The sequence below is a fragment of the Gambusia affinis genome, linkage group LG04 (assembly GCF_019740435.1).
Source record: "Gambusia affinis linkage group LG04, SWU_Gaff_1.0, whole genome shotgun sequence".
Classification (NCBI taxonomy): Eukaryota; Metazoa; Chordata; class Actinopteri; order Cyprinodontiformes; family Poeciliidae; genus Gambusia; species Gambusia affinis.
Genome location: NC_057871.1, coordinates 32441176 through 32668675, shown reverse-complemented (window position 1 = coordinate 32668675; position 227500 = coordinate 32441176). Strand labels below are relative to the sequence as shown.

At 40.9% G+C, this 227500-nt stretch overlaps 8 protein-coding genes, 1 long non-coding RNA gene and 3 other non-coding genes across 24 annotated transcripts in view; 4 read left to right on the top strand and 8 right to left on the bottom strand.

Moving 5' to 3' along the window:
• Positions 1-22013: 22013 nt before the first annotated feature.
• On the bottom strand, positions 22014-37037 carry eif3ba (eukaryotic translation initiation factor 3, subunit Ba). Its single transcript, XM_044113799.1, has 18 exons — positions 36797-37037; positions 35925-36117; positions 35719-35838; positions 35571-35628; positions 35363-35491; positions 35119-35276; positions 27620-27751; positions 27479-27545; positions 27351-27397; positions 27061-27271; positions 26909-26981; positions 25585-25707; positions 25415-25493; positions 25080-25218; positions 24863-24988; positions 24685-24762; positions 22241-22349; positions 22014-22163 (listed from the first exon to the last, which is right to left on the bottom strand). The coding sequence occupies exons 1-18, from the start codon at positions 36894-36896 to the stop codon at positions 22063-22065; spliced, it is 2043 nt and encodes a 680-aa protein (XP_043969734.1). The 5' UTR covers positions 36897-37037; the 3' UTR covers positions 22014-22062.
• Positions 25294-25374, bottom strand: LOC122830451. The gene has a single exon (XR_006370534.1). It is a non-coding gene; the product is annotated as a small nucleolar RNA SNORD60 (small nucleolar RNA).
• A 105-nt stretch (positions 37038-37142) lies between the features above and the next one.
• Positions 37143-57943, top strand: brat1 (BRCA1-associated ATM activator 1). Of its 2 annotated transcripts, XM_044113798.1 has the most exons (12): positions 37157-37449; positions 42286-42434; positions 42513-42660; positions 42755-43175; positions 44962-45084; positions 45169-45260; positions 45346-45443; positions 45528-45714; positions 48846-48919; positions 55639-55723; positions 55801-56087; positions 56177-57943. In XM_044113798.1, the coding sequence occupies exons 1-12, from the start codon at positions 37323-37325 to the stop codon at positions 56975-56977; spliced, it is 2592 nt and encodes an 863-aa protein (XP_043969733.1). In that variant the 5' UTR covers positions 37157-37322; the 3' UTR covers positions 56978-57943. The 2 variants fall into 2 exon arrangements, with proteins under 2 accessions (XP_043969732.1, XP_043969733.1); XM_044113797.1 differs by having other exon boundaries at positions 37143-37449; positions 42286-42660.
• A 2393-nt stretch (positions 57944-60336) lies between these two features.
• LOC122829329 (GRB2-related adapter protein-like) lies at positions 60337-78955 on the top strand. Of its 5 annotated transcripts, XM_044113792.1 has the most exons (6): positions 60337-60577; positions 60688-60766; positions 60862-60959; positions 61121-61240; positions 75343-75649; positions 75734-78955. In XM_044113792.1, the coding sequence occupies exons 2-6, from the start codon at positions 60689-60691 to the stop codon at positions 75914-75916; spliced, it is 786 nt and encodes a 261-aa protein (XP_043969727.1). In that variant the 5' UTR covers positions 60337-60577; position 60688; the 3' UTR covers positions 75917-78955. The 5 variants fall into 5 exon arrangements, with proteins under 5 accessions (XP_043969727.1, XP_043969728.1, XP_043969726.1 ...); XM_044113793.1 differs by having other exon boundaries at positions 60337-60766; positions 75737-78955; XM_044113791.1 differs by having other exon boundaries at positions 60337-60766.
• Positions 78956-79007: 52 nt separating this feature from the next.
• slc5a10 (solute carrier family 5 member 10) lies at positions 79008-132380 on the bottom strand. The gene is made up of 14 exons (XM_044114892.1): positions 132324-132380; positions 120397-120501; positions 119804-119863; positions 118537-118641; positions 118322-118427; positions 118002-118082; positions 117215-117420; positions 111325-111460; positions 99178-99285; positions 98934-99084; positions 98641-98809; positions 90366-90581; positions 80266-80359; positions 79008-80182 (listed from the first exon to the last, which is right to left on the bottom strand). Exons 1-14 carry the CDS (start codon positions 132336-132338, stop codon positions 79995-79997), a joined length of 1740 nt encoding a protein of 579 aa, XP_043970827.1. The 5' UTR covers positions 132339-132380; the 3' UTR covers positions 79008-79994.
• On the top strand, positions 101088-116599 carry LOC122829951 (protein FAM83G). The gene is made up of 5 exons (XM_044114891.1): positions 101088-102345; positions 104725-104892; positions 105790-105914; positions 108001-109336; positions 114742-116599. The coding sequence occupies exons 1-5, from the start codon at positions 101854-101856 to the stop codon at positions 115102-115104; spliced, it is 2484 nt and encodes an 827-aa protein (XP_043970826.1). The 5' UTR covers positions 101088-101853; the 3' UTR covers positions 115105-116599.
• Positions 132381-145316: 12936 nt separating the features above from the next.
• Positions 145317-195734, top strand: chtf18 (CTF18, chromosome transmission fidelity factor 18 homolog (S. cerevisiae)). Of its 2 annotated transcripts, none has more exons than XM_044114762.1 (22): positions 145317-145593; positions 147138-147227; positions 147302-147452; positions 147577-147766; positions 147858-147956; positions 155463-155512; positions 155590-155731; positions 155816-156040; positions 156121-156218; positions 156304-156427; positions 156500-156633; positions 157696-157789; positions 157875-157973; positions 158067-158197; positions 169326-169440; positions 169534-169758; positions 169867-170016; positions 171921-172051; positions 179338-179482; positions 179577-179672; positions 191695-191764; positions 195563-195734. In XM_044114762.1, the coding sequence occupies exons 1-22, from the start codon at positions 145506-145508 to the stop codon at positions 195682-195684; spliced, it is 2769 nt and encodes a 922-aa protein (XP_043970697.1). In that variant the 5' UTR covers positions 145317-145505; the 3' UTR covers positions 195685-195734. The 2 variants fall into 2 exon arrangements, with proteins under 2 accessions (XP_043970697.1, XP_043970698.1); XM_044114763.1 differs by having other exon boundaries at positions 145338-145593; positions 155593-155731.
• LOC122829872 lies at positions 165830-169298 on the bottom strand. Its single transcript, XR_006370445.1, has 3 exons — positions 168532-169298; positions 168396-168462; positions 165830-168044 (listed from the first exon to the last, which is right to left on the bottom strand). It is a non-coding gene; the product is annotated as an uncharacterized LOC122829872 (long non-coding RNA).
• On the bottom strand, positions 195720-200951 carry LOC122829869 (guanine nucleotide-binding protein G(I)/G(S)/G(O) subunit gamma-13-like). Its single transcript, XM_044114767.1, has 3 exons — positions 200499-200951; positions 196424-196531; positions 195720-196084 (listed from the first exon to the last, which is right to left on the bottom strand). Exons 2-3 carry the CDS (start codon positions 196519-196521, stop codon positions 195979-195981), a joined length of 204 nt encoding a protein of 67 aa, XP_043970702.1. The 5' UTR covers positions 196522-196531; positions 200499-200951; the 3' UTR covers positions 195720-195978.
• A 510-nt stretch (positions 200952-201461) lies between these two features.
• Positions 201462-227500, bottom strand: part of si:dkeyp-9d4.3 (caskin-1) — a 105639-nt gene continuing 79600 nt past the window's right edge. For 4 of the 7 annotated variants that reach the window (XM_044114754.1, XM_044114759.1, XM_044114760.1 and 1 more), the window contains 12 exons: positions 226473-226580; positions 225603-225704; positions 214175-214313; positions 212513-213297; positions 211793-212435; positions 209567-210197; positions 204805-208133; positions 204107-204360; positions 202483-202592; positions 202239-202287; positions 201954-202045; positions 201462-201618 (listed from right to left, as the gene is read on the bottom strand). In XM_044114754.1, the coding sequence (XP_043970689.1) occupies positions 208049-208133; positions 209567-210197; positions 211793-212435; positions 212513-213297; positions 214175-214313; positions 225603-225704; positions 226473-226580 (2493 nt within the window). In that variant the 3' untranslated portion in view covers positions 201462-201618; positions 201954-202045; positions 202239-202287; ... (1 more) ...; positions 204107-204360; positions 204805-208048. Of the gene's footprint in view, positions 201619-201953; positions 202046-202238; positions 202288-202482; positions 202593-203927; positions 204030-204100; positions 208134-209566; positions 210198-211792; positions 212436-212512; positions 213298-214174; positions 214314-225602; positions 225705-226472; positions 226581-227500 lie in introns of all 7 variants that reach the window. The other 3 variants (XM_044114758.1, XM_044114757.1, XM_044114756.1) reach the window with 3 other exon arrangements.
• LOC122830452 lies at positions 202117-202205 on the bottom strand. The gene has a single exon (XR_006370535.1). It is a non-coding gene; the product is annotated as a small nucleolar RNA SNORD60 (small nucleolar RNA).
• On the bottom strand, positions 202353-202441 carry LOC122830453. The gene has a single exon (XR_006370536.1). It is a non-coding gene; the product is annotated as a small nucleolar RNA SNORD60 (small nucleolar RNA).

Genomic DNA, 227500 nt, shown 5'->3' with positions numbered 1-227500 from the left:
AGCCCCAAACGTTAGCCCCAAACGTTAGCCCCAAACGTTAGCTCCCAAACGCCTCAAACGTTAGCCCTAAACGTTAGCTCCCAAACGTTAGCCCTAAACGTTAGCTCAAACGTTAGCCCCAAACGTTAGCCCTAAACGCTTAGCTCTAAACGTTAGCTCCTAAACGTTAGCCCCAAACGTTAGCCCTAAACGCTTAGCCCCAAACGTTAGCCCCAAACGTTAGCCCCAAACGTTACCCCTAAACGTTAGCCCTAAACGTTAGCCCTAAACGTTAGCCCTAAACGTTAGCCCTAAACGTTAGCCCTAAACGTTAGCCCTAAACGTTAGCCCTAAACGTTAGCCCTAAACGTTAGCCCTAAACGTTAGACAAAATCGTAAGCCCTAAACGTTAGCCCAAAAAGTTAGCTCCCAAACGCTTAGCCCCAAACGTTAGCCCTAAACGTTATCCCTAAACGTAAGCCCTCATCGTTAGCCCTAAACGTTAGCCCTCAACGTTAGCCCTCAACGTTAGCCCTAAACGTTAGCCCTAAACGTTAGCCCTAAACGTTAGCCCTAAACGTTAGCCCTAAACGTTAGCCCTAAACGTTAGCCCTAAACGTTAGCCCCAAACGTTAGCCCCAAACGTTAGCTCAAACGTTAGCTCCTAAACGTTAGCCCCAAACGTTAGCTCCCAAACGTTAGCCCCAAACGTTAGCCTCCCAAACGTTAGCCCCAAACGTTAGCCTCCTAAACGTTAGCCCCAAACGCTAGCCCCAAACGTTAGCCCCAAACGTTAGCCCCAAACGTTAGCCCCAAACGTTAGCTCCTAAACGTTAGCCCCAAACGCGTCTCTAGCCCCAAACGTTAGCCCCCAACGTTAGCCCCAACCGTTAGCCCCAAACGTTAGCCCCAAACGTTAGCCCCAAACGTTAGCCCCAAACGTTAGCCCCAAACGTTAGCCCCAAACGTTAGCCCCAAACGTTAGCCCCAAACGTTAGCCCCAAACGTTAGCCCTAAACGTTAGCCCTAAACGTTAGCCCTAAACGTTAGCCCTAAACGTTAGCCCTAAAAGTTAGCCCTAAACGTTAGCCCTAATCGTTAGACATAAACGTTAGCCGTAAAGGGTAGCCCTAAACGTTAGCCCTAAACGTTAGCCCCAAACGCTTAGCCCTAAACGTTAGCCCCAAACGTTAGCTCCCAAACGTTAGCTCCTAAACGTTAGCCCCAAACGTTAGCTCCCAAACGTTAGCCCTAAACGTTAGCTCCCAAACGTTAGCCCTAAACGTTAGCCCCAAACGTTAGCCCCAAACGCTTAGCCCCAAACGTTAGCCCCAAACGTTAGCCCTAAACGTTAGCCCCTAAACGTTAGCCCCAAACGTTAGCCCCCCTAAACGCTAGCTCCCAAACGTTAGCCCCAAACGTTAGCCCCAAACGTTAGCCCCAAACGTTAGCCCCAAACGTTAGCCCCAAACGTTAGCCCCAAACGTTAGCCCCAAACGTTAGCCCCAAACGTTAGCCCCAAACGTTAGCCCCAAACGTTAGCCCTAAACGTTAGCCCTAAACGTTAGCCCTAAACGTTAGCCCTAAACGTTAGCCCTAAACGTTAGCCCTAAACGCTTAGCTCCTAAACGTTAGCTCCCTAAACGTTAGCCCCAAACGTTAGCCCTAAACGTTAGCCCCAAACGTTAGCTCAAACGCTAGCTCCTAAACGTTAGCTCAAACGTTAGCCCCAAACGTTAGCTCCTAAACGTTAGCCCCAAACGTTAGCCCCAAACGTTAGCTCAAACGTTAGCTCCCAAACGTTAGCCCCAAACGTTAGCCCCAAACGTTAGCTCCCAATAAACGTTAGCCCCAAACGTTAGCCCTAAACGTTAGCTCCCAAACGTTAGCCCCAAACGTTAGCCCCAAACGTTAGCTCTAAACGTTAGCCCCAAACGTTAGCCCTAAACGCTAGCCCCAAACGTTAGCCCCAAACGTTAGCTCCTAAACGTTAGCTCCTAAACGTTAGCTCCCAAACGTTAGCCCCAAACGTTAGCCCCAAACGTTAGCTCCCAAACGTTAGCTCCCAAACGTTAGCTCAAACGTTAGCTCCTAAACGTTAGCCCCAAACGTTAGCCCCAAACGTTAGCCCTAAACGTTAGCTCCTAAACGTTAGCCCCAAACGTTAGCCCCAAACGTTAGCCCTAAACGTTAGCCCCAAACGTTAGCCCCAAACGTTAGCCCTAAACGTTAGCCCCAAACGTTAGCCCCTAAACGTTAGCTCCTAAACGTTAGCTCCCAAACGTTAGCTCTAAACGTTAGCCCCAAACGTTAGCCCTAAACGTTAGCCCCAAACGTTAGCCCCAAACGTTAGCCCTAAACGTTAGCCCCTAAACGTTAGCCCCAAACGCTAGGCCCCAAACGTTACCCCCTAAACATTGATTAGCCCATTTACTATTACATTTAGTAAACGTTAGTCTAAACGTTAGCAAACGTTACCCCTCTTCAAAACGTTAGAAATAAAGCTTGTTTCTAATTATAGCCTTTAATTTATGGTATCTATCTTAGAGTATATAAAAATTTACTGATTTGATTAATTTGTAATTCATTATATATTTATAAAGTTTGATGAATCTACATCTAAAAAATGGAAACAACATTATTAATTAGCAAAATTTGACAATGAAATTAGCTATTGAGCTATGTTAATGCAAGGGCAGAGTCACAAAATGGTCATTAAATATAAAATTTACTAAGTATTGTAAATATTTACTTAGATGGTAAATTATAAATGAGTTGCTACTAAAAATGGAAATTGAACTAATTACAGATTTTATGAGCAAGACATCAGAAAAAATTATTTGCAAGGTGTACTAGTTACACTGAATTGTTGCAAATTGTTTACACATAATGAGCATGATCCATAAATGTTGAAATAGATTTGTCTCAATTACTGTTTATTAACTGTTTGAATAAGAAATGGAAACTTGATACGTTAAGGAAATTAGCTACAATGTATTGGCAGTATATACTACACTGTGCAGCACCAAGAATTGCACTCAGAAATTGCAATGTGAAGCTGCAAATTGTCTTGAGCTTGATTGCAAAATCTGAATTTTTACATGATGCAGGAATCTCAGAGGAATAAAGAACAGTGAAGCACTGAAAAATTCAGTTCCTTTTGCAGTGGAAAGGCTAATGCCATATGCAAAGGACCGAAAACTTGAGTGTAATGTGGTGCAGAGTAAAAGAACATCAGAAATGAGTCCTAGAGTCATTTAGTGCTGTTATAGAGAACCTGGGAAGGTTGCATTGGTTGCAAAGTTGTTTACACAAGTAACTGAGCATGATCCCAGGAGAAAAATAAGTAAGATTGGATTTGGTCTCAAATTAATGCTGCAGTTGTAAATACACTGACATAGCTAATTGCAGGGAATTGCAAGTAGATCTCAATTTTATAAAGTAAAATCAATGGGCCACAGTGGAAACAGTCTCAACTAGCTGTTTTTAAACTCAGAAATAATGCTAATGTGAACAGAGAGCATTAATTGCTTGGGAGCTAATGATTGCAAAAATCTGAGGATTTAATAATGCATGCCATACAAGAGCTCAGATCTCAGGAGGTTACAGCTGTTTAGCAGAACTTTAAGCTGAAGATTTCCTGAAAACATTCATTCCTTTTGCAGTTAGAAATGGTGGAGCTATAGAATGAATAGAAAACCAGTTGGTGTGCATGTTGCTGTTGTGTGTGTGTGTAAGGCTATTCCTCATAGAAGACTGGACTGCATTTAAGACTCCTGAGTCCTAGAGTCACCTTTCCCACGTGCTGTTCCTATAGGCGGAACCTGGGAAGGCTGATACGTACCGGGCCCCTGGTTTCAAAAACACGCTATCCGTTAACACCGCAAGGTGGAACTAGCATGCCCAGGAAGCAGAAGCGTTCTCCGTTGATTCTTTATTGGTCTGGTCTGCGTTGAATGCTGACACAGTCTGTAAATACACTTACTCACCTTAGCTAACCTGTGCAGAGTGAATTGCACACCAGTAGATCTCCACCAGGTTGTCTCCACAGGCCCCCGTACCCTAGTGCCCACCAGAAGAAGGAGCAAAAGCAGCCATAGCAAGATGTCACTAATTAGCAATCCTCCCAAGGAAGTAGAATCTGAACCAGCCACAACAAGCTGCTGCCTTCCAGGTCTCCAGATACCTGCTGGGATTCAAACCATCAATGAGAGCCAAGAGCCATTCTAGTGCCATCATACACCGCAAGACCTCTAGAATGCTCAGAGTATATGTGGAACAAAAAGAATGCATGACCACAATAACAAAGTGAGAAGACTTACCCAAAGCTGCCACCAGGATGTGTCCTCTGTGATTAAGCTTGCATCAGGCAGCAGTTCAACAATGAACACCACATTCTGACTCTTGGTGCTGATTTTCTACATGTTTCCAAGCTCATTCTAAGCCATTTAGATTTACAGAGGAGCTCATGCTACTCATAACAGTATATAGTTTGTTAGAGTTTGCAGCAAAAAAAGCTGAACTACAAGCTAAAATATGAAGTCCCACCTGAGAATGCATTCTGGGTAATGCTGACGGACATCTTAAAGTGCATTTCTGATGTTCAGAACTGCGTTAACACACATTTCTGGCTCCTAGCAGGAGGTCAGATATGAGATTAGAAGCTGAGCTGTGATTTGAAGACAAAACAAGTGAAATAAAACATGGTTAAAAGAGCGAAAACTTAAAACCAAATTCCAGCCTTCAGAGCAGCATTAGGATAAAACTCCTTCATTCAACAGATTCTCAGAGATGACATTTTAAAACTGAGCTGTGATGTATGTAAAAAAAATGGAGCTAAAAAAACAAATGAAAATTGACTTATTGTGGCTGACAGAGATACATGTGCACTGAGTGTCTGTCATAACCCTTTGTATTATTTCAAGTATTTGGGTAACATTTGAATATTCAGAGGAGGTGCTTCATCATTCCTTAGACACCCTAAGCAACCACAGTGCTTTCATCAAATTAAAGTTATACACCAGCGTTACTGCAGTGGATTTCTTGGAAACCACAACCTTTAAAGATCCAAATTTCAATCTGTAGAGACTCAGACAGACAAAAGGGTAACCATTAGAAATGTTTAATAACAGTATGATTTAAATCTTTGGTGCTCGGGCCCCGGCTAAGGACATTGATCATCGCAAACTTTGCAATGGGCTTGGATGAGCATTCCGTATGCTGAGAGGAACGTCATCCCCGGGACCCGGCACTAGTGGTGGAGGCGATGAAGGATGTGGCCTGATGCTGAGTGAATGGAGGTGAAGGGGTGGAGGTGGGTTGAGCTCTGCTGGAAAGCACGCGACGCCATGGATGGCGGTCCTTATCAGCTGGGGCTTGGACGGTGATTGGACGTGACAAGTCTTGGTCCGGCGTTGAGCGATCAACGGTGATGAGCCGGAAGTTCCGGCAGGATGATGCAGGTGGGGCTAAAAGACTCTTCCAGATTGAATTTGCGCCTATAGGCTTCATTTCAGCAATACACACCAAATGGAGATCAAAATCTATTTCAAACTGATATGCACAAATTATTGAAATCAAGCTTTGATCTAAAGCACACATTGATTAGTAAAATGACAATTATTGCAGTTTAAAAGAATTTGGACAGAAGAATCTGATTTTTATGAAACAGTTAGGGCGCTTTTTGCTACTTTTTCCACCACAGGGTGCCACAGGTCCACCTTAAGGAACTGCTTGAAGTGTTTTTTCTGAAACCAAACCGACTGATGAAGCCGTGGCATTTCTTTTATCACTTGATAATATTGATTTGATTAAAGTGTCTCAGAGAGAACTTCCTGGTCCTGTTAGTGGGAGGCTGAAGAACAGGAAGATCATAGCTGCTTTCAGGAGGAACAAAAACCTCAAAGACCATCTGTGTGCATGCAAAGGTCAAATAAAACCAAGAGCCTAGTACTATTGGTCATGGGCAATTTCTTAGGTACCAGAAATGGTTGCTGAGCACTTTAACACAAGTTGTGCATCATGTCCCTGTAACGGGTGGTCCAGAAACACAAAATGGTGTTTATTTAATAATATGTTAGATCTGCCAAGTAAGGTTTGAGGGTGACACAGCAAATACTTTGCTGGCCATACTCACTTTGCACACACAGAATGTCTTGCACAAAAAGGTGAGGAAACCACATATTTTACTTACTCAACATTTTATTGTACATAGTTGGGACTCCAGAAGAGTAATGGTTCTGGAGCACAATCCTTCCTGGACCATGTGTCACAGAAAGAGGGTTGCTAAAACTTTGATGACCAGACTTGGGACTAAATCACCCCTGGGATTGTTGAATGATGGGTGGATTTTGGAATTTGGGGGCTGATGGCTGTAGGCCCTGTGCATAAAATTTCTTAATTTTGGTTTAACCCTAACATAGGAATCAAATGGTTTTCAATGCTCTTCCTACAGCCTGTATACCAAAACCAAATAAAACTGCCCAGGAAAGAAACACATAACTGTGTATCAGATCCCAGCCATTTCTGTCCAAATCACAGAAATGCCTCTTTGTGTTCCATTACCAAAATATAGTTGGTGATTTGCAGGGCAAATTTTACTTTACAAATTACTGAGATGACCTATTCAAATGAGATTAATAACATAGACAGTCTCTGCAATAATAATAATCTCTGGACGATTGCAGCTTGCCATGGCAATGCATAGGGTTAGGGTAGCGACTGACTTGTGAAACTGGCATTCAGAACTACCTGCTGTTTTGAGCATTATATAACTGATTTAACCCTACTGTTTTCCTCATTTTCTGTATACACCCTGTGTCCTTCCAGGTCAAAATGACCAATCTTCACTAAACCCCCAATATAAGCAGCTTAATTGAATTTTAAATGCCAAATTTCATCTTGTATATTGTACTTCACCACAAAATGTGTGAATACTTGAGTTTTCCCTCTCCACTTGAATTTCTATAGCTTAAAAAAAAAAATGTACTAAAAGGAGTTTCGAATGCATTTTTATTCATCTCAATGACTCATTTTCCTTTACTTTTCTCCAGTGAACAATTTAAGAGAATGTACAATATATTTTCTTCTGAGAGTTTGTGACTATCAGATGTAGTTTAACGCTTCAGATCGAAATTATTATGAGACTTCCTGAACTTCCCACATGATTAGTGAAAGAACAAATCTAAACACAAATGGACAGAAACTAGTTTCAGAAAGTGTAGGAGTTAAACAAAATGTCACACATTTGATTTTTTTCTCTCTTTGGAATATCCATGCTGTTCTCTCAGACTACAGATTATTGGCAATGAAAGATGAAATACGTCCGTATGATTTTTTTTACAAGCAGATTTTTAATGCAGACCTTGGAAATTATGGAGTAGTATAAATTGCTTTGTGATGTTTCATTCATAGATATGATGATGACAGTGAAAGGTGTTCTGCAGCTCAAGCACATGTTTGGATATATTTGATACAATATTTCTGTTTATAAAGAATTGCATTGGAGCAAACAGATTAAAATCATAATAACCTAATAATGAGAAAAAAGATGTCACACTTTGTTCCTTTTATTTCTGTTTATACAGAAACCGTCACTAGATGGCAGCACACGTCTATGTAAATCCTTTAAAGTTTCTCTGCTGTTTTACTGAGGAAACCAATCAGTGAACATTTAGTTTGTTCCTCCTCTAAACTCATCTATGATGATGAGAAAGTAAAACTGATGCAGCTCTTTTCCTGCGATGCCTATTCATTACTTCTCACATCCCCATTTAAAGCTGCAGAGGTTTCAACATGGAGGTGGTCTCTAATCACTTTGATCACTGTTTCCATTAAATTAATTCAAGTTAATTGATTACATGGTAAGTGGCAGATTCTTTTCCTTTGTCTCCCTAATTTCAACAAATAAGAGTCAGAGGCCGGCGGCTCCCATCAGCTGGGTCCGTTTCTACCGAAACCAAGAAAGGACAGCGCCTGGAGCATTTAGTGTCCTTTATTTGCCATTTACATAGGAGGATAATCATTATTTTTTTGTCTCTGTTGAGAACTGGAGTTTTGGTTTTCTCTGTGAGATTTCTCTCTTTACCTGCTGCTCCCACCATCCTCCACCAGATGGTGACAAAAGGCTGTACACCTTGGAGGGCGTCGCCCCTGACTCTGTCGGCACACCTGGGATTCATCACTCATCATGCAGGAGTATATGAGATGCAGACTGCCAGCACTTCAGCACCTGAGTGTTTGCCAGTAATGGTACTCTGACACCCTTGTAGATAGCTCTCTGTGTTTTCCCTAGATGTACTTCTAGTAATCGACTCTTGTTGCCTCTCTCTCTCTCAGGTGTTTCCTCGTGACGCCTTGGAAGTTTCCTGGTGAAGCCCTAGTCCTGGCATTTTGGATTTTGTCCCTCGTGACGCCGTGGGTTATTACCACCTGAGTCCCTTCTTTGCCTCTGCAAATTAACCATAAACCGTTCCTGGATTTCCCAGCTGCCAGTCGCCTCACTCCTGTTTTCCTATATGCCTGAACTTACCTGTGCGCCCTCAACTGCAGCCTCCATGTCATCAACCAAGAACTCCAGAGATCTCTCTCTGGAATCATCTCACGTGGATCATCTCAAAGACACCCACAAAGAAACCAAAACCACGAACCCGCAGTAGTGAAGTTGCCCCCCCCCACCTTTTTTCAAATCAGAAAAAATTGGTGTCAAACGTTTGTGCTACATTTGTGCTGGTTTGTGCAGCAACATTTTTTGCTTGTGCTGAAGAAATTAATGAAAGGTTAAAGGTCAACCAACCCCCCTCCCAAACATACACATTTATAAAATGAAACAAAATAGGTGTCAATCACCTCAGCTACATTTGTGCAGCAAAAATTTTGTTTATGCTGCTATCATTCTAAAGATATTAAGAAAAATGTTCTCTAGGGGGTCATCAGAGGTCAACCAGCCCCCCCATCTTCTTCAAATCAGATGAAATGGGTGTCAATTAACTGGACTCCATTTGTGCTGGTTTATGCAAAAAAGTTTCATTTGTGTTGCTATCATTTTAAAAATGTAAAGGAAAATGGTCTCCAAGGGTCATCAGAGGTCAACCACTCCCGTGGCCCTGCTCACATTTGCAAAAATAAATAAATTCGATATGCTACATCTGTGCAGCAAAAATGTCTTTAAGCTTGCTTCCACGCTTCCACAGAGCTCAAAACAGATCCAGCGAACCACCAGGTCCTTCAGAAGGACCGAGGAGACTCACCGGATCGACCAGAGCCCATCACTTTACTGCCCCAGAGAACCATACCGAGATTCCTGGAAAAACGGCTAAAAATGCTGGAAAAAGCCGTTAAAATGCTGATAAAGAGTCATAATAGAGGTCCTGAAGTGTTGAAGGACTTAGTTATTTTTCACTCCAAGTCCTCTTTCTGAACTCTCCCCTACAATCCTGCCGGTGGGATGTTTTTTATAAGGTCTTGAAATCCTATTGGTCCGAGAGGTTTAAAGGCTGTCACAGCAGCTGATACTAGTTGTGGGACTTCGAGTGTTATCCCGGCTTCTGTGAACGGTTTAAAAATATTTCAACCGCACAGGGCTGTTCTCTGGACCGCAGGCTATCGGACCATGGTTGATTTTAGCGGAAAAAATGCATTTTTGACCGTTTCAGAAGCCCTTCTGGGGCTAAATATCCAGGATTTTTCCTGCCTCCTGTGAACGTCCCAGAAAGAAAACAACCACACCAGGCTATTCCTCAGACTCTAAGCTTTCCGGCAATATATAACTTTCCCCAGGGGAACGCATTTTTAAAGATTTTTATGGAAGTCAAAAAAGTACCAGGAGCTCTCAGAGCTCGGGTCCCGGGACAGTGAGGTGCTGCGGATTCAAACACCTCTGCATGTGGATCCCTCTGGAAGTCCGAAAATTTTATTTCGTCCCAGGCCTACAGGAGTCATATGGGCGTGATCAGTGCATTATTTTGGGCTTAATGATCATAGTTTTGGACGTCCTGGTCCCCGGAAAAGTGCATTTTTGACCATTTTTATGAATTATGTTTTTTGATTTTTAATTTGGCCTGTGAACGTCCCAGAAAGGAAACAACCACACCAGGCTACTCCTCAGACTCTAAGCTTTCAGGCAATATATAACTTACCCGGGGGAAATGCATTTTTAAACATTTTTATGGAAATCAGAAAGTACATACATACAAATAGGGCCTGCAAAGAGGCTTAAAGAATCGAATTTGACCCCTGGAGGCCTTCAGACTTTGTTATTTTGAAGAACATCACCCATAGAACCAGGCCTGGAGGTCAAAGAGAGCCACATTTAATAAATACCCTGAAAATAGTGCCTGGAAAGAGGGTTACCGAATAGAATTTGAGCCTTGGAGGCCTCCATACTTTGCTATTTTAAAGAAATTCACTACTAGAATCAGGCCTGGAGGTCAAAGGGAACAACATTTAAATAAATAAGCCCGAAATCAAGCACTGAAAGCGGGAGCAATACATTTTCTCCCCCACCAGATGGAGCAACAGAGAACCAGGCCTGGAGCTTAAAATTGAGCAAATATGGGACATTTAGGAGGATTTATGGCAGCATTTATTATGGGACATTTGGCATCATTTTATATGGGACATTTAGGAGGATTTATAATGGGACATTTGGGAGGAATTAATATGGGAAATTTGGGTGGTGGGTTACCCTAACTCAAAGAAAACACAATTGAAAAAACAAAAAAAAATCGCTTTAGGTAACATTTGCCTTTTCTGGGGATCAGTTTTTCACATCATAAAGTGGCATTTAGGGTGTTAGATGGGGAAATGTCAGATGATAAATGTATGAGATATTTTCACTGGTGACATTCTTAATATACTATTCTGTTCAAACTATAAAGTGAAGCTCAAGACCCTTAGAATAGCACTGCTTCACAGCAGAATATAAAGTAAAAATTATCTAGTTTGATTTTTTCTACCCAATGTGAGACAAAAAATATTAAACCATTAAAAAAAATTTGCAGTTTCCTTACAAACATGGAACTTCTATTGTATAAACTGTGAAGTTTTTCTTGTGAATCAATTTTTGTGACTTTATATTGACTCACCCAAATGCTGGTACCTATGACGGGTGTCCCAGCCCTTGATGATTTGACTGTTGAAATTGATTGCATTGCCTAGTTTTCCCTCAGAAACTGCAGATTGATTGACACACCACAAATTCTCTACTGAATTATGGTCCAGTTTGGACCAAAACTATGGTCATTGACTGCAGAGTTTGTCTTATTGTCTTGCTGCAACAGTAAATAGCATTTACTTGTGTGGCGCTCATTTACTTTCCAAATCCTGAAGGATGTTGTTTTATTTCCACCAATTTGAATGGAAAACTATATTTAATAAAGTTTTTTTTATCCAAAACCTTTGACAAATTTACTGTCCTTGAGAGAAAAGAAATAGTGGTAAGAGGGAGTAGCCACCGGTGCAACGACCCACAGAACTGCTATGCTTGCTTCCAAATGAAAAATTATCAGGTCAGTGATTTGTTCAAATTCTCGGACCAACCCTCTAAACCAACTTTTTGTTGATCCCACATCTGATACCATCAGGAAAAGTTACAAACTTTTCCAAGAGTCCAAGGTTCCAGGTTTTACTGCACATCCAGAGTTTCCTGCACTGCTCAACCATCAGACTGCAAGTTTATTTAACATTGCACAACTTAAACAACAACATTGGCCAAACCCATTGACCAAATACATATTGGACAACCCTGTGTTTACACAGCCATGGCTTCATTAACTATAATCTCTGCATTTCAACACATTAGCATCATAAACCATCCCATGAGTTTTTGCACCACAGGCCTCTCCCTGCTGTATTTCTACAACTTTACTCCCTGTTTCCCAAAGTTTCCTTTTGTGTGCTTTTCTCCTCATCTCATTTTGATGAAAGAAGTTGGATCAGATGAAAGCTGCAATAAAAAAAACAAGCTTCAGCTCTGAAGCTTGTTTGGATACTACTTTGTATAGATACACCCTCTTCAATCAGGAAATAAAATTGACTTCATCTGTATCTGGTTCTAAAAGGATTTAATTCCTCTGTCCCTTCCACTAAAATGAAAAACACAGTTGGATGTGTCAATGGCTCAGTTTTTTTAACGGTACCCTAAACACCTTAAAAAAACTAAAAAGAAAAAAACTGGATAATGAGGTCCAGTGGATCCCTAGTTACCACAGCGGGTTTGGTATCACAGCTGGCTGCGTAGATATACTTGAGAATTCCTCTTAAAATGCTTATAACTACCTGTTCTAATAGTTCAAACACCAAACATACATTAATATGCAGCAGAAACTGTCTTGCACTAATGCAGAAGCTAACATCCACAGTCTTCTTTTGGGAGCACTGCCGATTGGTCCAAAGCAAAATAGGTAGCACTCCTGGAGCGGCTGCTTTGTAGCTGCAGTCAAGAAGCATTATGAATTTTCCATCAAATTATTTATATATGCTCTACAAAATAAATCTGCCAAATGGTGTGTCACACGTGACTTCTCGTTCCAGTGAAAAATAGGAACGCTGAGTAGATGGGTGTTCACCATGTAAATGTCCAGTGCAAGATTTCACAAAAGTAAGGAGTTTCTTAAGGTGCATTCAAAAGGAAAAATTGTCTCATTCTGATTTAAGTGTATTTGGGCCAATAATGTCACAAGTGGCACAATACTCTGTAGTGATGGGCTATCTGAAGCCAGGCTTCAGGCTTGTACCGAGTAATAAGGGGGCGTGTCCGATGAAGCCCCGCTTCGAGGCTTGTGTTGTCTTGTTGAAAACCACGTGACCGGCAACAAACGAGGCCTGGCATTGCATGGGTCACGTGACTGCTTCATTTTGCGTGTCGGTTTTCAAAATAAAAGCGTGATGAGCCGCTGCTTGATCGTATCAGAGGAGTATTTGTCTTCACAAGTGGCCGAAATAAAAGGAGCCTTTTATAGTTCATGTGTATTAATGATTTTGATGAAGGCACTCGTCAAAATGTAATGTTTGTTATCAATTTTCTCAATGGTTGATTATGGCATATTTTGTGACTTTATAATTATGTGTTTTTATTATGTAAATCATTTTGACACTACATCGTTGCTGAAATGTGCTACACAAATAAACCTGATTGAAAAGGAGCCAGCAAGAAGAAAAAAAATCTGACATCAGGGAAAACTGGAGATGATGATTCACAAGATTCTTAAATAACAATAATTAAACCTTTCACCTCCAAAATTCTCACCTTCTTAAAATTTCCACTATTTCTTTGTTCTGCAAAAATATATCAGTCTTGCACAGCAGAAACAGACTTAAAGCTGTTGGAAAAGTAAAATCCTGGCTGATGAGGGAAAATATAAGGAATCAGATCAGAGCCAACTAGGAATCCAAGAAAAAGAATTTTTGAAGAATTTTAATTTTTCAGGAGGCAAATCAAAACTCAAAGAAAACTGTATTCCCCAACAAGCACTGCACTCCGAATACATTAAAACAAATTTCTATTGTTAAATCAGTCGGTGACAAAAGAAAACAGTCACTGACAGTAAACATATACCAGGGCTGACTACAAATTATTTTAATAACTAAAAACGATTAGTTAAATAGGATTTAATTAACTCTCCTGTTACTAAACGTGAGATTGACAAACACTTTGTGAATATTGCATTTACTAATCGTTTTTAAATATGTCTGTCTGAGTGACAGGCTGTCACAGTTTCACCAACAGATGTCACTAGTGAGAAATGAACGAAGCATCGAGTGATGAACTTTTGGGCAAAGCAATGGACCGGGAAGCTTCATTGCTTCATGAGGCTTCATTTGGCCATCACTAATACTCTGAGCTAAAATATTTTGTTGCAGGACGAATTTGATAAAAAAAAAAAAAAAAAAGAGGAAACAACAGGACCCTTTAATTATTTCTTTACTGCAGGGGCCTCAAACTCCAGTCCTCTGGTCTCTGTCCTGCAGTTTTTAGATGAGCCACAAGTACAAAACACTGAAAAGAAATGGCTTAATGACCTCCTCCTGGTGTAGATCAGTTCTTCAGAGCCTTAATGATCTAATTATTCTGTTCAGGTGGTGCAGCAGAGACACATCTAGAAGTTGCAGGACAGCAGCCCTTGAGGACTGGAGATTGAGACCCCTGCTCTACTGCGTGTGTTTTAGGGAGGCTAAATTTTATTGTTTTACAAAAACCATCAAAATAAATAGAACAACTGACCGCAATAGATAGAGTTAATTTGTTATTAAATCCTGATTATATTTTATGAGCTGTTTGTAAGGATTTGAGTTTTTCTGGGTGTTTATTTTAGGTTTCTGTTTTGTCCTGTCTTCCTCATGAATGTTCCCAACTGTGTCTCGTTCCCTGATTACCCTCTGTGTTTTTAATGCCCCCTGTGTTCTGTATCTTTGTTGGCTCCTTGTCCAGACTGTTTTATCTGGCTTGCTGTCCCTTCTAGTCTGTTGCTAGATGTCTGTTAGTTTGCCAGTTGCTGCCAGTGTTGAGCCTTGGCCTTTCCACTCAGCTCTGCTGCCTGGACTTTGGATTGTTTGATCTTATTTTCATTATTAAACCACCACCATTCATTTCAGCCTGGGTCCACCTCCTCTACCACATATCATGACGTTCATTTACATTAAGCATTGTTAGTGTTGGATAATAATCTTCCTATGTACAGTGGAGGGATGTCGGCTCTCACAGCAACATATCATAGATCTTCTGTTATAAGTATGTGGTGATGAAAGCACTTTTCTTTTCTGCTCACTCCCCACATGATAAAATAAATGTAGCATTTATATCACACATTCCAGTTAGTGACTTTACAAGTTAAGTAGGAAGAACTGTTGGAGGAAAGTGATTTCTTTCCAAGAGTAATATCCTCATACAACTATAGTCCACTAAAACTATTCTATGGGAAAAATCCATCATTTATATCCATTTATTATTGTTTTGTGTTTTTCAATATATTTTTGGTTTTGGTGGTTAGTCAGATTAAAGCAAAATTTTTGAATGGTCTTTATTATCTTTGACTGTGTTTGTTGTCCAAATCCAATATAAAAATGTTAGCAACAGATCTAATCTTGTTTCTATTGGCTGTTATGGCTCATAATCTATTTTAGAAACTCACCAAAGCTCACAGCAAAGCTCAAATTAGATCTTTTTCACAAATAAAATCCACTTTAAAATGATTCATTGTTGTGTCTGAGAAGCTGAGCACTAATTACATTCTCTTTATGTGGCATGTCCAGTAAAAATGGACCAATTCCTATTTTACTGTAAACACCTTTGAGCTTGTCACATTTCAATGCAAAAATATTTCCATATTACTGCATATATATTTTCACAAAGTGCTTCTGCATGGAATCTGAAGTATTCAGATTTGCTTTGTTTTGTTCTAAACTTTTGAAGTAAACTCTGAAAATGTGTTTCAATTAGATAAAGAAAGCAAATAAATCTCCTCATGATAAGTATGGTTACAAAAATATATTTCAGAAAAACACAATTATTTAGTTCATCCATCAAGTAAAAAATGCAAATCTGAGTTGCTTTAGACTATTACAAATTACAGTAAATGTTCATAAAGGAAATAAAAAACCTACCTTCCAGGAAATGGTCAATAGGTATGACACCTTTCAATTCATTCATTATTTTTCATCCACATGGTGATAAAACAATAAATGAGACATAGCAATAAGATTTTTATAAGGGTATCTCATTTAGCACAGCTCATAGATCTGTAAGGCTTTTAACACTTAGTGGTGGCAGTAAATTTCATCTGCCCATGACTGAAATGTGTGCAGACCAAACTGCAAGCTAAATAAAGCTCTCTAATGATTCTTTAGTGCCACCAGCATCTAGCAGAAAATATATGGAGTTAACCCCCTGTCTTTTATTGCCAAGCCAGATTTAGATTCAAAGGCTTAAGTTGAAAAGAGTCTTTCAGGTAAAGAGAAGACCTGTAAAAAGATTTAAAATCACCCTGAAATTTTTCAAAACATCACAAATAATATATGTCTTATTGTAAACATAGCAAAGATAACAAGGAACCTTTTGTAAACAGAAATTAAAAGGATCTAAAACTTTGTTCAATAAAAGAGGCACAGATCTTTCTTCATAAACATCTGGTTGAAATGGTGCCTTTAATTCAAGACTCCATTCTAGAGTAGAGAAAACTAAAGAGAATGCAATGTTGAGCTAATCCATTTATAGTCTAAACAGAGGAGCCGGCAGTTTATCTTGAGAAAATAAATAAAGATGCATAAGTTAATTAGACCGTAATATGTGCAGTCTAATTAACTGCACAACCAATGCAGACGTGACTCCACTACTAAAAAGAATTCAACTTTACTCGTCCTGTGGTTTTAACAAATAAAGCTAGAAGACGTTACCCTCTTTCAGGCAGAAGGAGAGCGACGCTCAGGAAGAGGATAAAAAGCTAGCAGAGCTCAAATGGTTTGGATCAGTTTGAATCAGACAGATCCAGCTGACTGAATTAGCGCAGATTTCTCTGCAGATGCAACCAGGAGGAATTTTGCTTTGAACATATGACTGAAAACTTAAAGCAGAGAAGCTTCACTTATTCCGTTATGACCAACTCATGATCTTTCAATTGACAAATGACTTATTTATCTTGATTATCTGGCTTTACAATTCATAGCACAGCATATTGTTAGGTAAATTGTATATATTATTATCAAATATTTGTTGTTTCATGTAGCCTTTAGTTTTTCCTATATAATGTTCTTGATTTATATACCTTTATAGTTTTATCTTAGCCTAAAGAATGTTTGTGTTGTTGTATTGCTCTGTTTCTTTCCTCCAGAAGGCCTCTCTGAAGAAAAGCAGTGACGACCAGGTCCAACCGGGTTTATCGCTCAGCAGAAACCTCGGCCTTCCGGACCTGTTAGAGCAAGTTGTACGGTGACAGTTTTATAGCGATCTGTTTTACCCTGTGCCTGGAACAGAAGAATCTAGTGTGTAGATAACATGTGTCTAGATAGTGATTGTCATTAGCGCTGCAACTATGTGATGATTTGTTTTCCCCGCCCTTTGAGAGTTGCAGCGTCCTATGTGATAGGGATCCTGAATGCAATAAAAAGAGAGGAGCAGGCAGATGTGATTTCAGAGTGGTAGATTCTTTTGTACTCGCGAGGAGAAACAGCGAGAGATGTGTTTTCTGTTACAAATTTCCTAACTCTCTTGTCTTTCCTGTGTTTGTTTAATTTGTCTTTAATAGGTGTTAAACCTGACACATATTCAACAACATTTTACAATAAAATATTAATTTGTTTAAAGAACACTACATTCAACTTTTATTTTTTGTATCACCAGGCGCTCAAAGTTGCCCTTCTGGTGCGTGAAATCTTATTTTTGGTGTTATCTATATTGAAAGACCTTTACCAACTAACATAACTCCCTGTCATCTTAGTATTATGTTCAGACCAACTTATGTCTTATTTATTTAATGTGAAAGCTTGCTAAACAAAAACTTGAATTGAACAATTTTTAAAATAAACTATGCGTTCAATTGGACAAAAATGCTAATAGGGTGGTTACCAAAATACAAAATTACCAGAACAATGAAGGGAAGTGTCTTTTGAACAAAAAAAATACATTGAACTTTCTTAGGTTGTCAAGTGTAATACATTAACTCAAATAACAGCTGACTCACAAAAGAAAAAACGACTTTCTTTCAGGAAAGCTGACTACTATTCTTTTATGTAGAGCACAGCGTGAGGGCATATGCTGGTCTTTTCAGGTGGTATCGTTACTTCTTTTTTGAGGTCATCGTACATTTCTCATGTACCCGGGGACCTCTTACTAAACGCCACATAATGCCCAATTGTTTCAGGCGTTGGACCCTCCTGAAATGCTATGATGACTTTCAGTGTGAATCTCTGTTCTTGAAGTTGAAGGGCTGATGGAAATTCACTGAGGGAAAACTGCTTTGGATTGGGGACACTTTGCTCCACAGTTGTGGCACAGAATTTTCCAAGGTCTGTATCAATCCAGACAAGTTCTCACACTCTGTGACTGTGACAAACATTTTATATACAGAGGATGTTACCTGACATGTCAGTTTTACATGCTGCTGGGCATGTTTCAGGACTTTGGTTTGGTCTTAGGCATGGAGATGCTGCAAGGTGGAGCCCTTGTTCAACAGCAGACTGTGAGCTATGCCAGAATATGACAGGACTGACAAGTCAATGGAAATGAAAGGCACTTTCCTTGTATTTGGAATGTAAAGTTTACAGTACTGGAGGAGCACTGTCTTGTGAAGTGTATACTTGGATTTTCTGTCATTGTATTTTTGAATGACTGTGGACACATGGCACTGTGCATCAACATGATGAACACCAGACGTCAACTGAATAGGGCTGAATATTGAGCTCAGAATCTCAGCTCTCAAAGAATAGGTATGTGGAGTGACACCCCTTGAATCAATATCTTTCAAAAACTGGAACATTTTATTTTTCTCTTTTTAGCACGTTCTAAGCAGAAACACTGTCACAGAAAGTGCAGCACAGACCTTGACAGACTGCATCTAAAGCACAGGTGTTGGTGACACAGTATCGTTCCTTGTTGAGTCTGATTGATTGTTGATTACTTCCATTTTTAAAAGCCCCAGCTTAACTTTTTTCTGTTTTACAGCTGGATCATAATGAAGCCCTTCAGGACAAGGGGAGAGATGATGTCAACTTCCTCTTCTTTGGTGGGACTGCAAGGCCTCTCCAGTTTTCCAATGCTGTTCTTTCTTCAGTGTTGGGTTCCTGAGAGCAGTTTTTATCCATTTCTTGTTCCACAGAACTTTTGATTGGATTCTGAAGCTTCACTGTTTCTTCTTGTCTGGCAGCCTCTGCTTCTTTTTTAAATGTTTTGGCAGAACAGATCCTCATGTTGCCCTCAGTGAAGCCAAGATGACGTGAAATTAATTTATCAACCCTAATGGGAAGATTTTTATGCTTGAACAAGCCATGTTTAATGTTGTTGAACTTGCAGTGAGCTTGTGAAATAGGGGAACCATTACTCCAGTCCAGAGAGGTAGGTATCCTCCCAATCTAAATTAGGTTTGGGACAAGCTTTGGTAGGTAGTGCATCACCAATGACTTCATTGTGGCACTTACTCTCCTCACAAATATTGTCACTCAACTCAGTATTTATTTGTGTAGATTGATCCAATCTAAACTCTTCTGGTTCCTCTTCCATGGGAATGGACATAACGCCATCTGGGATTTTGCTTTTAATGTTTGATTTGCACACTTCTGACATGATGGGGTTACCATGAATGTCACTACCTTCTGTCTCACTTAATGCCACAATGGCAATGCTGCATATTAGGACCTTTGCTTCCTCCTAAGATTGCGACTTGACCAGCTGTGGCATTGGTCTTTGACCTGATGAGTTTTTTTCCTCAAACAATCTCACTGGGAAATCATTTTGATCAGGCATGCCACATCCACTCGGCTGAAGCATGGGGGAAGTTTGCTGCATTTGTTTTGAAGCAGAACACAGAAGCACTCATTTACATAGCTCTTCAAATCAGAAAGATGTGTGAAAGCCTTAACTAAAGGACCAAGTAAAGCTTAAGGAAAAATCTGAAATTGCTTCTTTTGGGACTGGTGCTCCAGCTCGAATCCATTCTGACAACCATCTTGTGATTAGGGATGGACATCATGTCTCTCTGACAGCATTTGAACCACAAGGATGTGGGAGTTGTTGCTTCCTGTTAAAACTCCTTGATACAGGAAGATATGTCCAGACAAGCTGTTCAGACAGACAAGCTTTTTTATAACTGACAAAGTTGCATCAAAAGCAACAATAGGGTGTTTCTCTTCTGGTACATCATCATTTGGGTGGGACTCCACTTGTGACAGAAGAATTTGTCCAATCCAATGTCACCAATACTTGCACTGTGAGGACAACTACATTTTATTGCCTGTAGTGACAATATTGGGTTTTATGAGTCATTTCAGATTCATGTTGTTCTTGTTGGGCTTTACGTATGGCTGCTAAATTTGGTAGATGACTTGGCTCAGGTTCTCCAAAGTCCATCAGTTTTTCTGCCTGTGATGCTCTCCACACACGTGGCTGCAGTCTACCTTCACAAAGTTCTTTTTTAACTTCCAGACAATGGTCTCTTTGAAAACCCTGTGTGCAGGGATTCATCCATCTTTGCCATCACACACCGAAGCACCATTGGGCACTGCATGTCTGGTTCCATTTCACATATAGTTGATCCTTGCACTCTTTACAGAAACCTCTTATATTTATGAGAAACGACGCCTGGTTGGGGTATACCTTGGCTCTTTTCAATGTAAAAGTGCAAAAACTTTTAATTTCATTCCAGATTCCCTGGTTCACAATGAGTCCATGTGCCTCTCTTCAAAATGGTGTATACCCTCTTTTTAAACATATCCTTTTTGTATGTGACTCGCTGATATATGCATCCACTGTTCAAATGGGAGCTTCACATTAAAAGTCTTATTGCCTTTGTTTTGTAAAGGAGGCATGCTTTGGTCAAAAGTAGTGTCTCTCTCACTGCTATCTATCTCTGTAATGTTCTTTTCATTATTATAATCAAGAGTAGCCCAGATATTGTGTCAGTTTAATTTGACAAATGTGTACAGGGATTTTGGTGTTAGCTTTTCACCAAGTTGTTTACTGAGCTCTCCTAAAATCCCATCACTTGGAGTTGTAATGTTGCCATTTCTTATGACTGTTTTTTGAAGCACATAGGAACTCAATTAGAACTTTTTGGGGAACCAATGATTTCTTTGCCATATTTGAAATATTTCAACATAATTAGCTAGCAGGATTTTTTTAATTATCATTTTGTTAAACAGATGCCAGAGAATTGATAGGTTATAGCTGTCATTCAGCATCTTCAAGCTGCAGTACGTAACTTCCGTATTTGTTCTAAATACCAATATTTTGCATTACAGTATCTTACAGATAATATGCGTGTGTGTATGGGTGTATTTGTTACATTGCAATACCCGTCCCCCAATTCTTCTATTTGACAACCACCTCTTTAAGGACATTGTCCTGATGTGGCCTAGAAAAAAATTGCTTTTCACCATTCATGTAGTATTGTAACTTCATTAAACTTCTGCATCAGACGTTTCAATACTGATTTGAAATTATGTTGTTCAACCAGGTCTCGTAATAAAACTCACTACTAAGGCAGGTAGAGGTTCTATGTGCAGCGCCTGGTGGCTTTTTACTGCTTGACATCCATGTCTATGCACACCGCTTTGCTCTTTGCTATGTTCGAGCTTTCTCCCATTGGTGTTGCATGTCATGACAGCTCTGGCTACTTAGCATAGCCACTGATTACTGCAGATAAACTGTTTTCCTAGAACAGTACATTGTTTTTCTGCCTTACAGCATTGAGAAAATCTCTGAGTGGTTGTTGAGGGTTGCATTTCTGCAGATTGCAAAAGTAGAGGTTGGAAGAGAAGCCTGAATATTTTTCTTTTTGCACAAATGAGCTGTCTTACATCATACTGTACTGAAACAGTTAGTTTTGGAAATATGTAAAAAAAAATCCCCAAAAAAACAACATTGCTTTCATGAAACTTGCATACTACAGATGCAAGTGGACAAACTTACCTTGATGCACCGCTATGAAGTATTGAAAAGAAGTATTGATGATTGTTGTCGATTTTAACATAGACCTCAAAAAGGCTGAGTAGATGCCAACCACGTTTGGTTTTATTCTTATTTTTTGTATTTCAAAAGTACAGGTTGTCTAATAGCACCCCCTAGAGATCAGAAGCTAAGATACAGGTCATTGAGATTGTTTTGGGAGGTGTTGCACCAACCTGTTCATTTTAAATAAGACCTAGTTTGAATTGATTTTCAGGTTAAAATAAAATTATTCATGTTCATAGGAGAGCAACTTGTAATATAAATGAAATTCAGTTTCAGCATGAACAAATGTTCACTGATCTTTGATGACCTCTACAAACTATTATTAATATCATTAAAATGATAGTAGGACAAATGAAATTTTTTTTCTGCACAAACGTAGCACAGTTGATTGACACCAAATTTATTTATGAACAGGACCAACATGCGGACTACAGATCTCCGAGGGGAATGATTTCTTCATTTATGAAAAACTCAATAGTCTCCTCCTCCCAGTCGTCCACGTTGCTGTCCAGCTCATCGGTGTCCACACCTGAAGACATAGAAACATTTTAAAGACTGGTTTGAAAATCTGAGTGTGGGTTCAGTAAAATACCAGTGATTTCTGACCCCCTCTGAGCTCGAGGCGGAGGCTCTTCTGTTCATGATAGAGCTGCTGAGCTGCCTCCCGGTAGTGACGGTACTCCTCCATCATGGCCCTGCGCTTGTCCACCAGCTCCTGCTCTCACATGCACGTGGGCGCGCACACACGCGTACACGAGCACACACACACACACGCGCAAACACACACCTTTATGAGAACTTTAAAACTTTTGTTTGACTCTCACAATTAGGCCTGTCACAATAGCAAATTTTGCTGAGCGATTAATTGTCTCAAAAACTATTGCGATAAACTATAATATTGTTTGAAGACCTTTTTACATTGATTTAATGGAAATGACATAATAATGCATGTGATTTCCTGCCAAAGATAGATACACTTTATTTTCAAAGGAACATTAAATACTGGAACTGATAAAATAAACAAAAAAAAACAAAAACAAAAATAAAATGGATTCTCAGTCTCCATTAACAAAAATGTAATTGAATAAAAACACCAAAGTGTAAAAAAATACTGCATTCAACCAAAAGAGTGAAGATTATGAAGTCTGTAAACCATATTGCCCTTCAGTAATGATTAGATTTAAATAGAGAAGATGGAACATCGACTACCTGATGCAATAGTTCACACTACACGTTAGTTCACTCCTACATTTTCTCCTGATCACAATCTTAAAACGTTGAACGTTCTCTAAGATTGTCTCTTGTGATTTCATAACCGATCATCCTGTAGTGTGGTGTGTTATGGGTAGATCGTTGTAGCGCTCTGATCTAAATCAGGGTTTTCCCCACTGGGAGCTTAACGCAGCCTGTTGAATGTGACAGGTAGCCAATCAGAAAGCCGGATTCTCCTCCTGATTACAGAGGGGAATCCCAAACAGCTGACACGGCGCAACCCGAAGTCCAGTGGACATTGGAGATGATATGTGGAAAAAACATTAATGTTTATAAAGTATTTGGTGCAAAGAATATAGAAATGATGAGGGGAGGAGTTGGAGTGAAATTGATACGCAGTTGATGAACCCGGTAACTTTTCAGCTGTTCTTCATTAACGTGACATAAACAGATTATAATGATTTTCATTCAGTCAGGACGTTACACTGACACTAGAGCCACATGCACTGCAGGTAGATTGTAGTAAAGCATTGATTAATGCCTGGTTTTAAAATGAGTTAACTGAACTTGTAACCATTATTTTGTGCCCATTGTTGGACACCACACGGCACGATGGAACCGTTATACCTAGGATTTCTGTCGGCTAATGTGTGATCTCTCAGGTTTTGAAAATGGGCCGACAGCTCTAAGATGGTGTAGTGTGAACTGGACATTACACTGAGGAAATGAGGAAGGGAGGGTCAGTGGAGAGCAACGGAGTTGAACCTTTTTTCATTCAGTGTCATCAACAGAAAGAGAAAAAGGCTGGAAGAGACGATAATGGAGATAATTAAAATGACGCCGATAGTTTTAATTTATCGTACGATTAATTGATTTATCGTTTATCGTGACAGGCCTAGTCACAATCGACCATCCAAGGCATTACAAACCTGCCTGATTTCTTTAGGATTATTGCATACATCAACATGGTTTGCACAACTCAATTAAGGATATTTTTAATCGGAAAACTCACTCTTTTAAAGGGGCAATATTATTTGTTTTCCAGACATATAGTGCTATTTCGTAACTTCTTACCTTCAATTATTAAAAAATTATATATTTGTATATATATAAATAAAATTTGACTTATAGCAGGAAGTAAAATTTCTTTTAACACTAACAATAAATATCCTTTTTGGACACTGCAGATTGAAGGTGGGCTAGGCCCACCCAGGTATTTTGCACAGCTGAATGGTTACCATGGAGATGAAAGGATTTCTCAAACATGCATGAAAGAATGAAGAAAACACTCTATGGAAGGTTTTTGATGAGGGAATAGCATTATAACATTGTGAAGAGCTCAGAAAAGTCCATTTTGCATCCTGCCGTTTTAAAAATAGAACCTGCAAAAACTATCCAAGAGAAAGAGATTCATGGAAGACTAGATTAATGCATACATAATCAGACGCACAGAGAGAGTCGGATGGCTCATAGCTACTCTGTTTAGCCATGTCTTTCCTAGAAGAAGCGACTGAAGGAGCTAGTACTATCATCAACTCTTTGGTTGGTGGTGGCAGCTGGCTGCTGGTACTGAGCCCACTTCTGGAGGTTCCTTCCTGTTAAAGGAGAGATTTTCCTCTCTACTGTCACCCCCTGCTGATACAGGAGGAGTGACTTGATATAATCTGCTAGATTTCCTTAAGGTTTTTAAACAGCAACTATTAATGCTGCTTCTCCACTCATCCAGATCTGGAAATACTTGGATCAAATTGTATGCTTTTTCTAAAACATAAGAAATTAATACTACAAACCCTGCAATAAGCACAAACATCAGAAACAGTAATGAAAAAAAATCCAACCTTTGAGGCCTTGGATTGGCTCAGACGATCCTTCTGCTCAAAGATCTTAGAATATTTCTTCAGATCTTTTTTTATCATCTGTAAGAAATTTGACATTTGTAATCCACAGAAGGCTCGACTAAAGTGTAGCAGGTGTGTGTTGTCTGCATGAAGATCTAGGGTTGAGGTGGAAGCAAACCTTGATCTGATCTGAAGTCAGCACAGTGGGAGGTCTGGGCCTCCAGAGCAGCTGACAGAAACGATCTTTATTAATCTTCTGCAGAAGACGTCCCTGGAAGGTCCACATCCAGTACGCATTGTCAACCTGAGCCCAGAGAGTGAAGGGGACGTTAGCGGAAAACAGGAGTAGACCTGAGGACGTGTCCCCTGGTCTGCCAGCAGGCGGTGTTGCCAACCTTGTGGCTCCACCATGAGACGGAGGTGACGACGTATCGACCGGTGGGGTCCCACTCCACATCGGAGGCCATGTAGTGCTCTGCGATGTTCATCATGGTGCAGTCGGAGGTATCCACAAAGGCCAGAGCCCCGTTCATACTGAACACACACACACCGACAGGAAGGTAAGAACATCTGAAGGAATTCAGCAGCGTTGAGGAGGAGCAGGGCTGCAAGCCTCAGAACAGATTTAGAATCAGGAGCTTAGCTCTCATATGAGGTGTCAGAAAAATGTTTGGTTTTTCATCAGCGGCTGCTTGAGTTTGTTTCACACGAAAACATTTTGACCTCTGACCTCCTAAGTCCAGCCAGCACCATGAATTGTCCCTGTGGACTCCAGAAAATACTGTTTGCCTGCTGCTTGTCAAACATCTCTGCAGACAAAACAAAACAAAAAAACAAAAAGCTTTACAAATTATATTAGAATAGACAGCATTCTTCTGTGCATCTATTGTATTTACTCACTTATGAGCTCGATCTTGCCATTGTTTTTGACATGGTAGAAGGAGGCGTTGATTCTCGGAGACTCTCCATGGAGAACGGCAAATTTGCTGCCATTTGGCTCCCAAGCAAATGCAATGATGCTTTCTGCAAAGAACAGAAGATTCACATATCAAAGTATAAATATAAAGACTACACTGTAGACTGACGTGAGATACTTCTGCAGCTATCACGCTTTAAAACCTTATCTGAACAAACCCCTCAGACTGGAAAGGGCAAAAGACAAGCAGGATAACAGAATATAAAGGAATGAACAGACCAGGGTCTGCACACTTTTACAAGTCACAGTGCCATTCTGACTCACTCCAGCTGAATCAAATTTGTTCAGACAGACAGAGCTGCCAATGTAAAAAGCATACATAAAAAGCTGCAACCCTGCCACTTCAAAAGGGCATTCACTGAACTACTCTTAAAACTATAGGAGGGTTAAAACTCAGCTTATTGTTTTTAAGCTAGCTTCACTGCAGCTAAATATGACTTCTGTAAAGTATTTAGCTAACAGAAATAGATCATACATGAGCCCACACCCAGACTCACGCTATGTACAAGATTTTTTGACACAAAATACAGTTTTTATTATTTAAAAGAAAATTTCAAAGTATGCACGGTGCTAATAGCCATACAGATGCAGGCACAACTGGATTTACAATACCGATCATTGAATTGTGACAGTGCTCTTGAGGTATCACGCAATTTCATTGGACCTTTGCTAACTACTCATCAGTTTGACTGGCTACTGTTTTGCCAGCAAGAAAAAACACACATTAGCTGCACCTTAGCCGCAGTGTTCAAAGTGAGGGAAAAAAGTAGAAGCTTATAGTACAGAGTTTACGATAATAATTTTAAATATCTACAGGTAGAAACTTGTCAACTAAAACATGCAGGATGCCGGCCCTCCAGGACAGGCTTTGGGCACCCCTGGTGTAGGCCATGCTTCTAAATATTGAATTAACAAGAACAGACGCCTAGTTTGGACCGGCTCTTCTCTCTCCACTGTGGAAGATGGTTGTTTACAGTGCAGGCAATGTCCGGTAAGCTTCTTAGTGTTGAACTGGCACATTACATATATCACGTGCAAACATTAGAAAAATTTAAAACCTCAACAGAGGCCTTGGCCCCAGGAAGAAATCATTTGTCAACAGCAGAGAGCCCATATCCCTCTGGACGAAGCAAAGTGTTCAATAAGAGGTTTTTACCAAGATAAACTTTTACTGACTAGGAAACAGTGTTAATTGATTTTTTGGAAAGAAGTTTTTCCAACCCCTGGAGTTTGTGCTTTTGTTCCTACCTTTCATCTCCACCACATCAACAGGAACCTGTTTCTCCCTCATTCTGAAAATTTCAAAGTTGGTCACAACACCCTGTAACGTGAAGACAGATTTAGATTTTTTTTTCCAGCTTATTTTTAATCCAAACAGGAGGTGCCTTCTCTTTAGGTACCTGTGTTCCTTTGGGAGTCCTGTCCACTTTCACACACAGGTAATCCCCATTCCTCTGCCAGTGCAGCTTGCAGTCCACGACGTTGAACAGATTGCGGACACGGATCTCCTGGCGGGAAGGCAACTGCATCAGAGTCACTCTTGCAGGGATGTCCTTGTCCTCAGGTACCCAGAATGCAATGATGTTGTCACCAGGAGACCAAGAAAAGTCCCTACAGAAACAAAGACACTCTCAATACATGTCAAAAATCTGCAACAGCACCAAACAGTTGAAATAGAGAGAAAACTTACTTGATCCCACTGATCTTGAGACTTTTCTTGTCCAACAAGCCCATTGACTAAAACAATAAAAACAAACCCTTTAGCAACACATCTAAAAATATTTGAAAAATAAAACCCCTTATTTTGAGATTTCCTACTGGAGTTTCATAGATGCTCAGTGTGTCAGTAGTCATCCTTGCAAAGAACTTCCCATCATGGCTCCATCTGAAAGAAGAAATCTACAGTTAGCCAGACTGTTCCTGCTGAAATGATGGCAGTCAGATAAGTGCTGTTCTGACTTGAATATGGGCCAGTGAGCTGAGCTCTCGCAGTGGAAGCCTCTCTTCTTCTGTCCTGTCAAGATGTCCCAGATGATGATGGCCTGTGGATCCTCCTTAGTGTCCAACAACGGACTGAAGGTCACTACGTACCTGACAGGCAGCAATACACACAAAATAAAAGTTAAGACCACCAAACATGTTTACAGTGAAGAATCTCACATACCTGCTTAGACCAAACATACAGGACTCCAAAGATTGACTAAAATGAGTCTTTAAAGGTGTGGTTCCACAATGCTACTAAATTTATTTCAGTCAGGATTGACACTAGAGCCACATGCACTGCAGGGAGATTGTAATAAAGCATTGATTAATGCCTGGTTTTAAAATGAGTTAACTGAACTTGTAGCCATTATTTTGTGCCCATTTTTGGACACCACACGGCACGATGGAACCGTTGTACCTAGGATTTCTGTCAGCTAATGTGTGACAATCGACCGACAGCTCTAAGATGGTGTAGTGTGAACTGGACATTACACTGAGGAAATGAGGATCAGTGGAGAGCAGCGGAGTTGAGCCTTTTTTCATTCAGAACAGAAAGAGAAAAAGGCTGGAAGAGACGATAATGCCGATAATTAAAATGACGTTGATAGTTTTAATTAATCGTACAATTAATTGATTTATCGTTTATTGCAACAGGCCTACACTTACGTTAAATATAAACTACAAGTACAGCCGCCCACAGTATACAGTCTATCTGCTCAACTGTATAAACACACCTGCAGCACTCTTCACTGGCACCATGCAGCAACTCTGGGACGAGAAAGGCTGCTGTACTCCAGGCATCGCGCCAGTCAATTTAAGGATGCTTATTAATCCGCCCAAAAATGACAAAAACACAGACCTCATCATCAATCAAAAAATTCCTCCCAGACTAGAGGTGTGCCAATCAATTGGTCATCAATCATCATCGGCCGATTTCCATGAAAAAGTGTATGATCGGTGATCGCCGATCACGGTCTCTTGTTGCCAATCACACAAACTGATCACCTGTATCTCACTTCGCAGCTTGCCATTGCAGCTCATCTCCTCTTTCCCTCACACTGCACCAGTGCGCGGCAACAAATCCTAAGCAATGTGTGGACCTATAACGCTCAGAGGGAATGGGGACGTTTGTGTGTGGTGGTGGAAAATGACCTTGGCGGTAAAGCACGTCAAAATGCATCAACACAACAAATCTAATATGACATTTAAAAAACAAGCACTTGACGGAGTTTGGCTACATCGCGACAAAAAGGACATCCGGAGCAGCCAGGCAGCAGGTAAAGCAGCGCACAACTACTAACTCTCACCCAGAAGAGCATGACGGTCAGAAAGCTAAGCAACTAACCCAAAAAATAATTTAAGTCTTTGAGCTGGCGGTGTAAGACGCTGGTTCTGCTCCCCCTGTTGGACCGCTGCTACGTGCTACTGGGACAAAAAATTTCACATACGTGGCGCTGCTCAAGCTCCACCCGGCAGTGAACTCACACTAAATGTCTGCTTAAAGCTGCAGGATGTAACTTGAACTAAGTTTTTACATATGTATTAAAACTTTCGCTGTCCTAACATAAGACAGATAATCTGAAAAAAATTAAAAAATTTAGATCTCCTCTGCCTCCTCCTGGCATTCTGCAGAATTACTCAGCTCAATCAGAACCAGCATTAATCAGCTGCTCAGTTTTGATTTAGTAACTCAGGATAGTTTATTTGGTGCAACATGTAAATGAATGTTTTTTTCCCCTTAATTTTATTTGATATATGCAGTGTTGTGAGATGTATTTGACACTTATTGCAGGTTTCTCAGTTGTTCATTTGACTGAATAGCTGCTGTATTGAGCCTCCAAATGTTTCTTCATGTTTTATGTCTAAATTAGGTGAATTTATTACCAGATCAGTTTTTTAATTTTTCCAGATCACATAGCAGCAATTATACCTATAGCAAAAAATTAACAGCAAATGCAGTTGATCGGCAATGATAGGTGATCGGCAGTGACCGACCCTCATGGATGATCGTTATTGGAATCGGCAGCTAAAAACCTGATCGGAGTAACCCTATCCCAAACCGAACTTGAAAACAGGTTGTTACTTTGCTAACACTTAGCTTTCGTCTATAATTCATAGGCAGAAGTGAGAGCGCTGAGCAACACAAATAATGACCCGGCCGGAACACAGTGCGCTACATAATAAAACATAGTTTAACAAAGCTTTGAGGAAGATTAATTTTCTCCCCAGGAATTTTAATAATAATACTTGAATCATTCCAGGAATCATTACAGTCTTTGCTAACTTAGCTGGGCTGTAATGATTCCCTAGTGAGAATAATTGATGGGAATTTCAAACAATGTTGAAACTTGGTCATTGGTACAACCTCAACCAGCTTTAGAGTGGGTTAAAGAATGGTGAAATAAGACCAGCTTACCATTCATTTCACAATAATTTATAGAAGTCTCATCATTTAGGCAATAACTGCACTTTAATTGGATGATTTTAATAATGTAATGCATGTGCTGATCATAGCTAAAAGGAGATTAAGGGTTTAAGGTAATGAAGCTTCAGGTTTCAAACACTCTGGGTAACACTGTTAAGAGACACGCCTTTAAAAGTGACTGATACAAACCCAGGGTTTGATTATTTCTACTTAACCCAAGTTCACCTCGCTACAGCAAACAGAAAGGGGCAGGACGGATCACTGTCAGTCTCAGACCTTATTTGGAAATGAGACCATTGCACTCCGGAAGTGAAGGGGGCGCTATTTCCTATGTTATCCGCTGTCTCCCGATTTTATTTTATTTTTTAAATTTATGATATATCTTTACCTTTAGGAAGGAGTTTCACTCTCAGCATGTATTTGAACTTCTCTCTTTTATCTACTCCAGCGCAGCTCACATTTAACAAATTCCGTAGCTTTCTGTGTACTTCTAAATCAGCATTTTACAATTTATAGCACTTTATATTTGATTTTATCTACAACTACTACTCAGTGGTAGTTGTTACTGTGTCTTGTCTCTATGCTGCAACTGCGAAGTAATTTCCCTGCTGGGATCAATAAAGTACTTCTATTCTATTCTATCTGCTCCTTAGTCACATCTTTTCGGGCCTGCTACTGCCTCTAGTGGTGTGTGGGTGGTAACACAACTAATCTAATTACATTACTAAATCAGAATAGCACAAGGTCTTTATTATTTTCTATTAATTTCAGCATTACTGGACCCATAAAATATAAATTCCCTCATAAAAGAACATAACTTTTTATTTTCTTAAGGAAGTAGAGCTAATCAAATGATCTAAACAAGACCTGAAAGTGATTCCAGTTTCGCTCGATGGCCAACCTGTTGAAACTGTGGCAAATTTTAAATTCCTTGTGTCACTTCTGGACAGTCAGCTCAACTTTGCTGAAAACACTGGCTATATTTTTAAGAAATGTTTTCAGAGACTCCATCTTTTAAGAAGCCCTGGTGATCTGGAAGTTACCCAACTTGAAGTTGTGTACAACCTCTAGTTAGATAGAGGTTGTTGAGTTAAAATGTTAAAACTTAACATTCAAACTTGAGTTTTACCTCAACTCAAATTAAATCAACCTTTTAACTCAAGTTTTAACTGTTCATCTCCTCGGCTGTCTTGGTCACATGAGCTGCAGACTAACAGACAATCTTTTAAGAAAATTTTCAATGGCAGGTATAACAGCAGGTAAATGGTGGTGAAACCAAAAACAACTCTGTCTTAACTGTTTGAAACTGAAATCAAACTAAATGATAACACATACCTGTAGCTTGCTAAGTGTTTTGCTCTATTCACAAATTGTTGATAATATGATCCTATGAATATAATTTATTTTATAATTTTAGAGTTGAAGGAAAATTTCCACGTTGATAGACTAAATAGTTTCCTCTTATTTTTTCCAAGATATAAGACTCTACCAACAAAAAGGCTCTCAGAACAATATACATGATACCATAAAAACAAAAATGTGAATTTTTGCTTGTATCTGTTCTTATCTGACAACCAGATTTGTTATTCCTCTGTAAACCTAATTCATTTGTTTGTTACTGACTTTCGCTCAATAAAATTTCTTACATATACATTGTAAATGATATTTTTATTATAGTTGATCATGTTGTTTTTCGTGTCTCCTCATTTCTTTTGTTCCTCCTCTAATTGATGGAAATATATAGATATTATTTATAATGTATAAAAGTATTGTTTATGTCATTTAATTAGCTCTACATCCTTTAGAAAATGAAAAAATATGGTGTTTTATATGATCATTTATCTTTTACGGTGCCAGTAATGCCAAAATTAATAATAAACAATAAAGACATTGTGATATTCTGATTTAGTAATGTAATTAGATTAGTTGTGTTATCACCCCCACGCCACTAAAGGCAGTAGCAGGCCCGAAAAGATGTGACTAAGGAGCAGATTTAGAAGTACACCAAAAGAACGTCCACTTCCTAAAGGTGAAGATGTATCACAGATCCATCCATCCATCCATCTTCCTCCGCTTATCTGGGGTTGGGTCGCGGGGGTAGCAGCTTCAGAAGGGAGGCCCAGACTTCCCTCTCCCCAGCCACTTCCACCATCTCCTCCGGAGGAATCCCAAGGCGTTCCCAGGCCAGCCGAGAGACATAGTCCCTCCAGCATGTCCTGGGTCTTCCCCGGGGCCTCCTCCCGGTGGGACGTGCCCAGAACACCTCACCAGAGAGGCATCCAGGAGGCATCCTGACCAGATGCCCGAGCCACCTCAACTGGGTCCTCTCGACATGAAGGAGCAGCGGCTCTACTCTGAGTTCCTCCCGGATGACTGAGCTTCTCACCCTATCTCTAAGGGAGAGCCCAGCCACCCTACGGAGAAAACCCATTTCGGCCGCTTGTATCCGCGACCTCGTTCTTTCGGTCATGACCCAAAGTTCATGACCAAAGATGAGGGTGGGAACGTAGATCGACCGCTTTTTGGCTCAGCTCTCTCTTCACCACGACGGAACGGTACAGCGCCCGCTTGACGGGAGACGCTGCGCCAATCTGCCTGTCGATCTCCTGCTCCCTTCTTCCCTCATTCGTGAACAAGATCCCAAGATACTTGAACTTCTCCACTTGGGGCAGGACACCCCCCGACCCAGAGAAGGCACTCTACCCTTTTCCGGCTCGAGACCATGGCCTCGGATTTGGAGGCACTGATCGCCATCCCAGCCGCTTAACACTCGGCTGCGAACCACTCCAGCGAGAGCTGCAGATCACATCCCGATGAAGCCAAAAGGACTACATCATCCGCAAAAAGCAGAGATGCAATCCTAAGGCCACCAAAACGGATCCCATCAACACCCTGGCTGCGCCTAGAAATTCTGTCCATAAAAGTAATGAACAGAATCGGTGACAAAGGGCAGCCCTGGCGGAGTCCAACTCTCACCGGAAACGAGCCCGACTTACTGACGGCAATGCGGACCAGACTCTGACTCCGGTCATACAGAGACCTGACAGCCCGTATCAAAGAGCCCGGTACTCCATACTCCCGGAGAAGCCCCCCACAGGGCTCCCCGAGAGACACGGTCGAACGACCTCTCCAAGTCCACAAAACACATGTAGACTGGTTGGGCGAACACCCATGCACCCTCCAGGACCCTGCTGAGGGTGTAGAGCTGGTCCAGTGATCAACGACCAGGACGAAAACCACACTGCTCTTCCTGAATCCGAGGCTCGACAATACGACGGACCCTCCTCTCCAGAACCCCCGAATCCTGAATAGACCTTGCCAGGGAGGCTTAAGAGTGTGACCCCCCCTGTAACTGGAGCACACCCTCCAGTCCCCCTTTTTGAACAGGGGGACCACCACCCCAGTCTGCCAATCCAGGGGAACTGCCCCCGATGTCCATGCGATATCGAAGAGTCAGGTTAACCAACACAACCCTACAACATTCAGAGCCTTAAGGAACTCCGGGCGGATCTCATCCACCCCTGGGGCCCTGCCACAGAGGAGCTTTTTAACCACCTCGGCGACCTCGACCCCAGAGATTGGACAGCCCAACCCAGAGTCCCCAGGCTCCGCTTCCACAATAGAAGGCATGTTGGTGGGATTGAGGAGGTCTTCAAAGTATTCTGCCCACTGGCCCACAACATCCCAAGTTGAGGTCAGCAGCACACCATCCCCACTGTATACAGTGTTGGTGCTGCACTGCTTCCCCCTCCTGAGACGCCGGATGGTGGACCAGAATCGCCTTGAAGCCGTACGGAAGTCTTTCTCCGTGGCCTCTCCAAACTCCTCCCACGCCCGAGTTTTTGCCTCAGCAACCACCCGGGCCGCCTGCCGCTTCACCCGCCGGTACCCATCAGCTGCTTCCGGAGTCCCACAGGCCAAAAAGGCCCGATAGGACTCCTTCTTCAGCCTGACGGCTTCCCTCACCAAAGGTGTCCACCAACGGGTTCCAGGGTTGCCGCCACGACAGGCACCGACAACAATGCGGCCACAGCTCAGATGAGCCGCCTCGACAATGGAGGCACGGTCCACTCAGACTCCATGTCCCCCACCTCCCCCGGGACGTGTTCGAAGTTCTGCAGGAGATGGGAATTAAAGCTCCGTCTCACAGGGGATTCCGCCAGACATTCCCAGCAGACCCTCACAACACGTTTTGGCCTGCCAGGTCTGACCGGCATCCTCCCCCACTAGTGGAGCCAACTCACCACCAGGTAGTGGTCAGTGGACAGCTCCGCACCCCTCTTCACCCAAGTGTCCAAGACATATGGCCGCAGATCAGATGAAACGATGACAAAGTCGATCATGATGTCGATGTATCACAGATTTCAAAAGAAAATAAAAATGGGAGGCTGCGGATAATAAAGGAAATAGCGCCCCCTTCACTTTCAAAGTGCAATGGTCTCATTTCCAAATAAGGTCTGACAGTGGTCCGTCCCGCCACTTTCTCTTTGCTGCAGCGAGGTCCTTCTCACTTAGCCTTTACTTAAAAGAAAAACATTATTAAAACTCTTGCAATACAATTTTAAATAAAACCCATAAAGTATCTAACATAAACAGATTGAAAGCACTGATCAAAACCTTTTGTACTGACTTATTGAAAGTAGACAGTGGGATGAAGGTATGACGCTTCAGCGTATTTTAAACTCTTTCCCATTGTCCAGGTCCGCAAACATGAACACCAAAAGGCTGTGATGAAAAAGTTACTTGAGTATAAACTGTGGTAATTATTGGAAATTTTAAGATGCCTGCAAAGATGAAAAGGATGTTTGCTAATTCTGTTTTTGCAGAATTAGCAAACTTTCACTCACTCTGTGAAAGCAGAGTGAGTGCAGATTGCTGAAAAGACGAAATGCAGTGTCAGAGGTGTCAGGTTAACTGAGAACGTTTCTGAAGGCATAGGATGGTTAAAACATGATGTAACTTTAGAAATCATCAATTAAATGTGCATGTAACAAGACAGTGAGCTGCCAAGTCGAGCATCAACTCTGACCTCTGAACCTATATAGATTACCTCTCACATGGTGAGAAGTCAATGAGAGATACGCCCTGATGGCTGAACCTCTGGATCTGCTTGAACTTCTCTCCACCCCACAATGCAATGCCTCGCTGGTGGAAGGTTGCCAGGTAGGTGCCTTTGGGAGACCAGCGAACATATGTCTCTGTCCAGCGCTGCATCCAAACACAAACAGTTAGGGTTTCTGCATGTTCCACATCCTAATAATCTCCACCTTACACGAAGTTGTCGGGTAACTCACCGCTCGCTCCTCAGCCAAGATGGGATCTTTAGCATCATTTGAGAAGATGGCTGTCCTCTCTCCAGCTTCATAGATGACACTGTACTGGTCACGGCAGTCTGAGTCCTCAATCCAGTGACGCATATTACCCTGAACAGGAAACCAGAGGTAAGAAACCAAATTCATTTCCAAATAAACTGAGACTGAGATATGATTGAGTAAAACTCACAAAATCTTTAAAGGGCTGTTTCTCTGGAGCCTCCCACTCATCACTGATGTTCATGTACCTGACAACAAGAGAAAAAAAAGAATGGGCTTTTAATTAATCTTATAATGATAGATATCTGCTTGCCACTCTATTGACTGATTTGACATACTTGTCAAAGTCAGTGAAGAGGTTAACTCTGAATGTATGCTGTTTGTCCAATTTGTAGCCATCTGCATTCTTCACTGCCTCCACAGCCTGAGTGGGGGCAGCATACTCCAGAAAGATGTATCTACAAAGAGCAGAAGAGCGTTTCATGCCTTCAACTGGTGCGAAAAGCAACAAATCAAGCAGAGCAGGAAGCTCATGGGGTCATACCCTTTGGTCATGCCGTCGGCTTCCGGATAAAACTCAGTTGTGATCTTCCCGAACTTGGAGAAGATCTTGTGTATGACATTCTTGAGTTTTTCCAGCCGCTCCGGCCCCACCTGCGGGACGTTGTCCACCACAACCACCGAGTCAATCCCGTCGGCCTCCTGGGGTTTCTCCCGTAAGATGTCCTCCAGAAGTTCTGACAGGTTGACACAACATAATAAGAATAATTGGAGAGCGAGGAAGACAGAGAAGCAGGACTGACTTATTTGTTCAGGCAGAAAACATCTGCACTATTCAGCCTGCTGCTTCACAACCTGCTGACTTTTCATTTATTCCACAAAACAAACATGAAGATTTTTATGTATTAAAATTAAGTTGGCATATTTCATGTACTGTTACACAGCTGTTTATAAACACTTCAGTTTTAACTAATTAGGTCAAAGAACATTTTACATGCAGAACAAACCCCAGGGTTGCAATCTGAAGTGTCACCAGATGTTTCATTACATCATATGAAAGGAAAGTTAGTTTTTGCTTTTGGCCTTGATTTCTACATCAAAGATTTATCAAGACTAACAAATATAACATATAATGGGTTTAAATAAAAAAGACAACTACAACGTCAGAGCCAGGGGCTGTGTGGGGTCTGCGTGAGGCTAAAACGGTCGTTTAAGGGAGGGGGGTCCTCAAAGAGAATGACGTTTCAGTTCAATAAGTCAAGACTGAACATTTTTATAAAAATATAACCATTAAGTTCCAGTAAATAAAATGAGATATAGTCAGGTGTCTGAAAATTTAGGTACCAACACAGTTGATCTCCTAGCTAACAATTAGCAACAGGCCAGAAAGCCGGCGTATTTCCTGCCGCCGCTCACCCTCATCCTCGATGTCATCCTCGAAGTCCTCCGGGTCGCTGAAGGAGGGCTCCTCCTCCTCATACTCAGGGTCGTCCACCATAGCCAATGTATCTTGCATTTACCAGGGCAAGAGATCAAATGTCTGTCAAAGAGGGAACTGAATTCCTGGAAAAGGTGAGGCTAACAATGCTCGGCCGGTAAAGCACCATGTGCGAAAATGGACGAAGAGGCGGAAACAAAGCGCCGGAAGCGGCTCGGAGGCGCGTGGGAGCGCTGCGAAGAAAACCCAGATCTGTAAGTTAAAATGATGGGTAGGTATCACCATACTTAGGGTACCCTCCAGGTACTTATAAATCTACAAAGTGTTTCGCCGTTTTGTTGGTCAATGCGAGTTCAGTTCCCGCGAGAAAATGTCGAGCTTAGGCTGAATGAAACATATCAAACGAAGACGTGTTTTAGCTATCTTTAGCTTTCGGAGTTAAACCGAAAGTCTGTATAACTTCTAACTCAAATTTAATAGATAGATAGATAACGTTATAAAGACATGGACAGCCAATGTGTTTCCATCCTGCCCCGTGTCTGTGGAGTTCTGTTGGTGTCAGGAAGCTCTCTCCCCGATGACACCAGTCTCGAGAAATTACTGGACTGGTTTACAACCATCGCACAGACCGGTCAGTAAAACCAACATTCTCCTAGCTTAGACCTATCTATATAAAAATGTCATAATAGAATTAAAGTTGTCATTCAGTTCCAGAACTGTCTGTACCCCTTGAATTTCTTTTTTTTTTTTTTTTTTTTTTTTTTAAATCGTAGTAATAAAAATAAATCTGAAAAGTGTGGTATTTTGTATCTAGCTCCCTTTACTTTTATTGGGGCCTGCCCATAGCAATGCATAAGGAGAGCAGTGACTGACTTGCGAAGCAAGTCAGTCACTGCCTCCATGCATTGCATGGCAGGCACCTATTGTTCTACACCCAATAGAATGTTTCTTTATTATTATTGGGGCCTGCCCATAGCAATGCATAAGGAGAGCAGTGACTGACTTGCGAAGCAAGTCAGTCACTGCCTCCATGCATTGCATGGCAGGCACCTATTGTTCTACACCCAATAGAATGTTTCTTTAATACGTATTATTTATTATTCTTCCGTTACCGTTAATGCGGCTCGTACCGCTGCGAGCCCACCCACAAAAGTGGTATCAAAACGTGCGGCTCGTTCCCGGGAAGGGAGCTATTACTTTTGGTGGGATTTGGAGTTACCATGGCGACGTAAAAAGCAAAAAACGACCCCAAAATCACTAACGAGCTCACCAGGTGCAAGTCTCGTCGTCAAGGGGACGAGGCAACCAGTAAATCCTGAAAATACCCTATTTTTGAGGATTTTCTGTGTCGTCATAACCTTATGTAGAGACGCCATTCAAACTTCATTTTGTAGATACGTCCGTGATCTCTTTTAAAGTGAAGACAGCACGTCAATATGTATTATGGTTTGTCCACAACTTCTTTCTAAGCGACCCAAAGTTTTTGATTTTTGGAAAAATCAGAGTGTGAAGGCCGCTCCGCTAGAGTGAGAGTCAGAGTGAAATTTCGACCCCAAATCATTTTTTAACTCGCCCTCACGCTCACAAATATTGCATGATTGGTATCAAACTTGGTCATGACATTGATACGCGTGCCTGCTCCGGTCAAATGTTTTCAAAAATTATCTAGCGCTTACAGTTTTCTCTCCAGGTGCTTCAGAGCAAAGTCATGCGCCAGGGTAGCAGACAGATCTCACTGATTCACTTCCATGTATTTCTGATAAATTTCAGACCTTGGCACACACTTTTTTTATCTCATCGCTGTTAATACTGTGAGTGAGGTAGAGATATGAATGGCGGGACTATGTGAGACGACAAATAGCCCTCTCATATGCTTCAAACGGTTTTCGAATATGTATTACGGTTCCCGAACGGGAAACAGTTTTTTGCCATGCTTTTTTTAGTCAAACTGGCTGGCTCAAACAGAGAATTGTCTCCCCCTGGATGTCTCACTCACAGCTGGCAGAGAGGATTATTTACCATGGCAACGGAACCCAGAGCAGGAGAGCTGCTGAGGACTTCAAATACGCATCACTGTAGTTCGAACTACTAGTTCAGTTAAAACAGAGGAGGACTGAGATGGCCTTTAGAAAAACTTGCTGCTATGGGCTGTATATAACTAATTTAACCCTGTCACTGTTACACATGGGATGAGTCTAGCCCTTTGAAATGAAGCTTACTGAAAATTTCAAAATAAAAGCCCTTGAAAATTTTTACATCAGGTCATTGCTTTTTGAGCGTTATATGACTGATTTAATCCAATGACTGTTACACATGGGATGACTTTGACCCTTTCAAATGAAGCTTAACAAAATTTCAAAATAAAAGCCTTGGGAATTTTTACATCATGTAATTGCTCTTTTTGGCTTTATGTGACTGGTTTATCCAAAGCACTCTTACACATTGGATTAGTGTGGGCATTTAATATGAAGCTTACTGCAAATTTCAAAATAAAAGCCTCAAAATGCCCCTCTGGACAGTGCATCACGAGGCGGTGCAGTGATATCATTCTGCATTATCTGTTTATCCGAGGTTAGGGAACTGCCTTGCGCAGCAAGGCAGTTCATTAGCATTAGCCTTTTAGCTTAAATAAGCTATTTTCTATTTTTCAGACTTATTAGCCATGTTTAGTATACTTAATGGAGTAAGTAAATGACAGTAAACATTATAATGATACCCCACATGCTACTGAAAGTATTTATGCTTATATTAGCATATTTGCTCATTTTAGCTAATGCACTTGCTTTATCATACTGAATGTTGCATGTCCAGCTTACTTAACATTCTTGTGATTCTCCACATGCTATTGATTACATTGCAGCTTTCTTTAGCATTGATGCAAATTGTTAGCATCAGAACGCTGGGTCCAAACCGACGGGCACACTTTGGCAGGCCCCAGTTAAATTTCTTCAGGAATTTTCTAGTTCTTAACTTATTCTTCCGTCACCGTGAATGCGTCATCACATGAGCCCACCCACAAAAGTGGTATCAAAACGTGCGGCTCGATCCCGTGAGGTGTGCTATTACTTTTGGTGGGATTTGGAGTTACCATGGCGACGTAAAAAGCAAAAAACGACCCCAAAATCACTAACGAGCTCACCAGGTGCATCTCTCGTCGTCAAGGGGATGAGGCAACCAGTAAATCCTGAAAATACCCTATTTTTGAGGATTTTCTGTGTCATAACTTTATGTAGAAACGCCATTCAAACTTCATTTTGTAGATACGTCCGTGATCTCTTTTAAAGTGAAGACAGCACGTCAATATGTATTATGGTTTGTCCACAACTTCTTTCTAAGCGACCCAAAGTTTTTGATTTTTGGAAAAATCAGAGTGTGAAGGCCGCTCCGCTAGAGTGAGAGTCAGAGCGACATTTTGACCCCAAATCATTTATTACCTCGCCCTCACGCTCACAAATATTGCATGATTGGTATCAAACTTGGTCATGACATTGATCAGCGTGCCTGCTCCGGTCAAATGTTTTCAAAAATTATCTAGCGCTTACAGTTTTCTCTCCAGGTGCTTCAGAGCAAAGTCATGCGCCAGGGTAGCAGACAGATCTCACTGATTCACTTCCATGTATTTCTGAAAAATTACAGACCTTGGCACACACTTTTTTTATCTCATCGCTGTTAATACTGTGAGTGAGGTAGAGATATAAATGGCGGGACTATGTGAGACGACAAATAGCCCTCTCATATGCTTCAAACGGTTTTCGAATATGTATTACGGTTCCCGAACGGGAAACAGTTTTTTGCAATGCTTTTTTTAGTCAAACTGGCTGGCTCAAACAGAGAATTGTCTCCCCCTGGATGTCTCACTCACAGCTGGCAGAGAGGATTATTTACCATGGCAACGGAACCCAGAGCAGGGAGAGCTGCTGAGGACTACAAATACGCATCACTGTAGTTCGAACTACTAGTTCAGTTAAAACAGAGGAGGACTGAGCTGGCCTTTAGAAAAACTTGCTGCTATGGGCTGTATATAACTAATTTAACCCTGTCACTGTTACACATGGGATGAGTCTAGCCCTATGAAATGAAGCTTACTGAAAATTTCAAAATAAAAGCCCTTGAAAATTTTTACATCAGGTCATTGCTTTTTTGAGCGTTATATGACTGATTTAATCCAATGACTGTTACACATGGGATGACTTTGACCCTTTCAAATGAAGCTTAACAAAAATTTCAAAATAAAAGCCTTGGGAATTTTTACATCATGTAATTGCTCTTTTTGGCTTTATGTGACTGGTTTATCCAAAGCACTCTTACACATTGGATTAGTGTGGGCATTTAATATGAAGCTTACTGAAATTTTCAAAATAAAAGCCTCAAAATGCCCCTCTGGACAGTGCACGCAAAGAGTATGTGCAGTGATATCATTCTGCATTATCTGTTTATCCGAGGTTAGGGAACTGCCTTGCGCAGCAAGGCAGTTGATTAGCATTAGCCTTTTAGCTTAAATAAGCTATTTTCTATTTTTCAGACTTATTAGCCATGTTTAGTATACTTAATGGAGTAAGTAAATGACAGTAAACATTCTAATGATACCCCACATGCTACTGAAAGTATTTATGCTTACATTAGCATATTTGCTCATTTTAGCTAATACACTTACTTTATCATACTGAATGTTGCATGTCCAGCTTACTTAACATTCTTGTGATTCTCCACATGCTATTGATTACATTGCAGCTTTCTTTAGCATTGATGCTAATTCTTAGCATCACAACGCTGGGTCCAAACCGACGGGCACACTTTGGCAGGCCCCAGTTAAATTTCTTCAGGAATTTTCTAGTTCCCTTAATTAAAATGGTTTTGAAAGTTACCTGATTAGAAAATGGATTCCATCAAAATATATTCAGAAATCCACAGCTGAGCAGGGAGAATCTTTCAGGAGAAAAACTAGTCTATATAAACAGTGAAGGTTGAAAGAAGGCATAAAAAACACAGTTTGCAGTTGGCAAGACTTAGTATGAGAGAGAGGTATTAAGACTAACGTTGAGACTCGCCTTCCACGCTTCCAGCTAAACGATTTAATCCCAAACATACAGGCAGAATCAGAGGTTTCAAATTCATTTTCATTTTGGACCACAACAAGATTATGAATATTGTCTTTGAATTGATCAAATCCATTAACAAACCATTAAAATATTGATAACAGTCACTTCATTCAATAAGTACTACTTAAGATAAAATAATATTGAACATCTTTTACATTGATCAGTCCCTTCAGAATTTTACGATTCTCTTTGTAATTTTTTTTGCAATAAAAATCAAAGACGGGAGTCGGGGCAGGGAATGTGCAGATCGATCACATAAAATTCAACAAAAAAATCATTGATGTATTTAGTTGTAGTGTCACAAAACAGGTTTTCTGTTCAATTTCAACTTGTCTGTGTTTTTGTCTGTGTTTTTTCACTTCATTAAGGGGCATCTCTGTTGGAGGCATGTCCATGTCTGGTTGATTTCGTCTCCAAGGTGGCCTTTAACTACGCCTCAGGCTCCAGCATCCTTTCTTTCACTCTGAAGCTCACTGGCTTGATCGGTGCTTCTGAAGATGGCTTTAAAGTTCTGAAGGTACGACTAAAGAATTTGAACAGCCCCCGACCTGGTATCCCTTTCTTTCATCCCTCCATTACTCACTCTAATGTGCAGGAGTGCTCTGTATTGAAACTGGTCTTTAATCCTCATCACTGGCAAGAGGCAGGACTTTGGGAGGATCCGTGTCTGCGGATTGGCTGGATCCAGGGTCTAAAGATGATTCTGCAGCACTCAGAAGCTCTCTGTTTTTTTGCGCAAGCAGGTAATTCATCATGTAGGACATTTGACCTTCTTTTGTTCACTTTGCTTAACAAGATTTTCACAAAAAGACTGACGTGTTCCTTTATTGTCTGCAGATCTTATTGAACCACTCCTTCAACTTCAGACAGACTCAAGCCTTTTTGTTGCTTCAGCTGCCAATCAGACACTCGCTCAGGTCCTGCTTCTCTGTCAGTCTCTAACCTCTGTGGGTCATAATGGTTCAAAAAATAAAGACTTAGAACACAACAGTGTGAGTGTGGAAACCACCCAGAATTACAGTGGTATCATCACCAAGGTCTCTGAATATCTGAACAAATCAGTGGTTCTGAAGGAAATTTCACAGCTTTCTGGAAGCCAGCAGATCCTCAGGCTACTGGCCATGCTCCTGGTCCGAGTCGGGCCTCCTCTGAGGGACACACTGCTGCTGGCTGTCATGAACTCTTTGGAGGAACTAGTGATAACAAGCTGCAGTCAGCTCACAGTTCCTCTCATGGACGTCATCCTGGCTGCAAACAGGTGAGATCATTTAGTCAGGTGTTGAACTGCTGTTGAATGCAGCTAGCAGTCTCTGCTCTAGCATTAAAGCAGCAGCATTCGATCTACATTAGATCTGTTTTAGCCCTGTAGCTAACTTGCTAGTGTATCCTATAAGCTAAAGGCAAGCTTTATGCTGTACAGTACTGAGATAGTTGGAAGTCAATAAACACAGTTCACTGAAGCACATGTATTTCATCTAGTTAAACCAATTGCCTAAATTCTGATACCAGACCAAAAAAAGGAAAATTATCTTCTGGGTAAATATAAATTGTATCTATCTATATATATATATATATATATATATATAGATATCAAAAAATCTCATACCTGTGAACCTCTTGTGCAGGGTACTGTGCAAAAGTATCAATCCTCCCCTAATGTCTTTATACCTCGCCTCTAGTGAGCTAGATAAAAGAAAACTGAGAAACAAAGTATCACTAAAACAGTGGAAAAAAAAAGAAGATTAAATTGTTAAATATCAAAAATCCTGAAAAAGTTAAGCCTTTAGAACAGTGGTGCCCAAAGTGGGTCCTGGAAGGCCAGCATCCTCCATGTTCTAGTTCTCTCTCTGGTGGAACTAACAACCTTTTCAGCATATCAGTGTTCTTCTAATGAGCCATCATTGGATCCAGGTGCATTAAACCAGGGAGTGAACTAAAAAATACAAGATGTTGGCCCTCGAGGACCCACTTTGGGCACCCCTGCTTACAGAAACATAAATACAGATAGCTTAGCATAACTGAAGCCAGTCTAACTAGACTAAGATTCATCAAAAAGGAAAGTTTTCTGCCTAGTCTTAAAAGTTTTCAGAGAGCCTGTCTGCTTCCAGAGGAGAGAAGCCTGAGAACTAAAAAGATCGTCCTCTCATTCTACTGCTAGTACCTTCAGGAAGCAGCAGTAAAACAGCAGTCTGGGAGTGAAGTACTCTCTTAGGACCATATGGATCAATCACATCAGGGATGGGAAGCTAAAATCAGAGAAATAAGATCTCTCTGTAATTTCATCAGATCCTTCATTGTACAGATCCTTTATTTACCTTCTAAAACTTTCTATGCTGCAATCAAACATGTTGTGGCCATAGCGAGGCTGAGTGGATAAGCTAACATTTATTGCAGTCAAAGCAGTTCTTTGGGAAATGCATACTAGCTGGACTGTTATGATGAAGATATTTTAGATACATTATGTGTAGTCCTACTATAATCCAGCTTTGAAGTGACAAAGCTATGGGCTTTCTGCAGCACTCTGGGGGAAGATAGTTTTTCATTTTCACAGTTTTAGAGAGTGAAGACCTTGAAATTTGTTTTAAAGAGTTTAAATAAGATTAGTCAGATATGGTGGTGTGAGAAAACACAGCAAAAAAGAATAGTTCAAAGAAAAAACCTTGAAAGACCTCAAATAGGCTGTAGAACTGTATCTCCTAGAGGAGAGTGGGAGTCATCTGTTAGGGTATTTAAATATTGTATACACTTGTCACTGTAGAATATGAAAATATTTTTTCAACTAAAAAACTTTTCTTAAAAAATAATTACAATGAATGAAGCTGGACCAGTTTCTTTCCACACTCAAGCTTACACAAAAAAAACATCAGACTTAAATTCTGACTATAAATGTGTTTTAACAACTCCACGTCAAACTTTAAAGTGCTTAAAAATGAATAATTTTGTTTTAAGCAGAGATTTTTCAGAATTCATAAAGAAGAAACAGATCATTGAAACTAATGTCCTTCTGTTAAATTTTAATGAATGGATTATGTTTATTTGCACAGTGGTCTCAGGGACGATTCTGTCTCAAAGCAGCGACTCATCCAACTTTTGTGGTTTATGTTGAACATGAAGAAGCCTGCCAATGTTATGCAGGCTGCAGCTGCTGTGCTACACAGCCACCAAAGGTGAGTGTAGCAGTAAACTAGAAAACCTTTGATTTTCTTGTTAAAGTAGAACCTGCTATCTGGTCTATCTTCCTCTGTGTCCAGTGATCCCGCCCTCTCTGCCCACTCTGCTCGAGTCCTGCTGCTACCCCTGGACATCGTTACTGGTGTCTCCTTACTGGATGAGAACTCCACAGGTGACAAACAACATTGGTGTGTGTTTTTACATATGTAATAAATGTTTATTAACTCCCTTTAAGAGCATGTTGTCGAATCCTGCAGAAGAGCTTCGAATTTTAATAACTGAGCAGCTTAAGAGGAAAAGCTGCATCTCCATAATTTGTGTATGTCTATCAAACATACCTCAGATCACACTAATGGTGAGTAAAATCAGCAGATAAAAGGAGCATCAGTTATCTTTATTCCATGTTGAAACTGTCATACTTGGATCTGTTCCTCCCCAGGCTTCAGACCGCCTCCCCTGTCCTCAGAGGCAAATTGTTACTGCAGTTTTGATGTTACTGAGGCTGTGCTGCGTGGACTCCTCATCTTCATCTGCTGGCTGTGTTGAAGTTGTCAGATTTATTACAGGAAACAGCAAAGTTCAGAAATGTGCCCTGGAGGCTCTGTTAGTGCTCAGCAAGAGTGCAGGTAAAACTCTGACTCTTCCAAACACAGCAAAGCATCCAACATCTCTTCTCTGTCGCTCTGTATACAAGCTAGTGAGTTATCTGAGAGGGAAAGCAGCAACAGGCAGGTTTTACCAAGCTTAAAGGGGTGGTATTATCAATCAATCAATCAATCAATCAAATTTTATTTGTATAGCACATTTCAGCAGCAAGGCATTTCAAAGTGCTTTACATCAAATCAAACACAAAAATACAATGCAACATAGAATCAACAATAAAAACACAACATAGTCAGATTCCGTCAATAAATTTGCAATTGATTATGTATTTTCTAGGCACATCGTGCCATTATTAAAAATGCAATAAATCTCCAATATGACTTAAAAGAAATCTGACTTTGTAAAACCTGGAAATTGGGCCTCTGTCTCTTTAAAACTTCCTGCTCTTTCTTAAACTCCACCTACAGGAAGTCATCACAACATGGCTCCTTGATTAGACCTTTAACAATGTTTTCAGAAATTTCTTAGCATTTCACTGAGAGGTAGTTCCTATGAGCTCAACTGATGTGTAGTTCCAACAGATGTTTGCTAATTGCTTCTGGCTAGTCTGAAGGAGCTGATTGAGGGGGTGTCAGGAGGGGATTTCTGGGAGGCAGAAGCTCCCAAGCTACCACAGCCTCAGAGCTGAGCCTTGAAGGTGGGGCTAGGTCCACCCAGGAGTTTTGCACAGCTAAATTGTTGCTATGGAGATTAAAGGATTTCTTAAACATGAAAGAATCAATGCAACACTCTAGGTATAATTTTGAAGAGGGACTATATAAATAATATGTATATTATTTAAGTATTGTTTCATGTAGCAGACCCCCTTCCCCCCAAAGGAAGGACTGTGGCTTTACTGATGAACAGTGAGGTTTATTGGAATTTCACAAAAAGAGCTGTATGTACAGACACACAAAGAAAAGACAGTGTAAGCTACCAAAATATGACTTTACAACAGTAACGTTTGAAACAAAAATAACATTCACTACTAAAATATCAACTCTTATTCAAAAGCTATACTAGTATTCATATACAATAAAACAAATTTACAATTTCAACCAATCAGTTATTGAAAATGAGAGGCCAATGGGCCAAAACTCACAACCTTCTTTCAAAATAAAAGCTTACCTCCAGTTTCTGTTTGATTCACACTTTAAGTTTGTTTCTAGCAGCTGTAAACTTTTAAAAGCTTTGTGTTAATTAATTTTCAAAACAAAATTATGTATCTGAAAATAAATTAAAATATATTGTGTGTGGAAAAATCCTGTAAACCACAAATGTGTAACCTCAATCAAAATTGGTGACATTTGACAGGCAAAAAATCTTTCTGATTCCATAAATCATTTGTTACCAGTGACTACTCTCACTTCAGGGACAGCTCTAGAAGATACCCACCAAATGTCATCCAGATTTGATGATGTTAGACTTGCAGTTCAGGACAAGAAACAAAAATAACTGATATGGCCAGATATGAAGTTTCATAAATCAGATGAAGTTTTCCCAATTCACAAATTGTTTTAATTATTCAGCTATTAATACTTAAGAATCATACCCATGTTTGTTTTGTTGAGTTGTAGTAGTTTTGGAACTGGAGTGCTTTAATGCGTTCCAAAGGTAAGTAGTATTACAGTGGTGCAGTTGGTAGAGCTGCTGCCTTGCAGCAAGAAGGTCCTGGGTTCGATTCCTGGCCCGGGGTCTTTCTGCATGGAGTTTGCATGTTCTCCCTGTGCATGGTGGGTTCTCTCCGGGTTCTCTGGCTTCCTCCCACAGTCCAGAAACATGACTGTCAGGTTAATTGATCTCTCTAAATTCTCCCTAGGTGTGAGTGTGAATGGTTGTTTGTCCTGTATGTTTTCTGTGTTGCCCTGCGACAGATTGGCGACCTGTCCAGGGTGACCCCGCCTCTCGCCCGGAACGTTAGCCCTTTGTCCCTGGTGTATAGAAGATGGATAAGTAGTACTAATATGAACCTCCCATGAAGTTTCATAAATCAAAGAAAGGTTTCACAAATCACACATTTGTTTATATATATTCTGCTAGTTTAGAATATTCTAGTCCAACTTTGAAATGTCTGTGGTTTTGGTTTTTAAAGTAGAGCAAATTATAGATGCTCAGGATAGTGTGAAATCAAGTAGAGTGGCCTTTTAGCTATTTCCAGAATCAGAAGCCCCAGGTGAAGCCAAATTTGCAAATTCAGCTTTGTTGCCTCAAACTTTTATTAAAATAAAAATGACTAAGTCATTCTTTTTTGGTAATCAAAATCTGAAGTTCAGATCAAACTAAAGTATCCACTAATTATTTAGCTGAAGAAAAACACAAAGTTAATATATAGGGAGAAAACTTAACAATAAACCAATTACAAATTTCTTCTTTTGATGGGCTTTAATTTGAAATGACACTTCAGATGTGGATGGCAATTGCTGGGTGTCTTCTAGAGGTGTCCCAGTGTCACCCTAAAGAGATAGAAGTCGCTGGAAAGAAGCTTAAAGTGAATGAAACATAAACCGGAGGTGAGCTTTATTTTGAAAGAAGCTTGTAAAGGAGGGTGCCGTAACTGGTGCCGTCTCATTTCCAAAGAGGCAGCTCCGGAAATGACAGTAAGAGAGTTTGATTGTACACATGAGAGAGTTTGTAAGTTTTGGCCTATTGGGCCTCTCATAACAGAAATATCCTTATTTATAATATAAACATACCTTGTACCTCTATCAGTTGGGCCGCTAATAACAGCTACGTTTTAACAACGTTGTTACAACTTGTCGTCTGTTCTTTTCTGTTAAGCTGCCCTCCTATAACTTAAACAGCGGAAGTTGTCTTATCAAAATAAAGGCATAAAATCAAAAACCGGAAGTCAGCCATATATTATACAAATAAAACAAAATAAAAACAATAAGTGCTAAAAAGGGGATACAGCAAATGGGCTTAATTTGGGGTTATTTGCATTTTAAATATCCAATCTGGTATTTTCCGCTGTGGTTGTTTGGTTGTTTTGTTCCTTTGTTTGTAAGATATTTGAAGCACTTTGTGTGATATTTTAAAATGTTCTGGTACTTCATGCAAAACAAAAGCTGACTGAGTTCTGTAGGTTTATATTCTTCCTGTTTTTGTTTTTTCTCAGGAGTGAAGATGGTTCTGGTTGACGTCTTCAAAGTTCTGACTGCATATTTAAATAGTCCTTCATCTGACCCATCTGTAAGTTTGTGTACGTTTGACACTAGTCACATTTCAGCAAGGGCTCACAGAAATGTAAAAAAGTGGGGCCCTGTCAATTACAAAATTAATCATCTTGTGTTTTCTAAGATTGTTTTTAGTTGTAAAAATTTTATGTTCCCCCTCCCAGACCAAAAAAACACACATCCATATTTGCCCTGAACCCCCCTGGATCTTTATGAAATGGTTTGTTCCTTTTTGGAGGTTTGACGGTGACGATGTTCAGCAGCAGTCAGTAGAAGACAAGAATGACTGTGGTGGTTATTATGCTGCTAAGAAAAATGATAAAATCAGGTTTTCATAAAATAAAATAGAAGATAGAAAGAGGGAGAGAGAAAAAGGTAAAAGTGTCAATTTGTAACCCAGTTTTTCTCTGAGAGGTAGGTAGACTGTGTGAGATTATCAACCATTTAGCATAGTTAGCTTAGCTACAGACTATGGTTTGCCTCCGTTTCACTAGCATTTAATAAATTAAGGAAAAAGAAATTACCAAAATATTCATACACTCAACAAAAATATAAACGCAACACTTTTGTTTTTGCTCCCATTTTTCATGAGATGGACTCAAAGACCTAAAATTCATTCCAGATAAACAATATTACCATTTCTTTCAAATGTTGTCCACAAATCTGTCTAAATGTTTGATAGTGAGCACTTCTGCTTTGCTGAGATAATCCATCCCACCTCACAGGTGTGCCACACCAAGATGCTGATCTGACATCATGATTAATGTACAGGTGTACTTTGTACTGCCCACAATAAAAGGCCACTCTGAAATGTGCTTTTTTTTTTTTTTTTTTTGCTTTATTGGGGGTCTGGGGACTCAAAACCAGTCAGTAGCTGGTGTGACCACCATTTGCCTCATGCAGTGCAACACACCTTCTTCCCATAGAGTTTATCAGATTGTCAATTGTGGCCTGTGGGATGTTGGTCCACTCCTCTTCAATGGCTGTGCGAAGTTGCTGGATATTAGTGGGAACTGGTAGACGCCGGTCAAGCACATCCCAAACATGCTCAATGGGTGACATGTCCGGTGAGTATGCTGGCCATTCAAGAACTGGGACATTTTCAGCTTCTAAGAATTGTGTACAGATCCTTGCAACATGGGGCCATGCATTATCTTGCTGAAACATGAGGTGATGTTCATGGATGTATGGCACAACAATGGGCCTCAGGATCATTGGCATCAGCAAAGCACTCACCCACACCACACACACTGTCTGCCATCCGCCCTGAACAATGTAAACCGAGATTCATCGGTGAAGAGAACACCTCTCCAACGGTCCAGACGCCATCGAATGTGAGCATTCGCCCACTCAAGTCTGTTACGGTAGCAGGTTAAGACCCCGATGAGGACGACGAACATGCAGTTGAGCTGCCCTGAAACGGTTTCTGACAGTTTGTGCAGAAATTCTTTGGTTATGCAAACCGATTGTTTCAGCAACTGTCTGAGTGGCTGGTCTCAGATGATCTTGGAGGTGAACCTGCAGGATGTGGAGGTCCTGGGCTGGTGTGGTTACACCTGGTCTGCGGTTGTGAGGCCGGTTGGATGTACTGCCATATTCTCTGAAACTCCTTTGAAGATGGCTTATGGTGGAGAAATGAACATTCAATGCACGAGGAACAGATCTGGTTGACATTCCTGCAGTCAGCATGCCAATTGCACTCTCCCTCAATGCTTGCGACATGGTGGCATTTTGCTGTGAGACAAAACTGCACATTTCAGAGTGGCCTTTTATTGTGGGCAGTATAAGGTACACCTGTACACTAATCATGATGTCAGATCAGCATCTTGGTGTGGCACACCTATGAGGTGGGATGGATTTTCTCAGCAAAGCAGAAGTGCTCACTATCAAACATTTAGACAGATTTGTGGACAACATTTGAAAGAAATGGTAATATTGTTTATCTGGAATGAATTTAAATCTTTGAGTCCATTTCATGAAAAATGGGAGCAAAAACAAAAGTGTTGCTTTTATATTTTTGTTGAGTGTATATTGAACTTGTCCCAGTACCTTTTGTTCTGTTCTCTGATATGTATATTTAATAAAGTCTTGAGGCTACATAGAAGCACGCGGGACACATCTCCATCTTAGCAGGTACTCTTTTATTCTGCTCCACCCCCGAACACAATACAGCACAAAGGCTCCTATCCACTGATAGCCTGATATTACATCCCCCTTTCTGAATGGGATATGTTATGAGGGTTTATATAAGAACATGTAGAAATGTAAACTTAAATCACACCAGAAAGATGCATCCTGTGGAATACCAAAGATTAACTTAGTATCTTACTAGTACTTTTCCACAGTAGAATGTGCTAGAACTTTAACTTGTCATTACTGTTTATTTATCTATTTTACACTAACAGTGCACAAACTTAAAAATCTTTCCAGTCACAGTTCAGCCTTAGAACTACGATATGTAAATCTCAGAACATTAAAGTAATCTCTAAAACATTTAACTTTAGCTACTAAGAGGAAGGGGTGGACTACCCAAGTCCTCTATCTGAATGTGGGGATTATTCTGCCCCATGCAGGAAACTCACTCAGTTCCTATGAACAAATAGAATCATCCAGATAGGCTTTGTGTCTCCTACTTCTCAGTGAAACTCGACTCTCAGGTGGTGGAGTCTGATTGCTCACCTCCTGCTGGTCTTCATCTGGATCAGGTGTGTGTGGAGAATTGTGAGGATTTTCTTCAGGTAATGTCTCTTGTGGAACAGCAGAAGTTTCAGGTGGAACAGCAAATGTTTCAGTTGTTCCAGGAGTGTGTGCAAGGTGGTAGCTATTCCTTCTCAGCATGCCTCTGGGTGTCTCAATGATGTAGGATCGAGGTGATCCTGCTCCAGACACTATTGTTCCTCTGGTTTGCAAATCTGTCACCCACACCTTCTGAACATGTCACATGTAGGAGTGACATGTTGCGGGCCCGGGGCCTCCAGTTGTAGTTTTGTCTTTGTTTCTGTCTATAGTTGTTTTCTGCAGTCCTCAGCTTTTCCATATCAATATTCTTTGGCGTTAGCTGCGACTGAGTAACAGGAACAGTTGTCCTTATCCTCCTTCCCATGAGAAGCTCAGTCGGACTGAATCCATTCGCTAATGGAGCAGAACGGTAGGCCATAAGAGCAAGATATGGATCCCTTGCCTTTTTAAGGAGAGTCTTGATAGTCCTGAAAGCTCTCAGCCTCCCCGTTGCACTGAGGAAAATTTGGGCTGGATCTTTTATGACTGAAGCCCCATTCTTGTGCAAATCTTCTGAAGGAATCCGAAGCAAACTGTGTCCCATTATCAGAACGGAGACACACTGGTATGCCATGGCGTGCAAAGATGGACTTACAGTGTTCAATCACTCCCTTAGATGCTGTGGAAGTAAGTTTGCAACTTCAAAACATCTGGAGAAATAATCCACAATCACCAAATATTGTTTGTCTTTAAACTGGAAAAGATCAGCTCCCACCATGACCCATGGTCTTTGTGGGAATTCAGTGGGCAGTAGTGGTTCTTTGTGTTTAGTTCTCTCACAGCAACAAGTGTCACAGGTCTCCAACAGCTTAATGAGCTCGCTGCTCAGACCTGAGTTTTTGGCCCTTTCTCTACATTTAGTTATCCCCAAGTGACCCTCATGTAGCTTCGATAGAATGTACTTTCTGAGAGAAGCTGGAATCACTATTCTGCTACCATAAAGATGTAGGCCATTTTGAACAGTAAGTTCACCTAAAAATGGCAGATAAGGCTGGAAATCTTTCTCAATAGAGTATTTGCTAGCCACATGGGAAATACTGTAAGAAAATCTCATTAGTTGCATTCGCAGTCGCTATATGCGAGGAAGAAGCTTGTTTAGACTCTTCGACCCCAGCAGCGGGCGAACGGCTTATGATCGGTTTCGAAAGTAGACTGCCAGTCTACTTTCAAATAAGTAGACTGACAGGAAGTGTCAGTCCCTTTTGAATAAGGGACACTAGAGCCCACAAAAAGAACCCCTGGAGGGAAAAAAAAGAAACTCTGCGATCCTCTCACAGGCCCATGTTGAAGCGAGAGCCTCTTTCTCAATCTGAGTGTACCTCTGCTCTGTGTTGCTGAGAGACCGTGATGCATATGCCTCTGGCCTCCATCCTGTATCAGCATGTTTCTGGAGAAGAACTGCACCGAGTCCACACGATGATGCATCTGCTGACACACGTTTCTGCATTCGGGTCATACAATGCTAGTCCTGGTGGTGTTGTCAGATCTGTTTTAATAGCGTCAAAAGCTTGTTGCTGTGGTAGACCCCATGACCAAATGTTTGATTTCAGAAGATCTCTCAAAGGTCGGGTTTTCTCTGCTAGGTGGGGTAGGAACTTCCCAAGATGGTTCACCATACCCAGGAAGCGTCTCACCTCGTTTATATTTCTTGGCTCCTCCATGGCTCTTATAGCACTCACTTTATCCAGGTCTGGACTGACTCCTGATGCATCAATGACTTGTCCCACGAACTTTATGCTGCGTTTAGAAAACTCACATTTGTCATTTAGCGTTACATTCGCCTCTTGGAGTCGAAACAGTGCTTTCCTCTGTCTTTCATCGTGCTCCTGCTGCGTCGACCCCCAGATGAGGACATCATCCATCTGACAAAGGACTCCATCCAGGCCCTCTAGAATCCGTGTCATGAGTTTCTGGAAGTGCTCTGGTGCCGATGAAATCCCAAAGCAGAGCCGATTGTACCAATAGCGCCCAAAAGGTGTAATGAAGGTGATGAGCAGGGAAGACTTCCTTGACAGTGGAATCTGCCAGAAACCAGCATTGGCGTCCAATTTGGAGAACACTTTTGCTCCTGCTAGCTGTCTGAGCGTGTGCTCTACTGATGGGAGTGGATGTTTTTCTCTCATGACATATTTATTCAGTTCTGTGAGATTAATATATATCCTCACCTTGCCCGACCTCTTGGGAACAACCACCATAGTCCCCAGTTCGTTGGTTCCTCCACTTTGGTGATGACTCCTTCCTGCTGCATACGGTTGAGCTCCTCTTTAACCTAAGGCAGTAGGGGGAGGGATATTTGCCTCGGCGTTGAGAGGGAGAAAGGCTGCGCATCTGGTGACAGAACAATGTTATACTCGCCCTCCATCAGTCCTAGTCCTGTGAAAAGTTTAGGAAACTCCTGCTTCACAGCATCAATGGAGTCCAAACCTATTTGATTTACCTGTGCAACCAATTTTAATGCTATTGCAGCACGCCCACTCAGCAATGATGTACAAAGATCCTTCACAACATAAATATCCTCCTCAGTACTAACACTGTTGTTGCTGTAAACATGCCTTTCACTTTAAATCCAGTGCCTCCTGGTCCCTGCAGGATTTTCTTTGGTTTATCTAATTTGCCAAATTAGATATGAGGATGAATGACAGCGCTAAGACCCTCCTCCTGGTTCTGATTGGTTGTTTTTGGTCAGAATGTTACATTATTTTAGCAAGCAATAGCAGTTCAGGGAGCAGGTGGAGGAGATCGATCTTTTCACAGATTATCTGTTTCATAGCAAACTGGCACATGTTGGTTGCTTAAACAAATATGAAAAAAACATATTTTTTATTAAAGTTATATTCTGCAGCTTGAAGAAAATTCAACTTTATAGCATTTTTGAGAAGTCTGGATTGTTTCATGTATATTTTGCATGTTGCCTATGACTGTTGCTGGTGGAGAGAGACATTTCAGTAATCTAAAGCTAATAATTATAAAAAATGTTATTAAATTATTTGAATACTGTATGTGGACTGTTGCATGTAAAATTCACAAGCAATAAATATTGCTTGTGAATTTTACATGCAATATAATTCATGTATTATATTGCATATATTGCATGGACCCATAAAAAGTAAAGCAGTTACTTTTTATGGGTCAAATAGATTCAAGAAACTGTAGCAGGTGCTGCGCAGGGACACATTTAGCCCCACATTTCTCCCCTCTCTCTGCTCCAATTTAATTTTTTGTCATGGGGTCCAAGATTCCTGGCGGTGCCCCTGCATTTCAGAAAACACTTAAAGGATTTTAAGTTTAATTTGTTCTATTAGTGACACATAATTGAATATTTACATGTAATTATGCTGGATTCTGCTGTACTTGTTGATTCATTTTTATACCTTGTCCCTTGGCAGGTTGATGTTATCCACAAAATGATTCCTAGAGGAACTGTTGATTATTTAAGAATTAGCTTTCACCACCCATCTGTGCTCCTCTGCATATTGAAGATAGTTATGGTATTCTGTGAGGCTCGAGTTGGATCTGTTTTTGTTTTTATCTTAGTGATGTTTGGATCTGATCAGTGACAGAGTCCCTGAGGAAGGTCAACTCCCAATACCTGTTGCTGGTTTACTTGTCTCTAGATTAAATGATTAAATGTTGTTTACTCTGGTGGAGGAATTGCAAATTGAAACCTCTCTTTTTATTCTGACCCATCTGTAAATCATATTGTTGCGTTTATGACCATGTGGTCACCAGTTAGAGCTGATATAGATGAAGGTTATCCAGTTCCCTTCCAGTGGATAATTCCAGATCATGATCATAAAGCTCTAGTAAGGCTTTACTAGAGCTTTACTTATCTGTAGTAAAGCTCTCTGAAAAGTATCACAACATAAAAGTTTTTCAAAGTGGAGAACTAAAATACAAGAAATGCCTGTTATGACCTATTTTTTATGTCTTTGAAATATCTTTGTGTTTATGCACCAGGTGCTCCAGAAGTCCTACCAGGCTGTGATAAAGTGGGTGGGTGTTTGTCCAGATCTGTCCTGCATCACAGACCAGCTCAGAGAAGGTACAGTTCTTGGATTTGTCCCTGTGTGACAGGAAGCGCGCGTAGACAGAAAGGATCTCCTCTCTCCTCTCTGTTAGGTTTCATCCAGGCAGTGAGAAAGCGTGCTTGTGACATGCGCTGGGAGGCCAGAGACTCCACGGTGGAGTTTCTGGGTCACTTGGGGCAGGCGCCCTCATGCCGGTCGTTCACTGAACAGGAGACGGAACCATCAGATGTTCTCCTGGGTGGCCGCAGCTTTACGGTTCCTCTCCTCAAGAAGGCGCTGCAGGATCCAGAGAGCTATGTGAGAGCCAGCTCCATCTCTGCTCTGGCGCAGACACTGACACCCAGCTGGCAGGAGGGGACAGCATTAACACAGGAGCAGGTTGGCAGAAACAACAGCTGATTTTACAATCCCACCCAACATTCTCAGTGTGACATTTTTAATGATCTGAAGTTCTTTGTTCCTTCCAGGAGGACATAGTAACCCAGGTGCAGGAAATTCTCTTCCAGGACTCAGAGGGATTTGCCAGGAGAGCTGCTGTGAAGTTTTTTATTGCCTGGCTCTCTGCTTGTTCCTCGCCTTCCTCCTGCTGGCTCCTCATGCAGTCTGTGCCGACCGTCCTCTCTCAGGGTGTCGCTGATCTGGACTGGGAGGTCAAACTTCACACCCTGGAGTTGGCAGAGCTGCTCCTGGACCAAGCCTTTCCGGATCCTTCTCCATCTCATCCCTATGCTGTGATCTCTGACCAAGCCCACAGACCTCCCATTGCAGGTCAGCAGTCAGACCTGCTCAGCAGCTTAAAGGATTTGGTCAATTGGGGAGTGGTCTCAGCTCTGTTGTGTGGTGTGGTTGACTGTGACAGACCTGTTGCTCTGAAGGCCTGCCAGCTGCTGCTAAAGCTCCAAGGCGTTGTTTGTCCTGTGATGGGTAACGCAGCAGACACCAGAGTTTTCTGTCAACTGGCTGGAGCCAGTGTGATGCAGCAGGTCAGAAAGATCCAGGCAATGGGGAAGGACACCTATGTTGTTTCTGAAGCTAGCAGTGAGGCAGACAAGGAAGGCATATATGCCAGTGCTGACCCAGAGTGTGTTGATGTGTGTGAGGTGTTGAGGCTCCTGGATTTAGATGAGAAGCTGAGCATCTTGACCCAAAGCAGTGACCACATCTACAATTCTCCCCTCTCTCTGCTCCAGGACATCCTGACAGCTGCTGCTGCTAGCTCTCAGCCTGGCTGGGACCCGCGGCAGGAGCTCATAATGGATTGTTACTAACAGCCAGACACACAGAAACAAACCACCATCAACCAGTACAATCACATAGGTCATACATGCTGATTTAAAGCTGCAGCATATAACTTTTATAAAAAAATATTTTTTTTTACATATTTGTTGAAACTGTCACTATTTGGTGACAGTATGTTATGAAACAATATATCACATAACATACTATTATGTTATGATATATAACATCTGTGATTCACTAGATCTGCTCTGCCATCTCAACACTAACTAGAAACAACCAATCAGGCGGGTCTTAGAGCTGTCAATCACCCTCCTTGTGGTGCCACTCATTGCCTTGATCCCTCCAACCCCCTTTCTGCCCACTGTGCTGCAGCTAACAGAGCCTGTAGTGAATGCTAAGGCTAGTTAGCAGGGCTACCAATGACGGTAGATAAACACTTTTTCTGCAACGGTGAGTTGTTTCTCTGCCGTTAGCACATTTAGCAGCAAGTACATTTGGATGAGTGACAGTGCTAAGACCCTCCTCCTGGCTCTGATTTTTCTGTTTTTAGTCAGGAGCGGTGCATTACTAAAGATTGCAATAGGAGCTCAGGGAGGGGGTGGAGGTCAATCTTTTCACAGAAAAAAATATGTAAAGTATTATTTTTTTAAAGTTACATACTGCAGCTTTAAACAGACAAATTTTAGTTTTAGATCTTTTATTGACAGGATTACCTGTGATGTGTCTCATTACCTCCTCAAAATACAACTTGCCTAATATTTTGTAGATTTTCCTATGGTTTAAATATAATGGACAGAGGCAGGAGTGTAGCATCTTGAGACCTTTCTGGGTTTGGATTCATGTGTGATGGAGCACAACTTTCAGCTATGACCAGACTTCCACGCTCTTGTAATGCCTTTTAATGCCAAGATCAATCTTTGTGTACAAACACAGACAAATACGTTAGCAATCCTGGTAGATATCTGTAAAAAGCCTAATAAACGTATGAAATAAAATAGCTTCCATTGCTTTTTTCCAGAAACACAGCATGTGGGCCTGGAGTTATACAAATGATGAAGGATTTGTAAAAAATGCCTAATGCCCACTGTTAAGTATAATTCTATTCAAAATCTATCCAAAAATACTTTATTTTCTCAAAGAGAAATTAAATATAACTCGTATCCAAGAATCTTCCCACTTGTTGTGGATAGTGATGCTGTGGGCAGGAAGGATCTCCAGTAGCAGTTTGTTTTGCAGTAAATCTGAAGAAGCCCCTGACTAAAGACACAACTAAAAGGTCATTATCCAGCAGCGAAGATGTTCCACAGTCACATGTTCTGGATGACACCATCCAGGTAAGCAGTGCTAAGCCATCTCATTTGCTTGTGCTACTGCTCTCTAAATCTGTCTGGTCTCATGGTTAGGAATACGTAGCTTGAACTTCCTCCTCTTTCTGCTCTTTGGTCCTGCTCTGCATCCTGAAGCCTCCTTTCCAACTCCTCTGGGATTTGATAGCATTGTTGAGGTATTATTTTAGTTTTGAGATGCTAGTCAGCTCCTCCCAGTTATAAACACAATACTTTGATGTCACAGTTGCGCATCATAGCAACTGTCTAAAAGTAAATATCAAAATTCTTTCAGATCCTAAGCATGTCAAAGTAGAGGGAATAAATATCTGAACATGCAACGACACAACCAATAAAAGGGAGGTGATACTTCACATCAGTTCACCATGTTGTAATGAGTATAAACTACGTAGCATCTAGTAACACAGTACAGTCACAGAGGAATGGCTAATCAGGAGAAGTGGAACGTTTCCCAGTGGGCCAGTCTGACTGGCATTTCCCCTTTTTTGTGGGGTATGGGAATTCTTTTACTCTGAAAGTAAAAAGAAACAACAGGTAAAGGTAATTTTTATTTATAGCACATTTTCAGCAACAAGGCATTACAAAGTGCTTTACATGAATTAAAAAGAAATACAAACAAAATAACAATCAGGGTTGGTAGATAAGTATAAGAAAGTATCATCTGGTTTAATTCCTTTACTGGGTTGGAAGAATAGGAGTCTAAAAAGTAGTTACTAAAGTAGTTTTTCTGGGTTCCAAGTTCTAATCCCTGTTCTGGGTTGTTAAATGAGTATAAGTAAGTATCCTCTGGACTTTCTAAGTGTGCTCTAAATTTCTAAATGTAATAAGTACTTCACAGTTTGTAAGTAATAAAAACTAAGTGTTCATGGTCTGGAAAAATTCTTTCTGGATTCTAATTTCTTTATAATTCCTTTTCTGAGTTGCAATAATAGGAGTCTCTCTACAAAATAATCTAATATTGATCTAAATTGTGAGTACTCTGCAGTTTCTAAAATATAAACTAAATAGTTACTAATAAATTAATAAACTAGAGTCTCTGGATTCCAAGTTTGTTCTAATTCTTTTTCTGGGTTAAAAATGAGTACTCCACAGTTTCTAACAAAAGAAAAAGAGGAAAGGGCACAAGGCAACATTCAGATAAAACAAGGATAAAACAAAGACATGAGTGAAGACGGCAACATCACAGGGCCATGAAACCACGTTACTCAGCCTCCTGGCAGAAGTCCGATAAGAAGTTGTAATCGAGGAATGTCCTTGGGAGCACTCAGCTCCACAGCTGCATGGAGAAGAAGGGGGTGAAGTGGGAAGGAGTGTTATGTTTACGTATCTTCAAGGAGATTAGAAATATGCAGCCCTTTCAAGTCAACACGGGGAAAGCCAATTCCGATGCAAAACGTCTTAGGTTGAGTAGATGATAAATTTCAATCTTCCCTAAAGGTTCTCTCATTTCAGTTACCAATTATCCAAATTAGTTTTGTCATTCCACTGAACCGAAATTAGCAACTTCTCCGAGATTGATTCCATCTCGTTAGTGAGTTTTGGAGTCCTCAGCTTGAATATGAGTCTCAGCAAGATTCACATCCAACTTGCGTCTCTGTCCACACCAACAGTCTGAGTGTTCGCTAGTTTGGCCAAGTCCATCACAAATTTGTAGATAAACCAGAAATCTGCCATCCCCAAACAGCAGAAATCCTGTAATCATTAATACAGGATTCACACTGGGCAGGGTGAATCCTGCCCGGTGTGACCCTGCAGGACAAGAGGGCTCTCCGATGTCCAGTTTTCTCATCAAGAAAATTTGATCAATTGTATTGAGAGACCGGTTGACCAGATCCATAATTTGTAGATTTGGAGGATGTGCAGAGAAAGGCTCCAAGAAAAGAGAAAGACAGGACAAAAACAGAGCAAGGAGGGCAGGCATGGGCAGGAAGGGAGCAGAGGAAAAAAAGCGTCCGCCTTCACCGAGAGGAAACTAATTAAAGTAACTGAATGCACTGGAGCTCTAATGCCTGTCAGTTTCTGTTATTAAAAAAGGTCACTACTCTGTCTATTTTTGGTTCTTTTAATTTCTTCATCTTTGTCAAACTTTCCGTGTCACCACTGTCCCTTGATTAGAGGCTCTTTGTTAAATCCCCAGGTTTGGAGGATGCAGACTGTGCAGATGGAGACTGAGGGCAGTCAGCACCTCCATGTGCTCACAGCCTCTCCACAACTCCATCACATGGACGAACACAGTGACAGACGTTTCAGAATCATCTCTGATTAACTTCAGAGCTGCAGCAGGTCAGCACGAACATGCTGATTATCTCACCCTACCATCTCTCTTCTGCGCTGCGCTGCAGTCCATTCCACTCATTTGTGAAGTAAAACTGTAGTGGATGCTCACTGTGCAGGATGGAGGCTGTGGCTCTCTTCTCTTTCACAGCATCAGAGGCAGATGAGATCAGCTTCCAGAAAGGAGACATCGTCAAGGTAAGAATGGAGACATGCTGCATATGTCTGCATATTTGAATGGTTTTTCTGCATCTTCACATGGAGTAATGGAGGCTTGTGGATTTGCACTGTAGGTGGTAGAAATGGAGAGAGACTCTTTCTGGTTCACAGCCGAGATTGAGGGGAAACGTGGATTCATACCTGAGAACTACATCTCTCTGCACCCTCATCTGTAAATAATCTATTATCCAAATTGTGTTAATAAGAAACACTAATTTTTTCTGATTTTCTACATTTGGTGTGTCACAGACATCACTTTTGACTAAAACTAAACATTATGATTTAGCTAATAATCATCTGTAGTTAGGTTTAAGTTTCTGTTTGTTTCTTTAGCTGGTTTGCAGGAGCGATATCAAGACTGGAGGCTGAACAACGACTGTGCTGGCAGGATCCTGGAGCGTTTCTAGTGAGGGAGAGTGAATCAGCTCCAGGAGAGTTCTCTCTCTCTGTTAGGTCAGTGAATGCGCCACACCTCTAAACACTCTTTCTTTTCAGTGAAGGCTAACTCAAAGCAGTGGTACTAAAATAGTTCTATATCATTGTTTTTATGTCTTTCTTCCAAGAAAACAGAATTTATTAATTAGGCCCAAGTAGCGAAGCACTGTCGAGGCCTATTGTAATCCCAGGATTTCTCATTTTTCCAACAAAGTATGCAGCTTTTTAGAGGCTTAAAAATATTTAAAAACTTGGGGTGTGCTAACCCCTTGCACCACCACAGCACGCCCCACACCTGGAGGCCTCAGTCCTCGACGCGGATGTCGCGGGCTCGATTCCTAGTCCCGGCAACCTTTGCCGCATGTTTTCTCACCCTCCCTAGTGTCACAACAAATACGAGCCACTAGCGCTGCAAAAACTCTTCGGAGAAAAAAAATATTCAAAAACTTACCAAACGTCACCCAAAACTGTCTTCCAACTAAAAATTTTGGATTCCATTGGAATCGCACATGGACATGGCCAAACTGGTCTACAATGCCCCCTAACGTGAGATAGCACAAACCTTATGTTGTAGATATCTAAAATTCGGTACATAAGTAGATCCTCCCAAATCAAGAAAAATAGTCCCTTGGAGGTACCCCTAAAAGGAGGCGGCCATTTTGGTACAAAGGTCAAATTTTGACAATTTTTCACTTTTACACACCTTGAACTTTAACAAACTCATCCTAAGGATTTTGACATATCGGCTTCAGTTTTGGTCAGGATGCAGTTAAGGGGAGGGGCATTAAAAGTTATCAAAAAAACTGAGTTTTTGTATATGTTCAGAGGTCGTGACCAAGCGGTGAACTTGGCGTACTCGCCAAAGAAAACAAAACGCTATAACTTTCACATAAAAGGTCAATTGCCCATATGCCATGAATGGTGACGTAGTTGTTTAAATTTAAGCCTCATTGATTATTTCCAGTTGCTTCTTGCTCCTATTGTTTTTAGCCTTTGCTGCAAGAGCAATGAACAAGACACAAAAGTTAAACTATCTGCTAGTCTGCCCCAGTCATTGTTGACTCATAGTTGAGACCAACTGATTTTAGTGACACAGTGGGTGTAAAATATTGAATAAAATGTTGTGCTACAGTACTGGCTTTATTTTCACTCTTACATTTAACTTTATGACACAGAAAATTACAAGAGGATCGCAAACATTGTCTCCAAGTGTATTTTCAGTCTCTTGGCAACAGATGGTAAACTAACTAGAGCATTTTTACAAACTAAGTTAACATGAGTGGAGCTCCATAGGGCGGCAAAATGAAAATGATGGAAAAAAGAGAGCAAGGAAAAGCCAAAAACTGGACACATATTTTGTTCCTCTTCTTGGAGATGAACCAGACGTTTTTGTTGGCAGCGATTCGGACCCACCAAAACTGGCAGCCCAGCGAAGGAGCCGGACTAGTTACAGGTAGCAACTCTGACATTATTCACAAAGTGTGAGTTAACTGTAGACTGATTGTAAACTGTATCAGCCCAGCCCCCTCACTTACATCCCCATTTTTTCTCTCTCGGCGGTACAACGGTGATGTCAGGGACCGAAGGCTGAGTTATAGTCGCGCTTTTGACAGTTCGGGTTGAGCGCATGCGAGCCAAGACAGCATTATGGTGTTTATAGTTATTATGCTGCAGATCTTCTTCTATAAGTTTGTTGTTGAGAGCTCCATCTGTTCTGCTGTCATCAGCTGGGGCACCAGAATTTGTCTATCTGTTTGTCTATATCTATTTATTTAAAAAAATTTGCTTTGGGGACTCCTTTTAAAATCTTCAGAAAGCTAGATATGACACAATTTGTCATATCCAAAAGGTATTGTCTAAATCTTTCTAAAGATTCATCACTCAAACTGTTGTCATTGAGTCTGCTTTTCTTTATCTGATGAAGTCTCCATTTAAAGCCCTAAGATGTTTTAAATGTTGTCATCTATGTTGTCATTTTGAATCTGTGTTTTTACAGCTTAAAAACTTGGTCATCTTTCCTGAGGAACTAGTCTGAAATGCCAGAAGACAAGTTGCAAATGGATCAAACAGTTCAGACAGTAGTTCTGTCAGAATCTCCTGTTTACTGTGCGGTTAGTCTGATGTTTGTTTTCCATCCACATGTAACACACAATCACCAGGACTTGAATGTGTGTTAAGCCCATCAGTTTAAATGTGCTCAATGAGAACTCATTGCACTAAAAATATCTCTCTGACACACACATTAAGCACAGAGTGAGGATGAAGTGCTTTTATTTGGGTCAACAGCAAAGTGACATGGGACTCATTTAATTACTGAGAATAAATGAAATATGTTCATTAATCAGGGCACTGCATAACACCAGGCAGCTTTTTAATTATACATAGGTATGCTGTGCAACCAGTGTATGCAAAAAAAATTCACACATTATTGTTTTTAATGAAACATTTGTTCACCTACAATATCTTAGAGGTATGACAACAACTGCAATCTGCACAACTAAATAAAATAATAAAAAGATTTCATCACACAATAATGGGGAATAGTTTATCTGGATCATGTATTGATAAGTGTTAGATGGACTTGAAAACAGATTCCGACTTCAGGTTGAATGGCAGTGGAGTAAGTTGTATCTTGGTGTGCTCCTGCGGGGTTGGCTCTTTTTTCGATTATTGCCAGCCACTTTTGCTCAGCTCTGACCTCAATCGATACAAGTAATCTTTACATTGTGCACAATGTCTTTTTTTGGTCACTAAAATGCCACCAAAGCCTGCTAAAGGAGAAAATTTGATCCAGTCTCACCTGCGGCCTGCTCCTCATGGTGAATCCTTGACCTATGCTGAGTCGTCTCCTTCTGTGTCAGAGGCCGTGGTCCAGTCAGCGATGTCAGCAATCTTAAAAAAGAGCTACGACTCTTCAGGATGACTTTACTGCTACACTTAAAGCGGAGTTTTGTGCTGTTCTTGGTGAAAGACTCTCTTTGATTAAGTCTGTGCTGCTATCCTTCAAAAAAATTGCCCTCTAGCCTGTCCGCGGTGCAGGAGTGTTTCACGGGGCTAAAGGTAACAGTTGCTGAGATAGAGAAATCCCTATCCACCTACACCAATGACATCGTCAACCTCCGGAAAAAAGTGGACAGCCTTAGTAAAACTGTGGCACAGTTAGAGGATAAATGTGATAACTTGGAGTCCTGGTCCCGGCGACAAAACATCTGCATCATTGGTGTCCCAGAGGACGACCCTTTGTCGGCTTCAACGGCTGCCGTCTCTTGCTTGCTAAAGGAAGCATTTGGTTTCATGGAGGAGCCGCTGCTGGATCGAACTCACGTATTCCAAATCCTAAACACAAGGCAGGTTAGTGGCCTCGCCCCATTGTAGCTGAGCTACATTACTACACTGACTGTATCAAAATCTTGTTGAAGGCAAGGGAGCTTCAGCGGATCAAGGTGAATGGCATAACTATTTTCGTTTTCCCCGATTATACTGCCAGGATGGCCCGAGCGTGGGTGGCCTTCAGGGACTGCCGTCGCCGGCTTCGTGGCATTGAGGGGGTCCGATTCGGCCTGCTCCATTTGGCCCGGTTGCAGATCACCAAAGACAGGGCTGCACGGGTCTTCACCTCTCCAGAGGAGACTAATGTCTACATCAGGTCGATTACCAAGTGAGAACTATAACTAGAAGAATTTGTTTCATGTTCTGGGAACTTTATTTTTCTATATCTCTGGCTAAGTAATATTTTCGAGTTAAGGGGGGAAAAAAAGTGTTTGGACTGTTGTGAAATAGATGTTTCAAATAATGGATGTTTACTGCAGTTGTTTTGAGTTTCTTAGAATGGTGCCTATTGTACATTTTAATTTTCACTTTATTTTGCTAGTTCTGCGCTAGTTGCATAGTACTTAGAAGTTGTGTTCTGTTGCGCTATTTGGCTGTAAGTTTTCCAGTGACTCCTGTTGGAGTCTGCATGGTTCCTTCATCTGGGGAAGGACAGAGTGCAAGCAAGGGGTGGAACAGATGGTTGTATCTGTTATCCTTAGTATTGTTATTATCCTTATTTTTAATTTTTTACTTTTTTCTTCATTTCTTTTTCAGCCTCTTTTTTGGGAGGTGGCAGTGTCTTTCAGCCTCTGTTATAAATGACTGGTCTCATGTCCGTAGATTTGAAAGCTTCCTCAGCATCTTCTGCTGTTAGATTCCTAAGTTGGGATGTTAAAGGTCTTAACAAAACCATTTGAATATATTTTAGATGCAAATTATTTCAAGCTCAGATATTCATGGGTTGGAGAGATCGACCATTTGGGCTTTAGCTGCAAAGCTAGAGGAGTAGCCATATTATTTAATAGGAAGGTTCATTTTACAGCATCAAAAATAATAAAGGACACAAATGGCAGATATCTTATAAAATACCTAAAAATACACTTTTTGAGGTCTTTCTGTGTCGTCATACATTCACTTAGAAATGCCATTTAAAGTTAATTTTGTAGATACATCCCTGATCTCTTCTAAAGTGAAGATGGCACGTCGATACATTTACGGTTTGTCCATAAATTGTCTCTAAGCGACCCAAAGTTTTTTGATTTTGTGCAAAACTACAGTGGAGCCACCACGCCTTAGTGTGCCATTTTCAACCCAAATAATTTTTTTAATCACCCTCCTGGCCACAATTATCACCATATTGGTATGAAACTTGGTCATATCATTGATACGCATGTCTGCTCCGGTAAAATGTTTTTGGAATTTCTCTAGGGCTTATAGTTTTCTGTCCATGTGCTTCAGAGTCCAGTGATGCGACAGGATTTTCTGCCTCTAACAGAGGCAGAAAAGCTGGCAGTTGAGTCATGACAATTAATTACCATAGCAACGGAACAATGCTGCTTTGGACTGCAAATACGCATCATTGTAGTTTTAAGGTGGAGAATCAGTGAAAACAGAGGAGGAGCTGCTATTTAGAACTACTTGTGTTTTGAGCAATATATTACTAATTTAACCCAATCATTGTTACACATGGGATTAGTTTGGACCTTTGTATTGAAGATTGACAAACATTTCAAAATAAAAGCCTTGACTATTTTTACATCATGTAATTGCTGGTTTTGGCTTTATTTGACTGGTTTATCCACAGCACTGTTGCACATTGAATTAGTGTGGCCATTTAAGATGAAGCTTACTGAAAATTTCAAAATAAAAGCCACAATATCACCCTCAAGTTAGTGCACTGCTGCAGGTGGTGCAATAATATTATTCTGCATTATCTTTTTTTCTCAGGTTAGGAACATAGGATTGAACCTTGGGGTACCCCACGTGACCTTTGACCTCTTCAATAAGAAGTTTCCAATTGAAACAAAGAAATCCCTGTTCTTTATGTAAGATTCAAACCAGTTAAGCACTGGACCGGAGAGTCCGACCCAACTCTCCAGTCCATTCAGTAATATTCCATGGTCAACAGTGTCAAAAGCTGCACTGAGGTCCAACAGAACCAGCACTGTGGTTCTCCCACAGTCCATATTTATATGGATGTCATTGAACACTTTTACGAGGGCAGTTTCTGTGCTGTGGTGAGACCGGAAACCAGACTGGAAGGAGTCAAAGCGGTTGGTTATCGTTAGGAAACAATTTTAACTGTTTACACACAACTTTTTCGATAACTTTACTGATGAATGGGAGGTCAGAGGTCAGAGGTCGGCTTGTAATTCTGCAGTAGTGATTTGTCTAGATTCTTCTTTTTTTATCAGTGGTTTGATTACTGCCGTTTTCAAAGCCTGGGGGAAAACACCTAATTAGAGTGATGAATTTACTATTTGGATCAGATCAGTAGCAACAACAGGCAGGACTTTCTTAAAGAAATGTGTGGGTAGAACATCCAGACAGCAAGAACTGGAGCTGAGTTGACTTATAATTTCCTCTAGGGTTTTATAATTAAGTAGTTGAAATTGGGTCATTTTTCCTGTATCTGTTTTGTTTGGGTTCAGTGTTGGTACTGACTTCATAGTGGATGTGCAGATTAATCCTCTGATTTTTTGAATTTTCTCTGAAAAGAAACTGGAAAACTGGTTGCAGGCAGCAATAGACTGAAATTCAGGTGGTAACGTGATAGGAGGATTTGTGAGTCTGTCAACTGTTGCTAATAAAGCTGGAGCATTGTTAATGTTTTTGTTTATGACATCTGCAAAGAAGGCCTGTCTTGCATGTTTGAGTGTTAAATGATAGTAACGTAGTTTTTCTTTATAGATGTCATAATGAACGTGAAGTTGAGTTTTACTTCGTTCTGCCTTACGGCAGAGTTGTCTTGCAGATCTAACTGTTTGTGCATTTCTCCATGGAGATTTCTTCTTACCAGACACAACCTTCATTTTAATTGGGGCAATGGAATCAATGATATCTGAAACTTTAGACTGAAAATCATTTACCAATTTATCTACATCATTACAGCTTAAGGGTGAGGAAGAAGAGTAGATTTGATTAAATGTTTCTGCTGTGTTTTCAGTGAGAGAACGTTTTGTGATGGTTGCTGTTTGTCCAAGTGGATTAAAGGATAAAGAACTTTCAAAGATAACAGCGAAGTGATGCGACAGGGCGACATCAGTTACAGAGACATTGGAAATATTCACACCCTTAACTAGGTCCATTGTGTGTCCTTGAGTGTGTTGCTTGAAAAGAGCTTTTTTGCCCCTCTGTCTTGGGGGTTGTTAACATGAATGTTGAAATCACCGACAATTATTAAACAATCATAAGCAATACATATGAGAGATAGAAGCTCATTCCCTCCTGACTACCAGTAGTTCAAATTTGTCCTCTGTGGAGGACATTTGTAAACTTGAATATCTCCCACCCACTGCATACTACTGAATGAATTCCTTTTGCTATCTACAGAGGACATTTAGGGCTTTTCAATGATACCAAATGTAAAGGGGTGGGGCTTTTTAAACTTCCTTTCCTCAGTCAGAAAAATGGCGCCCATCTGTATAAGCACATTTCATGGGAAGAGAAAAAGTAAGTGCTTAATACTTTTTATTGTGCAAATTTTGGTTTAAAATTTTGTTGGCATAGTCTAAATAAGTCTCTTAGCAGCATATTAAAACATTCTATGAAGTATTTTGACTGTATTTTATCATAGTATTTAAAAGTTGAAAAAATGTCCTCTGTAGTGGACATTTGTAGTTATTTCCTCTGTTTTGTTCTGTTTTTTTCTGTTAATTTTTTGAAATAACAAGAAAGGGAGTCGTTCTCAGATGCAGAGAGAATTTTACTGCAGATTATTGATGGAGACTCAGATATTGAGTTGTCTGATGAAGTAGGTGAAGATGCAATGTTTCAGGCAGAAACAGAGGAAGTTGATTCAAAGAGCTCTGAGGATGAAATTCAGCCAGGGCAAGCAGATGCAAAGTCAGATGAAGCAAGACAGTGCACATCTCAGTCCAGTAGACGTCCTCTGTGGAGCCAGAATACAAAGTACACCTTGAGCAGAAGATGGTCCAAGAAAGACAAATTTGTCCAGGTGTCAAGGCCACTAGCAATTGCTGAGTACAACACCAACATGGGTGGCGTGGATTTGGTTGACCGGATGTTGAGTTTCTACAGGATGGCTTCTCACACTCGGATATGGACAGTGCGTGCAGTTTTCCACTTTTTTGACCTGGCAATCAACCAACTCATGGCTTCAGTATAAGAATGACTGCCAGTTTCTGGGGGAAGAAACCACTGAAGTTGCTTAACTTCAAACTTCTCCTTGGTGAGGAGTTGATTACTCGGGCCCAAGCAGGAATCAGAAGTGACAGTGAAGATGACTACACTCCTCCACGTCAAAGGTGGAAACCACAACCAAATGCAGCTCTGAGACACTACGGTGCCATCCATCTTCCAGAGATGGTGGACGAAACACATGCGTTAAGGTGTCGCAGATCTGGCTGCACAAGCAAAACATATGTGATGTGCACAAAGTGCAAAGTGTTCCTTTGTGTTTCCAAGAAGGGGAATTACTTTTTGAAGTATCTTAGCAATTTAGCACAGGAATTGCTATGATACTCACACTAATATTTATGTTAGTGTGATGATGGACAGTTTTATCAATGTGAAATTCATTCTGAAGGTGATGTTTGGATATTTTCTTTGGGACAAATTGGTTGCCATCAAGGTTCAATTTCAAATGTATGACGTTCCGATGTCCACTGTAGTGGACACATGATATTTCAAAAATATAAACTTTTTTTTTTTTTTTCAAAAAAAATGTTTTCACTATTCTAATTACCTTACAAATATTGTGGAATTTTAAAAAATGGTGATTGGACAATCATTTTTTCCTGGTAGTCAGGAGGATATGAGAGATAGAAGCTCATTCAACTCAGTAAAGAAATTTTCCATAAATGTTGGAGTTTTGTATAGTTACTGTCAAAGTCTTTTGTGGCCTTTAATCTCAATTCCAAGATACTCAAAAGAGGTGAAGTGACCCAAAGGGATTTTACTACTATTTACGGTTTTCTTAAATATTGAAGCCACGCCTCCTCCTTTTTTATGTTTTCTATTCTCACTTAAGAAATTGTAGTTAGGAGGCGCAGATTCAATTAGTACGATCGGTTCATTATTGTCATTCAACCATGTTTCTGTCAGAAACATAACATCGATATTATGTTCAGTGATTAAATCATTAATTAATAGAGCTTTGGCACAGAGAGATCTGGTATTTAAAAGAGTTTAAGTTTTAGTGACTTGGAGGCCAAAAGTTCTTCAGTCTGAGGTTCCTTTAGGCAGGGGAACAGACTGACGTTGGAATTAGGTCCACTGTATTTTATGTTTTTGTTCATTGTAAATTTTCTTGCAGTGATCCAGACAGGTAATGTCTTGTTTTGCAGTGCCGGGGGCCAGACACATTCTGGAGTAAGACGGGTGTAAAGGTAAAATCCAGACCCCGGCCTCAGACCTCAGAAACGCAGAGTGATGGATCCTCTGGGAAATCAGAGGCAGGTGGCTTAAATGAAGTGAGGTCTGTAGCATGAGTGCTAAGGAGAGACGTCCCAAGTAGAACCTGTTGATTCATTCCATCTGTAAATTTAAGCAACTCTGGTCCAGAAGACATTTCTTCATAGGTATCTTGAGAATCCTGTGAGAGAGGGGGGTGAGCAGAGGGGGGAGGGGAGGGGAGGGAGGAGAAGGAAGGGAACCAGTCACTCTATCTTCAGTCGATGTTGTATCAGCTTGTTTTGGTACGGGTTGCTCCTGATACGCAGAGGGTTCCATCCTCATCAGACATCCTTGAGCCTGTTCTTCTGAAGCGATGATCATTTTATTGTCCTTGTTGATAAAATAAAAAAGGTTTGCAGTGAGTATCTTTATCCCAAGTTTATTAAGATTGCGTCCGCCTCTTCCAAAAAGGTGAAAGTGCTGCCAGTAGATCCAGAGGTTATCGATGAAGGTCACTGAGCTGGTAGAGCAGGTTTTATTCAGCCATTTGTTTATCATCTCCAGCCTGGAGTGTTTTTCGTCTCCCCATTGAGGTGATGGAATTGGTCCACTGAGAAATAACTTCATTTTAAATTTTCCCATAGTGTTCAGAAGAATATTAAAGTCCTTTTTCAGAATCTCAGATTTCTGCTTTGCTAGATCGTTGGCTCCAACATGCACAACTAAAGTCTCAATATCTGGCTGATCAGCGGTTAGAGAGAGAACTTTGTGAGTTAAATCAGACACAGTGTCACCAGGAAAAGAAATCACTCTGGTTTTCTTGGGATTGCAGACATGACTGATTCCATTTACTGCTTCATCTCCAACAATAAGCACTTTTGGCGTACCTTTTGTTTTTGTCATAAAGTGGTGTGGTGAGGTGGTGAGGCAAGACGCAGGAGACCCAAAGTAGAAGTGTAAATGATGAGTTTAATCCAAAAACCAGGCAGCACTGCTGAGCAGAAACCAGGGCTCAACACAGGTAGCAACTGGCTACACGAATGGACAAAAACGACGGACTGGGAAACATCAGACGAGGACCCGACAGAGAACAAAGGACACAGGTGGAATTAAATACATAGAGGGTTATCAAGGACATGAGACACACCTGGGAAACAATCAAGGGGAGACAGGACAACACAGAGACTCAGAAACACAGAAAACTCAAAATAAATACACAGAAAAACACGGAACATGACAGTTTTCCTGGTGGTCGCTTTGTCCTTTAGGGTCTTGGGGGGTGGATGTGTTGGTCTTGTCTCATTGTTGATGTTTGATGGTGAGGTTTCACTCAGAGGCTCAGGGTGGAGTGCAGAAAATCTGTTTTTCAGTGGGATTCCCACAGTGTCAGAATGTTTTGAGGTTTGGGCTGGTCGCTCTGTCCTTGGGAGTCGGTGGAGCTGTTTTGGTTGCAGCTGCTTGTTTGTTTGTCTTTGGTGGAGCAGTTGTTGAAGTGGGTGGGTTTCGGCTCAGAGCCGGCCACGCCGATTGGTCCAGGTGAGGGGTTCTCCCTGTCAGTCGTCTCATCGGATCTGCAGTGTGAGACTTTTGCTTTGGCTCTGCACCCAGGGCGTTCCAGGGTGGGCTGCTTGATGCGAGGCGTACGACCTCTCTGTTGTTTTGAGGAAGAGTTGTCTCGTTTCCACAGTTAGCGTTGATTTCATTTTGATCTTCATTTCTATAGACTGAAGTCGTTGTATAATACTGCTGAGGTCTCTGGGGTCGGCTGGAGGCATTTTGTCCTGGTTCAACTTGGAGATGAAGAAAAGTAAGATAAAAATAAAAGTAAGAAAATCCCTCAGTCCTTTAGGTTTGAAGTAACCCAGTTATGATGTCGAAAATGTAAAATATAACTATAAAAACTGTCACTTTAAAAATAACTCAGGCAAAATTATCAGTAAGGACAAGAGAGAGCAGGATGAGCTGTTCCTCCTTCAGCTGCCACAGAAAATAATGTGGCAGCTGATTAAAATGATGCTGATTAAAATGATGCTGATTAAAATGATGCATTTTAATATCTCACTTTCATTCCTGATCTACATGCAAATAGCCTAATTTTTTAAGCAGAATCTCAGATTAAACAAAGAGAAAATACGTCTGTGTAGCACAAGAACTGATTACAGCAGCCAAGTGGAAAAATTCACTCTAACGTGGATTAGAATTATGAAACATTAAAGGTAAATGTCATATTTTTGGGATTCGGGAAATAAGCGATTCTTTACTATTTGTACTTGTTCTGTGGATTTTTTATGTGGAGCGGTGACACTTGTACCACTCGAAATTTTACCGGCTACCTGTGTGTTCTGGATCATTTCACTCTGTGTTAATTTAACAGAAAGATTGAATAATTTTGAATAAATTACTGTGTTCGGTATTGGAGGGGCGCTCCGACTGCATGTTAAGTGTGTTTTATATAATTATCATATAAACAAAAACTAAGGAGTTGCCTAAAAATTATTTCATACTCCATATAACACAAACGCATACATCAACACACACACATTGACTTACCTTGTGCCAAATTGCTGCCTCTGTTCTCAGCCTGTTCACACAGCAGTGAATTTCCTCCCACATTATTTTCCTCTAACAAATTATTGCACTGAACGAAGCACGAATAACTTCCGTTCCATTTTTTAGCGTTTCTGTTATGTAAGTATGGTAATATATGTTCATTAAGGAAAAGAAAGTCTGAGAAGTCAAGTCAGTTTTACAAAATGTATGTAATGTCAATAAATGTATAATCTCCTGATGAACAAATAAAAAAAGAAAAGATTTCATATTTTTATTTGAATCTACATAGATATCTCTGTGTGTATACATACATACATACATAAAGTATGTATGTATGTATGTAAGGCATTGTTTTCTTCTATAAAAAGTGATCAGCAGAGGGAGCTGTTGTTCTACAGGAATAAAAATCTAACAGTTTAAGATCAGTAAACAAACTCAGCATCTTGAGTATGTCTATTCAACAGAGCTTTCCTAAGGAAGGAAGATTTGACAATGTTCTCTATCCATCCTCAATGTACAGTATTTATTTATACATTTTTTATCACCTGTATCTTTCTTTGTAATTATCAGGTTTATTTCTTTACCAAGTTCAGACAGCCAGGTTATTTCCCCTTTGAGAGCCAAATCTGGTCAAAACTTTTATTGGGTGATGACTGGATGTAGCTGCGTGTCAGGAGCCCGGGGTTGACTGAGCATCCGCTCAGCCGTCTCTCTTCCACCGCGGTGCTTCAACATCCGAACCGCTGCTGCTCTTGCTTTCGTCCTCGTCGCGGTCGTCCTCTCTGCCGGCAGAATCATCCGATTCCCGTTCAGCGTAGCTAGCATGTCCCCACCAGCAGCCCGTCACCCTGCCTAGCGCCAGCCTTGAAAAAGACGAGCCTCCTCCTGTGCCCTCCTCCCAACAGGGGAGGGAATCATCAGAGATTCCCTCCCCTGTTGGGAGGGAATCTCTGGTACATCATCTCGTACCTGATTCAGACAGGTACGAGATGATGTACCCTGTCTGACAAGACCCCGCCTCTCGCCCGTATCGTTAGCTGGAGATAGGCACCAGCACCCCCCTGACCCCACTAGGAACAGGGGTGTTAGGATGTGTGTGGATGGATGTATGGATGTATGTTTTGGTTCACTCTGTACTGGATTTTACAGAGTAAACAGGAAGACTAACTTTACCATAGTAGTTTATCATATTGCATTTGACTGGTGTCATTTTATTTAATGCCACACTGTGTCACTATCAGCTGTGATAAAAATAAAAATTGAGGTGAATCTGGGTAATTTCCCACATGAAAGAAAGGACAATGCAAGTGCAGTGCAAGGGCCGAGTGGAACACAACTCCACAACACTTTGAGCCATTTAAACCAGTAGAACTAAGGAAGGCCCTAACAGTGATCGTCACCTTAACTAAAATAAATACCGTGCTGCCGCTGAGACGGGCAGAGCTGAACGTTCTTTGAGATACTAACAGGATGCTAACAGGAGCTATGCTAAAATAAACTATACTGCCTGCAGTACGGCCATCACCGATTCGAACCCAGGCAAAACAGTCATTTACCCAGAATGCATTGCAGCTTGACTAACATGGCGACATTTTGGGGGCACCAGGGCTCTGGTACAGAGATTTTTATTTGTAAATAAAAATCATTCCCTGCGATGGACTGGTGACCAGAGTGTCCCCACCTCTTACCTGTTGACCACTGGAGGTAGTGGTCAACAGGCAAGTGGTCAGCACTCCCTAAAGATAACCATGAAAGATAGTGGATGGGTGGACAGAAAAATTATTCCACTGTAAAACTATGCAACACTATTAATTTGCTTAACACATTATTTCCCAATAAAATAGAAAGTGTATGCTTGTAACTTAACAAAATATGAACAACTTTTTAAAAGCATTGTCTGTTTTACAAAGTTACTCAGATCAGAGCAGATTATCTGAATAAAAATGTAATATTGGATTTTATAAGTTTCTGTTTGTATGAAACTTTTAAGTTTCATACAAACTTATGAAACATGTTGACAAGGGGACATGTCAACATGCTATTGAAATGTCCCCTTAATGTCAATAGCATAAGCCTTATTCCTGTCTGAAAACAGGAATAAGGCCTCCATTGCTGCAGCTCCAGTGATGTCAGTCTTTGTGACTGCGGTTGCCCTACCTGATTGGTGGAGGTGTGACCACAACATTTAGAAAATTTATAGCTGAAAGGCTTAACTTGATTTAAGTTACTGCTTAGTTTGAAGGTTATTATGCATATAAAATGAAAAGTATTTGACAACAGTCATTCAGTCGCCACTCAACCATTGTAGCGACTGAATGACTGTTACCTCTTTTTGGTGTTTAGGAGCAGAAATAGTTTACCAGTTACTGGATTATTGTCTTTGCATTTTTCACATCACCATGTGGGTTATAGATTCAATTCAGTTCACTTATAAAGTTCCACTTCACAGCAAATGTTTCACAAGGAACTTAACTTAACAAAACAGTCCTGCTGATGATCTGTCATTAAAGGTTTGGGTTCTTTTTTTCCCCACACCTGGAATCCGCAGAATGGCTCAAGTGAATTCCTGGAAACAAAGAAACAGACACCAGGAATGAAGGCGAAGTATCTGATGGAGCAGAATAATGCACACATACCGGCCTTTCATCACCTGACTCTTATGCTCCTCTCTCATTTGGCAGCTATGGTGACAGGGTGGAGCACTTCAGGGTCCTGGAGGATGGTGGTCAGTACTACATCTGGGATAAGGCATTCTGCTCCCTCAACCGCCTAGTGGCGTTCTACAGAGCACACAGCATCGCCGTGGAGAAAGTGGTCCACCTCAGGGATTACCCCTCCCTTCACCTGAACTCACATCTTGGACGCAACCCCTACCCCAACCCGTATAACAGCACCTCGCTGGAGTCCATTCACTCAGCCCACCGCCACCCTAACCCGTCTCCCAGAGACTGGCAGACCTCCGCACATTCACTCAAACCAGTTTTAGAGGTGTGACACATAACAAGGAGTCACTTCTTCTCACCAGCTGATAATTGCACACCTGTGTGTCTGACGCCATGGTTTGTCTTTCAGCAGAAGCCTCGAGTGGCCCGTGCTCTCTGCGATTACACCCCCTCCCAGACCACTCACCTCCACTTCCAGCGCGATGAAATCATTGACCTGCTGGATTGTTCCAGCTCCCTCACCTGGAGGGGACGCTGCCGCGGCAGAGTGGGCATCTTCCCTCCAGAGGTTGTCCAACCAGTGCTCCATTAACTCCATATGGTTGGACATGATGTATTGGTGTCTATGACGTTTATGTCTGATGCTTCTCAGTCAGGATCGGTGGTGGTTCTTGCCTGAATGATAAATTGGGCAGCCCCCCTTTCTGCCATCCCCCAGCCAGTGTAAATGCATTTCTAGGATCAAATACATTACAGTACCACACAAGGTATATAAGATAGTTTTCCTTTGCACAGCACCTAGCATGTAAATACAAATAGAAACTGTCCAAAGTGCTTGGACAGATTGTTTTTAATCTGGTGCTTGTGGTCTCTCTTTCTACTGCTGCCCTGGGCCACCGCCCTGTGGCCCAGATCAAAAAGTGCCACTGGTCATGATATACCCCACTGTCAACTGTTACACCTACATTAACTTGACTCCATTTCTTTGGAGCTGCAGGATGAAGCTTTTATATATACAATAACAATCTTTTCACATATTTATTAAATATTTAAAACACTGTTTCCATGGTATGACACAGATAATCTGTGAAAAAATTGAGCTCCCAGTTCCAACTATAAACAACCAATCAGAGCCAGTTGGAGGATTTTGGCACAGTCAATCATGCTTGTGTATGCACTGCTCATCCTGATGGTGAATAAACGGTTTTTCTGGAAAAACAAGGCGCTTCTCTGCCGTTATCACATTGAGCACTATGTACACGAGGGTGATTGATAGCAACAAGACCCTCGTTCTGGTTCTGATTAGTTGTTTTTGGTCAGATAGAACTGGAGCACAGGGAGGAGATCAATCTTTTCACAGATCATCTATCTCATTATGCTGGCACCACATGGTGACAATTTTAACAAATATGTAAAAACATATTTCTTATTAAAGTTACGTAGTGCAGCTCTAAAGAGTAGTTGGTAGAACAAGGGTGTCAAAACTTTTTGTCACGTGGGTTAAAATTGTCAAGTCAAAAGAACATAAGGACCAAGAAATATTATTTTGTTAATAAAAACTTATATTGTGATGTGTTCTTTACCTACCTGATGATGTAATAGTTTCATTAAACAAATGAAGTAGCCAGTTTTTATTGGAAAGAGATGTGTAAACCTAAGAAGGGTTTTGCAGATTAGTCCTGTTAAAAGAAGTATTTGTCAGGTATGTTTTGAACAACAAACATTTAGTCAGTGCAGAGCAAGAAAAGCAGGATTTCTGTCACTCTATATTAGGAACTGGATAGATTTGGTCCTTGCAAAAGAATGCAAAAAGTGTGGTTATTTAAAGATGAATACATGCAAACAGACGCATAACCAGTATGAGACACACCTGGGAAACAATCAAGGGGAGACAGGACAACACAATATCCTCAACATTTGGCCACCCTTGTAAAAATTTGTTAAAAGCTTATAAAAAAGCTTTTAAATAATAAATTAATCTTGATTGCAGCAGCATAACTGTATACATAGTTACATGTATAAAAAACGATTTTTTTTATTTATTTTTTTTTTTTTTACCAATATAACCAATACCACACTTCAAAAGGTGAACTTCCTGTTAACACACTGTATGTCCCCTTCATGTCAATAGCACAAGCCTTATTCCTGTCTGAAAACATTAGCCAAGTTGGAGTATGTTGGAGATCTTTTGCAATTCCTATTTGCCCAAAGTCTTCTGTAGGTGCCTTTTTGAAGCTTTTAATAATAAGAACCACTTCAGTAAATACAAAGTTCTCCAAGCAACACTCAAAATTTTGGAACTGAACTAGAACAGAATGTGGCCTTCTCCCATTTGTTGTACTTTTTCTTTGTTTTACCATGCTATTTCTTTTGACTAGTAATATTAACGTTTTGAAGCAGGCTCACAGACTCTCAACAAGAATCTGATAGAGAATCTGTGGAGGGAGCAAAAGATGAGGGTCATGGCATGAAGGACTTCTAAACTCAAAGACTTGGAGATTATTCTCAAAGCTAAAGCATCAAGATACCAGAGGAAACATATGAAAAGCTGCTCAGCGATTACAAGAAAAGGTTGATAGCTGCTCTGCACCAACAAAGATTTTCCCACTGATTATTGAGAAGGATATAAATATTAATTGACAAGAAATGATAATTTTATTATCATTTGAGAGATACCTATCTCATTTCCTGTCAGAAAGAAATTTCTTTGTTGAATGAAAATATAATATTGGGTTTAACTTTACTTTGATCACAACTTTTATTGCTAAGAGTTATTAGCCTGGTCACTGAGCACAACAATTAATAAACCTTACAGATTTCCCAAGCTACAAATCAACACTGATTAAAGTGAATTTGATGCTATTTCTAGACCCAGGTTACAACTTCAGAGGTAAATACAATGTAGAATAACATGTTCTTGGTCATCTGCGTTTATTATGTTCATCTACTTATTCTGCTATGCATTTAACTTTTGAGAAGTGTATGTTTGATGTACAGAACTGTACGCTGTTGAATGTTTGCGCTTATTAGCTCTACAGCTAACTGGCTTCATTTACCATTTACAAGGTAGATAACTTTCAACAATATTCTTGAAGCACATGTAAAGGTAACCCAAGTACAACCATTCATACTTGTAACAGTATGAAAAATAAGGGTATGTGTGTGTTTAGGTTAAGACACTGAAAGTTGTCATGGAAACACTGATTTGGTGTCTGATGAACCATTTCTATACTTATTTGCCCAATGATGACCCATTTTTAGATTTCTGGTAGACGCCATCAAAGATTTAAAATTTCTTTTGTATTTCAAACAGATGATGACGTCCACTCCAACATATGTTTTTATGCTTTTCCATATTTCCATTTGTTCATGCCATACCTGAATCCATGTTCTTAAATCTTATAAACTGTATCAAGTGTGGTGTTTTGATCCACCTTAGTGATCTGTCAATTTATTTGGATATTTTTATCTTTGTCATTAAGCAATTTGAAAATCTCACATTGATTTCTGGGCATTATGATTAACTTGTCAGTTCATCACAAGAAAGAGATTCAAATCATCACTTCTTAATTTAATAAATGTGTTGCAGCTTTAGAGTGAATCATTGTAACCTGTTAAAATAAAGAGTTTTAGAAAGACATTTACTTTTTAATCTGTTTTATTATTTTGTCTTTGGTCACAAACCCTGCTGTTATCAGTAAATACCAGGTCCAAACACAGCAGTAAATCTTACATTTTTCTTCTTGCTAAATATTTCCAGTCACGATTTGATTGTGTCCATGTTTGTTTTGTTGTGCAACTATCTTTCAGTTTATTTAACATATGCCAATGAAAATCAAAAAAATATTAATTCTTTACTACAAATAATATTTCACAAAACATCTCTAAAAGTTAATATCATGAGACATTCAAAAAGTTTTTGATTTTATTTGAGAAGCTGTTGTCTAATAAATCTTTTCTTTATTGTTAAATTGTTATGTGTAAAAATGAACAAAAACAACAGAAAACAATATCTGACTTTAAATCAAACAATATCTAAAGTCGTGAGTATTTTATAAAATGTTATTTAACCAATTCTCAATATTAAAATATACTAAGTGGCATCAGTATGATCTGCAAATTATAAATTGACAATGCTGAAGCTGGCATCTGATTGACCAGCGTGCTAAAAGGGCATTTTGCTGCTCTGGCTCCATTTGGACCCACTACAATCAGCTCTGGTTCTACATTTACAACAGTTAGTCCCATCAAGTCTGGATCATAGCACCACAAAACAACTCTAAACACAGATTCTTAAAAGCTCAGTTTGTGAACTTTCATACTGATCTTAAAAATTCTAAATGTTGCAATTCTTTTCTTTATATTAATTTAAATCAGATCAGTTTAAACTAGAGATACACTGTAAATGAGCCAATGAAGAAAAACCTTCATACATCCATGTGATGGAGACCTCTTAGAGTTTATGAAACAATCAGGCTAATTTTGATCAACGTGTAAAGAAATTAAGTTGATTTAAAACTTTTTCACAGAGCTGTACCTGTCAGGTATATAACAGGTAAAAAAGACAAAATAAAAAGTCTTGTCAATAACCTCTTCTAGTTTGTAGTTTACAGATTGAACAGAGTTCAGCAGGAGGCATGTGAAGAACACTACCAAACCTGGCAACCCATTCAGGCAAAGTATGCATATAGGAAAATATTAATGCAGACTAAGAGGAGAGCATTGGCACAACAGAACCTGGACCAGAACACACTCTCCCGAATCGTGGGAACTCTGGCAGTCTGCTCTGAGCCCCGCATCGCTGAGAGGCACAATCCTGCTCCCTGTCCGCACATCGCCCGGCGAGCCTGTTCAGGTCCTGCATCACACACACACACACGTAACCACATGGTTACATATGTGACGCTGAAAATGATAGCTGAAATATTCTCACACTCTTACCCTGCGAGTTACGGTGGCTGACAGAGGACACTTTCTGGAGAGGAATCTCTCTTTCTGGCTCCTCAATTATTGTCCACCAGGTCAGGTTGCACACCTGGGAAAGGTGAAATACAAAGAAAAAGGTTTGAATTAATGTAACCTGTCCAAGTCTCTTTACCTTGCATATGCATGAAAGACTTTAGCAGCACATCTTCATGATGATGCATTCGCCCCCATGGATGGAGCTTTTGAGCTTCTGCATGACGAGAAACTGTTTACTTGTGAGCTATGTGGACGAAATCTCTCAAACGTCTCTGAGCTGAATCGCCACATCTTACGTCATGGAGTATAAAGTTTCCCCATTGTTTTCTCTGATATAAGTATTTCACTGTTCTCTTTCTTCTCAAACTGTTCCCACTGTTATGATTATTCAGCTCCTTTACAATTGTAAATACAATTATAAATTGTATTTACAATTTGGGTTTGTATAAAAACCAAACAAACAACTGACAGGTTGGATTTATGAAGCTCGTGTAAACTAGAAATAATTTTCCTCACTAATGTTAAAACACTAAACCTGGCAAAAACTGGCAGATACCCTAACTCAGTGGTTCCCAAAGATTCTCTGGGCCCCCCTATGGATTACAATAAAACCCCCCCAAATGAGAAAAAAAAAATAAATCAACTGGGTACACACATGGTTCAACCAGACAGAAACCTTTACACACATTATGTTTTCAAACTCCCCTGAAGTGTATTTTACACTTCAGGTTGCAACAAAACAAACTACAAACCATCTTTACAGTGAAACACTTTCTTTTCTTTTTTCGTTCATCACCACACCTCCTTGCAATGGCAATGCGCCCCCTAGGGGGCGCGCCCCACACTTTAGGATCCACTGCCCTAACTGATAACTTCAATGTATTTATGAACTTTGTGTTTTCAGGTTGGCAAGTTTCCATGAAAAGTCAAAAAAGAGAATAAGTTAGAACCCTTGACCATCATCTGTATAATTCCACTTCTGGCCCGTTATTTTATTGTTAATTGAACATTTGAACAAATTCAACTATTTCTTTAGATTGAAAAATGCAGACTGGAGAGGGTTTATCTGTCAGCATGTGAGGACTTGTAGGTCAGCATGCCTGATTCTCTTGCCTGTTTTTGTTTTAGTTTCCCTCCACCTGCATTCTGGTTTCATAGTTTGGTTTACTAATGTTAGGATTTCTGAAATTATTATGGAAATGTGTACACATCCACATGAACTTTTGTTGTGAGATCAAAATGTTAACATGCCAAAAGCCAAATTATAACTTATAAATTGAGGAGTGAAGTGGAAAGCCTGTGAACATCTCAGACAGGCCTCATGGTTTGCAGTTTTACTTTCAGTTTGAAACTGAAAGGTAATACTGATACACACCTCAGTATTAATTACTCTCATCCATCCTCAGTGTTCATTTGATTGCTCCATGTTCCATAACCTGCTATATGTTCTGCAGGGGTGTGGTTTACTTCTCCTTCACAGGGTGACATGCTGATGGGATCCAGCTGTTACTCATCACCACCAATCTGCAAGGTCCTTAAAGAGGAGCAGCTTCCAGGAGTCAGATGCCAGATGGCTCTGATTTTACAGTGGTACTCTCTAGCTGTCAGTGCTGTATTTCCAGTGTCCTCCTTGTAGTGATGGCCAAATGAAGCCTCATGAAGCAATGAAGCTTTCCGGTCCATTGCTTTGCCCAAAAGTTCATCACTCGATGCTTCGTTCATTTCTCACTAGTGACATCTGCTGGTGAAGCTGTGACAGCCTGTCACTCAGACAGACATATTTAAAAACAATTAGTAAATGCAATATTGTCACAAAGTTTTTGTCAATCTCACGTTTAGTAACAGGAGAGTCAATTAAATCCTATTTAACTAATCGTTTTTAGTTATTAAAATAATTTGTAGTCAGCCCTGGTATATGTTGACTGTCAGTGACTGTTTTCTTTTGTCACCGACTGATTTAACAATAGAAATTTGTTTTAATGTATTCGGAGTGCAGTGCTTGTTGGGGAATACAGTTTTCTTTGAGTTTTGATTTGCCTCCTGAAAAATTTAAATTCTTCAAAAATTCTTTTTCTTGGATTCCTAGTTGGCTCTGATCTGATCCCTTATATTTTCCCTCATCAGCCAGGATTTTACTTTTCCAACAGCTTTAAGTCTGTTTCTGCTGTGTAAGACTGATATATTTTTGCAGAACAAAGAAATAGTGGAAATTTTAAGAAGGTGAGAATTTTGGAGGTGAAAGGTTTAATTATTGTTATTTAAGAATCTTGTGAATCATCATCTCCAGTTTTCCCTGATGTCAGATTTTTTTTCTTCTTGCTGGCTCCTTTTCAATCAGGTTTATTTGTGTAGCACATTTCAGCAACGATGTAGTGTCAAAATGATTTACATAATAAAAACACATAATTATAAAGTCACAAAATATGCCATAATCAACCATTGAGAAAATTGATAACAAACATTACATTTTGATGAGTGCCTTCATCAAAATCATTAATACACATGAACTATAAAAGGCTCCTTTTATTTCGGCCACTTGTGAAGACAAATACTCCTCTGATACGATCAAGCAGCGGCTCATCACGCTTTTATTTTGAAAACCAACACGCAAAATAAAGCAGTCACGTGACCCATGCAATGCCAGGCCTCGTTTGTTGCCGGTCACGTGGTTTTCAACAAGACAACACAAGCCTCGAAGCGGGGCTTCATCGGACACGCCCCCTTATTACTCGGTACAAGCCTGAAGCCTGGCTTCAGATAGCCCATCACTACCTCCTTGTTCTGACTCCTTTTCATCTGCTCCTTCCTCTACAGTGAACCCGAGCTGAATGCTCTCTGAACCGGACTCACCTGAAGTATCTAATCCGAGCTGCTCCGTTGGGCCTTGCACCTGGGTGCATCACGCCCACCACTCAGCTGCTGCCTGTCCGCCCTCAATCACCTGCTGGAACTCCCCATCTGGAAAACCACCATACCAACTGTTGGAAACCCATGTGCTCTCCCTTGCTTACCTACCCGCAGACCGTAAGTCACCATCAGGTTACTCCGTCATTCTCTTCATTACGTCCCACTTTAACCGCTTGCCCTTTGCAGTTCCTCCGCTGGCCCGGTTCCTCCCTGCTGTCACAGATTGACGCCCCTCCACACACTCTCCAGCACATTCAGTTGCTAAATAAACTTGTTAAAACTGTTTGGGTGTCCGTAGTTGTTGATTGCCTTAGAGTCCTAGAAACCTCACATTATGACACCTGCTCCCTTTTCGTTTTCCATTTAAACCACATCTTTGCTCTGCATTTGGGTCTTTGTTTTCCAACCTAAATTAGGACAATTTAACTCTATTTACATCTTTTTATGTGTCAGTGGGTATGTTTGTGTGTAATGCACATAATTTTGATGCATCCTGCACAGTTGTGCTGTTGTAAGCTCTGTCTGTCATACTACAAATTCCCAGTCATCTCAGTTCTCCATTAGAAGGGGTTCTCTCAGCTCAGACTTATCCAGTGCTCCTATCCAGAATCTACCCAAACCTACACAGTTAGGCCGAGCCTGGCTAACTCCAGAGGAACGGCAGCGCCGTTTAGCCTCTGGCTGTTTGTCTTTACTGCGGCTCCCCTCAACATTTCATCTCAGCCTGCCCGATTCGCCCAAACACCCAGTAAGTCTGGGGGTTCTGGTGGGTGAATCTGAAGAGAATAGTTACCTCCGGTTAAATCTTCCTGCTTTTCTCACCGTTCAGCAAGCTTTGATAGGGTGTATAAGATTCTGCTCTGAACCGGAGTCTGTTTTAGTTGCGCAATATCATATCCCAGTCCAGGCTTTACCTACTCCCCTGTGGGTGGCTGCCTTAGGCGGTAGTCCCATGGCCAACATCACCCATCAACCTGATCTGTTTTCCCTGCTCGTCTCAGGCAACCACCAGGAGCTTATTCAATGCTTCGTGTTTCCTACGAAAGATGCCCCCCTGGTTCTTGGTTTCCCCTGGCTCTGCAAACACAACCCCCACATTAACTGGGCTGATGCTTGCATCGACTCATGGAGTCCTCACTGTCTAAACCAATGCCTGCAATCTGCTAAACCGGCTCACCCCTCCGAGCAACCCCAGCTGATTGGCGAACCCGATCTCACAAATATTCCTTCTGAATACCATGACCTCCATCGGGTTTACAGTAAAGATCTCGCCCAATCTATCCATCCTCATCGTCCCTATGACTGCTGTATCGACCACCTTCCGGGAGCCCCACTTCCCTCCAGCCGGTTGTTTAACATCTCAACGCAAGAGAGGGAGACACTGGAGCAGTACATTAATGACTCACTTAAGGCTGGTCTCATTCGTCAATCGTCTTCCCCCTTGGGTGCGGGATTCTTCTTCGTGTCGAAGAAGGATAACACTCTCTGGCCCTGTACTGATTATAGAGGTCTTAATCAAATCACCGGAAAGAATAAATATTCTCTCCCTTTGTTGTCCTCAGTTTTTGAACCTGTTCACAAAGCCTCCATCTTCTCCAAGCTGGATCTGCGCAATGCATATCATCTCATTCACATTCGAGAGGGTGACAAATGGAAAACTGCATTCAAAACCCACTTTGGTCATTTTGAGTATCTGGTTATGCCCTTTGGCCTCTGCAATGCCCCTGCCACCTTCCAGAATCTGGTTAATGATGTCCTGCGGGACTATCTCAATGTGTTTGTTTTTGTCTACCTTGACGACATTCTTATCTTCTCCAACAGCATGCATGAACACCGCCGGCATCTCAGATTGGTCCTCCAAAGGTTGCTGGAAAACCGACTCTTCATCAAGGCGAAGAAGTGTCAGTTTCATGTTACATCCATTACCTTTCTTGGTTTTGTGTTTGAGGGCGGACAGGTGAAGACAGACCCAGCTAAAATCAAGGCTGTTGAGGAGTGGCCGGTTCTGAACTCTAGAAAGCAACTCCAGCGCTTTCTGGGGTTCGTTAACTTTTACCGGCGGTTCATCCAAAACGTCAGTGTCATCGCAACCCTTCTCACCACTCTGACCTCCACCAAACACCCCCTCAGCTGGACCCCAGAGGCTGGACTCGTTTTGTTGAGCTAAAGAGAAGGTTTGTGGATGCTCCTATTCTCATTCACCCTGACCCTTCTGCTCAATTTACAGTGGAGGTGGATGCATCTGAAACCGGTGTGGGGGCTATCCTGTCACAGCGCTCTCCCAAAGATGGTGTTAAGAAATCTGGTATGTAAATGTGAGATCTGTCCAGGTTCATGCAGAACAACGGATCATAAAGTGCCTAGGAGATTGCTACAGCCCTGTATGTTGATTAAAAATGATTGCTCATTGTGTATTCTTTGTATGAGAATATGTTCTCTGTATTTTATTAATGTTGTAATGAGAAATTAGGATCAAATCATCTAATGTACTAATATTTTATATGATTTTAATGATTGAAGTAACTTGTATGATTAAAGTTAGTACAGAACAAGGAGAAGTATAAGGTTGGGGTGTGGAGGCTGACACATGCCGCTGTTGCAACTCGGAAAGTCCCAAAAAGGCACAAGCACATAGTTTCACCATAGGGTCATTGTGTCTCAAGTTGGAGTCTATTGCTCTCGGAAAGTCCCAAATTTCACAAGCACATTACCTCACAATCGAGTCATTGTGCCCCAACCCAAGTTGCAGATGGTCAGGTTGCGCAACCATGAAGTTGCGCACAGACTGTTCTTTGTCTTTCTCTCTCTCTCTTTCCCTCCCTCGGTGTATTCCCCGGGGAGGGAGAAAAGTATAAAAACATGAGACCGAGGGGATACGGGGTTCTTCGTCCCCGGCGCTGAGACTCGACACTAGTGCGGCAAGAAGACCAGCAGAGGACTACACCCTGGAACCAAGAAAGCCAGAAACACCGAGGATCATCTCACGCCGGACAGAGGACAAGTTCCACCGACCCAATCTCTTGGTTCCACATTGGATTTCCACACTCTGCACTCAACTCCACGATCTCAAAATACATCGCAACGGACTTGGGGAACTGAACAAAAGTCACAGGATCGACCGCGAGCTGTTCGGCTGGATGGCAGACAGTTCATTTTGTTTCAGTTCCAAAGAGGATTTATGATTCAAAGACAAAGACTCTGACCAAGGACTACAAGGATTTCTGTTGCCCTGATCCGATCCCCCCGATGAGTATGAGTTCTGCCGCACCCCAAAAAGCCTTATCTGATAGAAAGATGACAGTGTAGGGAGGTAATTAGGAAAAATTAAGTTGATTAAACTTTATTGATTTTCTTTGTATGGTAATTTTCAAATAAATTCTGTAAGCCTGTCATTTTCCCTGCTAAAGCTTGCTTAATAAATGCGTATATTCTTAAAATTCTAATTAGGTTGTGGACATTGAAATTAATTGAGTCATTTTAAATAACAGTTCCTCTATTTATAGTAAAACCAGTATACATGATTCCAGTAATGTGGTGGCTTCGGACTTTCCTTTGGTGAGTAAAATAATGGCCCTGGGACTTATATCTAGTCACTAAAATGATATCTAGCCGTTAACAAGTGCCCGTTATATTTTCAGAAAGAGAGCTACCGTTAACAGAAGTGGTTATTGAAGCTATGCAGCTGTGAGGGCTACTCAGCTGATTGTTTCTTAACTGAAAAGGGTCATAACTTCTGGATAGGAGGTAGTGAGAGCTAGACGAGTCTCTTTCGCCACCAGTTTAAACAGATTATCTCTTTAGATCGTGTTCAGGGTAAGACCCAGGTCTTAGAGATTTTCCGGACCTGTTAGACAGAGAACTGGTCAGTAGTCAGCCCGAGGAGTTGTGAGGAGAGGGCGGGGCTGGCTATTGCACAGTAACAAACAATGGCAAGCTCCACCCGTGTGCCTTCTTCTCTAGGAAGTTTACCCCCACCGAAAGTAGGTATGACATTGGTGATCCAGAGCTCCTGGCCATTAAACTGGCCCTTGAGGAGTGGAGACACTGGCTCAAAGGTACTGAGCTCCCAGTCATCATTTGGACAGACCATAAGAATCTGGCTTACCTGCAGTCTGCCAAATGCCTGGACCCACGCCAGTTCTGTTGGTCTCTTTTTTTTTTTCTTCTCCCGTTTCAACCTCAACATCACCTATCGCCCGGGTTCCAAGAATACCAAGCCAGATGCCCTCTCCAGACTGAACTCTGCAGATGACCCTTCCGAGACTCCTGGATCCATACTTCTCGCCTCCTGCACCATTGGGTCCCTCACCTGGGATGTGGAGAGAGCCATCCAGGAGGCTCTAACCACCAACCCAGACCCAGGAGGGGTTCCCCCCCAACTGGCAGTATGTTCCCGCCTCAGTCTGGGGTTGTGCCATCCATTGGGCACACTCCTCCGACTTCTCCGGCCATCCTGGTATAAGCCGTACCATCGGCTTCCTGCGCCATTACTTTTGGTGGCCCATACTCAATAAGGATACCATTGAATATGCCTCTTCTTGTTCCACTTGTGCTAGGAAAAAGACCTGACATCGCCCACCTTCAGGTCTGTTACAACCACTGTCCATTCCTAGTCATCCCTGGTCCCACATCTCCCTAGATTTTGTTACTGGTCTCCCCACATCCAAACAGAAAAATGTCATCCTCACCATTATAGACCGTTTTTCCAAGGCTTGCCATTTGGTCACCCTCACTAAACTTCCCTCAGCCACCGAGACAGCAAAACTTCTCTTTCGCCACGTTTTTCGTATTCATGCTATCCCCACAGAGATTGTCTCTGACAGGGGGCGTCAGTTCAGTTCCCAGCTGTGCCGAAACTTCTGTTCTCGGGGCCCGGCCGAGTTTGTCTTCGGGGTTTCATCCTGAAACCAATGGGCAATGTGAACGGCTTAACCAGGAACTGGAGAACACCCTGCGCTGCCTCTGTGCCTCCAATCTGACCTCTTGGAGTGTTCACTTACCATGGGCGGAGTATGCCCAAAACACGCACATATCATCTGCGACAGGGTTATCTCCATTTGAGGCGTCTCAAGAGTTCCAACCTTCCCTACTGCCTACATTCTTCCCAGATGCAGTCATTCCATCTGTCAAACATTACGTGCAGAACTACCAACGTATTTGGAACCAGACTAAGGCAGCCCTTCCACGAACGTCTGCTCAGAATAAGCGTCTGGCAGATAGAAAAAGAATTCCAGCCCCCACCTTCTCGCCCTGCCAACGTGTTTGGTTATCGTCAAAGAACTTTCCTCTAAAATTCTGTTCCCGCAAATTGTCCCCCCGTTCGTTATTGACTCTGTCCTTAGTCCTTCTGCTGTCCGCCTTAAGTTGCCCTCTCATTTCCGTGTTCACCCTGTGTTTCACGTTTCTCAGCGTCTCTAAGTCCTTTGTGCCCTCCATTCGAGCCCCTCCATTCGCCCGGGTTATTGATGGTCACCCAGTCCACACTGTTCGTTGCATTGTGGATGTGTGTCCTCGTGGACAGGATAGGCAGTACCTGGTGGACAGGGAGGGTTATGGCCCTGAGGACCGGTCCTGGGTTCCTCGGTTCTTGGTCCTGGACCTGTCCCTCATATACTCTTTTGAGCGCTCCGCAGCATCTTCCTCGGGTCGGCCGCCAGGTGGCGTCCGTTGAGGGGGGGTACTGTTGGGTTCTGCAGGGGTGTGATTTCCTTCTCCTTCACAGGGTGACATGCTGATGGGATCCAGCTGTTACTCATCACCACCAATCTGCAAGGTCCTTAAAGAGGAGCGGCTTCCAGGAGTCAGATGCCAGATGGCTCTGCTTTTACAGTGGTACTCTCTAGCTGTCAGTGCTGTATTTCCAGTGTCCTCCTTGTTCTGACTCCTTTTCATCTGCTCCTTCCTCTACAGTGAACCCGAGCTGAATGCTCTCTGAACCGGACTCACCTGAAGTATCTAATCCGAGCTGCTCCGTTGGGCCTTGCACCTGGGTGCATCACGCCCACCACTCAGCTGCTGCCTGTCCGCCCTCAATCACCTGCTGGAACTCCCCATCTGGAAAACCACCATACCAACTGTTGGAAACCCATGTGCTCTCCCCTGCTTACCTACCCGCAGACCGTAAGTCACCATCAGGTTACTCCGTCATTCTCTTCATTACGTCCCACTTTAACCGCTTGCCCTTTGCAGTTCCTCCGCTGGCCCGGTTCCTCCCTGCTGTCACAGATTGACGCCCCTCCACACACTCTCCAGCACATTCAGTTGCTAAATAAACTTGTTAAAACTGTTTGGGTGTCCGTAGTTGTTGATTGCCTTAGAGTCCTAGAAACCTCACATTATGACACCTGCTCCCTTTTCGTTTTCCATTTAAACCACATCTTTGCTCTGCATTTGGGTCTTTGTTTTCCAACCTAAATTAGGACAATTTAACTCTATTTACATCTTTTTATGTGTCAGTGGGTATGTTTGTGTGTAATGCACATAATTTTGATGCATCCTGCACAGTTGTGCTGTTGTAAGCTGCTACCTATTTGAACAGGGCAAGTTTCGAATAAATTTTAAGTTCTTGCCTAGTTAAAGTAAAACATGACTGCATGTCATATAAAGATTTAAAATGTACGAGGGGAAAACTAGAAATTAAATCTTGTTCCCCTGTAAACTGTGGACAGTTTGTTTTAATTTGTGGTTCATGGAAACGAGTCTGGGTGCTGAGCTTTTGTTTTTCTGTTATATTATTGCACTTTTTCCTTAGGCAATCATTCTTTATCATAAAACCGCTGCATAACTAAGGGAAAAGGGAGGATACATATAACTGTGGTTACAGTGTGGACAGTAGTATGGTTTGTATGTCTAAGGAGACGATAGATGCAAATATGTTTACTGTTTCTGCAAATACTGTGGTGTCACAGTTTGAATACCTGAGACTCTGCAGTAGTTTACACACATAGCATAAAAGCTGTATTAGACAGGAATGACTGTCACAAATCTGCTAAAACCTGCTAAGACAGGGCGTTGGTTCAGAAAGATGACTTTTACCTTTAAGGTTCATACACAGGTTGCTTGAGCAATGAAAGACGTAACAAATTAGGTCATGTTTTTGCAATGAAACTTCAAACAATTTACACATCCATTCCCCAGAGGATCTGATGTTTTATGCTTGCAAGAGTGCCAACCTGTTCGTGGCTGGGTGGTGGTGTGACCAATGACACCACAGCTACCACGACAGCAGTGAGTCCACAGAGCAGAATGGCGAAGTGAAGATAATGAACGCCTCGTAACACCAGGGGAGCCGAGTCCACAACGCCACATCTGGGAGGAGGGAAGGCAAATTCCAGCGCCATTCTGCACACGCCTACCACCAAACCCACCATGAGGCCCCAGAATGCACCCTGAAAAAACAGAAACCGCCCTGGTCAGGTACAGTTCTCAAGCAAAGTACCTACACCACTCAACCATTTTCTTATTTTGTCTCATTAAAACCATAAACTACAACAACAAATACACAGAATGTAGAATGCATTTTCCTTCTATGATATGTTTACTCAAACTGTGAACATCTCGTAGAACTATGAAAATAGAAAGAGTGTGGCCCCAGTGTAAGACATTGTTTTCTGCCTGGCCTGATAGGTCAGACAAGAGGCCCACCATGTTAGCCCTGCCGGAGCAGCAGAGATCCTCTGAGAGAGTCTGGTAACGGATCATGTGCCAGGTAATCATAGGCATTTGTACTCTGCAAATCTTCCCCTTTATAACTTAAACTTTTGGGCTAACATCCATCCATTTTCTGTTCACCCTTGTCCCTAATGGGGTCAGGAGGGTTACTGGTTCCTCTCCAGCTACGTTCACCATGGACAGGTCGCCAGTCTGTCGCAGGGCAACACAGAGACACACAGAGACACACAACCATTCACACACACACACTCACACCTAGGGAGAATTTAGAGTCCAATTAACCTGACAGTCATGTTTTTGGACTGTGGGAGGAAGCCGGAGAACCCGGAGAGAACCCACCATGCACAGGGAGAACATGCAAACTCCATGCAGAAAGACCCCGGGCCGGGAATCGAACCCAGGACCTTCTTGCTGCAAGGCAACTTATGAACAAATGTCTCGTCACATCATGAATCCGACAGACAAATAATAAGATCACTGTAATCCTGTTAATGTGTAAAGTATCTGCTGATTTCTCTTATTTGCTCAATGTCCAGACTGGGTGGACATTGAGGAACCAGGAATAGGAAGTAGATATATCATGTTGGGGTCTTGTTTGTTGGCAATGAAGAAAATATTGCCAGGTAACATCATCCAAGGCTGTGTTTCATCTTGTCGTTAAATAACGACAAGACGATTATGTAACACATGCTTATCATAGCGCCCAGGTGTGTTTGTGTCACAGTTTGTGTGTAATTACCCTTATGAAGCTGTATTTGCAGGCCATATTTATATGCAAGCCCAATTTTGTTCAGACAACTCAGGTGTGGGGATCAAAGTGTGTCCTTTGACCCCCATGGATCAACACTGTAGATTTTTATAGTAACACACTTAGTGTTTTTTATAAACACACGCACACCCCCACATATGAGGGGCCATTTAGGAAAAATACAATGTTTTGTCTCTCACACACCACTAAAGACTCATACACACACAAAAAAAATATTAAAATTGCACATACATACTATTAAAATGTCACAAACACATACAATTTTTCTCTAACACGCATACACAAAATACTAAAATTGCGAATATTCACTACTAAAATACCACACGCGCATGCAATCCTTTTTCTCACACACTTACATAAAAGACTAAGATTGCACATATTTTTTGAGACTCATTGTTTGTATGTGTAAAAGTTGTCACGGAAGAGGCGAAGCATAATTTGGAGATCAGATCGCGCATGCGTTGAAACCACAGTGAATTTAGCTTCAAGTTAAATATTGGTGTAAGCTGCTTTTAGCACAAGGTTGATCTGATTTATGAACGCTAATTTTGGCCAGCTGTTGTCTGTCGCTCTTTCCTCAAGCTCTCGGTGGTTCACTTGGGGTTCTAATGCCGCTTACTCCGGCTCACTGACTTAGAGGCTAAGTGAACCTCCGAGAGCTTACGGGGAGCGCAGCTTGGCGTTAGAGTAGCACAGATAAACAGAACACCGGAATTAGCTCCGCTCCCCCCTCAAACTGATTAATGAAACTCATAAAAAGAATGTTTTTCAGGAATTCTCTCTAAAATTTGAAAGTTTAAAGCAAAATACAATGTCTTTTAACGATGTCTCAGACGATATTGCGGATCACAACTCTCCCAGGTTTGCATCATCAAGAATCAAGTCTACTGAATTCTTGAGTACAAATTACCACTTTATGGACAGTGGTGACATAATAATTACTTTTAAAAAGTAACCTTAATGAGATTACTGATTACTCCTTGAAAAAGTAGCTTAGTTAGATTACTGAGTACTTGATTTAGAAAGTAACTAAGTTACATTAAAAGTAACTTTTCAAGTTACTTTCAGCAGCTGCTAACAACAAGGCTTTGCCATCTGTGAAAGTAACATTGATCTTTGCTAATTCTTAATGGCAAGTTATTTTATAATGTTAACATCAACAATGTGTCTCCACTTATAAGGTTGTTTAATGGTTACAACAGTACAAAAAAAACTTTAGTAATTTCTGCCTGTCTTTGTGTGTTCCAGTATTATCTGGAAAACTATAAATAGGAGTATAAACCCCTCTCTCCTCCCCGCCCCAGCCTCCAGGTTGTTACGGCCCTGTGTCTGCTGTCAGAGCGCAGCGCACAGCGCTACTCCTGCGGCTCTTCAACTCAGATGGCTGCACAGGTTTGTGACACTTATCTTAATATTAATAATTATAATGGCGTTTAGTAGCCCAACGTTTCTAGTTCATTTGTGGCTGTTTTCACGTTTATTGCGTTGTTCATATTAGTCTTGATGTTTGGAGTTTTCTGGAGCGTAACGCGAAGCTCGATGTAATTCAGAGGTAATATATTAACTTCCCATTAACAAAGACTCAGCGGGACAGATCACCCGGGAAATGATGGAGAAGGAGAGCCTGACTAAAACTAACAGACAAATTCTGAGGTTTATGTTATGTCTACTTTATTGCAAGCCCAAAAACCGTAAACGTATGAGAGATTGGCTTGATCTCAGGAGCTCAGTGAATTCCAGCATGGAACTGTGATAGGATGCCACTTGTGCAACAAATCCAGATGTGAATTTTTCAATCACTACAGACCTCCAAACTTCATGATGCCTTCAGATTAGCTCAAGAACAGTGTGCAAAGAGCTTCATGCAATGGGTTTCCATGGTGACCAGCTGCATCCAAGCCATTCCCAGAAAAGTTCCCAGAAACTCTTCTAGCTGCAAAGGGTGGACCAATGTCATGTTTAACCATATGGATTAGGTATGGGATGTCACATACTCTCATATGTTTAAGCCAGGTGAGCAAATACTTTTGGCAATATAATGAATCCTGATGCCACAAGTATACATGGGCCAATTCCAGCAGGAATTCCCACTCATCCATAGATTTACCATTGATGTCAACAATTAGAGTACAATATGTCACCAGCAAATCTTATTCTTATGTTCCGTTAACAGATCATAAATGAATAAGTCTTACATTAAAAAGAATTAAGGAACAACCACACATTAGACTTTCGGAAACTTCATAATAATCTTTTGGATTGTTGGAACGACAATGACGCATTGTACATAAATAAAAAAGCAAAACACTGATAAAATGTATAGTTTACTTGTTAAATTGGATAGCTAGACATGATTTATCTGAAAGTGAAATTAAAATTCTATATAATCTTAAGAATGAGCTTGATAAAATGTTAGTGAATTTAGCTAAAGGAGTGTTCATAAGGTCCAGAGCTAAATGGTTGGAAGAATGAAACTCTAGTTGCTCTTTTGCATTAGAAAAAAGAAATAGAATCCTGTCTCTTAACATTACTGGTGTTATAAGCTCAGATCCTATTGCAGTCTCCAAACTTGCTCATTTTATAGCAATTTATATTCTTCAAATGTAACTAAAGTAACTGTGGCACATTTATGAATCACATTGGGATTCCCACACCTCTGATATGGGAAGCCTTTAAAGGCACCTGTGAGACGGAGCTTTCATCTTTAGGATTCATGGAAAGTGTGTGGGAATTAATCAGTGATCATCTCTAACTAATGTTCAAAGATTGTATAAGTAAGCAAGAAATTACGTCAACCATGAAACAGGGTCTCGTACAGAAGGCTGACAAAGATCCTTTAAAAATAGAAAATTGGGGACTTGTCTGACTTTCAAATATTGATTCTAAAATGTTTGCTCCGGTGTATGCTAAGAAAAAGACTAGAGATAATAAGTGAAAACCAAAGTGGATTTTCTGGCATTGGATTTAATAGGTTATTCTTATTTTATAAACTCCAGTGCTTTGATGATTTCCCTTGACTATTATGAAGCATTTGACTAAATTCAACAAACACTACAAATTTTAGGTTTTGGAGAGTCATTTATGAAGATTAACAAAATGTTTTATAACATAAACAGCTCAATTATTTTATAGAAATTATTTTGTACAGGAAACCTTTGTCTGGAAGGTTTCCAGTATTAAGAGGTGTATGACAGGGCTGCCCAATTTCTTACTTTTTTGATTTTGATCATGGCTGAATCTGTCATGAGTGGTGTGGTAGGCATTGAGGGAAACGCAGCAGACCCAAAGTAGAAATGAAATGAGTTTAATTCAAAAACAACATCCAAAAACCAGGCAGCACTGCTGAGGAGAAACCAGGTCTCAACACAGGAAGCAACTGGCTACACAGATGGACATGAACACCCTAGCTCACACATGCGACAAGGACCCGACAGAGACGCTGAGACACAGGTGACATTAAATACACAGGAGGTAATCAGGGAATGAGACACACCTGGAAACAATAACGGGAAGGCCAGGACAACACAGAGACTCAGAAACACAGAAACTCGAAATAAACACATGGAAAAACACAGATCTTGACAGAACCTTTATTCTTAAATGTTTCCTCAGTGTGAATATTCCTAGTTTATCAAGTTTTAATAAAATAAACAGTCATGTCACGTCAACTGCCATGACAACTGTGACCAAAAGAGAAACACAGCAAGCACAGATACCCTAAGACTTAACCATTATCTATAGGGAAGTTGGTTTCAGACAGAGCTAAACACAGAAGCACTGGACCAGGAATACTTTCAACAAGGAAAAAAGCACCACACAAGTTAATGGCAATAATAGCTTCACCAGTTGTTCCATGCAGGGAAAAGAACTGCTAAACACAGAAATACTGAGCCAAGCGTAGGGATGGGCAATTATCATACGGGAATGATACTGAAGACAGTATGTTTTTTTTTTATGTCATAACACTTCTGATTTATTGGGACAAAACTCCAAAACCAAAAGTAGCAATAACAGCAAAAGTATTATTGCTACTGTTACTTTTACTAGTTTTCTACTGTTGGTTTTGTAAGAGCAGGAGCACATTAAAGTACTGAAGGAGAAAAAAACAGTAAATGAAGTTAATGACAACATCCTATCTGTATGGAACGCATGAAGGCAAGCAATAGTAGTTGCAATCTGACTTTTTATAGTAGTAATATTAGTTAGTTATATTAATTTGTGGTAGAAGTAACATTAATCTCATTTAAATTCAAATTTAAACTCAAAGCAGTATGACTGTAAGTAGCACTGTGACAGCTGTCCCTGCTGTCACACAGAAATGGTAATGGGTTTCTGTTCTTCCTTAATGTTACTTTACATATTAATTAGTGCTTAGTTTAGCTTTCTTTTGAAATTATTTTTATTAGTCTGACATTTTAGTTAACTATTTGATGTGCACACATTTAGTTAATTTTATTTGTCAGTTCTTTGTATTTTTTGTTAAAGACTATCATTTAATTTCTTCCTTTTGAGTTATTAGTTTTCTTTGGACCTGCCCCTGGACATTACAGATGAGCTCCAGCTGACTGAGGTCCATTCCTGGCTGTGGAACTTCCTCAGCGGGCCGGTCCATTTGTTCACCAGGGGAAGGGGATATTTGGTTTATATTTTATTTTGACCATTTATTTAATGTTTCTTCTTTTTGAAAGTTAGTTTAAATTTGATATTTATTTAATTTACAGATTTAATAATATTCTCACCAGTATTTGTTAGGTTCTTGTGTGTTTAGTTACCCCCTTGTGTGTGTTAGCAGTGGTCTGATCAGCCACTATTTAAGTTCCCCTCATGTCTTGTCGTTAGGTCAGTTTATGCTTCAGTTCCTTTTGTTACCACTTGAGTTACACTTTATGTTGACCTCAGTTTTTGGGCCCAATTTGTAATTTTTTAATTATTTTTGGATACTTTTTGTAATAAATTAAGATTATTTTGTGAAATTCTTTTATGTCTCTAGGCTGGTCTATGCAAAACCCTCACAAACACATTTCATGGAAATGCCTCTGAGAGTTAAGTCTTTAAACCAGAGTGTCAACCTGCTAACCAGAGTCGGCAAGTATTCACTAAAACATATTGGACTAAATTGGTCTACTGACCAGGTGTCAGACTGTTGTAACAAATTGAGGTTAGTGTGAAACCCATGGGATTTCAGAAACCAGAAATGCTTTTTGACTACTGAGATAACCCTAACCCTATGGCAACCTCAGACAAGTTAATGGTAAACTCCAAATAATCTTTGCTTCCCTGAAGTGGTGTATGCCTTTAATTATGTTCAGCAGATCACTGAGGGAGAAATCTTGTTCTTGAGAAAATTCTCTTGGTTTGAGTTGTTGAGCTGCATGCCAGCGGACAGCACACACCCAGGAACGTGTTCTATTAGAAAGTAGTCTGCAGCAGATTGGTCTTTACATGCAGGGAAACAATATTTCCACACACTAGTTATTATCTTTGAGCACACAATCTTACTGCAGCATTGCTATCTCCTTTCGTCTTTATATTGCAGCTCTAAACTTTCACTCACACCTTGTTAAAACAATGACTTGTATTCTTTCATCTGAGCGCAAACTTCATTCAAGCTGGTTTCTACACAGGAAATGATAGACAATACACTTCATAAAATGAGTGAGAACCACAAACAAACTCAAGTGTGTTCACACATCTAAAGAAAAAAAAAGAAATCAACTCCATGCAAAGCAGTGAGAGGAACTTCAGTGCAAGGCTAATAAAACAGTCTGCAGTACAATACAGAAGGAAACACAAACGGTTCCGAGATAAAACCCTGAAAGCTCAGTATTATGCTGAAGTGTGGGGCTACAAATGGGGAAAACTTCCTGATATACTTGTTGCTCTGTGGTCAAAAAGGGGCTGAAATTTTAAATGTAGATGCAAAATCAAGTTCCAAATAGAACAAAATCCTTAGGAATTACATTTGCAAGTGAAATTGTTTACATTACATACTACCAAAGTTAGTATGTATGTCTTCCATAAACTCAGAGGGGTAATTACAGAAGTCTTGTGCTCTGGGTGAAAAAAATGTGGCCACAATAATTTAATGTTCTAGTTATCATCTGTACAGGGCGACTGTGGCTCTATGGTAGAGTAGTCGTCTTGCAATCGGAAGGTTGTAGGTTTGATTCCAGCTTCCTTCTGCCACATGCCGATGTGCCTCTGGGCAAGGCACTTAACCCAAAATTGCCTACCGATCTGCGTATCAGTGTATGAATGGGTGTGTGTTTGTGAGTGCGAATGGGTGAATGTGACTCTAGTGTAAAGTGCTTTGAGTGGTCAAAATGACTGGAAAAGCGCTATATAAGTTCAGTCCATTTTACCATTTTACATGTGTTATATTTTAATTACTTGGTTTCAAATGGAAAAATCAAAAATTTAGTTAAAAACACATCAGTTATATGCAACAGTCATTAATCTAAATATGACCACAGATTTATCTAGGTACTGTTTTACAGATTTAGAGAACTGCCTACACGTTATAACAACATATATTTTCCCAAGGTCAACATCTGTAATTTTAAATCGCATTTGCGCCCATATATTCTTGTTAATTCTTATAAATTCCAATAAATTTCCAAGGAAACTCACCCACTTTGAAGATTTCTTGAACTGCAAAATTCAAGAAATTGAAGGAGTGAGAGCAGGACCCCGTTTCAGAGAGCCCTGAGTATTTAGCAATAATTTATCACATTCCTGACCTTTTTCACTTCTTTTTATATCTACTTTTGCAAAGTTATTATAAAATGGTAATACCTACAGAAGAGAAGCAATACCTTGCACTGCAACATATTGCTCTGCAGTTTATGGGTCAATGTGTTTTCCCACAACATACTGCTACTCTTCTATAGGTAATAAAATGTAATAATAACTTTGTGAACAATGTTAAGTATGTGATAAATTATTGCTAAAGCGAACATTTGTTTTGCAAAGCACAAACTATGAGCATGTTTGTGCTAAAGTCGTACTTGCTCATTGGTCCTCTTCCAAAAGACTGCCAGTGTGAAGACGGCTGTGACTGGTGGGGCCAGGCAGCTTGTCACTGATTGGATGTAGACGTAGAGCTGGCCGCTATTGGCTGATTGAAGGATGGGGATCCACACCACACTCACCACCACCAGGATCACAGTGACAATCCTGGACAAACATTAAGAGTAACAGAATCCAAAAACATTTTGTTATTGATCTGTCACAGATCACTGCATAAATAAAACAATAAAACAGCATCCTAGTGATGAAGTGTACAGGTAATGTAGGGTACCTGCCAACCAACAGCAGCTCCCTCTCAGAGGCTCGAGGGCGGTGTTTTTTCCAGATGTCCATGGTAAAAAGTGTGGAGCTGCTGTTGAAGATGGAGGTCAGAGATGACATCAGAGCTGCCATAATCACTGCTATCATGAGCCCCCTCAAGCCTGCAGTCCAAACAGATACAAAGAGATGTGTGCTGGGAAAAACTTAAAGTGACTGAAGTATTCAGAAATTAACATGGGGGGAGGGGGGCTCACCACTTGGCATGAGCTCAATGACTAGTTTGGGAAAGGCAATGTTGGAACATCCAACCTCTGCTCCACACACCCGTACACACTCCTCTGGATCAACACATCCCACAGTGTCTGAAAAACAAAGAATAGTTGAATATCGTCACAAACGGAGGGGAAAACAAAACCTGTTTCTTCTTCCTCCCAGCAAGAAGCTCTTAAAAACAGTATTTAGATGATGGATATACAGTTAGGTTAAGACTTTTAGTTGATGACTCTGTCTGCGACAGGCTGGCGACCTGTCCAGGGTGTACCCCGCCTCTTGCCCGGGACGCAGCTGGAGATAGGCACCAGCAACCCTCCCAACCCCGTTAGGGACGAAGGGTGTACAGAAAGTGGATGGATGGATGGATGGATGGACTCTGTGACTGGAACAGCAGCTAAGGAGCCACTTCTTTCCAAGAAAGACATTAAAGACACACATTCAGCACAAAGGACAAGTATGGAGAGCAGATATTTTTATCTGACGCTGTTGTGACATCTGACTTTCCTCTTTGTGGGACAATAAAGGCATTTTCTATTCTAAGACTTGAACAAATCTAGAGTCACCACATTAAAATGCATGACTTATGGCCATGAGACTCCACAGAACGTATACCTATTGACAACCTGTGGACAGTTGTCTGAATGCAGGACAAAAGCCAATGAGATCAAGTCCAAGAACTATGGACAATTGGTCTAAGAAATGAAATCTAGACTATCTAGGTTTCATTAGTTGATCTATTAATTGTAGTAAGAAATGCTACAAATAAGTAGCATTGTTTGTGTAGAAACAATACTACACAAATTTGATGTCACAAACATCAAATTTGTTTGATGTTTGTGACATCAAACAAATTTGATGTCACAAATTTGTTTGTGACATCAATGAGACTAGATTTTTTTTCACTAAACATTGTGACAAAAGGTTTCAGCAAATAAGATTAGCTGAAACTGCAAAACACAACGTCTATGTTTGTTGCACCCTTAAAAAGAACTTAAAAATTCAAATTTTTGCTTTTGTGCAACTTTATTAAACAAAATCCACGGTTCAGCATACAGCGCATGTAGTTTTCTCTTTTCCATGCACATTCACAGGTCATGAACTTTGAACTCCCATCATGCAATATGTAGTTCCCGAAAGGGCATTATTAGGACAGAAATCTATCAAATAAAAAACAAAGTAGTTTTAGCACATATTTAGCCATAAACCAAAAGAATTGTTTTAACCAAATACTAAATGAAATAAATGCTTGCCCAATAAGATCAATATACTTATTACTTCAACATTATCACGTTCCTAAAATATTTTCAGGGCTCTACATGTTTGTACCAATTTTTTGACCAAACCAGAGTAAACACTTACTTTCTTTAAACTATTTTTTAAAATGACCTTTATGGTCTAATGTAGATATCTTTATAATATAATATATATTATAAATGTTCTCACGAGATAAGTCATATGTAGAGCTTAATGTGTTTTACTAATGAATACAAAAGATACTTAATATCAAAATCCTAAGAACTTTTACATTTAATGAAGTTATACCTAAAATTCCAGAGACCTAGCTCCAAACACTGAATTCATTTTAATTTTTGTTTACTATGTTTTATCAAAAAAAACAACAACAACAACAACAACAACAAACAGCATGCCATCTAGTCTACTCAGCAATTTTCTTTTAGAGAGGAATCTTTCATGAGTTGACAGTTGGCTCATTTAGGTTAAACTATTCCAACACTTCAGTATATCCATCAATACTTCTATTTAACGTTCCGCAAAGTCACTTAATCTTTTTGTGAGTTCGTTATTACGCTGTCTTAAGGTCGCTGATTTGAGGTAGAAAAAACCCACACATATTTCTTTCTCCGTCCGGTTTGGTGGAGGGTGGGGTTTAGCGCTTCTCTTTCCTCACCAACTCCCGAGCTGTACACTTCGCCTTTCTGCCCACGCGGCTGAGCTTCCGTTCCCGGATTCAGTGATTAAGATACAGTCCCTGTATCAATTAGATAAAGTTTTATAAGAAGTTTAGAACACAAGAGCTGCTGTGACCCCGGATACAGTCATGACATCTGAGATTCTTTCGTGCCACGTTCATGAAGCGCACGGCTCCAACAGCTGCCTGGACGTAAACCTCGGAGCTCCGACAACAAAGAGGAAATGTGACTCGTCAACGCAACAGTTAGTCTGAGTCACGCAGTTTTAGCAACTGGGGATTAATAACTTCTGTCTGTGTCTGACTTTATGTTTTCACCGTCGCGTTGACTCACGGACAGACACATCCAAACTCATCGACCGGGACATCTGTCTCCGAGTCTGCTGAGCCCTGCAGCTGCCGTTGTGGGGAGCGGGGCTGCGGCCGGGGTTCTCCGGCCCCTTTCAGGTGAAAGGCGTGGCTCTGGGAGGGAGAGCTTTGTTCAGCCTACACCTGACTGAGATTCAGTTAACCGAGCAGACCTGGTTGAGCTGATAGCTGCTGTTATCTTATTAAAATTCTACTAAATGGAACCGTGTAGTAAGACTGGAGCACATCTAAGGTCACTCGGACTCTGTGAACCGTAATGACTTATAGCACGTATTTGAGTCTTGACCCCTCGGACAGACTAGAGGAAACTGGGTCAGACTAGTTTTAGTGCTTATCTGTTTATTTTAACTGGGAGGTCATGGCGTTGTCTCAGATCCAGTGTCTGGACGAGAACCACGTCAACTGGCGCATTAGCGAGAGCAAGCCAGAGTTTTTCTACAGCGAGGACCAACGACTGGCCCTCGAAGCTCTCATCACCAAGGGCCGCGATGCGTTCACGGACTACATCCAGAAACACGAAGTCAGGGAGTTCCTCTCTGAAAGAGAGCTGGAGCGAGTCACGCGCACCGCGGAGGCGTACCGACCCGGGTACGAACACCACCAGAGGCCAGAGACGCCAGGGCCGGGGAATTTGACTCCAGGGTCCGGGGAAGAAGCAGAAGACGGGGAGGTGTCTCTCGCATATTGGCCAGACCGGTCCGAAGCCTCGGTGGCGGAGTTGGACCTTGGCTGGCCTGAAGCCATCTCATACCGAGGGGTCACGCGCGTGACCGTGTACACGCAGCCTCCCACTGAGGGTCACACGCACATCAAGGAGGTGGTTCGCAAGAGCATTGCATCAGCCCAGAAGGTAGGTGGTAATGAGGAGTATGGCAATAATAGCGACTTTATTGGTAGAAAGTAATAATAACGGAAGTTTTCCTCCAAAAACAGAATATACACAAGAGCTTAATCAGGATAGCTAGAGACCCAAAATACAGCTAATATTTCTTGTGAAACGATAAAACACTGTGCATCATGATTTTTAAACCCATTAAAGATATGTACATTTTGTCTTTAAGCTAATCAAATGACTATTTTTATGCACATTGTCTTGAGCTTATTAAAATGAGATAAAGAGTAGGGATACATACTATGATGAATAAATGAGGATAGTCTTGTAAACTAACTATGGCCCATTGGTCAAAATAAGCTGTGCTAAGCTTAAACTCAGTTCAGTGTAGCTTATAGCTTAATAAACCAAATGATTAGTGTTTTAAAAAAAATAATGTTTATCATTTATTTAGCAAATGCTATGTTAAGATAGAAGACTGCTGACTTAACTTTATAAGGAGGAGATGCCAAAAAGGTCATCACTAAAGAACCTAGCGTCTCACAGAAGGCTGTATCCAGGTATATCAATGGAAAGTTTAGTGGAGAAAAAAAGTTGGACAGACACACAAGCAACAGCAATAATTTCAGCCTCAAGAGAATTGTGAGTCAAACCCATCAGGACTTCAAGAGTCACGATAAACACAGACAACACACACAGACAGCTATAACTGTCACAAACTTCATGTTGGACCACTCATTGATGAAGGTGAGAAAGCAGTGGTTTGATGATTAGTGGGCAAAGTATTTATTTATTTATTTTTACATCAAAGTATATTTTGCAAATCAAAACCCCAGGCTGGAGGAGAGTGAAATGTACAGAATCCAATCTGGTTGATGTCCAGTGTGACGTTTCCCACAGTCAGTGAGAATGTCTGGAGCTGCTCTTGGTCTACTGTGTCAGCTCAGCCATGTACCAGGGAACTATAGAGCATGTCTATGTTTCTACGTGTTATACATGTCTTGTATAATACTAATAGTGACTTAAGCTGCTTCCTGTGTACTGGTCACTAACCTGAAATAAATTCCCCTTTCACATGATAGGTGTTGGTGCGTTTGAACTCTTATAGTGGAAAAATAAGTTTAGAGGTCTTAATTATTAATAAAAAAATACTTTTATAACAATGATAATGTGGCTACATCAGGTGGTGCCCAAAGTGGGTCCTGGAGGGGCCGGCATTCTGCATGTTCTAGTTCTGTCCCTGGTGGTACTGACAACTTTTCAGCAGGTCAATGTTCTTCTTAGTCCTTCTAATGAGCCATCATTGGATCCAGGTGTGTTAAACCAGGGAGAGAACTAAAACATGCAGGATTCCGGCCCTCAGGGACCCACTGTGGTGACCCCTGGGCTACATGCCAGTCACTATAATAAGTACTGTTTGACTGTAAATTCTAGTGACAGAACAGCATATTTGATTTGCTCTTTGTAGAACCAGCGGCCATGTTTCCTCTCACTTGACAAACCCTGTTTTGACTTTTCAGTTTAAATCTCACTATCCATCCATCCATCCATCCATTTTCTGTTCACCCTTGTCCCTAATGGGGTCGGGAGGGTTGCTGGTGTCTATCTCCAGCTACGTTCAGGGCGAGGGGCGGGGTCACCCTGGACAGGTTGGCAGTCTGTCGCAGTAAATCTCACCATCTGCCACAATTTTCTGTCTCATAAATTTTGCTGCGCCCCATCCATGCGCCACCCTTAGACACGCCTACAGCGTTTTATTGAGACAAGTTTGAGCTTGAAGTGTCAGTGGAAAGAAATGCACTTACATCACTGAACGAGTTCACATGCCTGCACAACATACATCACTTTTACCTTTCTTACTCATAGTCTTGGTACATGCTTATTCACTGGTTTAGTCTACAAAAGAAGCAAAAACCATTAAAATAATTAGACTCGGTCCAAAAATCATAAGTTCCTACTGATTGATTCATTTTCCAGTGAACCTAAGAGAGGCAGTGCAGCATCGTTGGCAGATTAATTATAGTCATCTTGATGATCTTCTGGCTATGCAGTTTTAAGCTTCTAGTTTGGTTAAGTCAATGGGACTGTTGTTTTTCTGTGCAGCAGAGGAACACAGTGTCCAGTCAAGCAGCATTTTATCACCTCTCTGCAAAACACTTTTTGTCTCTTAACAGTCATCTGACGAAACCTGCACTTTCTGGACTGGATTAAATGTTTTCTTAATTTATTGTTTGATTCTCCACAGTGCCCAGCTTCCTCTGTAGATTAATGGGTTTAATATTGTTGATAACATTAGAACAAACTGAACCCACCCTTGGAACAGGAAACACTAACAACTTCTGGTTTCCTGTGTGTGTGTGCGTGTGTGTGTGTGTGTGTGTGTGTGGGCATGCGCAGGTCATAGCTGTGGTGATGGATGTGTTTACAGATGTGGATATCTTTCGAGACCTTCTGGATGCGTCCTATAAGCGTAAAATCCCTGTGTACATCATTCTGGATATCGCTGCAGTGCCCTGCTTTCTTTCCATGTGTGGCAGAGCTGATATGCACCGAGGGCACCTAAAGGTCTGCATGCACATACACACACTATTTTGATGAGGAGCTTGGATTAGATAACCAGTCTGGAGTCACATACATGGCAATAATTCTAATTAAAACAGTTTTGATCTCCCAGAGAGCATATTCTTAGGGAAATGACTGCTTTTAACCATAAGATCCCATTTTTAGATGTACGTCGTTAATATCAGAGATCAAAGTTCTTTACTGATTTAGAGTTGCAAGCTTTTGCCTGCAGGCATCTAACTTGCACCATTCACTTAACCCCTTTGTTATTTTTTGCCTCTGAGGTAAACTGGTTCAGGCACTAACAGAAAATACTTAGCGTTTCACGGAAATTTTCTACGGGTTTTTTTTTTTTTAGACTGGAGGCCAGGAAGATGCTGAATACATTCCTGTCTGTGCTGCAGGCAATTAGATAAACCACACACACTCTCAATTTGCTGTTGCTTATAGGTTTCTTTTTCTGTTCCTCTTCTTCCTTTCAAACAGCGTTATCTGCTTTCTTAACTTTATCTCCTCTCTTAACTTTTCCCTTTTATCTTTCCTCTTTGTTATTGCGAGCTTTTCCAGCTCCTTTCTTTAGCTGCTCCTGAGAGATTTCACACAGAACTATTGCTCAGCCAGGAACCACACCCCTATCACAGAACCCAAGACAAACACTACAGGGTGTGTCAATGAAGCACGACAGTCCAAGCTCTAACCTGCACAGTCACTCAACATCATGTGGAGGTCATTGAAGCTGACTCTTAAGCAATGAGGAAAGGCCTTTTTATGAGGCTGTCCAGTCTGTTGTTGCCATTTTGTTTCTTTTGTGCATTAAAGGCCTTTCTGCAATGAATGCCAAATCCTGTAGAGTTATATAGTGTTAACACTGTATGCATGTGTGTGTGTGTGTGTGTGTAGAATCTGCGAGTACGCTGCTGTGGAGGCTTGGAATTCTTCACACGATCAGCACAGAAGGTGTGGGGTTCCTTGAAAGAGAAGTTTCTCCTTGTAGATGGAGACAGAGCCATCTCCGGCTCATACAGGTGAGCAGCCCATGAGTTAGTGCTTTGACACCAACATTCTGATAATAATATGTTAAAGTATTGCAAGACTGCCTTGTAGGATTTTTGTTTAAGTGTTTACATATTTTTGTCAATGCCTGACCATTTTCAGTGAAATCAAGCCACTGACTTGACTAGTCTTTTATACTAGTCAAGTACAAAAGACTAGTGAAATCCAGAGAGAAACTAGTATGTCAACACATTAAATCACTGTAACTTTTTTTTAGCCTTACATCATGTTATAATGTTATCCTCTCCTCAAAAAGTCCACCCCCAGTTTGAGGTAGTTAGCTGCATAAAGATTCATGTTCACCTGACCCAATCAGTAAGACTCCAACCACTAACATGGCTAAGACCAAAGAGCTGTCCAAAGACACCAGAGACTAAATTACAGACCTCCACCAGGCTGGACAGGGCTACGGGGCAATTGCCAAACAGCTTGGTCAAAAAAGATCAGCTGTTGGAGCAATTATTAGAAATTGGAAGAAGCTAAACCTGATTGTCAATCTCCTCGGGACTGGAGCTCCATTCAAGATCTCACCTTGTTGCATATGAATGATCCTAAGAAAGGCGAGGAATCAGCCCATCACCACACAGGAGAGGGCAGCGGCGTTCAAAAGCCCAAGCGTTCAAACAAGCAAGGACAATTGACAAGGGAGGAGCTCGTCAATGTCCTGAAGAGAGCAGGCACCTCTGTTTCCAAGGTTACTCTGGGTAGTACACTAAGACGTCATGGTATAAAATCATGCACAGCACAGAAGGTTCCCTTGCTTAAATCAGCACACGTCGAGGCCCATCTTAAGTTTGCCCATGACCATTTGGATCATCATCCAGAGGAGTCATGGGAGAAAGTTATGTGATCAGATGAGACCTAAACAGAACTTTTTTTGGAGGACAAAGAATGATGAGTACCATCCCTACTGTGAATCTTGGGGGTGGAAGCATCATGCTTTGGGGGTGTTTTTCTGCACATGGGACAGGATGACTGCACTGTATTAAGGACAGGATGACTGGGGCCACGTACCATGAGATTTTGTAGAGTTTGTAGAGGTGAATCCATCTGATGTCAATATCTGTATTGGTCCCAACATTGAAAGAAATTCTACATCGGTTATTGGTGACAATGTGCCAGATCTGTAAGAGCAGATCTATTCTGTTGCAGTTTATTGTTTACATGTTTGACCAAGGTAGTCAACCTATTGTTTTGTCAGTTTCAGTTTCTGTATTTTTCATTGACTGTTCTACTTCTAATTGCACTGACTGAATACAGTAAAGTTGTATTTGGACATGTTTGATGACATGTTTGGTGAAGCTGTTGGTGTATTGGTGCAGAGTTATTAAATAAATTTGTAATTCGGTACATTCGACTGTTTGAAAAAAAAATGTTTTAAATCAATTCAGCTGTTTTTCTGTAACAGCCGATATAAAATATCTGTGTCAGAAGCGAACAACGCGGATCGCTGCATCCCTAGAAATTTTGGGTGTTTATGTGTGAAAATGTCCAAGGAATAAGAATACTTATGGAAGAACCTTAGTGAATGATTTGTTAGAACTGTTAGTTAATCACATCATATCCTCCTTTTTGACTCCCAGTTGACCTGAGAATGTGTTAAAGGAGTAGAAGGCAAAAACAGTCAAATTCATCAATTATTGCAAAACGTCTGTACAAGCAAATCACTTTCAGAGACATTACACACTATGTAATGGTTTCACTATCCAATGTTTTCCTTTCAGGCCTGTTGCTGCATGATGCATTACGCCTGTCATCATTTGATGCCAATTGAAGTAAATTAGCTTGAATTTCCTGCATGCTAACACTGAAACCTTAGTCTTTAGTTCTGAGCCGTTTCTGCCTTCTGCATCGCTACTTATTCTTCCCAAAAATGTAATCCTAGACAATTATGCAATTTGATCGAAACATAATTAGATGATGTTTGACTTCAGCAAACAGACATCTGGTGTAATTATTAAACTACATTACAGTATGACCCACAGTGTAGGAATCTGCAGACCGAAGCATGTGCAGTTATTGCTGTGACCTTATGCTTTAATCTATGTGTTATTCCAGTTTCACTTGGTCCTCGTCCCGTCTGGACCGGAACCTCATCACCGTCATCACAGGGCAGGCAGTGGAGACCTTCGACCTGCAGTTCCGGGATCTCTACCTCGTGTCCCGGGGAGTGTCCCTGAGCAAGGTTTCCTTGAAGGACGAGCCCATCCCTGACCCACTCCCTCAGGCGGTGCCGGCTCCTGTCCCGGCTTCTGTCGCAAGGAAGCTCATCAATCCCAAATATGCACTGGTGGCAGCGGGAAATCACACCAGTCCTGCCTCCTCTGACCAGAACTCCAGTAAAAAAGAATCAAACTCTCAGAATCTTGCTGGGCTGAAGGTGATGAAAGGACGTCTTAAGGAAGTTACGGAAGAGGCGCCATTACATCCAGGTTTAGTCAATCTGGAGAAAGCCAACTTAATCCCCTATCTTCCCACCTGGCCAGAGCCAGACCCCCCGAGTGACGTGATCGGCTTCATCAATATTAGAGATGAAAAGAGGGCGCATCAGGTTCACCTACAGAGGTCAGAAAGGTTCGAGGTTAGTCAGGCTATTCGCTTCAGTGCACCGCTGACTCAGCCAGTAGCAGCTGAGGAATCCACCTCAAATCAGGACGAAAAAGAGCTAAAAACAGAAAAACATAGCAATCCTATAGGTCCTACTGCCATACTTCCAGCAGAAAACAAGCAAACAGAATCTCCAGATTCCCACCAGCAACCAACCACAACTCCACAACATAATCTACAACCCCCAAAGCCTCCAACCCAAGCCAAAGTTGCTGCTGATTCACAGCCTACACTCAGCGCTGGAAAAACTCTCGATACGGCACATGCAGGACCTCCTGTCCCAAAACGCCGCACACTGCAGTTAGTCATAGACCCCACCTCGGCAGAGCACCCTGGTGACGCTCAGGTCACGCTGATAAAAATGGATCAGGTTGATAATTTGCACACAGAGCGCGCTCACAAGGAGCTTGTGCCCAACCGCAGCCAGTTAACTTCAAAGAACGATGGCAGAGACTCTGGCAGCAATGAAGAGGGGAGCCAAGACAGCACTAAGGTTATATGTGACCGAGCAGTCAACGAAGACCCCTCAAGTGTATCGACGGCATCAGAGGAGGAGTTCTATGACTGTCCTCAACAGGAGGCCAGTGACCTGCTGATCAACGGTGGGCAGACTGGATCCGGCAGAGGGCAGTCCCACGGAGACGGACTCAACATGATGGCTCGCTTCTCTCAGAGTATGCTGGACCTGCGGGAACCCAGCCAATCGGAGGGAGGCACTTCCCTCATTCGTCAGTCCCAGCAACTACGCGGACTGGAACATGCTTCCCCACACCAGCACCTCGGACAGGTGAGCACACACTACAGAATTCCACCCACCTGCTAGTCTGTATGAGGTGCTAAAAGAATGAGCTGGTCACAGAAAAGAACTAAAATGACCTATGATCATCTCATATACTCTCTGTAGCTTTACTGTGTCTTTGGTTGTATGTGAGTTTAGGTTCTTCAGTTACCAGTCAAGACAACCTGCTTTGTTTGAACCATTGGATCCAGGGCTTTAAAAACCTAACCCCATGCTCTCTTCCACTTCTTCTCAGGTTACAACAGAATTTGTTGTATTGTCTTGAGATTTTGTGTGAAAGATCCACACAAGGTAGCATAAGACTGCAAAGAAGAAGAAAAATATACTGATTTACAATGTTTAATTTGTACTTTCATTCAGCTCCCATTTCATTGATACCATAAATTAAAATACAGTTGAAGCATCTGCTTTCAGAAGTCATCTAATCAATTAATAAAGGCCTTTATCAATAAAGGTCATTGCTATCTGATTATGGAGTGAAGAGTGTCAAATTCCAATAAATAACTTATGAAATTATTTTAAATGCCATTAATTTATTAAAACTGGAAATAAATACACAAATAATGTAGAAAGTCCACCTAAGAAAATAAGCTGAATGATATAAAAGAACATTCCATAAACCATTAGAATCAATCTGGTGGGAAATATTGAAACTGATGTTGCATAAAAATAGAGCAACTGTTCAAACCAGCCTGGCTATAAATTATTTATATCATTAAAATATTTATTATCTGACATAATTAGTCATCCAGGTTTATACATTTTGAGAAAATTATGAGCCTATAGTTCTGGAGCCTGCATTTGTAGACCCCTGACCTGAACTGACAGGCTGAGACTCATTCAGAGAAGCAGCCCAGAGGCCATAAGAAGACGTGTTTGCTGCTGCTTCATGTCTTCTGCATGATGCTGGACTAGGAGTGAGAGAAGAGTTGATAAGATGGAGGTAAGTCCAGGGCAGTTCAGGAAGACAAACTTGTTAGAGGCTGTAAGACTTGAGACTGGGTCAGGGATTCAAGCATATGACCTTAAACATGTAGCCTAAGCTATAATGGAAAGGCTTGGATTAAAGTGTGTTAGAATTGCCTTCTCAAATTCCAAATCCAACTGAGAATCTGTGGCAAAACTTGACATTTTCTGTTCAGATTCTCTGTATCCAGTATGATAGAGATTGAGATATTAGCAAAGAAGAATGGGTAACATCTCTATCTGTGGAAGAAAGTAGCCAGGAGGTTCCACCAGCTCTGATGGATCCAAGCGAACAGCCCACCTTCAGCTTTTTATTCCTTAACCATCATTCTCACTTTACAAGTGTGCAATTTTATGTCACAAATAGTGACATAAAATTGTATTAGACACGTCTAGTGATATGTGAAAGATTTAAATGAGTAGCCATACTTTTGTATGGTGTTGTATATTTTAAGTAAATCTTCAATCAAAAAAAGAAAAATTATAGGATGTTGTGTTTGCATATTTTGTGTAATTTAGAATTTTGTAGTTTTATTGTTTTTAGTGTGTAATTAAAAAAATCAAAGCATGCTATCATCATCCTTTAAAATGCTGAAATTAATTTTTAAATCTAAAAAATTATCTAGATGAATTACAGCTATCCTGCATGACCTTTAACCTCTTCAGGTTAAAGTGATCACTGGGAAAGTCCTGAGCTTCCCCGAAATCGCAATAGACTTACAAGAAAAGCACACAGACACGCAAGCACACACACACACACACACACACACACACACACACACACACACATCTGTTTTACAAACTGATGTCAAAATCAGTTCTTTTCATCTCTGAAAGCAAAGCAAGTTTCTACCTGCATAAACCTGGGATGTTTTACCTTTGTTTTCTTAATTAAAATCTGTGCCAGCATGTTGTTCAGTGTTTGTGTGTGTGTGTGTGTGTGTGTGTGTGTGTGTGTGTGTGTGTGTGTGTGTGTGTGTGTGTGTGTGTGTTTGTGTGCGTGTACGCACCTGGGTAGAGAGCTCGGCTAATCATACCCGGCAGGATGATGAAGATGAAGGGCAACAACTTTAGATAGGCAGCAAAGATCGACGCTCCCTTCACATGACTCATGCTTTTAGCTGACAGGGAGCGTTGTACAATAACCTGCATGTTCAACGGAAATAAAACAGGAACAAATGATTACATCAAGAGATTAAGTGAACTGACAGGGTGAAATAAGGTGCAATCTCCATTAAAACTAAATCCAGTGAACTACCTTTCAAATAAAATGCAAACCTGTGTTTTTCAGAGACAATTCAGACACTTAGGAAAAAAACAGAGAAGTCTTAAACACTGATACAAAACTCTGAGAATGCCTCATTTTAACTTGTAGGTCAACTGTAGAAATGTACATAGATACAAATATAATTTAAAATCGTCATACAGATAATCATTTCAATGAACCAAAAGACTCCATTTTTTTCTGTCAAGTAAAAATAACTAAAAATTTCAGTTGTTTATTATTTCTGTTTTTTATGTGTCATTTATTTTCCTTTTTCTCCACTCACTACACAAGTTAAAACCAATTCTACACTGCAATGCAACGCAGAAGACAAAAGAAATAACCTCAGTTGAATTAATTTCCTTATAATTTTTATAAAAAATGTATTCAACTTCAGGTGAGTTTGTTTAACATAATCACAGTCTTTCTTGTGATCAACTGTTTGTTTCTTAATTTGATGAACACTTCATATCAGACGAATTTGTTGATTGGTATGTTATATTTGTCAACATTTCATTGAAATATAACATAACTTTTATATCTCTCCATCAATTAAAAAAAGCAAAGTAAATACTTTTGAAAGCAAAGTGACTCAGGAAAAGTTGACAATCTCAGAAGAGATTCTGCAAGTCTACATAGATTCCATTCGAGTGTTCATAAGTAGCATTCTCCAAATCTGTTGGCACCCTTCTAACAGACATGTGACAAATTTCAGTAATATGATTTGAAAGATCCAACTTAAAACAAAATCCCACTTTAAGAAAAAATGGGTTACAAATGGTTTTTGTCACATCATCCTGCAACATGTCCTTTGATGTGAGTTAAGTCAAGAAACACGTCAGTTGCCTACATTTGCCCCTACCTGCTGTCAGAACAACAGTTAAACCGTTAAAAGCAACAGGAAACTGTGACCAAGGAGAGCCAGTTAACACCTCCCACCAGCTCCAGGTGTGGATAAGAAAACATCAGCAATTGACTCAGGCAGCACAAGCAAATGTGCTGTTACTTGTTGTGGTTTATTACTGACCCTCACCTCAGTATGCTGGCTCAAAATCACACTTTTCCAGCAGTTTTTTTCCCCCCACAGTGAACAGGGAGGGATTAAAAAAATATTCCCTGAAGTTTACAATTAGAAAACTACTTTGAGTTTATTACTGATTTTGTCAATGCATTACAAGATTACATGTTCTCCACATTTTACTGAGGTTGGTAATAATCATGGAAGAAGTTAGAATTAGAATTGATAGTTTATACTGAACACATCTACAATGAGATTAAAGAAAATTTCACTTGTAATAATCTTCTTTTCTTAGCAGATGTTCCTGCTTGCTAAAATGTTAGATTGTGATTTAAGAGGATTTGAGGGATTTTCATGTTTGTTTTAGAAGTAAGATAGTTTTGACCTCAGGAGCAAAACAATTAGTAAAAAAAGATCATCTGTGTGACTTTTCTAAATACCTAAAGCATAAATGCCTGGCTACTTTTGTTCTGTCATGTTTATGAGATTTTTAATAGATATGGCTGCTCCATAGTTTTTTTGATTTTGGTAGTTTTTTTATTTAGACATCTAAAAATTAAGGCAGTGAGTTTTGGCACATCTAAAAGATATATTTTTTAATGTGTCTGTTAAAAATAAGACATTTTTACACAATATTCATTAATGACTTTGGTAAGCGGTAATTTTGGCAATGTTTGACATCAACAGTGACAATGGTGAGCAAAGGGAGTTATTGTATCTCATTAGACGTAGTTTTATTGCATATCATATTATGGTTTAGCTTGTGGAGCAGTGCAGTAAAAAGATCAAATAAAAATGGGACTGGCTTCTGATTCCTCTTTGTACTTGCATTTACTGTTCTTAGCAGCTTCAGTTTATTTTCTATTTGCGTCTGATAAGATTGTTGGTGTATTGCTCTCCACTCTGCAAGAGATGACAAACTGCATGATTGAGTGAGAGAGAAATATTTTTGGGTTTACTCCAATTCTTTTGCTCCAGACACTGAAATAAAACACTGATAAAGAGCATAGACAATGATGTGGAAAGCTGAAGAGGGTTTAGAAATTCTACAGTTATTACTTACTGTAAGTTATTACTTACAGAAATATTATTCTATAAAGAAATAAACCGTTTCTGCAATAGTGTAGTTTCACAGTGGAAAAACGTTACAGACCTCTAACTGGGAGCATTGGAGACTTTTTTTTTTTCTTTTGCCATTTTCCCCATTAAGTTTGGTGGTGAAATAAATCAGTAGCTTTGTTTGATACACTTCTAGAGTTTTAAGTAGGTAGGTATATTTTATAGCTTATTTTCTGTAGATTCCTAAATAATGAAGCCATAAGCTTGATGCTCTCCATTGTTCCCATTCGGTCCACTTGATGAAATGGCCAAAAACCAAACTGGATCCTCTTGATAGAGTTAAATGTTGTACTTCAAAAATAAAAACAATACAAATGTTACTTATCCATAAAAAGAATAAAGAATAAAACAAAAGAGGTCAAAAAACTGTGTGGCTCCACTCCAACTGCCCATGTAGCCACAACTTAAAATCTTTAACTGCAGTTAGATATTCACATTTACTAGAGGCTATTAGCATAGTCTATTGCACTGCAAAGTGTGAAGCCCTGATCACTTTGGGCCGGCATCCTGCATGTTTTAGTTCTCTCCCTGGTTTAAAGCACCTGGATCCAATGATGGCTAGCTAGAGGCTAGAAGAACATTGACCTGCTGAGAAGGTTGTTAGTACCAAGAACAGCGGCGCTACACAAGAAAGTTGAAAATTTGTTAGAAGTAGAACATGCAGGATGTCGGCCCTCCAGGACCCACCTTGGTGACCCCTGTACTAGACTATGTATATATATTTTGAAAGAATGTCAAGTAAAGTGAAGCAGTCTGTAAGGTCAAATACTTATTAAATGATAGTAAAGGGAGCTTTGATTAGTAGAATACAAAAAATACCTTGGAGTTAAATAAATAAGTTACCTTCTGATATGCTCTTATCTTGTTATATAATTCCAACCTAATTTGAAATCACTGAAAAACATCATAACTAATAAAATGCTTAAATGCTCGAGTTTATGAAAACTGAAGACATAACACCAAGAATCCAGCCTTGTGGTACTCAGTCACTCATCTCTTTTTACTCTGTCTCTGCTTTTGTTTCAGACCTCAAGGTCTGCAGCTCGTGACGCGAGAATCAGGGGACCCAAAGTAATCCTTGCAAAGCCAGGAAGTTTCCACCGCCCACCCCGGACCGCTGGGCTCGTGATCGGAGGACACCGTTACTGGCAGGGGCAGTTGGTGCCGCCCGACTTGGGCCAGCTGAAGGTGAAGCCCCGCTCTGGGAGGTCGCCACGGAGACACAGCCCTGGATACAGGAAGACATCGCCTCAGCCAACAGCTGACCAAATGGGGTTGTTTGGAGTGTCTCTGTCAAAACTCAACTCCTTTAGAAATTTGAAAGGGCGAGCAGGAGGAGCAGGAGGCTCTCAGAAAAAAGCCTCTCAGACTAATAAAGCTGCTAGGTAGAGCAGCGGCTCAGAACAGAGGAGTTTACTGACAAAACTTCCAGTTTGGAAACTGGAAACTTCAGTCTGGACTCATCTCTGTCATCTCCATTTTAAGACCTACAATGTAACACAGTCTAGGCCTGTTGCAATAAATAAATCAATTAATTGCACAATAAATTAAAATGAGCTCAATAATAAAATGAGGGCAGTACTATTGCTTTTTTGTTTTCGTCATCTCTCTCTTTCTACCAAAGAGACTGGATGACAGAAAGCTCAATTCTGCTGCCTTGAGTTAATCCTCCCCTCTTGTTTCCTTGGTAACGGCTAAACACAGTTTTCCTCCACTCAGGCTGAACCTGAGTGGAGGTTCAGCCTGTCACACACGGGACAGATGGCAAAAATGACAAATGTTGAACAATTTTCAACTTTCTTGTGTAGCGCCGCTAGCCTGCGTGTGTGAGCTAGAAATTTCACATGAATGAATTACGCTGTTCACTCGTCAGGATGAGTGCAAGTGTCTGTCGCCTGACTGCACCAAACTCCATAGAAATGAATGGAGAGGGAGCAGCGCTGTCTCCAGTTGTCACTGTGTGACCATTACCAGGAGGTGACCAGGAGCAGTTCCAGTGCCTCAGGCGAACCCCTCCAACATGTGAAAGCTCTTACAGTTCCAGTGTTAAATGGTCTTTTGAAATTAGTTTATTGACCCTTTATAGGGTGTATTTGCATTGTTAGACAATTTTTATGCTATTAGTTAACAATGATCTCAAAAATGACAATATTATAGTTTATCATAATAATTTCTGAAACAAATAATTGCCCAGCAAAATTTGTTATTGTGACAGGCCTACTTACAAGAACTATTTCTGGTAAGAAGAAATGTCTGTGACAAAGTAGTTCATATTTGTGTCTACAGAAATGCAGATGTACCACGGATCATTTGTTTTGACCAAATGACAGATGTTTTCTCCATGTGGTTCTACATCCAGTGAGCTCCAGCATTCTTCTCTGCCTACACAGACACTTTACTTCCCCCCAAAGCATGTTGAGCCTGGACTTATCTCAGTTGCTTTTCTTTTTTCCTTCTAAGTTTGTTCATATCCAATATGAACAGGTGAAATGTGTCTGAGTTATGAGAGATTGTCTACTTCTGGAAACAAATCAACCTTTAGCACCAACAGCACTGTGATTGGTTACAGAAGGCTATGTTGATTACTTTTACATATTTGACAAAGGTTGTTGATAACCTGTGCAAATGTAGATGTAATGTCAAGTACTGTTACGGAACCAAACATTAATGTTTTAAATAAAAGGAGAGATTATTGCTTAGCCAACTGTTGACTAAATCAGCCAGATTCCAAGACTTTTTAAATGTTTCAAGAAGGGTTATTAAAGTGTTTGAGATGCTATTTTATGCTTGAATAGCTTCACTGATTGGCCAGCTGCACATACTAGTCTTTTCCAGCATCCCATCAGATTGTTTTCTGCAGAAAAAAATAAAGTATAATATTGAAGTTTGTGATTGTAACATGACAAAGTGTTAAGATATTCAAGTTTGAGTCAATACAAGCATCCATGGATTATGGGGGTCTACACGTTCATGTCTGTAGTTCTTGGAGGACTGATAAAGCAGCCGTGTGTTTTTCAGAGCTAACAGTTACTGAACATAGAATCAGAATATTCCCACTAAAACAGAAGAGTGAGTCACTTCAGTCTGTTTTGCCTAGAAGAAGAATGACTTTTTTCAAATTTCTCAACTTGATGAACTCTAAATTTCCACCAAGAGACCATCAGGAAGAAATTTCTTCACAGAGACTTTGAATTTCTTTAAAATAGTTTAGCCTGACTCACCTTATGTTTAACTTGTCAAGTGGATCAACCAAATTAATTCTAATCTAAATTTAATAATAAATGTTTTAAAAAGCCTCAGTTCTACAATAAATTAAACGTAAAGTCTTTCTACATGGGCTGAACCAGGCAGTAAAATCTTTGGAGCATTCAGAAAAAAAAAATCTCAAACCATGTGCTCTCTTGGTTAAAATTTCCTTACTCACATATTTCACTGTTACAGATAACAATATTTAATAAATGAAGACCTAACTTCAGCTCTGTCTGTACTTGGCATGTACCTGGTCTGTGCACCAGTACCAGGTGGCCAGTATGGTGACTCCCAGCGTCATGCCTGGCCACGGCAGGTCTCCAGTGACGGCGTCTCTGAACAGGTGCATGGCGTCGGCCCGTGGCAGATGGCAGGTACTGTTGGGGATAATTTTACTTGGCGCCGCGATGCTGTAAACTTGCTCCAGATTGTTGTAGCCACCTATCTTGTTAAAAGCTACATGCGCACACACACACACACACACGCACACACACACAGACAGACTTTTTAAACATTAAAACTCAATACTTGAGTATTCTTGTAATATTTTAAAGTGGTCCTGAGACACTTATTAACTCTTTTTTTCTTCATTTTCAGTCCAGTCCTTTTATCTTAACATGTTGCTCAGGGTGAGACATTCATTTCCAACCGGTAGCCCTTCATGAATCACCATGTGCTCCTAATGCTATGTTCCAACTGTCAAGCTTTTATATACAGAACTAGATCAGGGGCTCTGCAGTACTAAGTATCACCCTATCTCACTGGTGCACCATAAGGAGTCACTGGTAGCAGTGAAGCCTATATTGGACCTCACTGGTTCTTGGGAAATGTACAGTTACTGGACTGGAAATGAGTGAAAACACAAACAGACTAAAGAAAAATGTTGAAACATCCTTGTAATGCCTCAAAAACATGTTCATTAAGCTCATTCAAACACCACAGGATCTTCATTTAACCTGAATGCAAAGCCTGGAGAAAACGACATTTAGACAACACTGTATATGTTTATGTATTTTATAGATAGAATTTGTACATACCAGTAATTGTTAGAATGATTGCACCGATGATCATGATAAATGTCTGTAAAGTGTCTGTGTAGATGACAGCAGCCAGTCCACCTGGTTAAAGAGACAGGAGGAACATTTTCACCAGTCATTTGTTTTCTAATATCTTCCAAACAGCTTTGTAGTAATTATTACAGTCAAAAACAGCTCTGTTAACAACAAATGAATATAATTATTATTAATTACATCATCAGAGGCAGAAAAAACAACACTTGTGCATGTTATATTTTATATCTAAAACCTAAAAAGCATAAGACAAAATGCAATAGAAGCAGTTTTGTGATTGTGTCTACCTGCTATGGTGTAGAGAGCAGTGACCACCAACATGAGGACAGTGGACAGGTACAGGTTCCATCCCAGGCACACCTGGACAAACAGGGCTCCAGAGTACAAGTCAGTCTGGCCGAGCAAACAAAAGACATTTTTAATGCAGGCACTCAAAGTTCATGTTGAACTTTTTGTTGTGTTATTTCTAGCTGTAGTTGTTGTCACTTTGTTCCTGCCGTACCGATATCTTGGTGAAGACAGACAGCAGGAGTGAGAGGACAGCGAGGTACGTTCTGATCCGTTCCCCTCCAAAACGACGCCCCAGATACTCTGGCATTGTCACGATCTGAAAACATGCATTTTCACATTTTGAAAGATTCCACAGTCAGTAACGGTTTCTACAGGCCACCACCCTGGTCGGCATCTTGTGGGGGAGGCATAAGCGCCTCCCGACAGGTTAGGACCGCCTCTAACCACAACTGTTTACATTTGAAAACTGCTTACATTGTACTGAAATTAACAGTTCATAATGCTCAATTTCACAGAATGTTAAGTCACAATTTCAATGTCTTTAAAGTGATTTTGTGGATTGGCCAGCACCAAGGAGTGTATACTTGTAAAAGTGGAAGAAAAAGGATTTTCAAAAATACTTTAGAAAAATCTAAATAGTACACTTTGCATTGTTGCCTTTATCCCCAAACTCTGATACCACAGTGCAATTGTGACCTATTTGGCAAACAGAGTCCACATGTTGGTCAGTTCATCTCTTGAATAAATTAGTGAAAAAACAGAAGAATAAAAATCAAGGAAATCACCAATCTGAAGAAATAAAGTGGTAGTTAAGTTTTAAAGCAGTGTCAGGTTACTAGATAATTGCCCAAGCTTTGAAAGTCTCATTGAGCAAATAAAACATGCATGGTAGTGAAAACCTAACAAGACAATGTCATCTACCAAAACTGACAGGAGGAAATCTGTTGAAGACAAAACCCAGAGCTTCACCATCCAGCAGGACAATGACCCTAAAGTCCTGGTCAAACCAACTGAGAACCTGTGGAGAGACTCTTATTCACAGATCAGATGTGTAAATCTGGTAGAGACAAACACACATTTGTTGTGTGTAAAAAGGGGTCAGCAATTTCATGTGGTATTTAACCACATGAAAGCTTGTAATTGTAGCTTGAGAAATTTTGAAAAAAAAAATAGTATGTGAATACTTCAGTTATTAAATATCAGTATTTTGATTGCTGACAGCAGACAAGCTTAATGAGTTCACATTACTTCAACTCTGAATGTACAACATTGAGGTATAGAGTAACCTTTGACATTTGTTTTGAAATAGTAGCTGAGTGAAACACCCTGTTAAAGAATTTATAAGGCGGGGAATCCTTGTTTGAAAAAAATGTTTTGGCACCTAAATGTACCTGCAGAACTAGCCTTGACAAGAATACACACCTGTGTATACATGTGTGTGTGGGGGAATGTGTGCGTGTGGGTGTGTGTAAACTAACCCCAGAGGAGATGTAGACAGGTACAAATATCCAAGCGAGTGCCAGCAGCACATAAGTTGCCTGAAATTGGGCAAGCAAAAGAAATGATGATGAGCAGACTGTAGAGAAACACATGAAGAAAATCTGCTATGAACACTTTAGAAGAAGACAACAATCTTATGTCTGCAAGGCTGGGCTGTGTTGAGGCCTGAGTATCCAGCTCCAGTCCTACAGTGCAGGTGTCCTGCTAGTTTTAGACATGTCTTTGTTCTGACAGCTGCTCAAATTGAGCAACTGCCTCCTCAGGATGCCATGAACCTGACTTTGGACACCACTGGGTTAAAGGGTCGCCATGCTGCCACCTGCTGTATGCTGCATGTTATACCAAACCTGGAGGTGATTTCATATTTCAAATCCTTGGAGAGAATGGATACAAAAGATGCAAATCCATATCTTTTGTTTGCAAACACAAAGGGAAGATTAGATTTTTTCAAACCATTAAATAACAAAAGAACAACAAGCGGAGCGATCAGCAGGCCGGATGTGTTTCATTGCAGGTTGTAAAGTGTCTGGTCACCAGATCAATACGGATGGATCCTGTGCTCCTAACTCACGTTCCATTCAAATCCGGCGACAGCGATTCCGCCAGCAGCCCCAGTCCCAGCCAGGCCGATGAACAGACCCGAACCCTCTGAACTGGCGAAAAGAGACGAGCCAATCTGTGCAACAAGCAAATATGGTTTCAAAATAAAATTCTTAAAGTTTATTTGTTACACAAACAGCGGATTTTCTAAGATCCTAACAACTTTGCATAAAATTAATATTTAAGCTGCTTTTATTTATAGTAGTAACTGGCTGAACCCTATATTAAGGTCCATTTTAAACCTTATTTACAACAAATCCCATTACAGGCCATAGATAACTGTGGAATACTTATATCTAAATTGTAATTCAGTCTCTGACTCTGAAAAATGTTAAAGATAGAATCAGAAATTGTTGAGCACGATGTTTGCCACTGTTGTTTTTTGGTTGGCACTACTTTGTGAAGCGGAAGGTTACGCGCTTATAAAAACAATCAAGGCGGAGCCTCTTTCTCTTTGTGGTGAGCTCTTGTCTGACAACCGTTTCCTCTGCCAGAGAGGCGTTCTTGTACGAAACTCTGTTCCCCTGTGAAAATCAGCTGAGTGAAGTTGACGCCCCACAAACGGAGCACTAAACACTCAGACTATTGGCTGGATTTTTTGACGTGGGTGGGTGTCAGCTTCACAGAGCTGTGATTTTTGTAAGATTTTCTTATTATTTGCCAAGGTTACTTGGGGAAACCAATTATTTCAGCAACCTGAAATAATCCGTTCCCCGTCCATAATATTACTGTGATATTAATTACTTTACCAGCGGGTAAAGTTAGGGTTTTCACGGGAGGAAACGGGTTTTCACAGGAGGAAACGGGTTTTCACGGGAGGAAACGGGTTTTCACAGGAGGAAATGGGTTTTCACAAGAGGAAACGGGTTTTCACCGGAGGAAACGGGTTTTCACAGGAGGAAACGGGTTTTCACAGCGGGGAAATTGGTTTTCACAGGAGGAAACGGGTTTTCACAGGGGGAAAACGGGTTTTCACAGGAGGAAATGGGTTTTCACGGGAGGAAACTGATTTTCACAGTGGGGGAAATGGGTTTTCACAGGAAGAAACGGGTTTTCACAAGAGGAAATGGGTTTTCACAAGAGGAAATGGGTTTTCACTGGAGAAAACGGGTTTTAACAGGAGGAAATGGGTTTTCACAGGAGGAAATGGGTTTTCACAAGAGGAAACGGGTTTTCACCGGAGGAAACGGGTTTTCAAAGGAGGAAACGGGTTTTCACAGGGGGGAAACGGGTTTTCACAGCGGGGAAATGGGTTTTCACAGGAGGAAACGGGTTTTCACAGCGGGGAAATTGGTTTTCACAGGAGGAAACGGGTTTTCACAGGGGGAAAACGGGTTTTCACAGGAGGAAATGGGTTTTAACGGGAGGAAACTGGTTTTCACAAGAGGAAATGGGTTTTCACGGGAGGAAACGGGTTTTTACAGTGGGGGAAACGGGTTTTCACAGGAAGAAACGGGTTTTCACAAGAGGAAATGGGTTTTCACAAGAGGAAATGGGTTTTCACGGGAGGAAACGGGTTTTTACAGTGGGGGAAACGGGTTTTCACACGAGGAAATGGGTTTTCACGGCAGAAAACGGGTTTTCACAGGAGGAAATGGGTTTTCACAAGAGGAAACGGGTTTTCACAGGGGGGAAACGGGTTTTCACAGCGGGGAAATGGGTTTTCACAGGAGGAAACGGGTTTTCACCGGACGAAACGGGTTTTCAAAGGAGGAAACGGGTTTTCACAAGAGGAAATGGGTTTTCACGGGAGGAAACGGGTTTTTACAGTGGGGGAAACGGGTTTTCACAGGAGGAAATTGGTTTTCACAAGAGGAAACGGGTTTTCACCGGAGGAAACGGGTTTTCAAAGGAGGAAACGGGTTTTCACAGGGGGGAAACGGGTTTTCACAGGGGGGAAACGGGTTTTCACAGCGGGGAAATGGGTTTTCACAGGAGGAAACGGGTTTTCACCGGAGGAAACGGGTTTTCAAAGGAGGAAACGGGTTTTCACAGGGGGGAAACGGGTTTTCACAGCGGGGAAATGGGTTTTCACAGGAGGAAACGGGTTTTCACCGGAGGAAACGGGTTTTCAAAGGAGGAAACGGGTTTTCACAGGGGGGAAACGGGTTTTCACAGCGGGGAAATGGGTTTTCACAGGAGGAAACGGGTTTTCACAGGGGGAAAACGGGTTTTCACAGTGGGGGAAATGGGTTTTCACAGGAAGAAACGGGTTTTCACAGTGGGGGAAATGGGTTTTCACAGGAAGAAACGGGTTTTCACAAGAGGAAATGGGTTTTCACAAGAGGAAACGGGTTTTCACAGGGGGGAAACGGGTTTTCACTGCGGGGAAATGGGTTTTCACAAGAGGAAATGGGTTTTCACGGGAGGAAATGGGTTGTCGCAAGAGGAAATGGGTTTTCACGGGAGGAAACGGGTTGTCGCAATAGGAAATGGGTTTTCACGGGAGGAAACGGGTTTTTACAGTGGGGGAAACGGGTTTTCACACGAGGAAATGGGTTTTCACGGCAGAAAACGGGTTTTCACAGGGGGGAAACGGGTTTTCACAGCGGGGAAATGGGTTTTCACAGGAGGAAACGGGTTTTCACCGGAGGAAACGGGTTTTCAAAGGAGGAAACGGGTTTTCACAGGGGGGAAACGGGTTTTCACAGTGGGGAAATGGGTTTTCACAGGAGGAAACGGGTTTTCACAGGGGGAAAACGGGTTTTCACAGTGGGGGAAATGGGTTTTCACAGGAAGAAACGGGTTTTCACAGTGGGGGAAATGGGTTTTCACAAGAGGAAATGGGTTTTCACGGGAGGAAACGGGTTTTTACAGTGGGGGAAACGGGTTTTCACAGGAGGAAATTGGTTTTCACAAGAGGAAACGGGTTTTCACCGGAGGAAACGGTTTTTCAAAGGAGGAAACGGGTTTTCACAGAAACGGGTTTTCACAGAAACGGTTTCTGGCGGGAAATGGGTTTCACAGGAGGAAACGGGTTTTCACCGGAGGAAACGGGTTTTCAAAGGAGGAAACGGGTTTTCACAGGGGGGAAACGGGTTTTCACAGCGGGGAAATGGGTTTTCACAGGAGGAAACGGGTTTTCACCGGAGGAAACGGGTTTTCAAAGGGGGACGCGGGTTTTCACATGGGGGAAACGGTTTTCTGGCGGGAAATGGGTTTTCACAGGAGGAAACGGGTTTTCACAGGGGGAAAACGGGTTTTCACAGTGGGGGAAATGGGTTTTCACAGGAAGAAACGGGTTTTCACAGTGGGGGAAATGGGTTTTCACAGGAAGAAACGGGTTTTCACAAGAGGAAATGGGTTTTCACAGGGGCGAAACGGGTTTTCACAGGGGGGAAACGGGTTTTCACTGCGGGGAAATGGGTTTTCACAAGAGGAAATGGGTTTTCACGGGAGGAAATGGGTTGTCGCAAGAGGAAATGGGTTTTCACGGGAGGAAACGGGTTGTCGCAATAGGAAATGGGTTTTCACGGGAGGAAACGGGTTTTTACAGTGGGGGAAACGGGTTTTCACACGAGGAAATGGGTTTTCACGGCAGAAAACGGGTTTTCACAGGGGGGAAACGGGTTTTCACAGCGGGGAAATGGGTTTTCACAGGAGGAAACGGGTTTTCACCGGAGGAAACGGGTTTTCAAAGGAGGAAACGGGTTTTCACAGGGGGGAAACGGGTTTTCACAGTGGGGAAATGGGTTTTCACAGGAGGAAACGGGTTTTCACAGGGGGAAAACGGGTTTTCACAGTGGGGGAAATGGGTTTTCACAGGAAGAAACGGGTTTTCACAGTGGGGGAAATGGGTTTTCACAGGAAGAAACGGGTTTTCACAAGAGGAAATGGGTTTTCACAGGGGCGAAACGGGTTTTCACTGCGGGGAAATGGGTTTTCACAAGAGGAAATGGGTTTTCACGGGAGGAAATGGGTTGTCGCAAGAGGAAATGGGTTTTCACGGGAGGAAACGGGTTGTCGCAATAGGAAATGGGTTTTCACAGGAGGAAACGGGTTTTCACAGGGGGAAAACGGGTTTTCACAGTGGGGGAAATGGGTTTTCACAGGAAGAAACGGGTTTTCACAGTGGGGGAAATGGGTTTTCACAGGAAGAAACGGGTTTTCACAAGAGGAAATGGGTTTTCACAGGGGCGAAACGGGTTTTCAAAGGAGGAAACTGGTTTTCACAGGGGGGAAACGGGTTTTCACAGGGGGGAAACGGGTTTTCACAGCGGGGAAATGGGTTTTCACAGGAGGAAACGGGTTTTCACCGGAGGAAACGGGTTTTCAAAGGAGGAAACGGGTTTTCACAGGGAAAGCGGGTTTTCTGGCGGGAAATGGGTTTTCACCGGAGGAAACGGGTTTTCACCGGAGGAAACGGGTTTTCAAAGGAGGAAACGGGTTTTCACAGGGGGGAAACGGGTTTTCACAGCGGGGAAATTGGTTTTCACAGGAGGAAACGGGTTTTCACAGGGGGAAAACGGGTTTTCACAGGGGGAAAACGGGTTTTCACAGTGGGGGAAATGGGTTTTCACAGGAAGAAACGGGTTTTCACAGTGGGGGAAATGGGTTTTCACAGGAAGAAACGGGTTTTCACAAGAGGAAATGGGTTTTCACAGGGGCGAAACGGGTTTTCACAGGGGGGAAACGGGTTTTCACTGCGGGGAAATGGGTTTTCACAAGAGGAAATGGGTTTTCACGGGAGGAAATGGGTTGTCGCAAGAGGAAATGGGTTTTCACGGGAGGAAACGGGTTGTCGCAATAGGAAATGGGTTTTCACGGGAGGAAACGGGTTTTTACAGTGGGGGAAACGGGTTTTCACGGCAGAAAACGGGTTTTCACAGGAGGAAATGGGTTTTCACAAGAGGAAACGGGTTTTCACCGGAGGAAACGGGTTTTCACGGGAGAAAACGGGTTTTAACAGGAGGAAACGGGTTTTCACAGGAGGAAATGGGTTTTCACAAGAGGAAACGGGTTTTCACTGGAGGAAACGGGTTTTCAAAGGAGGAAACTGGTTTTCACAGGGGGGAAACGGGTTTTCACAGCGGGGAAATGGGTTTTCACAGGAGGAAACGGGTTTTCACCGGACGAAACGGGTTTTCAAAGGAGGAAACGGGTTTTCACAAGAGGAAACGGGTTTTCACGGGAGGAAACGGGTTTTTACAGTGGGGGAAACGGGTTTTCACAGGAGGAAATTGGTTTTCACAAGAGGAAACGGGTTTTCACAGGAGGAAATGGGTTTTCACGGGAGGAAACGGGTTTTCACAAGAGGAAATGGGTTTTCACGGGAGGAAACGGGTTTTTACAGTGGGGGAAACGGGTTTTCACAGGAGGAAACGGGTTTTCACAGGAGAAAACGGGTTTTAAGAGGAGGAAATGGGTTTTCACAGGGGCGAAACGGGTTTTCACAGGAGGAAACGGGTTTTCACAGCGGGGAAACGGGTTTTCACGGGAGGAAACGGGTTTTCAAAGGAGGAAACGGGTTTTTACAGCGGGGGAAACGGGTTTTCACAGGAGGAAATGGGTTTTCACAGTGGGGGAAACGGGTTTTCACAGGAGGAAGTGGGTTTTCACAGGGGGGAAACAGGTTTTCACGGGAGGAAACGGGTTGTCGCAAGAGGAAATGGGTTTTCACGGGAGGAAACGGGTTTTTACAGTGGGGGAAACGGGTTTTTACAGCGGGGGAAACGGGTTTTCACAGGAGGAAATGGGTTTTCACAGTGGGGGAAACGGGTTTTCACAGGAGGAAGTGGGTTTTCACAGGGGGGAAACAGGTTTTCACGGGAGGAAACGGGTTGTCGCAAGAGGAAATGGGTTTTCACGGGAGGAAACGGGTTTTTACAGTGGGGGAAACGGGTTTTCACAGGAGGAAACGGGTTTTCACAGGAGGAAACGGGTTTTCACAGGAGGAAACGGGTTTTCACAGCGGGGAAACGGGTTTTCACGGGAGGAAACGGGTTTTCACAAGAGGAAACGGGTTTTCACCGGAGGAAACGGGTTTTCAAAGGAGGAAACGGGTTTTCACAGCGGGGAAACGGGTTTTCACGGGAGGAAACGGGTTTTCACAAGAGGAAACGGGTTTTCACCGGAGGAAACGGGTTTTCAAAGGAGGAAACGGGTTTTCACAGCGGGGAAATTGGTTTTCACAGGAGGAAACGGGTTTTCACAGGGGGAAACGGGTTTTCACGGGAGGAAACGGGTTTTCAAAGGAGGAAACGGGTTTTTACAGTGGGGGAAACGGGTTTTCACAGCGGGGAAATGGGTTTTCACAGGAGGAAACGGGTTTTCACAGCGGGGAAATTGGTTTTCACAGGAGGAAACTGGTTTTCACAGGGGGAAAACGGGTTTTCACAGGAGGAAATGGGTTTTCACGGGAGGAAACTGGTTTTCACAAGAGGAAATGGGTTTTCACAAGAGGAAATGGGTTTTCACGGGAGGAAACGGGTTTTTACAGTGGGGGAAACGGGTTTTCACAGGAAGAAACGGGTTTTCACAAGAGGAAATGGGTTTTCACAAGAGGAAATGGGTTTTCACGGGAGGAAACGGGTTTTCACAGGAGAAAACGGGTTTTAAGAGGAGGAAATGGGTTTTCACAGGGGCGAAACGGGTTTTCACAGGGGGGAAACGGGTTTTCTCAGGAGGAAATGGGTTTTCACAGGGGCGAAACGGGTTTTCACAGGGGGGAAACGGGTTTTCTCAGCGGGGAAACGGGTTTTCACAGGGGGGGGAACGGGTTTTCACAGGAGGAAACAGATTTTCACAGGAGGAAACGGGTTTTCACAAGAGGAAACGGGTTTTTACAGTGGGAGAAACGGGTTTTCTCAGCGGGGAAACGGGTTTTCACAGGGGGGGGGAACGGGTTTTCACAGGAGGAAACAGATTTTCACAAGAGGAAATGGGTTTTCACGGGAGGAAACGGGTTTTTACAGTGGGGGAAACGGGTTTTCACAGGAGGAAACGGGTTTTCACAGGAGGAAACGGGTTTTCATAGCGGGGAAACGGGTTTTCAAAGGAGGAAACGGGTTTTTACAGTGGGGGAAACGGGTTTTCATAGGAGGAAATGGGTTTTCACAGTGGGGGAAACGGGTTTTCACAGGAGGAAGTGGGTTTTCACAGGGGGGAAACAGGTTTTCACAGGAGGAAACGGGTTTTCACAAGAGGAAATGGGTTTTCACGGGAGGAAACGGGTTGTCGCAAGAGGAAATGGGTTTTCACGGGAGGAAACGGGTTTTTACAGTGGGGGAAACGGGTTTTCACAGGAGGAAACGGGTTTTCATAGCGGGGAAACGGGTTTTCAAAGGAGGAAACGGGTTTTTACAGTGGGGGAAACGGGTTTTCATAGGAGGAAATGGGTTTTCACAGTGGGGGAAACGGGTTTTCACAGGAGGAAGTGGGTTTTCACAGGGGGGAAACAGGTTTTCACAGGAGGAAACGGGTTTTCACAAGAGGAAATGGGTTTTCACGGGAGGAAACGGGTTGTCGCAAGAGGAAATGGGTTTTCACGGGAGGAAACGGGTTTTTACAGTGGGGGAAACGGGTTTTCACAGGAGGAAACGGGTTTTCACAGCGGGGAAACGGGTTTTCACAGGAAGAAACGGGTTTTCACAAAAGGAAATGGGTTTTCACGGGAGGAAACGGGTTTTCACAAGAGGAAATGGGTTTTCACGGGAGGAAACGGGTTTTTACAGTGGGGGAAACGGGTTTTCACAGGGGGGAAACGGGTTTTCTCAGCGGGGAAACGGGTTTTCACAGGAGGAAACGGGTTTTCACACTAGGAAACGGGTTTTCACAAGAGGAAACGGGTTTTTACAGTGGGAGAAACGGGTTTTCTCAGCGGGGAAACGGGTTTTCACAGGGGGGGGAACGGGTTTTCACAGGAGGAAACAGATTTTCACAAGAGGAAATGGGTTTTCACGGGAGAAGCGGGTTTTACAGTGGAAAGCGGGTTTTCACAGGAGAAAGCAGGTTTCACAGGAGAAAGCGGGTTTTCATAGCGGGAAAGCAGGTTTTCAAAGGAGGAAAACGGGTTTTACAGTGGGGAAAGCGGGTTTTCATAGGAGGAAATGGGTTTTCACAGTGGGGAAAGCGGGTTTTCACAGGAGGAAGTGGGTTTTCACAGGGGAAACAGGTTTTCACAGGAGGAAACAGTTTTTCACAAGAGGAAATGGGTTTTCACGGGAGGAAACGGGTTGTCGCAAGAGGAAATGGGTTTTCACGGGAGGAAACGGGTTTTTACAGTGGGGGAAACGGGTTTTCACAGGAGGAAACGGGTTTTCACAGCGGGGAAACGGGTTTTCACAGGAAGAAACGGGTTTTCACAAGAGGAAATGGGTTTTCACGGGAGGAAACGGGTTTTCACAAGAGGAAATGGGTTTTCACGGGAGGAAACGGGTTTTTACAGTGGGGGAAACGGGTTTTCACAGGAGGAAACAGATTTTCACAGGAGGAAACGGGTTTTCACAAGAGGAAACGGGTTTTCACAAGAGGAAACGGGTTTTTACAGTGGGAGAAACGGGTTTTCTCAGCGGGGAAACGGGTTTTCACAGGGGGGGGAACGGGTTTTCACAGGAGGAAACAGATTTTCACAAGAGGAAATGGGTTTTCACGGGAGGAAACGGGTTTTTACAGTGGGGGAAACGGGTTTTCACAGGAGGAAACGGGTTTTCACAGGAGGAAACGGGTTTTCACAGTGGGGAAACGGGTTTTCACGGGAGGAAACGGGTTTTCAAAGGAGGAAACGGGTTTTTACAGTGGGGGAAACGGGTTTTCACAGGAGGAAATGGGTTTTCACAGTGGGGGAAACGGGTTTTCACAGGGGGGAAACGGGTTTTCTCAGGAGGAAATGGGTTTTCACAGGGGCGAAACGGGTTTTCACAGGGGGGAAACGGGTTTTCACTGCGGGGAAACGGGATTTCACAGGAGGAAATAGGTTTTCACAAGAGGAAACGGGTTTTAACAGCAGGGAAACGGGTTTTCACAGGAGGAAATGGGTTTTCACGGGAGGAAACGGGTTTTTACAGTGGGGGAAACGGGTTTTCACAGGAGAAGCAGGTTTCACAGGAGGAAAAAACGGTTTTCACGGGCGGAACCGGGTTTTCAAAGGAGGAAACGGGTTTTTACAGTGGGGGAAACGGGTTTTCACAGGAGGAAATGGGTTTTCACAGTGGGGGAAACGGGTTTTCACAGGGGGGAAACGGGTTTTCTCAGGAGGAAATGGGTTTTCACAGGGGCGAAACGGGTTTTCACTGCGGGGAAACGGGATTTCACAGGAGGAAATAGGTTTTCACAAGAGGAAACGGGTTTTAACAGCAGGGAAACGGGTTTTCACAGGAGGAAATGGGTTTTCAGAGGAGGAAACGGGTTTTCACAGGGGGGAAACGGGTTTTCAAAGGCGGAAACTGGTTTTCACAGGGGGGAAATGGGTTTTCACAGGAGGAAACGGGTTTTCACAGTGGGGGAAACGGGTTTTCAAAGGAGGAAACTGGTTTTCACAAGGGGGAAATGGGTTTTCACAGGAGGAAACGGGTTTTCACAGTGGGGGAAACGGGTTTTCACGGGAGGAAATGGGTTTTCAGAGGAGGAAACGGGTTTTCACAGGGGCGAAACGGGTTTTCACAGGGGGGGGGAACGGGTTTTCACAGGAGGAAACAGATTTTCACAGGAGGAAACGGGTTTTCACAGGAGGATATGGGTTTTCACAGGAGGAAACGGGTTTTCACAGGAGGAAACGGGTTTTCACAGGGGGGAAATGGGTTTTCACAGCGGGGAAATGGGTTTTCACAGGAGGAAAACCCGTTTTCAGTGTGGCTACATGTCAAACTAATTATGTCTCCATTCTCCTATGTATTTAATAGTAAATTATTATCTCTATGGTAGGATTTATAATAAGCCCTTTGAAGTTAGCCTGACTCTCCAGCACATTTCATTTATTTCCTAGTGGATCTGTTGGGAGTTGTTTTTTTTTATTGTGTAAATAAATAACTAATAAACTAGTGTTGAGGAAAAATGATTATTTTTAGTGCTTAATACAGTTAATCTTACGGCATGTGTAAAAGGTATATTGAACATTCTTATTTTGAACAAATTTCTTAATTTTGAACAGGCTTGTGGTAAGTATTCAAAATACAGGAACCAAATGCAGATCAAAGGGGATCTCTCAGTGAGGCTCCTGCTGTGTTATTAGGACACGGGAGGCCATAAAATTAGCATCTCCTGGAGGGCAGTATCATTTGAGCCTGGAGGAGAGAAGCCTGTTTGTTTCACAGAAGATCAAAAGTTTTCCAGAACCAACATCTGGGATGGTATAAAACTGAATACAACACAGAATGTTGAAACCATTAACATTTAATTTCAAAGACATTTTTCTAAGTATTAATAGCAGGTTTTTAACGAAAATTGTATTATTTAAGTTTAGAACTACTAATCTAGTAAATGATGAATGTATTTGAAAATTGTACTATCTGTGACAATATCAGAATCAAATGGAAATTGTTTGAATGTTATGTTTTATAGGTTAGAAAAAGGAATTGTACCTCATTTTGTTCTGTTGATTTTATGTGTTATTTTTTGGTTTAAGGCAAAGATTTGAATCTTTTGAGATGTTGAGTGCAGATGAGCAAACTGGGTTTGTGAAGGTAACCTTTCCTTGAACCAAATTACTGGATTTAGCTTTGTTTAAGGAAAAGATAACATACTTGATAAATCTAGTATGCAGACAGGACAGTTTATGACTAGACAAAGAAATGCTGTTTATACGATTTGATCATCTGAAACAAACTTCCAGAAATTTGAAAAAATGCTGAAAAATAGTTATTATAATGAAGGCTAAAAACTAATTTGAAAAGAGTTGCATTCAATTCTTAATAACTGAAACATCATTGATTTATATTCTATATTCTAAATTTCCATTACTTCTTTATTTTAATACTGCATTGTAATTTTTGTCTGAAGTTTTATATTTTCATTGAATTGCTGAAATACATTGTAAAAATAAGCTTGCCTAGCCTTGATAACATGATTTTTTTTTCCTGATAAAGAAACCCTTTTGGTGTTTTTACAAAACCAAATAACATAACTTTGTATGATTAAGCAATTTGTAGGGGTAGAGTGCACCTTTCAGTAGTAGACTGCTTAATTTAGAAAAGAGCAACCTAGCTCTTTTTGTTCTCCATTTGCACAAATTCCCCACCACAGAATGAGAACCATGAGTTTCAGGACTCATCCAACTATAGTAAGAAGAATTGACAAGAAATGACAGAACAACAGCAGACCTCATGTCTCAGGGAAGGTCAGTGTTCAAGTCTCAAATAAAATTTGAGAGACACACAGGACACACAACCATTCACACACACACTCACACCTAGGGAGAATTTAGAGAGCCCAATGACAGTCATGTTTTTGGACTGTGGGAGGAAGCCAGAGAACCCACCATGCACAGGGAGAACATGCAAACTCCATGCAGAAAGACCCCAGGCCGGGAATCGAACCCAGGACTTTCTTGCTGCAAGGCAACAGCTCTACCAACTGCGCCACTGTGAAGTCCCTCCATGGAGAAGCTCTTTGGTGAAATCAGTTTTTTGGCAGAATTCAGCAGATATTTGGCCATCAAAACACAAACTTAAGCTCAAACTTAGCATGCCAATTTAAAATCTGCTGACCCTACAAAGTCCCATGGTGCTGACAAACCATCTATTGTGGATGAATTAAAACTGTTAACTGTTCAGTAGTTGCTCAGTTATGTTCCAAAATAGAATCCAAGTACCGTACTTTATCAAACTAATTGAACAAAAATTAAAAATGAACACATAAATGTGACAGCATGCTGATATAAAAGTGTATCAATTTTCCCAAATTAAAAATAGGAATAATCTTTGTTAAAATAATAATCACAAAGGATCTCAGAGACAAACTCACCGGCCACCAGGCCATGTCCCTTCCAGCCAGGAAATATCCACTCAGAGTATTTCTGCTCACCCTGCATGATGACTGACAGAAACAACAATTTTTGTGGACAGTGTGTGATATTAACAAAGCATAGGAGCATAATCAACTAAGAATGACCCTTACCCAGATACCGACAGCGAGGTTCAGGAGAAAATATGTTGCGATGACAATAATATCGGAGATGCTGAAGGATTGGGACCGGGCGTAGAAGTTGATGGTGAAATTAGGCATCCTCAGCAGTCTCAACAATTACAAATATGACAGAAATGTTTTCTTTTGGCCTTGTAGTGCACCTCCTGGGTTCAAGCTTTACACATGCAGAATTAAGATTTAAAAAGTTACAAGCAGCATGTAAACTTTGAACCTTTAAACTCTCTCTTCAGCAGGTGAAAATCTCCCTCTTGGCTGAGCTACAAGCTGACCTTTGTGTAAATGCAAACCCTGACACAGGCTGATAGCTGTCCAGCTGGAGAGGGCAGTTCCTTAGCTCAATTGATGATTAAACACATCACCCTAATGTAGCAACTGCAGGGCTGACACACACTCTCTGCCAGGGGATAATGGAGTGTACTGTATGGCTGAGCACTAGAGTACAGCAGATGCTCACGCGGGACAGAGTCCATGCTGACACACACACACGCACACACACACACACATATGGTAAATCATTGGTGGTGACAAGTATAATGTCATTAGTGTCTAAACACACAAACATCTTCTGCTAAGGAGTTAAAAGGGTCAGTGAAGGTGTGCAACAACAGACTCAAAGCTGTTTGTAGATTCACTGAAATTATTATGTATGGAAGTTTTTACACAGAACTTTGTGTGGTGTATTGAAATCAATGTGTTTTTGTTCAAATTAAAGATGTGGGTCACCACTGGTGTCTAGTCTTGGTGATTTGGGGACCTTGAGAAGCTCCTGAACAGATTATGATTTCAAGACTGGTGCCATAAAATTTGAGTATTACTATAATACAGAATAGTTACACATGCAGACTATAATGTTTGATTGTTTTCAGTAGTTTCCCCCAGAAGGTTTTCAAAAGGGTGGCCAGATGAGCAACTGATGCAATAGAAAAAAACAAAAGCTGTAAAAGAATTCAAATTTTCTCATGTATTGTTATGGTTTTGCCGCATACAGTATCCAGTGTACCTAAATTTAAGTCTCGAAATGTACATGTTAACTTTTAATTTGTATGTGTAAAAGCACCAAAACTGGTTCCTCCAGAAGTGCTCTACACATATTAGGCACATGTTTTCATTTCCATTCCTTTAATCTTGCTTTGCCGTATAGATCTGAATTTTATGTTATTTCTACAGAAGATTAAAACTTCACTAACTTTATAACAAGCCAGAAGTTTCATGAGTTTTAAGAGGAAACTTTTATATAAACTTTGATAAAATATTGTTTGACATGAGCTAGATTATATGAAAACAATTCATCATTGTTTAAAATGCCTAAAATGTATTTTTATAAAGTAGATGTGGTAAAATGTAAACAATAGGTCGACTGGTCTCATACTTTAAATGGTACTTATCTACAACTCAAAGCTCATTTTTTTAAGAGGTATGTCAACACAAGAGGACAAGACGTCAGAGATGAAAGTGTTCAATAAGTTTGCTTTCATGATTCCAAGATGTGAAATTAACACAAACCCTGGCTGGTGTTTGCCTACTACAAGAAGCAGATGGTGGTGATAGAAACAACCTGACGTCATTCATCATCATCATCATCATCATCATTAATCTCTCTCTTCCTCCCACACACAACAAAGGATCAAAGCTCTACAAGAACCTAAAACTGTTGAAGCATATTGCTTATGAAAGGTTTATTTGTCTGGCGTTTTTAGATTACATTTGACTAACATGGAAAATTAATTTTGATATTTTAAAGTTTTCATGTCTTTAATCTATTAAAGCAGTTAATATGCTTCTAGTGTCAGTTTTCTGAGACCACAAAAATAATAAATTTATAGCCTTAAGAATACACATAAACATGGGAGAAAAACAATAATATATATATAAAAAAAATTTTTTTTAAAGTTTTCTTGTGCAAAATTTTGATTTTTTTCTTTATAAAAATATATCAAAATTTGCTAAATAAGTTTAGGAGAGGAGAGAGGAGCAATTGTGATTCATTTTAAACTAAAAACGTTTGACAAGTAAACTTGTAAAAGATTTGTTATCTGATGGACATTGTTACTTTCCCTCTTTGTTTCTATTTTGTGGTAGAGAAACCAAAAAGACCTGATATTAGAGTGGGAATAGAGACGTAGCCAAAATATTGTGCTTTATCCCAGCTGCTTAATTTATCCGGAGCCATCGCTCACTTTACCGAAAAGATGTCCAACAGCGCCTCATGCTGGCCGTTTTACCAAACTGCTCCCAGAAAAACGACAAAAACTGTTTTAACAATTTTGCTTTAAGAGCTATTTTTGCATTTATTATGATGTAGACAGAAAAACCTCACTGAGAGCTGACTTCCAAAAGCGACCTATTTTAAACATTCACAACAACATGTTAAAACAATACTACACTCAGTACAATTAGTAGAATCATAAAATTGAAAAATTACGGGACAGGAATGTCATGTTGGACGTTAATCGTCTAACCCACATGCAGAACACAAACAGGAGGTGAGGAATCAGATTAATAAGTTTTATTGTTGAACAGATCGAAAATGAGTTGTTTCTTATCCTACTGGATCCGGAACGCCAGCGATCTGAGGACCGGGGAGATGACAGGTAAGCGGGTTATCTGATTATTGGAGGAGGAGTAACGGAACGGGCTTACTGAATGAGATGAGGTCAGCCAGACAGGGAGGGAAAAGGTTGGACGCTGGAGTCTGGGTCCTGATGGCTAAAAGCCTCGGCCGGTGCCAAGGGAGGCGCGTCGGAGGGCGGGCAGACAGTCGGGCCGTCGTCGATCAAGCTCCACGAGGGGATTTCTATGGGATGATCAGAGGAGAAAAACGAATCAAGTTAGGAGATATTTTGGATAAACTCTCAGAGATCAAAAAACTCAGAGGGGCTCAGGGTACCAAACAGGTAAAACACTCCGGCCCGGAGAAACGGTCAGCCGCTCCTCTTAAGCTGTTGCAGATGGGGCTGATAACGCACAGGTGCGTGGAAACGCCCTCCTGTAGATGCTGTCTCGTGGCTCCCCCTGGTGGAAAAAACAGCTCCCTACGAGTGCAAAAAACTCCAGCATCCAACAGTACCCCCCCCCCTAACGGCCGCCACCTGGCGGCCCAAAACGACCAGAAGGCAAGGAAGACCGGTACTCGGTGATCAGAGCCGGATCCAGGATGAACGAACCCGGCACCCAAGAACGGTCCTCCGGGCCATAGCCCTCCCAGTCGACGAGGTACTGCCACCCACGACCTCGCCGACGGGAGTCCACGACCCGCCGGACAGTGTAGGCAGGGTGCCCATCCACATCTCGGGAGGGGGGGGGGAGTCGGGAGGGGGGCAAAAGGCACTGGTCCGAACTGGTTTAACTTGGGAAACGTGGAATGTGGGGTGAACACGCATGGAGGAAGGCAGGCGAAGACGGACAGCTGTGGGACTGATTACAGAGTCAATCTCATATGGGCCGATGTACCTGGGGGAGAGTTTCTTAGACATTGCCTTCAAAGGAATGTCACGAGTGGAGAGCCAAACCTTTTGTCCGGGGCTGTAATGAGGGGCGGGAACTCTCCTCCGGTCGGCGAAGCGGCGATTTTGTTCTGCGGTGCGATTCAAAGCGGAAATGGTCATCTGCCAGATTTTTTTACAGCGGCGGATGTGATGTTGAACAGAGGTGACAGCTATCTCCCCCTCATCAGCCTGGAAGAGAGGAGGTTGGTAACCTAAAGCGGCCTCAAAGGGCGAGAAACCCGTGGCTGTAGATACGTGCGTGTTGTGGGCGTATTCAACCCAGGGCAGGAACTGGCTCCAGTCAGATGGATTGGTGGATGTTAGGCACCTCAGGGTTGATTCGAGCTCTTGGTTCATCCTCTCAGTCTGCCCATTAGATTGGGGATGATATCCAGAAGTTAAGGTGGGTTTAGCATTAAGTGCTGAGCAGAAGTGTCTCCAAACCTGTGACGTGAACTGGGGGCCACGATCTGATAGGATCTCCGAGGAATGCCGTGGAGTCGGAATACATGTTTAACAAGAAGTTGTGCCGTCTGGAAAGCCGTGGGGAGTTTTCTGAGAGGGATGAGATGGCAGGATTTAGAAAACGATCTATCACAGTGAGAATGGTGGTCATACCTCTGGAGACTGGAAGTCCGGTGACAAAATCTCTGGCGATGTGCGACCAAGGCGTCCTGGGGTGGGTAAAGGTTGGAGAAGACCGGCTGGCGGTTGGTGAGTGGGCTTATTTCTGGCACAGATGGGACAGGCGAGGACGTATTCCTAACATCCTTGTGTAAAGAAGGCCACCAGAAGCGACGATTTAAGAGAGCTGTGGTACGACTGATCCCGGGGTGAGCGGCAAACTTTGCAGTATGTAACCAATGGATGAGGCGGGCACGGATTGAAGTGGGAACGAAGGTGCGATTAGCGGGACCAGTGCCGGGATCAGGTTCGGTTTGCTGGGCGTGATTTAATTATATCTTCCATCTCCCAGGTAACAGAGGCAACAGTGCAGCTGGGTGGAAGAATGGTGGAGGGAGTCTTACCAGAGCCGACAGGAGAGTACCACCTGGACAGCGCATCTGGTTTAATATTTCTGGAACCGGGGCGAAAAGAAATTGACAGGTTAAACCTAGAAAAGAACAACGACCAGCGAGACTGACGGGGATTGAGTCGTTTAGCGGACTGGAGGTAAGCCAAGTTTTTATGATCAGTCCAGACTAGTACTGGGTGTTCTGCTCCCTCCAGCCAATGCCGCCACTCCTCTAGCGCCAACTTGATGGCTAGCAACTCACGATCACCCACATCGTAGTTTCGTTCAGCAGGAGAAAGTCTGCAGAAAAAATGCGCACGGGTGAGTCTTGTTGTCAACATTGGAGAATTGAGAAAGTACGGCTCCAACTCCCGTTTCAGAGGCGTCCACCTCCACAATAAACTGTTTAGCAGAATCGGGTTGAATGAGAACCGGAGCCTGAGCGAAAAGTGATTTGAGGTGGAGAAAAGCCTTTTCAGCCTCGGTGTCCATTCGAACGGCGTTTTGGTGGAAGTGAGAGCTGTGAGGGGCAAGGCTGTTTGGCTGTAGTTTGGATGAAACGTCTATAGAAATTAGCAAAGCCCAAGAACCTCTGTAACTGTTTGCGGTCTGCGGCTCTGGCCATTCCAACACCGCTTTGATCTTTTCCGTTGTTGGCCTTATCTGCCCGCCCTCAGTATGAATCCAAGAAACGCGTCACTGATGTTTGGTTGAACTCGCACTTTTCGGCCTTAACAAAAGTTTATTTTCTAAAAGGCGTTGAAGAACCATACGGACATGCTTCTTGTGTTCTGCAATGTTCTTGGAAAAAATGAGAATATCATCGAGATAAACAAAGACGAAAATGTTAAGAAAATCTCGGAGAACATCATTAACTAGAGCCTGAAAAAACGCTGGGGCGTTGGATAAACCAAAAGGCATAACTAAATACTCGAAGTGCCCTAAAGGGGTCTTGAAAGCGGTTTTCCATACGCCCTTCTGGCGGATGCGCAGCAGGTGATAAGCATTCCGTAGGTCGAGTTTAGAAAAAACCGTGGCGCCGTGAACAGGTTCTAGAGCGGATGACAGAAGAGGTAATGGATATTTGTTTTTTACTGTAATCTGGTTCAACCCCCGGTAATCAATGCAGGGCCTTAATGATCCATCCTTCTTTCCCACGAAAAAAAATCCAGCTCCCAAAGGAGAGGATGAGGGGCGAATGATGCCTGCAGCCAAGGAGTCCTTAATGTAAGTCTCCATGGCTTCTCGAGACGGGAGATATTATAGAGGCGGCTGGAGGTAATGGAGCTCGGGAGGAGCTCTATAAGCGCAGTCGTATGGTCGATGGGGAAGTGAAAGTGCTTTAGCCTTACTGAAAACGGGTGCTAAATCTTGATATTCCGCAGGGATTAGGGACAAATCGGGAGGGTCAACCTCCTGTGTAACTGCCGGTGGTGAACTTGGAGGCACTGCAGAGCGGAGACAATCCGAGTGACAACGGAGAGACCAGGATTCGATATGCGAATCTGCCCAGTTTATATAAGGGTTATGTTTCTGAAGCCACTCGAACCCCAGGACAATAGTAGCGGTTGCTGACGGGAAGACGAAGAAGGAAATTAGTTCACTGTGGTTACCCGAAATGACCAATTGCAGAGGCTTAGTTTTGTGGGTTATCTGGGGCAGAGCCTTACCATCCAGGGCGGTGACGCGGAGAGGAACCGGAAGCGGGGTGGTTTCGATTGCCATCTGTTTAACTAAGGTGGAATCTATGAGGTTTTGTTCGCACCCAGAATCTATGAGTACGGAAAAACTCAGAGAATCATTTTCAACAAACAGAGTGGCAGGGAGAAGTAGTCGAGGAGAAATTTTCTTTTCTTGTTTTAACTGGCCCGCCAGCCTCCTCTCATCTACTGGCGGGCCTGGGCTTTTGCCCGACTAGGACAGGCAGCAATGTAATGGCCTGGCGACCCACAGTACAGACACAGATGGGAACTTATCCTCTTCTGCCGTTCCTCAGGAGTTAGTCTAGCTCGCCCAAGCTGCATGGGTTCAGGCTCAGACTGAGTCTGTGAGGGAAACGGAGGTTGAGATAATTGTGACACTGGGGAGAGAGCAACCCTTACAGGTGGATTCTTCCTGGTCCTTTCCTTATTACGATCCCTCATGCGGTTGTCTAAACGGATAGCGAGGGAAATTAAATCATTCAGAGTCTTAGGTTCATCTGTGGTTGCTAGCTCGTCTTTTAGTGGTTCATTAAGGGCATGAAAAAACATGCTTTTCAAAGCCGGTTCATTCCATCCAGACGCGGCTGCCCTGATCCTGAAATCTACAGCAAAGTCTGCCACAGATCTTGGCCCTTGTTTAACAGACCATAGATTTCTAGAACTGGATGTGTTATCGGGTTCCTGACAAAAAGTCTGTTTAAACTCCACCAGGAACTCGTCAAACGAGCAGCCAAAGTTGGTTGGATCCTTAAATCTAGCCTCTGCCCAATCCAGTGCTCTCCCTGACAGATGAGATATGATGTAGGAAATTTTTACTCCATCATGTGCAAAGCTCCGTGGAGAGTTATTAAAAGTTAGGGAGCACTGTAGAAGGAATCCCCCACAACGATTGATCTCACCTGAGTATTTCTCTGGGTTCGGTGGGCGAAACTCAGAAAACCCGGGATGGGCATGAGGTGCTGGATCTGGAGCCGGGTTAGGAGCAGGAACTGGATCTGGAGCTGGGGCGGAATCTGCAGCAGCGCCCTGCTGAAGAGCCCTTTGTAAAAGGCTAGCCAGGTGGTCCAAACGCTGGTTGGTTTCATTCTGCTGGCTGCCAAGAACCCTTAAAGCTGCATCATGTGATTGAATGAGTGAATTTTGTTCCGCTAATGTTCTCCTGAGTGCTTCTGCTGGGTCAGTATTGTGGCCGGAGTGTTCTGTCATGTTGGACGTTAATCGTCTAACCCACATGCAGAACACAAACAGGAGGTGAGGAATCAGATTAATAAGTTTTATTGTTGAACAGATCGAAAATGAGTTGTTTCTTATCCTACTGGATCCGGAACGCCAGCGATCTGAGGACCGGGGAGATGACAGGTAAGCGGGTTATCTGATTATTGGAGGAGAATGTGAACGGGCTTACTGAATGAGATGAGGTCAGCCAGACAGGGAGGGAAAAGGTTGGACGCTGGAGTCTGGGTCCTGATGGCTAAAAGCCTCGGCCGGTGCCAAGGGAGGCGCGTCGGAGGGCGGGCAGACAGTCGGGCCGTCGTCGATCAAGCTCCACGAGGGGATTTCTATGGGATGATCAGAGGAGAAAAACGAATCAAGTTAGGAGATATTTTGGATAAACTCTCAGAGATCAAAAAACTCAGAGGGGCTCAGGGTACCAAACAGGTAAAACACTCCGGCCCGGAGAAACGGTCAGCCGCTCCTCTTAAGCTGTTGCAGATGGGGCTGATAACGCACAGGTGCGTGGAAACGCCCTCCTGTAGATGCCGTCTCGTGGCTCCCCCTGGTGGAAAAAACAGCTCCCTACGAGTGCAAAAAACTCCAGCATCCAACAAGGAATTGACAGGAAACAGAGAAAACGGCCTTCTGGAGGAGATTCGGCAGATGTTGCGGATTTTTTGAAAGTGAAAACGCTTAAACGTTATCGGCCGAGTACTAAATTAAATTTAAAGGTTGGTTTGGCATAATCTGGATTGTGAGTGGATCAAGATGACTAGTTGTAGTGGGGGGCTTTTGGAAGATGACGGTCTATGGTAGAAAATAGAAGAGGGGGAGGGGGGAAGATCAGGTTAAAAGAGGACTAAATGCTGGCAAAAGACCTCTTGCTGACGAGGAAGAAAGAGTTTAAATAAGAAAGAAAATAATGATGGAAGATTTCAAAGTTATATTAAAATTTAAGGCAGGATAGGATATAATTGGAGTAAGACCTATCAGTTTGTCAAATGGATTAAAGAAAGCTATTTGAGATGTTGAATTATCTAAAGTGTTAAGGTGGCTGGGCTTTGAAAATACACCTCTTTACTGTGATCTGAAATACGTATGGAAAGTATATGGGACATGATTGGAAACGTATCTCACACAGATCGATAGCTGTTCAATTTTTCCATCTCTGGCTTCATCAGCTGTAATGGCGTACATCTTTGACTCCCTCATCTCACTTAGCTGCGTTACCTCACTGTAAAAAATCAATTTAGGGGGTTATCAGATTAACAAAAGAATATCATGTACTTTTAACTAAATAATTTCATGTTTCAAACAAAAACGTGAAATCATGTTGGATAAACAAGGAATTCAACAACTTCACGTTTAGGAAATTTAATCATGTTGAGATAACATGATTCATTATAGTCAGAGTGATATAGTGCTGAAAAAAACGAGTGAGATCACGGGATATCACACGAGTTCACACGAGACATTAGCTTTTGTCTCAACTTGAACAACATGTATTCAAGTTGAGATAACGTGATTCAATTTAGTCAGATTCATTTCCCTCTGAAGAGGGTCTAGTGAGATCAGGGGATCACGAGGAATTATGCAACATAACTGTTTTGCTCCTGGGAAAACGTCAGAGTGGTTTTAGTTACACATTAAACTATAGATATTTGTTTTTCTCTGAAGGGAACTATTGGCATTTAAGAACTGTAAAAAAAAGTTTTGGACTTTTTAAAAAAATTGTCTTTAAATTAACATAATTAAATCATGGAAAGGATTTCCACACGATTAAATAGTTTTCTTTCAGCATGAAGCATGTTTGTTGAGTTAACTTAATTTTCATGAGTTGGATCAACTTAATAAGTAGTGTGAAGGTGTCACTGTAATATAAGTTGGTTTCTCCAGCGTGCTGTGGTGGTGCAGGGATTCAGCACACTGCATGTTTGGAGGCCTTAGTCCTTGACACAGACGTTGCTGGTTTGACTCCCGGTCCTGGCGATCATTGCTGCATGTCCTCACCCTGTCTGCCTCCTGTCTCAAAAAAATACAAGCCACTAGCGCCGCAAAAACTCTTTGGAGAAAAAAAAAAAGAGTTGGTTTTAACTAAATTGCCATTAATTTTAGTCAAGTAAATTATTTGGTCCAAATCATTGCAAATTAGTTGGGCTGGCTCTTTTAAAATAAATTGGGTCCAACTATAGTAAATGAGTTGAATCAACCTTAATAAATTATATTGAGCCAACACATTTGCTTTAAATTGGAATAACCATAATATATTAAGTTCAGCCAAAACTTAATAGAATAACCGTAATAAAATAAGTTGAGTCAACTCATTTTATTTAAATTAGAATAACCATAATATATTGAGTTGAGCCAACACAATTGCTTTACATTAGAATAACCTTAATAAATTAAGTTGACCTAACACATTTACTTTAAATAGGACTAACAGAATTACATGGTGTTGAAATAAAGCAAAGTAATCAGGTGGAAAACCTTTCTATGATTTTTTTATGTTCATCCAAAGAGGTATTTTTTTCAGTGCATCATGGATCTTTGGACTGAAGTTGATTTAAACTTACTGAGAAAAAGGAGGCAGTTAGAAAAAATAGAGGTGGAAAGTTATAGAGAATATTCAGAGTGTATATAAATATGTAAAGATGCTTCTAAAATGCTAAATGATAGAGTAGGTATATTATTTGTAATTCCAGATTTAAATATTATGAGAAATAAAAGAATAACATAAATTGACAGTGTATGCAGGTGAATTAATTACTATTTTAATGGCTTTCGAATGAATTGAGGAAAGAAGAGAGAGAGAGGTTTAAATGTGTTCAGATTCAAGTAGTGCATTAATAAATATTCTAGAGTTAAATTCAGAAGATATTGTATTGGATATAATTCACTCAATTTTTAGGATTAAAACTTATGGTTGTCATGTTAAACTACCATAGTTTGGATTCCTGCCCTCATTGGTGTGGTAGGAAATTAATTGGCTGATAGTTTTGCTAAGGATGCTGCAAAAAAGAATATTGTTGATTTAAATAATTAAAATAAGTAAAAATGAGATAAAGAATATTATTAAAATGTGTATCAAGAAGAAATGGCAAGAACAGTGGGATAGAGGAGGCAATGCTAGGTTTTATTATAGTATCCAAAAATAGTTGGGGAATTAAGGAAATGTAATAGAAATAAAAAAAAAAAGCAGATGTTATATTTAGAATACGATTTGGACATACAGGATTAAATAGTACTCTTAAAATAATTATATAATTATTATTATAATTATTGTGGACAATTAGAAACAGTACAACACATATTTTAGAATGTAATAAATATGTTCAGGAAAGAGAGGTGTTAACTAGAGATTTAAGAAGGAATAAAAATAAATTAGATATTAGGGAATTATTTCAGAGATCTTCTGGGGATGTAGATTTTAGCAGTATTTTTAGTTTTCAAAGAAGAACAGGTATTATGAGGAGATTATAATAGTAAAACGTCTCATCCATACTCCAGTCTGGAAGGTGGTGGCAATGCATGTATAAGTTATTTGCCATTGCCATAAAAAAGGGAAGAAGAAGATTTTTATTTTTATTTTTAACAAAACATTTATTCACAATATTGAAGTGCACAAAATACAATTAAAAAACACACGATATCACATCAGGACAAGCTTAAAAATAATTCAATAAGGTGCTTGTTAATATCAGTTTTCCCTGAGTTGATATATTACAAAAATACCACTGAAACCTCATAGATGCAGGAAATTTCCCATGTTCCTGGTGGCTCTGTGGAAGCAAAACTCCAGCCTCAGCCTGGCCTTGACGTTGCACTTCCACAGAGCCATGGCATTGAGTTGAGGTCCAGTCTGGAGTTTGTCTCTACAAGACAAATAAATAATCATTTTGACTTCAGCAATTAAGAAATTTAAAATCTTGCACTTTGGCTTGTTGGCTTTGTTAAAATGAAGTCCATAAATAAAAATAGAACAGGTAAAAACACTCATCAGTAAACCAAAAAATGTCGTGAGTCTCCTACAATCAATAAAAACATGAAAAATACTCTCAGACAGACCACAAAAAGGACACTCGTTTAAAACCCCTGGACTAATGACGGATACAAACTAATTTGTAGTGATGGCGCCATGTAGGATTGTCCATTGGAGATCACCAGTTTGTTTCTTTATAGGAGGTTTGTAGAGGGTCCTCCACTGAGAGGTTGTCCTCCCAGTCGGTCCGCCCACACGCTCACTGCTCTAGTCTGCAGAGTTCTTTCATTCAGGACTTTGACACAGTTTCTTTAGAGTACTTTTGGGCCTGTACTCTGAAGGCTCATCTGTGAGTCTTTGCTGAATAGCAGATGACCACTGTCTTTTATGAAGCCGGTGTTTAGGGTCAAATCAGGGACCAGGTCTGTCGGGTCCGATGAAGCCTCTTTTTATAAAAAGAAGAACAACAGATAATTCATAATTTTTTTCAGCAGAGATGTTGGCAATTATTTTGGCATTACAATGGCTGCTGGAGGTGAAGCCTAGTAAGGTAGTTATCTGTTCAGATTCAATTACTTGCTTAACCATTATTATAAGAGGAAAATCTGAAACCCGTCAAGATCTTTTAGATGAAGTGAGTTATTTGATATATTATATAAAGCAACAAAAAATAAGGATTCAATTCACATGGGTTCCAGCACATAAAGAAAATATAGGTAATGAAAAAGTAGATAAGTTGGCTAATGAAGCAGTTAAGGAACGAGAAATTGAATATAATGTCCCACTAAGTAGAGCAGAAATAAAAGCTATTATTAAAGCCAAAAAAAAAAAAAAAAAAGGAAATATGGAATTTAGAAGAAACAGGAAGACATTTACATAAAATACAGAAGGAGGTAATCATAAGAAATAATAGTATAATGAATAGGAGAGAAGAAATATGGACTAATAAGATTTGGTCAGTTTACCCTTGGTATTAGTTTAAATAGTGGTTTAAAAATAATAGGGAAACATCCATCAGGTGATTGTTCTTATTGCAGGGAAACACAAGGAGAAGATGTGTTCATTTATAGTATAAAATATATAAAAGAGAGGAAAGAATTGGAAAGGGTAATGGGGAGTTCAGTAATTATGACTAATTTATTAGGGATGCCTCAATCACATGATATAATTCAAGCATTAAAAGACATAAAATTAGCTGAGAGAATTTAGTATGTATATATGTATGTATGTGTGAGTGTATAAGTATGTATATAATTTAGTTATTTTAAGATTTGAAGATATGTGGGAAAAATGAATTTCTGAATTACATCTCCGTCCAATTGATGGCGGTAATGCACAAAGTTTGTAAACTGTCAGAAAAAGCTATAGAAAAGAAGAAATAATAGAGGAAACTATGATAGCCAATCAGGTGTCAGGTAAGTCGAGTTACCCGGATGCAAAACATCACAACAAAAATGACCGCGAACATCCCTCTGTAAAGGTGGCTGCCACCGAAGCTAAACTTAAAACGTTGATGAAAGTAACAGTTTCTTTGTTTTTTTAGGGGCTGGATATAGCAGCCGTTGTTTTTCAGGTTGTGTTTTGCTCTCGCACAATCGACAAATGGACGAATACGACGAACTTTTTGAGATTGAAGACCAATTCGAGGAGCAGTTTGCCGACGAGCTCGAAGTGTTAGCTCAGCTGGAGGGTGAGTCCTTAAACTTTATGTCTGCTTTATTTGGGCCACCGTTGGAGGATTCTGGGCGCATCTGCATGACCCACATCACACATTCTCACAGAAGCTCTCGCTGTGAGCACGGCGTATTTATACTCAGATATGCCCATATGTGTGTATGTAGAATTCTCAACCTGTTGACGCAGGTCTCTCGGCTCGCGTTTTGCTGAAGTGCTATGAGTTTCCCGGAATTGTCCACAGCTGGGGCATTTCAAGATCTGGCTACATGGGTGTTTACAGCAGTTTAGCAATTATTATTTCTACATGTCTCCAAATCCGAATTCCTTCTTGGCTTTGCAGGTAAGAGTGACAGAGTACGTTTCATTTTGATAAAAGCAAGCCTTAGTGCAAAACAACCAAACAACACAAATGATAACTGCCAGCATAATTTTATTCTTCTGCACAATATGGGACAGTAATGGATATTTCTATTCTGTTCTATTCCAATTAAAATTAATTGAGTGAACTATTAATTTATGTAATTTAATGGCAGATTTCTATTAATTTAATTTTAATGACAAAGTAAGCAAATTGTTGTTTTATATTTTAGAGTTTTTATGTAGTTGTGTTTTTGTAAACCTTTTGCCACCTCGGTTTTGCAGGTTTAATCAAGCTTTTTTTTCTCTCCATATGGCTGCACTATACCATACAGATATTTCCCTGATTGAAGACACCTAATTCAGATGATTCCACCACAACAGATGCCTGTTAATCAGCCATATATTGAAATCATAGGTGCTGTAACAGGGAAACATCTAAATCCTGCAGGGCAGTGCACCTTGAGGATCAGGGTTGGGAAACACTATCATAGAGGACGTGGAGTTGAAACCACATTTGTACATTCACTGATTAAAAAAGCTCAGAACAGCGTTGTTTTCTTTCTCACAGCTTGACAGTAAATCAGATCAGACTAACCTTTTATATTTAGGTCATTTGGGGATTATAAAATTATATTTGCTAAATACCTGGATAAAATAGGAGATTTTTTTTTATTTTCAGAAAATATGAGCTTACTTAAGAGTCATAAGTCTTCACACACTGAAATTGCCTAAGGCTTTAAACCATTTGGTAAAGTTCACATCTGTTGTGGTGTTGTAAGATTTTGATTTGTGAAAAACATTCAAGGAAATTAAGGCATATCTAGACATATTTTAAGAAAACAACTCTTTCCAAAGGACTAATACTGATTATACATACAAAGTGGTTTAAAACAAAATCAAATATATCGCATTGAAAATTTGAAGGCAAAGTTGAAAATCTGACTTGGTTATATTAGTTCTTGTCAGGAGAAATGGGCAAAATATTCCAACCATTTATGAAAAGCTACTACATAGGATAGCCTTAACATTTGACCCAATTTGTGAAATCAATTTGAGTTTTAAGCTGAACAGTTTATTAAAGATAAAACACTTGTTTGATATGCTGTATTCATAGTTTGAATTTATTATGGATTATTTATACAATTAATAAGCAATTGGCGAAACAAGAAAATGACAGATTACAATTGAATCTTCTAGAGGAAACCTCCCAGCCGGCACAATGTCTGAAACGGGTCCAGGGAGACGACATTTCAGACATACAGCACCTTCTGGATAATCAGTCCAGCAGTAAGTTCAGCCTTTAATTATTATTCATTGTGGTTATTATTAATGTAATCTGATTGAAAGTTAAATTCTTGCAGCTCCTAAAGCAAAGCGGCAAAAGCAAGATACAGGAGTTGTTAAGCGTCTTTTCAATGCATCCCAAACTCAGCAGAGGAACGTCCCGTCACAGGATGATAACATCACGCCTCCATCCTCCCCTGAGCATTATGAGCCGTCAAACACCTTCAGGTATCAGAACTTAATGTTGGGATAGGAAAAATACACAAGGAGGGAGAAAGAGGTTCAGCTTAAAAAGAAAAGGTTTCATGCTGCATGTCTAAATGGAAATGAGAGGGATTGGTTTGTGTTGTAGATCTACTCCTGCTGTGTTGGATATGAGTGGCTTGGCTGAGATCCCAGAGACACCCAGGCAGCCCGTCACATCGCCTCCACCATCCAGGTTTGTTCTGAAGCGCCCGCCTTTGGAGGGAGACTTCATTAGTGTGACGGACTCATCAGGAAATCGGGTCTACCTCCGACAGAAGGGAGAGGCGGATAAAAAGGTAATCCTCTCAGCATTAGTCCTACACGTCTGTGGAGCTTCTTCAGAACAAATATGGAAGTTTCTCACCTGTTTTCCTTCAAACTCTCCAGATTGTGAACTCGCCAAACAGAATATCGCCAAACTGCCATGGTGCACTGGGACTGCTGGCATTGCCAGTAAGAGTGCTGAGAGAACAGGAGGCTGAGAGGGTGAGTCAATCAGTGCAACTCTGTGAGATCATAAAACTGCCTGTGGGTATGAACAGAGGGTAGGAATTTGACTGGGACATACAGAAATGAGGTATTCCCAGTGGATCATTACAGTAAAAGCATAGCGGGACAAAGTGATTTTTAAGAAACGGCTTTCCACAAGTTTGACTTTGTTTTTGTATAGAATCTGGAAAAGCCTCGAATTTGGTGCATTTTTGATGTTCTGAATAAAGACAGGAACTTTTAGATATCTGGTTTGATATCGTGCTGTCTAAAAGTGTCTGTCCACCCCCCTATCCAGTCTCTTGTCACTTTTTCTTGTATTTCACTTCCATCAATTGCTGCTTCCATTCTACTAAAGTCAAGTCATTTGGTTCCAGTACACAGCATCTGAAATTTGTCTAGATGTATTGCTCTTACGGGCTGCACAGTGGCGCAGTTGGTAGCAAGAAGGTTGGTAGCACTTGCAGCCAGAAGGTCCTGGGTTCGATTCCCAGCGGGGGGTCTTTCTGCATGGAGTTTGCATGTTCTCCCTGTGCATGGTGGGTTCTCTCCAGGTTCTCCGGCTTCCTCCCACAGTCCAAAAACATGACTGTCAGGTTAATTGGTTTCTCTAAATTCTCCCTAGGTGTGAGTGTGTGTGTGCATGGTTGTTTGTCTTGTATGTCTTTGTGTTGCCCTGCGACAGACTGGCGACCTGTCCAGGGTGACCCCGCCTCTCGCCCGGGACGCAGCTGGGGATAGGCACCAGCAACCCTCCCGACCCCATTAGGGAAGAAGGGTGTTCAGATAATGGATGGATGGATGGTATTGCTCTTATAGAATACAAATACTTGACATGGATGGACAAAACGTATAACAATATCAATCAATCAATAAATAAGTCAAGTTTATTGACGTAGCATATGTCAGCAGCAAGGCAGTTCAAATTCTTTACATCAATGTTTCCTAATTTCAGTCCTCGGGCCCCCCTGCCTGCATGTTTTAGGTGTTTCCTATGGAAGTAAATATGTGCCATCAGAATTTGAATAAAAAATACCTCTGAAATTTGAATGTTGTATATTAGTGCTTACTTTTTCAGTATTAAAATAAATTCAGAATATATTTTTAACCTAAAAAAAAATTCAATGTCATTATTTTTGCAGTAAAAAAAAATTCGGTGTAATTTTTTTTACATGGTTGCAATTTTCAGTTATTAAAAAAATTCACATTCCTATTTCAAAGTGATCAAATTTTCAATATACATATTTTTCACAGTTTAAATTTTCAGTGTTAAAAAATTCAGCATATAAAAAATTCAACTTTTCAAAATTCAAATGCAATATTTTCGTTGTCCTCCAATTCAACTTGCTCAAATTCGCCGTCTCAAATTCAGCGTCTAAAAATTCGCTGTCTCAAATTCAGCGTCTAAAAATTCGATGTAAAAATGGCCAAGGTTACTTCAGGTCACAGACATTAGCAATGGATGTCCGATTCCAACATCCACCTAATCACGTGACACAACCGTCATATTGAAGAAATACCAGCATAACCCAGGCTGGCGACCATGGAGTGACATAAACCCAACGTGAGTTTAATGCTTTCATATTTCTATAGTATATTTTATTTTGTGCATGAAGTTTGATACATTATCTTAAAGCCTGATTTAAAACACGGGTTGGGCCGTTGTTAATCTTACAAATTGTAGATTTATTTGTGTTTTATATAGTTTCTATAATTTTAATGACAGAAGAGCACAGTAGGATTGCCATCCCTTTCGTAAAATACGGAATCGTCCCGTAACGAGACGCGATTTTTTCGGTATTTCTGTATGTCCGACAGTAACGCCTATCACATGCATATAAACATTTAGTGTAACAATAATTACAAAAATAAAACACAAGACATGTTAAGCTCAGCTAATGTGGCGGGAGCTAGTAAGGACCCCAAACGCTTTGGACCATTGATGATGTCACGGTTGCCTAGAAACACTAGGGTGCAAAAGATGGTTAGCAGTCGTGGTGAGCCGCTCTCAACCTGCGTCTTTTTAAAACGTGCTCAACCGATACTCTACCATGTCCTAGCAAAGATACAGGAGACGGAAGACTCACATGCCAGGCTGAACAGTGTCAGTGAGGATGAATGCTAGCAATTGTAAAAAAAAATTAAGAGGGAAACTGAAGAAATTATACTGTCTCTTTATTCTTTAAAACTTATAGTACTGCAGTTTTAGTTTCTCTAGTGAAATAGAATGACACTTTCCATCTGCTAGATCCTTATTTTAATTTCTGAAAGGTGGGAACCCTACAGCACAGAGCTTTCCTGAGTAAAAGTGATCATTCTCATGAAGTGTAAATTTCTTTTTAACTAATCCTTTTTCAACTGCTACTTTGTCTTTTATATATTTTGTGACTACAGGGTAGTCAGGATGCTATTGTTGAATCTGCAAGCCACTTACTTAATTTACTAACTGAAAGACCACGGAGTGGAGGAAGAGGAGACATGATGAAATTCTGGACTGGATGGGAAAATCTGCCAGCAAGTCTGTCTGTGGAGATTGTTGGTGGAAACTACAAAACACTAAGAATTCCTTGTCACTACTGGAATTACAACTCTTTCAGTGAGGATTTTGTAGCATGCATTTCCTCTACGCAGTCTGGCTTTGAGTGATTGACCTGTTAAAAAAATAAATAAATAAAAAACAATCTACATTTAAGCTGTAGCAGTTCTTTGTTTGTGAATCAGTTTGTTAAAACAAAACAGTTTTGTTGAAATGTAGAATCAATTCAATTTTCTGATTTTGTTAGATCACAAGTTCGATACATATGTTTAAATGTGATCATATGTATTACTCATTAGAGCGACAACATTGCTGTTACTCTAATTTCTCTAGTTTTGTCAAATTCAAAACTAGAGGAACTAGAATAACACAATGTTCAGAGTAGATATTTCATTTCTCTGAGTCAGTACTGTTTGTACAGGCAGTTTTAAATATGAAACTGAAATTGTTTTTTTATGCAAAATTTTATTGAATGTACTTAGATGAGTTCATATATGCTTTAGGTATTAGAAAATAAACAACATAAGACAAAACTTTTTCTGATTCTTATAATTCAAGTAATGTAAAGCAATACAACAATGTACAAATGTACCTAATGGGTTCCTTTTGAGTAAAGAAAAAAACAAATTACAAATTTAGAACATTTTTGTTCTCTGACATGTCTACCATAAAAGCACTAAAATTCACCTCTGTGGTAACATGATCAGCATTTTGCTTTACATTTCATAAATGGTGAATTTTTAAACTGGCACGGAAGCGTATTGCTGTCGCAGGGAAAAAAATTGAGCGCTATCACGTTATAACGTCATATGTATCTTATTAAAATGTGATAGTTATCTTGTTAAAACATGATTGCCTTCTGGTGATTTTGGTTGCTTGGTTACAAACAGCCGTTTGCCGTTATTCAGCTATTGTTATTCAATAAAAATCTGAACATAAAATGTTCAGCAAATACATCTGAGCCTCCGTTATAATCTTTATAACCTCTGTCAAGGCACCGTGGGGTTCAGGAATTGGACGATGTGTACGACCAAGAACCCAGAGCAGGTTAGGAGTCATGTTGCTTCAGTTCGAAGTGGGTGATTGTCCCAGCCACTGCAGAAAGTATCCAGATCATCCTGCAGACATGGCAGGAAGACTTAATGGCAACAGAAGAGGAGTGCTTCATTTGAAATGTCCAGGTATCCCTCTTCTTTAAGGTAGTGTAGCACGTCATAATAGATGCACGTTACAGCCGTCCACAGATCTCTCCACAGTCGCTCAGTCCTTCAATTATGGAGTAATAAACGATTTAAAACTGCCCTTCAAATCTCATCATATTGAAGACCACACAAAGCTAATGGTACTATAGACAGTCAAAAGCATCACATATTGAAACTTGTCATTTGTACAAACTTTTGATTGTGCACACTCTTCCCAGATATAAAACTGCTTCTTCCTGCTCCAAACGATCACGGAGTCTATCAAAAATATGATTCAGCAAAAGTTCCTTGAAAAGAGAAAAAAGAAAAAAAACATTTAAAAAATTGTCAGTAAAATAAAAAAGTATTTTGACATCAGTAGGTCAGCATTGAGAAATCACAGTAATCTAAATTAAATTATGATATTTAATCTAAAATAAGTTAACAGATGTACTTACAAGCATATATTTTCTTGAAAATTAGTTAAAATCAACTGAAAAAACAAAGGCGGTTGTTAATAGTGTAGCTAGGTAACAGAACGAGGTTTTAGGCAAAGTAAAAAGAATGTAAATTAATATTGTATATCAACAATTGTCAGATAAGAGAAGCAGTATTTTGGATGATGTTGTAATGAAGTCACCTGAACAATACGGTAGCTGAACAGAATGGGGTTGTGGTTATAATTAATGTCGGAAAGTGTTCACAGCCCCTCTTTGAAGCACACAAGGCAGCCATATTAGCGGTAGCATCTCCTGAAAAATTACGACTTTACTAAGACTGCCTGTCTCAGTCTCACCTAAGACAACATACAAACAACCCAGAATGTCGCCACCCATCAGTTCTCTTTAAAGATTCTAGACTTGACCCAAGTGGTATTTCTTTTTGAAATAAAACTGGGGAAATTGGACGTGGGACAGCGGGGAGGGGCTGGGGGTGGTAGGAGGTAGCGAGATGTAATATGCCGGCACTACACGGTGTAAGATTAACAACGGCCCAACCCGTGTTTTAAATCAGGCTTTAAGATAATGTATCAAACTTCATGCACAAAATAAAATATACTATAGAAATATGAAAGCATTAAACTCACCGTTGGGTTTGCGTTCGCCTCCATAGTCGCCAGCCTGGGTTATGCTGGTATTTCTTCAATATGACGGTTGTGTCACGTGATTAGGTGGATGTTGGAATCGGACATCCATTGCTAATGTCTGTGACCTGAAGTAACCTTGGCCATTTTTACATCGAATTTTTAGACGCTGAATTTGAGACAGCGAATTTTTAGACGCTGAATTTGAGACGGCGAATTTGAGCAAGTTGAATTGGAGGACAACGAAAATATTGCATTTGAATTTTGAAAAGTTGAATTTTTTATATGCTGAATTTTTTAACACTGAAAATTTAAACTGTGAAAAATATGTATATTGAAAATTTGATCACTTTGAAATAGGAATGTGAATTTTTTTAATAACTGAAAATTGCAACCATGTAAAAAAAATTACACCGAATTTTTTTTTACTGCAAAAATAATGACATTGAATTTTTTTTTAGGTTAAAAATATATTCTGAATTTATTTTAATACTGAAAAAGTAAGCACTAATATACAACATTCAAATTTCAGAGGTATTTTTTATTCAAATTCTGATGGCACATATTTACTTCCATAGTTTCCCTTCTGCCACACACCTGGATTGAATCTTTGTTGCTCCTGCAGTACTTGGTGGCTGCAGAAGATGTCATGCAATCATTTGAATCAGCTGTTCTGGTATAGAGGCACATCTAAAACATGCAGAGCAGGGGGGGACTGGAATTGAGAAACACTGCTTTACATCATAAAAATCTAAAAATAAGAAGTCAGAAAACAATAATTGAGAAACCAGTGACAAACATTAAATTTTCATGAGTACCATCATCAAAGTCATGCATACACATAAAACTGTTGCTCATTGTTTCATTTATGGTTAAAATGCAACTCTAAACTGATTGGTTTTTAGTCTAGATTTAAAGGCTTTATCTGTTTTACAGTTTTCTGGAAGTCTGTTCCAGATTTGTGGTGCATAGAAGCTGATCGCTGCTTCTCCATTTTGATTCTGATTCTGTGGTTGCAGAGCAGAATCTGAAGACCTGAGACATATAGAACAGGTCTTAAATTTATTGTGGTGCTAAGCCAGGGATGGGCAACTCCTGGTCCTGGAGGGCCGGTCTCCTGCAACTTTTAGATGTGTCTCTACTTCAACACACCTGAGTCAAATAATGAGGTCATTAGCAGAACTCTGGAGAACCCAACTGCACTTGGGAGGTGATTCAGCTGTTGGATTCAGGTGTGTTGCACCAGGGAGACTCTAAGAGCTGCAGGACACCGGCCCTCCAGGACCAGGAGTGCCCACCCCTGTGCTAAGCTGTTCAGTGATTTATAAACTTACAACAGTATTTTAAAGTCTATTCTTTGAGCTACAGAGATCCAAAGAAAAGACTTTAGAACTGGGTTGATGTGCTGTATCCTCTTTGGTTTTAGTGAGAATGCCAGCAACAACTTTCTGGATCAGCCACAGACTTGTGAAGACACTAGTGTAGTAATCAATGTGACTAAAGATAAATGCATGAATGAGTTTCTCTAGATGTGGCTGAGACATTAGTCCTTTAATCCTAGAAATGTTCTTCAGGTGATTGAAGGCCGACTTTGTAATTGTCTTTATGTGGCTCTGGAGGTTCAGGTCAGAGTCCATCACTACTCCCAGCTGATCGCTGGTTTTTAGTTGTAATAAAGAAATCATCCATGCGTTTATCTTCAGTCATATTGATTATTGTAACGGCGTCTTCACAGGTCTGTCCAACAAATCAATCAAACAGCTGCAGCTGATCCAGAATGCTGCTGCTGGAGTTCTGACTAAAACCAGGAAGATAGAGCACATAACACCAGTTTTAAAGTCTCTCCACTGGCTCCCTGTCGCTCAAAGAATAGACTTTAAAATACTGTTGTTAGTTTATAAATCACTGAATGGTTTAGCACCACAATACATTAAAGATCTGCTGTTGTTGTATCAACCTTCCAGAACCCTCAGGTCTTCTGGTTCTGGTTCTGCTCTGCACCCCCAGAACCAGAACCAAACGAGGAGAAGCAGCATTCAGCATCTAAATTAGGAACAAACTTCCAGAAAACTGTAAAACAGCTGAAACACTGACTTCCTTTAAATTTTGACTGAAAACCCACTTGTTTAGGATTGTACTTGAAACGGAATCAGTTACAAATTTATTGATGGAACTTGACGTAATGTGCTTTGATTGTTGATTATATGTTGCATTGTGTTTCTGTTTGATATGATGTAAAGCGCTTTGATATGCCTTGCTGCTGAAATGTGCTATAAAAATAAAATTAGATTGATTGATTGAATAACTGAAGCTGTGCATTGACTCTAGATCTATAACTCTAGATTGTTCCTCTTTAGGTCCAAAATTAATAACTTGTTTCTGTTCAGAAACAAAATTGCACATCCACATATTTATCTGTTCTAAGCATCTATTCAGTGATTGAATGAGTTCAGAGTTATTAGTACTTTTGTTTATTGAACAGATTTTTAAGATACACATTTTTTGTCAGCTGAATTATACAATAACAATGTCTGAATGAGTTCTCAAGGTCCTATCTGTTCACACCACAAAAGCTTTATCAGGAGCATGTGCAGACATTATTGATCCATTTCAATCTTATAGACCAGGTGACACTGTATATTGTTAAAGCACTCTAAACAATTGTTTTATTGATATCTTATTTTTTAAAATTATTCCTACAGCATCACCAGCAGGTTGTTGAGTCACAGCGTCTTACTGAGCTGCTGGTCAGGTAACTCGCTTGCCTTTCTGTCACATGAACACGCAAAGAGGAGAAATGGATGTTGTAACTGCTGTCTTCTCCTGCAGCAGTGTAAACGATGAGTTTACTGACTCTGGAAATACTGAGGACCAGGAGAACGAGGATCCCCAAGACGCTGAGGGACAAACATCCCAACTGTGGGTGGAGAGATTCTCACCGCGTCACTACACAGAGCTCCTCAGTGATGATGTAAACGTTGCCATTTCATTCTGTGTGTGGTCATCCCTTCTCAGGATTCAGGGGCTCATGCTGCAATTTGCTCTCTCCTTCCAGTTCACTAACCGGTGTCTGCTGAAGTGGCTGAAACTGTGGGACAACGTGGTGTTTGGAAGGGAGAGGAAATCCCGCCCTGTTCGCTCCGACAGACAATCAGCCAATCAAAACCCATTCAAAGTCAGCCAGGGAAGTCAGAATCCACACCGTTTCAAGAGCAAAATGGAGATGACTGAGGAAATCTTGGAGGCTGAACTTGACCAGTACAAACGACCCAAATACCGGGTAGACACTCAGCAGCTGCACCATAGCCATGCTTTCAATCATGTGAACTTAGAACATGACACATTTGTGTATCCCTCTAGGTGGCGCTACTGTCTGGACCTCCCGGTTTAGGGAAGACCACCTTAGCTCATGTCATAGCAAAGCATGCTGGGTACAATGTGGTGGAAATCAATGCCAGGTCAGACCTTCTGGAGTCAGGACTCAACATCATCAGAGTTAAACAAGAAGCTTATTCCTGATCCGAGTGCTCTTTGTTCCCTTAGCGACGATCGGAGTGCAGAGGTCTTCCAGAAACGCATCGACGCCGCAACTCAGATGAGATCTGTTCTAGGAGCCAACGAGAGGCCCAACTGCCTGATTATTGACGAGATTGACGGAGCGCCGGCGGTAACAGCCTGAGGCTGCGCTGAGAGATGCTGGGTGACTTAGAGCAGGTCTAAACATTACCTTCTTCTGTAGGCAGCCATCAACATCCTGTTATCAGTGCTGAACAGGAAAGACACACACGGTGGGGACGCTGCGACAGAGAAGGCCAAGAAGAAAAAGAAGGAGTCTGTACTGCTTCGCCCAATCATCTGCATATGTAACGACCTGTAAGATAAACACTGACATTTAACAGCAAAGTATCCTTCTAGAGTTGTAGCATTGCTCCGTAGTAGACAAACGCCTCATCCCAGCTGTTCAGCATGGTGCTGGAGGAGTGATGGTGTGGGCTGGCTTTGCAGCTGCAGGACCTGACTTCCTGTCTTTATACAAACACTTTGCAGAGGAAAAAGTGTTTGTGTTTCATATAGAGTCTGTTTTCTCAGCAACTGAATTTGGCACCAACTGTGTCACAGGCAGATGTGTTTTTTGGGGGTTTGGTTAATTACATGTATTTTGTAATTATTGTTGGTTCCTGTTCCTATAAATAAGCTGACCTTCAGAATTCCGTCTTTCTCTTCTCTCGCTCCACCACCTTTGTTTGGGTTTTTTTGTTGTAATTTTGGCCCGGTGGGACTGGTTGTCCTATTTTGACTTTTTTGTTTGCAGTAGGTTCTTTTTGGACAATTTTTGCCTTGGTCTGGTATCGGCAGGGGCTTTGATGGCCCTGTGTTCTGTTGGGCCCCCAGCTGTACTTTTTTTGTTCATGTTGATCGGCTCACCAGGTCCACCCATCTGTACTAATATATACATTAGGGTTTTGCTTTTGTTTGGACATGGGAAGTGAGTGCATCTAATTTTCTATTTTTCTTCACAGAAAGTAAAATGGAGCTGAACCAACAAAATTTCAAGAGAAAATATTTCAATAAAAGAATGTTTGTAGCCTCATGTTTGAATGCATGTTCTCAAATGGGTTTTACCCTTTTTGGACATAAACAAATGTTAGAAGATATAGCTGCTGGACTTAATGGGGTGTACTTAGCTTTTTCACATTGATCTTCATTTTAGCTGGATCTTTAAGAAATATTGATGGTGATGAATTTGTTCTGTATTTTTGTACAGTGGAGGTCAGATTTGTTTAATGTCTAGAACTAGGTAAAGAGCAGACTCATTTCATCATGACCCAGATCACACAACCTCAAAACTAACAGAGGGATTTATTCTGTTTCAGATCAGTTCATGTCTTTAATGTTTCATTTCTACATATTCCAACTTTTTTTCCCTTCTTTTAGTTATGTTCCCGCTCTCAGACCTCTCAGGCAACAAGCTTTTCTTCTGGTTTTCCCCCAAACTCAGCCTTCTCGCCTCTCTCAGAGATTGGCAGAGGTCAGTATTTAAACATGTAAACACTCACATGAATACACAAGTTTGAAAGGTCAGACTTTCCTCTCCTTTCTTTTTTCTCTCCCAGATCTCCACGCTGCAGGGCCTGAAAGCAGACACAGGTGCTCTGATGTGCTTGTGTGAGAAGACAGATAATGACATCCGCTCCTGCATCAACACACTACAGGTGCCTGGTAATTTTCTGAAGAAACCTCTTATTTGTCGGTCTTACATTGCATTGCATCACATCATATTTAGCATATGGCTCCTGTCTGGGCAGTTTTTGCATGGGCGTGGCTTGAAGCAGCTGGACTCCAGAATCATCCAAAGCATCTCTGTTGGGCAGAAGGACCAGAACAAAGGCTTGTTCTGTCTGTGGCAGGAGATCTTCCAGTTACCACGTACTAAACGGTAAACTGTGTGTACTGTGAGTGGTGGTGTTGACAGATAACTGTAGCAGTGGGGAAGTCTAGAGGAGAACCTGCAGAAGAGCCTGAGATCTTCCTGGTTTGGGGATCTTTGACTGAATTTACTTTTGGATTGATACAGCAGCTCCAAAGAAAATAAATCAAAACATTGGTTAAAACATTAGTAATATTTCAAATAAAATACAGAAATATGATTAAATAATAAATTAAAGGAGCAGTACTATGTGTTTTACAAGCATATTTTAGTGCCATTTTTTAGCATAATCAAGTAACTATTATATCTTCAGTTGTTAAAAAAATTACTTAAAAGAAACTTTACTTCCTGATTTAATTCCTTGAAATTGGGCATCTGTCTCTTTAAAATACCCTTTAAATATCTTTTAATATTTTAAGATTAATGAACTGTTGTTTTGTGCCTTTTTTTCAGTAAAGATTAAGGAAGTAACTTATGTAAAAAATGTTTTTTACACATTTGTTAAAATTATCACTATGTTGTGGCATTTCAGTGTGAGACAGATAATGGTTATGTTATGCATATACTGATCCATGAATAAGAGGATTGAGGTACAACATAGAGTACAGGACATACTTTTACCGCGGAGCAGCCATCAGACCTGATGTATTAGTGTGAAACTGTCAATCCAGCAGAAAGAACAGTGAGCAACAGAAGGGATCATCACATCCAGATGATAAAACAGAACAAAAGTGTGTGGTGAAGACTATCTGACTGCAGCACAGATATTAACCCAGGATGCTGCCACAAGCGTGGTTGAGTATTCTCTCCCACCGTGTGGTCAAGACAGGACTTTACTGTTGTGAGGGAAATAACCGACTCATGGAGTGAGTGAGAGAACTTCCAGCTATATTGGCATAACACACAAACAGCACAGCACCTCAATTATTAAAATGTCTGGGTTATCCCAAAATAACCTGGGTTACAATAGTCACAAAACAATGCAGGTATTTTTCATTAAACATAGTTAAGATAAAAGCAATGTCACCAAACTTACCACAAAAGTGCTCAGAAGCCAGTTCATTCTCCTTGAACTTTATTGGCGGTTGGGAAAAAACGTTAGGTGAGCATTACCGCCACCAACCAGTAAGGCGTGTGGACCACATGACAAAAACAAAAAAATACTATGCTATTATACAACTTACACATTTTCATTACAAAAAATCAAATATAGTCCGATACCCTCTGCTTCCTGAATCCTTTTGCAGTAAATCAACAATGTTAAATTTCATTTTCATATTACTGAGGTTCCTAATTAACTTGTTTCTCTGAATCCAGTAATTCCTACAATGCAAAATAACATGTTCTATTGTCCCATCTTCCCCACACTCACATTTCTCTGTCTCATATTTCCATATCAAAAATAATTAGCAATTCAATCCAGTGTGCCCGATTCTAAGTCATAAAATAATTATCTCTTCTCTCCTGTTTCTTTCTGTTCTTCTCATTTGTCCAGTTCTCCTTTGGAGTTTATAAAACCACCATCCTTTTCTTTCTTCTACCCATAAATTTTGCCACCTCTCTTTCACTGTTTGTTTAATTACACTCTTTATTTTTGTTACACTAAAACAAGCATTAATATCTGTCCTTACCTGATTGGTACTTTCCTGAGCCATCCTGCTTAGAAGCTGGTTGCAAACAAACCAGCAGCAACGTGGCTGTGTTTTTGGGGCACACCACTAGTGCAGTGGTGCCCAAAGTGGGTCCTGGAGGGCCGGCATCCTGCATGTTCTAGTTCTGTCCCTGGTGGCACCAACAACCTTTTCAGCAGGTCAATGTTCTTCTTAGTCTTTCTAATGAGTCATCATTGGATCCAGGTGTGTTAAACCAGGAAGAGAACTAAAACATGCAGGATGCCGGCCCTTCAGTACCCACTTTGGGCACCTCTGCTCTAGTGTAAAAAGCTTGTCATGACTTGTAGATGTTTTTGTGCCAACACAATATGTGCAAATGGTCAATAATATTTACAGACAAGTAAGACAGTGTACAGAAAGGAATCACAACCCACTGTTCTCAACTGCTTAATTTAAAATGTGATAAATCCCTACCCAGTAATAAAATTCCCCCACCCAGAACTGAAGGAAGAGGGGAAGAAAGTGGTGAGCGGAAAGAGGAGGGGATGAGAGGGGCCAGTAATTAGAAGACCTTTTAAATATTTGAAAATAAAACGCAACCAAAAAACAATAAATAAAACGGAAATAAAAACCACACAACAGAAATTAGAAATAAAATTCATTATTTTGTCACTAAACAAATTGTCCTTCAGAAATTCTTAATAATCAGAATGGAAATTATCAAGCTAATTTTAATTTATTTTGCAATTAATTGATTTATTACTTTTTACGACGGTGTCGGGGATCTGCTTCCTGTGTTTACATTTGGTTCTCCTGCCCAGGACTCATCTGACCAATAAACAGGCTGAATGCTTGTAGTGACTCATTCTTTGAGTTCTCTGTGGGAAAAGAAACCCAACTGTAACCTGCAACCCACAAAAACAGGTTAATTAATTTACACTATATCTATATAGGAAGTTGGGCCTAATCAGAAGATTTTAAATTCGAGGGAACCCAGGTGTGAGCAACAACAGAACACACAGTGTCTACAAGAAAAGAGCAAATATTTAATATAATAAACAATTGTGGATCCACATTTAAAACAGACAAACAAATACTACGCGCTTTTAAAATAAATAAATAAATAAATAAATCGAATACTTCAGTCTCCAATGAATCAATTGTTCAGTCTCAGTCTCTCAGCTGGTGACCAGTCGGGTCACTATCTACCCGTGCGCCTGGTCCTCTGGGCTGGGGCTCGCCATCCAGGTTCAGGAGAAGAGGGTCTTGGAATCTTTGGCCTTCCAAGCCAAAAGTGTATCAAACAAGCTAAAAAAAAAACAAAAAAAAAAACTGACCTATAACAAGGCCAAAGTAAAACATTTTAGCACAATAGATGCTATTTAATCATTTCTCAAGTTCTTCTTATTTTCTTTCATGTTGTACAACAACAAGTTAACAGAACACAATTATTTCCAACATATTAGTAAAACTAAATAGATTAGCTTATATGTGGTTAAAAAAAAATATAATATACATTCAATCTTAAAATAAATGCAATTACATAAAACAAATACAACATACACAACAATAGCAATACAAAATCTTACAATCCATTTTATTTTATATTAAATTTGATAATTTAATAGGTATTTTAGCCAATTTTCACAAAATCTTCTTAACCAACTGCCGAGCGCGTGCGATGACTCACCGATGCTCTGAGCCGTCAACGGCTATTTTTCGAGCTTCAGCTGTTCACGGGGGAAACCCTCTAAGATCTAATAAAACCGAATTTAGTATTTTGAATTATATATTTAGTGAATTTATATTAATATTGTTTTCCTTACCAATTTCCAGATTTGTCAATTTCTTTCTTTCTTTACGGAAACGACCGTCAGCTGTTCTCAAGCGTTCTGAGCAAAGCAACCGTCAGCTGTTAAAAAGGGGCGGGACGATCAACCCCATTGGCCGACACGAAACCAGACCGCGCCAGCCATTGGCTGCCTAATCTGTCAATACAAGCTAACACTAAAAGCATATTTCACATTTTTGAAGATTTACCTAATTACCTTTTAGCTATTTTGGTAGAATAAGACATTGAATCAACATCTATTATTTTTTTTTTCTTGTTTTTAAACACTGGGTTACACTGTCCCCCCTTGGAACATGCAAGTCCCTTTGCATGGGATGGGACATGACAGGAATGCTGGAACCCTTAAAAGTGGCTTCAAGTTCAGGTTCTATCAAGGCACTAGTAAAAGCAAGGCTTAAGCCATGGAATAGGGACTGGGCAATGGATATGAGTGGGTTCCCTAACTGGCTATACTGGAGCCTCTTTGGTTGAGTGGTTTGTCTCTCTGAACGTCTCACAGGATTTGTGGTTTCATGACTTGGGTGGTTGGGTTTGTCCTCTGATACATTTTGGTTACATACACTTTCACTATGTAGGTTAGGTTCACTTTTACAATCACTACCATGGGTCAAACGTTCAGTACTTGCTACTGCTTCAAACTTCTCTTCAGAAGGAAGAGCCGGGAACGTCATCACAATCGGGTACATTGTTGAACTCAGGTGTGTTGTCACATTCAGGTAAGTTGTCACATCCAGGTACAGTGTCACATTCAGGTAAGTTGTCACATCCAGGTACAGTGTCACATTCAGGTAAGTTGTCACATCCAGGTACAGTGTCACATCCAGGTACAGTGTCACATTCAGGTAAGTTGTCACATTCAGGTAATTTTTTAGGCCATGTCTGTTTTGGAATCTCATAAATTCGCGTGAATTTGATTGGCTCTGGGACAGGTTGTTCTCTAAGCCAATAGAGCTCCTCGTTTTCAGGTTCAGGAAGATTGAATTCTTCATTTTGCTCAGGGGACTGCCGTGTTTTAGGTTTGCAGACCCGATTTGGCGGAGTTGGATTTTCTTCTGTGGGAGCAAGGAACCCGCAAGGTAGAAGAAGGTCACGATGGACAGTGCGCACTGACCCATCTTTAGTTTCAGACTTAATGGTGTAGACTGGCAGATCACCAGCTTGTTCTACCACAACATAAATGTCTGTCTCCCACCTATCGGCTAGTTTATGCTTACCCCTAAGACGAACGGCTCGCACCAAAACTCGATCTCCGGGTTCTAGTTTGGATGGTTTTACGTGCATGTCAAATCTGGCTTTATTTCTGTCTGCCATTTTGTTAGCATTTTGGGTTGCTAGTTTATAGCTTTCTTGGAGAGTTGTTCTCAGTTTTTCCACATATTGTGAGTGGGACTTAAAACTTTTGTTTTGGAGAGGTAGGTTGAATGCAAGGTCAACAGGTAATCTGGGTTGACGACCAAACATTCATTCATAAGGTGCAAATCCGGTTGTGTCATTTTTCGTACAATTGTACGCATGGACCAATGGTTTTACAAAGTTGCGCCACTGCATTTTGTCTTTATGTTCTAAGGTCCCAAGCATACTTAACAAGGTGCGGTTAAAGCGTTCCACAGGATTCCCCCTAGGATGATACGGAGTGGTTCGAATCTTGTGAATGCCCATGATCTTGCAAAGTTCTTTTAGTAAGTGTGACTCAAAATCTGGCCCTTGATCACTATGTAATCGTTCAGGGATGCCATAAGGAACTATAAAGTGATCCCAAAGACATTTTGCCACGGTTTGGGCTTTTTGGTTAGAAGTTGGAATGGCTATGGCATACTTAGTGAAGTGATCAGTTAGTACGAGCACATCCTTTGTGTTGCTTTGATCTGGCTCAATGGATAAGAAATCCATACAAACCAGTTGAAGCGGTCTGGTAGACTTTATGTTCACAAGCGCTGCAGCTTTTTCCGGAGGGGTCTTTCGCCACACACAGCGGTTGCATGTTTTGATTCTGTTCTCGATGTCAGCTGCCATACGAGGCCAATAAAACCTTCCTCTGGCGAGATCGATGGTACGCTCAATACCTAAATGGCCCATATCATTATGGAGACTGTGAAAAACTGCCTCACGGAGCTGCTCAGGTAGGACGAGCTGATGAGTGACATTGCCATCATCTTGGCGTGTTCGGTACAATATTTGGTTGTGCAGCTCAAGACGATTTAGTTCTCGAAGCAACAGACTTATATTTGGAAGTTCTGTTCTGACTGTAGGTGGAACCTTTTTACCAGTCTCAATTTGGATAATGACCTTGCGCAAGCAAGGGTCAGCTCGTTGTTCTTGTTTGAGTTGTTCAGCTGACAGATGAGGCACGACTGGAAGACCACCACAATCATCTTCATTGACAAAGTCATCTGGTAAGGTGTTTACCGAGATGGCTAATGAGTGCACAAGAGGGGTAGGTTCATCGGAGAAACTACAACATAAGTGTCTCTCACAGATGGCTGACACCACCTCTTGGCTTAAACTGGTGTCTTGCTGTGCCAAATGAGTTTGGGTGAACTGTTGTATCCTGTCAAGCTCTTTTTGTGATACAGCATCATTTAATAACTCACCATGCGGTCGCCTTGAAAGACCGTCTGCATCAGAGTTGAGTTTTCCTGCTCTATATTGGAGCTTAAAGTTAAAGGTGGAAAGAGAAGCTAACCAACGGTAGCTCATTGCATCCATCTTAGCTGTTGTCAGAATATAGGTCAGAGGGTTACTGTCAGTAATGACAGTAAACTGGTTCCCATAAAGATAGTCTGCAAACTTTTCGGTTACAGCCCACTTTAGGGCCAAAAACTCTAACTTGTGGGCGGGGTAACGAGCTTCGCTCCTGGATAACCCCCTGCTGGCATAAGCAATGACCCTTGTTTGTCCATCCTGTTCCTGATAAAGGGCGGCGCCAAGCCCTGTGGTGCTGGCGTCGGTGTGAAGTGAGTATGGCAGGTTAGGGTCTGCAAATGCCAAGATAGGAGCGGAAGTGAGCTTCTCAATGATGTCTTTGAAAGCTTGCTCACAAGAGGGAGTCCACCGCTCACCAAAGGGTTTTTTCGGATCATGGTACTCAGCAGGCTTAGTTTTGGGTTTTGTGCTCTTACGCAGCGGTGGATAGCCTGATGTTAGATCAGTGAGAGGCTTAACAAGGCTCGAATAGTTCTTGATAAAGCGCCTGTAGTACCCCGAGAAACCTAAGAACGAACGAAGTTGTTTAAGGTCTCTGGGCACAGGCCAGCTACTCAGAGCTTTCACTTTCTCTGGGTCTGTCTCTACCCCTTTGTGGGATACTATGTGTCCGAGGTATCGCACCGAAGTTTGAAAAAACTTGCATTTTTCAGGAGACAGTTTAAGACCATACTCTTTGAGGCGGTTTAGAACCTTCATTAATCGAGTTTCATGCTCCTCAAGTGTCTTGGAAAAGACAATGATATCGTCAAGGAACACAAGAACTTCCTTTAAGTTCATGTCACCCATACATCGTTCCATAAGGCGCTGGAAAGTGCTGGGAGCATTTGTAATGCCTTGAGGCATTCTATTAAACTCCCAAAAGCCACTGGGACATACAAACGCAGCTTTTGGTTTGTCAGCTTCCTCTACTTCAATCTGATAGTAGCCAGATTTTAAATCAAGGACTGAAAACCATTTAGATCCAGTCAATGTAGAGAATGTTTCCTCCAAGTTCGGGAGTGCGTAAGCGTCTTTTACAGTCTGCAAATTGAGTTTTCTGTAATCTATACAGAGACGGACATCGCCATTTTTCTTTCGCACAACGACAATGGGCGAAGAGAACGGTGAAGTGGATTCTCGAATCACGCCTGCTTGTTGCAGCTCTTGTAAATGTTTACGGACGGCTTCTAGGTCATTGGGGTGTATGGGTCGTGCTTTGTGTTTGAATGGAGTTTCGTCTGACAGTTTAATGTTGTGCTTGACTTGATCAGTCCGACCGAAATCAAGGTCATTTTGTGCAAAAACCTCTGGCATGTTATTGAGTTTATGCAAGATGTGCTCTTTCCACTCCGTACTGATAGGAGAGGACTCAAAATTAAAAACCAGATTGTGTTTTTGACCAACTTCAGACTTGGAAGATCCCACTGAATGTTGGTGAGAGAGGACTCTCTGGAACGCGTGGATCTCTCCAATCACACATTTTTGAGGGATTGTCACATCTCTTTCTAACTTGGAAAAAACCCGAAAAATTCTTGAAAGCCTTCTCACTCCAGCTTCAGATGTCATTCGGCCTCTTGGGCCTGATGCACCCGTTGATGACTATCTTAGGCTGCTTGAGTCGGCATTTGGTACTGTTGAAGATGGTGAGGAACTGCTTGTGCGATTCATGAACACTTTGCAGGATCCTGGGGAGAAACCATCTGCGTACTTGCATCGCTTACAGGTAGCACTGAGTCTTGCAGTGCGCCGGGGTGGTGTAGACCCCAGAAAAAGAGACAGACAGCTTCTTAAGCAATTTCAAAGAGGCTGTTGGGATGATAACCTACTGACAGAACTGCAGTTAGAGTTAAGGAGAAATAATCTGCCCACATTTGCAGAACTATTACTCCTACTCCGTACTGCAGAAAACAGACAAGAAGTTAGAAGCACAAGAATGAGAAAACACTTTAGTGCAACCAAACAAAAAGCAGCGTCACATGAACAAACTGTCACTGAAACAAAAATGGACTTTTCCGAAACAACTTCAAGCACTTTAAGTGATCTGAAAAACAGGTTGCTGATTTAAAAAGCCAATTAGCAGCAGTTATGAAACAAAAGAAACAAACAGTACCTAAGAAGAACCAAACAACAAAACCTGACCATGCAAACCCTGAACCCAACTTACCTTCACACAGCCGCCCTAGTTCACGGCCCAAGCCTTGGTACTGCTTTCGCTGTGGGGAGGACGGACATATTGTTGCCAACTGTGAATCTGAGCCAAACCCTGCACTTGTAGAGGCAAAACGTAAAGAACTAAAAGCAAAAAGACAAATATGGGATAGACAACACAATGGCTCTGCTTCTTTAAACTGAAGTTTGCCTCTGTTGAGGGACAAACAGAGGCTACCACAGAGTCAAACCGTCCCCTTGAACAAAAGCAAAATGTGCCGACTAAAAAACGTGCCATTTTAAAGTCTCATACTAAAACCGACAGATTCAAACTGCCTCGAGGTTTAATCGGTACTAAAAGTACAGCTCAAGTAAAGATTAACAGCAATACTGTAAACTGCTTACTCGATTCTGGCTCCCAGGTGACCACGGTCCCACAATCATATTATGAACAACATCTATCTAGTCATGAGATTAAGCCACTTTTTGACCTACTCGAAGTAGAAGGTGCAAACGGCCAATCAGTGCCTTATTTAGGGTACATTGAAATGAACGTCACTTTTCCAAAAGAGTTTCTCGGCATTGAAGCCGATGTGTCAACACTTGCCTTAGTCGTGCCAAACATTCGAGCTGCTTCCCAGTCTTTGGTGTTAATTGGAACTAACACCTTAGATGTGCTTTATGAATTGTATAACAAAGCATGTCCCGGACTACAGCCTCTCGTTTCAGATGGCTATAAGGCAGTATTAAAAGTGCTAGAGTTAAGACACAAACAGACCAAAGGCAGTAGCCTTGGTCTAGCAACCATGTATAACAAAGGCCCTCAGCTAGTTCCAGCAGGCCAGACAGTTGTCCTGGAAAGCTCGGTGGCGGTGTCAGCTAATACCACAGAGAGATCCGTGCTGCTAGAGCACCCATCCTTTTCAACCTTACCTGGGGGTGTCCTAGTAAAGCCAAGTCTCATCAGCTTACCTGAGCGAGCACCCTACCTGATACCAGTTGTTCTCACCAATGAAACTGAACATGATGTGACAATTCCTCAAAAATGTGTGATTGGAGAGATCCACGCGGTCCAGAGAGTCCTCTCTCACCAACATTCAGTGGGATCTTCCAAGTCTGAAGTTGGTCAAAAACACAATCTGGTTTTTGACTATATGTATATAGGAAGTTGGGCCTAATCAGAAGATTTTAAATTCGAGGGAACCCAGGTGTGAGCAACAACAGAACACACAGTGTCTACAAGAAAAGAGCAAATATTTAATATAATAAACAATTGTGGATCCACATTTAAAACAGACAAACAAATACTGCGCGCTTTAAAAAAAAATAAATAAAAAATAAATAAATAAATTGAATACTTCAGTCTCCAATGAGTCAATTGTTCAGTCTCAGTCTCTCAGCTGGTGACCAGTCGGGTCACTATCTACCCGTGCGCCTGGTCCTCTGGGCTGGGGCTCGCCATCCAGGTTCAGGAGAAGAGGGTCTTGGAATCTTTGGCCCTCCAAGCCAAAAGTGTATCAAACAAGCTAAAAAAAAAACAAAAACAAAAAAACCTGACCTATAACAAGGCCAAAGTAAAACATTTTAGCACAATAGATGCTATTTAATCATTTCTCAAGTTCTTCTTATTTTCTTTCATGTTGTACAACAACAAGTTAACAGAACACAATTATTTCCAACATATTAGTAAAACTAAATAGATTAGCTTATATGTGGTTAAAAAAAATATAATATACATTCAATCTTAAAATAAATGCAATTACATAAAACAAATACAACATACACAACAATAGCAATACAAAATCTTACAATCCATTTTATTTTATATTAAATTTGATAATTTAATAGGTATTTAGCCAATTTTCACAAAATCTTCTTAACCAACTGCCGAGCGCGTGCGATGACTCACCGATGCTCTGAGCTGTCAACGGCTATTTTTCGGGCTTCAGCTGTTCACGGGGGAAACCCTCTAAGATCTAATAAAACCGAATTTAGTATTTTGAATTATATATTTAGTGAATTTATATTAATATTGTTTTCCTTACCAATTTCCAGATTCGTCAATTTCTTTCTTTCTTTACGGAAACGACCGTCAGCTGTTAGCTCTCCAGCGTTCTCAGCGAAACGACCGTCAGCTGTTCTCAAGCGTTCTGAGCGAAGCAACCGTCAGCTGTTAGCTTTCAAGCCTGTCTGCCGCGCTCCGAACGAAACAACCGCCAGCTGATAAAAAGGGGCGGGACGATCAACCCCATTGGCCGACACGAAACCAGACCGCGCCAGCCATTGGCTGCCTAATCTGTCAATACAAGCTAACACTAAAAGCATATTTCACATTTTTGAAGATTTACCTAATTACCTTTTAGCTATTCTGGTAGAATAAGACATTGAATCAACATCTATTATTTTTTTTCTTGTGTTTTTAAACACTGGGTTACACAACCACCAGAAAAGTTATTCAGCAGCTGATTCAGGACAAAGTTGATCAACTATTGACATGTAAACAGAGAATGAAGCTTTCAGCAGAAATCCTCTGACCGGCTGGAACATTTGTCCTCCTGTTGTGTTAATCCTATATATTGAACTTTTATATTGCTTTACATATTATTCCAACACTATTACCATTCAGTGTTGGCATTTGAACATGAAATGTTACATTTAGTAAACAATCCCAGGCTTTCTCTGTGAAATGTTTCTTTTTTTCAATAGCTTTTAGCAAATGTAAAATGTTGAGTGCAAACAAGCAGTCAGGGAATAATTCTTTGGTTATAAATACAAAGGTCTTTAGAATGTTTTTTTTACATTAACTGGTTGCTGAGAAAAGTTGGTTTGTGTTGACCAGAAAACGTATTGGCAAAGGCTTTGAAGAGGCACCTGGTTCAGGAAGTGGCTTTCAGAGGTTCCAGCACATTCTGCACCTCGCTTCATCAAGTGGGCAATATGAAAAGATCTCTCAGGTAATAAACTCAATCAGCTTCACCAATGCTTTTTTCTATCTTTGCCCAATTTCTGCACAGATTACACTAAAGCAACTGCCCTCTTTTCTCCAGGGCCTCTATGATAACTATTTGTCAGTGAGAGTGCGGGACCCCAACCTGCAGAGTGTGTCCGAGGCTCTGGATTGGCTGATGTTCTCCGACAGGCTGAACCAAGTGATTCTGCATGGACAGAACTTCTCCTTGCTGAGATATCTGCCCTTCCTGTCTGTGACGTTTCACTTCCTGTTTGCCCACACGCATGTGCCTCGTATCAGCTATCCTCACAGCCAACAGGAGGTTACAGTCTTGTGCTTGAATATGAGAAGTTTGATGAAAAAAGAGAGGAGGTTAGTTTGGGTGTTTGTAATAGAAACTCTGAAGCACTCCTCTTGGTGTCCTCTGCAGGCCACCTCTCGCCTCCTCAGCAGCAGGAATGCTCTGTCTACCATGTTGGCCGACATCCCGGCAAGCATCAGATCCAGGATTGGCCAGCTCCACCTCTCTCTAGATGTCCTGACGCTGCTTCTTGACATCATCTGTCCAAAACTACGACCTGTACGTTAAAAGCATTTGTTGTAATCCTACTTGAAATTGGGAAAAAAAAAATTTTTCCATCCATCCATCCATCCACTTTCTTCCGCTTATCGGGGGTTGGGTTGCAGGGGTAGCAGCTTCAGAAGGGAGACCCACACTTCCCTCTCCCCAGCCACTTCTTCCAGCTTCTCTGGAGGAATCCCAAGGCGTTCTCAGGCCAGCTGAGAGACATAGTCCCTCCTCATGACCATAGATGAGGGTGGGAACGTAGATCGACCGGTAAATCGAGAGCTTCGCTTTTTGGCTCAGCTCTCTCTTCACCACGACGGACCGGTTCAGTGCCCGCTTGACGGCAGACGCTGCACCAATCTGTCTGTTGATCTCCTGCTCCCTTCTTCCCCCATTTGTGAACAAGATCCCGAGATACTTGAACTCTTCCAATTGGGGTAGGACAGATTTTAGGTCAGATTTTCAATTCTATTTTAACTTTTGTTAGTTCTAGTAATTTGTTTCTTAGTTTACTTGGTTTTTGAAAATTCTTAGTTTGTTTAGTTTTTACTAGTGTCAGTTTAGCTTTAGTGTTTTTTTGCATATGAGCTGCATACCAGGGAAAAGCCTGAAAAAAAAAGTTGGTTGGGGGTGTTGTTGTGGCACAGGGGTTAAGCACAACCCACATAAAGAGGCCTTCGTCTTCGATGTGGCTGTTGCAGGTTTGATTCCTGGCCTGGTGACCTTTTCCTCAAGTCTTCCCCCTTCTCTAATTATCCACTTTCTTGTCAATTCACTGTCAAATAAAGGCCACTAGAACCCAATAAAACCTTTAAAAAATAGTTGGGTGTGACAAAATCCCTGAAAAACCATCACACATATTTTATTTTTTCTACTGCAAGACACTTTAACAGTGCAGTTAAATTCAAAGTAATCTCAACTCTAGCACTTCCTCCCATGTTGCTAGATGTGAAAAGACTGTGCAGCAACATGGATGACTTTGTTTGTGTTCCTGTCATCTGCTAGCATAATGCTACACTGCAAAAAAAAAAAAAAAAACCCATCTGGAAACTAGATTTCATTCTTATGACACAAATGAAAACTAAACACATTTTGTCCATTAAAGCTGTAGCATGCAACAACAGACGCTGCTGACAGGGAAAAGTTGTAATGGTATCGGACAGGATGGAAGAAAGAATAAAGACGGGGACAAGGAGTGCCACATGAGTGTGATTGACAAGCGTTAAGACCTGCCTGCTGGCTCTGACTGGTTGTTTCTAGTTGAAACTGCGAGAAGGCAGAGGAGCTCCATTTTTTCACAGATCATCTGTTTCATACCATACTGTCAAAATAGTGACCGTTTCAACAAATATGTAAAAAAAATAATTTTAAAGTTGCATAGTTAAATTCAATTCCTTTTCAGTTGCTCTGTGAACACTCATTACACTTTGTTAGTTTTCCTTGTTTGTGCTTCACATCATAAAAACACAAGAATAAGAAGTCATAAAAGTAGCATATAGTCAACATACCTGCTCACCTGCTGTTGACTGCATGTCAAACATTACATTTTAGCAAGGGCTATTGTCAAATCATCCATACACATGAAATATATTATTCTATGTTCCATTTATTATGGTTCAAAGCAACTCTAAACAAGTGTGTTTTGTAGCCTTGATTTAAAGGTACTCTGTGTTTTGGTTGTTTTGTAGTTTTCTGGAAGTTTGTTCCAGATTTGTGGTGCATAGAAGTTGAATGCAGACAATACCCCAATCTTCTAAAAAAAAAAAAAAAAGGTTTTTAGCTTTGGTTGCAGGACATAGTCACATTAAAAGTGGAAGAATGATTGATCATGTTTCAATTTAATACCACAAAAACCTGCCATTTCAATGTGTTTTCCTTTAAACACCTGCTCAATGTGCAGCATTTGCTACTTTCAGGTGAATCCTCAGCTTTTTAGCAGCAGAGAGAAGGAACTGATGCGGGAGCTGATCAACACTATGCTGGCTTACAACCTCTCATACAGGCAGGACCGCACACCTGAGGGCCAGTACACCTTCATGTTGGAGCCGTGAGTACACACAAACCCAAACAAACCTCCTGCTGCCCGCCACCCAGGGGGGAGGGAAACTTGCTGAGCAGATGTGTGAGCTGTTGGGGTGTTGAAGGTCACGGCGCTAGTCCACACTGTGGTTTCTCTGCATAACAGCTTAGAGAATAATCCCCTTATTGCCTGGAGTGTGTGCGTGGGTGTGTGTGTGTGTGTGCACGCCAACACACACGCACACACCCACACCTAGAAGGTATTTAGTACCTTGTGGGGACATCTTTTCTGACAAATATTATATTATGGGGACCCACTGTCCCCACAACATAATATGCTGTTTTTGGGTTAGGGTTTAGATAAGGTGTGAATTGAGTTTTGGTTAGGGTTAAGTATATAATGGTAAGAGATAGGGTTAGGTTGTAGAAATAAATAAATGGAAGACAATGGAAAGTCCCTAGAAAGATAGCCAGACAAACTTGTGTGTGTGTGTGTGTGTGTGTGAGATTGTTGTGTCAGAACAGGGTAGCAGACAGCAAAGCCTCATTGCTGTTATAGAGTGGGATTGACTAAGATTTGGACTCAGCTGACTTATGGTGGAATTCAATGTTTCTGGAGCAGGAATGTGTTAGAAGAGTGCTAGATTTGGAAGCTGTATTCATGTTTGGGACTTTTATTCAGTTCCACATTTCAATGAATCCTGAGACTGTGTGAGGCTCACGGTTGGTCAGGCTGGGAGTCTCCAGGCATGCTGCAGCCGGCTGAAGAGCAGCTGGGCGTCCAGGACGGCTCCTTTCTGCAGGCTCGCTGTGACAAGGTGTTGGTCACCAATGACTGGTGCCTGCCCCTGGTGTTGGCTCTGCTGCTGCTGCTCCTGGTCTACGCCTTCCTATACCTGCCCTCACTGGCACACCACAACACCACCCTGTGACTGGTAGAGAAGGGCAGTTTGGAAATGAGTGGTCGGCATCAAAAGCAGCCTAAATGTTTGGCACAACTAGAGATATGTCATTGGACTGCTCTGGTTTTGGATCTGGAGGAATCATCTTTAATATTAGATATCAATATAAGCCCAAATGTTTATATTGGCGCATCCCTAAAGAAAATGTAAGTAAAGTTTGTTCCTTTGCGTTTGGGAAAACTTTGGAATTTGTTAATATCATTTTCCAGGTCTAGATGAGTATGAACTGGGAGCTTTATCACTTCTTATGTTTTTTTTTCTTTTTTAATGTGTTGTTCTGATGGTGTGACATTCAGTTATTGATTTGAGTGCCAAGGTGAAGCCCAACAGATTTACTTCCACAAATAGAGCCTTAACTGCTTTTGCTATGAGAAAACCAAAAGCTGTGGGAAAAGGGCAGAAAGGTGGAGATAAGAGTGGAGGAGAGAAAGAAGGACAGAACAAACACCAAGTCTGCTCCTACACTGTCAGAAAGAGAAAAAAAGAGACCAAACATCTAGTAGTGTTGACATGGTTTTATTTATTTATATCAATATTTTGATTTGATTTGCTACATAATGGCACAATGATTTTAACAATTCATCCTTCAGTATTTTGGTTTTTTACACAACTTGGAAAAGTCTGGAAATTACTTTTAAAATTGAATAATATATAAAAACTTTCTTGGTTTCTATTTCAATGACATAGCATGACTCTAGCATTTTACTCATCTGTCAGAATGCAGCCTCACTCAAAAATCAAAAAAGGTCATTTCACCACTGTTTTTGCTTCTTTTGTTGGTCAAAAATGAATAAAGGCACCAATGTTCACAAAGCAGATCTGCTTTGTGAACATTGGTGCCTTTAGTCTGGATGTCAAATAAGTAAAATGAGCTTCGCTTGTGTAATGATCTACCAGAGAACCTGACCCAGATAGCACAATATGAGTGAAACAACATTAAAACAATGTCAGGCAGAATCATTGAATGTAGGTTGAACCCTGATATTGAAACAAAATTGGAAAGTGGTTGCCGGTGACTTGCATGTTTAATCAACATTGGGGTTTCAACCATAATTGACACTATATCAATGTTGATTTAACCATCAACTGGATGTGGATCTCTATGCACATTTGTGTTGAAAAGGGTTAGGGTAATTACCACGGTGTGCTATCTGGGGAGAGCCACACAAAATGTTTTTGCAGGATTTCCACGTGGGAGTAAAAGGTAGTAAATTAAATTAGCTCAAATTAAGGCCAGTAAAAGGTAAAAAAGGTGGTGTGTTTTTCATCACCCCTTGAAAATATTCTGAATTTTCCATTGATGCTTACTTATTGTGGAGAAGCAGATTCCTATTTTGTTGCACTCAGAGCTGAGGTTCTCTGAACTCCACAGCAACTAAAGTAAGTTAAACAAGGTTGTAACTTTGAGTTGTGAATTGGTGGGGACAAATTGTCAGGAACAGTCAGGTGGCGAGGTTGGGATAGTGTACCCTAGAAGGCCTTTTTTTGTGCTAAGAATGAGGCGAAAACCTAAATTTGAATGCTAGGGTGTCTTACTCAATAACTTAGGATATACAATCTCATGAGGTTTGTCAGATTAATAGTACTTATTGAAAATAAAAACCTTTTAGAAGATATTAAACATACTAAGATATGTAAAGATGTAGAAGCATTATTTCTCTAATGAATCTGTATAACGTTTTTTTACTTGGTGATGGAATTACGAAAAATATAAATTTTTAGTCATATTCTAATTCAGAAAATTTATGGTATATTTGCTTAATGCTTGCCTGCAGTTGAAAACGGTTACAAACTTCAGCTCCACCTCCCCACAAGATGCCACCCTGGGCAGTTGCCCATATTGCTCATATCAAAAACCCCCAATGCAATTCACATCTGTGTCTTTCCTCGTCAAGAGTTTCAGTAGAACTTTTTGGGGGGCAGTTGGGTTGTAGACTGACCATAAATATATTCAATTCAAATTAAAAAATACTTTAATAATCCCAAAGGCAAATTAAATAATATATATGCTATATATAATGTTGTAACATATATGTATTATATAATATTATATTAATGGATTCGAATCCAGTAATATTGGAATCTTCCTGTCACAAAAATGGCTGTAGCCTCCAGACTTTGACTCCTATGCTCTATAAAATATTTCATCCTCTTTGATGAAAGCTTTGAAATCACCATGTTCTATGAACAAATGATGCAATTATAGGGACAAAGAAACCGAGGAGGAGAACAACTTAAAACCATCCTGTCAGCCTAACATCGCGCAGATCCGTTGTCATGGCAACCAACAGATAACATTAAGCCTGACAGGAATCAGGCTTGATGTTTATTTTGTGATTGTTAACAAGTAATACTCTGAATACTCACGGTGGTTGATTAGCTAATTTAAACACTTGCTCTACTGATAATCTCACAAAGTAGGTGTTTGGGTTGCCTTATTTTTGTGCTAACTGAACCGAAACACACCGAGCTACGCAGCATGGGTAGACTACGTTAAGTTTGTCAAACTAACCTTCTCCCCACTTTTTATATTTTTAGTAAAAGCTTTCTTACTGACCTGTGAAATGAGATTCCTCTGGATCTTGTTAACTTGCTCTCGTAGCGTTTTCAATTAATATTGAAACTTTGCGTCCCCTTTTCAGATTCTTTGCTTGATTGTGTCATTTTCCCCGACCACCGATATTTCTGACTCAATGCAAAGCAACAGCGCATGTGGCGCACTGCCACGCACAGTAAGTCACGTGATGTCCAGTCCACTAGATCGGACATCACTGAGTGGACTTGCCATTTACATTTACAAAGAAGTTTTAAATAACACTAGTCCACTGGCTGTTAATGCCACAGTGCGTAGCTGCTGCCGAATTACTGTCTGCAAATAGATGCAGGAACAGAAAGGAAAAAGGTGTAGGAAATATTGGTGGGAACTGTTCTTGTCAGGCCAGAGTTTGTGGGACATGTCCACACCAGCCCTTCAGGAAGTTATGCCTATGAAGTTAAATAACACCAACTGCACTGCAAACAACAGAAGGCAGTGTGAACATACTCACAAATGAAAATTTCACTGAAATTTAAATAAAAATGGTTAAACTTTTACTTAAAAGTACAGCATTCATCAACTGATACCATTTAGACACGTCGCATGTTATTGTTTTACATCCGGAAATTTTGCAAATGCACTCGAGGTGCAAAATGACTACGGTATTCTTTTCCTTGCCATCCATAGCTGTACTGCCATGGTAGAACAATTCCGTTAACTTAATAAAACTCGGAAATGTTCTTGATTTAGTGCAGTGCACCACAGCAAAGGGAAAGTAAATCCAAAAAACTGTTACAGAACAACTCAGATCCACTGGTTCTCTTTTTTTTTTTCACTTTGTGTCAGCTAGCTATACACATATTTGTTGCTGTAGAAACCAACAAACATCTCCACCATACGTATAAGGATTCAACACCATAACACACACAAACACATAAAGTGCAGAACATTCAGTCCTTAACAGTTTCATGTTTTCAGGCTTGATGTTTATTTTGGGATTATAAAATGATCATCTGAACACAGCGTTGGTTGATGATTAATTTAAACAGCTGGCAGAGGTGGTGTGTAGGTCACATTGCGCTGCACATCGACATATTACATTTGTTTATTCAAACTTTTCAATAACCTGTGAAATATGATACCCTTGGACCTTGTTATCTAGTTCTCCTAGTGTTGACAATTAGTAGCAAACTAATATTCTATTGAGAATAAAACTTTGGCTTGTGAAATTGGAATGCCATTGCATTTTACTTTGGATATTTATGGATTTAAAGGAAGTCAGTGTTTCAGCTGTTTTACAGTTTTCTGGAAGTTTGTTCCAGATTTTTGGTGCATAGATACTAAATGCCGCTTCTCCTCATTTGGTTCTGGTTCTGGGGATGCAGAGCAGAACCAGAAGACCTGAGAGTTCTGGAAGGTTGATACAACAACAGCAAATCTTTAATGTATTGTGGTGCTAAACCATTCAGTGATTTATAAACTAACAACAGTATTTTAAAGTCTATTCTTTGAGCGACAGGGAGCCAGTGGAGAGACTTTAAAACTGGTGTTATGTGCTCTATCTTCCTGGTTTTAGTCAGAACTCCAGCAGCAGCATTCTGGATCAGCTGTAGCTGTTTGATTGATTTGTTGGACAGACCTGTGAAGACGCTGTTACAGTAATCAATGTGACTAAAGATAAACGCATGGATGAGTTTCTCTAGATGTGACTGAGACATTAGTCCTTTAATCCTGGAAATGTTCTTCAGGTGATGGAAGGCTGTCTTTGTGACTGTCTTTATGTGGCTCTGAAAGTTCAGGTCAGAGTCCATCACTACTCGCAGGTTTCGGGCCTGATCACTGATTTTTAGTTGTAATAACTGAAGCTGTGCACTGACTCTAGATCTATAACTCTAGATCTATAACTCTAGATCTATAACACTAGATCGTTCCTCTTTAGGTCCAAAAATAATAACTTCAGTTTTGTTTTTGTTCAGCTGGAGAAGGTTTTGGCACATCCACACATTTATCTGTTCTAAACATCTGTTCAGTGATTGGATGGGGTTAAAGGTCACCTGGTGACATCATAATGTAGAGCTGTGTGTCATCTGCATAGTTATGGTAGCTAATATTATTTCCTGTTATAACCTGAGCTAGTGGGAGCATATAGATATTGAATAAGAGGGGTCCTAGGATTGAACCTTGGGGTACCCCACATGTGACCTTTGACCTTTTTGATGAGAAGTTTCCAATTGAAACAAAGAAATCCCTGTTCTTTATGTACGATTCAAACCAGTTAAGCACTGGACCGGCGAGTCCGACCCAACTCTCCAGTCCATTCAGTAATATTCCATGGTCAACAGTGTCAAAAGCTGCACTGAGGTCCAACAGAACCAGCACTGTGGTTCTCCCACAGTCCATATTTATATGGATGTCATTGAACACTTTTACGAGGGCAGTTTCTGTGCTGTGGTGAGACCGGAAACCAGATTGGAAGGAGTCAAAGCAGTTGGTTATCGTTAGGAAACAATTTTAACTGTTTACACACAACTTTTTCAATAACTTTACTGATGAATGGGAGGTCAGAGGTCAGAGGTCGGCTTGTAATTCTGCAGTAGTGATTTGTCTAGATTCTTCTTTTTTTATCAGTGGTTTGATTACTGCCGTTTTCAAAGCCTGGGGGAAAACACCTAATTAGAGTGATGAATTTACTATTTGGATCAGATCAGTAGCAACAACAGGCAGGACTTTCTTAAAGAAATGTGTGGGTAGAACATCCAGACAGCAGGAACTGGAGCTGAGTTGACTTATAATTTCCTCTAGGGTTTTATAATTAAATAGTTGAAATTGGGTCATTTTTCCTGTATTTGTTTTGTTTGGGTTCAGTGTTGGTACTGACTTTATAGTGGATGTGCAGATTAATCCTCTGATTTTTTTGAATTTTCTCTGAAAAGAAACTGGAAAACTGGTTGCAGGCGGCAATAGACTGAAATTCAGGTGGTAACGTGATAGGAGGATTTGTGAGTCTGTCAACTGTTGCTAATAAAGCTCGAGCATTGTTAATGTTTTTGTTTATGACATCTGCAAAGAAGGCCTGTCTTGCATGTTTGAGTGTTAAATGATAGTAACGTAGTTTTTCTTTATAGATGTCATAATGAACGCGAAGTTGAGTTTTACTTCGTTCTGCCTTACGGCAGAGTTGTCTTGCAGATCTAACTGTTTGTGCATTTCTCCATGGAGATTTCTTCTTACCAGACACAACATGACACGTTAACATTAGGATGGCTGTGGTGGTAGGAGATTTCCCTGCAATCAGTGGATTGGGCAAAACACTTCTCCTTCCTTTCCTGCTGGTGTTGCTTAGAAGAGCAGCTGTAGCTACTATCCAGTAGCTTGCCATCATCAGTGTGTGAATGAACCCTTTGAGATTTCCATTGGAGATTGATCATTAGAATTTTGTTATTAACAATGTAATAAACATTTGTAATGGCTGAAAAACATGCAGAGAACAGAGGGCACAGATACGGGAAGTGAAGAATCCCCTACTGCATCAAATCGAGATAGGAATAATAGAAAGTTGGCCACTCTGAGGTAAAAAAACCCCAACAAAAACCAGCTTCCAGTCCAGGGGTGCACAGCTGGCTCAATGCTTGCAACGTTTTACTGCTTCATTCAGCTTGATAGAACCCTGTGATAAATAAGCCATTTTCAACATTTTGTTAGATTTTCTGTTTTTCTATCAACTTCAGACAAGACCAGATCACTATTCAACAGTTAAGTTGGAGTAGTTTGTTTTCAGCTGCTTGCCATCACATGTTAAATTTGTTGTGTGTGCAGGCGTGTGGAGGAGGTGGCGAGGTTTCCGGGCCTGCCGCCTCGTCGCCAGCTGACCTATCAGGCCAAACAGACCATCAGCAGAGAAATGGAGCAGGAGAAGATGAGGAGAGCTGAGCAGATGATGCTGCAGAGGAACCCTGCTACCGTGAGATGCCACCGCCCGTTTAGTCAGAGCAAAGCTGAGTGTGTATGAAACTGTACTTACCATTTGTGATGTGCTGCATGTGTTTGTTGTGCAGAAAGAGGAAGAAAGAAAGAGTGCAGGTCCAAAACCGACCAGGAACCATCAGCAGAGGTTGGAGAACATTGTGAAACAGACAGCAGTGGAGACCAGGGTGAGGTGCACAAAAAATCCTTCGTTACAGGCAATGTGTGCTTTATGTGCCAAAGCAAAGTCCAGTTTATTTCTAAAGCACTTAAAAACCACAACACTGAAGCGGATCAAACCAAGACACAAATAATGATAAAATGACAAAGAAAAACACAAAATAAAGCATATGACAAAGACCGTAGTAAATAAAACAGAAAGAAAAGAACCAACTCCCATTGTACAGTCACGGCCAAAAGTTTTGAGAATGATTCAAATGTTAATATTTACAAAGTCTACTGCTTCAGTTTTCATAACGACAATTTGCATATACTCCAGAATGTTATAAAGAGTGATCAGCGCAACAGCAATTAATTGCAAAGTCAATATTAGCCTAGAAAATGAACTTTATCCCCCAAAACACGTTTCAACTTCATTGCAGCCCTGCCTTAAAAGGACCAGCTAACATTGTTTCAGTGATTGCTCCATTAACACAGGTGTGGGTGGTGATGAGGACAGGGCTGGAGATCAATCTGTCATGATTAAGTAAGAATGACATCACTGGACACTTTAAAAAGAGGCTGGTGCTTGGCATCATTGTTTCTCTTCTGTGAACCATGGTTATCTCGAAAGAAACACGTGCAGTCATCATTGGACTGCACAAAAATGGCCTAACAGGAAAGAGAATCACAGCTAGAACGATTGCACCTCAGTCAACAATCTATCGCATCATCAAGAACATCAAGGAGAGAGGTTCCATTGTTGCCAAAAAGGCTCCAGGGCCCCCAAGAAAGACCAGCAAGCGCCAGGACCGTCTCTTAAAAGTGTTTCAGCTGTGGGATCGGGCTACCACCAGTACAGAGCTTGCTCAGGAATGGCAGCAGGCAGGTGTGAGTGCATCTGCATGCACTGTGAGGCGGAGACTCTTGGAGCAAGGCCTGGTCTCAAGGAGGGCAGCAAAGAAGCCACTTCTCTCCAGGAAAAACATCAGGGACAGACTGATATTCTGCAAAAGGTACAGGGAGTGGACTGCTGAGGACTGGGGTCAAGTCATTTTCCCTTTCCGATTGTTTGGGACATCTGGAAAACAGCTTGTTCGGAGAAGACGAGGTGAGCGCTACTACTAGTCTTGTCTCATGCCAACTGTAAAGCATCCTGAAACCATTCATGTGTGGAGTTGCTTCTCAGCCAAGGGAGTCGGCTCTCTCACAGTCTTACCTAAAAACACAGCCATGAATAAAGAATGGTACCAGAATGTCCTCCGAGAGCAACTTCTCCCAACCGTCCAAGAGCAGTTTGGTGATGAACGATGCCTTTTCCAGCATGATGGAGCACCTTGCCATAAAGCAAAGGTGATATCTAACTGGCTCAGGGAACAAAACATAGAGATTTTGGGTCCATGGCCTGGAAACTCCCCTGATCTTAATCCCATTGAAAACTTGTGGTCAATCATCAAGAGACGGGTGGACAAACGAAAACCTAGGAATTCTGACAAAATGCAAGCATTGATTGTGCAAGAATGGACTGCTATCAGTCAGGATTTGGTCCAGAAATTGATAGAGAGCATGCCAGGGAGAATTGCAGAGGTCCTGAAGAAGAGGGGTCAACACTGCAAATATTGACTTGCTGCATTAACTCATTCTAACTGTCATTAGAAGCTTTTGTTACTCATAATATGATTGCAATTGTATTTCTGTATGTGATGACAGCATCTGACATGCACACATGAAAACCAGAGGGCAGCGGATCATGTGAAAATATAATATTTGTGTCATTCTCAATACTGTACATGACTGTAGAAGCCTAAATTCAGCTTTAGTACATCCAGACCTGTAGAATAAATTAAGTTCATATTTCTTATGATAATTTGTTTATTAGGATAAAAATGATTACTTGTTCAATCTCTAATGCATACGAATTTGTTAGTTAGACTGTAAGGCCTTCTAGTAAATGTGCAAGTCTAATTGCAGTTAAGGATTTGAGGGTGTGGCTAGAGAGTCACTTGGGCAGTAGGAGTGGAGCCACACAATTTTTTGACCTCTTTCGTCTCTTCAATTTTATTCTTTATTCTTTTTGTGGAAAAGTAACATTTGTATCGTTTTTATTTTTGAAGTAAACCATTTAAAAGGATCCAGTCTGTTTTTTTTTTTTTTTTTTTTTTGTCATTTCGACATCAAGTGGACAGAATGGGAAATACGGAAAATGTCAAGCTTATGGCTTCTTTATTTAGGAATCTATATTAGTCAAAAAACTTGCTCTACATGTGGGCCGTATCGACTTGGAACAACACAACCTACTAGGAATTGTATCCGAAAAACAGCATGGAGATTTTTGGAAAAGGAGTAAATTGGATAACGAGCGGCAGCTGCAGTTGAAGTACTTGAGTTAAAAAAAAAAGTAGGCAATCTTTTGGTGGCTTTGTGGAAGTGGAACGGTATGTGCTGTTGATGTTCAGCTCGTTATGGACAAACGAGAGTGAAAAATGAATGGAAAGGCTGGAGAAGAATGTAAGTCTAAGTTAATCCAAGGTCTCAGGTCCACCCTAGTCCAGTTGTCAAGCTTGAAGAAGCAAATTGAGCAGTTCATGGAAAATGGATGACTGAAGATGATTTCTTTTGGCGTTGTGAAGAATGGATGAAAGACGTTCTGAATGGCGCCGACACGACCGAGGAATGTGACAAACGGAAAACACCTGCAGATAGTAGGTCTATGACATCAAGGCGGACAAGCAAACACAAAAGTAGTTCCTCATCACAATGTGGAAGCTCAGTCTTATCATCCTCATCATTGAGATCAAAGGCAGAATTAGAGCGGGCTGCTTTGAAGTCAAAGGCTGCTGCTTTACAGAAAAATCTAGGAAAAGAAGCAAAGTGGCATGTAGAGCAAATTTTCAAGAAGATTCAACTAGAGCAGGGGTGCTCAAAGTGGGTCCTGGAAGGCTGGCATCCTGCATGTTTTAGTTTTCTCCCAGGTTTAACACACCTGGATCCAATGATGGCTCTTTAGAAAGCCTAAGAAGAACACTGACATGCTGAGAAGGTTTGTTACTACCACCAGGATGCCGGCCATCTTGGGCACCCCTGAATTAGAGGCTGAAGAAAAACAACAAAAAGGAGAGTTTAAAGCTCAGCAAAGTTTTTTGAAGCTGCTTTAAAGGCAATCATAGAAATGCACGCAATGCAAACAGCGTTGGCAGAATTCAGTGCTAAAATGGAGATTTTGCAGAAATATGAAAATGGTGAAGAACCATAAGGTATCATTTCTTCCAGATCTCACCATACCAATATTTAATGAAGAGCCATTGGAATGCTCTTTTATTGAAGTCATCGAACATGGAATAGAGAGTCGTACCGGTAACGATTGTGATTGACTTCAGTTTTTGTTACAAAACACAAGTAGACAACCATATAAGTTGGTTAAGAGCTGCATTCATATAGAATCTTCGGCATGATATACTAAAGCTAAATAGATGTTAAAGGAGTTCTTTGGAGATGACTTTAAGATCTCAGAAGCCTACATTAAGGAGACTGTGGATTGGCCAGCAATTAAACTAGATGATGGAGTTGCTCTTCAGTCTTTTGTACTTTTCTTCACTGGCTGCTTGAACTCAATGATGCTATTAGATATTAGGTATCTAATAGCTAGTACTAGCTATTAGCTATTACTAGCTATAGCTAATACTAGCTATGAGACAGCTACTATCTTCAGAAGACTTGGGCAATACAGCTCATATAAAGTAAACTGCCATACAAGCTCAAAGAATCGTGGAGAAAATCTGCCTGTCAACTGCAAGAAAGGACCAAGAAAAGTGCAATTTTAAAAGAACTTTTAACTTTGTGTTCCACCAGGGTAAGTACCTTTTACACCCACTCTATCGAAACTTAAAGAACACCACCATAACCACGAAAGAACCTACTAAACCAAAACGATATTTGGAATCATTCAAACCAAAGAAGGTGTTTACCACAATTGTTGTACTTCAAAAGATAGAAGATAACAAACAAGAATCTTCAAAAACACCATCTACAACAGGAGAGACTACCACCAAACCTTCAAGAGCAAGCCACAAAAGGATAAAATTGAATTATTGGAGCAAAGGTTTGTGTTTTGCACATTTGGCAGTTGCAAACAGAATGTCATGAGTGCTCAAGATGTCACCCCACATCTTTACATATTGCAACAAAAGACACTAAAGAAGAACCAGTAAAGGAAAGTTGTGAACAGCAATCTGCAACAATTGTTTTGTACAAACAACTGAAACCTGTGGTGTCATTGGGGCCAGTAGGGATGATTGTGTCCTGTTGATCATTCTGGTGTGGGTTAAAGCATAAAAGGAACCAAGACAATGACATCTTATGCATTTTTGGATTGAGGTAGCTCAGCTTCCTTTGCTACAGAGTCACTGATTACTCAGTTGAACATGAATGGGTGCAACATCAACATTTTGTTGCGAACTATGGGAAACAAATCAGTTGTGAATACACGCATTGTGACTGGTCTGGAGATCAGCAGCTTGGTCACCAATCAATTTGTGGAACTTTCTGATGTTTATTCACAGAAAGTGATTCCTATAACTAAGGACCATATTCCCCGCCAAGAGGATATTGATGGTTGGCCCCACCTCAAGGAGGTGAAAATCCCCACTGTCCACAATCTGGGGCTGGATGGTGAATAGACTCCTTATAGGCAAAATGGACATGATGAGTGACACATTAACAGGAATTACTGCAAACTGGATCTCAGTGGCTAATCTAGAGGAACTCTGGCAACTGCGATTCAAGCAGGACTTTCAACAGATTTTGCAGATGAGTTTGCTCAGGAGACGGTCAAAACAGTTCAGAAACATTTTTTTTTAAACTATCAATTTTCACAGCATATTCTTTACAGCATTCATGTTTTATACAGCGCTGTCTTTCTTAACATACATAACCCTTACACAAAACACACACACACACACACACAAAATTAAAAATAAAGTAAAAGCTTAAAAAACACATACACAAAACATAAATAAATAAATAAAAAATAAAGACAATTGAAAACGCAAAAATCTGTTCATAGCTGACAAAAAGAATACAGCAGTAGTTTGGTTATGATAAGATACTCATCTTGAATGTTTCCATGTATTGTAAAAATGGCTGCCATGTTTAGAAATGTAGCAGTTGAACCTGCCAATGTTCACCTCATCTTTTCTAAAGGCAAAAACCTCATGAGCTCTGAAAGCCACTGTTCATGTGTGGGTGGGGCCTTTTGTTTCCACCTCAAAAGTATCAAACGTCTCACAATTAATGTAGCAAAAGCTGCTGTATTTGAATTATACTTGGAGAGGAAAATATTCGGGGGTATGATTTAACATATTATATTAAATTTAACATTATATATTTCTGAGAATGTATTGAATATAGATGTCCAATAGGTGTGAAGTTTTGAACACGCCCAGAAAGCGTGAATAGGGGAGCCGACCTCTGACCTGCATCGGTTACATAAGGGATCAGTTCCTGGATAAAACTTAGCTAGCTTTTCATTAGAGATATGCAACCGGTGCAGGACTTTGAACTGAAGGAGTCCATGTCTAGTGCATATTGAAGACAAGTGAACCCTGTGGAGAATGGATTGCCAGAGCTCATCTGTTAATGTAACTGCAAGATCTTTATCCCAACGCGACTTAATAATGGAGAGAGAAGGAGATTGTAGATCTAGCAGTATGGTATAGATCTTTTTAATCGCCCCCCTTTCATGGATGTTTATACCTATGATTTTATCCAGAGCTGTTTCTTCAGGCAGTTCAGGAAATGTGGGATATCTATTTTTCACAAAATGCCGCAGTTGTAAATAGCGGAAAAAGTGTGTATGTGGAATATTAAACTGTTCCATGAGTTGTGTGAACGAAGCAAAAATCCCATCAATGAAAAGGTGTTTAACTTTACTTAGTCCATTTCTTTTCCAAATTTTAAAGGCAGAATCAGACAGAGAAGGTGGGAACATATGATTTGAACAGATTGGAGTTTTAATCGACATAAAATGTTGTCCCAATTTTTTCCTACACTGCACCCAGATTCTCAGGGAATTATATAGCAGAGGGTTGCATTTATAGGTACAAACCTCTAACGGGAGAGCAGAGGTTAACAAAGCAGGTAAGCTAGTCTGGCCACAATTAGACGACTCAATCTGAAGCCAAGACGGGGTTTCTGTAGAAAAGTCACTCATCCAATATAACATGTTTCGTATATTTGCTGCCCAGTAATAAGACTGGAAATTTGGCAGAGCTAATCCGCCCATAGGTCTAGGTCTCTGCATAAAATCTTAATGAATTCTGGGGGATTTACTATTCCAAATAAAAGCTGTTACGTGTTTATCTAGTGTCACAAAGAATTCCTTTGGGATGTAACATGGAATACACTGAAATAAATAAAGGAACTTGGGCAATATGTTCATTTTTATAGAGTTGACACGGCCCATTAACGATGGTGGCAGATCACGCCACCTCTGAAAATCTAGTTTAGTATTTTCAAGAAGTGGTGCAAAATTCTTTTTAAAGAGATCTTTATATTTGCGAGTAACTTTGACCCCCAAATAGGTCACGTAATCTGATTTAACTTTAAAAGGAAACTTTACAAATGAAATCTTCCTGGCTTTAGAGTTTATACTAAATAATTCACTTTTATGTAAATTTAATTTATAACCTGAAATAGTGCCAAATTGTTCAAGTATGGTAAGAGCATGGGGAAGAGAGTCCAAAGGGTTTGATATATACAGCAGGAGGTCATCAGCATATAAAGATAATTTGTGCTCCTGATCAGCTCTGTAGATACCCTTAACCTTATCTTCTGCTCGCAGCTTAATCGCCAACGGTTCAATTGCCAACGCAAATAAAAGAGGGGACAAAGGGCACCCTTTGTCCCCTCCATTACTTCCGCGATGGAGTGGGAAGTAACAGGAATATAATGAATTTGTTCGAACACACGCCATAGGTGAGGAGTAAAGTACCCGAATCCAAGAGATGAAATTAGGGCCAGATCCAAATTTATTTAATATGTAAAATAAGTAGTCCCACTCCACCCGATCAAAAGCCTTTTCAGCGTCAAGCGACACGGCGACTTCAGGGGTTGCAGTTGACTCCGTGTATAATATGTTAACAAATCTACGCAAGTTAAAAAAGTCATGCCTTCCCTTTACAAATCCTGTTTGATCAGAAGAAATAATATGAGGTAAACATCGTTCTAGTCTGTGAGCCAGGATCTTAGACAATATTTTTAAATCCACATTTAACAGCGATATTGGACGATATGATGAACATTCAGTTGGATCCTTATTTGGCTTTAATAACAGAGAAATAGTGGCTTGACAAAGCGTTGGGGGAGAGATTGCCAATTGAATGATATATTTCAAACATATTTCGTAATAATGGAGACAAGCTATCTTTAAAGGTCTTGAAAAACTCAACTGGGTATCCATCTGGTCCCGGAGATTTTGCATTCTGCATTGAGCCAATTGCAAATTTAATTTCTTCTACAGTAATCTGTTCCTCCAGTTGATCCCTAAATGTAGAGTCTAAAGTTGGGATCCTCAGTTTTTCAAAAAATGTGTCAAACAAACCAGGCATTTTTAAAGACTCTGATTTATAAAGGTCAGAGTAAAACATTTTAAAACTCTCATTTATTTCTTGTGGATCTGTAGTAATCTGTCCAGATTGGGTTTTAATTTCAGGAATTAAGTGTGCAGTTTCAGATTTACAGAGCTGGTGTGCCAAAAGTCTAGACGCTTTCTCCCCATGCTCATACCACATACTCCTGGACTTAAGGATCATACGTTAAGACTGATCGAGAGAATTTAGATTAAACTCAGTTTGCAAGGTCAATCTTTGTTTATATATATATAAATCTGGAGACAGAGTTATAGAGTGCTGTTTGTCTAATTGTGAAATCAGATCTGTCAATTCAGATAAACGTTTAACCTTTTGTTTTTTAATATGTGAGCAATAGGATATAATGTGACTGCGTAAAAATGCTTTCAAGCTTTCCCAAACTGTACTAAAAGCTATACCCGGTGAAATGTTTATTTTTAAGAAAAATTAAATTTGTTCCGAAATATATTGTACAAATTCTTTATCTGACAAAAGAAGAGGATTGAGTCACCAAGAATACACAGAACGTTTGTCTGGAAAACTAAGTTCCAAAATAAGTGGGCTATGATCAGATATAACTATACTATCATATCTACAAGTTTTAATATTAGGAAGTAGTTTTTTTATTTACGAAAAAGTAATCTATGCGTGAATATGTTTGATGAACTGCAGAAAAAAAGGAATATTGTCGGGAATGTGGATATAAATATCTCCAAATATCTACAGCACTGTAATTCTGTAGAAAAACTATTGAAGACTTCGGGAGTGAAAAGTTTTTGGTCGAAGAGCGATCTAAAACTGAGTCCATGACAGTGTTCATGTCTCCTCCAAGTATCAGTTGGTGAGTATCAATTAGAGGAAGGGAGAAAATCAAGGTATTGAAGAATTTAGAGTCATCAAAGTTAGGGGCATATATGTTTGCTAAAATAATAGGAGTGTTAAAAAGTGACCCAGTCACAATTACGTACCGGCCATTCGAGTCAGTCATTATATCCGACATTATAAATGGAGTGTTTTTATTGACCAGAATTGCTGCACCTCGTGCTTTACCATTAAAACTAGAATGAAAAATTTGCCCAACCCAACTTCTTTTAAGTCTTGAATGGTCTATATCTTTAAGGTGCGTTTCTTGCAGAAATGCTATATGTACAGTGGGGAGAACAAATATTTGATACACTGTTGATTTTTCAGGTTTTCCCACTTGCAAAGCTTGAACAAGACTGTAATTTTTATCATAGGTACTCTTCAACTGTGAGTGATGGAATCTAAAACAAAAATCCAGAAAAATACAATGTATGATTTTTAAATAATTAATTTCCATTTTATTGTGTGAAATAAGTATTTGATACACCAGAAAAATGAAACTTAATATTTGGTATAGAAACCTTTGTTTGCAATTACAGAGATCAGACGTTTCCTGTAGTTCTTGACCAGGTTTGCACACACTGCAGCAGGGATTTTGCCCCACTCCTCCATACAGATTTCCTCCAGAGCCTTCAGGTTTCGGGGCTGTCGCTGGGCCACACGGACTTTAAGCTCCCTCCAAAGATTTTCTATTGGATTCAGGTCTGGAGACTGGCTAGGCCACTCCAGGACCTTAAGATGTTTCCTATGGAAACATCTTAAGGTCCTCTTTAGTTGCCCTGGCTGTTTGTTTTGGGTCGTTATCATGCTGGAAGACCCAGCCACGACCCATCTTCAGTGCTCTTACTGAGGGAAGGAGGTTGTTGGCCAAAATCGCACGATACATGGCCCCATCCATCCTTCCTACAATATGGTGCAGTCATCCTGTCCCCTTTGCAGAAAAGCATCCCCAAAGAATGATGTTTCCACCGTCATGCTTCACGGTTGGGATGGTGTTCTTGGGGTTGTACTCATCATTCTTCTTCCTCCAAACATGACGAGTGGAGTTTAAACCAAAAGGTTCTATTTTTGTCTCATCAGACCACATGACCTTCTCCCATTCCTCCTCTGGATCATTCAGATGGTCATTTGCAAACATCAGACGGGCTTTGACATGCGTTGGCTTGAGGAAGGGCACCTTGCGTGCACTGCAGGATTTTAATCCTTGACGGCGTAGAGTGTTACTGATTGTTTTCTTTGAGTCTGTGGTCCCAGCTCTATTCAGGTCATTGACCAGGTCCCGTGTATTTCTGGGCTCATTCCTCACCTTCCTCAAGATCAATGATGCTCCACGAGGTGAGATCTTGCATGGCGCCCCAGACCGAGGGAGATTTTCCGTTATTTTGTATTTCTTCCATTTTCTAATAATTGCACCAACTGTTGTTGCCTTCTCACCAAGCTGCTTGCCTATTGTCCTGTAGCCCATCCCAGCCTTGTGCAGGTCTACAATTTTATCCCTGATGTCCTTACACAGCTCTCTGGTCTTGGGCATTGTGGAGATGCTGGAGTCTGATTGATTGAGTGTGTGGACAGGTGTCTTTTATACAGGTAACGAGTTCAAACAGGTGCAGTTAATACAGGTAATGAGTGGAGAACAGGAGGGCTTCTTAAAGAAGAACTAACATGTCTGTGAGAGCCAAAATTCTTACTGGTTGATAGATGATCAAATACTTATTTCACACAATAAAATGGAAATTAATTATTTAAAAATCATACATTGTATTTTTCTAGATTTTTGTTTTAGATTCCATCACTCACAGTTGAAGAGTACCTATGATAAAAATTACAGTCTTCTTCAAGCTTTGCAAGTGGGAAAACCTGAAAAATCAACAGTGTATCAAATACTTGTTCTCCCCACTGTACCTTAAGGCGGCAGAGATGAGAAAGCACCTTATTTCGCTTCACTGGATGATTCAATCCTTTTACATTCCAACTAATAAAATTAACATGGCAGTCATTACTCACAGAGGTATAGTTAGTGGAACTCAACATCTACATACACGATGAGAGAGAATGGCCCACATCACATTGATTAGTCCTGTCCATGGTGTACACTATTAGTTTGTAGTTAGCCAGGATCTGTATAAATAATAAATGACAAAAAGAAAACAAAAAGCACACACACAAAGCAAGAAAAAGAACCAAAGACAAGTACCCACCCATCCCTTCACATTCAGTGTTGTCCCCAACTGACAAACACAACATCCCCAAAGCCTCTCTGCTTTCTGTAGGAACCTCTCGCCATAAACTCAACCATTGTCCCAAGTAGAAAAAAAAAGGAATCTAAACTATAAATCACCCATTTGCTCCAAAGCGTATTGGAGAAAGTCACTCTAAAGCAGTAGAGACGCGTTCTCTGGAGTGACAAATCGTGCTCCTCCATCTGGCAATCTGATGGGTGAGTCTAGGTTTGGCAGTTGCCAGTAGAACGGTATTAGTCTGACTGCATTGTAAAGTTTGGTGGAGAGGAGATTATGGTGTGGGGTTGTTTTTCAGGAGCCAGGCTTGGAAGAATGGTCAAAAATCTCCATAAACGCACTTCTAAACCTTGTAGACAGCCTTCCCAGAAGAGTTGAAGCTGGTCTAGATGCAAAGGTGGACCAACGTCATATTGAACCCTATGGCTTAGGATTGGGATGTCACTTAAGCTCATATGAGTCATGGCAGGCGAGTGAATACTTTTGGCAATATAGTGTATGTTCATTTCTGTGCACTCCATACTTCTGCATGAATTACTGGATTAATGCGGCATGGCATAGAGGCAATCAGCCTGTGGTTCTGCTGAGGTTCAGGAAGTCCAGGTTGTTTTGATAGCTGCCTTCAGGTCATGTGACTTGTTGGCTCTGGTGTATCTCACCTTCCTCTTGGCAACACTCTGGAAACTCTGCGAGACGTTCAGGTCAGGTCAGTTTGCTGGACAATTAAAAACAGGAGCTCCAAGGTCATTTACTGCAGGCTGGGAAATGAAAATAGCATCTCCATAAAAGCATAAAGTTCTTTAGAATGTCTGGTAGACGACTACTTACCATTTACTTCAGAAAGCCCAGCGGACCAGTGGTACATTTTGAATTTTTACTATCAGTTCAAAATTGGCAAAATTAATTTGTTAAAGAATCTGTTTAACGTTTCCTATAGATGATCCTGGTTTGATTTAGAGCCAGTAGGTGATCCAGATGCAGCCAGAAAAGTCAAACAGCCCTTTACCACACCGACCAATCAGAAGCCAGCTTGAGTATTGAACAAGCTGATGATAAAACCCAACAGCAACGCAGAACTGAACTACATCACCTTTAGGATGTACAGAGCTCAGCAGCTGCACTGGAAACCTGTAATCTCCTCGGTTCAGCAATGACCTGGTTGAGCCTCTAGAGGGCAGAAATGAGGATAACAAGGAGCCCCTGGGAATGTGGCCCCTGATGGTGAAATTAGGCTAATAAAAAAGATGACGTGTGTTCCCTGACTCTGACCTGTTCTACTTTCTTCACACCCAGCTTTAACTCCTCCCTCACCCTCTGTTTTGCAGCCGGAGGTGGATTTCTTCGGTCGAGCCGTTGGCCCCAGACCTCAGAGGCCCCTGCTGTCCTCAGATTCAGGTACTGTGTGTGTAAAGTCATATCATCACGACTTCACTCAAACCACAGCTGATAAAGTGTGTGATGGTTCTAACTGGTATGCTGTAATCTCACCAAAGAAATTACATTAAAGTACATTTTGCCTCTCAAAGGGCTTCAGACCCATTTTACAAATATAGACATCTAAAGATAACTTAATTTATTAAATAAATTAGATTACAGAGTACTCTTTGCTGCTGTATTATCAGAATGGCTGCAGAATCCAATTGAAAATATGATGAGAAATAATGACAGCGGTTAACACATTTCTGTACTAAATAGCTTAGTTTGATCAATATTGAGGAGACTGAGATAGCTGTCTCAGTTAGTTTTGTTAGGGCTGTTTCTGTCTCTGGCCCAGGTTCTGCACTGAGTGGTTCTAGCACTTAAAGCTTCTAACTGAAACCCTGAAAACAGTCGATCAACAGGAACAGCAGAGCTCCTAATCCTGAGTGTCCGGCTGCCGTGGCTGGTCACTACATTTTATCTGCTGATGTCCTTCAAAGACAAAGTTAACCTTGTTTTCTAACCTTGGATTTTCATTATTGTCCCCTGACTTATTTTATGCTAAACTTAGATCTTGTTTTCATTGACACAAAGCAGATGGAGACATTTGGGAGAAAACTGTATGAAAGTAAATATGGATCATCAGAATTTGAATAACAGACCCCATGAAAATTTTGTTTAACTCGTTTTTATTTATTTTCAAAGTCAGAACAAACATAAGACAGAGCAGGTGTAGTTATGATGCAAACTGACTATGCTGCGCTTAAATGAAAAAAACCCAAAAAAACTAAATAACTAAAACCTGCAAAGAAGAAGGAAAGTAATGAAACAAAATAATTAACTAAAAGAAAACATATAAAAGTAGATAAATATAAAGGTACTAGAGATTATTTCCAGTTGAATACAAGCTCTCCTTTAAGGAGGTCAGAACGTAGGGTTAAAGTTTTCAGTTTTGCCACTTCATTTTGAACTTAGACTCTCCATTGGAATAATTCCAAATATTTCTCTGTACCATTGAGTTATCATAGGAGGCTTATCACATATCCAGTTTCGCAGAATACATTTCTGACATAAAAATAGTAGTTTATTGGTCAGCTGGAGTGTCTTACCTTTTATTATTTTATCTGGGGGATGCAGCCCCAATGGGCACTGTCCTGGATCTCTACAAACTCTAGTCCAGGGGTCACCAATACGGTGCCCAGGGTTCCCGCTCGCCTGGGAGGACAGTCAGTCGCCCGCGAAGCAAGTTCTAAAAATAGCCATTGTCCTTAGGGAGCACTGCCTAGAAAAAATTTATTTAAATGTTTTTACATTGAAGTAATAACATTTGTTTATATTTAGAGTTTTAAAAAAGGAAATTATAAAAACATTTAAAATAAATAGCTTTTTGTATAAAACTTTCCTACAGTTAAAGTTCAGAACTGCGCAGACGCCTGCAGGATTTTATCGGAGGGCAGCTGCGCCTGCAGCTGTGCGGCTGGACCCACTCTGGTACCTGGAGATTTTACCTTTAAAAAAGAAAAGATTTACTTCTGGAATTTTTATTATCAAACTCTCTTTACTATTAGCAAAATTGTGGAGGAAAAAAAACTATTTTGTGTCAAAACATTTTTTACGTAGTGAGTCTGTGGGGGTCAAAGGGCATGTCAAAGCCTAAATGTTACTGGTCAGTTTGCTTTTGTTTATTTGGTGGCTTGGCGCGTTTGCTGTGAGCAAAAAATGAATGAGTGGAGTTTGATCCCACTCATAGTTCTAACAGCGGGCGTTTGGATCCCGGCTGAGTTTTTTACTGTCTGCGGTTCTGGCGGGTCACCGGATGGCAGAGATCTGCTGCCATCTGAGCGTCTCAGACTGTGGGTCAAACGAGAAGAAATGAAATCTCCTTCTCCTCCTCTGGACGTCTGACACCTGAACCTGAATCAACATTCTTCTCTTTCCGTGGATCACAGGGTTGGCTTCACTTTCATGTTTTTATTATTTTGCATTGTTTGTATAAAAAAAGAAAAAAAAAACCTCAGCTGCCTTTGTGGTTTAGGTTTGTACTGGTTTTTCTAAGGTGGTAACTTTTCACTGTATTTATCCTCCCTCTTCAAACAGGAATTTTTTATGCTTGTAAGGTCTCCTAATAAATTGAAGGGACTACATGCTCTCTTTTCGAAAGGTGCTTTCTGGCCTTTAAAATAATTGTGAAGCCACTCATTAATGATTTTGCCGTAAGTCCAGTCATAATGTTTAATGTTAGGGAAGGACAAACCCCCTTTAACCTTTGGCAGTTGCAGAGTTCTTGTACTCAACCTTGGTGTTTTCCCTTGCCATATAAATTTAGAAAAGTCACTTTCAATTTTTTTTAGCTATCTTAGAAATATAGATTGATAACAATTGCATTGGGTTAAGTACTGTTGGCAGGATGTTCATCTATATGAGACTTATTCTCCGTATCCATGAAATTGGCAGACTCATCCATCTAGTAAAGTCTTTTAATATCTTTTTGTACTTTAGGAAGATTATTTTTAGGCCTTATATCTCCCCCCAGATATTGAAATTCTGAATCAGACCCAAAAAAGGGGATGGATATTTTATCTTGTAGAATATTGAATCAGTTGAATGTCCTGTTGCCACTGAAATTTTAATGTTGTATATTTGTACTTACTCTTTCCGTGTTAAAATATATCCAGAATACATTTTAACATAAAAAAGGTTCATTATTATTTTTACGTGATTGAAATTTCATTTATTTTCACTTCAAGCTAAAACTTCACATTGCTATTTCGAAGTGATCGAATTTTCAATAACTGTTCAACTTTTCAGTGTTAAAAAATTTGGCATATAAAAAAATTCTACTTTTCAAAATTCAAAAGCAATATTTTCATTTTTTTCAGATTCAATTGGTTCAGTTTTACTGTCTGAAATTCAGTGTGTAAAGATTAAAAGGTTACTTCAGGTCACAGACATTAGCAATGGATGTCAGATTCCAACAACCAGCCACAAGGTTAAAAATGTATTCTGAATATATTTTAACACTGAAAGAGTAACATTAAAATTTCAGTGATATTTTTTTAATTCAAATCTTGGTGACATATTTACTTTCATAAAACTGGAGCTAAACTTACTGGATTTGAATTAAACTTGTGATCTGTCCTGGTTTACTTCTAAGCCATTAAATGGAAAGCTGTCTATTTTGGGTTCCATTTCATTCACTTTTATTTTATCACAGTTTGACATGTCTATGATATTTCAATATTTTGATAATTTATTGTTTTTAAGTTTTGACCTGAGTAACTGCTCATCACCTAGTCTGGCCATTATTAAAGCAGTATTTTAAAAAAAGGTTTTATTGGCTCTAGTGGCCTTTATTTGATAGTTAATTGACAGAAAAGTTGGTAATGTGAAAGGAGGAAAGACATTTGGCAAAGGTCACCAGGCCGGAATTGAACCTGCGACGGCTGAGTTGAGGACTAAGGCCTCCATACATGGGTTGAGCTTAACCCCTACGCCACCACAATACACCATTAAAGCAATTTTAACAGATTGTTGCTCTACAACATGCAGGTTTGTGTTAACATGCTAAGACAGAAAGAGATCCGCTTTCATTTTCAGTCAGTACTTGAATAATTTTACCCTCTGCAGATTTCATGGAGTCTGACATCGTTCCTGTCAGTTGCCTTACTCAGACAGATCATTTTTGTGGCTAAATACCAAAAGACTACTTCTTTTGGTAGTCGGTCATTTGCTACGTTAGACTTGATGTCTAAAAGATGTTTCCTGTCCCTGCAGGTGAGAAGTGTGCTGTTGTTGCGATGGGAACAGCCGTGGGAAACAGTGATGTGTGGTTCCGTTTCAACGAAGGCATGTCCAATGCAGTCAGACGCAATGTTTACATCAGAGAGCTTCAGTAGCACTCCTCCTGCATAAATGGATCGACATCAACATGCTTTGTTAATTCAAACAGTCTTTATTTGGCTTGACAGTGCTAAGAGCCAAAAAAAAACATTGCGAGACCCAAGGAAAGATGCTCCATGTTGCACACTCAGTCTGACACCTCAAGCAACAGCATCCAGAAATCTCCAAATAAATAAACAGAAATTAAAGCAATGATGTTTGGGAGTGAATTTGTGCAGCAAGGCGGTGTGAGAGTGCATGCTTTTTGTTTTTCCATATTATATACATTTTTGATTGTGTGTGTGTGACCATTAGAGGATCACACACTTGCCCTTTTCTACCCAGGGGTTGGCTCGCATCAGCTCAGGGTTCAGAAATGGATCTTCACAAACACAGCCTTCAATCCACTTCACCAGCCTGCGGAAACAAACCATCATCACCATGAGCGAGTTCATTCCAGAATGGCAGAGAGGTGTGTGTGTGTGTGTGGGTGGTTTTCTTTGTTTGTTATACCTTGTGGGGACACATACTATGTTGTGGGGACTGAAGCCTTGTCCCCACAACTAAAAACATTGTTTTTGAGTCAGGGCTGAGATTTAGGACTAAGGTGTGAGTTGAGTTTGGTTAGGTATGTAACGGGTAGGGTTAGGGCAAGGTTTAGGATATAGAAATGAATGGAAGTGAGTGGAAAGTCCCCACAAAGATAGGCATGTATGCGTGTGTATGAGAGAGAGAGACGGTTCATGCTCCACTCACTCTGTTACAGTAATGGAGGATTTTTCTCTGTTGATCGCCAGTTGATACTGAAGACTTTCCACTTCTCTCTTCATCTGTGGTACGTCCAACTCTGCCATGATGTGGCTGCTGTGGTACACACACACACACACACACACACACAAGAACATTTGAAACAGTAGCTTGTCACTTAAATATTCAAAACACAGTCTAGCTATTTAAGCCAGTTGACCACAACCTTGATCCTTAGACAAGACCTAAGAAGGGAGGCCCAGACTTCCCTTTCTCTCAGCCACTTGGGCCAGCATCCTCCAGGACCCTGCTGAGGACCCTGTGGTCCCCCCCTCTTTGAAAGGTGTGTGCGTGTGGGCGTGTGTGTGTGTGTGTGTATGTGTGTGAACAGGGTGACCACCACCCCAGTCTGCCAATCCAGGGCGACTTGCCCCAGTGTCCATGAAATACTGCATGGAACTTCGGATGAACATCATCCACCCCCGTGCCTTGCTACCAAGGAGCATTTTAACCACCACGGCTACCTCGACCCCAGAGATTGGAGAGCCCAACCCAGAGTCTCCCGTCTCCACTTCCACAATGGAAGGCATGTTGGTGGGATTGAGGAGGTCTTCGAAGTATTCTGCCCACCGGTCCACAATGCCCCGAGTCTGCAGCACACCATGCTGCAGACCTGGTGTGCTGTAAACTGGTAACTGTTTACAGTTACAAGAACTGTAAACAGTGTTGGTGTTGCATTGCTTCCCCCTCCTGAGATGCCAGATGGTGGACCAGAAACACTTTGAAGCCGTACGGAAGTCTTTCTCCATGGCCTCTCCAAACTCCTCCCGCGCCAGAGTTATTGCCTCAGCAACCACCTGAGCCACATGCCGCTTCGCCCACCAGTACCCATAAGCTGCTTCTGGGATCCCACAGACCAAAAAGCTCCAATAAGACTCCTTCTTAAGCCTGACAGCATCCCTCACCAAAGGTGTCCACCAACGGGTTTGAGGGTTGCCACCGTGACAGGCACCGACAACCTTGTGGCCACAGCTCTGATAGGCCACTTCGACAATGGAAGTGCAGAATATGGTCCACTCAGACTTAATGTCCCCTATTACCCCCGAGAACATGTTCAAAGTTTTGCTGGAGATGGGAGTTAAAGCTCCGTCTCACATCAGAGTTTGCCAGACATTCCCAGCAAACCCTCACAACAGGTTTGGGCCTGCCAGGTCTGACCAGCATCCTCCCTCTTCACCGGAGCCAATTCACCACTAGGTAGTGGATCAGTGGACAGCTCCGCACACCTCTTCACCCAAATGTCCAAAACATGGCCACAGATCTGACGACAAAGTCGATCATCAAACTGCAACTTAGGGTGTCCCGTGCCAAGTGTACATATGGATACCTTGATGCTTGACCATGGCACACATGTTTTAATAAAACCAAAACGTGACATTGTGAATTTTATGGAAGGGTGTCAGAATAAAGGAGGCTGAATACATAGGCACTAGTGATGGCCAAATGAAGCCTCATGAAGCAATGAAGCTTTCCGGTCCATTGCTTTGCCCAAAAGTTCATCACTCGATGCTTCGTTCATTTCTCACTAGTGACATCTGCTGGTGAAGCTGTGACAGCCTGTCACTCAGACAGACATATTTAAAAACAATTAGTAAATGCAATATTGTCACAAAGTTTTTGTCAAACTCACGTTTAGTAACAGGAGAGTCAATTAAATCCTATTTAACTAATCGATTTTAGTTATTAAAATAATTTGTAGTCAGCCCTGGTATATGTTGACTGTCAGTGACTGTTTTCTTTTGTCACCGACTGATTTAACAATAGAAATTTGTTTTAATGTATTCGGAGTGCAGTGCTTGTTGGGGAATGCAGTTTTCTTTGAGTTTTGATTTGCCTCCTGAAAAATTAAAATTCTTCAAAAATTCTTTTTCTTAGAAATAGTGGAAATTTTAAGAAGGTGATAATTTTGGAGGTGAAAGGTTTAATTATTGTTATTTAAGAATCTTGTGAATCATCATCTCCAGTTTTCCCTGATGTCAGATTTTTTTTCTTCTTGCTGGCTCCTTTTCAATCAGGTTTATTTGTGTAGCACATTTCAGCAACGATGTAGTGTCAAAATGATTTACATAATAAAAACACATAATTATAAAGTCACAAAATATGCCATAATCAACCATTGAGAAAATTGATAACAAACATTACATTTTGATGAGTGCCTTCATCAAAATCATTAATACACATGAACTATAAAAGGCTCCTTTTATTTCGGCCACTTATGAAGACAAATACTCCTCTGATACGATCAAGCAGCGGCTCATCACGCTTTTATTTTGAAAACCGACACGCAAAATAAAGCAGTCACGTGACCCATGCAATGCCAGGCCTCGTTTGTTGCCGGTCACGTGGTTTTCAACAAGACGGACACGCTCCCTTATTACTCGGTACAAGCCTCGAAGCCTGGCTTTAGATAGTCCATCACTAATAGGCACACTTCCGATTTCTATTAATGTGGTCTGAAACCGAAAGTCAAGACAAAACCCAACAAATGCTTGTGATTGGAACGTCACAAAATGGAAAAACAAAAACTCAAGAGCTTCTCTCCTGAACACAGTAACAAGTTTTTAAAGCTTAAATAAAAATTAGGTAAACTCTCAATAAGCCATTTGTTTAAAACCAATGCATACATACAACAGATGCTGTTTTTTGTCTTTGATTTTCACACTGAGTTAAGATGAATTGAAGGAATTGAGCAGCATGGATAAAGTTTCATGTTTTGTATTTCTACATTTTTTTATGTCCTCAATAAAAAGAGCAAAATACTTTTTATCCTTCCTCACTGGATCTTTGTGACCAGACATGAGCTGAGAGTTGCATCATCAACTTTGACAAATTATTCATACGTCTGGCAGATTTAGGCTTAAAGTAATTTTGTGGGGAGGTCTAGAGTTCCAACTAGAATTCTATAGTGAATTCGAGCAAAAGATTATAGGGCTTTGGCATGAAGGGTTTTCAACTTTAGACTCTATCATCACTAAAAAAAAAAAGTCATCAGATTCCCAGTGAAAACACGGGGCGGCTAGATGGTGTAATCTAATAACTACAAAATTTGAATTATCAATGCATTAGAATGTGTTGCATCATGAACATTTGGAATATCTCAACTTGTCAAATCAAGTGTGGCAGGTATTTCAACAGGAAAATGATTGAAACGTGAGGCTCAGTCAGTACAGAAATGGTTCACCACACACAAATTCAATCTCATTCCTCAGAAAGAAACCTTTAAGAACCTCTAGGGTCTAAAATATGTTGAGAGCATATAAAATAGACATCCATCCATTGGAAAGGACTATGATAAAGGACCCTATGATATCTGTAGAACTGGTTATTTCCTTAAAATTGTGTGTGGAAAATCAAACTTGTTTCTCAAACTAAAAATTTAAATGTTCAAAAATAAACTCATTTTAAAGCCAGCATATAGCTGGGATGGCACTGTATGTGCTACTACATATACGGCATACAAATCTGAATAAAGCAAATTGTACTGAAATGTTTAAATATGTCAAGACTTTCTGCAGATCTTGAGGTCCATTTTCATCACAATACTTGCATGTACTGTACTGTGTATGGTTCTTTATTGTTGAGCCATATCTCAGCGTCTTAACCTGTAAAATATGTACACCAGGCTCAGCTCTATAGCCCTGCTACATACAGTGAAGTCATCTTTATTTTATTTTACAAAGCTCTCAGCTTTAAATGATCAACTTTAATTGTTTAATATTTAATTGCATTATTTTTGATCGTTCTGCCTTATCACGGGGTATATTTCAGTCGCGATAAAACAGGAGGAAACCATGCATGAAAATTGGTCTTCCTGTTTAGAGGCTTCATCTGTTTTCATGGATCCATGTTGGCCCGCCGCCTCTGCCATTCGTCTCCATTCTCCAGAAAGCTGAGATTCTGACATAAATACGTTTGCTGCTCTGTGGGTGAGCAGCAATCATGTGTAGGAGTGTAGGAGGCCTGTGATAAACCACAGCATCCCAGGCTGACATATCGCCATAATAATGGATGGCCGCAGTCTTACCTTCCGGCCTGCCGGAGAAGACCGGTGGATGGGGGACGCTGATCGGGCTTCAGCGGCGACAGTATCGGCTGAAAGTGGCTTCTCTCCGGCTATTGCGACGGAAGAGGAGGCGTAGGCGGCGTGTGGGTGTTTGTCGGGCGGCAATCCCCTGCGCTCCTCTCAGACAGCGACTGGATGCTGGCTGCGCAGCGCGGAGTGAGAAAGACGAGCTGCCTGGTTTGACTATCAAACGAGGCTCAGACACCTGTATGCAAATCCCGGCTGCGCTGCGGCTGGCAAGTCAGGCAAATCAGGACGAGAGCCGGAGGGAGAACAAGCAGGAAATTCCTTTTTTCTTCTAATGAGGCTGGTAATACAGGACAGGCTCCCAGAGACCACCAGGAGAATGAGAAATAGTTGCTTTAATACTATATTCTTAAATCATTTTTTATGAATACTGGCTCAAGGCTGCACAGTGGCCTTGCTACCAAGAAGGTTCTGGGTTTGATTCCAGGACCGGGTTCTCTCCAGGTACCCCGGTTTCCTCCCACAGTGCAAAAACAGGTCTGTTAGATTAATTGGTCTCTAAATTCTTCTTAGGTGCATAGTCATTTGTCCAGTCCGCCTGCGTTGCCATGTGATGGACTGGCGACCTGTCCAGGGTGACCCCGCCTCTCGATTCCATCATCTACCAGTGGCTGACATGGACCTGAGGAAGGTTTTCCCCACTACTCAAATGTTTGAAGGGGCAAAAGCATCAGTAAGATTAAAATACATAACTTTCCACTGTTTCATTCTTAGCCCAGCTTTAATGCCTAAATATAAAATGTATTTTATTTTTTTATACCGACAATTGTCCACAGTTCAGTTTTGATTGACCCCTCAAGACTCAGAACAAGCTTTTAACTTTTCAATAAGTTGAAAATATATAGTCTCATTAGAAACGAACTTTAAAATTCTGAAAATAATCCACAAAGCATTTTATAAACTGTTCAGTTGTTTATTCAGAAAATACAACTGAACAAAAAGGTTCCTCTTCAGATGAAATCATGCGATGGCTTCATTTCGTCAGCTTGTCAGAATCAGATTTGAATGCAAACAGTTTCATTCCAGTAGGAGACAAATAACATTTCAGTTGGATCTGCAGTGAGGATGAGAGCAGAAGAGATTAAAGTGTAACTAACCCATAAATCATCTTTTTTGCTGATAAAACAGTGTACATAGGTTATATCTTTATGTTTCTGCGTGAATTTTGGGGTTACGGTTAGGAAGCAGCAGAAGCTAATAGCGGCTAACGGCTGCGCTCTCTGCTCACTCAGGACAGACAGACTGCAGCTGAGCTTCAACAGCTGCAAAGGGTCACTAGATGTATCACTACTTCTGAAAAAAATCTCTACAGCCATCTAGAAAAATGTATAAATATAGCTATAAAGTGGATAAGTTGATAATAGATCTTCTGATCACAGCCCCACTCACAAGAATTAGCTTTGCTGATTCCATGCAACGTCAGAGTTTACCATAAAAGGGAGTCCCAGAATGAGCAGTGGTCTTCTGAGATGGCTGTCAAGCTATTAATGGGGAACAAAATTCTCTGTTAGGATTAAAACAATCTGTATAAAATGGTGAAGAAATAGACCAGCAGCCTCAGAATCAAGTTAGAATCAGGAGCTGTGGTTCAGCTCTCATAGTAGGTGTCAGAAAAGTTAACTTGTTCTGTCATCATTGGCTTTAAATGTTTCAATCAGCAGGAAATGAACCAACCTCTCTAACCCGTCTTCATCCAGACATCAGTTTTCACTCCCACTCTCACCTGTAAAAAGATTTGTTCAAAGTTATGTCAAAGTGAAAGCTCAGTGAAATAATGCACCAATAAGCCAGCCTCAGAATCAAGTCAGAATCAGGAGCTGTGGTTCAGCTCTCATAGTAGGTGTCAGAAAAATGAGTTCAATTTGACATCACAGGCTGAAAGCGACCATGACGGCGTTTTTATGAACACCAGACTCACCAGCTGATCCACAGATTAAATCCTGCGATTACACCATCATCCTTGGATTGAACTGGTCCAGTTTAGACCACGTTCACAGCGATGTTTGTTTTACGTCCTCATCCCTCAGTCTGTGAACAGAAATGAGGCCACACAGTTCAAACAAAACTTGAGTAAGAATAACATAAAAAAAAAAAAAACTTAAAACATCACATCAGTTATACTGACAAGGGCCCAATAATGTGAGGCAGCAGAAATTACAAATGCTTTTTAACATTTAGTATCTTTTGTCTTTTTTTAGTCCAGCCATGAGTGATGATTGGAGAAGAGTGTTTTTAAATGACATGATGTACAACTCAGCATGATCGTTTACTAAATAACAAAAGTTACTTTTTATTTAATGGTAAAACAAAAACAATTTTGAGCTGCACAAGATGCCTTTAATGTTGATGTTTTATATATTCAGATAAGACATCTGATTTTGATAGAAAAGCTGTGATCTGCTTTTTATTATTAAGTAGTGCATCCATTTTCCTCTCTGTGCACCAATCAGGTCCATTTACTGGTTCCAGTCTCCTGTGAAAACCCGTTTCCTCCTGTGAAAACCCGTTCCCACCTGTGAAAACCCGTTTCCACCTGTGAAAACCCGTTCCCACCTGTGAAAACCCGTTCCCACCTGTGAAAACCCGTTTCCTCCTGTGAAAACCCGTTTCCACCTGTGAAAACCCGTTCCCACCTGTGAAAACCCGTTTCCACCTGTGAAAACCCTTTTCCACCTGTGAAAACCCGTTCCCACCTGTGAAAACCCGTTTCCACCTGTGAAAACCCTTTTCCACCTGTGAAAACCCGTTTCCTCCTGTGAAAACCCTTTTCCACCTGTGAAAACCCGTTTCCACCTGTGAAAACCCTTTTCCACCTGTGAAAACCCGTTCCCACCTGTGAAAACCCGTTCCCACCTGAGCATCAGGAGCGCACGCTGCAGCCAGAACTGGTGACTGACTTTCTGAAAAGATGAGTGGCTTTCTGGAAAATCCCATTCTGATGTAAAATATTACAGATTGCTGGATAAAAGAAATTTCTTGTCAATTTTTGGTGGCTCAATCAGACCATCAAATATAATTATTAAGAATTTGGAAACATTTGCTATTTATTTGCCAAAGTTATGAGGGGGAAACCAAATATTTTAGCTGCTTGAAATAATCAGTTCCCCCTTTATGACATGAGAGCTAATAATTTTATCACAAACTCTTTAACTGTGCCTATTCCTCTCTTCATGAACAACAAATCTTGTAAATTTGGAATCATCTGATCATTTTTTCAGAGTTAAAGGGGGAACCCAAATATTTTAACTGCCTGAAATAATCTGTTCCCCCTCCAAAGGTCATTGAACAAGGGAACAAGTTATTTCAGACAGTTAAAATATTTGGTTATACAAGTTGTTTTACCAAGAAATTGATCGGATGTACCATGATTATGGTCGGCTCCGCCTCTTTAGCTGCAATGCGTCTCAGGGGGAACAGATTTTCACGTAAGACCTTGACCCGACCAAAACCCATTAGTGTCATTACCTTGAGAAATAAGATTTGGTCAGTATAAAACAGGCTTTAATGACAACAATTATCAAATATTATAGAGTTACATTCACCATCCAGCGCTGGGCTCCACTCAGCCTTTTTCTTCTCTCTTTGCTGTTCCGTCTGACCACGCCCACAGCCAATCAGTGAGCAGGAGCGAAGCTTGCGTCACCCACCAAAGCAGGGCCGGCCCGGCTGGGCCTGTTCCGAAGCAGGGCCCTAAAAAGCAGGGCTAGCCCCGAAAAAAAGCCTGTGGAAAAGCTCTGAAAGCGGGCCGAGCCGAGCCGAACCGAGGAAAAGGGTCATATGGTGTTGGCCTCGGTTTCTGTTATGTGTAACATAGAAGAGGTTACGTAAGTGTGCAGCTGTACGCATGCAAGCAGCTAAGAGACAAAACACAATCATTTATGCATAATATTGGTTAAGAAATTCTTTGAGCTCTATTGATTACACATTTCAAACCCTGACGAGTGTAGATTAAGGTTCAAATTGTGTAGACGGAAAGAGCGATTGAATTTAGGCCATTTTATGCATTATCAAATCTTATCAGTGGGAAAACCGAAGTTGACCGGGTATGAATATGATAGTGTTAGTGTTTGATATGAATATCAAACACTAAAACCCCTTCAAGCCCATATTTTATAAGTAAACAAAACCACAAGTTATTATTTCAAAGCAATCATGACAACATTGTGTGAGCCGTTCTGGTAGGACAGCCACGTGCCAACACCACGTTGACTTGAAACTTGAGCACGTGAAAAATACTCACCGGTTTTCAGTCGATACACTGCGGTAACCCACAGCAGAAAGGAAAACTATATAGTGGTAAGTTACAGTAACATTTAGAAAGCAACAGCTCTTTGTAGGAACTGCTCCGCTCTCTTTCCATGTTGCTGCGAAAAGAAAAAACTTTGACCTCACGGCAGTTAACTTCTTGGCTTCCGTAGAAAGCTCCTCCCCTCGGACCTCGCTGCAGCAAATAGAAAGGGGCGGGACGGATCACTGTCAGTCTCAGACCTTATTTGGAAATGAGACCATTGCACTTCGGAAGTGAAGGGGGCGCTATTTCCTTTATTATCCGCAACCTCCCGCTTTTATTTTCTTTTGAAATTTGTGATCTTAATCTTTAAGAACTCATAATGAGTTTCACTCTCAGCATGGATTTAAACTTCTCTCTTCAGCGCAGCTCACAGTTTTTAACAGATTCTGCAGATTTCTGTGTACTTCTAAATCTGCTCCTTGCTACTGCCTCTAGTGGTGGGAGTGTGGTAACACAATTTATATCACTAAATCAGAATAGCACAAAGTCTTTATTATTTATTAGAAATTTTTCATTTTCGTAAGGAGGTAGAGCTAATTAAATGACCTAACAAGACCTCAAAGTGGTTCCAGTTTTTCTGACCAACCTGTTGAAACTATGGCAATTTTTTTAAACTTTGGTCATTCAGCTCAACTTTGCTGAAAGCACTGGCTATATTTTTAAGAACCTCTCTCAGAGACTCTGTCTTTTAAGAAGATCTGGTGATCTTATCTTAGGTCACCAACCTAAAGGTTGTTTATAAGACAATGTTGAATGTTTGAACTTTTCACCTCTTCAGCTTGTTTGGTCACATGAGCTGCAGAACACGTTTAAACTTTAAGCTCTACTTGTATGACTATTTAAAACATCCCATTGTATTTTTTTATTTAAACTCTTAAAATAACTTTACAAAATCCACTTTTACATAAAAGCAGACCCAGACACACAGAGAGACAGACAGACAGACACACAGAGAGACAGACAGATAGACAGATAGATAATGTTTGCTGTGTCTCCTTGGTTTGACATTAATTTTAACAGTGGCAGTTATTGTTGCCACTCTTTCATAAGGCTAGATTTGTGCCGATGCCGACACTTTACTGAGTCTACAGATTTCCCCACCTTACATGTTGTCGGCTCCTCCTTAGTTACCACGGGCATCATGGCTGCTTCTCTGATTACTTCTCCCAGGCCGGCCTGCATAGGCAGAAGGTTTGCAGTTTGCAGCTTATGTGAGCTTGGGATATTGTTTTAATAGAAAAGCTATTTACACTGTGATTACTTTAAATACAGACTATTTTTTTAGGTAAGTGACCTGGATATTACTTAAATGTATTAGAGTAAGAAGAGAGGGTGGGCCTTTTAACCTTTTATTTGTTGAAGAATATGAAGAAATTTCAAATGTTTTCCTTCGTTTCGCAATTAGGTACTTTTTGTGTTGGTCAATAACATAAAACCCCAATGAAACAGACTGGAGATCGTACTGTAACATTTGAAATTATTCTATGAAACTCATGGAATGCATCAATAAAGCTATTGGAGAAACATAAAAGTGTACCAGGTCAAAAATAAAAATATTCATAGAGTGATATCAGGGATAATTTATACATTTATTCTTCTGACAGCTGTACAGGAATGCATCGTCACAGCAGAAACACCCAACTGAACCCAACCATGACACAACAGCTGTCACAACACATCAGAACTCAACCAGTAATATACAGGCTCAAATCAGCTCAGCCCATTCAATGTTTAACACCATCATGATAATCATCATAATTATAATTATTAATAATATTATTATTCACATAGAACAGTCTCTCAAATATATCTCTGTTCTCAAAGAGCATAAAAATACAAGTGAACTCTTCATTGGGATGAAAACTGGTGGTTGTTTCTGTTGTCTGGGGCAAATCACTGAAGAGTGGAGCCAACTTATTACAGCTTATAGACATGGAGGATGAAACTTCAGGGGTACAAGACTCACAAATAACTGAGAGGTTACTTCTGAACAAACCAGACAGAGAGGGTTTAAAGAGATCAATACCATTAGAGTAGACAGAAAGAAAAACAAAAAACTAAATAATATATAAAGTACACTGCGAAGGCACAGAGATTTCCAGAGTTACCTAATTAGACACAGGTTTCAAAGAAGAAGTAGGTCAGATAAGGGCAACTTCACTAACCGACAGTAGATGGAGCTCTAACAGCTCAAATATCCAGGTCTACTATAAACTATGTGTCTTTTTTTACTGTATGTACGATGTAAAGCACTGAAATATAGGAGTATCTTCTGAAAACACCATTCACTGCAGCAGCACACAGGGATATACCACATGGGTGTGTGTGTGTGTGTGTGTATGTGTGTGTGCCTATTTGCATGTGTTTTTCATTCATTATTTCCAAGCCACCCTTCCACACATGATAGATAAACAGCAACACCACTAGCAATATTTAAAATAATAGAAGTCCCACCAATGTGTGTATGAATGCGTGTGTGTGTGTGCGTGTGTGTGTGTGTGTGTGTGTGTGTGTGCTTGTTTGCATTTCTTATAAATTTATGGACACATCTGTGTTTAGTTTGTCTGCTCAAAATGGGTGGGAAAACTGACTGAAGCGTATAAGCAGGGACTACACACACTCGAAACAACAAAGCCAACGATAACAGCAACGGCACCGACGACAACATGAACAGAGACGACACGCGGGACAGGAGTCCTCCACTCACACAGAGCAGAAAGAGGCTACAATTCATCTGGAAAAAAGGGATTCTGTTTTCAGATTGGTGGACTCGGACAGCAGCTTTTCTTTCTGTGTGCTTTTTAAAAAAATCCCTCTGTTTTCTATCAGGTTATCAATCTGCCTGTCAGACTATTTCTGTGCTTAGGCTTGCAAGCAATATGCTTATCAGATAAAAGGATACGCAAAAAGATTGTGCTTCTCGGTCCACGCAGCCGTCTGGGGCTGGGCAGAGGCATCGTCATGTGGACTGCAGAGGTCAGAGGTTGTGTGGGAGCATTGTCCTTGCAGCAAGAGAAGGAGCAACAAACAGCTCTCCCACTCCTTGGCATCTGCATGAGGATACTCGGGAAGCTCTTACAAAAAAATTTGCACGTCAACATTTAGCCTTGGGAAAGACTTTTCTTTGTACACCTGCACACAGTGAGGGGGGCAGAATGGAGAACCTTGTTGGAAGAAGCATGTGGATGTGAGTTCAGTCCAGCATTGCATCCAGCTGGTCTGCCAAGTCGTCAAACATACTGCCGATGTCATCCAGGATGGAGACTGTTGCTTTTTTGCTGGAAACAGAATTAAGATGGGAAAAATTTATAAGGCTCCACCACTAATACCAGGAATAAAAGCTCCAGCAAAATGTAATTTTTTCTTAACTTAAAATGTCCAAATTTGCTAAATTCATTTGGATATTTTCTACAGTGATCAGACTTTCACTGTAGGATGGAGAGATGGATAAAACGACTTCCTGAGGCTGTGCAGTGACTGTGATCTGGCACACCAAAACCAAATCAATTCCAATGAGAGATGAAAAGACATGAGACAGATAAACCCAGTAGAGATTAGAATCATGGCCCAGGCACCAAAATGCAGGCCGGGTTGGAACAGAATTATTTGCTTGATAGTAGGGGTGGGCATTTATTGTATCATTTATCATTTATTGCAATGAATTTCTTTTAACAATTTTGATTTATTGTTGTCACAATAAATTCCATTTAATGTTTCAAATTTTCCCACATTGTCCTTTCTGCTGGGATTGTTACTTGTACTGTTTTCTCAGCTGTTTCTTCAGTAGAAGCATCAAGAAATATGAAAATACATATTTCCCCTCAAGCCTACTGTGCAGTTTCATGATACAAACACACCTTTTGTGATTGGTGTCCTATTGAAGCGCATTACAAATGGAAATATTTTTCAAGATCATTATTTTTGGGCCTAGTTGTTATGACACAGTCACACCCATACATTTACCTAAAAAATAAGTTACATATAGTTATTAGTGTCACTTTTATTGTTATAACAGTAGTATCACAAAATATTGTGACAAAAATATTGTCACAATATGTTGTCACAATATGTTGTCACAATATGCCCAATCAGGCTTCAGTGGCACATTTAATAAGCCTGCAATGTATACGGCGCAGAGAAAACCAAATGAGAATACCTGATCGTGTTAATCTACTGATTATAATCTGAATTCAAGAAAGTAAGAAAGGAACAGAAGTTAATCAGACAGGAATAAACTCAGCCGCAGTGCTCCACTTGAGCAGCAGTAGAAAAAAGACCCTATCAATCACACGTCCCAGAAGATTTACACTTGACTCACCCTGCGGCTGCAACAAGCGGAGCTGGAAGACGGTAAGTGAAATCTAAAAATGGGACAAGTTACACTGTTTACTCAAATGGTGGTCTAAAAACAGAAGCAGTAACGGGTCTAGGACAAACTCAGGATGGGTCGAGTTGTTTACGCCCAGCAATGCATGACCTTAAATGTGTTAGCAGGACTTTTTGCCATCTTCTTTAGTATTAACAAATTAATTTGCTAACGTCTGAGACAGGTAGGCCAATCCTTGTGAGGTTAGCATCATGTGTGCAGGGATGTTATTGCAACAGCTGTTGGTTGGCAAAGTTATTCATCTCACATAACTTATATGACAATTAAAGTTCAAACTGATGCTAACATGTGCCCCTCTGAAGTTCTTTATTTCTGAATACTCACTCATTGGGTCTGTCCTCCTCTTTGATTTTATGCTCTACAGTGTGCAGAGCTGCAGCCAAGGAGGCACTGGTCTCCTCCAAACGATGCTGAATCATCCCTTCTAGTTCTCCTCCTTCTTCTTGACTCTCTTCTTTTGCTTTCTCTCTCCTCAAAGGCCTCCTTTCCATCTCCTTCAGGTTTTCATCCTCTGCCCTTTTCTTCTTCTCCTCCTCCTGTTCTGTTTTCCTCTGATGCTCCCTCTCTCTTATCCTCTCCTCTTCTTCTCCTGTCCTCTCTTCTTCCTCCTCTGTCTCCCGTCCTCCCAGCAGGTCAATGGAGAGGCTGGCGATGGAGGAGCGGGGAGGTTTGACTGGGTGTGGTGACGAAGTAGAAGGACTCTGGGCCGGAGAGATGGATGTGAGAGGGAGTCCCGGAGAAAGAGAGGGAGCAGAAGGGGTGTCAGGAGCTGGGAGTGGAGCAGCAGCCGGAGGAGAGAAGGGTCTGGGGGCCGGAGTGGGACTAGTAGCAGCTGGACTGGTGGAGGCTGGGCTGGGGCTCGCGGCAGCTGAAGGTACCGCTGCTTTTCCTGGTTTGGGAGCCGTTGGAGGCCCACGGGGTTTTGGTGATACAGGAGGAGGGACACGCTTTGGCTCTGGTCACAGAAAAATGACAAATGAAAATCTGTTATATGCAAAACAAATGTAATCAATTTAAATCAATTCAAGCAGCCAAAGTTTTAAGCACTTTTAAGTGGTCTTACACATTAGTTGTACTCGCTTTCTCGAAGTCTTTCAACATTTATTCCCCCACAAAGAAGTCCATGTGCTTTGAAAGACATATTTTCAGTTATACTGTTAAGGTGCAATCTCATATGACACAAAGTTCATTCAGTCACACTTTTTGTATAAGCCATGAATCTATATCAGACATATAGGAATATATATTCAGCCTTCCAGCTATTGCAACCCTGAATGCTGCCCTAATAGATAAAACAGACCTCAAATTGGTAACTAATCATTCAAATTAACAAATGCTATTTTGGTGTATTTTGCTTATATCTAAATAATATCAATATCATATCTTTAACATACATATACTTGATATATTCAATGTCAAATATAATATACCCAAAACAAAACAGAAATATTTTTGGCCTCAGTTTGTCTAATCTTTAATGTATGTAACAATCTTTTGTTCTCCTCTGTTATTGCACCAGAGAGCAGCATCATTTTAAGGTAACTTTGATATTGATACGATACTGATATTATCGTAGATAGTCTGAAGATACCAGTGTGACATGGTACCTTCATATTTAGGCTGTCAAACTGCTAGCACTCACTTTCACACCTGGGGGAAATAATATCTAAGACTTCCTTTGTCAAACGAAGCGAAAAGCTGACAGTAATGAATCAAGTCTTTCTAAGACCAACTTAACTTTGACAATAAATATTTCAATGAAATCTCATTTCTTACCTGTTGGATGCTGAACAGAAATCCAAAGATAAACACTGAAAGATGTTTGCACACCTAGGTTTGGTTTGATTAGAAACCAAGTTTCAACATTTGCTACATTTTCAGCTGCTGCAGTTCGGATTCACAATGCACTGTGCCAATCAATCAAACCTTTGACCAACTTGTTCCCCACCCTCAGCCGTGGTGGCGCTGTACCAAGAATCACTGAAGGAAAAATCTTAAAAACCCTTGAAGAAGACATTGAGCTCAATTTCCAAATACAGAAATACTTCCTTCTTCAGAAAATGTAAGGAAAAATGGAGTGGCACCAGAGATTAGCGGTTCTGGGGTTTCTCTTTTGTCTTTTGCAAAAAACCATGAGCCATTTTTCCAGTATGCGCTAGAGTTGTGCATTTGGTTCAGTTGTGTTTACCAAGAATGCCTTGTGCTATGTGTACTTCCTGCTTTTGGAGAGGCTTGGTGTTCACATATGATTTAAACCTTTCTAGAGCTCACTTCAACCAAACCAAGACTTACGTTTGCAGGTGGTAGTTTGCTTTTTTGGTCTGCATTACAGTATGATTGCACATTCACACTGGCTAAAATGAACCAGACTTTCTTGGCAAATGAAAGTTTGATTAAAGCAGACTAAACAGAGCTGGTGTGACAGCCAGGCAACTGTTGATCAAAACCACTTAAAAAGATAACATGAAGTCCCCATGAACTCAACAGAGTTGAAAAGAAAATTGAGGCAATTTACAACTTTTGCACAGAGATGTATTTGTGGGTTCTCACCTGGACTCTGTGCTGGCTCAGCATTATCTGGTCCTGGTATGGGGACTCTTCGAGTCGGAGTAGGTGGGTCTGTCTGGGTCTTTCTCAGGGAGACTGTAGAAGGCTTGGGTGAGACCGGTGGCTTCAGAGACTTCCTGGCTTCCATCCACTCACAGGTCTCGCTGCCGGCCTCCGTCCTCTCAGAGGCCTCAGACACTGGCCTCCGCCTCAGCACTACACCCCCGTTCTGCTTTGGCTCGCCCACGTTTTTCTTTGTCCCCTCAGGAGAATTTGATTGATTATTGCTGTGAGTAACAGATTCAGTTTGCTCTGTTGTGCGTGATCTGCATATTGTTTCTGAGCCAGTTATCATGGTTATTACAGTGGTAGCTGTTGATGTGAGGGCTTCAGATTCTGTAGTTGGAGGGCGTGGTTTCCTCCTGAGCGTAGCTGTTGCATCTGTGATCTCAGAGGCTGAGGTGGCAACGATGGAGCGAGGTCGAGGTTCTGGGCGTGGCTTGACAGGTTGTTGAGGTAACTGGTCAGGAGTCTCATCAGGAAGATTTTCAAGTCCAGTGACGGTCCTGCGCCGGTTTGCAACATCATCCTCAGACACTCCCAGACCTCCAGCTCCAGCCTGGCGACGGAGCAGAGGAGGAGTCGCCTAAAAGTCACAAGTCTGTTACTAAAATTTCTCGCATTAGGTTGAAAGTGCAAAATTCCAAGTTTTGACAGACTCACCTGTAGGATGTTGGTGCCACTTCCCACATTTCTTGGCACCATTGATGTTTCCAACATGGCTGCGAGACTGCGGACACTCCCAGAAGTCCCCTCTGATCGCTGAAGGCCAGCAGAGTCCTGAGCTCTTAACGCTGCTCCCAAGCTGCCACAGTCACTGGCTCGCCTCTCTCGATAGGTTGGCAGACCCAAAAGGCCCAAACCCCGTCCTTCACTGTCCCCATCGCCGCCGGTGATGGAAGAACAGGAGCGTTTAGGTGGCGTAGGAGGCCGGCCTTTCCGACGGGGACGGAGGGTGACGGATGACTGGCTGCGGTTAACGGTAACATCATTAGGTGCAGCTGTATCAGTGGAGCTGCTTCGGCACACGGTGGCGTAACGGGAGTCCAATTCTGAGCCGATGAGGCTGTGAGTCCTCCGTCGTTCCTCCTCCTCACAGGGCAGTCGCAACAGTGGTACCAATGGGTCGATGGCGGATGTCTGGGTGGATGGTCTTGGACGAGCCCTAGGGGGCGCCTGCTGGATGCGGGCATGTGGAGGGGTTTGTGGGGGTGTCTGGTTCGGTGTGTGGGGAGGCGTTTGTGAAGACTTGAGACCTGGGCGAGCTTTAGCCAGCGGGCTAGGGGCCCCCTCCCTCAGTTTCCTTGCCTCCCTGCGTGACTCTGAGGAGCTGCTTCCTCCTGGGCTGGAAGGAGGGGAAGTGGGACTCTGAGGAGGCTCTGAGCCACTTCCTCCTCCTTGTAGTTCCTTGAGTTTCTTTACTCCCAACATCAATTTTTTCTGATGTCCTGTAGGACATCAGAAAAAGATGGAGACTTTATTGTAAGTTGAGAACAGATTTACAACGCCTAGAAATGATATTAATAACTGTGCAATCTCTCAGTTTTTCACGCTACAATTAGAAACTTGTGTTTTTCATTAAGATTTTATGTAATACTTCAACCTTTCATAGAACGTAATTATGAAGTGAAAGATAAACTGATGCATGTTGTGTTTAGCCGACTTTAAGCTCCTAAATAAACATTTGAGAAGTCATCTAGTTGGCAAGTGGAGTCTACTTCTATGCAATTTAATTTCTGTAAAGTACAGCTGTTCTGTAAAGTCCTCAGTGGTTTGTTAGATAACTTTAGTAAATAGTTTCTTGAAGACAAAAGAATACAGCAGGCAAGATCAAGAAAAAGTTCTGGTAACATTTAAAACTGGTCACCCAGCCATGAATAGTCACCTCATGCTGCGTTTGCAGTTGTGACAAAACCTTTCCATTTTAGGAAGATGAAATAAAATGCGTTTGTGAAAGGTTCAAAGCCTGTTTTATATCCCAACCCAAAGGCAGCATTAATCAGAGAAGCAGCCATGAGGCCCCTGGTAACTCTGGCAGAGCTGCCAAGAGCCACAGCTCAGGTAGGAGAATTTGTCAACAAGACAATCTTGCACTTTAGAAACCTGGTCTTAATGAAAGAGAGGCATTGAAAGCAATAACATCAGGTCTGTTAGCAGGCCTTAACAAAATGGTGGAATACGTTCTGGTCACATGAGACCCAAACAGAATTTTTTGGCCAATAATCATGACACAGAAATACTCTGTACAGTGCATTGATGGTTGTGACTTGGCAAAATGTGAAAATGTTAAAGGAATAGAAATACTTATATTATTTACTGGTTTACCTAGCTTAGCAATGCCAATCTCCTGCAGGTCTTCTAGGCTGATGTCTGAAACAAAGTCAATGTTTTCATATCCATTCTGGACAAGAACTTGGTAGTACTGGCTGAGACCGAGGTGAGACAACCAGTCTGCCAGGTTGGCCTAAATGAAACAGAACACATAGTTAGTAGGACAGAAATCAAGAAAAACAGCGAGCAAAGTTGAATAAAAATCTTTGAAAAACTCCCCCATAAAGCCTGAAGAACTATTTATGAGGAATGTTTAACATACAGTATTCATATCTCTTGAGCTTTTCCATAGTTTGTCACATTGCAACGAAACATAAATATATTTCATTGCAATTTAATGTGAAAGACCAACACAAAGTGGTATACAACTAGGTAAAAAGAAAATTATACATGATTCTAAATATTTTTTACAAATAAAAAACTGAAAAGTGTGGTGTGAAAAAGTGTTCAGGCCCCCTGAGTCAACACTTTGTGGATCCACCTTTGGCTGCAATTGCAGCTTCAAGTCTTCCAGAGTTTGTTTCTACCAGCTTTGATCCTCTACTACAGTGTTTCTCAACCTTTTTAGGCCAGCACCTCCTTATCCATCATTCAGGTCCCTTATTGCCCCCATCAAAGAAAATGTAAGCTACTTGCACTGATTATTATTTTATGATTAATATAATTACTGTTGCTGTCTTGATTTGTATTGCTGTTTCTGTATTTATCCTTGTAGCGTCTAAAATCCTGTATTTTAGGCTACCGGTTGTTGATTGTTGAAGCGTTGGTCTTACGTGTGCTCTATTAAGAATTCCGGATGCCAGTCTTTGTTTTGTTTTATAATAAAGTAGTTTATTGTTTGCATGTTGTCCATCGCTGCTATTTCCATTGCAAATTCACTTACATTCTGACATAGAATCTTAACCTGAAACACAGTAGAAAACTGTTGCCCCTTCCTATCAACAACACCTGAACATAATCATGCTTGTCCTTAAATAACCCATCCCCCATTAGACACAGAACTCAAATGAAATACGCCCCCTGGTGGCGATAAACACAAAAAAGGCTAAATGGCTCCTACACGCCAGCCCCTAATTGCGTGTGGCAGTAGACGTAGCAATTATCAAACTTAAATTAAAGGAGCCACAAATAAATATATGCCCAATTATACATAACAGGCAACCCAAGTTTACACATTCACTATTCTACCAGTTTAACAGTTCGTAGCTTCACATAACAGACAAATCTTTGTCACAGGTCTTTCAATAATGTTTGTTTTAGTTTGAAGATGAACCACTCGCACCAAACCCTTTTTATCTGGAAAAGTTTTAATAACTTTCCCTAATATCCAAGACCCTCGAGGTGTTGTGGAGTCCATAACTACTATCACATCTCCGGGAATAAAGCACCTTTTTTTCTTTATCCATTTTTGTCGTTCTTGTAATAACGGTAGATATTCTCGAATCCAATGTTTCCAAAGGAGGTCTGAAATGTATTGGATTTGTTTCCACTTTCTTTTAGTGGAAGGCTTGTCTTTGACTTTCAGTTTGAACTTAAACCTGTCTGTCTCTGTGCACCATTGTAAACCTAGTGCTCTGTTTACCGGTAGCTCATCACTGTTCAGATTCAACTCACAAAGAGTCTGGGACATGAGTTCTCCTGGGATACATTGGAGCACTTCTCGGCTGTTGCTAAGCCATTGGGTTAGCGTAAATCCTCCTCTGCTGCAAATAGCCATAAGATCTTTGGCCATGGTAACTGCACTTTCCTCTGATGGCAGACTTTTTAAGAGGTCATCCATGTAAAAGTTTTCGTTGACTGTTAGTACAACATCTTCTGAGAAGCTGGACTGATTATCCTCATAGCAAGCACAGCTCGGTGAGGAGACTGCACCAAATAAGTGGACAGTCATACGGTATTCCTCAAGGTCTTGTTCTAGATTACCTTGAGGCCACCACATGAAGCGTAGAAAGTCCACATGGTCCTCAGACACCTTAACCTGGTGGAACATGGATTTTATGTCTGCCATTAATGCCACATGTTCCTGCCGAAACCTTACTAGAACCCCCACCAATGAGCTAGTTAGGTTAGGGCCCTGTAAAAGCTGACTGTTAAGTGAGACCCCTTTATACTCTGCTCCACAATCAAATACCACACGCAGCTTATGTTTTTGTGGATGGTATACACCATGATGTGGTATATACCACACCTTGCCTTTCACTGCTGTCAGCTGATGTTGTGGAACCCTTTCTGCATGTCCACAATTAATGACATTAGTCAAAGTTTGTGTATTCTTTATAAAAACTTCTGTTCTTTTTGAATTTCCTTTTCAACCCAAGTATGCGCTGCAGAGCAACAGAAATGTTGTTTGGCATTACAAGTTCTTCCCTTTTGAAAGGCAATTTCAGTTTGTAATGTCCATTCTCTAGCTGTGCAGAGCGATCCATTATGTCTAGGAATTTTTGTTCCTCTCTTGACATTTCCTCTTGTTCTGTAAAGGACTTCTCAATGAAGTCATAGTTGTATTGGCTCGTCAGAAGCTCTTCAATTTTATCAACTGTAGTTCTGTTGACATGAACTGAAGGGTACCCATTTTCAAGATCCTTGTAACCTTCTGCTGAAGCATTTATAACCCATCCTAGGAGGCTTCTGATTGCATAGGGCCCTTCACCTCTACTATTAACCACCTCCCAAGGTTCCATTAGTTTAGATGCATTTGTGCCCACTAATAAGTCTACACCAGCCTGTATGCGAGGAAAATTAATGTCCTTTAAGTATGACCATTTTGACAGCTCCTCCTCACTGATGATATTGTCGGTGGAGACTGGCATTTCCTTTTGAGTAAACACAATGGGAAGCTGATAGAAATGGCTTCCATTTATTTCTGCAATCTCCAGCCCTTTAATGATAGAGGTCGTCATTGTTTTACTATGACCCATTGTCCGGAGATGAATCTGAGCCTTTCGACCTTGAATGTTAAGTTCGTTAAGAAGTCTTTCAGAGCAGAATGTATCAGTGCTCCCTGGATCCAGAAAGGCATACGTTTTAATGATCTTAGTTCCCTTTGAACTTTTCACTTTCACAGGCAGGATGGGAAGAATCCCTGTATGGTGGCCAGCCCCAGTATGACCACAAGTAGAGGAAGTTTTACAGCCCTTTGCTGCTTGATCCAACTCTTTCTGATGGGGATTTTCCTTCTGTTTAATGTGCAAAATGCTGGGATGCTTTTGGTTACAGTGTTTGCAAGCGATGCGCTTATCACAATTCTTGCTTAAATGTCCTGTATCCAAGCAACCAAAACATAAACCTTTGTTTTTTATAAAGTCTAGTTTTTCCCTGTGTGACTTCTTTCCTAATTGTCGACATTGTTCCAATACATGACCATCCTGTTTACAATACAGACAGGATGAATAATTTGATTTGTTAACAACAGTTACTTCATTTTTGAGAGACGGCATGTTACAATCATCCTTAACAGAAACATGGGTGACAAAACTGTTTCTTTTAAACTGTGACTTTATTTGAGGTTTGCTAGGTCTTATGATTCCCTTAGCAGGTTGTAAGTCTTGTATATCTCCAAAAATCGGATCAGAGATGATCTTAATCTGGTGTTCAATAAAAGCAACAATATCTCTGAAACCTGCTCTTTGACTAGTTCTCTCAAAAATCTCATTTGCTTTTGTTCTCCATTTTTCTCTTAGTTTAAAAGGAAACTTTTGAACCAAGATTTTCATGTTAGCTGGCATGCTTAACTCATCCAAATACTGCAGTTCCTCCATTGCATTGCAGCATTCACGAAGGAACAGTCCAAATGCCTTTAATGCTATAGCATCTTCACCTTTAATGTTGGGCCAACCAGTGGCCTTTTCCATGTAGGCTGCAGTAATATTAAATTCATTGCCAAAATGTTCTTTTAAGAGTTGCTTGGCCACAGTGTATCCTCTTTCTGCAGTCATGTGAAGGCAACTACGTACCAGGTCTCTTGGTTGCCCCCTGGTGTACTGTTCAAGGTAGTACAAACAGTCTCCTTTACAACTGGTCTTTGCTTCCACACAATGTTCAAAGGCTTTCATAAATGAGTTGAACTGTAAAGGATCTCCATCATAAATGGGAATTTCTCTGTGTGGCAGTAACTGGCTTGTTTGCATTTGAACCAGAAGAGTTGTTATGTCATTCTGCTGTTTCAATACATTGTAGAGGTCTCCAGCAGACGGATTTTGATTTGATGGAAGCAAACTGTTTTGAGTGGTAACATTGGGATCGGATAAAATAATAGAAGCTTTAGAAGTTTGAACAGCAGGGCGAGCCGTTTGTGACACCAAAGAATTGAAAACAGTGTCATCAACCTGGGGTGGAATATGCTGTACATAAGCCGTGTATAGATCTGACTCAACCTCTTTATCCAATAGCAGTCCTGCATCTTCTTGAAGCTTTTTTGCAGGTTTGGTAACCAACTGTGAAGTTTGTGAAAGGAGTAAAGTAGGTTTGATCTTGGGTCTAGCACCTTTTCTAACATATGAATTCATTCCATCAGAACGCTTAGATGTAATGCTGCCTTTAGTGCTGCCCTCTAGAACCATTAGCTTGGCGTTAGCAGCAGCTATTTTGGTGTCCATCTCAAGTTCTTCCTTTCTTTTCTTTAACAGGTATTCCTGCTCCTCCAGCGCATGCTTCTCCTTTAAAGCAGCTGCACATGCCAGGAGTGCAGCCCTTTCTGCTTCTGCTTTTATTTGTTCAGAAAGTGTTGAAGATTTGCTGGTTGTTGTAGAAGAACCCCTTTGACTCCCAGTCTTTCTAAAAGACCTTAAAGAAACATTTGAAATGCTGTCATGAGGTTCAATTTGTAGCTCCTCCTCCCTCATAATCAAGCTACCACTGGCAGCTTTTGTTTCAGCTTCATTATCATTTTTACTTTTATTTTCTCTAATATCGTCAGGCACACCGACTGAGCAACCCTGAGCCTCAGCCAACCATTTATGAGTAGAAGTAACAAAATCATGAACATTCAACATTTTAGCTTGAAACCATGTATCATGCTTTTGTGTTTCATCTACCGGCAATAATCTCAACAAACCCTGGTGTACCTTTTGTATTTCATTATATAAACCTAAATACCTTTTAAATTCTCCCTTAATGTCATTCAGACACCCTTTGTCATTTTTCAACACTGTAATAGTTTGTCTTAATTTTGTGAGCTTATTTAACTTTGTTTTTCTCTCACTTTCTAAGTTACTGATTTTCATCAACAAAGCTTTGCCTGTTAATTTCACTTGTCTTTTTTCAGCTTCCCTCTGAGAACTTTCCTCTTCACCCATAATGTTATGTTGACCCTCCTGATCCAGACCAACATTTTCCTCTTCTGCCATAATGGCCGACAGTTTTCAGTTAATTTGGTCGCAAATTGTAGATTGTTTATTTATGGAGAACTCTCCTTTTCTTTTAAGCAGTCTTCAGTCTGCTACCAATGCATTGGATTTAAGCTTGGACCTTTGTGTGCACAAATGATGGCCATTCATAGATATCAGCGCTGACCCACATACCCCAATGATGCGTTGGCCGGCATTGATGATCTGCGTCCCGATGTCCTGTTACGAATCCTTGTGGCTCCAATAGCTCGATCCATGCAGCTCTGTTCCAAGCGTGCAGCGTCGTTTGCTCCTCTGCGGCTCCAGTTCAGACGTCCGGTGACCCGATCGCTCCTGTGCGGCTCCAGTTCAGACGTCCGATGTCCCGTTCGCTCCTGTGCGGCTCCGGTTCCGATGCCCGGTGTCGCGATCGCTCCTCTGCGGCTCCGACGCCCGGTGTCGCGATCGCTCCTCTGCGGCTCCGACGCCCGGTGTCGCGATCGCTCCTCTGCGGCTCCGACGCCCGGTGTCGCGATCGCTCCTCTGCGGCTCCGACGCCCGGTGTCGCGATCGCTCCTCTGCGGTTCCGACGCCCGGTGTCTCGGTCGCTCCTGTCCGGTTCCGACGCCCGGTGTCTGGGTCGCTCCTGTCCGGCTCCGACGCCCGGTGTCCCGGTCGCTCCTCTCCGATTGTCCGGCGGCTCCAATAGCCTGCTTCGGTGCGACCTTTACTTTGCGGCTTCGTGCAACCAAACGCAGAAGGATCGGTGGTTCCTCCAAACGAGGCAGTTTTCTACCTAAATGTAGCGTCTAAAATCCTGTATTTTAGGCTACCGGTTGTTGACTGTTGAAGCGTTGGTCTTACGTGTGCTCTATTAAGAATTCCGGATGCCAGTCTTTGTTTTGTTTATAATAAAGTAGTTTATTGTTTGCATGTTGTCCATCGCTGCTATTTCCATTGCAAATTCACTTACATTCTGACATAGAATCTTAACCTGAAAACACAGTAGAAAACTGTTGCCCCTTCCTATCAACAACACCTGAACATAATCATGCTTGTCCTTAAATAACCCATCCCCCATTAGACACAGAACTCAAATGAAATACGCCCCCTGGTGGCGATAAACACAAAAAAGGCTAAATGGCTCCTACAATCCTCAAAAATCTTTAAAAGCGAAACGCATTACTGAACTATTAGTTTCCAGAGAACAAAAAAAAAGTCACGTGAATAGAAATGATTTTTAAAGGTGTCTAAGAAAAATTTAATGGACATTCAACTCACACTTGGTAGACCTATCAGCAGCCAATCAGAGTGGAAAGAAAATATAATATGATAATGTTTTTTAGATTTTGTTCCAAGGCTTTATGAAGATCCTAGTTCTAAAAAATGTGAATTCTTCGACTATTTTTCTGATGGGTCAGCCTTTAAAGGATTAATGCCTGAGTTGTGTTCATGGTAATTATTTCAGACTTTTTTATGCTTTATCTTGTAGGTGGTGAAAACAGAGTATTTTGAATAAATATGATGGTGACACACAGGTGGGTCTGGATAGTTTTGCTGACTTTGTCTTTAAAATATTTATTTATTATTCTGATGTTTCTGCTATTTTTCCTCCAGGCTGGAGAAACAGGCATTCTTCTGTTGGTTCATGTGCTTCTTCCTACGTCCAACGGCCACAAGAAGAATCCAAAACAGCTCATGTCAAACTGTGGACCATGTTGTCAGATATGTGCAGGTATGTGGTCATTATTCTAATGATCCTACTTCTTTTGTAGAAGCACTTTCTCATTTGCTTAGTTTGCTATTTGAATGTAGCTGTACTATATATAGTTAATCATTTTTATTATTCGTCTTCTTAGCATTTTGTCAAAGATGGCAGCCAGTGTTGAAGCCTTCCTCCTGCATGTTGGTGAAAACAAGAGCAGCAACAAAGACACTTCACCATCAGTGCAAAGTATCATGAATTCCTCTACAACTTCTGTACATTAATCAACCTACGGTTTTCAACATTGATGGAACTTTTACATACTTGTGGCGATGAATATCCTTGATTAATTTTGCCTGGAGTGGACACTTTTCATTATGACGATCATTTAAATGTATATTGTGTCAATAGGAGGATTCGTTTGATGTTTTTCCAATTAAGGACTTGGTTTATTACAGTCCCTATGGAAAGCAGTTTTCTGAAATATGTGGGAAAGAAAACATAGCAGATTGCCATCCTGTAGATCTTTGCTGTATATTGGTATCAGTGCTCTTTGATGATGTTCTTGTTTTGAAATACAAGTAGATTCAAACTGTGACTTATGTTGGCGTTTTTGTAGATTCAAGTTACATCTAATGGTTTTTTTTTAAAGTGAATGTGATGATTATTGACTGCCAGTAGTATGTTTTTTGAAAGTTTTATTGGCTCTAGTGACTTTTATTTGACAGTCAATTGACAGGAAAATGGGTAATGAGAGAACGGGGAGAACATGCAGCAAAGGTCTTCAGGTTGGGAAGCAAACCTGCGACGGCCGCGTTGAGGACTAAGGCTATAGGCTCTATATACATTCACTGTTAGGTCTATTTTAGTTCCTAATCTGCAAAGAATCAACCAGAGTCACAAATAGCTTTTCTGCAGAAGAGGGAAGTTTGAGTCAGACTCAGAGAACCGCCGTCAAAACCTGTCTGTGGTCAACTCCGCTGACTCTCAGTCCACAACTGCCTTTTATTATGATTACAAGGAAAGAGGTTGGGCTTTTTCACACAATCGGATCAAATACCTTTACTACAAGATGATCTGGAACCTTCTGTGGACATGCCCTTAAAAGGACACGAGGCTGACCGTTACCAATCAGTTTCACAGGAAGCTGATAAAAAATCAGTTAATGACCACAGCAGCTGAAGACAAGTAAATGCTTCCAACCCCCAAGCAAACATCCAAGAAAAAGAGTTAATAATGTACCACAAAAGAAAAAAACTAAGTAAAAATCACACAGAATAATAATATGAAAACATAACCATTCAAATAAATTCATAAGTAAATAACCCTAGATAATAATTCTTCTAACATTCACAGTGTTAACATTTGACACTACACACTAGTGTTAGGTAAATTCAACACTTATGTGTGTTAAATTACAACCACTGAAAGTGTTGGTTCAACTCTATCACAAATAACACTTTCAAAATGTTACTTTAGCCAATCAAGAGTGGAGCAATATAGACCAATATAAAGTATTAATTCAACTCTTTAGGAGTTCCAGATTTGCTGTGCTGGTACTACCGCTGCATACTGGATCACTTACAGCACCGATGGTAACTATAAAGTGAACGCTCTCTATCATGGTATCATCCATGGAAGGATTTCCATTTTTCCGATGGACACACAGTGAGGGTATCATGATTTTTGTGATTACATGTGTATAAGAGCGATATTCCGTTGTCCTTCCATGGAAGCGGGCAGCATCCAGATGAACATTAAAACATTTCTCCTATTTTAATTTAAAAGTCGTGTCAATATTGCTTCTTCAACAAAACTACATCACTGCTAAAATATATGTATAAAAACACTCAATAAAACATAAAATATTTGAAAATCAGACACCAGACAAGTGAATCACAGCACCGTCATCAGTTGGTGTAACGCTGAACTGATGCGGTGAAGCTACCAGTAGCAGGTGAAGCTAACAAACACTGAAGAGAAGAAGAGCTGCCGTTGATACAGTTGCAGCCAAGCATGTTTTAATGTTACACAATACAGTTTTAGTAAGTTGCTCAAAGTCTAAATTGGTATTGTTGTGCATTTAAGGTGTAAATTTGACCTTAGAGCAAACGACCCCCAAAGGAATCGCAGCGCCCCCCTTTTGTAAATTTTTCTGCCAGCACCCCCTGCGTCCCCTGAACACCCAGTGGAGGCAGCTACCGCCTCGTTGAGAAACATTAATCTAGTGACTGAAATTTTTGCTCATTATTCTTCTGCAAAATTCCAATTCAAAAATACTTTATTGATCCCAAATGTGACAGACTGTGACCTGTCCAGGGTGACCCCGCCTCTCTTTTGGTGAAGATAGGCACCAGCACACCTCCTGACCCCACTAGGGACAAGAGTGTACAGAAAATGGATAGGTGGGTGATCCCAAAGGGAAACATCTCAAGAGAAGAGAAACATCCCAGAGCATGATGCTGCCACCACCATATTTGACAAAGAGGATGTTTTGTTCAAGGTGATGTGCAGTGTTAGCTCTTTGCCACATATATCATTTTGCATTTTGGCCACAAAGTTTGACTTTGTTCTGATCTGACCAAAGATCATTCCACATGTTTGCTTCTCCAACATGGCCTCTAGTAAACTGCAAACAGGACTCCTTGTAGTTTTTGTTCAACAATGGCTTTCTTCTTGCCACTCTTCCATAAAGACCACATTTGTGCAGTGCATCACTAATAATTGCCCTGTGGACAGATTCCCCCAGCTGAGCGGTGGATCTCTGTGTTTGAGTCACCATGGGCCTCTTGGCTGCATCTCTAATCAGAACTCAGCTGGCAGTCTAAGTGGATGGCCTTGTCTTGGTAGGTTTATAGTTGGACTATACATTTTCCATCTCCAGATGATGGATTATGCAGTGAAATGTTCAAAGCTTGGGAAAGCTTTTTATAGCCCAAGTCTGTTTTTAGCTTCCCAAATCTTCTCCTCCATTTGTCTACTGTGTTCCTTGGACTTCATGACAATGTTTGCTCCCCAATATTCTCTTAACCAACCTCTGAGAGCAGCTAGATTTCAACTGATATTAGATTACACATAGGTGGAGTCTGTTTAATCATTAACAGTCAACAGGTAACTTCTGAAGGCAATTGGTTTAACTCAGAGAAAGAGGGGCTGAATACTACATAGATGACACACAGCTCTACATTACGATGTCACCAGGAGACTCTGAATCCATCCAATCACTGAACAGATGCTTAGAACAGATAAATGTGTGGATGTGCCAAAACTTTCTCCAGCTGAACAGAAACAAAACTGAAGTTATCTTTGGACCTAAAGAGGAACGATCTAGAATTATAGATCTAGAGTCAATGCACAGTTATTACAACTAAAAACCAGCAATCAGCTGCGAGTAGTGATGGACTCTGACCTGAACTTTCAGAGCCACATAAAGACAGTTACAAAGTCGGCCTTCTATCACCTGAAGAACATTTCCAGGATTAAAGGACTAATGTCTCAGTCACATCTAGAGAAACTCATTCATCCATTTATCTTTAGTCACATTGATTACTGTAACAGCATCTTCACAGGTCTGTCCAACGAATCACTCCTCCAGCTGCAGCTGATCCAGAATGCTGCTGCTGATGTTCTCACTAAAACCAGGAAGATAGAGCCCATCAGCCCAGTTCTAAAGTCCTTCACTGGCTCCCTGTAGCTCAGAGAATAGACTTTGAAAAACTGTTGTTAGTTTATAAATGAGTGAACAGCTCAGCACCACAATACATTAAAGATCTGCTCCAGACCTCTCAGGTCTTCTGCTTCTGGTTCTGCTCTGCAACAACCAGAACCAAACATGGAGAAGCAGCGATCAGCTTCTATGTACCACAAATCTGGAACAAACTTCCAGAAAACTGTTAAACAGCTGAAACACTGAGTGCCTTTAAATCTGTACTAAAAACCTACCTGCTCAGAGTTGGATATGAAACATAATCATGAAACATTAATCAACAATCTGATGTGCAAAATATTATGTTGTTGACTTTGTATTTTTGTGTTTTTATGATATAAAGCACTTTGAAATGCCTTGTTGCTGAAATGTGGTATACAAAGAAAATTTGATTTTTGAATACTTTTGCACACTGCACTTTCATTTTTTATTTGCCAGAAATGTTTTGAATCATGTAATTTTCTTTGTACTTCACATAAAATTACAATGAAATATGTTTATGTCTGTAGTTGCAGTGTGACAAAATATGCAAAGTATGGTACGAATACTTTTTCAAGCCTCTTTAGCTTCAAGAAAGTTTGGATCTTCCAAAATAAAGGGTAACCCTAACCCTATATTAAATGTGATTCAAACTTAAGCACAATACTTTTGCTGCCAAAAATTCACACAGTCCTGGAAATGCCTTACAGGTTTGTGGTCAAGCAGCCAGCCTGTGGAGGGCACCTTGCTGATTTCTGACAATAACTTCTTTCGATGTCCAGGCTTTATAACACCAATTGCTGTCAGGTCCTGAAAGAGAAACGTATATGGACACATCAGGTGCTCACCACTAGCACTGCTGGAGTTTTTTCAATTATATAGAAATGATCTGATGCTAGTTTGACATTACTACATGAGTTGCATGTAACATGTCTCCTAGAACATTTTGGTAAGTGTAAGCACCAGTGAGTGTCCACTGCCTTTAGTCACATGGCTGTGTCTGCTTCAGCACTAATCGGTGAACATTTGGACAACTACATTAAAACGACATGGAGATGAAAAAACTAAATTTATGATTGGAGAAAATCAGCTTGTGCATCCATCTAATTTTCAATCTCTATGCAAAAGATTTGTTCCTAATAAAGCTCTGTATCTGTGTGTATTTATGTCAATTATAGTGAGAAATAATGCTTAGTGTTTTCAAAACAGTCACACAGATTGAAGGAAAACATAGCGGCTGCTGAGAGCTGGTGGCACTACATAGTCAAATATATATAAACAGATTTTGTTTCCCTTTGTGTTTGTTGCTGAAGCAAAGAGAACTGCAACATTATGCAAAATTATTTGCATTTTCTTGCATCTGCTGAACTTGAGGGGACTAACTGCATCTGCAATTTGTTCTCTGAAATCCTCCTCTTCATGCAGAGTAAAAGTTAAGCAGTTAATATGTGCTGCCAAAGCAGACTGGATGATCTGAATGTGTAGGAACAGGCAGACAACTGAAGAATGGCTGACACAGACAGAAGACCCATGATGGTCCAACTCCAGAATGGACTGATGAAGAGGTCATGACCTTACCTCAGGGGTCATGCGGCTAATGGTGTCTAGATCATATCCTGCAGTGAGGAAATGAGTGGTGTAGAACTGCAGCTGAAACTCTCCCAGCCACGTCACCACAGCCTGCTTCTACAACACAAACCAAAGACACTGCTGGAGCACTGCAGAGTTCCTCTAACGTTTTCAGGCTGAGGACCACTTAACCTGAAATCGCCCCGCGATAACACATCTTAATATATAATGCAACCTGAAATGAAATTATTAGTCTCTTAACTCATGCCCTGTTGTTTTCTTTGTTCATCTGAATGAAAAGAGTGATGCTGTTTGGGAAATGTGACTGGCCACAACAAAGCCATGAACACGTCTACTTGGCCATTTTCAGTTATTTCCAGATTGTGAAAATGAGGAGTGAAAGCTTTCTAATGATGTCAAATACATGGAAATAAAAACAAGTTTTTCAATACTACCAAATGTTGTGTGCATTAATAACCTTTAGGGCTATTTGTGAGTTAGAAGCACAATTAAAGAAAAATAGACCTGAGTTGTTTAACAGAGACAAGAAATGCAATCACTAGTGAACATCAACACTCAGTAGCTATGATTCAGCTTCTTCTGATCATAAGACATTCAAGGCGTTGTTTTCTTTCCACCGGTATCTGCAGCTTTTCTTTTTAATGAGCCATTAAAAAAACCTCCATGATTGTTAAAGTTGCAGTATGTAACTTTTATAAAATATATGATTTTTACATTTTTAAACCACTTTTCCATCATTAATTTTGACACAATCCTTTGGTATGCTAATTGAGTTAATGTCGGTTCACATGCAGTACCTCCAGACCACTAGGGAGCGCCCACTGACCATCAGTGGTCTGGGGACCACAGTTCAGATACTGCTCTAAAGCACAGGAGACACTGAAGTGAAAAGATGCCCTCTATGTAGCGATTATTCAAGATCAATCTAATCCTTAGATTAACACTTTAGCTTCACTAGTGACTTATATCTTCATTCTTGAACACACAGCAGTTTTCAACCCTCAGTTTCAGCTGTC

Excerpts from the sequence above, each read along its gene's own strand:
- eif3ba (XM_044113799.1), bottom strand. The coding sequence starts at position 36,896 with ATGCAAGATACATTGGCTATGGTGGACGACCCTGAGTATGAGGAGGAG. Across the intron at positions 27,752-35,118 it reads GACTTCTCACCATGTGAGAG|GTACGTAGTGACCTTCAGTC; the intron begins GTAATCTATATA and ends GCTGCCTGTCAG. Across the intron at positions 22,350-24,684 it reads GCCAATCCAAGGCCTCAAAG|GAGCTGGTGGACAAGCGCAG; the intron begins GTTGGATTTTTT and ends ATGTGAGAGCAG.
- brat1 (XM_044113797.1), top strand. The coding sequence starts at position 37,323 with ATGGACAGCCAATGTGTTTCCATCCTGCCCCGTGTCTGTGGAGTTCTG. Across the intron at positions 45,085-45,168 it reads GTGCTACACAGCCACCAAAG|TGATCCCGCCCTCTCTGCCC; the intron begins GTGAGTGTAGCA and ends CTCTGTGTCCAG. Across the intron at positions 45,715-48,845 it reads AGTGCTCAGCAAGAGTGCAG|GAGTGAAGATGGTTCTGGTT; the intron begins GTAAAACTCTGA and ends GTTTTTTCTCAG.
- LOC122829329 (XM_044113792.1), top strand. The coding sequence starts at position 60,689 with ATGGAGGCTGTGGCTCTCTTCTCTTTCACAGCATCAGAGGCAGATGAG. Across the intron at positions 60,960-61,120 it reads ATCTCTCTGCACCCTCATCT|CTGGTTTGCAGGAGCGATAT; the intron begins GTAAATAATCTA and ends TTGTTTCTTTAG. Across the intron at positions 75,650-75,733 it reads CACTCAAACCAGTTTTAGAG|CAGAAGCCTCGAGTGGCCCG; the intron begins GTGTGACACATA and ends TTTGTCTTTCAG.
- LOC122829951 (XM_044114891.1), top strand. The coding sequence starts at position 101,854 with ATGGCGTTGTCTCAGATCCAGTGTCTGGACGAGAACCACGTCAACTGG. Across the intron at positions 104,893-105,789 it reads TGCACCGAGGGCACCTAAAG|AATCTGCGAGTACGCTGCTG; the intron begins GTCTGCATGCAC and ends GTGTGTGTGTAG. Across the intron at positions 109,337-114,741 it reads CACACCAGCACCTCGGACAG|ACCTCAAGGTCTGCAGCTCG; the intron begins GTGAGCACACAC and ends CTTTTGTTTCAG.
- slc5a10 (XM_044114892.1), bottom strand. Across the intron at positions 98,810-98,933 it reads GAGCTGCTGTTGGTTGGCAG|GATTGTCACTGTGATCCTGG; the intron begins GTACCCTACATT and ends ATGTTTGTCCAG. Across the intron at positions 80,183-80,265 it reads CAGCCACCGTAACTCGCAGG|GACCTGAACAGGCTCGCCGG; the intron begins GTAAGAGTGTGA and ends TGTGTGATGCAG.
- chtf18 (XM_044114762.1), top strand. The coding sequence starts at position 145,506 with ATGGACGAATACGACGAACTTTTTGAGATTGAAGACCAATTCGAGGAG. Across the intron at positions 156,219-156,303 it reads GTGGTGGAAATCAATGCCAG|CGACGATCGGAGTGCAGAGG; the intron begins GTCAGACCTTCT and ends TTGTTCCCTTAG. Across the intron at positions 179,673-191,694 it reads AGACAGCAGTGGAGACCAGG|CCGGAGGTGGATTTCTTCGG; the intron begins GTGAGGTGCACA and ends TCTGTTTTGCAG.
- LOC122829869 (XM_044114767.1), bottom strand. The coding sequence starts at position 196,521 with ATGGCAGAGTTGGACGTACCACAGATGAAGAGAGAAGTGGAAAGTCTT. Across the intron at positions 196,085-196,423 it reads TCCTCCATTACTGTAACAGA|GCTGGTGAAGTGGATTGAAG; the intron begins GTGAGTGGAGCA and ends TTGTTTCCGCAG.